This window comes from Miniopterus natalensis, chromosome 8 (assembly GCF_054644295.1).
Source record: "Miniopterus natalensis isolate mMinNat1 chromosome 8, mMinNat1.hap1, whole genome shotgun sequence".
In the NCBI taxonomy this organism is placed as follows: domain Eukaryota; kingdom Metazoa; phylum Chordata; class Mammalia; order Chiroptera; family Miniopteridae; genus Miniopterus; species Miniopterus natalensis.
This window is the reverse complement of record NC_142088.1, coordinates 31,756,455-31,985,886: the sequence shown is the minus strand read 5'-3', so window position 1 is coordinate 31,985,886 and position 229,432 is coordinate 31,756,455. Positions and strand designations below refer to the sequence as shown.

The 229,432-nt window shown below is 38.5% G+C and overlaps 3 protein-coding genes and 1 long non-coding RNA gene across 6 annotated transcripts; 3 read left to right on the top strand and 1 right to left on the bottom strand.

Annotated features, from left to right (window-relative positions):
• The first annotated feature begins 40,384 nt into the window (after positions 1-40,384).
• Positions 40,385-117,208, top strand: ITGAV (integrin subunit alpha V). 2 transcript variants are annotated; one of them, XM_016212598.2, is made up of 30 exons: positions 40,385-40,596; positions 49,138-49,265; positions 68,606-68,697; positions 69,825-69,939; positions 74,504-74,565; positions 76,467-76,512; positions 78,011-78,136; positions 79,250-79,294; positions 80,241-80,284; positions 80,376-80,432; positions 82,357-82,409; positions 82,800-83,002; positions 86,315-86,506; positions 88,817-88,862; positions 90,474-90,581; positions 92,438-92,496; positions 94,248-94,402; positions 98,134-98,271; positions 101,191-101,258; positions 101,925-102,072; positions 102,581-102,673; positions 104,586-104,665; positions 105,036-105,116; positions 105,809-105,914; positions 106,538-106,696; positions 107,364-107,477; positions 112,088-112,201; positions 112,302-112,409; positions 112,985-113,107; positions 113,346-117,208. In XM_016212598.2, the coding sequence occupies exons 1-30, from the start codon at positions 40,412-40,414 to the stop codon at positions 113,439-113,441; spliced, it is 3,144 nt and encodes a 1,047-aa protein (XP_016068084.1). In that variant the 5' UTR covers positions 40,385-40,411; the 3' UTR covers positions 113,442-117,208. The 2 variants fall into 2 exon arrangements, with proteins under 2 accessions (XP_016068084.1, XP_016068010.1); XM_016212524.2 differs by having other exon boundaries at positions 40,387-40,596; positions 49,135-49,265.
• Positions 117,209-124,409: 7,201 nt separating this feature from the next.
• On the top strand, positions 124,410-173,625 carry FAM171B (family with sequence similarity 171 member B). 2 transcript variants are annotated; one of them, XM_087819724.1, is made up of 8 exons: positions 124,410-124,623; positions 152,904-153,137; positions 157,015-157,107; positions 160,304-160,462; positions 162,411-162,581; positions 164,092-164,208; positions 168,696-168,819; positions 169,072-173,625. In XM_087819724.1, exons 1-8 carry the CDS (start codon positions 124,410-124,412, stop codon positions 170,411-170,413), a joined length of 2,454 nt encoding a protein of 817 aa, XP_087675850.1. In that variant the 3' UTR covers positions 170,414-173,625. The 2 variants fall into 2 exon arrangements, with proteins under 2 accessions (XP_087675850.1, XP_016068195.1); XM_016212709.2 differs by lacking the exon at positions 124,410-124,623 and adding an exon at positions 137,587-137,692.
• Positions 173,626-187,256: 13,631 nt separating this feature from the next.
• Positions 187,257-207,012, bottom strand: ZSWIM2 (zinc finger SWIM-type containing 2). Its single transcript, XM_087819405.1, is given in 10 exon segments — positions 187,257-187,895; positions 187,897-188,501; positions 189,806-189,959; positions 192,310-192,422; positions 192,820-192,904; positions 196,017-196,268; positions 197,307-197,517; positions 203,617-203,657; positions 205,653-205,729; positions 206,848-207,012. Coding segments are annotated over 10 exon segments (1,887 nt in total). The 3' UTR covers positions 187,257-187,711.
• A 13,916-nt stretch (positions 207,013-220,928) lies between these two features.
• LOC148092595 (uncharacterized) lies at positions 220,929-227,054 on the top strand. Its single transcript, XR_015714899.1, has 3 exons — positions 220,929-221,456; positions 225,305-225,390; positions 226,859-227,054. It is a non-coding gene; the product is annotated as an uncharacterized LOC148092595 (long non-coding RNA).
• Positions 227,055-229,432: the final 2,378 nt, after the last annotated feature.

Here is a 229,432-nt window from a genome sequence, read left to right as displayed (position 1 = left end):
AGTCTGGATGAGATTACCAAGAAAGTGAGTGTAGCTACAGAAAAGAAGACCAAAGACTGAGCTCAGTGCAGGCCCATGATTAGCATTTAGAAACAGGAGGGGAAACCAGCAGAGAAGCTCAAGAAAGACTGGCCCTTAGGGGAGGGAAGAGCATTAAAAATGGGTGGCCCGGAACCAGGTGAAGCAAGTGTATGAGAAAGATGGAGTGATCACTGCATCAAAAGCTGCTCATGTTTTAAGTAAGATGAGGACTGAGGATTGATGACATTTCATTGGAATAGTGAGGCCTGGTGGGAATGGATCCGCGAGAGATGGGAAGGGGGGAACTAGAGACAGCTAGTGAGCACAGGCAGTTCTTTTGAGGAGTGCCTCTAAAAGGGAGCAGCGAAACGACATGGAGGCTAGAAGGGGATGTGAGGTCCACGGAGGTTCTTTGCTTGGTTTTTGTTTTGTTTTCAGATTGACTTTATTTTTTAGAGCGGTTTTAGTTCACAGCAAAATTAAAAAGAAGGTACAGAGATTTCCCATGTCCCCCCTGCACACACACATATATAGCTTCCCCGTTATCAAAATCCCCATCAGCGTGGTACAGTTGTTACAATCAATAAAACTACATTGATACATCATTATGACCCAGAGTCCATGGTTGATATCGTGACTGACTCTTGGTAGTGTACATTCTATGGGTTTAGACAAATGTATAAGGAATGACATGTATCTGCCATGATGGTGTCACACACAGTAGTTTCACTGCCCTAAGCACCCTGTGCTCTGCCTGTTCATATCCCCACCCCCACTTCACCCCCACAACTGATCTTTCTCTTGTCTCCTTAGCTTTGCCTTTTCTAGAATGTCACATAGTTGGAAACACACAATGTATAGCCTCTTCCGGCTTCTTTCACTGAGTAATGTACATGTAGGTTCCTTCCTTGTCTTTTCATGGCTTGATAACTCATTTCACTTTGGTACTGATTGGTGTTCCATTTTCCGAATGTACCATAATTTATTTCTCCGTTCACCTTCTGAAGGACATTTTGGTTGCTTGCACGTTTTGGCAATTATGAATAAAGCTGCTATAAACACCTTTATGTGCAAGTTTTTGTGTGGACATAATTTTTCAACTCACTTGAGTAAATACCAAGGAGTGTAATTACTGGATCTTAAACCAAGGAATGTTTAGTTTTGTAAGAAATTGCTAAACTGTTTTCCAAAGTGGCTGTACCATTTTGTGTTTTCACCAGAAATGATGGTTCCATTTGCTCTATACTCACCAGCATTTAGTGTTGTTAGCACTTTGGATTTTGGCCATTGCAATAGTGTGTAGTGATATCTTATTATTTTAACTTGCAGTTCTAATAGGTGTGTAGTGATATCTTGTTATTTTCATTTGAATTCCCTAATGACATATTTTCATATGCTTATTTGTCTTCTGTATATTTTGTCTGTAGGGTCGCTGTTCAGGTCTTTGGCTCATTTTTAATGCAGTTGTCAGTTTTCTTGTGTTGAGTTGTAAGAGTTCTTTGTACATTTTGAGCAACAGTTCTTCATCAGACACGTCTTTTGCAAATATTTTCTCCCACTCTGAAGCTTGTCTTCTCATTTGTTTGACATTGTATTTTGCAGAATAGAAGTCCTTAACTGTAGTGAAGTCCAACTTATTCATTCTTTCTTCCATGGTTTTGGTGTTGTATCTGAAAAGTCATCACCATACTCAAGGTCATCTACGTTTTGTCCTATGTTATCTTCTAAGAGTTTTCTGATTTTGCATTTGGGTCTGTAATTCATTTTGAGTTAACTTTTGTAAAGGGTGTCATTATACTTTAAATGTCCGTGGGATCTGTAGTGATGTCCCCTTTCATTTTTCTTTCCTTTCCTTCAGGTATTCTTTTTATGTGTATGTGACAGACACCTTTTATAGTTGTCCCATAATTCTTGGATATTCTGTTCTGGGGTGGGTTTGTTTGTTTGTTCCGTCTTTTTTGTTTGTTTGTTTTCTTTTCAGTTTTAGAGGTTTCTATTGAGCTATCCTGAAGCTCAGAGATTCTTTTCTCAGCTGTGTCCCGTCTACCAATAAGCACATCAAAAGCATTCTTCATTTCTATTAGTGTTTTTTGAACTCCAGTATTTCTTTTTTATTCTTTCTTAGAATTTCCTCCTCTGCTGACATTGCCCAACTATTCTTGCATGCTGTCTACTTTATTTATTAGATCTCTTCGCATAGTAATCATAGTGGTTTTAAATTCCCAGTCTGATAATTTCAACATCCCTGCAATATCCGAGTCCAGTTCTGATGCTTGCTATCTCTTTAAACTTTTTTCTTTTTTGCCTTTTAGTATGCGCTTAAATTCTTTGTTGATAGCTAGACATGATATACAGGGTAGAAGGAACTGCTGGGAATAGTAAAATGTTGGTGAGGCGTGGAGGAAGCGAAAGCATTCTACGGTCCTCTGATTAGATCTCAGTCTTTTAGAAAACCTGTGCTTCTGGCCTGTGAACTTCCCAGTGCCTCTCAGTTTTTGCCTCCCACCCTCACAGGTGGGACAGGATGGCTGGAGGGGGTGGAGTTGACTATTTCCCTTTTCCCAGTGGAAGGCTAGAGGGACTGGAATTGGTTATTTCCCTTCCCCCAGGTTGGTTAGGTTCTGATAAAGTCCCAGTAGTTTCGACCCTGGTAGAACAGTTTCTCTTATGGGCAGGTCTTATGAAGAAGAGACTGTGTTCCTGCATATTCCCCTTCCCCTGCTGGAAGCACAAGTGGGTTTTTCTCTGATATGCACTGTAATAACCCGGTAGGGCTCCAGGAGGTAAAACTCACAAAATTGTAGGGGTTCCCCTGTGACTGGGTCCCCCTGGAGTTTTAAACACTCAGACTTGTCCACACAGAGCCTCCAGCAATTTGGCAATTATAGCTCAAGTTTTCCTAGCCTGGCACTTGTTCTCATGCAGGTTTCTGCTCCAGTAAGGTGTGATTCTCTATAGTCACCTGTCTGTCTTTCCAATATGGGGGAAAGTGGCTTGCCTGGGACCTCACTTCTCTAAGGGATCTAGAGAAGTTGTTGATTTAAAATTTTTTTTAGCTATTTACTTGTGAAGACAGAATGACAACTGCCTTGCTCCTTACATGCCAAACCAAGAAACCAGAAGTCAGTTTTTGTTTTTAGGATAGGAGATATGGCAGTCTATCACAGTGCTGATGGGAGTGATTAATAGGGGTAGGAAAACTGATGATACAGGAGACAGGATAAATTTCAAATAAAGAGATGCTGGAGGAGGTGAGGGTACACGCTCCAGTGCACAGTAAGAAGCTGCTAAATCTAGACAGGAGCAGAGACATTGGTGCCTGGGAAAAGGTCGGACCCAGCACCTGGGGCCTGAGGCAAGCAGGCCAGTAGATGTGGTGGTAGAAGCAGGTGGATGTTCTCTCTGTTTCCATTTTCCCAATGAAATAAAAAGCAAGTCATCTGCAGAGTGAAGGTGAGAAAAGTCATAACAGATTTGAAGAGAGAAAAGTTGCTAACTAATCAACCAATGAGCCGACTTGGAAAGTGAAGTAGGCTTCCAGGGCTGTGCAGAGGCGCGAGTCTGAAGGAACAGCGGCCAGCATAGCCGCCCTTCGGCGATGTTCAGCTTTCCGGGTACAGGCGGGGGGGCACAGAGTTGACTATAACCGCTTTCTCTTTCTCTCCTAGCAGGTAACAAACACTTCAGCGAGGCATTGTTTGAAGCACTTTAAACATACAAACTCAGCTCTAATTGAACAACAACTCAATGCATTTATAATAGAATATATGAACTCATGATCCTACCTGAAAATCAGCTTTGCCGTTTTCTGCCCCCTATATCCTGAGCTATCCTTAAGATAGCAGACAGTTTTTGTAGGGACGGTTTCAGGGTTACCTGAGAAAGGAAAGAAGAAAAAAAGGGTGGGGGTGTTCAGATGTGTTCTGGTCATGTGGAATCCAAGGCACGGGACTTGTGAAGAAAATGGCAATCCATTCGTGTATTATTTCCTGGATTGTGGCACGTAATATTTATTGAGTGCATATTGTGTCAAGAACTTTTCTGAACACTTTACATATTAGCCCGGTCGATCTTCATGCCTAACCCTTTATGATGCCCATTTTGCAAACGAGAAAAACCAAAAGAAATCCCCAACAATGTACAGCTGATAGTGAAGGGAGGTGGGAGCTGACCCCGGGCAGTCTGTCCTCAGAGGCCATACTTCTTTCTTCTTTTTAATCTTCACCCAAGGATATTTTTCCCTTTGCTTTTCAGACAGAGTGGAAGGGGGAGAGAGAGAGGGAGGGAGAGGGGGAGGGAGGGAGAGAGAGAGAGAGAAATCGATGTGAGAGAGACCCATTATTGGTTGCCTACCGCATGTGCCCCGACTGGGCCGGGGATCGAGCCAGAGGTATGTGCTCTGGGCCGGAATTGAACCCGGGACCCTTCAGTCTGTGGGCCAACGCTCTAACCACTGAACAAAATGGGCTAGGGCAAGGCCACACGCTTCAGCACTACTCATCGCGTGCTTATTTGCATGACTGCCAAATGCGTTGTTACCTCCTAAAACCATTCTCTCCTTCCTTCTCTAACGGACTCCTCATGATACATCAGGGAAGAAAGGCCCTCATGACAAACATGATACAGTCACTGAATGAACAGGAAAATACAGAAACTCTGGTGGAACTCTATAAGGACAACTCCTAAAACTGCCTTTTCTTCAACAAATAAGAATATGGAAGTAATTTTGTGGCCAATGAGCAGGGAATAGTTAAGATTTAAGTAGCAAGCTGCCTGCCCTGTCACTCTAATTCCTGAAACTGGTCGTATGAAAACAGCTCCAGGGCTGCTTTTGAGCAGGGATTATCATCAATCCTACACCACTCAAATAATTACAGCGGAGGAAAAGAAAGACCATTTTCAACACAGATGCAGAATTTCTCTGATTTGCAGCAAGCACGGCACTTTCTTGGCATGTGTTTCCCCTTTCATCACTGAGCCGTCCCAGAGATCATGTGTTTCAAGCGTGCCTCCTCCTCATTTGCGTTCAAATCAAATTCCGGTGTTCTTTTTGGATGAAGGGGTTTCCCTGAAGTTCAGTGGAGTTTCCTTCACTTTTTTGAGATCTAAAGAAGCAGGATTTCAGTTCCTCAGCCCCCGCTTTAGTCGCTCTGTTGGATGTTCCCTGTTTTCTTCCTCCGCCTTAGTGTCAGCCGCTGCTCTAAGCGCTACGCATTTATTCACCCAGCAACACGCTGTGAGCACCTGGGCGAGGACATGGGCCTCCCACCCTCTGTTACAGGGACACCGCGAACCACTTACCGTCCTCTGTAACCATGCTTACGATGGTGTGGTTAGCCTGCCTGCCGGTGGTTAGTCTCATCCGTGGTAAGCAATCTGTGAGTATTTATTAAACACTAAGTAACTGCTGCTCCCATTCTCCGACTTTGAAAGTGTTCTCCTTTTCCCGAGTCTTTTGGTGTTTCTTAATAGTGGGACAGTGACTTACAGAATTGGCCAGAGGAGAAAAGGGGCTGGGCCTGTACCATCCAGTGGCTGCATGACTGGGGCAAAAGCAAAAAGGGTGTAAAGCTCATAAAAAAAGGTTAGAATTCAGAAGTTGGCAGTGTTCTTACAAATTAATCTCATCCAATTTTTCCGGTATTGACAGCACCTGAAAATTCACCATTTAGGGTTTTCGTTAAGAACTTCAGTAACCCACCTGGCAGACATTGCTTCATATACAAATAAATAATGTGTTTCAAACTCTGAGATCTTAACCGTGAGCCATCAACATCTGCTTCCTTTAAATATATTTCTCCGAGGCTCAAAACCACCTACAGGGATAGAAGAAATTCTCACAACTGAACACATGGTAAAGGACAAGGCTTTTATGCCACTTTCTCTCGAATTTCCTCATTTTCAATCTCAAGTGATTTCTCTACCCCAGGACTCTCGGGAGGAATGTTTGAAAGGATCTTTTGAATCAGAGCTATAGAACTGCTTATATAAGTTTGCTTTAATAAGGGAGTAATCAAAGCAGCGTCTAATTTCAACGGAAAGATGTCACATTTTGACATTGACCTGGCAAGTAGCCCAAATATGAGAGGATTAAAAGAACTCTAGGCTAAGGGGAGAAAACTCCAGTTTGCTCTGAGAGTATGCCCTTTTTGTCTCCTCCTTTCTTCCTTCCCGACAAAATTTGCCCCGAAGCTGCTTCCTTGCTACCAAAGCCCTCCAGGAAAATTCAAGAACCCCGGCCACGTGCTGTGTTTCAAACATTCTCTACTTTACCAGTACATCTCGTTTCCCCCCCCCCAAAAATGAACTCAGTCAGAGAACACAATCACTGTTGCTGTGTAAATAGGCTATTATCCTCCCTTGTCGAGACAATGTCATCCTTCACCCAGTTAAATACTCATTCTCAGAGAGTGCCTGAGGCCCAGCCTGGCGTGGCTCAGTGGCTGGGCGTGAACCTATGAACCTGGAGGTCATGGTTCCATTCCCGGACAGGACACATACCCAGGTTATGGGCTCGATCCCCAGCCCAGGACATGCAGGAGGCAGCCGATCAATGACTCTCTCTCATCACTGATGTTTCCATCTCTCTCTCTTTCCCTCTCTGAAATCAATAAAAACATATTAAAAATAAATAAATAAATAGACTCAAAGAAAGGAAAATGTGAACCTAGCAAAATAGACTTCAAAAAAAAGAAAGAAAGTCCCTTAGAAATGACTCATGGAAATGTCAGTCATGGCATCTGACTTACAGGCTGAAATACATTTGAGCAGCTGAGCCTTTCTCTCCTAGGCCTTTATGAAGCTGTGTAAAGGGCTTCCTGTAGTTGACTTTGGGCAGAGTTGCCCGTGGAGATCAAACAAATAGTTGCTATCAGTAAAACAGCCTAAGAACCAAAGAGTGCAAAAAGTTCTGTGCAAAAGAAAAACTGTTTCCTTCAATGGGCACCTCCAGCAGTGCTAAAGGACAAAGGACAGACAGAGATGGCAATAAAAGAATTAGTTTCTAAGACTGCATGAAGAATTTCTACAAATTAAGGAAACATGAACAATCCAATAGAAAAGCAAGCAAAATTTATAAATAGGAGATTCATAGAAAATTAAATGCAGATGATCTACAAACATTTGAAAACATGGTCAATTTCTTTCACAACCAGGAAGGTGCATATTGAAAGAGCAATGAGATACAGTTCCATCTTCCAGATTAGCAAATAAATTTAAGTTTGATTTTATCAAAATTTGGATAGGAAGTAGGGAAATCTTTATTTTTTTTATATACTACTAATGCTAACGAGAGTGTAAAATGGTAATGCCATTTGTGACAGCATTTAGCACATGCCCTCTGTGGAAGCAGCTCTGTATCTCCCTGTTCATAGAAAATATTTCACGTATGCATGAGGCATCTACAAGGGTGCTCATTTCAATATCATTTGTGCAGCGAAATATGAAACGGCATTTCTCTATTCCCCAACTGATATCAATAAGTGCTGGCCACCCTCACATTCTAGAGAGATTCACTAAGGATCCCTGAAACTCAGTGCCTAAGAATACCTGGAAGTACAGCCACAATATCGGGGCCATGATGGGGAATAGCCTAAGAGGACAAGCCAACGAGCAAAGAACAAATCTGGGTCTTTCTGGATATCATGAAGGTAATTCTACTAAACTTCGGGAAGCTCTACCTGGAGATTTCTTGTTTTGAGGTCGTCAATGTCTGTTATTGGAGGGAATTTTATTTAGGCTTTCTAACAGTACTTACCCAATCATCCACTCACCTCCAAAACCCCATAACGTCTTCATTGACCTTGGTCTTCCCATCCAAAGTCTCCCTCTGCACCTTAAGCCCTGTCATCCTCCCAAGGTTAAACAGGTAAGATTCATGAAAATACTGAAAGTTAACACTAAATATTAATAAAAACTATACTCTGAGCCAATTTGGGGTCTCAAATGTGAGACATTTTACATAGATTATCACATTGAGTCCTCATAGCAACTCTAAAAGTTGGGAACTAATATGGCCTCGGTTTTACAGATGAGAAGACATGTGGAAAGGTTCTGTAACTTGCATGGGGTCACCTAATTGGAGATAGAGCTGGGGCTTGGAGCCAGGCCTCTCTGGCTCACTGGACCATATTCAGAAGTTGATGACATAGGTTTTTATTTTGACCTATTAGAAAACCAAGGCTGAGAAAGGTTAAATAAAAAAACCCTAGGTTACGGAGCTAATAAACTGAAGAATTGTTGAAGGAGATTAAAAGTGGCAACAAATTCTTTGCAGTTCTTGCCATAAAAAGGTGTAGTCTATTTCCCTACCAACTGGAGGGTAGGGAGCCAGAAGGAACTAGAGTTATTCACTTAAATGTCCCAGGGGCATCTCAAACTCAGTATCCAAGTCTGAGCTCATTGTCTTATCCCCCTAAAATAAATTGTGTTGCATTTTTTTTGTGGGGGGTGGGGTTATATGTTTTAGTCTGATCAATGGAGGCTTAGAATCAAACAAATAGGGAGCTGAATCTCAGGTCTTCCCCAATTACTCCCTTTCCCATCCTCTAGACTGAATCTACCATATGTATCCTTGCTTGATTAATCTTCATTAAGTTCAACTCTAAAGTCAGTGCCCTGTTCAAAAACTTTTCATGAGTTTCCACTATCTGGCCCAAACAGTCCATATCTTCCCCCACTTGACACTAAATTCAGCCAGAATAAATTACTTGTTTCTCCACAGATGTTGCCTTGCCGCCTGCCCTCTCCTGACATATATACTCACCCTTTTCTGCCTTCTTGGCATTGCTGTTGCCTAAAATGCTTTCCCCACTGCAGTTCAGCCTGTCAGAGTAATAACCATCTTAAATACACTCTCTTCCATGAGTTTTCTCTTGATGCCTCCAGGTGGAAGTGATTTCTCCTTCCTTTGAATTTCTCATAAAATTTGCTTTTCTTATTTTAATTGTTTACCTTGTGTTATATTTATGAAAAATTGTCATTTCTTTTACTAGATTTCAAGCTCCCTGAGCAGGAGAAGACACCTTAGTCATCAGTGTAGCGCCTGCAGTAACCCCCACCCCCAGCACCTTACACATAAAAATGTTGAGAATTTGGAGACCCCATAAATAATATTATTGTCCCTCTGAGTTATTGTCCCAACTAAGAAAAAGACATCAAAGTCATATTGTTGGAGAAATATTACTTTATTTCTGTGGTGGAAAATACATCCAAATGACTTAATATTATACCTGGTAAATAGGAAGCCTACCATCTACCCTGTCATGGAAGAACTAGACAAGTTCACATCTTCCCCTCAGGCCAAGCCTGACTGCTTGGTGACAAGCCAGACCAGAATGTACCCGGTTGACACAAGGACAGATCCACTGACCACAAAGCCCAGGTCCTTCCTTCAAACCCTTCGGGGAGAGTAGTGAGTGACAGAGCAGAGACCTGCGGTCATAGTTCACCTGAAGTCCCTTCACATGGAAATATGAGGATTAGCCTCGGTGAGGGTGATAAAATCTAAAAGGACACTTTGTCTTCAAGTATCACCTACCCAGGTTCATGGAACAAGGAAGGGAAGAAAAGAGATTTACTGTAGAGGGATTTAGAGATGTACATAATGTAATAATAATGATAGCACTGGTGACAATATATACTAAATTGTTCCAAGCTTTTTCGTTGAATATGACTTAGTTATCATCTCAATAACTCCATGAAGCACGTACTAATATTATCTCCATCCATAGTCAAAGAAACAAAAATACAGACAGATTTAAAAATCCATCCAAGTTCACACAAGCAGTAGGTGGCAGAGCTGGAATTGAAACAGTCTTCCTCTAGAATCCAACCATTTATATGGTGAAAAATATTGATGACCCCTTTCGTAGGGCTATGCTATCTAAACCTCCCCAGGCCACACTCCGCTTCCCTGCCTCAGCAACTTAATAACTCAGTTTCTCTTGTCACAAATAGGTTTTGGCTTGGTAGTCTACAGATAAAGAGAGTCTGTTACCCTGTGATCAAACCAGTCCATGGCTGCATCACTAACGAAACCCCACACTGCTTTCCAGAGTCTAGGTGGCCTTCTGCTAGTAGCAACCAGTTCTGCTGGTAGTTCCGTTTTTTATGGGCTTGTTTTTCCATTGTTAAATGTATTTTTAGCCAGGCTGGGTGTGGCTCAGCAGTTGAGCGTCGACGTAGGATCCAGGCGATCAGGGTTCGATTCCCGGTCAGGGCACATGCCCAGGTTGTGGGCTCGATCAATGACTCTGTCGTCATTGATGTTTCTATCTCTCTCTCCCTCTCCTTTCCTCTCTCTGAAATCAATAAAGATTTTTTTTTTTTTAAATGTATTTTTTAAACTTTTTTTTAATCTTCACTCAAGGATATTTTTCCATTGCTTTTCAGAGAGAGTGGAAGGGGGAGGAGAGAGAGGGAGACATCGATGTGAGAGAGACACATCAATTGGTTGTCCCCCGCATGGGCCAGGCATCGAGCCTGCAACCAAGGTACATGCCCTTGGCCAGAATTGAACCTGGGACCCTTCAGTCCGTGGGCCAATGCTCTAACCACTTAGCGGTTGAGCATCTACCTAGGATCCAGGAGATGGAGGTTTAATTCCCGATCAGGGCACATGCCCAGGTTCTGGGCTCAATTCCCAGCAGGGGACCTGCAGGAGGCAGCTGATCAGTGACTCTCTCATCATTGATGTTTCTCTCTCTCTCTTCCTCTCCTCTCCTCTCTCTAAAATCAAAGACATATTTTTTTTAATGTATATTTAAGTGACAAAGTTTTTTGCCTAGAGATGCCTTCTCTCTCTCTCATTTCCCAAACCATGAATGTGTTGGTTTTCTCCTTTAAAAATTTCAGTGTGCTACTTAGACAGTTAGCTTAACCAAGAAAACATAACAGAGGCCGTGTAGCATGAAGGCATTAGCCCGGGAATGAAAACATTCCTTGCCGACTAAATGCAGGCCTGGCAGACCAAAATGGTTGTCTGTGGGGCCCTGCTGAGTTAGCACGAATCAAGAGCAACGCGTTACGAAGAGCAGTAGGTACGCACAGCATTCAGTTCCTGAGGACGGTTGCCTCCTGTGCTGCAAAACCCCAGGAAGGTCCTTCGCACATGCTAACACCGGGTAACAAACTCTGCGCAGCATTACTGCAAGCAGAGGTGTGACTGCATCCGCTCTAGAAGTCGCAGAATATCCTGGGATGCTTGAGTAGCGTAGGGTAGGAAGGGAAGGCAGGACACGGTGAAGAGAGCAAGACACAGGGACTGATTCTTACGGTGTCACAGTCGTTCAGCTGTAGTTGGCTGCTTCAGTGAAAAGCAAGATTTAAATTATCTTTGGAACTTGGACAAAGTCTGCGTAGGGTCTGATGTGCCTTAACACACTTGAGCAGCCCCTCCTCAGCCACAGCCGAGGCCTTGGACACACTGTCGGAAGACAGCACTTTCACTTAACTGCTCAGGGAACGTCCCCATATCTGCCCGAGAGCCTCCATGCCTTATCCCACTCGCTTTGTTTTGGCAAATCCGGTGCCATTGGTATTCAACAATGTTTACTGAGTAAAGGCCCCAGGTTGCCAAAATAAACATAGGCCCTACCCTCATAGAACCTGTAGCTGGACTAGAGGAGAACACATGTTCCTGTGTGAAGTGCCCAGGTGGTCCTAACCTCACAGTATAAATGCTACACAGATATTATTATTATTACTATTATTACTTCCTATTGTCTCTTCCCTGAATTCAGCCTCTCTGCTTAGTCCTCTTAGATTCATGTCTTGGTTGGACTTTGATTTTGCTTCTTGGTACCTTCTTGTCTCACCCTAAACTCCATGTTCCCCCGACAATTGGCCCAATTTCCATAATTCCGTGTCTCTCTCTGTCTCTGTCTCTCAAACACACACACACACACTCTCTCTCTCTCTCCCATTCCCAGGATCAGTTCTCAGGTTCAGAGCCTCCGATTTAAATGGAGACTTCTCAGCCTTTAAATTGATGAATTTACACCTTAGTTACAATTGAAAGGGAAAGAAATTCACTGTTCTGCTCTGGGAAAAAATGTCTATGTTCAAAGGAACAATAGTGTGGGCCTATCTACTAAAACAAACTGGTAAGTGATCAAAATTAATTACGTGAAATTTTATTTCCATTTAAAACATTGTGTTGAATGAGCAATTGTTCTGCTGAGGGATGGTATGTATCTTTCCAGTCAGCAGGATATTGTTCAAAATGTGTTTCTAACAAATAATGAGTTAGAATGATTTCATACTTGCCAAAAGAATTATAATTCCTGTTTTGAAGCCAACAGAAGCTCAGATGCTTCTGACTGTGTCAGATGTGACTGGAAACAGAGCCCTTATGTGAATGAATCATTAAACAAAATTATTTATTAATTCTGACTTTATGTAGGGCACCCAGCTAGACCCCTGCCTTCTAGCAGCTTGCAACATAACAAGGAGACAGGACAGATGTACACATATGTGTATTTATGTAGGTCTATATGTATGTATGTATGTATAAAGATGAACACTAAAAAATACCCTGAATTCTATGCCAATGAGTATGATAGCCCAGGACTGTTAAGACTAAATGGGAGTGTAGAACAATTACTGATAACGTTTTATTCTTTTTTTTTTTTTAATTTATCTTTATTGTTGAGAGTATTACAGGTGTCCCATTTTTCCCCCCAATTGACCCCCTCCACTTTGCTCCCACCCCCTCACCAGGCCTTCACCCCATTATTAACTCTGTCCATGGGTTATGCATATATGCATATAATTTCTTTGGTTAATCTCTTCCCACCCTCCACCCCCCTTCCCTCTTTCCTCTGAAATATGATCGTCTGTTGCATGCTTCAAAGTCTCTGGATCTATTTAGTTCATCAGATTCTTTTGTTCATTAGCTTCTTCTTAAAGAAGACCCTTCAACATTTCCTGTAGTGCTGGCCGGGTGGTGATGAACTCCTTTAGCTTTTTCTTATCTGTGAAGCTCTTTATCTGACCTTCAATTCTAAATGATAGCTTTGCTGGGTAGAGCAATCTTGGTTGTAGTTACATGTTTTTTATCACTTTGAATATTTCTTGCCACTCCCTTCTGGCCTGCAAAGTTTCTGTTGAGAAATCAGCTGACAGTTGTATGGGTGCTCCCTTGTATGTAATTAACAGCTTTTCTCTTGCTGCTTTTAAGATTCTCTTTTTGTCTTTAACCTTTGGCATTTTAATTATGATGTGTGTTGCTGTGGGTCTCTCTGGGTTCCTCTTGTTTGGGACCCTCTGTGCTTCCTGGACTTATAAGTCGATTTCTTTCCCCAGGTAGGGGAAGTTTTCTGTAATTATTTTTTCAAATAAGTTTTCAATTTCTTGGTCTCTTTCTTCCCCTTCTGGCACCCCAATAATATGAATGTTGGGCCTCTTGAAGGCTCCTTATACTATTTTCCCAGAGGCTCCTTATACTATTTTCATATTTCTGGATTTTTTTTCTTTTTTGCTCTTCTGGTTGGGTGTTTTTTGTTTCCTCATGTTCCAAATTGCTGATTTGATTTTCAGCGTCCTCTACTCTACTGTTTATTCCCTATAAATTATTCTTCATTTCAGTTCATGTAGCCTTCATTTCTGATAGGTATTTTATTAGGTCATCTATGGTCTCACTTGTTTTCTTAATAGTCTTACTAATATCCTTGAGCATCCTTATAACCATAATTCTGAACTCTGTATCCGTCAGCTTGCGTGGTTCTATTTAATTTAGTTCCTCTTCTGGAGATTTCTTCTGTTCTTTCCTTTGTGAAATATTTCTTTGCCTCCACATTTTGGCTGCTTCCAGGTGTTTGTTTCTATGTATTAGGTAGAGCTACTATGTCTCCTGGAATTGGTAGAGTGGCTTTGTGGAGTAGGTGTCCTGTAGGGTCCAGTGGCTCAGCCTCCCCAGTCACCTGAGCTGGGCCTTCTAGGTGCTCCCCTGTGTGGGCTGTGTGCACTGTCCTGTTGCAATTGAGCCTTGGTTGCTGTTGGCGTCACTGGGAGGAATTGACCCCCAGGCCAATCAGCTGTGAGGACCAGCTGCAACTACAGCCAGAGAGCTGCTGTGCTGGAGACACCCCTATAGAGCAGGATTTACTTCAGTGGAGCTTTGGTGTTCACCAAGTGCGCCCCTTGAGTGTGTCACTCGTGGATGTGGTAAGGTTGTAATCCAGTGTGGTCGAGTCTGACCACCAGGTGCCCTGTCTCTGGGGCCGCCCAGGAGGTGCAAAGTCAGCCTGTGCCAGTGCCTTGCCCAGGGCCACCCAGCATGAGCTACACAGCAAACCGTAGTTGGCTGCTCCTTGTGCTGGGCTTGGAGGTGCCCAGGAGAGGCCAAGCTATGAGCCAATGCAGCTGCCGCTAGTGCCAGGCCTGGGGCCCCTTATCAAGCCGTATGGGCCCGCTGCTGCTTGTTTGAGAGATTTTAGGAAAGTCCTAAGCATGAGGCTCGAAAGGCCACTTGCACATAAAAGCCCCTGGAAATGGCCTGGATGAGCTGCAGGTGGGGAGGGGCGGGGCCTCGGGAATCACGGGGCGGGGCCAAAGGCGGGAGTCAGGTGCTGGCGATTCAAATATGGCGCCTGCCTGCCGGCCGTGTGCGGGGAGGACTCAGCAAAGGAGCCATGGCCTCCGCCAGCCCTTCTGCGCGGGAGGAAGCCGCCCTCCACCTCTCGCCCGGATCTCAGGCAGGTTAGTTCCCCCCGAGTGTCCCGGGTCCTTTCAGGCCGCTGCCCGGCGCTGGGCTCAGAGGGAGCGTCCGAGTGAGTCCGTGCGCGGGCCCTTTAGAGGAGCTGCTGGGGCTCCCGCAGCCTCCGCGACCCTCAGCGACACTCCCCGCTGGTTTCACAGCCCGGAGTTGTGGGGACATCTCTTCCCGGCCCTGGAGCCCTGGGCTGGGGGCCTGCTGTGGGGCTGGGACCCCTCGCTCCTCCGGGAAACCCCCACCGCCGCCAAGATTCCCTCCCGGGTTTAACCCGTGGCACCGGGTGTGGGCCCGAGGCCGCGTCTCCGGGATTCAGCCCCGATCCGCCCGCGTCTCCGCCCCGCCTCCCGGTCTCGGTGCTTCTTCAGCTCCCTGGTTGTAGGGCTTCTGTTCAGCCGGATTTCAGGAGACTCTGAGTGATGGTGGTTCTGTGTTTTAGTTGTAATTTTGATGCAGCTGTTACCTACGCAGCCTTCTTGTTTCCTCTAACGTTTTATTCTTTTTTTTTTTTTAATATATCTTTATTGATTTCAGGGAGAGGAAAGGAGAGGGAGAGAGAGAGAGATCAGTGATGAGACAGTCATTGATCTGCTGCCTTCTGCAAGCCCCTGACCGGGAATTGAGCCTGCAACCCGGGCATGTGCCCTGACTGGGAATCGAACCCTGATCGCCTGGATCCTAGGTTGATGCTCAACCACTGAGCCACTCCGGGCTGGGCTCTAACGTTTTATCCTTAAGGGAACTTCACACCTAATGCTAAAGCAAGGGTATGTTTTCTCAGCATTGCTACTGTGTATGCTATAGTAGCATTTCAACAGTGCCTGCAACACATTGCTAATGTGAAATGCAGTAAGCATTTTTTCTGGCTGCCCAACATCTATACACCCTACTTCTGGTACGAGCCCACAGTTTATGTGTGGGGATTGACCCCTCCTCACTCTCAGCGCATGTAGTTCCTATGCAGCTAGTTTCACTTTCAGCTCTGGAGGGTATTGTGTGACCCAGTCCCGACCAGGGCATCATTTTATGTGATGTCTGTTACTAATTCACAAGCAAGTCAGTCATGCTAACTAGGCTCTCAGACTTTTGCTGGAGCTGTCAAGGTGGCAGACTCCTTCCTTCCCGATGGACTCTAACCAGAAAGGTCGTGAGGCTGGGGCTGCTGCAGCTCTCTTGTCACCACAAGGAGTCTTAGAATGAAGCCTGAGCAGGGATCCTCATGAGGAGATTAGAGTTAAGTCAAAAGATGACAGAAACCAAGAGCTTCCTGCCCCTGGCTTTTTCAGTTATGTGAGCCAGTAAATTCCTCTCTTACGTTAGTTTGTGTTTGAGGGTTTTTTTGTGTTTTGTTTTTGCCTAGCACAACTTGCAAGTGTGGTTTATTTTATCTTAGACAAACAGTGCCTAATTCGGGAGTGAGTCCTTAAGGAAATTCCCTTCCTCTCCGATCCATTGAGTCAGTGCTGTCTTTTCTCCAGAACCCATGACTCATACGGCTGCAGCCAGGCTTGCTGCTCCCGCCCAAGGCAGATTTCCTCTGCCACCCACTGGATCCTGGAAGTACCCGAAGAGCCAGTGTGTGTGGGACTCTCACCTCTCCCGCCCTACCACCTCGTGGCCCTGCCGCTCACTGGCTATGGGGCCTTGGAAGGCCCTCTCCCAGCCTCCACCCTCTTCTCCTCTCCCACCGCCAGGGCTGTGCAGTCCTTCCTCTCAGCAGCGCTCTCATGTCCATTCTTGAGGAAGGGTCTTGTCTACCCAGGCAAAATGTGGGCATCATCTCCTAGCTTCTGTTCTATGGGCAAGTAATAACTGTTAACACATGTCGAATGCACATTAAGGGACAGTCACTGCCAAGAGCTTTGTGTAGATTACTTTACATAGCCTTTCAAAAACCCTGACCTGTGGGCTTACTATTGTTCCCACTTTACAGATCAGGAAACTGAGGCACAGGAGAGTTGAATCAAGGTCACACAACCAATAAGTAGCCGTGTCACAGGGTGGGAAGAAATGTTACATTCTCCTGTGAACGTGGCAATGATTTTTTGGACTGAAAATTTATATATGTTACAGGGCTGGGTAGGAAAACAGAAGAGGAGACCAGGGCCCGGCAGAGACCAGATGATTTGTTACGTAGAGATGAAGTAGCAGAACGTGTGTAAGATCTATCTAGCATGGAAAAACACAGAATGCTGTGTATAATTGCAAGGGAACTAACGTCTATCAGTTTGCAATTGCTCTTAGCAAACACTAGGCTGGAAAGATGTGATGCCTCACAAATTTGTGTCTCTTTGGTCTTGGATAGGCCCCGTTCCAGCCGCCTCATCTCGTCACGTACTCTATCAGCATTCTTTTCCCGTCAGCATGTCCTCTACGTACTCATTTCATTAACTAAGCAAATATGTATTGCTTATGTATTACGTATCAGGGCCTATGCCAGGCACGGGCGTGTAAATGCTGCAGAAAGGGCCGGTGTGCCTTCCTTAACGGAGTTGACACTACCAATCTATGTATTACACAGATAAGTGTTAACTTACAGTTGAGGGGTCTCCACAGAGAGGCAGGTGGTCGCATCTTTGAGAGCTGACAATGGGAGAGGTGGCCCAGGGCGGGAGGCTAGGCGAACGAGAGAGAAACAGAAAAGGTATATATCTGGAAAACATTCGTTCAGGCCCTCAGTCCCCGCATTTGTTTCAGTTGAGACACGCCCCTTCATTATTTTCTTATTCTCAACTTCTCGGTACTCTTGAGTCCGAATGCCCACACTCCACCACCACCCGGCCCACACTGCCCCAGCCAGCCCTTCTTACCCTTTCCCAAGCCCTGAGTCATTTCCAGCCCCTAGCTCCCAATCAAAATGCGTATGTCTTGCTCTGGCCGGTTTGGCTCAGTGGTTGGAGTGTTGGCTGGTGGACTGAAGGGCCCCAGGTTCGATTCCAGCCAAGGGCAGGGAGCTCTGCTGCAGGCTCAGTCCCCAGCCCTGCCGGCTCGTGTGGGAGGCAACCAATCAGTGTGCCTCTCTCATGTCGATGTTTCTCTCTCTCCCATCCAAGCTCTCTCTGAAAAGCCATGGAAAAAAATATCCTTGGGTGAGGATTTTTAAAAAACAAAACAAAATGTACATGTCTTTGTGTCTGTCTCATCCCCCAGGCCTTGTTCTGTTGTAAAATTACATAGTTGTGACCACGCTGTATAGAGGTGGCAAAGGCTGCCAGCTGCCTCGCCAGCATCCACCGGTCCCTTCTTCCTTGATATTAGAATCTCGATTTTATTTGATTTGATTTATTCGTGTGCCCAGCTAAAAATACTATACTTTTCAGCCCCTCTGGAAGCCAGGTGTGGCCATATGACTAAGTTCTAGCAAATGATATACATAAACGTTGTGCGAAAGCTTCCAGAAAACTTCGTGCAAAGGCAACTGGAATGGGCAGTTGGCCGCTTTTCTTCCCTGTCGCTTTCTCTTCTCGGCCGCCTAGACCGTAGATACGGCAGGTAAAGGGAACCCCCATTCCCACCGCTCTTTCCTGTGCCTCTCTCAGGACTCTGCCTACCCTCAGAGCACGCGACGGCCGTCCGACCTCAGCCGCGTGGGTTTCCCACATACCAAGCCGCTCCGCAGCACCAGCTGGGGGCCTAAAATGTCACTCGGTCCTGACGCTGTCTTCCCGGAGCCAGCATCAGGTCACAGGCTGCCCGCCGCTCCACCCGCTTCAGACGCCCGTTAAGCAAGTCCAGGTTTTCACCCGTGCTCCTGACGGTCACTCTAAGTCAGAGGCTCCCACGGCCCCCTCCTCGGGTTCAGTTAACTTGCTAGAGTGGCTCACAGAGCCCAGGGCAACGGTGCGCTTACCAGATCACCCGTTTATCATACAGGGTATAGCTCAGGATCGGCCAGCTGGGAGAGACACCCAGGGCGCGGCGTGGGGGGGCCTCGGAGCTTCTGGGGCCTCTCCAGGGGAGCCTGGCTCCGGCACCTGAGTGTGGTCGGTCTTCCTGGCAACCAGCCCTCATCTTTAGGGGCTTTCCAAAACTTACCTCATTAACATAAGCTCCTCATGACTAAAAGGTGTTTCTATGAACAACAAAAAACACCTCTATCATCCTATCACTTAGGAAATTCCAAGGGTTTCAGGAGCTCTGCGCCAGGAGCCAGGATGAAGACCAGATATGTATTTCTTATTATAAATCACAACCTCGCACGGTGCCTGGAGCTAGAGCAGCACCTATACCTGGCATATCCCTAAGCACTTTAATCCTCCTCTTACTTAATTCCTGCCCAAACCATATGGGGTGCATGCCATCGTTACCCCTATCTCACCTACGCAGATGCCCGAGTTTCAAGAAGGAAGAAAACGGTTCGGATGGCCTGGTGGCCTAAACTAATAGAGGCCCTTCCTACCAATACTTAGAGCTGTTAGGCCAAATAAAATACGTTCTGCTTTAAATACCTGGTGAGCTTGCAAGAAAGAATGGGAAACCCCGGGGCTGAGAGGGAACTAAGAGCTGGCGCTCAAGTGGGCAGGCACTGTGTCTGCACCCGGGGGTCTGAGTTAGAAACAGGCCTTAAAGACCAGAGACCTGGACCTTCACGTTCAATGGGAACAAGAGACGAGGAACAGATTTGAAACCGAGACCTGTCTGTGAGCTCAGACCCACAAAGGTCCCCACGTGCTGTTAAAGGAGAACTGGGTAAAGCCTGCCCCTGAGTCCCCAGAAAAGCCAGCGATTAGACTCTGGACCAGCGATGGTCACTGACGCCTGGTAGCATCAAAGGAAAGAGCTTTCCGAGAAGCACGTCCGTGAATGAAGCCACCGCACGTTTCCACGGCGCAAGCGATCTCTGATGAAGTCCAGGGTACGTGAGAAAACAACTGTTCATGAGCGAGAGTCAGCAGATACTGTAACTGGGGAGATTAGCGCCTCCGTGAATTTGAGAAACTAGAATAACATGAAATACGCTACAAAATAAGTATTTTGAAAATAAGTAAACCCATAAAAGAAGGAAGAGAAACATAGAAGAAAAAATGATAAATAAGTAAGTAAAAGAATAGATAGATGTGAAAAAGGACGAGAGAGAAAAACTAGAAAAGAAAAATATAGTCATTGAGAGGTTAACGTGTTTGAGGTCACTCAGCGAAAATGTGACAGAGCCGGAGCTCAAAACTCAGCTTTATCTGTCCCACATGATGTTCTCAACATGAAGCCACCCTGTCTCCCCACAGATCAAAATCTAAGCCAATGGGTTCCACAGGAAAACCTCACCCTTTTGATCTGGCAAAATTCTCTTCGGAGTGGGCCTATTACTAAAAATCACATGCAGGGAGCTGAGCTAAAACCAAAGCAAACCCTTGATTTTCTGTAGAGAATTAACAAGTTACAACACAAATGGTTTTTGCAATAGGAAAGGAAGATTTTTATAAAGCACCAGGTTAACAGATCCATTAGCAGCTTTAACTCGGATGACACAACTCATCTGTTTTCCTGTAAGTGTCTGAACTGCTTGCCATTTGTCGTGTGTGGTTATTTGGGTGCGTGGGGTTGGGGTCTGGGTGAGGTTACTGGGTGGAGGTCATTGAGCCACAGAGGTGATACTTAAAAAGAGAGTTGAAGGGTATTTACAGTTTTGAAATACTCAGATTCTTCTCCAGGTAGCTCTGGTCTCCGCTCTAACTATTCTAGCAACCCCGACAAGCAGGCTGTTTATAGATCGTTACTTCAAACTGAACAATGATGGCCTCGGAGAGTTTGCTCAGGTTTAGGGCTCTAGAGGACTGGCAGTAACCAAAGCACAGAAACGCTGTTACTCTGCGCCACATCCAGGCCATGGCGTTAGATTTTTTGTATCTAACTTTTCCTTTGAGGTTTGTTGTATTGGACACCTAACAAACACATCATTGTTTTAATGGACGGCTCTGGAAAAGTGTCTCTGCTGTCATTCAACAAGGGAAGTAATACAGTCTCCAGTGCAAGGACCTATAAAGGTTATTGTTAATGAAAAACTCATTTTTCCCTTCTCCTGGGTTGGCATTACTTTGTAGCTATTTATCTCCTCCTAGGATGTCAATACAGTTGAAGTCTCTTACTGTTTTTTCCACACTTTTCATGCTCCCTCAAGCATAAAGTGTTCAAAATGTTAGCAAACACAAAGAAGACTAGAATCAAGCTAATGCATTCCAAAGGAAAACCCCACTCTTCACACTTGGCAAATATTACTAAAATTGTGAATTATGTGGTTGAAGCCAGGTGGTAAATTGTAATGAATGAACATGATATCCCTCTTTCTAACTAATGCCTGATTACAGGGGATCTTGTGTCTCCTCCAAATATGCTAGAACTTTTGAAAAGGTGTTTATTAAAATCTAAATCATACAAGTAGGGTTAGTTTAAATGATCTTATATGGCTAACAAGGGCTGGGCTTGTGTTTCCTGATTTTGTGTTTTCCGGTGTAATTTTATTTTAGTTTTTGTCAGGCAACCAGAACCTGGAACACTTAAGGCCACTAACTGGAGTTGGGCCATCTATTCACTCCAGGACACGCTCAGCAACAGTGCTGAGACGATCGTGCAGACGGACGGCTCTGGAAAATTGTCCCTCTGCAGTCATTCAACAAGGGAAGGGAGTGTGGTCATCCTTTCAGGCCGAAATTACATTCTATTCCAGTGACTAGTGGTAATTAATTGTACTTTGTACCCAGTGTAAAAATAAATAAACATGGGAAAGCGCAGTGTCAGGTAAATGTCACAGGCATTCTTGGAATTTAGGCTGACTTCTGAGCATGGTGTAAAAGTGAGAGCCTCACTTTCTCCCACAACACTATCAGTTCGTAACAAGCAGATGACCTGCAAGCCACCCCCAATGAGCCTTTGAGTTTGGTAACTTTTGATAACAAAAGCAGAAGCTTTACAAAATAAAGCATTAACATTGCATAGTCTCTGAAAAAAAGCTAAGTTAACCGGTGCGGACCTACACAGAGCTACACCTACAAACGCACTTTGAGGAAGACAAATCAATGTGCAGACCAGTGAGTGGAGAATCACAGACTAAAAGGCTAGAAGAAGCGATTTAATTTCATCCTTTATTTCTTGATGGAGAATTGAATTCAAGGGAGGTATTAGGACCTGTGGAAGGTTAACTAGTAGCAGAGTTTGGATCCAACCTGTAGCCTCTGAGAGCTTGTCAAGAGCTCTTTCTACAGAATCAGAACAAGGCACATTAACGAAGTGATTCAAATGTTTAATAGACTCAGGATAAGATGTCTGGAATCCTCCAGCTTACAAATGAGATGTGCCTGAGACTGGGCCCAGACAGGTGGGGACCTCTGTCTACCACTTGGAATTAACCACGCCGGCTTGTGATTGGAAGTCTTTCCTGTTGCCGGCCTGGGAGTCTCCTCTGCTCCTAGATCTTTGTGATGATAGTTTGACTTTCCTTGTAGACCTGCCTATAAAGAGAGAATTCAAAGGCTAGCAGATATGAATCACTAACCCCTATAACTGTTGGAAACCTCATTGTAAATTAAATAAATCGGCCTTTGGGTTTATACATTTAAAATATATACATAGAGAGAGCTCTTTCTATGATGCAAGAAAGCCTCATAGCAGGGAAGGAGGAATAATTAATTTTCCCATAGTCTGGAACCCTCAAATCTAGGGCCCAGGGGAATTCAAAAGCAATTTGCATTTTGTTTTCTTTAGAATTAGACTTTTCATTTCTCCTTTAATTCAAACATTTTCATGTAGCCAGAGGAAATAAGACTGTAGCCTTCCCCCCCACCCCGTTACTTTGTTTAAAGTATTCTAGACTTTTGCCATTAAAGCTCTAAATTGCATGATTTTTGACATATCTGATATCAACTCTACTCTGTACGTCTAAAAATGTATTTAATTTTCTTTTAAGAAGATACATATTCCTGCCATAAACAAAACAATCATTTGCCCTAAGTAGAAGGTAACCTTAGAAATGAATACAAAACAATGTTACTAAATTCTCAGTAGATACTGTTGTCTACTAAAGATCCCCAGTCCCAGGCCTGTCCTTCTTTGTGTAAAAGGAAAATACGCAAATGTGAGCGGGGATGTTAACACAATCTAACACCAATCTGGCTTTTGTTGCATCAGGAAGACTGAGAGAAAATGAAAACAAATAAAATTCTTACTGTGACTCACTCATATAACACTTCAAATAACCTCTTCAACCACTCCTTTGGTTTGGAGGAAACTACCAGTTAATTCATTTACTATCACTAATACATAAAGTTAAGGTCCTCTAGGATCCTGCAAGAACTGTAAGCGTAGTGTAGCATTGTGAGGCCCTGCGTGTATTCAAACACGTGGGCCCCAAGCTATCCTCAGGGTTTCACCTCTACCTTGATTTTGCTTTTCCACCCATTTACCTGTGTGACCACGGGCAAGTCACTCTTCTCTAAGCTTCAGTTTCTTCATTTTTAAAATGCGAGTAGCAGTAGTACTTGTTGGGGTAACTACAAAGATTGAATGCTTAAATGCATATTAAAACACCTAGTGAGTGCTTAATATATATTAGCTTAGCTACTGATTTGTTACCCTATTGTACACTGCACTGTCCTACTGTGGGCTAAGTTTTAAGAAAATGTGTATAAGCTTTTCATGGCAGGAGCAGTAAACTACCATTATTTAGAACATTTTTAGGTGGCTACTTTGTATGCAGGACAGATCCGTTTAACTTCCTCCGCATCATGGGAGGCTTCTGTTGCCTGAGAGCCGCTTTCCACTGTGCCCTCCCCCAGGCAAAAGTTCTCCGACAGGGCACACTCAGAACCGCAGCTCAATGTTTGCACAATCATTTGCCGCCCACCCTCTAATGGTCTTGTTGTAGCTCCTCTGAGCCAACATTTCTCGTTGGCAGCCTTTCAACCTGCTGATGGGGCCACCCAGGGTCAGGGGCATGTGTGAGCTTCTTAAGGTTGTTTCCCAGGACATGGCAGCTACTGCTGGAGCTGGTGAGGGAGGCAGGTCAAGTGAGAGGTCCGGCCACAGGTTCTAGAATGTCTGGGCACAGGTTGAGGACTGAGTGGAGAAATGCTGGCGTGTGCGGGCTGGGCCTGAATGAGAGGAGGCAAGACAGTGCATGATGAATGAAGTGGGGCCCCCCCCAAAAAAAGATAAATGAAAATAAAATTATCTGGGGTAACACTCCACTGTAAAGTACAAGAAACCCCAAAAGCTAAACAATCCTGCAGAAGAGACTGTGATTTAAGGAAGAGTATGTAAAAGTGGGTGACACTAAAGTAACAAAATTAGAAAAGAGGAAGGTGTTTGGTGAAGAAATAAGGCTTCTGCAGAAGTTTTCCACAGCTGATTTTACATCGCAGCCTGTTCGTCCTGTGTAAATATGTGTTATATACATGCTGTATTCTTACCAGTAGCTCTGAAGGCACACTTCTATTTTCGTTGACACGTCTTCATGTGAAAAACAAGAACTTAAAGATTTAATTTTCTTCCTTAAGTTACATTCCTTGACTCTAGCCAAGCCTCACAAAGAGTGGCAGACGATAAATTCCAGTCTTTTCCAAGCCAGGGGTGGTGGCTGTTTGGTTTCCATTAGAAACATTAAGAGAAATAAATTATTTTAGACTCATGGAAAAATGTGTGTTACCGATATAAAATTTCCAAGTTTGGAAAATATTTGGTGATCTAACAGTTAAAATAATAAAATCTGTTGCTTTTCTCAGTTGCTTAGAAAGCATAACTGAAAGCGAGCACATTGAAAAGCCGGGGGTGGCAGGCAGTCCTGCACGGCTCAGCCTCCCGAGATTACAGCCCATGCGTCATAACCACCACGCCAGCTCTGTTTCTTAAGGCTTTGCCTCCCAGCCAGGTGATGATAAACATCAACCAGTGCCAGACTGGGTTCATCAAAGGCACCGCTTCTCACGTCTGCTGCACGCTGGAAGAATCTGAGGAGCTTTTAAAAAAAATACAGCCCTAGCTGGTTTGGCTCAGTGGTTAGAGCGTTGGCCTGTGGAATGGAGGGTCCCAGGTTTGATTCCAGCCAAGGGCACGTACCTCAGTTCAGGCTCAATCCCCGGCCCCAGTCAGGGTGCATGCGGGAGGCAACCAACCGATGTGTCTCTCTCACATCACTGTTTCTCTCTCTCTCTCTCTCTCTCTCTCTCTCTCTCTCTCTCTCCCCCTTCCACTCTCTCTGAAAAGCAATGGGAAAAAATATCCTTGGGTGGGAATAAAAAACACACAAAACTCACAAAGTTTGAGAAACATCAAAAACTTTGTAAGTGAAAAGTGTGGTCCATGGACCAGAGCATCGCGGTCCCCTGAGAGCTTGTTAGAAATGCAGAATGTCAGGCCCCACCCCAGGCTGCTGAATTAGAATCTGAATTTTGCCAGAAATCCCCATGTGGCTTAAATGCACTTTAAAGTCTGGGAAGCCCTGCTCTAAAGAATTCTTGTCATTGATAATTTGTTTCTTTCTCTGATGTTTGACAGTAACTACATGATTAATAAAAGATGAAAGAAATTAGCTCAACTTTTGTTCTCTAAAACGTAGGAAAACAGACTTTCATCTCTGACATTCTGCAGAGTAATAAGAGGTGGGCAATATGAAGTGAGATCCATACATGTAGGGTTGTCAGATAATATAGGATGCCTAGTTAAGGGTAAAATTCAGGGAAGTGAGGATATTTTGTTAGTAAAATTGTGTCACAAATATTGCACGAAACATACATATACTAAAAAAAGTATTCATTGTTTATCTGAAATCCAAATTTAGTCAGGCATCCAGTGTTTTTATTAGCTAATTCTGGTAGCCCTGCATATATTCCCAAGATTGTCTCTTTGCTCTCTAGGCTTTCCCAGTAGAAAAGGGGGAAATGATACCATATATGGCCAAGTCGCTGCCCCTAAGCTGTCTAGACTGATTGACTGTAATGTTGTTTCTCACCCTGCCCAGACAGCCAGGGCTCTGTGATCCCCTAAGCAGGGCTGGTGACTCACCCGACAAGAGAGTAATGGGAAATTTACTTGCTGACTCAGGAAGACATAAACCTTGGCAAACTTTTCCTTCAGTCTAAACCAAAAGAAAAAAAAATCCAAAGCAAATGTTAAATAGAGTACAATATATTTAAAACAGTAACTTGAGACAACAGGCAAATTCAGGGGTTTGTATTCACATGTTTGCGATTAGTTGATTAAAAAGACATTTTCCTGCTTTGTTCCACTATTGCACTCAGAAGCTGGTATTTTTCTTAAGAATTACTGCTATTTAAGCCTCCTCAGAGACCACTTTCCAAGGATGCATTCTAGATCCGTTTTCTAAAAATTGTATGCTGTTTGCAAATAAAGTGGGAAATTCCTGAAGCAGACATGTGACTGTGGGTCGGATGGCCAACTTCCATTTGTCACTGACAAACAGGTTTTTATCTATAGGCAAATCTGATATTTTCAGTCCTTCCTCCTAGAATGATTAATTTTATAATCTGTCCCTAACTCCTCAGATTGGCTGCAGCCCCTCTTTACTCTGTCCCACCATTTTACCATTTTAAAGTAAGAACCTCTTGCTCTTGTCAAAGCGCTAAATGATCAGCTATGTTAGAAGAAGAAGCTAATTTTATATCAGCAATTCTGACTTTTTTTTTAATTTGGAAAAAGTTTGATCAGAAAAATCTGGACAAAGTAGTTGTGAAAATTTTGCAATCCTATTATATCAGTGATTTTTCTTATATAATTTCATAGTTGCTTTTGAGCAGGTTGGAAATGGAAATGTAGATACCCACTCTTTTTTGTGAGTGTCTGAATCTTTTCTGCTGAGGTTGGACCCTTATATTTAACGAGTCATGATATTGACCATCCTGGTTACAGGACCTGAAAGCAAACCGCTTGTTTCTAGCAAATATAGGAAGAAACTTCCATTTAAAAACAAAACCCCCAAATACCATATTCTGGAAGTTTTCTAACCCCTTCAGGCCCGTGGACCCAATGATGAAGGGGAAAAGTAACAAGTACCCAATATATACTTCGCAATGCACTGAAGCGTGGGGGAAACAGAGCCACAACTGCTTTGTAGCTGACTGTCAGGAAATGGAATCTGTCCCATGCTTGGGACCTGGTCCCACCGTGTAACCTGCTGTGACCAGTAGAATGGGACAGAAATGATGATGTACTAAGAAAGCCAGGCCTCGGGAGAGCTCGAGGCTTCTACCTTCGCTTTCTTGGGTCACTGCCCTGAGGATGCCACGTGAGGAAGTCGCCCCTGGTTCCAGGGGCCAAGGACGGCAGCCAGGACAAAGAGAACCGAGGCACTCCCCTGGCAGGCAGCGCAGGTGACACAGTGTGAACGGGGCCTTTTCGGACCTCCGGGTCCACCAGAACGATGCTGCCCGAGAGAGCCAGGAGAAACTGCTGGTCAGCCCTCGTGGGAGCATGAGGAATAATCATGAGGACTGGGTGACCATTGCTTTAAGCCATTACGTTTGGGGTGCCAGGAAAGGAAAGGGTTCTTACGTGGCAACAAGTAACTAAAACTCCCCAAAGGAAATGGTTAAGAAAGCAGATGCCAGGTCTCCACCCCAGAGACTCTGATTGGGACCCTGGCATCACACGTTTCCCAAAGGGACCCCGACGGAGGTGGTCCCCAGACAGCCCTTTGAGAAACACATCCTGCCACGATTTCCTCCACTACTGAGCAGGCCTGAGGCAAGCGGCCACCCAACAGTGCATCTTGTCCCCCCTCACTCCCCACTGGTGTTCCCGGAGTTGTGCAGGAACCATGTGCCGCATCCAGGTGCCACCGGCAGCTTTTTAAAAATGTTTGTGTGTGCCCGGCCGCGCGTGGCTCAGCGTCGACCTAGGATTCGGGCGATTGGGGTTCGACCCCTGGTGGGGGCACATGCCCGGCTGCGGGCCTGATCAATGACTCTCTCATCATTGATGTTTCTCTCTCTCTCTCCCTCTCCTTTCCTCTCTCTGAAGTCAATAAAGATATATTTAAAATAAATAAATAAAAAGAAATAAAAATGTTTGTGTGAAAAGATAGAGCAAGAGAATATATATAATTTTTATTCTTTTTTACTTATAAAATAGACGCTGGAAAGGTATTTTTATCTTACTCCGTTTGCCTAGCACGGACTAATCGGTGAGCAGTAGGTAGCAGCCCAGGCCTCCTGGAGAAGCGAGATGTGTTGGGAGGTGCTGCATGACAGGGTGTGGGCTGAAGCCCTGAAGGAAGGGGTTGCATACAAAGAAATGGGGCAGGTGCAAAAAGAGTGGAGATTTTTTGAGCTTTGGGAAAGGAGGAGGCGGGAGAACAGGGAAGACAGATGCTCAGGGAGTTTGAGGGCTGGCCAGTGCTCTGAAACCACTGCAGAAAGGTGAAGGCGGGTCCGCTTGAGAGAAACGACCACTCTTTTCCTCGCATGCAGGGCCCCGTGAGCCCCGAGGTAGGTGCTCATACGTTAAGCCGGGTCGAAGAGCTTAAAGCCTGGGCTTTCGCTGTGCCAGATGGAACTTCTGGGTCCTGCTTCTTTATCAGTCTTATTTTTAAGTGTGAATCTGCTAACATGTTGTCAGAAGAGAGCGTTCCACTGCCAAGAAATATTTGAAAACCAGTGAGTGAAAGCATGAAGGGAATGTTATTTAATTGAAGAGAAAGCTTAATTATCAGACAAGTATTATTTTCGTCTCAGAGATGGCTGCTTCTCAGTGGTAGATGGAGAGTCAAGCTTGGTCTTCTCTGGTTCTCTTTTGCCCTCAGGAGGTGGTGAGAACCAGAAAACCCTCAACAACTGACACCTCCCCAGGCTCTTTGGTGAGGTCAATCTGCTTTTTTATTTTTTGCCACAGTGAAAGTGAACTCACTTGCGGTAAAAACCCCAATTTCTGATATAGTAACATAACATTCCCAGAAATCTCCCTTTTCAGAAGCTGTTTGTGAAACTTTAGTTGCTGAAATAAAGAGTAAGAAAAAAAAAATCATAGATATCTACAGATAGTTAACATAGAAGATCCTTCCTGGCTTTTAGGGGTTTGAAGACTTTCTGACACCAACTTATGATTCCCACCCCCCCTTTCTCTTGGGAAAAAGGTGGAATTAAACTGTCACTCTCAGGGTAATCACACAAACATATGTGTGTGTTTGCCTAGAATATAAATTATAAATACTGTAATAGGGAAGATATATAATATTTGCATAATTATGGTGAGAATCTTTTTGTTTATAAATTATGCAGTTAAACATATTGTATTTGTCAGCATTGGCTAGGATATGTTACATTATCAAATTAACTCACAAATCTCAGTGGCCTAACCCAACAAAAGCTTGGATTTCACTCTATTGCATGTGAGACACAGTTAATAAAAATGTGATGCAACATAAGGTTTTTAAATTCCTTTCTATATACCAAGACAGCATGTGTAGAACATAACACGAATTATGCTTTCTAAACAGTAAAACTCCTATAAAAATAATAAGTTTTTCTGTCAAAGCTAAAATAAATTGTCCCTAAATATAGTAGCAACCAAAGTGTGGTAAAGCCAAGAAACAATTTTCAAACCATTACAGCCACAAAACTAGGGTGAACTGAGGAAATGACTTGTTAGAGTAACAGTTTTCACAATACCTAAAGATAATTTATAACATCGCACAGAGAAAAAGTTTTAAGCGAACATTGCATTTTGACCACGAAAATCTTATGCCAATGACTGAATAATTTTCACAGTTTAAAACAAACAAAACCAGATTTACATAACAGGAAGAAACAATGAGGGAATATTTTTTCATAGTAGAGATAACTGATTAACCCTGAAGGGCACATGTGGGGGATATTTTCCCCCTTACGTAGGTACTGAGATTTATATGGGAAAAACTCCTTGAAGACAAGGCTTGTTACTTATCAATCCACAGTGGTCATATATTATATGTATATATTATATATTGTGTGCATATATATTTTTTCAATCACTTTTTAAATCCATACAATTTTCTTTTTTAAATGATTTCTTTTCCAAATGTTTGTCATGACATTTTTTTTCTAGTGCTCATGAAATATTTCCCATTGGGGACAATATTATAAGTGGCTGTCAGATTTTCAGACATGTTTACAAAATCATATTTAACCCTTATGGCTGTAATATAATGGAAAGATAAATGCTTTCCAAGAGCCTGGCTTTCTAGTCCCCATGACAGTTTTTATTATTTTTCTGATCATTGCCAAATCTTTCCTGAAACTCATTTCCTTATAGTAATATATAATTATATGGCTTATACAGTTATCTGAAAAAGAGAAAATTATATTTAAAAAGATCATGCAAGAATCCTTTTTAGGGTAAAAATATTTTTTTTAACTTAGATTTTTATATGAAAATTTGGTCCTGGCAATATAAGTCCTAAACATGGTCTGAGAAAACAGGGCAAAAGAAAGAGAATTGCTCAGAATAAAAATATGAGAGAAATGTAGGCATCGCCTTTGCCCAGAGGGAAGAAATGGGGACCTGGTAACAGGAGCAGAGAACCGAAGAGGGTCTTGGGGAGGCGGGTGCAAACACCAAGGTGGGGGCAAGCATCCGAGGAGACCCAGGCGGGAGAAGCTCCCGCAGGAGGAGCGCCGAGGGCTTTAAAGAGCAGGGCCGTCTCCTCCTCCGCTGTGGCCTAGCCCCCGCCTTTGTGCAGAATTCTGCTGCGCGCGGCTGACTTGCTCTCAGGTAGCTTTGTGGAATCAATGTCAGAAGCCCCTGCGCGTGTTTAGGTTGAGACGGGGCATGCCTGGGCTGTGAGCAGGCCAGAGGCAGCTGCGAGGCGCAGCTGATGGAGACCCCTGCCAGCTGCAGCCTGTGGAGAATCCTGGGGGACACTGGGAAGGACGGCGATAGGGGGAGTCACTTACAGCTCACCAGGTCTGCAACTAAAATCACATTATTTAAGATCAACTTGAATGACCCCAATGCCCCCGGCTTTGTTTCTTCTGAGCAGACAGATCTCCGGTGAGTCTGGAAGTCCCAGCATTTAGGTACAGTAGTTCCATGGTGACTAAACCAATGAATGAATCAATTCCAGAAATAAGAAACGAGGAAAATTTGGTGCACAACAGAGCACAAAATGGAGAAGAAATAAAGTTTAACCACTCAGTGTTGCATCTACGGCAATATAAAGTTGGAAGAGACTAGAGACTCCATCGGTTTCAATTCATTCGCTTGTAAATACCATTTATAACTATATTGTTCAATTTGGGAAGCACTAGCCACATGGGGCTATTAAAATTAAATAAAATTTAAAGTGTAATTTCTCAGTCATACTGGCCAAATTTCAAGTGCTCAACCATCACAAGGGTCCAGCGCAAGTACTTGGGGCAGTACAGGCACAGAATATTCCCACCATGGTGCAAAGTTCTGTTAGCACCAATCTATTGCACCCCAAACTTAGCTTGAAGTATTATTTTTTTAAATATATCTTTATAGATTTCAAGGAGAGGAAGGGAGAGGGAGAGAGAGAAAGATAGAAACATCAGTGATGAGAGAGTCATTGATGGGCTGCCTCCTGCACGCCCCCTACTGGGGACGGAGCCACAGTTCCTGACCGGGAACTGAACCGGGGTCTCCTGGATCAAAGGTCAATGCTCAACCGCTGAGCCACGCCAACCAGGCTTGAATTATTTCTAAGGAGTGTCATTCCCTATTGGTTTTGGGTCAGACATAATTGTTAGGGTATCCTTGAAGTTTTCTTCCATATGTTTATCCTAGGTTGTTTAGATATGTGGAAAAATTTATTCTCTATAGGGAACATTTTATTATAGTAACAGTTTAAAAATGATAAAGATATTATAAACTAAAGTAGAACAACTAACCTGAAATAGTTAGAATTAAAAAGTTAACTCAGTTTCTTAAAGAATCTCACATATGCCTAAAGAAGGGCATTAATTAATATAACCATCTCCATAATAGTAATTTTTTCAAAACTCAAACAACAAAAAAAAACTAACTGTAGAAATAACTTTATGCTTCACAAAAATGCTGAATATGCACCAAACCTTTTATTTAATTCTTTTATGTTTCTATGAGCTAAACCTAATGCAATTATGTGATTAAGAGCTCTGTCTCTAACCCCTTAGTGAATGTAATCATTTCCTATTAAATCCAGCTTTTTAACATTTCATGAAAATTCCCTGTCATTTCTCCATAATGACTGAAAGGTGGGAATCTTTAATTAGTCTCCCAAGTTTTTAGAGGAAGTAAGACTAGAGAGTTTAGAAAAACCCCTAAATGAATCATTTAAAAGGGACAAAATTGGTGAAGGCACCAATCCATCTAGAAGAGTACTGCTGACAAAAACTAAATTCATACTTCCTTTATCGATACTAACAACTGAATGAGCTTTCTAGGACATATAAAACTCTATAAGGTATTAAAAAGTGAACAGACTCTGCTTTCTGTAAGTATATGATAACCTTCTGTCAGATAATGCTTCTGTTTTAGCTACTTAAGAAAGGAGGAAGAGTGGCAATATAGCTAGAACAATTTCTATCAGAATAGGGCAAAAATACAAATGTTTGGTACTCAAAATTTAAATCTATTGTTTGAAGAATTAAGGTGGATGTATTAGAATTAGTTGAGTTAAGGTATAACTGAAAACCTTAGTAATATGTGCTTAAACAAAGATAAAGGTATATTTTTCCCTCAGATAATATAGTCTACAAGTTTATAGTCCACGACAGGAATGATGGGTCCATAGTTATCAGAATCCCAGACTTTTATCCCTTGCCTGTGCTATACTTCCGTTGTTGAACTGGTCACATTGTATATACTTATTTACATGGGAAACAGACTTGTGTCGCAGTAAAGAGCATAGGCTGTAATTAGAGTGATCCTATGTCTGTCTGCCCTAGAAAATTCCAGTGCATAGCTTGTTGTACCAATATCATTATTGTCAGTATCCCTATTACTTTTTAAAGTGACCCAGTTGGACAATAAATTGTATGGTCACTCTAGCTAGAGTAGACTGGCTGGAACATCTCTAACAGTTCCTAGCTCTCTGACCTCGGCAAATTACATAACTTCTCTAAGCTTACTGTATTAATTATTTATTGCAAAATAACAAATTATCCCCTAAATGTATTGGCTCAAAGTTATAATCTCATAGTTTCTGTGAGTCAGTAATTGAAGAGCAGCTGAGACGGGTAATTTCTGGCTCAGGGTCTCCCTGAGGTTCGATGAAGACCTGACTGGGCCGAAGGATTGATTCACTTTGAAGCTGACTCACATGCTGTTGGAAGGAGGCCTCAGGTCTTCACCTTGGCCTCTCCATGGGGCAGCTTGTATGATCTTACCACACGGCAGATGGCTTCCCATGGAGAGAGAGCAAAAGGAGGCCACGATGCCTTTTATGACCTATCAACAACGTTGCATGATACTCTTCTATTCATTAAAAGCAATTCAGGAAATCCAGCTCATGCTCAAGGGGTGGGGAATGAGGCACCACCTCTTGAAGGGAGCATATTTTAACATCACCACACTTAAATGGGGTAAAATGACCCACATGCAGTAGTAATTGTACTGTTATGAAGCATTTTTATAGAGTACTTAGCACATAGTAAAATATGTCCCTTAATAAATGTTAGCCAATTTCATTTATTTGTCTAATTAAACTAGTTTTTTGACAGGGATCATGTCTGATTTCTATTGGTAATTCAAGCCCCAGTTAAAGTGTTGAGCATGTAGAGGGGATGTAAGAAATATTTGATAAATAAATGAATGATTAACATATTCTTTAATAAGACCAGTTAAGTGGAGTATTCCTGTAAGTGGAAACATACTGCAAAAGGCATTTGAGTAAATTCATGTTTTATTTGTGTTAAAAATCAGATTTTCATAGCTCCTTATACAATAGGGCATGAAAAAGTGCGTACTAATATAATGTGTCCTAAGTTTTGTAACTTAACTAATAATATTCACTAGTATATATAATGATATTATAGGATCATCTTATGTTTTTGATATTATAATTGCTCTTGAAAATTGTTTTTTATAGACATATGTCAAACTATGTCTTTTTGAGGCATGGAGATTATTTTTATTACTAAAGAAAATATTGCAATAATCATTTAAACGACATATTACTAAGCCATAGGATTAAAGTGTATATCTAAGGAAAAAATTTCAGGAACTATACACACATATGTATTATATTAATAGTGTGTTTTGTCATTAATGACACATTTTCTTGCCATATTTTCCCAAGGAAAAATATAAATATATATGTAACTTTGTAGACTATAGTTTTTAAAGATCTTTCAGTTATGAGTGTTTACATTGATCATAATTCTGAAGAAAAAAAGAGTTAGGAGGTTTAGTTTATAATCTCCAGTTATAGCAAGGCTACATTTATGCACAGTAATTAGTAGGAGGAAAATATTAGCAATCGCCTATCAAGTGCCAGAAACATTTTAAATTATGCCACATGACTTGTCTTATGACTCATGACACAAATAAAACAGTAATTTTTTAAAAATTCTACTTTTTCTTGATGTATTACATGTTTAAATGTGTTTGCTAATTCTGAATATGCCACAAATCTTTTGCTTTCTATATCTAAGCCTCTCATTTGACTTTTCAGTGATAGAATAACAACTTAGACGGCCTTAGCCTCTTCCAAGCATGGATTTTTCTTGTGGCATAAGCTCTGTGCAAGGAAATTTGATTTCTTAACACACATCAGAGCACACATCAACACTGTAAGCTTTTAAAACAAATGAAATCTCTTTAGTAGTTACAATGTAAGAATATGTTATAATCTTTAGTTAACTTAAACGGAACAGTAGACATAATTTCCCTTTTACATTCTCATGTTATCCACTTGACAGAAACTCCTGAAAGCCACCAGGCATGTCCCTGAAGTAAAAAAAGCCTTCTTGAGAGCACAGTGCTTTTTCACAATGAGATGCAGAGAAGTCCAGGGGAATAGGACCTTTCTTGCTTTTGGTGATTAATTTTTATCTCCCTCAAAAACCCCAAACCCTCTTCCCCAACTGCAAAAGGGAATGAAAACCAGCTACACTATCTTTGAAACACTGTTCTAGATGAAGCTAGTAGTTTAATCCTACTTCTTTGCCAATTATGCAGTGAATCTACTAGATATTCCTGAGCTTTTCTACTTCTTGAAGAGTACAGTCATTCATTCGCACAAGAATAGTTATTATTACCTTCATGTGTTCAATGTATTATTCCTTCCATTGATTTTTTTAGAGAGAGAGGAGGGGAGGAAGGAGTTGTGGGGAGAGAGAGAGGGAGGAAAACATCACTGTGAGAGAGACACATAGATTGGTTGTCCCCCACACTCGCTCCGATTAGGGGCAGGGATTGAACCTGCAGCTAAGGTACGAGCCCTTGACGGGGCATTGAACCCGAGACCCTTTGGTCCGTGGGGCTACGCGCTAAGCACTGAGCCAAACCAGCTAGGTTGAAGATTGCTTTTTTTTTTTAATATGTCTTTATTGATTTCAGAGAGGGGAAAGGAAAGGGAGAAAGAGAGATGGAAACATCAATGATGAGAGAGCCATTGATCGGCTGCCTCCTGCATGCCCCTGACTGGGGATTGAGCCCGCAGCCCTGGCATGTGCCCTGACTGGGAATCGAACCCCGATCGCCTGGATCCTAGGTCGATGCTCAACCGCTGAGCCACGCCCGGTATAAAAAATAAAATGTTTTTATTCAGACATTCATTCTGTATCTATGAGTCTATTTCTATTCTACTTGTTTGTTTTTTAGATTCCACATATAAGTGAAATCATATAGCACTTGCCTTTCTCTGTCTGATTTATTTCACGCAGCACAATACCCTCTAGGTCCATCCGTGTCATTGCAGATGGCACGATTTCATTCTTTTTATGGCTGACTCATATTCCATTGTATCTATGCACCGCTTCTTCTTTACCCATTCATCTATTGGTGGACACTTAAGTTGATTCCGTGTCTTGGCTATTGTAAATAATGCCACAGTGAACATATAGATGCATATGTCTTTTTGATTTATTGTTTTGGGTTTCCTCGGATAAATACCCAGAAATGCAATTGCTGGGTCCTTCTTCCTCTCATGTTATAGCCTTTGTTTTAAAGTCTGTTTTGTCTGGTATAAGTATTGCTACCCCAGCTTTTTTCCCTCCATTCTCATAAAATATATTTTAATATTCCTTTACTTTCATTGTGTGTGTGTCCTATCTGAAAGGAGTCTTTTGTAGACAGCATATGTAAGAGTTTTGTTTTCTTACCCATTGAGCCATCCTATGTCTTTTCATTGAAATATTTAATCTATTAGCACTTAAATTAATTGTTGATAGATATGTATTTATCACAATTTTATTATTCATATTTATGATCTTTTTTTCTTCTTCTTCTTGTTAAAGAAGACCCTTTAACATTTTTTGTAATACTGGTTTGGTGGTGGTGAATTTCTTTAGCTTTTTCTTGTCTCAGAAGCTCTTATCTGTTCTTCGATTTTAAATTATGGCTTTGCTGGTAGAGTAATCTTGGTTACAGGTGGTCCTTGCTTTTTATCAATTTGAATATTTCATGCCAACCCCTTCTGGCCTGCAAAGTTTCTGTTGAGAAATCAGCTGATTATCTTATGGTAGCTCCCTTGTATATAACTGCTTTTCTCTTGCTGCTTTTAAGAGTCTCTATTTGTCTTTAACCTTTGGCATTTTAATTATGATGTATCTTGGTGTGGGCATCTTTGGGTTCCTCCTTTTTGGGACTCTCTGTGCTTCCTGGACTTGTATGTCTATTTCCTACAACAGGTTAGGGAAGTTTTGTCATTATTTCTTAAAATAGGTTCTCAATTCCTTTCTCTCACCTTCTTGTGGTACCCCTATGATGTGGATGTTGTTATGCTTGATGTTGTCCCAAGATCCCTTATGCTACCCTCATTTTTTAAAATTCTTTTTTCTTTTTGATGCTCTGATTGGGTGTTTTCTGCTACCTTGTCTTCCAAGTTGCTGATTTGGCTCTGTGCTTCATCTAACTTGCTCTTGAAGCCCAGTAATATGTTGTTCATTTCTGATTGGTTCGTTTTTTATTTCTATGCCTTTTTTTATGCTGTTGAAGCTGTCACTAGTTTCTTAGGCATTCTTATAACCATTGTTTTAAACTCTGTATCAGGTAGTTTGCCTGTCTCCCTTGCATGTAGTTCTTTTTCTGGAGATTTCTCCTGTTTTTTCATTTGGGACATGTTTATTTATCTTCCCATTTTGGCTGCCTGTCTGTATGCATTACTATGTAATAGGGATATCTGCTGTTTCCCAGTCTTGTTAGGGTGATCTTATATAGTAAGGGTGCTGTAGGGCCCAGTGGCACAGACTCCCCAGTAACCTAAGTGGGTGCTTTAGGTGCTTCCCCCATATAGGCTGTGGGTGCCCTCCTGTTGTAGCTGAGCTTTGGTTGCTATTTGCATATCAATGGGATGGACTGACCTACAGGCCGATCAGCTACTAGAACAAGCCTCGACTACAGTGAAGGAGCTGCTGTTCAGAGACTGACCCCATGGAGCAGAACTTGTTTCAGTGGGGCTCTGATACAAGTCGAGTCCACCACTTGAGTGTGTTGCTCATGGAAATGTGATGCTCTGGCATAGTCTGAAGCTGGCCACCTGGTGTGCTGGCTCTGAGGCCTCCTGGGAGGTACAGGCCAAGGTCAGCTGCTGCCTGCGCTCTGCCTAGGGCCACCCAGCAAGAGCTGCAAGGTGATCAGCAGGTGACTGCTACTTGTGCTGTGCTTGGAGGTGCCCAGGAAAGGCAAGGTGTAAACAAAGATCTAGTACCGGGCCTGGGGTCATTTAGCAAAAGGTATACACGGAGGCCAGATGTCGCTTGTTTGGGGTCTGTGAAGTTTTTAGAGAATTTAGGAAAGTCAGTGGCATGAGCCAAGACCTACCATTTGTATGGACAAGCTACCAGAAGCAGCTTGGGTGGGACCTCATATTGGGTGGGACAGTTCTCAGGGAATCATCAGGGCAGGGGGAACAGTGTTAGTGAGGTTGATGGAGACTCAGATGTGGTGCCAGCCTGTGCCTGGAAGAGGAGGGCTCACCAAAGGAACAGTGGCTTCTGCCAGCACTTTTGTCTGTGAGAAGGCTGCCCTCTAGTCTCTTGCCAGAAAATTCAGTTCTTTCCTATATGTTCCTGGCACCTTCTGAGCTCAGAGTGAGCGAGTCCAAGCAAGTCTGTGCAGAGGCCCTTAAGAGGAAGACCTGGGACTCCAGAAGCTCCCTGTCTTACTCAGCCACAATCTTTGCTGGTTTTCACAACCAGAAGTTATGGGGAATTCCCTTCCTGGCACTGGAACCCTGGGTTGGAGCGCCCAGCATGGGGTTGAGACCTTGGCTCTGAGGCCCCTTGCTCCTCCCGATATTTAACTGCCACGCGGGTGGGCATGGGACCAGCTGGGTTCCTCTTCTGTCCCCCTCCTACCAGACTCTGCATGGCTTCTGTATAACATTAGTTATAAGACTTCTGTTCAGCTAGGTTTCAAGTGTTCTGAATGATGGTTCTATAGTTTCTTGGAAATTTTGATTGGTGTGGGATGATGCCAGTACCACGTTTACCTGCTCTGCCATCCTGACCGAAGCCTCTTGTTCACCAAATTCTTTAGTGAGTGATATGGAAAAGTCACTTCTCTGGGCAACTTTACTCATCATTTCATGTTCATTCATTGGATTTGGGACTATAAAGAAAAAGGTCTCAGCAAGAGGAAGACAAATAACTCAATTAAAAAATGGGCAAAGGACCTGAATAGATACTTCTCCAAAGAGGACATACGGATGGCCAAGAGACATATGAAAAAATGCTCAACATCGCTAATCATCAGAGAGATGCAAATTAAAACCACAATGAGGTATCACTTCACACCTGTCAGAAGGGCTCCATCAACAAATGAACAAACATGTGCTGGCGAGGGTGTGGAGAAAGGGGAACCCTGGTGCACTGCTGGTGGGAATGCAGACTGGTGCAGACACTATGGAAAACAGTATGGAGACTCCTCAAAAAGTTAAATATGGAACTGCCATTTGACCCAGTGATCCCACTTCTAGGAATATATCCTAAGAAACCTGAAGCACTAAGCAGAAAGAATATATACACCTCTATGTTCATAGCAGCTCAATTTACAGTAGCTAAGATCTGGAAACAGCCCAAGTGCCCATCAGTAGATGAGTGGATAAAAAAGCTGTGGGGATATTTACACCATGGAATACTATCAGCTGTAAGGAAGAAGGATCTCATACCCTCTGGGACGGTATGGATGGACCTGGAGAATATTATGCTAAGCGAAATAAGCCAGGGAGAGAAAGACAAACATCACATGATCTAGCTTATATGTGGAATCTAAAGAACTTAATAAACTGATGAACAGAATAGATTCAATGACATGGAAGCATGGATCAGACTGACGAATGTCAGAGGGATGGAGGAAGGCGAATGGGTGGAGGGGGAGAGAGTAACCAAGGAATTTGTAGGCAGATATGCACAACCCAAGGACACAGACAATGGTGGGGAGAGGGACTGGGGCAGGGGTGGGACGGGGTGGAACGGGTCATTGGGGAGAAAAAGGGACATCTGTAATATTTTAAACAAAAATAAAAATAAATAAGCAAATAAATAAGCAAATATATAAATAAATAAAAAATATTAAAAAAAGAAAAAGGTCAAGGTTCCTGACCTGGAGGAAGTCTCTCAGTCCCTGGGCATGGTGTGCCCACTATCAGCAAGCAAGCCCAGGGGGGCTTATTTAATAAGAAAGGGGTGCATAATCGTTTCCCTTACTCTAAAATTATGTTTCTACCCAAATGCCCTAAATCAACGAGCATAACCAACCATACGAGTTCAGCTAATGAACTAGGAGCAAGGTTCTGACTGGTCTGATGTGATTTCACAGGATCCCCGCTCTGCCTTGCCAGCCCTTTCGGGGACCCCTGAAGCTGGCTTGCGCCAGCTCGCCCCGAAGGAGGCTGTGCTGGCTTCTGCAAGTTTATCATTACGCTCAGTGTTCGTGTGTGGGGCTGAGTGGGGAGGAAGACGGCCACTAATTATGGAGTTTCACTCGAGAGAGCCTGCTAGGCTTTACGTAGCAGGAACACGAGAAGCGGACAGAGCTCTCCTCGTTTTAAAATAAAAGTCGCACGGAGTTCCCGGCCGTCGGGGACGAGGGGCGGCCCTGGCGCCCCGGGGGACGCGGGCGGGCCTGGGCACCCGGAGCGCGGCGGCCCGCGGGGACTCGGAGGGTCTGGGCCTCCGCGCGGGGCGCCCGCTGCCCGACCGGAGGCGCCGGCGCTCAAGGAAGTGCAGTCGGCTCGCCCGGGAGCGCGACTCTCCTCCTCCACTTCCTCCCGCCCGGCTCGGCCTCCCGCCGGGCTCCACCCCCTCTGCCTCCTCCCCCGCCGCTCCGCTCGGGCTGGGGGTGCGGCGCTCACCCCCGCAGTCCCCGGCCGCAGCGAGGTGAGGGGCCTCCGCGCTGCGCCCCAGCCCCGCGCCCGCTCTCCCCGCAGCTGCCCCGGCGCTCAGCCCTCCCGCGGCCCGCGCGCGCTCCGGGACGCGCCGCGAGGCTAGAGGCCCGCGAGTCTCCGCGCGCGCAGGCGGCGGGCCGCGGGCACCGTGCGCTCCGGGCGGGTGGCGGCGGCTCCGGGCTCGGTGCCCTGCGCGCGCTTCAGCGATGGCTTCTCCACCGCGGCGGCGGCTCTGCCTGCGCCCCCGCCGCCTCCTGCTCTTCCTGCCCCTGGTCCTGCTGCCGCTCTGCGGCGCCTTCAACCTCGACGTGGACAGTCCCGCCGAGTACTCCGGCCCCGAGGGCAGTTACTTCGGCTTCGCTGTGGATTTCTTCGTGCCCAGCGCGTCCTCGTAAGTGTCCGCGCTTGGAACGGGAGAGGCCCCCTCCCCCACCGCGCGCCCACCCTGCGCTTCCCCGGAGGGGGAGATCTTGGCGAGGCGGGCGGGAGTCAGCCGGCCTGTCTGTCCGTCCTCCCTCCCTCCGCCCTCCGCCCCTCGGGCTGCCTAAAGTTCTGGGTGGATGAAACATTTGGGGAGCGACCGGCCGTGGCACCCACCGTCCAGTTCCCTCCGCTCCTCGCTAGGGAGAGATCTTTGAAGCGGACGTGCGCCTAAAGCCGGGGAGGGGGTTCCACAAAAGCCCCGGGATGCGGTCCGCTCATCCCCGAACCTCCTCCCCGGGACCGCGCGGCTTCCCGGCCGCCCCTGCCTCCGGGACACACTCCGTCCTCCGCGTCCTCCCTGAACAAGCCCTCCCCCACTCCGGCTCTCAGACCGACTCCTTTCTCCTCAGTGACTCCTTTCCAGGCATTCTGATGGCTCTGCGACCACACTGTCCCGGTAAACTCACGGCCCCCTGTCTCTGGCATGTCAGACGTTTGCATATTCGAGAGGGAACAGATGAATTGAATGTGTCATCTGTTCTTTTTATAGTGATTCGTTATTCAGGTCATTGTTCGGAAAGAACAAGGGTGTCTGCTGGCTGCTCACTCGCTGCGGGTCATCTGAATATACTGCAGCGCCGGAGAGACCAGTTATGTTTTCAGATTGCCAAGGTTTCGCGTGCAAACACCCTCAGGATTTGTAACAAACTTATTGGCATTATTGGACTAAGAGTTGTCTTTGACTTTGCTGAACGCTGACATCATTCTCACCACCCCAGCCCCGTGTTAGCATTAGAAATAGTGATTTAATAAATGTTCACTGAATGTGTTTTGGTGTTTAAATCTTGTTTTCAGGAGGGAGACCTGTCCTTAGTGTTCTTTCTAAGCTCTTAGAAATTGTAACATATTTTCATTTCTCTCTCTATATTTTTAACGTTTTAAAGTACTGTTTTTGGGGGTAGAGGGATGATCATTTTGATCATCTGTATTTAGATAGGACCATTTTTGCAGTTTATACATGCCTAATTTGGAGATGATCTAAATATTTTTCCATGACTGTTAGGACATTCAGCAGAGTTTGTTTTCATAGTCTTTCTGGATGTTGCTTAATGTCACTCACTTTGGTGGCAGCTATTGCAGCAGTAAATAGGTAGGAAGCAGTTAGTGGAAGCTAGACATTGTTTTATGTAGTGAACTCGGTTTCATTTGTTGTTTCCAGCTTCAGTGCTTTCTATGAGATGAGCATAGATTTTCCAAAATTACCAAAGTAATTATTAACTTTAGGCAACATTTACTACTACCTTCTCTTTGATTTAATTATTTTGTCAGCCTTATTTCTCTGTCATTTAAATTTTTGTTTGTTTTCAGATGTTTTTAATTATATGTCTTTATGGTACAGAGGATTTTAGTTGTGCCCAAGGATGCTCTTTTAGATTTAATTTGTACAGAAATTCAAATAATTCTGAAAGTATATTGTCTTTTGTCCAGAGTTAGTACTTAGCAAGAGTTAGCACTTATATACTTCAGAATTGATGGAGTATTTTGCAAATGTTGCTCATAATTCTCTGGCAACCCTTTGAGTTTAGTAGTGTAAAGATACTGACAAGATGATAAACTTTAAGTGGTTTTTACCCTGGGAAGCGCAGTAATATTGAGCTATTGGCATGAGATATTTACTGTTTTTGGTTGGGAGGCTGGATGACTAATCTCTGATGAGTCATTGTGGTTGCTGACTATACTATGACCTCACAGGTTTACGTGACCTCCCACGTGGGCCTTCAAGGGTAAGGTAAAATTGAAGTTGGTTTGGTTTCATATAATGTTTTGAAATCGTCATCAGTGACTTTGTTTACTGATAGGCTAGTTAGCGCTAGGTATAGCCTAACTTAAAAAATAGAAATCAACTTTGAGATTTTTTTTTAAACAAAGTATATATAAACGAGTTTCTACTTTCTGAGCTTTTCAGATTTAATGAAGAGTAATGCAAAATTATGCTTAATTTTGTAAAAAGACACTTTAAAATGTAGCAAGCATTGGAGTCCAAGGTAGAGGGGATGCCATTTATAATACTACCTGCTGCATTGTAGTTGTTTGGCGTGATCATAAACTTATAAAGGGAAAAAAAATCCACATAATTAAATAAGTGTTTAAGATTCCTTTCTTCGGAAGGAAGAATACCTGGACTAATGAGGAAGCAACAGTAATAAAGTCTCCACATGCTTCCAGTTTCTGTAGGTGTCTAAGTACCTCTGGCAAGCTGTAGAATTGTTTTGTATCTAATTTTTCTTGCCTTAGAAAATTGTTTTTGAATTATTTCCATATTGTTATGAAAACTAATGAATCAATGATTATTAAAGAAAAGGAAGAAAAAAGCACTCGTCAAAAATGTTAAGGTGACTTAAGAAAATCCTCCAGAAATGAGTTTTAGGTATGAAGTGAAAAGTCACAAAAATAGTGATTTAAAAATTATGTAAAGTAAAAAAGAAGCATTTCATATGTTTTCTCTGTATGCATTAATTTATGGTGATCATATTGCCAGGCTTACATAAAATTTAAAGATCATATACAGGCCAAGAAGTAAAGTCATGCTTTTCTTGTGGAGGATAATTGGAGAAATTAAAAATTGCATCCTAGGCTTAGTTATAATAATTATATCTTACATTGGTTAACCTATTTTGTAATTTACAAAGCATTTTTACTCATGGTATCTCATTTCACTCGATGGCACAAACCACCAGGGGAAGTAGGGAAGCAGATAAACTCATTCTTCCAGATGAGGAAACTGAGGCCAGAAGAGCTTGCAGGCTTTAGTTGTTTGAATGGGTTAGTGCGTGGGGTAGGGGGCAAAGTGTGATTAAAAGGACATGGTATGGAATTCAAATTCCATTTAATTTTTATATTCAAATTTTAAAATTTTAAGAAGAAAATAATTGAACAATTTTCTTATTTCTTCTTCAACTATGTTGTATTACATTTTTCAGTATATATATATTTATTTTTGAATAATGCTGTGATGAGGAACACTGGATTAGAACTCTTGTCTTTTTCCCTATTAAACACTAATGGAGCCTTATTTACAGTTACTTCGTGTATCTGTGATCCCAAAGGCAAAGTGTGTGTGCGTTCGCCCTGATCACAGAAGGTCCTGCAGAATATTTAGTAGCTCTCAATCCTAACTTCCTATTTGCAACACCTAGAGAACTTTCACATTAAAACTGCTGCCCTGGCTGCATCTTAGATCCAAAAGTAGAGCTCTGACTTCGTATTTCAACAACCTGTGGATCCCTTCTTGACTAACCTGCCTTACCTCAGTCTGGCTAAAAATGAACCTTTTTCACCAAGAAATGTCAGTTACCCCTTTGTTTCTATTAATGATGCCATCATTTTCTCTGTTGCCTGGGAAATAATTTTATGTTCCTCCCTGTCATTTTCTATTTTTCTTTGTTTCTATAATTGCACTCCCCTAATATTAGTCAGTGATTAGTCACTAGGCAGAAAGTCCTAGAAATTCTTCCTTATTAATGCTTCTTGCTTCCAGCTTTGCTTTCCACTTCTGCTTCCACCTTCTTATTTCAGCCCAGTCATTGGAAGTGTGGTCCATGGCACTCAGGTCCTCATCTCTTTGCCCACCATGTGGCCCTGAAATCTGCAGAACACCTTACATGTTTCTCATAGTTTCATCTTTCTGAAGCATCTTTCTGATCCTGGTATTTGGCTGCTAAAATTTCCTCAACAGTGCTATCAGGGCCAGAGGGTTAGTCCAAACTGCTTCATCTGGGTGAAGGCCCCTTTCAGTCTGCCCCAATCTGCATGTACTTTTAAAAGTTCATAACCCATCCCCTCATCGTTGTAACCACCTTCACAACTCAAAAAATGGTGCCAGCTCATATTCATGAACTTCAGTGTGGCTCTGGCTATATTGGTTCTTCTTTCTTGCCATAAACAGTATACATACATATACTATAGCCTTATTAGAAATTAAATCCTATGTTGGTTACTCCTTATTAACACCCAAGGTTTATGGGACATTATACAATAGAAGGGAAAATGTATAGAATTTATAGTTACTGCATCTTTTTTACATCATAAACATGTTGGTTCTGTAGCATTTTTTAAGTGAAAAGCAAATAACTCTGAAATAATATTCAGTTATAAAATCTTAAACACACTTCTGTCTATAAAGTATATGATAATTTTTCAGAAGTTCCTTTTGGTGAAAGCTCATTGGTCAACCCAGAGTCAGCCAAATATAATAAACATGCTTTACCTTGGAGAGAGAAGTCAGTGCTGAAAACAGCCAAATAACTTAGTTCATTTGGAGGGTTTAAAAAATGTACTTGTCATTGTTTGGCTGGTTGCCTCTCCCTGGTAGTCAAGGTCACATTCCCTGAAGCAGCTGCCCTTAAAGTAACACTTTGAGTAGGAAGTGCGCCCAAGGGCATCCTCCTGGTTGGTGTCTCCATCCTCCTGTCTGTGTGTCCTTCCCTCTCTTCCCGCCAGCATTCTGCCCCTCCCTCTTTCCCTTCTTCCTTCCCTCCCTCCCCCCTTCCTACCCGCCCCCAACCCCAAGCACACACTCTGCCCTTTATTTTTTAGAATTTCAGGGCCTGATATTAACATCCTGCTCCTGTGCGAACACCTTAGTTCTGAAGTCATTTAATGGAAATGTCTCAAGTCATTTAAAAAGAATGGTGCCCGGCCGGACGTGGCTCAGTGGTTGAGCCTCGACCTCCAGGCGATCGGGGTTCGATTCCCGGTCAGGGCACGTGCCCGGGTTGCGGGCTAGCCGATCAATGACTCTCTCATCATTGATGTTTCTGCCTCTCTCTCTCCCTCTCCTTTCCTCTCTCTGAGATCAATAAAGATATATTTAAAAAAAAAATAAATAAATAAATAAAAAGAATGGTGAGCATGGGGATCCTAATACTGTTCTTGGGCAGACTTTTTGGAGGGGATGGAGTCTGTGGGGAGAGAGTTGCCGGCTAAATGGCTGAGCTCCAGATTTTACTGCTAATCCGTAAAATCTCTGTCAGCCACAATTAACCCTGTGTATCTCTCCCCTCTCCATTGTCAGGAAATGTTGCAAGCCCGCTATTTCCTACCCTTCTTCTTTTCTCCTTGAGATTTTGCATTTGAGTTAATGAATGGCCCTTCTAGAAAACCAAGGAAAGTGAAGCCCTTTTAAAACTAGATTTTAACTTTTATATTTCCTATTTTATTAGGGAGTATTTTATTAATCATTACTTCAATTTTGATGCCATCATCTTGTGTTTTTATGATGCTTTCAGATATTCTAATGTGCTTTTAGCTACTATCCACATTCTGAACATTTATTTTGTAGTTAATTACAGCTGGCATTGTAGGAAACTGAGACTCAGAGATTTAAAATGACTTTCTCAATTGATTTATATCATGATTGTAACTTTTAGTCCCAAACTGTGTCCCTTAGACAATGCTCCTTGTATTGCAAACATTTTTTTCTGGTCTGTCGCTTCTGTTACCCTAATTAAACTGTTGTAGACACTCATTAGATATTCTTGGATGAACTTCAAGTGACAATTATTTAATTTCCTATAAAGTGTTTCATTAACAGGCTTTTTTTGTTACTGTGTCAAAAAACACATGACATAAGATTCACCCTCCCAACACATTAATGGGCTTTTGTTCTCTGTAATTTGCGTTGTTTTGATAGTCCTTCATTTTCTCAGCTTCTTTTACCATCCTATGTCCTTTGTTCTATACAAACATTTAATTTTTCTCTACACAGCTCCCTCTTAAGACTTTAACATTTGTCTGAGGTAATTTTACTTTCTCCATCTCTCCATTTTTCTCTTTTAAAAACTTTCTGTAATACTCTTAAAAGTTACTTAAATAACATGTTGACATTTTAGACAAAGAACTTTATTCCTCAGCTTCTTTTGCCCCATTAACCTAGCATTTAGGAACTGACAGTGCTCACGCATTCCTTTTCTGTTATTCTAACATTTCTGTAGTATTTCACCAGTGTGCAAGACTGCTCATGAAGGTATGCTTAGGAAACTTGATGAACACCCATATTAGTACATCTAATTACCATCATTTCATGCCTATAATGTGCAAATGGTCTGATGAAAAGCAGCCTTGTTCTTGGTCTTATCCAAGGAACTCAGGCTGCAATTTTCATTCAGAACTCAGTCCCCTAATAACTTCCCAGCCCTCTCTGACTTACAGTGCCAAGTAAAGAAAGTATCTGAAACCCAAAATAAAAAACTTCACTAATAACTTAAATAATTGATTGTTTATTAGAAGACCATTTCTTCATATTGTGGAGGTGTTGGGGATGGTGGAAATGGCTTATTTATATATGGCTATTTTAAGTTTGACACCTATAGCTATCAAATGTACTTGCTACTCAGCTGTCAGTTTAAAAAACTTTTCTAGAGTGCTTATTATGTGGCAGGTACAAAGATGAATTAGAGTCCTCTTCATTCAAGGAAGTAATTTATTGTAAACTGGGAAGAATAGCTTTGATAAAAAATTGTAAAAGGTTGTGTAACCTGGTATGTGATGACAGTCCAGAAATGAATTTTGCCTGTAGGTTTTTAGGCATATTCTGAGAACCGTCTCTCCTGCCCTGATCTTTGGGAACGTGGCCATTATCCACAACACTGAAGTCATAGGCATACCTGTGCTTGTATCACGTTTATTAGGCCTATTGCAGGAATGTCCCTCCTTTTTACACTTGTCCAAAATGTTCTTTTCCCCCATCATGCACTCAAAAATAACTCACTTCACATGAAGAGGGGAAGTTTTGTGGTACGTTATTTCCCTGTTGAAATAAAATTTTTCTAATATACAAAATTAAGCTCTTACCGAGCTATGCTGTAGGAAAGCAGGAGGGAGGGGTGAGGGCTCTATTCATAGTCTGATTTTTTTAATGGAAGGTTCTGAATGAAAACTAAGTTGATTTTTTACCCAGTCGTTTGTCTGTGATGAGAGAGTGCCAGCATTGGTGTTTTACTAAAGCCAAATATGACTGCATAAAGCTTTATTAAACAGGGTGTGGTTTAGTTGGGAGTTTTGTCTATTTTGAGTGTGGAGTTCCAGATGAATGTCAGAGAGCAGGATTTTCATAATGCAGCCGCAGTTCATGCAGCTAGCTCTTTAGCGCTCTAAACATGACCTGGCAGATACCACCCATAGGAAAAGAAATTGACATTGACAAGCAAAAGTTAAAATGTGCATTTGCTGAGGAGGGTGGAATGGGAGGGGTGAAATTTTATATAAATAGAGGTTCTTTATCTCTTTTTTTACTTATGAAACAACAGTAGCAGCAACAAAAAAGTTAAAATGAATGCATTTCATGTTTAAGATTGCCCAGCTAAGAACATCCAAACCTGTAGAGAATTTTTATAAATATTTACTTGAGCCAAACAGAGCATATACCTGGAAGCAAGATCTCAACAGACTGAGTAAAATACTTCCTAGAATGGCAGTTTGCAGCTCTTTTTATGCATTTTAAATTAGTAGGGAAATAAAGAAGATTACTTGTACGTGGGAGAAAGCAAGGCAGGGATTGGATTACAAGGTAGTTAAAAAGATTATGTGCTCTCTTGAGAGTGGTTTGCATTCCAAAGTGTCTGAAAGGGGACATTTCAAGGGCGTTATCCTAGATGCCCAAAAGCAATGGACAGGGCTTGCTTAAGGGACAGATAAACCTTTTACTAAAGAAGTTATCTGACTGGGGCGTGCCTGTCACCATCACCTGCCCAGTTGAGAATTTATGAATAGATCATCCTGTGAAGTGTGCCTTTGGTCACTGGACTTGTCAAATTATTGTAAAGCCCCTTTTTTCCTCCACAGTAGTAAAGAACTAAAGACAAGATCTCTTTTACTTAAAAGTTTGACTCCTGATTACTTCCGAGAATTTTTAAGAAATTGAATAGTCATCCTGTTCTTTGACCAGGCATTGATCAGATTAATTTTGTGAGAAGAAATTTGTTAGTCACTATTTTTTTGAAAGAATTGAAGTACAGTAGTTATAAAACAAGCAAGCTTTACAAATGGAAAAATGATAATATTTAGAACTACCATAATTCAGAATTATTTATTTGGAATAATTAAAAAAAAAATTCATTCAGGATATAGAAAATGTATAGCAGACTATACACACACACCCCAAAAATCAAAACAAATCCATGACTCTAGCCAGGGCACATTTTTAACAGCTGTAATGAAATATAATCGACATATAATAACTACTTATTTAAATTTGACCAGCATAAATTTTTAAATGATCTGTAATCCTGTGGTTGCCTTATAATACGTTCTTAGGATGAATAAACTGTATTGAGTAATGTGTGTATGTAAGAGAGCTCCAGATGAATAAAGAATGTTATGACCTCAGTGAATAGTTAAAAAATATATATATTTGTGGATAATATAAAAAAAATGATTCCTGTTCCTAAATCATAAGATATTGTTTATGCTTTGAGCCATTTTTAAAATCTTCTCTTTTCTATTTTAGCAGGATGTTTCTTCTGGTGGGAGCACCCAAAGCAAATACTACCCAGCCTGGGATTGTAGAAGGAGGGCAAGTCCTCAAGTGTGATTGGTCTTCTCACCGCAGATGCCAGCCAATTGAATTTGATGCAACAGGTAAATGTTGATGCCGTGGCCCCTTCTTCAAATTTGTGATTTGATTTTCTTAAAGTATTAATTTTTGAAAGTACTTGCTTTAAGTTAAATGTAAAAATTTAATAAAATAATGTCAGCACTTCAGATCTCCACAGAAAATTATATAAAGACAAATGATTTATCATATGATTTTTTCCCCCCCTACAATTTTGTGGCATATAAAAGCATTTAAAAAATACATTGCATTTCCACTGCTTTGGATGTCTTTGACTTTAAACTGATAATGTCAGTCTGCAGATATCTGGGGAAAATCTATTGCAATGTTTTTGCACCTCTTCTGAGAAGAGGGAACTCATAGGTACAGCAAGGTTTTCTGTCCTTTCTCTATTGGCAGAATCGAAGCACGACTCACTAACAATTGTAGAAAATCAACTCTCTGATCATGCATCTATCTAAGCCTGGGGTCGTGCTACCAAAACCAGTTAAGGAATTATTTGCATTTCAGTAGATGTGGTTGACTTTTTAAAAATTCTTATCCAAAATTTATTGGGAAAATTATGTGTTATGGTTCTGATAACATTAGAATTTTATCTACAGGGACAAATTTTAGTGTCAGGGTTGTAATAGTAAGGAGGAAAATAGCATAAGGAAAATGAGAAATAACTTAAGTTTTACATTTGTATTGGTGAAATTATATGTGTGTGTATATATATTTACATATATATATGACCCTGTATGCATTTGTATTGGTATATTTAGGTATATTTTTGAAAGCTTAGAGAAGAAGACTTAAAGAAACAGTGACATTCTTTAGGTGCAATAGTTTTATAGTTGTTGTTTGTTTGTTTTTTTATGATTCTGGTTTGTTGGCTTTGATAGAATATTTTAAGATAAGCCTGAAGAAGATGAATGCTTTTTTTCCATATTGTTACTTCCTGCTAGTTCTAAAATATATTCATTCTGGGAATTATAGTGTCAGTGAAACAGGAATAATGATGTGGACTGTTTGTTCCATTTGAGATCATGATCAGTGCCAAAATGAGTGTCAGTCATTAAACCAACTCATAGGAATCAGGTCACGTGTTTGTTTTTTTCCATTTGAACCCTGTTTTTTCTATGTATGGTTAACATTTGGAAAACCCCAAGAGTGTGTAAATAGGCTCAGGTTTACCTGAAATGGAGAAAGACATGTGATGTAGAATATTATGCGTCAGGGAATTTGTATCTTCTAAAAAAATTGATGACTAATAAGATGAAACTGTAGTTCAGTTTTGATAGTTTGAACTATGTTTCTGATTTCAACGCCATAGGTTTTTCTGCAGTGCAAGATAATTTATTACTGGTCTTTTTTGAAATTTGGCTTTAAATAGTGTTTTGTTTATTGAAAAAAATGCACTTGGTAGAAAAAATTTCAAGCAGTACGTAAGTGTATACAATGAAAAACAGAACTTTCTTACATCAGCCTGCTCAAAGGTGATCGCTTTAAACAATTTTTTTGTTCCTTCTAGAATTTTCTTACTCCTATGAAAAAAGGCAACTCACAAATAGGAATATACTAAATATACTGTTAGGCCTCTGACTCCCCCGACTCCTACCCCATACCTGACAATATAAAATCTCTTGTGTATCTTTCCATACCGATATTTATTAATTAACCTCATTGTAAGTGACTGATAGTATTGTATGTGTAGCGCAGTTTATTTCATGTGTATTTCTTATTGATGGACACTTAGGTTGTTCCCAGTCTATTGTTACTATAAACACTGCTATAGTTAAAATCTTGTAACTGGTATTTGTGTGAATATGAGTGAGTATGTGTGTAGGATAAAGCCCTATCTAGCAGGGGAATTTTAGATCAAAATATATGTATATTAAAGTTTTGATAGATTGCAAATTATTCTTCACAAAGGTTTACACCCTTCCAATTATGTTTTCTGATGCCCATGCCAATACCAATTATCACCATATTTTTAAGTCTTTGTCAATTTTATATTGTTACAGTATTATTGTATCTTATATATGTATCTAATATATATTAAGTTACATTATGCTGTTTCATGTTGTCATTAATTTGCATTCCTTTAATTAACTGTAAGACTAAGCAGTTTGAATTTGTAAGCCATACTACTTCTTTTCCTGATATTTGCACATACTTTTTATTGATTTATGAATTAAAAAAAATGAATCAGTTGACAACACTCCATCCTTTTGGTGGTTTAGGCCAAAATCTGGGCTCATGCTTGACATTAGATTTGTCAACAAGTTAAAAATCTGCTTCTCGCTGTTCCGCTGCTAACATCCTGGTCTGAGCCTCCCTGTTCCTCACCTGGACTGTTGCCCCAGCCTCCTGACTTAGTAAGCGTGCTGCCAGGAAGAGGTGGCACCCTTAAACTGGGGTAGTTTCAGGAGCTTTTTAGTAAAAGGACTATTCACAAAGGATTGTGCAGGGCCTCACGGATCAGCAGTGCCTGCGCGGAAGGGAGCCGCTGCCAGCATCCAGGCAGAGGGCAGAGGGCAGGGGAGAGAGCCGTGTGGCAGGGGCTGTGGCTTCCATCGGAGAGCAGTGGCCAGCCCAGGGGGGCCGGAAGGGAGGCGCGGGAAACAAAACCCTGACCTCACTCCTTCCTCCTTTCCATCCTCTGCACCTGCTCCCCGCTGGCTGAGTCCGGCCGGCAGCCCGTGGGCACGGCGGTGCGTGAGGTCATACATACTGTCAGCGTCCTGGGCGAAGGTCAGGCCGGACGACCGCAGACAGGAGACCCGAGGGGCAGCTGGCGAGTCCACACCCCTCGCTGTTCTTTCCATTTCCGCCCTGGATACCCCCTGACTGTTCCTACAGCAGCCGGAGTGAGGCTTTCAAAATACTCAGATCGTGACACTTCAGCTCAGATCCTACGCATACCTTCCCTGCTGTCCGTCGTCGCTGAGGGAACTCCGAGCATCCCAGTCCACTCGTTCTCCCTTTACCTTCACCTCCTGTTCTCCCCTCCTTCACTCTCTTCTAGATTCCCCCGGTTTCTTTGCAGTGGCTTGTAAACAGTAGGCGCAGTTCCACCTCACCTTTGCCTGGGTGGTTTCCTCTGCCTGGACCATTGTTTCCTCAAATGTATGTTGGGTCCCCCTCCACCAGCACCTTTGAGAATTACTTAAATGTCGTCTTCTCAGTTGCACGCTGACCATCTTATTTAAAATTGCAATTCCCTTCTTGCCACTCTGTGCTCTCATCCCCTTCTCTGCGTTACTTTTCACTGTAGTACTCACACTGCTGTATGTTATTTATTTTTAATTAATGTTTCTTTCTCAAATAGGGTATGAGTTCCATGAGGATAGTTTTTTATCTGTTTTGTTCAGCACTGAAACTTCTGAGCCTAGAATGATGTCCGGTGCCTGGTACAAGTTGGTGCCCAATAAATGGATAAATGAAAAAACTAATTAATCGTAGAAGCTTTTCCTATAGTGAAGAAATAACTAACGTCCATTAGTTATACATGTACAATAATGTATTTTTCATTTTGTTCTCTTAGGTCCTTGCTTATGATAGTTCCTTTATTATTTTGTATAACTTCTGAGACTTCTCATATGAAAAGAATATACAAATTAAGACTTCACTTTCTCACATTAGGATTTTTATCCATATAGTGTCTGAATTTTAAAACAGAGGACAATATAGATTTCAGTAATCTAGTCTTGAAAATGTCTATTTAGAAGCAGCACCATCAGACTGAGTCCTGACTTTATGGAAGAAATGCTTAAAACTTAGAGCATCCTCCTGAACTTCCTTCACACCTCTGCCCCTAGGAGCCATCACCCCATCCTGGGCCAAACACAGAAACATCTCCCCTGCTCCGCTCTCTTTTATCTTTTTGATTATCTCAAGAGACAATGGCTTTCCTCTAGTTCTTTCCCTTATCTCAGCCTTGACGGTAGCTGAGTGGATGGATAAGTGTGGTTTCTGGAGGCCACTGCCTGGGGCTCAGACCTCAGCCCTGCCGTTTACTTGCCCAGGTTACTGCTGCCAGGTTGCTGCCATCTCCGAGTCAGTGGTCCTCAGCAGACCTGCTCCAGAGGCATGCCTTGGACTGAACGAGGGGCTTTATGTATCCGTTAAGACATGTCGCCTGCTTAGTCCAGGGACAGGCCTTTTGCAGTGGATCAGTAAATATAAGCTGTTTTATATTAAGACTTCCACCCAGTAAATATAAGCTGTCTTATACAATTATAACTTCCTTCCTTCTCAAAGACCCTGCCTTTGTCTTGCCCTTTTCCTTTTTAAAAAGAAAACAAACTTCCAAATGTGCTTCAGTTTTTCCTACCTGAAAAACTAATCAAAACCGCTTTCCCTTGAACATGTGTGTTCTTAGTCATCTTCCTCTCTCCCCCCTTCACGTCCAGAATGTTCAGTGTGGTGCCTCCCTTCGTTTCCCTGCTCACCCGCTTCAGTCTGGCAGCTGCCTCGCCCGTCCCGGCGGAGGCCCCAGTTGAACTTGGTCAGCGGACGCTGCTTATCCCCCACCCTCTTGAATCCCTTTCCAGCTCTCCCCACTGACCATCCCTTCCTTATTTGAAGTCTGCCGCTCTTTGGGAGCTGTCCTGTCCCCCTGTTCCGCCTCACCTTCTTCATGCTCGTGGAGTTTGCCCTTGGCCTCTCCTTTCTTCCCTCGCTCCATGTCTGCTCTACATGGTGATGCCATGGTGAGGAAATAGGCCTTGGAGCCAGACAGACTTGGGTTCAAATGTAGGCTCTGTCATTTTTCCAGTGTTATTTTGGGAAAATTACCTATCTTTCCACATTCCTGGGGTGATCAAGAAGAGTTGAAATGAGTTGGTTTGTCTACTTTACTTTGTTGTGTTTCTGAGTTCAGAAGAGACTTAAATGTTTCCATTCTTCTAATTTGGGAAGTAAAATTTATAAAATTATTTTATTTAAATTAGCTCTGATTTATGATATAATAGATATTGCAGCTATTCATCCATATCATATTTCTAAAACCTCTGGGAAAGCCCTTGAATTTAGGTATGCCCATGTGGCTTTTCCTAGCCAATAAAACTTGAGCAGAAGGATGTCGTTTGTGGACAGAAGGGTTTAATAGTTGGGTCATTATTCTGAATAGTGATAGTTTAAGTGATAGAGCCTCTATTGGCCTAGGTCGCAGAGAGTGGAAGACAGGAAGCATAGACTCTTATCCCCACAATGTATGTGTACAAAATAATCTTTTGTTATTTTTGACTAATAGGTTTTGGGGATGCTTGTTACTCCAGCACAGTGCAACCTACCTAATACAGGACTGGGCAAAAGTAGGTTTACAGTTGTGAGTATGTGAAACAGAGTTTATTCTTGTATTATTATTTATTAATATTGTGTTACTTATTAGTGTTACAGCCTTAACCTACTTTTGCGCACCCCTGTGGATATTACAATTGTATATTATCAAGTTGGCTGTTGGGAAATGGTTATTAAAAGCCTTTCCTATTCTACATGCCAATTTGTTCTTCCGTTAAGTTTCTTGTTCTATTTTACTGGGCCATGAGTGGCTAAGCAACTAGATAATATTGCTTATGCCCAAAGTGGCTTTTGGTTGGTAAATTGCATTTAGATTGGGGGAAACTGTAAATAGAGGATAAATACCTGATGAGGATGCTATAGCTTCGGGGTTCCCCGAGTACAGTGACTTATCACTGGCATGTTCTTTGCAGGAGCCCTGAAAGCTATAGCTATAGAATCACTGCAAGAGATGCCATCCCAATGGGGCAGTGAGGCTTTGAACCAGGGTAGCTTCCCTACTCACCAGATCATGTTTATTCATATCTGAGCTGTCATCTGGGGAGGCAAAGAGAAGAGCTCTGGACAGCTGTGTGTCCTGCTGCTTGGGGAAGTTCACATAAGGACTCTTATCAAGGGAGTATGTCTAGTTCTGTCCTACATCCTTTAAATAGGCTGGTGCCACGGGTGGCCTTGGAGGTTTGTGAGTCTGAAAGTTTAGTTGAGCCACGAGAAGCCCTCCGATGGTTGTTGGGCCAACATTTGAAGTTTGTAACTGTGTGAAAGACTTTTGGCTCATTTGTTTCTTGGGCTGTTTCTCTTTAGAAAAACACAGAATAGTGACTATCCCTTCCTGTAAAAAGAACAAACCTCAGCTAGCTCCAGAATCACAATAAAAATTTTTATAGTAAGGTTCTTCTAAATAGTTTTTGTTAAATATTATGAAGAGTCCTTTCCCATTCCCCTCCTCTTTTAAGTCAGCTTCTACTCTGCAGGCAGTCTCATTGCACTGAGTACAGCTCTTTTTCTTCATTAAGCTGCAGTTTATGTTGGTTTTCTTTTTTTTTCTGCTTATCTTATAATATGTTTGTTTTCCTGACTAGATTGTAAGCTCTTCAAAGCAGGGAACAATTTATTTCTGCTCACCATTGTATGACGTATGAGTGATTGCGTATGTGTCTATTCTGTACAGGTGTTGGGTTCTCTATGAAAAGCAATAAAAATAGACCCCGGCTAAATTTTGCTAAACAGGAATTTATTGGAAGTGTATTGGTAACACTAGTTTTCTGAAAAATGGGCAGGAACCAAGAGAAGCAAACAGAGAGAGGAACCATTAGTGCTGGGTTTACTGCTGCTGGAACTGGTATTGCTAACTGAGGGTCAACATCATGAGAATAATTCCCATCCCTCCCTCTCTGCATCACTTGCTAGAGACTCAAAGCTTTTATGGGAGTATTTGACTGGCTGGGTCTAAGTCATGTGCCTTTGAAAATCAAGGCAGGCCTCTTATCTCACAACTAAGAAGTGATGGATTATGAACTTGTATAGGGAATTACAGCCTAGGGTCCTTCAAAAGGGAAAAAAAAGGGACTCATAGGATGCCTTTTTATCTTTTTGATTGGAAAACCAGGTAATAGAAAGCATCCATTCTCAGTACAATATGTATCTATTACTGATTAATAATTCATGGACTAATTTTACTTTGCCCAAGATGTACCTGGATGTTAGACAGTGTGTACTTTATTAGAAGGCCTTTTCACTGAGGCCGGTTACATGCATTAAGACACGTGGCAGGGGCTGAGGAAGAAAGTCTGGATTTTTATTTTAAGGTAGTGTAGCACTTAGTTTCTTAGCTCTTAAAAAAGAAAGGTGAATACTCTTAGTGTGCTTTTCTTTCTACCCAGGGCATGATTTTGGGTAGTAGGGGAAAAGGGAAGGTTTTAAAAATATGTTTGGAAAACCAGTCTACATTTATTTTACTTTAACTCTGAGCAGTAGAGACAAATAGATTTATACCAGAATGAAGGAGGCATAACCGGAGAGTATCCGACTCTGTCTGGGGCCTTTGAGGAAAGCTTCCCAGAGCAGTTGGTGACGTTTGAGTGAGGTAATGAAAAATGAGATGGAATTCACTAGATGTGGAAGAGATGGGTCCAGGTAGAGGAAACAGGTTTTTTTCTGTTTTGTTTTTAAAATCCTCACCCAAAGATATGTTTTACTGGTTTTAGAGAGAGAGGAAGGGGAGTAGAGAGAGAGAAAGAGAAGCATTGATTGGCTGCCTCTCGTGTGCACCCTGACCAGGATTGAACCCACAACCTAGGTATGTGCCCAGACCGGGAATTGAACCTACAACGTTTTGACGTTCAGGACGATGCTCCAACCAACCGAGCCACTAGGCCAGGGCAGAGGAATAGTTTTTGCATGGTTTAGTAAAAATAGTCATGAGTGAAAATCAAGCAATTCCATGTGACCACACCTACATGTCTCTGTGTCAGTACAGCACATCCTTGAATAATGTTACTTCATTCAATGTTGTTTCATTATAACATTGGTGAGATGCTGTAGAAACTTAACTGTTGTTTATATCACTTAGCCTCTGGTAAAATTGGTGTCCTTACTGCGTCGTTTAGCTTAGTCGCAGAACTTATCAGTTTGACAGCGTTAAATGAGGACTTACTGTATAAGGTTTATCTGTGTATGGTGGAGGTGGTGAGGTGTTGAAAGTATGATAAGAAATGAAACTGGAAGTTAGCTAAGGAAGGTTCTAAATGAATTTTAAAAAGATACTCTGAATTAGCAGTCTAACCAAATAAATTCAGCATAAAGCCTAACACACATAGAGCACTGTATTAAAAATAAAAGGGTGGAGAGCCCAGTGGGTAGATCTTGGGTAGACCGTTTCTTTCCATGTTACTAAGTGGGTTTGACATGAACACTGCAGGGCAGATAACACTTTCAGTACATAGTCTATTAATTTTCCCGGTCATTACTTTTGGTATAAGTTATAATATTATCACGTGGATATCTTTAAAATATTGTAGACATGACTTTTAAACAATTAAGGGAAAATGTAGGGGTCTATGATGAAAAGTTTAGTTTACTGGAAAGTTCAAGATGGCAAGCTTACTTGCTGCTTTGATTTTTTTGAATTACATTTATGCATTAGTGAGCCTGCAGGAACCAAAGGAAACCTCAGGCTAAAATTTCTCTCTTGGATTTGTGAGATTTAGTTGCAAACATGCTCTCTATTAATTTTTTTTTTCGAGCTTGTCTTTATTTTTCTTTTTTCGAGAGAGGAAGGGAGGGAGAGAGAGAGAGAAAGAAACATTGATCGTTTGCCTCCTGTACATGCCCGATGAGGCATCAGACCCACAAGTTAGGTATATGCCCTGACCAGGAATTGAACCTGAACACACTTTTAGTGTACTGAAGATATTTCAACCAACAGAGCCACCTGGCCAGGGCCCTGCTGATTTTCTTGGCATAATATATAAACAAAAGATGTAAAAAGGAAAGCTTACTGTCTTACTTTACATCTTTGTATAGTGATTGAAATGTTACAATTTGCATTAATATAGTGGTTGCTCTCTTGGATTTTTAAACCCTTTCATCTAGTGACTACACCCAATTTGTAGTTTTAACTAAGATCTGCATAATGGCTGAAAATCCATGTTTTCCTGAATTGACAGAATCATATGACCTTTGAAGAATTATGGAACTTGTGAAAATGAAGGGGTCATTTTGAGATAAGATTTGTTTGTTTTACACTAAGATGATTGATATGTAGAATACACGGTTTATTTGAATGCGGATGTGGAAAAGTACACCTTAAGTAAAGATTAGCATATGATTTAGTTTTAGGGTTAATGATCTGTGTATATTAGGACGTAAATACATTCCAAACTGTATTATGTCAGCATGCAAAATATTATTGAGAATATTCATGTAATAGACATGGGGTGGTTTGTTATTTCAATTTTGTCTTCCTGCCTGAATTATTTTCTTACTGCTGTTGTAATAAGTGACTATAAACTTGGTTTAAAAACAGCACACATTTATTACCTTTAGTACTGGAGGTCAAATGCCCAAAATGATCTCTGGGCTAAAATCAAGGTGTCTGTAGTGCTGCATTCCTTCTGGGGAAGAATCTGTTTTCATGCCTTTCCAGCTTCTAGAGGCCACTCATTCCTTAGCTTGTGGTGCCTCCCGGTTGTGATTACATTCAGCCAACTGAGATAATCTAGAGTGACCTATTTTGAGGTCCTTAATTTAATCACACCCGCAAAGTTCCTTTTGCCATTTAAGGTCACCTATTCACATGTAGGTTCTAGGGGTTAGGACTTGGACATCTTTGGGCAGCAGTACCCTCCCTTTTCTATATTTTCTTGCTTGATGTTGGTTATACTGCAAGTTACTTTAGGCAAAGAACCGTGCTTATGTCAGCAGGCTTTGTTCCCTCTCTTGTTCTTTTTGCTTTGACTCTGTGATTATGAGGAATGCAAATTAGACTTAGAAGATGTAGGCTCAGATTCAGGCTCTGAGACTCACTAGATGTGACCTTGGGCAAGTGACTTAAGTTTGCCAGCCTTGGTTTTTCTCATTTGTCACATAAGCATGTGGCATGAGATAATGTCTCTGAAGATATGGGAAAATCCTGTCCTTGCAACATGCTTTCCTTTTCTTGGAAGCAAATGTTACTAACAAACTGATTATTGCCCAGTTTTCTCAATACTAAGTCTTTGCAGAAAGACAGACTTATGATCTGCACTGAGGGGGGAGAACATGCAACACCTGGTCCTGCAAAGTCTCTTTGTTTAGAAATACGGGCTTGCCGATATGATTGTTAATATGTCCCTTAAGAAGGGGAGAAGCTTCTGTATTCCAGATTCAGTGAATGGATGTCACCTCTCACCAATAGTACCTGTCCTAGAGAAGGTCAGAAGTCAGATTACTCCCTGCCTACCCAAACAGCTTGCTGGAACACTTCGCCCCTAGTTCCCAGAAGGGCTTGGCTGTAGGCTGTGGGCAAACCTTGGCCAGGCCAGCTCTCTCTGGTCAACAAAAGTGCTATTTTCTGCATATTACAACACTTTGTATTTAATAGAAAATAGAAAATGTTCAGCTGCTCTCTAGCCTCTGTGCCATCTGATTTCCAACTTTCATTGCAATTAAGATAATCATGCAGCCTCTCAGGTGCAATTTGTCCTCTTGGTGAATTGTGTGTCTTTCAGAGTTGTGTTAGATACCTCTACAGTTGCGACAGACCTGCAAATTACAAGGTTGAAAACACAGAAAAATAGTCTCCTTTCCCTTGTTAATACAAAATAAGTTCATACTGAACTAAGGAATTACTTTGTTTTGCTTTGTTTTTCTTCTTTAAAAAAAAAGTCTTTATTGATTTCAGAGAGAGAAAGGGAGAGGGAGAGAGACTGAGAAACGTCAATGATGAGAGAGTCAATGATCGGCTGCCTCCTGCACTCCCCTGACTGGGGACCAAGCCCACAACCAGGGCATGTGCCCTGACTGGGAATCGAACCCCTATCTCCTGGATCCTAGGTCGATGCTCAACCGCTGAGCCATGGGCTGGGTGGGCCGTTCTTCTTTTTAATGAAACTGTTTCTCCAGATATAATCTGTCATACTCTGGTAATTGGAGAGCTGGTAGGCAACCTAGAAATCAATTAATCAAATTCCTTTATTACTAGGTGACTAATACTCCTGCAGTTAGTTGGCATTTTAACACTTTAAATGTTTTGCCCAAACTGAATCTTAGGATCCTTTACGGCCTCTTCCCTGGTCGCTTTGACCTGACACATACCCATTTTTTTGAAGACTTAACATTGACTTGGCTTTTTAAAAAAATCTTCAGCAGAACCCGGCCCGGCCGTGGCTCAGCGGTTGAGCATCGACCTAGGATCCAGGCGATCGAGGTTCGATTCCTGGTCAGGGCACATGCCCTGGTTGCGGCTGCAGCCGATCAATGACTCTCTCATCATTGATGTTTCTATCTCTCTCTCTCCCCCTCCTTTCCTCTTTCTGAATCAATAAAGATGTATTTTAAAAAAAAAAAAAATCTTCAGCAGAGTTTTTTTTTGTTTTCTATTGTTGACTTTTTTATTTTTTTATTCAAAATATTACAGATGTCTCTTTTTCTCCCCATTGACCCCCTCCACCTGCCCCCCTCCCCCCCAGCCCCTCACCACACCATTGTTTGTGTCCTTGGATTATGCATGTAGCATATAAATTCTTTGGTTACTCTCCCACCCCCCTCCTTCCCTCTGATTCGAGGGTTTTTTTTAAATGTTAGATGCTTTCCGGATCATTTCCTTCCAGCACTAGGAGGAAACAAACCAGCATTGATAAGGCAGTGGGTGTTTTCAAAGGGCCTGTATTCTCTGTGCTGGCTCCAGCCGAACTATCAGTCTTGTTCACGGAACGGGAAGGTTTTGATTCTTGGTCCCCTGTGGTAGAGATAACTCCATAAATACATAAATAAATACTGATCCCAGTGAAGTGAGCTGCATCATGTTTTCTTCTGGCTTTACTTTTCTGACGCTTCCTATTTGCTTTTCGAACAAAATGATATCTAATTTTATATAAAAGATGTTTCTGGACAGCTCTATGAAAATTAGTAACACTTTCTCCTGTTCATAGATTATGGTTTTAGAATCTATTTTTATATTCACAAATGATTAGTTTTTCAGTAATCTGTGACTTCCAGCACTTTAGATTTAGGGACCTTTATCTCTTGTCATTTTAAGTCAACAATTATGTTTCTAGGGACATTTAAAGACGCTTTGAAGTTTATAACGCAAATTATCTTTTCATTAATACAAATATCTAAGCACTGACTATCCAAGTTTCCTAATTAAGGAACTTTTTTTTTATTAAGTCAAAGAAATTATTTGCCTCCATTTTTTCAGTAACATCTAGAATTTTGATTTTTTTAATGAATTGTTTTTTTGCAATATACTACCCTAATAGTTTGACTCTATGACATGGACTAGAGAAACAGGAGGATAATGCTTATAAAAATTGCTAGGAGGAGCTTGTTCAGTTTTAATGTTCTTGAATTTTAGGAACTAAAACTCCTTTATGTGTGGGAGATGAAATACAAACATAAAGTTAATTAAGAGGGGATATGGAAGCTTTTAACTAATTTGTATGTGGAAATTAATGGATATGTATCCACACTACTCCCCCCACCTTTTAAAACATTATACAAATAATGCCAAATCATTCATTGAAAAAATGAGAAAACACTGAGGCAAAAAGGAATTAAAAATCTCCCAATCCTGCAACCCAGGAAACCAGTGGCTGTGGGATATCTTTGTATGTGTAACGGGTTTGTGTGTGTGTAGAAATAACATAAAATTATAATTTACTCCATCTGTCTCTTACTGTTGGATATTTTAAAAAAACGACTTAACAGTCTCTGTTTGAATTTTAATTATTTAGAATCAATTTCTAAAAATGAAATTTAGAAGTCAAAGGGATGTGAAAATGATACAACGTATTTCCAAATCAAACTTGATATTATCCTTCTTAGTCTGTATGAAACATTTATCTTGTTTAATTTGCATTTCTGATTTCTAGTGAGGTTAAGTTTTCTCATTAGCTCTTTCTGGTTTATTTTGTTTTACATTATCTATTCTTATTCTTGGTCTATTACCCTACTGATTTTTTATTTTCTGTTAATTTTGAACAAGTCTTTATTACATACACACATTTCTGTTTAGTGTTGCAGCTACCTTTCCACCTGACAGGTTTGTCATTTATTTTGTTTTTTAAAGCTTTATTGAGATATAATCTACCATAAGTCCATTTCCATACACTGAAAAGAAGCCTCATGTTCACTGTCAGCCACTCCACATTCGCATCCTGAACCCTAAGCAATCAAAAATCTTCCCATGTCTTTGCAGTTCGCTTTTTTGGATATTCGTGTAAATAGAATAACACAACATGCAGTCTTTTGTGTCTGGCAGTTCATTCATGTTGTCACAAGTATTGGTGCTCTGTTCCTTTTTTATTGCTCAGTAATGTTCCGTGAGCCTTTTTTTATCCATGTGCCAGTAAGTGCACATTTGAGTTGTTTCCACTTCTTGGTTATTATGAATAATGCTGCTGTGAACATTCGTGTGCAAATCTTTGTATGAATGCATGTTTTCATTTCTCTTGGATAGATAGCCAAGAGTGGAATTGCTGGGTCACGTATTAACTGTATAACTTTTTTTTTCTTTTAATGTGTAAATTCCTTTTAAATTTTTTAAAAATTTGATTTTAGAGAGAAGAAGGAAAGCAGGAAGAGAGAGAGAGACAGACAGACAGGCATTGATTTGTTACTCCACTTACTGATGTACTCATTGGTTGCTTCTTGTATGTGCCCCGACCAGAGATTGAGTCTGCAGCCTTGCAAATGGATTCATTCTTAACTAACTGAGCTACTTGGCCAGGGCTCTGTTTAACTCTTTAAGAAACTGCCAAATTATTTTAAAAAGTGGCTGCACAATTTTATGAGGGTTTCAGTTTCTTTACATCCTTATGAACACTTGTTATTTTTTGTCTTTTTAAAAATTATAGTCATCCTAGTGATTGTGAAGTATTTCATTGTATTTTTGTTTCACATTTACCTGATGGCTAATGTGTTGAGCGTCTTATCATGTTCTTATTAGGCATCTGTGTATCTCTTTTGGAGAAATACCTGTTCAAGTTCTTTGCCTATTTTTAATTCTTTTTTCTTTTTAAAAAATTCTTGAGTTGTAAAAGGGAGATGAATATATACATATTCATCCTGGATACAAGTCTCCTATGGAATATATGCTTTGCAAATACTTTTTTCCATTCCGGGGGTTGTTTTTTCACTTTCTTTGTGTTTTTTTTGAAGTACAGTAGTTTTTAATTTTGGTTGAGTCCAATTCATCAACCTTTCATCTCTTGTACTTTTGGCTTCCTAAATCGTTGTCCAGCTGTTACATTTAAGTCTGTGATCTGAGTTTTTTTTCCTTATTACAGTTTGTGATAGGGTTCCAAATTAATCTTTTTGCATATTGATATCCAGTTGTCTCAGCACTATTTGTTGAAAAACTATTTTCTTGGCACCTTTGTCAAAAACCAGTTAACTGTAAATGTAAGAGTGCCATTTATGTTAAAATGTACTATTTATGAACTACTAAAAGTGCGCGAATTATAAGTCACCCTTGACTGTAATATACATTCGTATTTCTTTTATTATTTATTTATTTTAAATATATCTTTATTGATTTCAGAGAGAGGAAGGGGGGGGAGAGAGAGAGAGAGAGAGAGAGAAACATCAATGATGAGAGAGTCGTTGATCGGCTGCCTCCCGCACGTCCTGACTGGGGATCGAGCCCGCAACCCGGGCGTGTGCCCTGACTGGGAACTGAACCACAGTCTCCTGGATCCTAGGTCGATGCTCAACCGCTGAGCCACGCCCGGCCGGGCCACATTCATATTTCAAAGATGTTAATATCTGAATATTTACAGCTTTGAATCAATGAAATACATTATTTCACATTATCATTATCATTAGGTTATAAATACATGACACCAGCAGCTGTCTGTTCATCATTTTCTCTCTAGTTTACTTCATAGCACTTTTGACTCTGAAAATATCTTACATAATTTTGTTTATTATTTCTCTCCCTTGATAGCAGGGGCCTTATCTGTCTTACCTACTGCTATATTCCTTGCATTTAGACATAGGAGGTACCCATGATTTATTTATTTAAATGAATGATCAAAGATTTCCTCCTCTGACCTTTTAATTTTCACATAAATAAATAAGCAGTATTAGGAGGTTATTGTTTTAGACAAAGAATAGGAAGTGTGACTGAGCAAAAGTAATATTTGAAGTAAAAAAGCTGCTTAAGGAAATCTGCAAGTTGTCTATTTTATGAAAGGATGAATGTGGGGTGACATTGTTTTGTTTTTACTGAGGTATGATTGACATATAGCATTAGTTTCAGGTGTATAACACAATAATTTCATATTTGTGTATATTGCAAACTGATCACTGTAATGTCTGGTTAACATCCATCACCATACATAGTGACAGTTTATTTCTTGTGATATAAAATTTTAAGATTATTCTCTTAGCAACTTTCAAATATGCTATACAGTGTTAACTATAGTCACCATGCTGTACGTTACACTGTTTTAATAGCTGCTTTTGGGGGCAATAAATAAACTCCTAGAGGACCTAAATTATTTCATTATTCATAGAGTCATATCGTAATAAATGGGAATCAAATGACTAAAAACACAAGTAACTTCCAAATATTTTCAAATGCTTTGGCATTCATCTTGACTATGGCCTTTTCAAAAAAGATGACATAATCTTGTTGCTCGGAAGGATATTCCTTAGGCATGGGGGGGGGGAAATGAAACAAAAAATTTAACTTTAGGTTGATAAAGTAACTTTGTCTAAAAAGAAACATTCCTATAATTCTCCAGCAAGTTGCATGTTCCACCTTGTCTTTTGAAACACTCTGAGGAAATGAGAAGAGTTGGCTACTGATCAGGGGGCAGAGTCTAAAGCTATGACCATTTGCTCTGCTCAGTGGCCTTCTGACCAGAAGTCTTCAATCATGGGAGTCTGATAGGGTGCAATTGACAAAATTAAAGCCAACAAAAATAGACATTAAATCTTCAAGTCTCTAGTGATTTAACTTCCTAATTAGCTTCGAGTTTCTCTAGCAACATTCTCTATGTTTGAAAATGATAGTATAGAGTCTTATGTTCATTTATATAATATGGGACATTTCTTCTCATTTTTACCATTGTATGAAATACCCTTTATTTGGAAAATCAGAGCAAATATTCCAAGGTGTTTTACAGAATTATGGACAGAAATCTTTGTTCTTTCTTGACTGTTGTCTGAGGAAGCATTTCCTCCTGCCCTGGAATTCCTGCAGTTGTCTGTATCTGATTTCCCTTTTGAGTTTTGGTGGCATGGTCCAGCAGCCTGTGGAGTTCCGGCATCACTCCGAATGCTGACTTCAGGGCTGTGACTCAAAATATTTACTTCACTCATGTGTCCCTGATTAGCTGCCAGTTTCAGCCAGATCATGAATGAGCTTCTTGTCAGTTTGTGTGGAGATCAGCCTTTCCTTTTCTTTTTCGCCCACCCACCTCTATTCACACTTCCTCTAAGTAAAACTTCTGCCTGATGTTGAAACAAGTATTTTAAGACTTCATCTTTGGGAGTAAAATTCTGAGTGGTAAAGAAAAGAACTTCCTATTGAGCAAACTTCTTGAAAATATGGTGATTTGCGGTTATGACCCTGTTGAAGCTGGAGGCATTCAAAGCAATGGGTGATAACATATTTTTTGAAGACTGTTTTGGATTCCACTGTATGCCAACACATTACATCCAAATATATTTGACTTCCTTTGTTTGGTAATGTAATTGAAAACACATTTAATCGCATGATGCTTTAGTACATGCCTGTTGTTTTGGAGCATATCTAAGTTTTAGTAAAGCTCTAGGTTTTTCAAATGTACTTTTTTTTTTTAATCAGAAAGAGCCATGTTGTCTGATTTTTTTTTTTTTTTTCCACCTTTGGTTGGGGCTCTTTCATTTTCATTAAATACTGTTGGTAAATGGCTTGCCATGTGGAAAGGACTATGGATTTTTGTGCACCACAGTACCTGATGATGCAAGTGTAAAACAAAAAAGATATGTAAAATTTGTACTTCGTTTTCACCACATTTTCTAGCTTAAGTTAAACCTTTGATGTTTGCAAAGACATCCATCGTTATTATGGCAGGAGATATTTTCAGTACTTGTTTAAAAACGGAAGTAGAACTTGGTAGTGATAGAAACATATCCTGCTTGGCAGTGCACAGCGGCGTCCTGCACCGGGCTTATTTCGCTTGGCCTCCTTCCCTCCTTCCCGTTTGGCCGCGTTGTCTCAGCTGGCAGAATTCCCTTTTTTATGGCTGAATAGTATTCCAGCGTATGTAAATACCATGCAGTCTTTCAAAAAAAATTTTTTTATTGAATTTATTAGCGTGACATTGGTTAATAAAATTATGTAGGTTTCAGGTGTACAGTTCTGTAACACGTCATCTGTATATTGTACGGATGGTGTGCTCACCGCCCCAAGTCAAGCCTCCTTCCGTCACCACTGATTCCCCTTTCACCCTTTCTTCCTCCCTTCACCCCCACCCCTTTCCCTCTGGGAACCCCCATGCTTTGTCTGTGTCTGAGTGGCTTCTTCTTCTTCTTAACCCCTTCACCTTCCCCCCGGCCCCCAGCACCCCTCCCCTCTGACAGCTGTCAGTCTGTTCTCTGTCTCTGAGAGTCTGTTTCTGTTTTGTCTGTTCTTTCAGCCACAGGCCTGGAGCCACACAGCTCGGTCTCTCCTTAGGGGACTCCCATGCGCTCTGCCCTCCCCGCCCAGAGCCGGGGAGCGGCTGCCGATGCGATTTCGGCGTTGGCCCTGTCGGAGGGCTCCTGAGTCCCCGGCAGACAGTCCCGGGGATTTTCGCTGCCAGGTGTCCCGGGGGCCCCCCCCTGCTCTGGGTCTCCGGTGCGTGCGGGCTTGGGAGCCCACGCTCTTCAGGGGGAGCCTTTGCAGCCGAGCTATCCCTCCCGCCGGCCCTTTTTGCCTCTCTGCCCTTCCTGCGAGTTTCGATGTGGGTTCTCCTGTAAATCCTTGGTGTTCAGCTGGTGATTCAGGTTGACGGTTCTGTATTTCAGTTGTAATTCCAGTTTGGTCCTGGGGGGAGGGCGTGTATGGTCCACCTCCTCTGCCGCCACCTTGGATCCTCGCGCTTTGTTTATTCATCGTCAGCAGACATTGAGGTTGCTTGCGTGTCTGGGTCATTGTGAATGATGGGAGCACAGCTATCCCTTCGAGATAGTGATTTTATTTCCTTTTTATATACGTCCAGAAGTGCGGTTGCTGGATCGTGTGGTAGTTCTATGTTTAATTTCTTGAGTAACCTGTATATTTTTCACAATGGCTCTACCAGTTATATTTCCACCAACTGTGCAAGGCTTCGCTTTTCTCCACATCCTTCCAAACATTTATCTTTTTTTTTTTTTTTTAAATAGCTATTCTAACCGATGTGAGATGATAATTTTATTGTGGTTTTGCTTTGCTTTTCTTTTTAATGATCATTAGTTAACTCATATCCACTCTTAACTGTTTTGAATTGGAAGTGGACTTGACCTTGAGCTGTTACTTCTTTCTGCTCTTAGCTTATTGGCAAGAACTAGTTATGTGGCTCTAACCTAAGTACGGAAGGATGGGAAATGTAAGGGATTCTGTGCACTGTCTGGTGGTCTGTAGGTCACTGACGTATATTTTTTCCCGTGGGGACAGCATGGCAAACATAGGCTTCAGAGGCAAGCCAGCCATTGTTGGGAAACCTGGGTTTTCACGGTGAAGGGCAGATATTAGCCAGTCCCATTTCCCCTCTCCTTTCCCGCTGTTTGTAACATGCTGCCTCTGTGACCACTGACAAAGAACAGTGGTGTTTGGACAGATAGAGGACTTTGGAGGCTGACACATTAAACAGTTTTTTCAAAACAATGAAAAATTTAAAAGAATATTATGGTGAACAAGGTTGCACCCTTCACTTTGCCTGTAAGACAAGTGGCATTATTGAAATTCTCAATAATTATTTATATCTATTCAGTCCTCGTTAAGTCCTCAAAATGGAATTGAATAACTAGCTTAGATGGGCGAGACTTAGGGAGCAGATTTAACCGAAACTTTTGGTGGTATTTACACATTGGCCTGCATTCTCGAAATTGATACTTGTCTGCTGTATTGGTCCAATATACTTATAAAAAAATGATTATTTTAAAGAGATTTTAAGTGGAACAAACTAAGGTTTAAAAAGAATTAGTCTCTCTTTACCAAAATACTTTATGTTTCTGTATTTTTTTCCTACCCTAAGACATTTCTAAGTCATCTTTTCGCGATTAGTTGAAAAGTACATGAGATAAATAAGCAATGTGGTATTTGATTTATCAAGCCACACTATTCTTAAACCTGGCTGGATTGAAATAAACTCTGTTATACTAAGAATATATATTTTCTTTCTCATCCCTCGTTGTTTTTTTTTAGGCAATAGAGATTTTGCCAAGGATGATCCATTGGAATTTAAGTCCCATCAGTGGTTTGGAGCATCTGTGAGGTCAAAGCAGGATAAAATTTTGGTAAGTTTTTGGATATTTACTCATAGGTCAGCTTAGTCAATTTATGTGAAAACAAAGGAAGTTTTAGATTTAAAAGCTGATGGTAAAACTCAGCGTACTCCCGGGCACAGGGCATAATGAGATGATAGCTGGTCCAGCACCACCTCATCTTTTGTTCTTCACAGACTTGGTTCCGCCACTTTCCACCTTCATTCCCGCCTTTCCATTTCCCCCACCGTGCTTGATAGTTCCCATCGCCTCTTTCTATCCAGCCAGGTTTAGGAATAGTGTGCCTCTGTTTCATCAGCCCCCAGAACCTCCTCTCTCTGCAAACGCACGCTCTTCCCTTTGCCTCATCTCCGCCGGTGCCCTGGCCCCTTCCCTGGCTCGTCTTCAGAAACTTTGGCAAGTGTTTTCTGCCGTAACCGCCTCCACTCTTCACTTCCTTTTTCTTCCCAGCCACTCCAGCCAGGCTTTCAGGTCGGCACAGCCAAGGTCACCCTGCACTTTCAGGTCACTGAAGTCCACTGGTATTTTTTTTTAAATATGTTTTTATTGATTTCAGAGAGAGGAAGGGAGAGGGAGAAAGAGAGAAACATCAGTGATGAGAGAGTCATTGATCGGCTGCCTCCTGCCTTCCCCCGACTGGGGATCGAGCCCACAACCCAGGCATGTGCCCTGACCGGGAATCGAACGTCGATCTCCTGGATCCTAGGTTGACGCTCAACCTCTGAGCCACGCTGGCTGGGCCACTGGTAGTTATTTTTACTGCCCCTCTGCACCATTCAGCAAGGTCAGCTGACCCCCTCTTTTTCTGAAATTGTTTTCTTCCCTTGGCTCCTGGGACACCGCGCTTTTCCTGGCTTTCTCCCATCTTGCTGCTTCCTCCTTTGCGATCTCCTTTAACGGCTCCTCTTCTGCTCAGTTTCTAAAGGTGGGGTGTCCCTGGGCTCTGTTCTGGGCCCCAGATTCTCGAACTAGACCTTCTCCCCACTCGTTCCTATCCTGAACCCGGGGCTGTAAATACGCACAATCTGTGTGTCATAAGCCTCTCTCCTGGGGATTGTTTCTCTGAGGTGGTCCGGGCTGTCCGCAGCACTGACTTCGTTCAGGGCATTTGGGTTCCTTGACTCGCCCTTTGCTTGCAGGCCTGTGCCCCCCTGTACCACTGGAGGACTGAAATGAAGCAGGAGAGGGAGCCCGTGGGAACGTGCTTTCTTCAGTACGGAGCGAGGACTGTCGAGTACGCTCCATGCAGGTCAAGTATGTAGAGGAAGCTGTCCCAGCTTTTAAGGAGGGGTTGGGAAGCCTGGCTGGTTAAAAATGTGAGTGTGTGTGTGGGGGGGGGCAGGGGTATTAAAACTTATAGACCTATTGCGATGTTCGATGACAGCAACATGAAAATCCTGTTAATGTAAAGTAATTCCAAACGTGGAGTCAGCAGGCTTGTCTCCCTAAGAACGAAGTTTCATCTTCCTTGGTTAGTAATATTAATATGTGATTTTAGAAACATTTTCAGTCACCTTTAGTCAAAAGATGCTCCATTGAGCTTTTCTAAGGCAGAGATCTGATTCAGCAGGCCCAGGTGCCTGCATTTTAAACAAATTCTACAAGGTGATTTTGATGGATTCTGAGGTTTGAGAACTTTATACTAATATAGTTTTATATTAATAATGATGTTAAAAATAAAAAATTTTGTCTTAAAGAGCCAGAATGTATATAGGAAGGTGAAACGTTGAGCTCAGGACTCTGAGTCTGCATTTCCTTGCTTTTATCAGAGTTTCGTTATCGATCTGTTATCAAGCTTACTCCTCTTTTGATAATCCAGAAGATCTCACACTGTTCTCTAGTATTGTTTGAAATTTCAAGTGAAATTGATATTGTGATTTAAGATGCTTTTGAGCACTTATAATTTGGACTGTTCTTTCTCAAGCTCTGTACATCCTGTTTCCTTGGGCATTCAGATCCTTTTACCTTCCCACCTTTGTTAAATTGGCCATCGCTCCAGATCCCCTTTAAACCAGATATAGAATAAAAGCTTATTGAAATGCAGCATGGTGTTTATACTTAGAGCACTTAAAAAAATTTTTTTTTAATCATTGATTTTTAGAGAGAGGGGAAAGGAGAGAGAGAGAAAGAGAGAGAAAGAGAAACATCGATCAGTTGGGAGAAGATAATTTTATAGCTATGAAGAATGAGCTAACTCTCGTGTGCCAGGTTTGTAACTTATTTATACAACAGACACACACACACAAAGTCACCCTTATGCGCCTGTGCTAGATGTGGGAACTGGGATTCAGACAGTTGCAGTAATTTTTGTCTACATCTTACATTATCGAATGGTCTGATGGGGATTTAAACCAGATCTGCCCAAAGGAATTTTCCCCTTGTATTACTAACAATAGAAAATGTTTTTCACTTCAGTTACTCCCGTATTAAGCACAGTTTTTCTACAAACAATACATCCTGCTTTCACGAGCACATAGGTTTCGATAATTCCTGATGTGTGAGAGTACAGGGAGCGCTTCTGAAAACAGCGTCCTGATGATGATCCCTGTGGATATACTGCCCTGTTAGGCCAGTAGTTTTTGTCATTTTGTCCCTCTAGTAATAAATAGTTCTCTCGATATGTATTTGAAGGATTAAGACAATGTTTGCATGATGCATCTGTTACAAATCTTTCACTTTTATTGGATTTAGGCACACAAATTATAATATCTTTTTAAACCTTATTTTCTAACGTATGTAACATCCAAATCAAGTCAGCAAACTATATGGCTTGTGCACCTCTTTTTAAAAATCAAATTGTATTGGGACACAGCCATACCCCTTTGTTTACATGCTGTCTCTGAAGCGAGAGTTGAGTAGTTGCCACAGAGACTCTATAGCCTCTAAGCCTAAAATATTTGCTCTCTGGCCCCTTTACAGAAAAAAAATCCCCCATCTAAATAATAAAACCTCAAATCTTAGAAAAAGTACAAATAACCACCTCAAAAAAGCAAAGTGAATACCTTTCTTCTTAATAAATCTGGTTTTCTGTATCCCATGATCATTGTACATGTTTTTCTGCTCAACTTTTGAAATATTAAGCTACCTACAGGCCCTGGTTACAAGGGGCAACGTGCCCCGATGAAAGTGCTCCTAAGCAGGAGTCTGAGAACTTGGGTATATTCTCTCCTTCTGCTGACAACCCGCCTGTAGCTGTGGGTGATTCACTTAACCACTCTGGGCCCGTGTCATTGTTGGTGAAACACTGTGTTGGACAAAAGACTTCAGAAGTACAAATTTAGTATTTTGTGTCTTCTTCATACTTCAATAAATTATGCAACCCAGTGATTGCTTTTACCTGGGGTGCCAGCTTTATAGGGCTACATTGCCAACTTCTTGGTTACTTTGCTTGTTCGGTGGTGGTAATTTGAGGGGATTCTTGTTGTTTGCTTTTGCTTTTGTTTTTAACATGACCTATGTGGACACCCTGGGCATGGAACTTTGCTGTCTGTAAAAAACTTAGCTTATTACTAATCATATTTGCTTTGGGCTTTTTATAACTGTATCTATGACCATCCTGGCCATTACACAACAGGCCACACGTCTTTCTGTTCTAAAAGTGCCGGAGCCACAAATCACATGACCCAAATACTCTTTGAATTCAGTGCTCAGACTGAGCCTTTGTTCCTTCTGTCTACTTTCTGATGATGATGATGTACATAGATTTTTCTTTGTTTTAATTTCTGGTTGGCTTTTCCTTCCCCTTGATTGTTACTCAGGGAATTACAAGTACCTTATTGATTTAAAGTGTTGCAGCCTCCTGGTGTTGACAGGGTTGGGCTCAGATCCATTCTCTCTTATTTACTAGCTACTTGACCATGGTTGAGTTGCTTAACTTCCTTAAGCCTTAGTTTCTTTATCTGTAAATTATGAATAATAATGGTATCTTTCATAGGATTGCTGTAAAGATTTAAAAAGATAATGCCAAGGAAAATGCTTTAGAATAGTACCCGGCTCACAGTAAGGGCTTAATAAATACTAGCTGCTCTTACTATCATAATCAATAATATTATTATGGCTAATATTGTCAGGCTTAGCAAGTGGGAGAAATATTGTCCATAGTAATAAAAACAAAAGCCTTCACTGAAGTAGGTTATAGTCAGCATAAAATTCTTAACATTGGCATAAATACTCAGTTTAATGTGTACCTGCTAAAAGATTTTAAAGGACAGTAATGTTTTCTAGCCGGATGTTCTGGAAAACCATATAAAGTATATAATTGTATAGTCTTATAAATAGCCTGAAATAGTTCCCCAGATGCAACTTGAATAAAGGAAATAAACGGCTGTCTTGAGGTCAGAGCAGAATTCCTTAGTATGAATTCATTAGATACTGGAAAACCCAGCCTTACATTCCCCAGTCTCTCTTGGTTAGAAAATTTTACGTTAGAGTTGCATTATACTCTTCAGGGTATTTTCTAAAAAAAATTCTAAATTTAGATATTAAGTGTATAATCTTGGGGTAGTTCCCAAGTTTTTAAAATGGGTTCAAAATTTTTGATGGGAGTATTTGATAGAAATTCTTGCAAATTGTCCTAATGACTTAAAGGAGATTTTTTTGGCTCCTCTATTTGGGTGGCAAATACAATAATACTATAGTGTAATTATTTATATATTGTAACACTGTCTACAAGAATTCCTTGATATTATCAGGATGATTACTTCATAAGGTATATAAATGTCTAATCACTCTGTTGTATACCTGAAACTAATATAATATTGTATGTCAGCTGTAATTGAAAAATAATTTAAGAAAATTCCTTGATAATTGAGAAGTAATGTTTTTTCATTGTTTCTTGTTATCTTCCAAATAAGGACTAATTTTAAGGTTCATTCTTACCTCTATTCTAGATACAATATTACTCATGATTAAATTTAGTTTCAATTAATTGACCTGCTGTCCAGAAATCATCCCTTTCTGTGAGAACTACAAAAAAAAGAGAATAAAATGATTGAGTCTATTATCATTTGGAAAAACTTAAAAGTGTCACTTTTAAAGATGTTCACTTTCATTAGACACCAGTACTAAATGTGTTGTGAGGATCGGTTTATATTTTGCTTTTCATAGAACATTCATTTAGGTTCTGGCTATCTCCTGAAATTCTGAACTACATCTTTTTTTTTTTATATATAGATTTTTTTATTGTTGTTGGCTATAAAATGTACACAGGAAATGTATGAATTAGAAATGTATGTACCTCTTTACTGGTGCAAAGGCCTACTAACTGTAGGATAATAATAGTAAGAAACAGGAATTTCAAATTGGAGTCTTTAACTCACAGATCACAGCTCATCATTGTTTTATGAAATCAAAATAGTGGGTCATAACCAATCATTTAAAAAAAATGGAATGAAATATAATGAAAGACAAAACATTAGATTATGTTATACATAATAATACTAATATTGTTTGTGAAATTATTTTATTTATATATGTGTATGTTGGGTTGTTCGGGCTGTGATATAAAATATAATCTTGCTGTGGTTTGTGGTTTAAAATAAGAAGTTTTAAATTCACCACCTTCCTTCTTTCTGTTCCCTGGTAAATGACTGGTCCAGGTGGTTTAATGTCTCTCTGTTGTCATATCTGAGAAAACAGTGCTGATAAACAAGCATACTTATTTTTTTAGAATTTGATAACTCAGTAAGTGCCTGAGTGAATGAACACTTTCAGAAACTAGTACATTATCTTATATTACAGTGATTTCAGATTTTTCTCTTGTTTTGTGTTGTTTGTTTGTTTTTTGGGTTTGTGTATATTTCCAATCTTTTTATTTTAGAAAGTATTGATGCTGATGGACAGGGATTTTGTCAAGGAGGATTCAGCATTGATTTTACTAAAGTAAGTTCTTATTTAAGACTAAACAAGATTCCAATCTACCTTCTTATCTGAATCATAGTTAAAAATTAATTGGTCAGTACTTTAGCTTCTCTATAACTGTTAGTTGCTTTATGAAAACAGCTAATAAAGATGACCCATGTATTTTGATATTCTTTGCATTCTTTCCCTAGATGTTGCTTATTTGAAATTGACATCAAAATGGGATGGAGGACAGTAGAAAATTTCCTCAGTAGATGATAGATAACTATTATGACTTAATATTAAAATTTCCAGTTAGATAAATTTCTAGAATATTAAAGTTTTCTGTTGTTGATTGAAGTTGATTTTTTACAAAGTTATCAGTGGGAGCTTTATTACAAAAGTAGAGTTTAGTTACATAAAAGCTGAGAAACATGCGTATTTGCCATCTGTTGCCTATAGGCACCAAGTAAAGCTGAAGCAAATTAATATAATAGTAGGTCATATATTCAGAATTCTGTGTATTTTTAACTAAGCTAATATGCTTTCCATAATTGATAGCTTTTATCTGTTTTTCTAAAATGAATTGCGTTTACATTTTCAAAGAAAAATTTTCTTGAGTACTTTCCTTTGTAATTTTTTGTGTGTGATTATTTTTTGGTGGGATGTGTGAACATTTTGAATATCAAATTGAGAATATTAATTACTTCTTAGCGAAGTCTCAAAAGTATGTTGATGGATTAAAAGCAGAGCTTCCTTGGAAAGCTTAATATGGCTTTCTTAGAAAATGGGAGAAAGAATGCCTTAAACTTATTAACAGCAACTATAATCATATTCAGAAAAACTAATAAAGCATTGTTTAAAATTATATTTTATTAAAAAATTTTTTTAAATGGGGACTGATAATTATAGTTAGCTCTCCTTACTAAGCAATTGGTTTCACTTTAATCAATTTGAAATTCATAATTCAAAATTTACTCAGTTTCAAAATTCAAGGAAACAAAACAAAGAGATAAACTATGTTAATAAATATTAGGTATAAACTTGCATGATATATATGGACAATACCTATGTTAATAGGTACTGTATTTTTTAAAAAGTGATTTGTTTTCTGTACCTATGCCTGTACAACTCTATTCCTAGAAATATTCTCATATGGTGAATAATCATTGCTAAATTACCTGTTCACCTTCTTCAACTAATTTCTGAAAAAAAGTGGTCATTTTAAAGCGGACAACTTAGAAGTATCTATTACATAGCCAGAGCAGGAGATTGTTGAAAGCTAGAGAGGGCTGTATGAACATTTGGAGGGGGAAATGATTTTTTTAACCTCCAACAAAAAATTTCTGAAATATTATGCTTAAACACTAAATACTTTGAATTAGATACTTACAGTTTACTAGAGATACAAGAAATGCTAGTTAGGTGTAACTTGTATATATAATATACCCTGAAAAATGTACATTCACACTTCACTCCTGTTTAGATCCACAGGTCACTAAAAATTTTCCTTTAGCTGAAAAATGTTTTAAGGATTGTTAGAAAGGACATTTAAATGCCTGTGTGGTCACAAATGTCATACACAGTTTTAAGGAGTGACTTTTCTCCTTATTGTAACCCTGTAATGCTTTGCAGTAGGTAATTCGTACCAAGTTTGTGAAGCAGCAAAGATCCACAGAATCTAATGTATATGTTTATTTTTATATATTAAATGGATATATTGTAACTTTTCATTTTAAAATTGTATTTTAGGAAAGATACAATGAAAATAATAACCTGAGTTAGATGAGGTTGAGATTTATGATTTTGTTTGCTTTAATATATATTACATGTTATATTCATATGTATACGTAGATGTAGCTTTTATGTTTATTAGATTGCTTTCAATTTTTAAAAATACCTGCTTTTATATACATATCTTTTTGTTTTTTGATTTAATCTAGGCTGACAGAGTACTTCTTGGTGGTCCTGGTAGCTTTTATTGGCAAGGTAGGTTAATACTATTTAAATTACCCAATATTGACTGTGTTAAGTAAGATTCATCTGTCTTATCAGGTGCCTATGAAATTTTTTCAGGTTATTTTAAAGAAAAATCAGGCAAAGACTGGGATCAGTATGACAGACATACTAAAACTACAAATTTTGAATTTCTGTGAATTATACATATATTGAAAAATGGAATGATTTAGAAAAATTGTACTTGAGTTTACAGTTTTACAGTAAAAACAAAAATAGTTCTAATTGCACATGAGAAAATAAATATTATTGATCCTGTTAATAGATTTACTTTTCTTTACTGCCAGATATGTCATTCATTGGAAGGAAGAGAAGTGTCTCATTAGCATGTGTGGGAACCAAAGATAGATTTTGTGATTCTCAGTCAGGACTGCTTGTGAACTCTGCCTTTTTAAGAGACACAGCTGTGAACATGTTTAAGTGACTTGTTCTTTTAATACATTGAATATTGCACAATGTCTGCACGTTCTTATTATAAATTAGGAGAGATATAGGTACTATTCATATTATGTCCATTGGCGTTTCATTATAAATGGTATGTAAAAGACTCAGTGACTGGGCAGAGAATATTTTGTTTTAACAAGATTAAAAACAGCAGGTTTCACTGAATAAAGATGTTAGAGTAAATTTTTCCATAGATCTCACAATTGTCTCTGTTAAGAACAGAGAAAATGATGATGTTTTATTCCAAAGAGGTGATGAATTTTCCTGTGTTCTTTGCTTCAATAAATATTTATTGAATTCCCTCCTATGTGTCAGGTGCCGTTTAGACACAGTATAAAGTAGTAACCTAGACAAAGTGTTTCTGCCCTATAATGCAACTTACGCGACTGGACAAATTGGAACAGGACTGAAGTCTTTAGCTAGTATGAATTTCTTTCTAAAACAGCAGAAATGAAGAGATTATTTTTCTCATGTTATGGAGATGGCATTTGATATATCAGCGAACCTTTCTTGGGGCAGGGTTCAGTCTGATTTTTGTATAGTTGTCTAGATTTCTTGTCTACCTTGTAACTTGAGATTGTGAAGAAAAGTGCTCACCCATCAAGCTGCTTCATAAAGGTGTCCAAATAATTCATTAAAGAAATCAGTTGAACCAATTATTCTTATTATAAAGGTAAAAATGTTTCATTATTTTAGTTGATTTTTCAAGTTCTTATGGATTTGGTTGGGAAACAGCCCTTGATTTTATTATTCCATTTGTTTAACATTGATTTTTTTAGTGAATTAAGACAAATTCTGTACTCAGAAATTTTTATTATCAGAGACAAATTTTAAGTACTAGGTTGAAAAGAAATAATTGTGACTTAAAAATAATATAAAATTTCAGATTTAATATTATGGAGAGTTATTTAAGGCTAATAATTTGAAATACTAATATCTAATACTATTTTCTTTCATGGAGGTGCCATCCATCATCTGCATCATAAAGTTCCCATTAGAAAGTTATTTTTCTATGTATATTTTTCAGGTCAGCTCATATCGGATCAAGTGGCAGAAATTGTATCTAAATATGACCCCAAAGTTTATAGCATCAAATATAATAACCAGTTAGCAACTCGGACTGCACAAGCTGTTTTTGATGACAGTTATTTGGGTAGGTGAAACCAAAATATGGATTCATTTTCTGTACTTGGGGTGGATTTGTCCTGTATTTTCACATGCTGCTTTAAGTAGGAAAATCTTTTATGTGAAATAGATTAAGGTTTAAAGTATATATATATATGTATATATATATATGTATATGGGACATATAATTTCAAAATGTTATTGAATACTTGGGTTGTGTTATATTTCAGTAGCTGAAATTTAAGAGCATGATTGATTATACCATGATAATAATCGATAACCTTTAAGATAGGCTTACTGTATTCTGGGTAGTGTACTAAGTGCTTTTCAGTATTAACTCATTTAATCCTCAGAAGAATTCTATGAAGGTGTGCTGTTTTTGTTCCCAATTTATATAAAGAAACTTAAGCACAGAGAGGCAAAATAACTTGCGCGTAGTCACGCATGTATAAGTTGATGTTCTGAGATTCGAACTCAGGTGGTCTGACTCTCAAACTTTTATTATTCACTGTATTAAACTATAGTTTTGGTTTTAAGGATTTATTAACTTTTATTCTCTCTCTCGTTGTCTTTTTTTCACTCCTCACCTGAGGATATTTTTTCCATTGCTTTTTCAGAGAGAGTGGATGGGGGGCATTGATGTGAGAGAAACACATTGATTGGCTGCCTCCCACGTGCGCAGGGGTTGGAGCCTGCAATCGAACCCGGGACCCTTCAGTCTGCAGGCTGACACTCTAACCACTGAACCAAACCGACTAGTGCAACTTGTGTTCTCCTTTTACATTTCTCTTATTCATTGAACCAAGTATACATGACAGAAACAGTACTTTGCTGATTGAGAAAATCTGTTATTTGTTGCTACTTTATGATGAATCGCAAATTTACCCTGTTTTTAAATAACTCCTTTGTAAAGTTGATAAAAGTTTTATTTTTCTAATAGAGTTATACTCTTGGAACATTTAGCTCAGTTATTTTCTTTAAGGTACATGTATCGTGCACATATGAATATATTATCCCTAGAGGACAAATTATTACATAAGGAGAGGAATTCCTTGAAGATAGCGTCAGAGAAAGCTGAGGCAGCGAGCATGCTGCAAATAACTGGCCCTGATGGTGTTTTGCCTTTTGGTTCTCTGCTTAGGTTACTCTGTGGCTGTTGGCGATTTCAATGGTGATGGCATAGACGGTATGAACTTTTTTAAAAAATTTGGGCTAAGCATTTGAAACAGTAGCTTTGAAACACTTCAGCAATTAAAGAGTTTTGAAACCATTATTGTAGAATGTAACAGGAGGAATGAGGGGACCTTAGTAAGCTGACATCAGCTGGGTCTATGGTAAGCTTCCGCGAGCAGCGGCTGACATTGAGCCCGTGCTGGGGACCTCAGTCTCCCCCTGACATGGAGCCCGTGCTGGGGACCTCAGTCTCCCCCTGACATGGAGCCCGTGCTGGGGACCTCAGTCTCCCCCTGACATGGAGCCCGTGCTGGGGACCTCAGTCTCCCCCTGACATGGAGCCCGTGCTGGGGACCTCAGTCTCCCCCTGACATGGAGCCCGTGCTGGGGCCCCAGTCTCTTCCCCATCTGCCACTTTCCCAGCACTTGCAGGATTCCTTATTTCTTTCTGCAGATTCAGTCCCCAGGGAGAGGCTTAGTTGCTTTTTCCTGGAAGCATAATTTGTAACCTCTCTGGGCTGACAGTGAGGTTGTTACTCTCTCCTCTTTCTGTTCACTGGTCATCTTCCAGAACTCAGTCTGGAAATCATAGACTTTAACTGACTTTGCTCACATTTCAGTGTAACTGCCACCTTTACCTATTTCATTGGCTTTGTGTTGGTTTTCATTACTGTAAATGTACCTTTTCTTCATTCTTAGGTCACTTTATCTTACCTGTCCTTTTTTAACCGGATTACCGATGCCTTGAGGACACACATGTATTTACTTGAGGGTCCTCATGAATCTTTCTATATTTTGTACCTATTTGATTTTGTGGTTAAAAGTATACTGTGGTCATTTATTACGGAGTACCAACTTTTAAAAATCTCTTATCTACTGAAATAACAAAACTTAGAGTTTTCTGACATATTCCGTTCCCATTGGTCTTAAAAATGAGTAATTAAGTTTTTTCTTTTCAGACTTTGTTTCAGGAGTTCCAAGAGCAGCGAGGACTCTGGGAATGGTAGGGAAATTAAAAGGTGTTTTAAAAAAAAAACTCTGTGGGTTATCTTATATTTTCCTATATTTCATATACTTTTGTTTTTCCTGCACAGGTTTATATTTATGATGGGAAAAACATGTCCTCCTTATACAATTTTACTGGTGAGCAGGTATGCTTTTAATTTTTTTTTTTTTTACTCAACATCTTAATAGCAGCATTTCCTAATGTCTTAAACTTTTTCTTGGCAATAGCCTAATGGTTTAATATTCAATGTATAATAAATATTGGTTTAATATTAACTATTACAGATATAAAATAGGCTTTAAGTGTTTCATATTTATTTTAACCAAAGTAATTTGTTTAAGCAAATACTTTTTGTAATTGCATGTTATGGCTAGTTTTTTTTTAAATAAAGGAAATACAAAATCAAATTGCTTACACACAAAACCAAAACGTACTTTTTCTTTGCTGATGACGTTAGCTTCTCCTTTAAGGAAGGATCTGTGCCTTTTAATTTTACTAGATGCAGTTTTATTAAGTAAGTTAGTAATGGTAAAGGAAAAGTTAATTAGTACCCACTTCTTGCTCATTTGAGATGGCTGGGCTTTGTGTGAGGAGCTAGACCCAAGGTCCCAGCAACCTCTTCCCATTTGTGCGAGCCTTAGGGTGCTGCACAGCGGGGACTGGCCTGCAGCGACCGGCCATTGGGCTTGCTGCAGGGTGGCTGTCCATATGTGCTGTGGTGGCTTCTTCACCTCAAGCAGCTTCTCCTGTGTATAGTCTACGATTCTCAGCTCTCTTGTGGGGAAAACCTGGGCTTTGCACTGGGACCGTTAGGACAGAGCTGGCTCCCCGAGCTCAGGATTACTGCGTTGGACCGGGATTTACCACCGTAAAGCCCATGTCTCAGGCGTACAAGTAGGGACACTGGCAACTTCCTCGTGGGGTTGTGGTGAGAACCAGATGTGAAAACATTTCAGTCCTAGCGCCCAGGACAAAACTTGTCTCAGTTAAGTGCCGCCCTTTCCTTATACTTTCAGGCCTAGCACCCTGAGAGAACAAGGCCCCAGCATAGAATTCCGTCAGATTCCAGTCGTCAGGTCAGCGTGGTGCCCCACGGACAGTACACTTTATTCCACACGCTCTGATTTGTCATCGGATGCAGAGCGTGTCTTTCATTTCCTCGCTGACACTGTGTCAACCCGGAATAGGTGGCGTAGGAATCTCCCTTATCGTTTCCTCCTGGTACCTCTGCTAATCAAATTCTGGAAGTTTTGCCAACTTTCCTGTGTTTGGTTTGTTGGCTTATCGTTCACCTTAGTTCATCTGTAATTTGTCATCTTTCCTAGTTTTGCTTTGCATGTTGGCTTCTCTTTAGAACTTTCCCTTTTCACATGGACTTCTAGCCAGGCTGCTCTGTCTGTGATGACCAGCGGTCTCCTGTGGCCGGGAGAGGACATTCCTCCTCTCTCTGTATAAAGGGCCCATGATAAACCCAAACCCATTTGTGCTGTGTGTTAATCAGAAGCAAAACCACCGGCATGTAACCAGTTGAGCTGTGAGACAAAAATGAACTACCTTTTATATCTTTCCAAATAGTAATTTCTTTAAAGTTGTAATAGTTTCACATACAGAGAGACATTTATGACCCCTTAGTAATTATTATCTATTATCTTTACTGCATAGACATCCATTTATAACTTCTTGGATTCAAGTAAAACCTCTTTCTGTGACTGAATGTCTTTTTGGTAGTGTGTCTGTCTGGTGTGTTTCGGATAGTGGAGAGGAAGGGAGATAGTCGGTTAGGCCTGGGAAGGAGCATTGATTGTACTTGGACTTAAATGGTATGTGTTGAAGTCAATGAAGTGACATACATGGGATATGTTTTACTTATAAATCTAGGAAAATAAACAAGCCTCATTACCTGATTGTCATTGTGTTGGTAGAATAAACAAAAGAGAAGAAATTTAGACTGAAGCACTATATGCAGAGGAAAAAAAATAACCCCTTCTGTTTGATAAATATACTACAAATATCAATTGTTAAACTAGTTGAATGGAATGTAAACATTTCATTTTCTTCTTGTTGTCCAGATGGCTGCATATTTTGGATTTTCTGTCGCTGCCACTGACATTAATGGGGATGAGTAAGTTTTAAAAAATGTTTCCAGAAACAGTTTTCTTCTCATGTTTATGAACTCTTTACTAAAATGAAACATTTCTTCTGTTCCTCTTTCCCTTTCCTGCTAATTTTTCTGTTTAAGGAACCAGAGAAGAAGCAGCTTATCATGATGCTAAGAAACCTCTATTTTTTCATAATTTCTTTCGATAGCTTTGATAATATGAAGGAATAAAGTAATTTTATGAATTACCCAGTTTTAAAAGAGTTGAAGGAACTTTCAAATATGAAATGATCATTTTATGCTTCAGTGTGGCTATGAGAGATGTGGAAAGAGGAAACAGAATTTTAATAAGGAAGTGATTATTAATAGGTGGAATTTAATCTTGCTTTCATGAAAAACAATCTGTTCTTTTAGTTATGCAGATGTGTTTATCGGTGCACCTTTGTTCATGGACCGTGGTTCTGACGGCAAACTCCAAGAGGTGGGACAGGTCTCAGTGTCTCTGCAGAGAGCTTCAGGAGACTTCCAGATGACCAAGCTGAATGGCTTTGAGGTCTTTGCGAGGTTTGGCAGTGCCATTGCACCTTTGGGAGATCTGGACCAGGATGGCTTCAACGGTAAGGTCAAAGTCCAGCAACTGTATGGGTCCCTGATTTTCTGTGTCCAGTTGGAAAAGTTCTGAACCCTCATGAGCAAACCTTCTGAAAAGAATTTGAGTGACAGTAACTAACACTAGGTTGAACATCAAGTTGCTCTTTTTCCTTAAAAATCAGAGCAGAAATTTCAGAAATTGATTCTTATGAGTTATTATTCATGCAGCCCCAAATTGAATGTTGGAATAGTTAATGTCTGAAAGGGACTTGCATTGGCTTGGCATGAGCTGGTGATTTTGTCTCCTGCTTGGCGACAGTGCCCTCTACCGTCCATTTGGGTATAAGTGTAAAATATGTTCCCAGGCACATTGTCAGGGTAATGCTGACTGTAATATGTACTTCAGAGCTGTGATTTGCCATAAATATTTTTAAAGCTGTAACTTTGTTGTGACTCTCCAAAATATTCTGTGGGGGCTTATATCTTTCTTCATGAGGGCAAGTAAAAGGAATAAGTTAAGCTCATTGTTTTATAATAGTCCCATTTAATAATTAATAGCTGTAGATATTTTTAAAAATCTAAATTGGCATTTATTACAGAATGAAATATAGATTACACATTACCAAGATTTTTTTAAAAAAAGAATACTATTAAAAACCTTTCTAAAAGTCACAGAATAGAGAGTTGAACTGTTCGTTTGTATCATCAACAATAAATAAGGATATGCCCCTTAAAATTTAAAGAAAGTTATAAATTAAGAAAACTTAAAAAATATGAATGACGTATCTCCCAAGTAGTACTTTTCTTTGTTCAAACCTGATGACATTAGCCCTCTGTTACGCTCCTATATTCCTCTCTTTCTACCTGTACCCACCAGGAAAACCCAGGTATCATCAAGAGGGATACTGAAAACCAAACAAGGAAGTTAGGTTCCACAATTATGTACAGTTTTTCTTAATAGCCCTCCAGAAAGGCAGAGGGGGGAAGAAACGCACTGAAAAGAGCAACTAAAAGGATCAAAGGAAGCAATTGATTGCATGAAAAAGCAGGACTCTCCTTACTAGACAGATGCCAGGCAAGAGAGAAGGTGATTAGAATGTATTAAGTATTGAGAGTCTTAGAAAAGTTAAAGATCACTTTTATTATAATAGTTTTTTAATACTATAGCCATCGCCCAGCCAGGCGTGGCTCAGCGGTTGAGCATTGACCTAGGATCTAGGCGATCAGGGTTCGATTCCCGGTCAGAGCACATGCCCGGGTTGCAGGCTCGATCAATAACTCTCTCATCATTGATGTTTCTATCTCTTTCTCTCCCTCTCCTTTCCTCTCTCTGAAATCAATAAAGATGTATTATAAAAAAAAATACTACAGCCATCTTCTGTTGGAAAATTATATTTTAATCAATATTTTCTTAATGCTTATGTCAATTTGGAAGTTATGTTTATCTTTTGAAACTTGAACAAGAATAACTTAAATACTAACATAATTTAAACAAATACTACTTTTTAAAAGGATAACAAATTCTTAGTTGGTGCTTATCACAGGCCAAGAACTGTTCTAGGTGCCAAAAATGAGAGGATAAGTTAGAGCCCATCCATGTCCTTAAGGAATTTAGCATCAGTGTGGGTAACTTATGTAAACAGGTAAATACTAGAATGTAATCACCACAGTGTTTGGGATATTTCTGGGCACGATTGTTCTATATAAAAGGTGAATAATCGGGTTGTCTTTGTTGTCTCGGGATGCTGCACTGAGGAGGCTGAAAACGTTTGGGTACATTAAGTAAATTGAGACAGTTTGGAAGGGCTGGTCCATCATAGACAAGAGGGACACACACACCTCTTTGTTCTAATGAAGCTTGTTTTGTGGAAGAGCCAAAGAGTAAACACATAGTGGGGAAATTCGGATAGTGATAAGGCTATGGGTTTGAAACAACAACAACAAAAGGACAAGATAATATAATAGTGTCTAGATAGAAAGTGGGGTTGAGAGACAAGAATGCATTGCTTCGTAGTGTGGCCAGGAAGGACCTCTCGGACAACATGGCATTTGGTCTGTGATTTGGACAAATAGAAGGAGCAAAGCTTGGAAAGCTCTCAAGCAAGAGCTGCTAAGGCAGAAAGGAACAGCAAGTATAAACCCAGAGATGGGTACCAGCTTGGTGTGTTTAAGAGAGAGAAAAAGTCCAGGATTGGTAGGAAGTGTGAGTGAGGGTTAGAATTGGGTGGGGGGTGGGGAGAGGAGGGATCACTGGATAAGCCAGGTAGTATTGAACGCTTTGGGAAATAGTTGAAGAATTTTTAAAGAAGGAAGGTGACATGATACTGACATTTGACTGGTTTGAGGAGAATGGGTTATAGGGGAAAGAATAGAAGTAGGAGGCCACTTAGTCTGCTTTAGAGGTCCAGACAAAGGGTGAGAATGGTTTGTCTAGGGTGGTACCAGCAGGGATAGAGGGAAATGGACATATTTGTAAAATATTGTACTGTTAGGAAAGGTCAGAGTGACCATTTGTTTTTTGTTTGTTTGTTTTTTAAAAGAATTCCAGACTTTTTGTTTATGTTATTTCAGTATAAGTTGAGCAAGATTGGGATGAATTCCTAACTTTCAAGTTTCTGAGCCAGATTGACTTCTGCTTAAAAAAACAACAACAAACCCAAACCATGCCCAACTAAATTAGCTAGAATATTGAGAGCTAGAATGAACCTTAGAGGAATGTTATTTTTGTTTTTTTAAAAATATCTCTTTATTGATTTCAGAGAGAGGAAGGGAGGGGGAGAGAGAGAGATAGAAACATCAGTGATGAGAGAGTCATCATTGATCGGCCGCCTCCTGCACGCCCCCAACTGGGGATTGAGCCCGAAATTGGGCTTGTTCCTTGACGGGGAATCAAACCTCGACCTCCTGGATCCTAGGTCCATGCTCAACCGCTGAGCCACGCCCGGCTGGGCTAGAGGAATGTTTTGACATGTCACCCTCTCCTCCATTAAAGGAAGAGGTAATTGAAGTCCAGAAAAATGAACTGACTTTTCCAAGGTCAGGTCCAGAATATCTGGCTCCAAATTAATGTCATTTCCATACAGTTCTGCTTGAATTTCTTTGAATTAGCTTGCTGCTTTTGAATAAAGAGTACACTGCTGAACTTTGAATCAATATTTATCTTGATAAATGGGTCCTATGAATATTAAGAGCGCCACATAAATAATGATGAAGTACTAAGACTTCCTTCTGTCCCATCCTTCCTCTCTCTCTTTCCTTTCTGCTCCTTCCCCTTCTTCTCTCCCTTTCTTAACTTCTCTCCATCTCCTCCCCCGTCCCCTCTCCCTTTTCCCCCACAGATATTGCAATTGCTGCTCCATATGGAGGTGAAGATAAAAAAGGAATCGTTTATATTTTCAATGGAAGATCAACGGGCCTGAATACGCTGCCATCTCAAATCCTGGAAGGGAAGTGGGCTGCCCAGAGCATGCCACCAAGCTTCGGCTACTCAATGAAAGGAGCCACGGACATAGACAAAAATGGATATCCAGGTGCTGTCCTAGAAGTGCATAGAGCTTCATAGATTTTTCAGTCCTAAGAGCAAATAGTTAATTGTGCTTTTGATTTATGTTATAAATTATTTCATTTAAGTATTTCAAGTACTGTTTAAGCCGCTACTGTTGTTTAAGGTGTTCTCATTACTGAAAGGGATATGAAGTAAAGACAGCTCTATTTCCTGGGAGTTTCCAATAAAAAACACATACTTTGAGTTTCTTTTATTATCTTAAAGTCTGTAATGAAGTAAAAAAAAATGCTGCAGAAGTTATAAACAAAAGCTAAATGCTCGTTTTAGGTTTTTGAATGTTAGCCATGTTTTTTCGGTTTTCAGTGATCTAACATTTTTGTGGACCTGACTAATCATTGTGATTTTTTAAAAAGTATATTATTTCATTGGATTATCTCATTAAGGCTTGTGAAGAATATAAGCTAGCTCAGCTCATTCCTATACCATTTTCTGGATGAGAAAAGAAATTGAAAAAGGCATTTTACCCAACATTGCCCAATGGTTTGAGCCAGTACAGAAAGTGAGATTTTTTTTTTTCTGGCTTGTATATACTTTGGAGTATTATAATGGACCTAAGATCATAATGGGTCTATTCTTTAAGTGAAATATAGTGCAGAAAATTTAGACTACCATTGTTGTTGAAACAGTTAATATGAGCTCAATGTGCAAGTATGTTGAAGTCCTTTTAGAAATAGGACATGACGTTGATTCTTACCTACATCAGTGTTAATTCAAGAATATTTTTTGTTATAAATGCAATATAATTATAGAACTTTTAGAAAATACAGCAAAACATATTTTGCAATCTTTTTTCTAACATTCATACACACTTTTTAACAAAATAGAATTATGCCTTGTGCACTATTAATAGCATATTTTATTCACTTAAAGTATCAGAAATGTTTCCCAATGTTATTATTCTTTAAAAACATGAATTTTATATTTTTCATTTTATCAAATGGCTATATATCTTATTTAACCTTATTTTGGGGCATTTATATTCTTCCATATAATTCTGGTGCATACATCTTATTTTTTTAAGTTTTTATTTTTTGATTATTTCCTTAGGACAAAGTTTTAGAGTTGCTGTGTCAAAAATAAGCACTGTTTTGTTTTGTTTTTAAGTTTGATGATACACATTGTCAAATTACAATCCCACTCCCTCTAAAAGAAGCTTTTGCAGCTTTTTAAAACACTTATCACTAGTGAGTGGTCATTTTCGCACATATGTGCCCATATTGGGTATCAGCTTCTGTTCCTTTTAAAGTAACTTTAAACTATATGACAGGTGGAAAATGTTATTTTGTCTTAATTTCCAGTTTTTGATTATTAGTGAGGGTAAGCATTTTTGTTTATTGCATCTATTTACTTCTGTGAATTTCTTTTTTACGTCTTTTTTTCTCTGCTTCTACTGGGATGTTTATCTTTCATTAATTCATTTTTTTTTTAACCTGTGGCAGGTGCCTTAAAATGACATATTTTAGGATATTAACTGATTTACAGCATGAGGCAAAGTAGGTTTATAGTTGTTTGTATGGAAAATTATAATAATAATTAGTAAATAATAGTACACGAATAAAGTCTGTGCTTTGTACATTCATAACTACAAACCTACTTTTTCCTGTCCCTGTATATTTCTTTGTCACATTTGCTCTTTTGGGCATACAGAAGTTCTTAATGTTTATATAATACAATCTGCCTGTCTTTATGGTTTTTTCATGTACTTTTCTGCCTAGACAGGGCTTCCTCAAATTTAGCTTGGTTATATTGTGAGGTAGAGCTCTGGTATCATTTTTTTTCCCAATTATTAATCATTTTTACCTGTTACATATAAAAACTAATTCTTTTTTTTGTTGATTTGAGTGCTATCTGCTATCAGTTCTGCGTATTCTAAATAGATGTAATGTGCTTTTTTCTTAAAGTAAAATAAAGAAAAAAATATATACAATGAAATTGTGAAATCCACAGGCATCTATACAGCTTTTCCCTTTTCGGTGTGTGTGTTTGGGGATTATACTTCCTTCCCCATTGTTGTTAATTTTTACTAAGTATCCATGAAAAAGGTTTTGTCTACCTGAATGAAAGACTAGTTTTATGATGAGTGTGTGTCACTGATGATAGCTTATTCGAGTTTTCATATTTTAGCCTTTTAAATTAAGATTTTCTTAAACTGCCTAATGAAGATAGATTTGAGAGTATGTCTAAATCTTCAGTGTATGTATTGAAAGTTTTATAGAATGGTATGTGAATTTTAAAAAATGATTATTATTAACATTTTTTTCTACTCTCTTTTAAGACTTAATTGTAGGAGCTTTTGGTGTAGATAAAGCTGTGTTATACAGGTGAGCACGTTTCCATATCCTATACTATTCTGAATTAATTGAAAATTTTATAGTTTAGTACCAGTGTTTGAATTTCAGCTTAATTTTCTTGAAGTAACGGTAAAATTTGTTCATTCTTTCTACTTAAGATTTTCTGCAGGCAGGCAGTATTTATACAAGGAGATACCAAAATAGAGAAAGCTGTAGATTTTTTTTCTTTCAAAAAGCATTTAGAATTTCCCCCTTTGGCCCTAGCTGGGTGGTTAGGGCGTCGGCCCGCAGACTGAAGGGCCTCTGGGTCAGTCCCAGTCAGGGGCACGTACCTCGGCTGCAGGCTCGATACTCGGTCCGGGGTGCATGTGGGAGGCACCTGATCGATGCGTCTCTCTCACATCTATGTTTCTCTCTCTCTTCCCCCCCTTCCACTCTCTCTGAAAAGCAATGGAAGAAATATCCTCGGCTGAGGATTAAAAAGTAACAATTAGAATTTCCCTCTTTGTTCTTGAAATCGTGTCTAGACATATTCTCCTCCATCTTAAATCTCTCTTCGAAAATTATAGGAGTTTCTATTTTCCTCCGAGACGCAAGGAATTAGCCTGGTGTTTGTTCCACAACATTCTGTGACTCTAAAGGCCGAATAGTATGTAATGACTTCCAAAATAGATACTTTTTAGAGCAATGTGTACATCCACATATCTGTATTTCCCAGCTTTATGCATATTTGCTGTTATTCTCTGTAGTTCATCAATTGCTCTTGCCTTAGGCTATCATCTGGCATCCCAGGTAGGTTAAGATGTTTACTCTTCTGTGGGCCATGTTTATACATGGCAGGAAAACTAACATTGAAACTGTGTAGTCAAGTTGGTGATGGATCAACTTGATTGTGGCTTTTCGGGCAGTGTGTATTCACACAGATTCCAGGATTTATCGTGACTGAGAGGCACACTGTCCTGAGCCTGCTGTGTTTTTGTATAGAGTTTAAGTCTATGCTTCTGAACTTTGGAAAACTAATATATTGTTTCAGTTTTTAAATGGCTGTTAATGAAGTAATACATGCATATGGTAAATATTCAAATAATATAAAAAGAGCACACAATAAAAAAATCTCACACTAGTTACTAGTTTATTACTGTAACCTAACAGAAATATACTATACATTAAAATAATTGTGTGTGTGTGTGTGTGTGTGTGTGTATGTATCCTTTGTACCTTGTGGATTTTTCCGCATCATACTAAAATTGTATCTCGCATATATCTTAGAGATCATCCATAGCAGCACAGATGGATTTATGGCATCATTTTCGCCACTGTATTGCATCGCATTAGGTACCTATCCCATGACTTGTTTGACCATTCTACTTTAATGGACAGTTCAGATTGGCTAGTTGTCCCACTTTGCCTGGAACTGAGGAATTTACAAGGTCATGGAACTTTCCATGCTAAAATCAGGACAATCCTAGGCAAACTGGGACAGTTGGTCATTCTGAGTTTTTGTTTCGTTTGTTTTGCTATTGTAAACAGTGCTTCAATAAACACTGCACTGTGGATGTCAACCGTAAGGCTTAGATCAATCTAACATTTTAAACAACTTTAAAATTTTTTTCTTATTTCCTATATCTCTCTTTCTCCTAGAGCCAGGCCGGTTATCACTGTAAATGCTGGCCTTGAGGTGTACCCTAGCATTTTAAATCAAGACAATAAAACCTGCCCACTGCCTGGGACAGATCTGAAAGTTTCCTGGTAAGAGTATAAGTTTAATGATAGATATTACTGTGATTAGTGGTTCAATTATTGTAAAAACAATTGAAAATGAAGGTGGAGAGTGAAGAATTGCTAAAGCAGTTTCTATGGGTGTCTTCTTGTTTTCATGCCATAGATTGCGTTATAGAAATACTGTTCTAAGGAAGATCTGTAGAAAGCTTTAGAAGTGTGCTAAAAACTAGTGTAAAGTTTTTAAAAATGATGCATGCTGAATGAAAATATTGAAAAAGAAGGAAAAGCTAAGGAGACCTCAGAATTCATTTATATTTAATTCTAAAAAAAGACTCATGAACATTATAATTTTTAAAAGATACGATCTTTTCCAGATTTACTATCTGTGAGTAGCTGTATGAAAAAATATTATTTCGTTCTAATATACCAGTCTTCTACTTGTTCCTTTACTAGTTTCTAAAGAAAAAATATTTTTTGTAAGTTTTTTTTTTTTTTTAATATATTTTTATTGATTTCAGAGAGAGGAAAGGAGAGGGAGAGAGAGAGATAGAAACATCAATGATGAGAGAGTCATTGATTGAGCCCACAACCCGGGCATGTGCCCTGACCGGGAATCGAACCCCGATCGCCTGGATCCCAGGTCAACGCTCAACCGCTGAGCCATGCCCGGCCGGGCTATTTTTTGTAAATTTAATGTCTGAATTCTTCTATGACTCGGTGTTTCTCAAGTCTCCATTATTTTTATGATACTCTTTCCTATATTGCATATTTAGCTGTATTTTCATTCTACCTGTATTTATAATTTTCTTAAGATTTTTTTCCCTTAAATTAACTTATGCTTTGCTTTAAAACATTTTAAAATAAAATGGAATAACTAGTATCTTTCTTCTACATGTCAAAATAAATATAACATTAATCATGAAATATCTTGACCCATATGCTATTAAAATTACTATGAGTACCCCACTTTGGGAAACACTGTTCAAGTTCCTGGCACACAAAAATCAGAGAACGTAGAGATGAAGGGTAGAATGATTGGAAGCTGGGAAGTTTTTATTTCAAAAGAGCTAATGAAAAATATTTTTCTTGATTTTGTTCTTGAATTATTATTATTAAAATAATTTTTCAAAAATTTCTTTCATTTGATGGCAGTAAAATGTAATGTAATGTTTGGTTTTCATTTTTATCGATTGGTAGTAAAGTTGCTTTCAAGATTTTTGGCTCTAAGTTTTACTGCCTTTCTTCCCTTCACTCACGTTGCACGTCTCTGGGTAGGTCCTAATAATATGCTTATAATTATGCTAATAATTTGAAGACTTTGAATAGCTAAAGCAGTAGCTTTCATATGTTTTTTATTGTGGCACATAGTACAAAATGTATTTTGTATCATAATCCAGTAAACACATATGTGTAATTTAAGTCAATTTTATTTATTTAATTAATTTATTTTAATAATGCCGGACACAGCCCATTATACTGATTTCAGCACTTGCTAATAAATTGTGAAAAACACCATCTTAGGGGAGTTTGCTAGTTGAAGGAAGCTTTTGTGGGGCTTTCTATTAAATGAGACACTATTTTAAGTCTGGACTGTCACCTCCCTCATTTAGCTTTATCAACAGGGTCTGTAAACTTGAGAGCAAGTTAGGAAATTGTTTTCTTTTTTTCCTCATCAAGGTGCTATGAAAGGAAGTGTGATTAAATTACTGAAGGATGAATTAGATTATTTTAGAGTTTCATGTTTTAAGTATAATATTAAGACATGGAGAAATACATAAAGCTTCACAGTGTAAACTATATGTGAGAAATGTGAGATTTGAGTGATGATAAAAAATATTTCTAAACTGAATTAAAGGATTTGTGTATTTTCTTTTTTCCTACAGTTTTAACGTCAGGTTCTGCTTAAAGGCAGATGGCAAAGGAGCACTTCCCAAGAAACTTAGTAAGTGTCCTGCAGAAAAGTTATATTATTTTAATGATGTTGCATACACAGCACTTGAAAATGTTTTGGAATATTTGAATAATTACTCAAACAGTTATTGTTATTTTTTATGTGAATGTTTAAAGTCCTTTAACATTGCACCATAATTACTTTGTTTGGAAACTCTTAACCCATTTCAGAAATAATACATTTATTTCTTGACATTGTGAACAAAATAACCCACTGACTGGTAAATACGATTTTCACAAAGTTAAGCGATTACCAATGTGAGATAAATGAGCTTGAGGAGAAATGAGTTTCATTGTTTATAAGTAGATGATCTACTGAGAACATTATGTTTTATGTCTTGGAGAATCCCCCAGCAATCTCGAGTAGAGGTGCTTTAGAAATAGAAGGAGAAAAAGTTTTGGCCCCTAAATTTTATCCACACAGCAAGCTCAGAGTTGACTCTTTATTTCCAAAAGATGGTTTATGTGGTCCTGAGAGCAAGGTGGGAGAGTTAAGTAATTGTGGCCAAGATCTCTCAGTATGTTAGCAACAAGTGCTAGGGAGTAATAATAAAGCAGGGGAAGAGGACTGCATATGTTGGGCATGGGTTTCTGCATGAAAGTTCACATAGGGTAGCAAGGAAAGGGAGGAGCTTGGGGATGTCCAGAGGAGTATTTTGCACAGAGGAAATTTCAAGAAGCTGGAGGCAAGAGGATGCTTAGTATGTTTGTGGGTGGACGGAACAGAAGTGGAAGCAAAATAACCCTGGGTTTTCACCCAAACTTGACATGAAGTTCAGCATTTAGAGAAACTGGGAAAAACATTTGTAGTTTTAAAGATCTGCACTCTTCCCTGCTTTGAAGAAACTCCTTAAAAGACCTGAATCTTACAAGCAGTAATCCTAACAACTGTGCTTCAGACCAGTAAGCTGCACATTCTCTTTTTTTTCTTTTTTTAATATTTCTTTATTGATTTCAGAGAAAGGAAGGGAGAGGGAGAGAGAGAGAAACATCAATGATGAAACATCATTGATGGGCTGCCTCCTGCACGCCCCCTACTGGGGATTGAGCGCACAACCCGGGCATGTGCCCTGACTGGGAATCGAACCTTGATCTACTTGGATCCTAGGTCGATGCTCAACCGCTGAGCCACACCTGCTGGGTTGCATGTTCATTTTAAGGTGATTCTTGACCCAGATAACTATATAGAGCCACTTGTTTCGTGAGGGGCATATTTATGTGACAATTTGATACTGGTAGCTTAAGTGGAAGTAGGAGTGGTGAGTGATGCAACCTGTTCGTTCATCGTAGTGTTTAATATAGTGGAATGGGTGCATATTGGTAAATATTTCTTAGTCACCATCAGCCAGAGTCCTGCTACTTGCATTAATGGTGAAAGTGAATTTACATATAATTTACATATATTTCATGCCCTGAACTTCCTCCTCTTAGCTTAATAATTTAATATAGAAGAGAATTTTCTCCTCTATCTGATAGTTGTTTTACTGTCATCATTATCTGTTGTCTGAATTAATATGACATTATTTTGAGGATAGTTGGATTAATTATTTAATTAATTATTAAACATTGGTTCAGAATTAATATGTTGTGGTCTCACTAAAATGTATAGACATCCTTAATGAATTAGGAGCAAATTACTTGTTAAAGGAATAAAAATCTCTGTTTACATGAAAACTCATGATACCTAGGACAGATAGGTGTCCATAAAGATTATGTTGGTTATAAATCCTTTGGTTTGTATAGACTTCCAGGTGGAGCTTCTTTTGGATAAACTGAAGCAAAAAGGAGCAATTCGACGAGCACTATTTCTCCATAACAGGTCCCCGGGTCACTCCAAGAACATGACCATTTCAAGAGGGGGCCAGATGCAGTGTGAGGAGCTGATTGCATATCTACGGGTAAGAGAGATTTCTCTGCTCATTGTCTTCTCTTTTTATTTATTGTTTTTTTTCCTCATCCAAATATTTTCACACTCTATACATTTTCACATATTAAATCAATAGGAAAGCACAGCCCGGCTGGCATGGTTCAGTGGTTGAGCAGGAGGTCGAGGTTTGATTCCTGGGCAGGGCACATGCCCGGGTTGTAGGCTCAATCCCTGGTAGGGGCGCGCAGGAGGCAGCCCATCAATGACTCATCATTGATGTTTCTATCTCTCTTTCCCTCTCCCTTCCTTTCTCTGAAATCTGTAAAGATATATTAAAAAGAAATAGGAAAGCACAGAAAAATTCACTTGAGGAAGTGTGGCTTTTTAAAATGTCAAAGCTAAGTAATGGACTTCTACTCCTGGTAGACTGAATATTCCAAATGGTCTTCCCACGATAATGCTACTGAATAAATTATGACAAATGTATTTCTTAAAAAGTGCTGGACCTTCAAGATAGCACAAGCAGTTTCCAGGGTTCACTGAAAATGAGCAATCAATTTAAAAAGGCCATTGGCTAAATGTGACTTGTGAGTTGTAAGCAAATGTGTGATCCAGGGTGACTGGGGTGGGATGGAGCCAGGGGAGAGGGTGAGCAGTAATTGCAGACACCGCACAGGGATTAGACTTGCCTGGAGCCTTCTGTAAGCCAGAGGTCTGAGCCTCTTGCTTTAGGTCTAGACACTTGCATGAGGCTAAAGTGTTTCCAGAACAAAGGTGCACCCTGACTCCAGCAAAATTAAGTGCAGAGCCTCTCTGTAACGATCTAGCATGAGCCCCATGATTTCCACAAATTTATTTTAAAAATTCCACTAAACACAAGCTATTAGGAAAAAACAACAAACAGATATTAGACCTCAAAGGCTTGAGATACTGGAATTATGTTACAGAATATAAATTTGTGTAAAATATTTAAAAAAATGAATGATGAAAGTTTTAAAAAGAAGACCAAAACATTAGTAAAGATTCAGAAGATTTAGCAGATCTACATAAAACTTGGCACAGATATGTGCAAAAAAAAAATGAAACTGGCCCACCTTCTTATACCACATGCAACATATATCTCCTCAAGCAGGGAAAACAGACAAAAAAGTAAACAAATGGGACTACATCAAACTAAAAAGTTTTTGCTCAGCAAAGGAAACCATCAACAAAATGAAAAGTCAACCCACTTAATGGGAGGACATATTAGCCAATGATTTATCTGAGTAATATCCAAAATTTATAAAGAAGTTATGAAACTCAACACAAAAACAAACAATCCCAATTAAATAATGGCAAATGTCTTGAATAGACACTTCTCCAAAAAGGACATCCAAATGGCCAATAGACATATGAAAAGATGCTCGACATCACTAGTCCTCAGAGCAATGCAAATTAAAACCACAATGAGGTATCACTTCACACCTGTGAGAATGGCTCCATCAACAAACGACAAGTGCTGGCGAGGGTGTTGAGAAAGGGGAACCCTGGTACACTGCTGGTGGGGCTGCAGACTGGGGCAGCCACTGTGGAAAGCAGTACCGAGTTACCTCAAAAGATTAAACATGGAGCCCGGCCGGGCGTGGCTCAGCGGTTGAGCATCAACCTGGGATCCAGGCGATCGGGGTTCCATTCCTGGTCAGGGCACATGCCCGGTTGCAGGCTTGATCAATGACTCTCTCCTCATTGATGTTTCTGTCTCTCTCTCTTCCTCTCCTTTCCTCTCTCTGAAATCAATAAAGATATATTTAAAAAAAAAAAAAAAAATTAAACATGGAGCTGCCCTATGACCCAGCGATTCCACTTCTGGGAATATATCTGAAGAAACCAAAACACTAATTTGAAAGAACATATGCACCTCTGTGTTCATTGCAGCGTTATTTACAGTAGAGCCAAGATTTGGAAGCAGCTCAAGTGTCCATCGGTAGATGAGTGGATAAAAAGCTGTGGGACATTACACAATGGGATACTTACTACTCAGCCATAAAAGAGAAGGAAATCTTACCCTTTGCGACAGCATGGAGGGACCCGGAGAGTATTATGCGAAGTGAAATAAGCCAGTCGGAGAAAGACAAGGACCATATGACCTCACTTACATGTGGAATCTAATGGACAAAATAAACAAACAAAATAGAAACAGACTCATAGATACAGAGAACCGATTGACAGCTGTCGGGGGCCGGGGGCTGGGTAAAAAGGTGAAGGGATTAAACAAAAAACAAGCAAATTTATAGACACAGTCAACAGCATGGTGACTACCAGAGGGAAAGTTCGGTGGCAGTAGGTAAAGGAGGTAAAGGGGAAACAAATGGGATGGAGACTTGACTTGGGGTGGTGAATTCAGGTGTATTACCAAATTGTACACCTGAAACCTATATAATTTTATTAAATGTCACCCCAGTAAATTAAAAAAATACTGAAAAAAACAAAAAGAAAAAAAATGGGATGTCACAGTTTAGCAGAATATAAAGGTAAATGCACAACCTTAAATGCCATTTAACTTAAAGGTTAAAAAAAGGAAGGGAAAATCCTCCACAAAATTAGGCATTGAAAACTACAGATAAAAGAGGAAACAAAATTTCCTGCCAGTCTTACACAAAGACATAGATGCAGAATTACTGAGCTAATTAAAATCTAGGGGTTTATTGAAAAGATAAAATAAATATACCAACTTGGGTTTATCCTAGGGTGGGTTAACATTAAAACTACAGAAGTGTAACTTAACATGTGAGTAAACTGAAGAAAAAACATGATCATCTTAAGTGTAGAAAAAGCTTTTGATTAAATTAATAACTGTTTGTGATTTAAGCAGGACAGATACCTCCAGTTATAATTATGAAGAAATACCATCTTACAGTAAAACAAAACCTGCCAATACCTGTCAGTTGGTGAAGATGTGAATTAATGAGAATTTTTACACGTTACTGATGGCAGTGTAAATTGTTATGAAGACTTTGGAAAATAATATGGTATTATACAACTGATAAACTACTTCTCACTATGTAGAAGAATCATTACAACATTATTTTTGTAATAGCAAAAACAAAAAGCACTAAAAAAAATCCAAGTAACCTTTGATAGGAGAATGGACAAATAAACATTGGATTTCTTATATGATGAAATATTACTCAATGTAAAACTTAACCTTAGCTACACGCAACAGTATGGATGAATCTTAACAAGAGTATTGAACAGAACTAAGTAAAATCACAAAAGAATATATATGATCTAAGTTTTAAATAAACAGGAAAGGCAAACTCAAGCACATTTTGTTTAGAAACATATACACTATGCTAAAACTGCTGAAAGCAGTCAAGGGAATGGTGAACTTAAAATTCAGGTTAGTGGTTACGTCAGAGCAGGAAGGCAGAGGGATGAAAACGAGAGGAGCCCGTGGGTAGCTTAAGCGGTATCAGTAATGTTCCAGTTACAATATTGGGCGTGCATTTGAGTGCTCATTTTATTAACATGCTTCATATATTTTTGTGTGAATCAATATTACATAATATTACAAAACTTGATTAAGTGTTCTCATTGAATAATGATAATCTTTTTGGATACTCTATTCTTTTTTTAAAGTATAGTTTTACAGAGGGTTTTGGTAGAATTGGATCAAGAGACAAATAATACAGCAGGCTTTGTATATTGCACTTACGGATTTCTGCAGATAGTTTGATGTCCTAGGTTGATGTCATCATTAATTCAAAGCTTTTCCATTTCTAGGATGAATCTGAATTTAGAGACAAACTCACTCCAATTACTGTTTTTATGGAGTATCGATTGGATTATAGAACAGCTACTGATGCAACAGGCTTGCAACCCATTCTTAACCAGTTCACTCCTGCCAACGTCAGTCGACAGGTACTGTACTTTCTCAATTTATCATTAACTTTATACTTGAATTTTTGTATGGTCCTGCAATTCATATTTTAAAATATCACAAGGGATTGCTTTCGTAATGTTGGGATTTTAGTCAGAGAAGCCAGAGGGGAAGGAACGTGGACTTTCAGGTTAGAGATATTTAAAGCTACTTAGAACTTAGTGATATGGAGAGAAAGGTGGGGTCACATAAAACAGTTAAATAATTCAAGGAAAACAACAAAACACCAATTTATTTACATAGTATTTTAGTATTTTGCTAAACAAGTTTTATATTTGTTTTATCTTTGATTTATATTTTAACTGGAAAAAGTACACACATATATACATAGATAGTACATTCTTTACGTAAAACCAAATAAAGCAATAAAATTTCATAAAGACTATTATAATATTTTTAGAAAATTTTATGTTAAACCCATGAATTCAGGCAAAATTAATTTTAATAATATATTTGTATTATTTTGCTAGGACTATCATAACAAAGTACTACACACTGGGTGGCTTAAACAATAGAAACTTATTTTCTCACAGTTCTGGAGGCTTAAAGTATAAGATCAGAGTGTCGACAGGGGTGGTTTCATCCATGCCTCTCTGTCTGGCTTGTGGATGGCCATCTTCTCTGTCTTCCTGTGTCTTCACAGAGTCTTCCCCCTATGTGTGTCTGTGTCCCAGTCTCCTTACAAAGCATCAGTCATACTGGGTTAGGGCCCACCCTAATGATGTCATTTTAACTTAATTACCTCTTTAAAGACCATATCTCCAAATACAGGTCACATTCTGGACTTAAACATATGAATTTTGGGTGAACACATGAAAATATCCAGAATTATTATTATTTGAATATGTAATCAATTTAAAAACTATCAGTGAAATACTTTACATTATTTAAGTCCAGAGTGTTACATACTTACAGCACATCTCGATTCAAATGCTTAAGCTTCATCACAAATACTTTTTCTGTATTTAGAATTCATATAATTTGCAGTTGAAAAAGTAGATGCACATACCTAAGTTGATCTAAACATACGAGTTTATTATTAACAGAATTAAGTATCAGTTTTTAAATTTAAATTTGAATTTATTGAAATTAAATACAATCTAAAAATAAATTTCTTAAGCTCTGGCAGGGTGGCTCAGTTGATTGGGGCATCGTCTGTACACCAGAAGGTTGTGGGTTCCATTCCCGGTCTGGGGCATATGGGAGGCAACCAGTCGATGTTTCTCTCACATCGTTGTTGCTCTGTCTTTCTTCCTCTCTCTCTAAAATCAATAAAACAGCCCCAGGTGAGGATAGATAGATAAATAAATAAATAAGTAAATTTATTAGTCACACTAGGTTCATTTCAAGTGCTCAAAAGCCACATGTGGCTCACTAGTGGCTACTGTATTGGACAGGGTAGCCCTAGAGTTTCCCTCTCTGCATCCTAATTTTTCGGAGTTAGAAGTTTAGTGCTTTCTGCAGTAAGATTAGCTTTTTTCTCCTGCCCATCATGTATTTATTCAAATAGATATTAAGTTCTTACTTTGTGCAAGATGTTAAGTACTTAACTGTAGACAATTGGTTCCCTGTAAGTAGAGAGCATTGCTCTCTGCTTTTCCATTTCTGAAACCACCTTTCCTAATAGCATATTTTAATACGTTAGCTGCACCAATGCCAGCTAAGTCCTTTCTCTTCAATGTAGAGTGATAGCCAAATATCCCTGTACCACTGTTTATTAATATTTCATATATATTTCTCATTTTAAACTTTAGATACTCATCATCCTGAAGTTCTTAATACACACCATATCACTAGTTAATTTATTGTCTGCAAACTCCACACTTTATTCCTGAACTAATTTAGCAGTGATTGTATTTGGTATGATCTATAGAATCACCAAAAAATTCTTCTAATGGTCCTGCCCCCCCCCTTTTCGAAGTGAACAGAAACTGCTTATGTTTAGGTTTTTTAGTTAATTTTCATGTATCATTGGGTCTCATCTCCAATTAATCTTACAGTTAAGATGTCTGTCATACAGTTTTATCCCGGGTGGCTACATATTCCCTATAATGACTTGGAATCTGCCATCTCTTTTTAGTTTTTTTCCAAGGAAGCCTTTCATTATTATTCCCCTCTAAATCTTTTTCTCTTTCTGTCTGCCTGCCTTTGGACTGAAGCCCTGTGGATATTAACAATAGACCAACCAAAAATGCCCTCCTTTTCTCTTTCCTTTTTTCTTCCTTCCTTCAAATCCTCCTGAGCCTCTTTGGCCCCTTCCCAGGTTCTCTTTCAGGCTCTCCGTGCTCCCGCGGGCACATCCGTGGCCAGACTGAGAGGAGGGTTCGGGTGCTGGCTCCCCTGCTCCCTGAGAGGCCAACGTCACTGTGTCAGAACCTTGGCCTCCCTCTCCTTCCCCGGGGCCATGCGTGTGCCCCCATCGTCTTGCCCAGTGCCTGTCCCCTTTGCTTTGCTTATCTGAATTGCTGCTCTATTTCCATGGTGTTGCCAGAGGACTGGTCTGTAAGGAGAAACCCTAGAAGGGAGTTTATTTGCCCAAGAGCACATAGCGTAGCCAGCAGCAGCTGAACCCCCGTTTCTTGACCGTTACTTTCTCCTGCCTGACACTTCATTCCAGAATCGTAGCAGCTTAATCTGAGATAGAGCCGAAAGGCTTGACTAATTGTATTATGTCCTATGAACCTTTCCCTTCCTTGTCCTTGACTCTTCACTGACCTATTTGAAAGTAAGTAGCCATGATTCCTTCTCCATTTAGGTATGCACATAAGCTGATAAATCTAAATCTATGCATGTGTGCATGTGTATAGTCATGCGCTTCACATATATTTTGTTACACAGCATGTGTGACCTGTATTGTTATCTTTTTCATGTAGAAAAAATAAATTGCCTTTCTTTTCTAGGCTCATATTCTCCTCGACTGTGGTGAAGACAACGTCTGTAAACCCAAACTGGAAGTTTCTGTAGATAGGTAAGGTTTGCTCCAAATAATAAACAGTGTAATAAGAACTTTAAATAGAAGAGCCCATGTTTCTACTCAAAGTAATAGTATATTTGAATGAGAATCAGTTATATTAGAGGATAATATGTGATTTTTTGTAATGGTAAAACTGTCAATATTGAGCTTTAAAAAAATACGCACTGTGTTTTTACTGGTTGTGTAGGCTGATGTAGACCTATTCCCATTCTTCATTGAGTAGTGTTCCAGAGTAACATCATATCTTCTTAAAGATACATTTTGTTATTGATATACTCCTAACTAAAGGAATCTGATTACCATTATATAATATATAAATTATAAGGAATTTTGTGAGAATCATGACAAATGATTCATTCAGTTTTTGGGGGGAAAAATCAGAGAATTAGTAAGTACATACAAAGAGATATAAAATTACTTCAGTAATAGATACGAATGAGAGTAATATACTAGTGGCATCAACATTTTTTTTTGCTTAGAAAAGCATTGGATTTGCACCCAGTGTGCTATTTCCAGTTTTCTATTGAGCTGTGTAGTAGTCTTAAAATATCTTGAGATGCTGTTGAACATGTCAGTGCTATCCGTGCATTTGTTTCTTTGAACAGCCATGCTATTCCCATGCAGTCTTTTTTCATTGTCTAGATTTGTATTAACTTGCAGAGATCAAAAGAAGATCTATATTGGAGATGACAACCCTCTGACATTGATCGTTAAGGCTCAGAACCAAGGAGAAGGTGCCTATGAAGCTGAACTCATCGTGTCCATCCCACCGCAGGCTGATTTCATCGGGGTTGTCCGCAATAGTGAAGTAAGCAAACGGCCTCTTTATAGATCGATATGCACTCATAGGTCTCATTAACATTAATGATCTACTCCCCTATTTGGTGTAGCCATTCTACTTAAGGCTAAATTGCTAGACAGTAGAGTTCCTATCTTACATAATTCCTTTCAAGCCTAATACTTTGCCTAATGCATTGATATGACATTTTTAAGATTGCTAACTAAGTGCCTGAAACAAGGTCAGGTAGATAAAGTACCTGAGCCTGTCCATCAAATTATTTGTCAGAGGTAATGTGGTTATGTATCTAAGTCCTCAAGGGATCTTTTAGAAATATTTTTACATTTATATGTGGCAGTTGTATACAAGTATGGTTTCTGTCTTATCCATTTGCTCAAATAAGTGTATTTGCTTTGTAAAGAAGAAACTTAAATATCTAACTGCATGATATTGTCTAGGAACTTTTTAGTCTTATGACCTCTGCTTTTTTATTTTGGTTATTAATTTATTTTCCTTATAATTTTTTTTTTGGTCAAAGGCCTTAGCAAGACTTTCCTGTGCATTTAAGACAGAAAACCAAACCCGCCAGGTGGTATGTGACCTCGGAAACCCGATGAAGGCTGGAACTCAAGTAAGACATTTTAATTGAATGGAATTATCTTCTAAAGAAAGTAGCACACTTATTTTTCTGTGGGTTTGTTCTATAGTAATTTTTTTAAAATAAACGCTTCAAAATGATGTCTTTAAATCGGGTTTGATTTAGAGCACAGTAATTAGCAGAGTTTTGTTTAGTTTTGACTAAACAAATAAAATAATGGGTTGTGCTGTTACGCTGTATTCAATAAACTGGCCTTTACACTACCTTCAGTTTGGTACATGGTTTAAGGACTGAAATTGTAACTTTGATATTTTAAACTAATGCTTTAATGAATCCTCTAAGCTACTCTGACAAATAAATAACAAGACTGTCATTCTTAGGTGAGAGATTTTCTCATTAACTTGAAACCTATATGGTTGTCCCAGACAGAATCAAGGAGCACCTTGGTTGCATCAGGTAGGGAGGAGGCAGAGCAGGAGCTTGAGAAGATGCACTCAGTGGGTTGCTTCCCAAATCCTCTAAGGAGTAAGCAAAATACAGGGTGGGGCAAAGGTAGGTTTATAGTTGTTTGTATGGGAAATAATATAATAACAATAGTACAAGAGTAAGCTGTTTCACATAGTCACAACTGTAAACCTACTTTTGCCCCACCCTGTATACTTTGTATAATTCCTGATATCAAGGAAAAATGGCAGTATATTTTGTGTTACTTTTTACAGTAGATATATTGGTAATGTGAAAATCTGTGATAATATGGGGGTAAATATTCCATATTTTCCCTTAAACAACATCTCTCCTGGTAGATGTGGTTAAAGGGCACAAGTTTTTTTACTGTTAGCTCCTGGAGAGCTAGTGCACAGTACTGAGAATATACTGTAGATGATATAATATTGTATTATAATCATCAAACTTGCTGAGAGACTAGATCTTTTTTCCAACCACAAAAAAATGATAATTATGTGACATGATAGAGGTGCTAACTATCACTGTAAGAGCAACCCTATTACAGTTCATAAATGTATCAAATCATGCTCTATACCTTAAGTTTACACAATGTATATATCAAATATATTTTAAATATTTTAAAAAATATTCCATATTTCTTTAAGCACAGTTTTCGTTAAAAGTCTTTACTTATAGATCTGTGAGGTCTTAAGTAACAGGGCTTGAACAGAGTACCTGGAGTTGCATTTTTTTCTCATATATTTAGCACAATGTTTCATGAACAAGTTGAACTTACTTTTTATTTTTTCATATTCACATTCTCTCTAGCTTTTCCACTCACAGCTTATTCAGTATCGACGATTCCAGGTTATTTCAAATGGCCAACTCCAGGCTTTGTAAAGTGGGAGGCAGTTTGAAGTCCCCCCGAAATGCCTTTTATGTGTCATATATGTGATTCCAAAAGCCTGTTTTCTCTTATCTTGTAACTCAGTTTTCAATTTAAAATAACAGTTTTCCACCCGCAGAAGTTAGGATGCTTGGTGTTGATAGAGTTGTGAGCCGTGAGGAGAAATCCTGGTTCTGGTCCTACCTATGCCTTCTTTAGTCAAGTCCTCTTACGCCTGTAAATCATCCATTCCTCCTTCCTGCTCCATTAGCACAGTTTCAGTTGTTAGCTTCCTGTAACCAAATCATTGTCCATAATTACTTACTTTCATTGATTCAACATTTACTTTTGCATTTTTTGGTAAAGATAATTATTATAAGGAGATATACCTATAATTAAGAACTGTTGTTAAATAGAGTCCATTATATATTAGCCCAGGTATCTTAAAAGAGACTTGATAGAAAGATCAGATTTAATTATCTTTGTTACAATGCTTTCAGTTTATTGTAAGTTTAGAAAAACCCTATTGTAGGACATTCTTTTTTATTGGACACTGACATTTTACTAGTTAGATATTGCTTTAACTGACGTTACCATCTTTTCTTCCTCCCTCAGCTCTTAGCTGGTCTCCGTTTTAGTGTGCACCAGCAATCAGAGATGGATACTTCTGTGAAATTTGATTTACAAATCCAAAGGTATAAAAACAGCCTTTTCAGTTTATAATAACTATTGAGGAATATTTGTTATAAATATGTTGTGTAATATAATTTAATATGGAATAGAATAGACTAAAATTTTGTTACTTGATTATACCATTTAAAAATCATTGTTTATATCGTAAGAATAAGTTTGTCAGTTTTTGAGTTTATAAAACAAAACTTAAAGTTAAGTAAAACTTGACCATCCTTTTGGGATTAAATGCTAATGAAAATAATTGATTTATATATTTTTGATTTCTTTGTTGCTTTTAATTTGTTCATTTTTAGTGTCACTGCTTTTGCTTCTGTATGATTTTGATGATGATTATGTTCAATTCAGTCCTAAGTGTATTCTTTTCTTTTTCAGCTCCAATCTTTTTGACAGAGTAAGCCCAGTGGTATCTTACAGAGTTGACCTTGCTGTTTTAGCTGCTGTTGAGATAAGAGGGTCAGTATGATTACCGAGTTGAGTATCTCATTCTCATGGTTAAAACTACTTTAAAAAGTAGTTACTTTTGCCCAGCTGGGCGTGGCTCAGCGGTTGAGCGCCGACCTAGGATCCAGGCGATCAGGGTTCGATTCCCGGTCAGGGCACATGCCTGTGTTGTGGGCTCGATCAATCACTCTCTCAAGTCATTGGTGTTTCTATCTCTCTCTCTCCCTCTCCTTTCCTCTCTCTGAAATCAATAAAGATATATTAAAAGAGAAAAAAAGTTACTTTTTAAAAGTAACGCCAGGGCCCCCTAGCTACTTTTGGGTAGTAGGCGCTTCATGTTTGGTGATGGTGCACCAATGCTAGAGCTTCTGTAGTGAGAAGATTCTAGGTGTGTGTTCCAAATATTTATTTGGTTACCATCTGGCAATAAACCAGACATGGCAGCAGCAGGCACAAAATAAGTGTACTCAACTTTTATTTTATGCAAATTGACATCAAGTCACCTGTTATGTTAGAGTCAATAAATGGTAGTGTGTATGTTTGTGCGCATGCGTATGTGTATACCTGTATAGGTTTTTTTCTTTTAAATATGTAGTGCTCTTTAAAAATTCTGCTTTTATTCATTTGGATACAGGGTACTCTAGAAAATGAACTGACTGTATCATTTTGATATTCATGGTAGGTTTTCTTTGGTCATTGTTTAGAGTCTCAAGTCCTGATCATATCTTTCTTCCCATTCCAAATTGGGAGCACAAGGAGAACCCTGAGACCGAAGAAGATGTTGGGCCAGTTATTCAGCACATCTATGAGGTTTGCAGTTGTTGGATTTAACTGATAGCCGGTAGACAGCCAACAAAGAGAGGAACAGATAGGCTGCTTTTAAAAGACAAGTCTATTTAATTTTATGTAAATTATGCGTAGTTTAAGTATGCACCAGAGAGTTCTTTGAATTTTCTCCCCTATTATTCATAAGTTCATTTTTATTAGACAAGCAGCTTCAAGTGGTTAAAGAAAGCAGTTTATACAAATTGTTGTTTAAAACCAATTAGTTCTACTTGAATAAAACCAGTATGCCATTGAGTATTTTCACATGGACATTTTGCAGTTCTGACTTAAAATTTAAAATGCCTATAGCAGATCATCAAAATCTGATTTCTGTAGGAAGAAAACTTTCTATACAATCTTTCGTCAATAACATTTTCACATTTTCCTCTTCTGTTTATATTTTTATCCTAGCACATTCTGCCCTGCACTTGAGGCAGATACTGAGTTTGATCTCTTTTGTATAATAATAGTCATGTTGTAATACTAGAGTAACTGTGGAAAACCTGCTGTTTCAAATCTTGTTGCTAGTGATTCCTAAAGTTGATGTAGGGAAACGATTCTAGAATAGATTTTTGCCCAGAACATTTACATTTTCTCTTCCTCATTAGCTGAGAAACAACGGCCCCAGTTCGTTCAGCAAGGCAATGCTAAACCTTCAGTGGCCTTACAAGTATAACAACAACACCTTGTTGTACCTCCTCCAATATGACATTGACGGGCCCATGACCTGCGCTTCAGATATGGAGATCAACCCTTTGAGAATTAAGGTACCGGCTGCATGGCAGCTCTTCATATTGCTGTTTTATTGCTTTTTGAAAAAACCAACAAAAGAAATGCATGAAATAAAACAACCATTTTAATCCATAAACCCATTCTGCAAAAGTATTTTAGTTTACAAACGGTACACTGGGATTAAATTGTTTATTTATATAATGAGTGCGGATTCATTCTATGAAGTCCTAGTGAACCATATGGACACCCTGTGGTGTTCAGTGAGCCTCAGGAGATATTTTTCAGTGACCTAATTTGACTTTGGTTCCATCACATTGTGATTTGTCCACATATAACGTTGTGACATTGTGCCAAGGGTGCTTTGTTGCTGAAATTTTTGTCTTTGGGGATAAGATACTACATTTTATTGCTGGTTCTCTTGACTTAGTGACTTAGAAAAATGCCATTTTATGGAATTCTGTATACTTTTGGATATAGTCATCTCCATCCTAGTACTTTTATGGCCCCCTGTGAAATTTCAGGCTCTTTCAGTGTGTTTTATCAGTTTCCCCAATTGGCTATGCAAAGGGAGAGAAATCATGGCCAGGCATAGGTAACTTTTTCAGTCACTATGTTTCAATTACATATAACAGTTTATGTGAAAATGTCAATGTAAAATGTTTTCCATTATTATTTATCCTCAGTTTATTAATGTAATCCTAGGTCTCAAATTCACAAATAGCCGAGAGGAATGACACTGTTGCTGGGCAAGGTGACCGGAACCATCTCATCACCAAGCGAGACCTCACCCAGAGTGAAGGAGATGTTCACACTTTGGTAAGTGCCATTTCGACAACAAGCACTTTAAACATTTAAAAATGTGTGGTTATGGAACTGATGCCAGAGAACTTTCAAAAATAACAACAGCTGTGCTTGAAAGAACTACATATATTTTTATACCATTCAGTCCTCTTACTTTTCTTGTTCCTAGTCAAATTAATGCCAGATTTCCTTTAAACGATCTATTTCTGTAGATTGCTAATAAAAATATTTTGTGTTCTAACTTTTTTGTTCTGACTGTACTCCTTTAACTGACCTCTTTCTTGGTCTCACCCTAATCTTTGAGGCTTTGGTGAAATACTGCGAGACCTCAACAAAAGTATATTGCAAGAATAATTAGCATTTTGATTTACTTTTGTTGAGTCAGCCTATATAATGACAGTTATAAAGTATGCTTACTGGTTAAGTTTTTGAAATTTAACAGTTCTGAAAACCATCAAGTAGCAGAGAATCTGGAATAGTGTTTATGTTCATTAGCGATCACTGGCTATTTTCATATCATCAGATTCCATGGTCCTTAGTTCTCTGCAATTCAACTGCTCAGTGACTTTCTGCACAATAAATCACTTCCTCCTCTGTGAATCACTCCTCATTCACTTCTAGGACACTGCTCTCTTCTGCAGCTCCACCTAGCACAACTGGCTACTTATTAATCTCCATTTCCAGACTTTTAACCAAGATAGTGTTCCAGGGCTCAGGGCCCAGGTTTCTTGTTTGCACTACCTCCATTCATTCATTCATTAGCTCTGTGCTGTTCAATATTATAGACACCAGCCACATTTCAGGGGTTCATTAGCCACATGTGGCTAGTGGCTACTGCTTCGGCAAATACAGATATCTCCATATTGATTGTCTCATCACTGTAGAAGGTTCTGCCTTGCAGTGCAACACTGGATGGTCTCATTCACTCCTGTGGCTGTAAAGACCGCCTCTGTGCGGATGACTTTGGTTTACATTTCCAACCTGATCCTCTGCATCAAACTCCACACTCCATTTTCCAGCCTCCTACTGGAACTCCTCTTAATATTTATTTACTAGGAGTCTTAAACTTATTTCTAAGAACATACCCTTGAGTTCTCCCAACTCTGCTCTTTCTATAGTGTTCCACAGTTTTGTAATATTAATTCCACTCTCTGTCCAAAACCTGGACATCATGCGTGACTCCTGTCTTTTTTTAAACCTCACATCCTATATTTCAGCAAATTCTATCAATACCTACTTTTAGAATACCTGAATCTAGCCCTTTTCACCTATTCTACCACTGCCACACCTACCCCAGGTCACCTTCCTCTCTCACTGGGACTATTGCTAAGCCTCTAGTTGGAGACCATATTTCTGCCCTTTTCCCCACTACCACACAGAAGCCACAGTGATCCGCAGAAGCCATAGGTCGTGTCAGGTCACTCCAGTGCCTTCCCATCTGACTCAGAGAGAAAACTGGAACCTGAAAGGCCTTTAAGTGCAACGTGATGAAGGCTCTTTGGCCTTGGGCCTGTGTTTCCTCTCCTTCCTCCGCTCCTCCCGTTTTTGACTGTCTTGCTTTTCACTGGACAGACAGCCCCAGGCATGTTTCCAGGATTTGAAACTTGCTCTCCTGTCTGCCTGCAGTGCTCTTTGTCCAGATATCCCTGCGGCTTACTTCCCTGTCTCCTTCTGGTCCTATCTGCCAGATTACACAGGACCTTCCCGACCCCGCACGTGAATAGAAATTACTCTCTACCCGCCCCACTTCGACCCCATCCTGTCTGTCTTCCTGCTGAATTACATCTTTAAAAAAATTGAGATAAAACTTACATGATATAAAATTCCCTATTTTAACCATTTTAATGTGTACGATTTAGTGATTTTTAGTGTATTCACATTGCGCAACCACCATCATTATCTCATTCCAGAACATTTCATCACTTCAAAAAGAAGCGCTGTACCTGTTGGGCAGTCGCTACCCATTTCCCCTACCACCAGCCCTGGCAACCACTAGTCTACTTTCTGTCTAAGAATTTGTCTGTTCTGGACATTTCATATAAATAAAGTCAAATAGCATGTGGTCTTTTGTGTTTGGCTTCTTTGATTTAGCATAGTGTTTTTAAGGCTCACCATGTTGTAGCATGTATTAGTATTTCAGTGTTGTTTTTATGGCTAAATATTCCATTCTTTGGATATGTCACATTTTGTTTATCCAGTCATCGGTTGATGAACATTTGAGTTGTTTCCATTTTTTGCCTGTTTTGAACATTCATGCATAAGTCTTTGTGTGAACATGTTTTCACTTCTCTTAGGGATAAACCTAGGAGTGCAGTTGCTGGGTCATATGGGGATTCTGTTTAGCTTTTAAGGAATTGCTGAACTGGTTTCAAAGTGGTTGCATCATTTTACATTCCCAACTGGCAGTGTGTGAGGGTTCTAACATCTCCTCATCCTTGCCTTCCCTTGCTATTGACTTTAAAACATATATATATTTTTTTACCGTCATCCTTGTCAGTGTGAAGTGGTATCTCATTTGTTTTATTTGTATTTCCCTAATGACTAATGATACTGAGCATCTTTTCATCTGTATGTCTTCTTTTGAGAGATTTCTAGTCAAATCCTTTTTTTATTTTTAAATTTCATTTGCCTTATATTGTTAACAGAGTCATAATTCTTTATATATTCTATATACTACCCTTATCAGAACTATGATTGCACATATTTTCTCTCATTCTGTAAGTTGTCTTTTCAGTTCCTTGATGCAAATTTTTTGTATCTTTTGATGCAATTTTTTAAAAGTTTGAAGTCCAAATTTCTTCTCTTTCCTTTTCTTTTTTTAAACTCTCACCAAAATGACTTACTTGTATTTCTGATGGAAACAGTGAGTGGTAATTCATGGTACTTGTTAATTTGTCCAGACACGAAAGAAGGTGTATGAACTCAGTAAATGCTCTTTTGAGGATAGGCCTGTTCAGCAAAATCCAGTACTGTTCCTTCAGTACTTTATAAATGGAATTTTCTTCTGCTTGTATCCATTTCTATTTTCTCAAGTCTCTTTCTTCTCTTGTTGTTTGTACTTTTGCTGTCATATTTAAGAAACCATTGTCTAACTCAAGGTTCTGAAGATTTACACCTAAGTTTTCTACGTCTTATACTTTTAGCTCTTACATTTACATCTCTCTCCCCCTTAAATGGTCTTGGCAGCCTGTTGAAAATGCATTGACCATAAATGTATGGGTTTATTTCTGGCCTGCCAATTCTCTTCCATTGAGCTACACATGTATACTTATGCCAGTTCCAGATTGTTTGAATATTGTATCTCTGCCTCAGGTTTTGAAATTGGGGAGTGTATGTCCTCCAACATTTTCTTTTTTAAGATTGCTTTGATTATTTGAAGTCCCTTGTAAATTTATATTCATATAAAATTCCATGTGAATTTTTGAATCGCCTTGTCAGTTTTTACCAAAAAAAAGGTAGTTAGAATTTTGGTAGAGAATTTATTGGATCTATCAATTTGGGAGTATTGCCATCTTAAGTTTTTCACATCTCGATCATGAGATATCTTTGTGTTTATGTCTCCTTTAATTTCTTTCAAAAACATTCTACGTTTTAAGTGTATAAGTCTTGTACTTCCTTGGTTAAAGTACTTCCACATGTTTTATTAATTTTAATGCTATTTTAAATAGAAGTCTTAATTTTAAGTTATTTAATTTTTAGATTTTTCAGTGCTATAGAAATACAACTCATTTGTATATTAATCTTATATTCTGTACTTGCTCATTAGCTCTCATAGTTTTATTGTGAATTCTTTAGTGTTTTGTATGTATAAGATCCTGTCACCTATGAATAGAGATAGCTTTACATTTTCCTTTCCAATCTGGATACTTTTTAAAAAAATTTTTCTTAATTGCACTGGCTGGAACCTTCTGAACAATGTTGAATAAAAATGTTGTGAGTGGGCACCTTTGTCTTGTTCCTGATCTTAGGGGAAAAACATCCATTCTTATCATTAAGTATAATGTTAGCTGTAGACTTTTCATAGATTCCCTGTATCAGGTCAAGAAAGCTCGCTTCTACTCCGGTTCATCAACTGGAGGTGCCACTTACTAGATGGCATTGTTGTGAGGAGTGTGCGTGTGATGTGTCTAGTGCAGGTTAGCCAGCACAGAGATAGATGACGTGACTATTTGTTACCTTTGGCTGCCTGCCTTTAAGTTACTGATAAAAACACTGAATGTAGCAAAGATTACCAGCATGGCACTTGATTCTTACATTGAATAACTGTTAAAGATTCAGTTTCTTTTTTTTTTTTAAACGGATATTGTGGTCTGATTTTCATGTCTTATAAAATCATCGTGCTCTGGGTTTGCTCAGAATGTTGAGAACCTAGCCATAAAAATAAATATCTTAAATTTATAGATCTTATCCTTCTATAACAAATTACATAAAAACCTACTCCTTTAGAACAAAAAGCATTCATAGACTAATATCAGCCTGTTCATTTTTAACATTATTCCTATAAGGCAAAAGAATATGTGTCATCTCTTTGGCCTTCACATGAAATGAATATAATGTCTGGTTTTCAAAAGTTGAAGAGATGACAGAATAACCTTTTCTTGTAAGTAAATAACTTGTTTTGGCAGGGTTGTGGAATTGCTGAGTGCTTGAAGATCGTCTGCCAGGTTGGACGACTAGACAGAGGAAAGAGCGCAATCCTGTATGTAAAGTCTCTCCTGTGGACTGAGACCTTTATGAATGTAAGTGCACAGATGAAGCATTTTTAAAGTTACTCATTTTTTCAAAGACATAAGAAAAATCTGACACCTAGGAAATCATTTCATTGTTACTTCCATACAGAAGGAAAACCAGAATCATTCATACTCTCTGAAGTCATCTGCTTCATTTAATGTCATCGAGTTTCCTTATAAGAACCTTCCAATTGAGGATATCTCTAACTCCACATTAGTAAGTCATTGATTTGGGGGAATGGACTAAATTAAAATTTTAATTTATTTTAAATAATGACAGTTTAACTATCTTGATAATTTAAAGTAAGAGTTATTTAATAGGATTATAAGTTAATTTAATATTATTATTTTACTCTCTCACCCCAGAATTATTAAAGGTAGACCTTTTACTTTAGCATCTTATCCTGTGTAAGAGATTTTTAGTATTGACTGAATTTCATGGGCGAAATTTTGGCACTTTTCTCCATAAAGTTAGAAAGTTGGAAAATTAACTGTAAGAAGTGAAGGCATTTTAATAAAGATCTTTAATTTGAGGGTCAAAAATGGGACCAACACATAAACTGGATTGGATTATCTAAAAATCATTTCAGAGGTGACCAGAAGTTCACCTGTTTGGGGGAGTTTTATGTGTGTATGTGTCTGCTGTAGATACCATATATATCATCATAAATTGTCATACACAAGAAAAAGAATGTGAATACCATTAAAATAAAATACAGTAGGCATTCAGATAGTTGTCGAATAAGTCAGTGAACTATTTTTAAGGCTCAAAAACTTCTTTTCCCCTGACAGGTTACCACTAATGTCACCTGGGGCATTCAGCCAGCGCCCATGCCTGTGCCTGTGTGGGTGATCATTTTAGCAGTTCTAGCAGGACTGTTGTTACTGGCTGTTTTGGTGTTTGTGATGTACAGGGTAAGGAATGAACTTGGGAGAAGGGGGGGGGAAGCAGAACAAAAGGGGAAGGGAGCAGAGGAAGGAGGAGGGTGGAAGGGAAGGAAGGGGAGGGGAAGGGATCTTTGATGATGCTGCATGGTGAGCATTGCATGTTATTTGAAGGAAGAAATGTTCTTGGTGATGATACAGTCACCTAGAATACTTTTAATATTCTTCACTGATATTGCAGTAATGTTAGTTTTTCTTCAACTGACAGATGGGCTTTTTTAAACGTGTTCGGCCACCTCAAGAGGAACAAGAAAGGGAACAGCTTCAACCTCATGAAAATGGTGAAGGAAACTCGGAAACTTAACTGTGATTTTTTTTTTTAAGTTATGCTACATCCTGACCATGACAATTACCAGTGTCACTATAGATTGCAATTTCCTTCGTGAGGACTAAAATTCTAAGACTTTCCTGCTGACCCATTGGTATTAACCACAGAATGAGAGCAATATCTTGTCAACCTTTTCGTTATAAAAAAGTTCAGACATACATTTAATACAATCCACTGACTTGTGTTTTTAGGTATTTAAATAATAAAATTTCAAGTGATAGTTCTTTAATGTACATAAGACAGGTGGTGCCTGAGTTACCACTTTATGTAAAATAGTACCTTCTATAATGACTGTTTCTGGTTTGTATGTTGTATTTTGTTGTTTGTTGTTGTTGTTGTTCTAAAGCAATTCATATCTGGACCTTAGCATCCACATCGTTTGTACAGGTACTTAATGTTAATACACATTACACTACAGTTGAGTTTTCAAGTTACTAAAGACTTTATAACTCCATGAACTTAGATTTTAATATTACCTACATGGTAAAGTTAAAAAAAGACCCCATCAAAGTTCTTTCCTGTAATAGATAGGTATACTATTTTGTTTTAATATGAAATTGGGTACATGCTATTAAATTTTTATTTATATTTAATCCAAAACCCATTTTATTATTATTTTTTAATCTTCACCCGAGGATATTTTTCCCATTGCTTTTCAGAGAGAGTGGAAGGGAGAGGGAAAGAGAAAGAGAGAGAAACATCGACATGAGAGAGACACATTGATTGGTTGCCTCCTTACGCACGCCCCGACTGGGGCCGGGGATCGAGTCTGCAACCCAGGTACATACCCTTGGCTGGAATCGAACCTGGGACCCTTCAGCCTGCAGGCCAATGCTCTTACCACTGAGCCAGACCGGCTAGGGCCATTGTATTACATTTTAATTATTTAAGTTGTATTTCAAATCTTTTAACTCATACTAAAAATTAGTTCTTAAATAAAAAATGCCTCTTTTGTATAATAGATTAATTTCAGCTAAACATCATGATGCTTAAGGCCATATGGAGTTGGAAATCATTTCCAAAGTACATTTATTCCATCATATTAGTCTGGCCATTTACAAAAACATAAGCATTTTAATTTAAAAAAACTATGTTTGTAGTTCTTTGATAGAGTTGCTTATTAATAGTATGTTTTTAGATTAGATCAAGAGTTTTTAGTTGGAATTAATTTATTTTCCTCCTATATATGTATTTTTTTCTTGTATTTCCAAAATTGTTACTGAGAACAGGTCAAGATCAATGAGGAATCTTTACGACCTACAGGAATCTGCACCCAATCCCTCAACCCCATGAGAAATGCTTGGAATTGAGATCCTTACATTTGCAATAGCATGATGCTACTTACATGATATTACCTCATTTTGAGCAGGGTGTAATGTGTAAAACCAGTCTCAGCTCTCAAAATAACTTTTAAAAGGTACTTTTATAAGCAATTCAAGTTACTGGAAACATTTTAAAATTTTCTTAGGTTTATTACCGTAAATAACTTTCCTAAGACTTTTTTGTAAAAGCTGCAGATAGTTTTATATGTCGGTACGATGATAAATTTTCTAGAGGAATATGTGATTTATTCACAGTTCCTCAAAGCCTGGGGATGACATAACTATTTTTGTGCAATTACATCATGCTATGCATTAGAAATTGAGGGTTTGATAGCTTTTTAACTGCTGTTTTTATTAAGCAGTGATAAATGTTTCCTCTAAATAATTGAATACTTTTCTGTTTGAAAAACAATTGAAATTTATCTTGCCATGTCTTTTGTTATAATTCCCTACACAAGTGGCTGTAGTCATAAAATAGAGGCACATATAGATGAGTTATACAAGTTAGAACATTGACAAGACCCTCTATTTAGCTGGAATGAATTTCAAAATTAATAGATTTTGTAATATAGATTTTATTAGTAACTTAAAAGATCTTAGTCATATACAGTAAGTATTTTTATTACCAATAAATTTAACTTTTTTAAAGAAAAAATATTTTTTATCCTAGGGTCTGCCACCAGACAGTCACTAAATTGTTCTATAACAACTTTCATCTTTACCTGTTTTCCCATGTACTAAAAGTCTTCCTGAAAATACATATTGGATAGAAGTTATACCTCTATTCCAAGGTATAATCATGTATAGGAGATTGAAGGATGTTGTCATTGGAATTTAACATGATGACTTAAATTGTCTTTATGAATTGTAGTCGTAGGCAATAGTATTTTCTTTTAAAAATGAAAGTTTTTACCTCTAAACAATAAGGTAAAAGAATAATTTAAGAGCCTACTCTTTGAGGAGAATATTTGGATTATCTTTACCCTAAAGTAGCATGTGACTATATTTGGTTAAAGTATCAAAAAAATAATCCTATGAAAACTATTTTAATTTTCTAATATTTTAAATACTATCATGTGATTTATTGAGAGTTAAAATCCATTTTGAGTATAAAATTTTTATCTGATTCAGTTTAAAAACATGAGTGAGGTAGATAATATTTAAATCATTTGATATTGGTGAGAAATATTGTTGATTTCTTATATAGGAATTTATTTCAGAATTGATATTTTGAAAAATATTTGCATGAGAGACATTCTTTATTTTTCTTCCCTTTCCCTTTCTCTTGTGATCAGTAGTATAATTCTGATTGAGTTCTTAATTCTGAAGTGTAAAACAATTAATCAAAATGTTAGTGCCACAATTATATCTATATTATGAAACTACTTACTCATAGTAAATTCTCATTAATGCTTATATTTATATAAAGAGAAAATTTAAGTGTTAAGAAGAGACTATACTGGCTTCTTTAAAGGGGCTGTGAAAGATTTTTAATACTGAACTATGACCCTATGAGAGAGATTTATGTGGCAAGAGTATAGTATATAAGAGGTCAGCTGGGTTTATAAGGCAAACAGAATTTGTAAATCGGTAGAAGTTTATCTGTTGCAGAATGTAGTGCCAAGCATGGTGAAGACTAAGTCATTCTTGGGATACCTGGGTATGACCATTGCCTTTCTCGGTGTCACCTTGTTTGTACTCTTGGGTAGCTTGTTTGTGTGGTAGTTTGATAAATAAGAAAAAAATATAAAATTTGAAAATTGAATGTAAGATCAAAAATGGTAAATGAAATGACTTAATACTCAGTGTTTTGGAAAGTTATTCCTTTTCACTTGTTGGGAGGCTAGTTGGGATGAAGAACCTGTGGACATGCAGCATGCATATATGCTTATGTTTCATTGTAATTTCTGACACATAATGAATTCCCTGGGAGAGGTACTGAATCTTTCATTTTTGTTGTCACTCTTCTCAAGTGCAATATAACAATGTAACCAAACCCAGATAATTTTGGAGGCATTATTAATTTAGTAAACCCTAATCTAAATGGAACTGTATTAATATTTTGTTAGCAGGAAGGAGTGATTCTGCTATGGACATACAAATGAAGTTATTTACTCATAGAAGGTCCATTCTACATTTTATTTCAGCCAGACATGAACTATTCCCTACTAGTTTTGAAACACTTTGGAATCTCTTAAAGTATCTTGGAAGCTGTGTATATCAAATTAGTTTGCTACCTAAGTAACATAGGTTTTCTTTCTTTAGCTTTTCTTGTGATCACCCACATTGGGTGAGATATAAAATGTGTTCTAAAATTTGTCATTTGCTAACTTGATTTGCATTTGTGAAAACTGGCACAATGTTCTCCTTAGTGTCCAGTGTGTAACTTGTGACTGTACAATAAACTTGAGCATATGGTGCCGCCTTTGTGTATAGACTATTTTCTTTCTGTGGTGGTGTTTTGTTTTTCGTTCGCATGAGCAGGCAATAATGCCCTAAAAGGAGGACCTCAGAGAGATGACACATCTCTCTAAACATCTGAATTCTTAAGAGTGTTAGTTATTTGAAAAAAGGTAACACAAAAGAATTGTGTTAGAGCAATAGAATTCATCCAAACTGAAACACAGAAGGAAGGAAGGAAGGGATTAAAAAATAAACTGTCTCAGTGACCCATGGGACAATCTAAGTACCAAAGGAGTCTTAGGGGAGAGAACATGGGTCAGATAAAATATTGGAAGCCAAAAAGCTTCCAAATTTGATTAAAAAATAGCAACCTACAATTTTGGAAGCTCAGTGAACCCCAACAAGGCAATTACAGAAAACACTATCTATGTACATCATGGTCAAACTGCTGAAAACCACAAGTTAGAACAGGTTTACCTAATCAGCTTGAATGCCCTAAATATCATCATCCAAATTAGGAATGGGCGAGGCTTGGGTTATGATCTGCCCTAGGGTACAGCTCCTCTCTGTACATGTGGAGCTGTGAAACTGAAGAAACAAGTTACCTGCTCTGAACATTACACAGTGGGACAGGCATATGATAACAATTACAGACGTCCCGGTTCAGAGAAGGAAAAAAGGCACTGATCCCAAGCAACGCTGGCATCCAGCTGGGCAAACTCCATTTGGTTTCAAATAGTTCTCTGAATAATTCTCTGTGGCTCATGGCTCCACACTGAGTCAGCTCCCCCCACCATGAAATATAGCACGTGTTTGCAGCTGAGTACTGGTAACATTTTGTGGGCCCAATATGCTTTTTCATTTTGTACTTTATTTTAGACCAACTGGCAGTGTTTCTGCTGATGTAAAATTCACACGAAACTTGTGGATCTCCAGTGGATACCAAAAAGCAATTGACCGTAAACTTGTGGATGTATTTCTGGACTCCCTGTTCTGTTCCGTTAGTTTATATGTCTGTTTTTATACCATTACCATGCCGTTTTGACTACTTTGTATTATATTTTGAAATTGGGTAGTGTATTATCTCTAGCTTTGTTCTTTTTGCTCAGGATTGCTTTGGCTACTCATGTTCTTTTGTGGTTTCATATAAATTTTAGGATTTTTTTCTATTTCTATGAAAAATACCATTGGAATTTTTATAGGGACTGCAATGAAGCTATAGATGGCTTTGGGGATTATGGACATTTTAACAATATTCATTCTTTCAATCCATGAACAAGGGATGTTTTTCTTTCATCATTGTTTTATAGTTTTTAGTGTACAGGTCTGTCTCCTCTTTGATTAAATTTATTCCTAAGGTTTTTCTTTTAATGCTATTGTAAGTGGAATTTTTTTCTTAATTTCTTTTTCACATAGTTCATTGTTAGTGTGTAAAAACAACTAATTTTGTATGTTCATTTTGTATCCTGCAATTTTACTCAATTTGTTGATTAGTTATATCAGTTTTGGTGGAGTCATTTAAAATTTTCTATATATAACAATGTCCTCCACAAAAAGACAGTTTTACCTCTCTCTCTCTGATTTCGATGCTCTTTCCTCCTTTTTTTTCTTAATTGCTTTGGCTATGATTTCCAGTGCTATATTTAATACAATTGGTGAGAGGGGACATCTTTGTCTTGTTTCTGATCTTAGAAGAAATGTTTTCAGCTTTCACCATTGAGTGTGACGTTAGCTTTGGGATCGTCATAGATGGCCTTTATTGTATTGAGGTACATTCCTTTAATACCTAATTTGTTGAGTTTTTTGGGGTTTTTTTTTTTAATCATTAAAGGGTGTTGAATTTTGTTGGATGCTTTTCAGCATCTATTGAGATGATCATATGATTTTTATACTTTATTTTGTTAATGTGGTGTATCACATTGATTGATTTGCAGATGGTGATGGTGGGGAAAGGCTGGACCCTGAGCCCATGCATGCAGTCTTGCACCCTGGGTCCACTAGAGTCTGGATCTGTGGGTGCTGGTCTGGTGCTGGGGTGGGCCTGGAGCCTAAGGCCACAGGGGCTGGTCTGGTGCAGGGGCAGGCCTGGAGTTTGGGGCCATGGGGGTTGGCCTGGAGCCTGGGTCCAAAGGAGCCAACCTGGTGCTTCGGGCCTTGGGGAAAGCCCGCCTGGAGCTTGGGCAGGCCTGGAGCCTGAAACTGCAAGGGTGGATTCTTTCTTAATCCTTGATGGCATTCATATTTTTTCCTCCAGAATTATTTGGCTTCCCTATAACTTTTTATCTAATCTTTCTTACACCAAAAGATTTTATCCAACCTCTTACCATATATATCACACGCACATATATGCAGTTGATCTTCATTATTCATGAGTCCATAGTTCTGAATTTGCTTATTTGCTAAAATATATTTGTAACCCTCAAGTCAGTACTTTCATAGTTATTCCCAGAAATGTGCAGAGCAGTGAAAAATTTTATTTGCTGATAGGCACATCCCCCGCTGAGTTCAAACAAGGTAGTGTTCTTCCCCCTTCAGCTCTCTGTAGATACAAGAGAGAGCTGAGGTCTATTTAATGCCTTTTTTTTCTTCCAGTTTTGTACTTTTTGTTGGCAATTTTGTTGTTTAAAATGACCCCTAATTTTATAATGCTGAAGTGCTGCCTAGTATTCCTAAGCTCAAGAAGGCCGGGTGTGCCTTACAGAGAAAACGTGTTAGATAAGCTGCTTTCAGGCAGGAATTACAGTGCTGTTGGCTGTAAGCTCAATATTAAGTAAATAAGGTGTTGTTAAACAGAAACATATATAAAGCAAGATTATGTATTGATGGATTGATGAAGATGTGACCAGAGGCTCACAGGAACCTAACTCTGTATTCCTCCTAGGGGCAGTGGGTTCAGTATTTGCTAATCAAGTGTTTACAGTGACTTCACAGAACATCCTTACCAAGAAAAATGAGAATTGACTCCATATGACATGAAATTTTATATGCGTTATAAAATATATGTAAGTAAAACAGAATAACTTTACATAACATTAAGAATTAGCAGCTGACATTTACTGAACAGCTTCTACAGCAAGAAACAAGTATTTTACATTATCTCATTTTGTTACCTCCTTGAGGTGCTATCATTTCTCCCACTATACAGTTGAAAAAACTGAGGTCTGGAGTCTTATGTGAACCCCTCAGCTGTGAATGAATACCAGAGCACTGATTCCAGGGCCCTCGTCCCGAACCAGCAGTCAGCCTCTTAAAGTTGGCTTGCTGACTTCATCACCAAGTAATCAGACCATCAGTGTTAGACGCTGTAGGAGGAGCTGGAGACACGGCTGTGAACGTGATGGCTCTGCCCTTGTGGAACCTACACTAGTGAGGATATAGGCAAGTAAATACCCATTTAATAGAGGACTGTGTGGAAATATGAAACGTCATGCGAGCTCGTAGCACAGGCTCCTAATCAAAGCCAAGGGTGTCGGGAAATGCATACTGGAGGAAGTGGTATCTAAACTAACCCTGCAGTCTCTATGGGGGCCTGCCAGGTAAAGAGGTGATGGAGTGGGGTTCCAGGCAGCAGGAATCAATATGTGAAGGTCCATCTAGGGCAACCCAGATAATTCCAGTTCAAGGAAATAACTCTCTCTCCCTCTCCCCTCTCTGTAGGAAATATTCAAAGATGAGCCCGGGCAGAGAGGAGATTGTAAAGGGCTTTGTAAGTCTGTCAGCAGGGATTTTGGACTTTATGCTAAGAGCAATGAGGAGGTTCTGGTAGATCTTAAGCAGGGAAGAGTTATTATATAATATAGTATATATGGTATTATACTTTGCTTTCTGATGGCTCTGTTAGTGTTTTTATGCAATGAAGTTCTAACAGTTATATTGTATTGAGTGTGAACAGTGTCATGGATTACGAACTTGAAAATTACTTTCTGGATCGACTGGCATCTTCCATTCCTTTGTAAACTACACTGACTGCCATGGAAGCACATGCAATGGACACACCTTCCTGAGTGTCAGCTTGGTTTTGCCCCCATGGTTGGCTTATGTGTGTGCTGAAAATCAGTTACATCTTCTCACCACTTTGTTTTTGCCAATTCTATGTGTTATAAGAAATGGATGAGACGCAAATTTGAATAAAGTCTATTTTTCTGTGGAAATAAAGTTTAATATTAAGTGGGTTAGAAAATTGTAAAAATGTGGGAAAATTGAACATAGAAGGATTTGGCACTCAACTTGCTTGTCAAAGACTTAAGAACTCCTTCCACTTAAACTAAAACTGCAAATCATAAGGGTGCATTATAATTGTGGTTTCATCACTTCAAACCCTAGGATGTGATTAGATAATAAAAAATTATTGGCCCTACATCGAAATATTGGTACATGAATATACATGTACTTATTTAAGGTAAAATAAAGTTTTAAATATACTTAAGACATATTGATTTTTATGTCTTTTATCAACTCTTTTGATCTACCAACTACTAGCCCTGATTCCATCGAATAACATGGCTTTCATCTATTGCACAGAAAATAACCTATATGAGTAACAGAGCATTTAAAAACCATCTAAAGACCATCTTGACTGACAAAATTATCTTTCAACAGCCCATAATAATGAAGGATTGGATGCCCACCCTCAGTGGCTTGCCTTCAGAAGATCAGCTACTAATATATTAACTAAGACCTGGCCACCATACAGCGGGATGACAGAAATCCTGGCAGCATTCCTTTTCCCTCTATCTGCCAGTCAGGTTTCTGGAGCCATTTCCATTTTTCCTTTCTTCTCTCCAGGAGTAGGGCTAAATTGGAAGAAAATGCAACAAAAACAGCTTGATGAGACTAGTGAAGGCTCTTCTCCATCCAGCCTCCCCTCCATCGCTCCTGCTCACAGGGAGGCAAAGCAGTGACGGACCACTGGTACTCAGTGTAGGGGCCTCACTTTGGCATTTATTTTCCAGGTAACTGTACCCACATAGTTTACCGGGTTTAAAAATCTCTTTTAAAAAGCAATACAAGCTCATGATAAAAGTTTCAAATACAGTAGGAAGGTAAAATTACACTAATTAGTGTGTCGTTGGGCGAAATCAGTAGCCTCTGATCTTCATTGTTTCCATTTGCTAAATAAGACAATGAGAGCTAATTTGTAGGATTGCTCAGAGGATACAATGATGTACTAAAATGCTTATTATTATTTTACTTTATGGCTATATAGGCACTATTTCCATACTATTGACCAAAGAATACTTTTCTACTACTGAGAAATTTGTGCTTTTCCAGCAAGTTGGAAACATTGGCAGGAACACACATAAGAATGGAATAGTGAGGGTGGAAGGGGATTGTTCTTCATAGCTGAATCAACTATGATGGTAAATGATGTCACAGATCATATTGACATTATACTATGAGATGTCACATGAGCACAGTTGTAAATGCAGAGAGATTAGAACCGAAGAAGCCACAGCTTATCACTTGTTCTGCAGTCTATTATCATTTAATCTTGATAGTGTTATAAGCAGCCACCCAGGATCTCGATCTGGCAGTTTAAGTGTCATACTAGACATATCTATCTCTTTTCTCCCTTCCCAGCCCAAACAACCAACTCTGTTGATTCTAGCCCTAAATACTGAATCTCTCACTTCTCTCCTCCCCTTTTCAGTCTCACAACCTTCAGCATCTCCTCATGGGCTTTTACAAACACCTCTAAACTGGCCTTTTCTCTTCCAATGTAGTCCTCTGTAATCCATCCTTTGTACTGATAGGAAAGTGATCTTTCTAAAATGCATACTGGTAGCAATTCCTTTCCGTGCTTAATTTCTTTCACTACTTCATAATCACAGTGTACAATTCAATTTCCTTATGTAGCACCCAAGATTATTACAAGAGTTAACATACATAAAGTGCTTGGACAGTGTCCGGCACACAGTAATTGCTGTAGAAATGTTTGCTATTATTTTTTTATGACCTGATCTCCACTTTCCTTTACTTTTTTAATAAAATTCTTTTTAAAAAATGTTTTTATTGATTTTAGAGGGGGAGGAAGAGAGAGGCAAAGAGAGATAGAAACATCAATAAGAGAGAAACATCCATGGGCTGCCTCTTGCACGCCCCACACTGCCAATGGAATCCAACCCTGGGACCTCCTGGTGCACAGGTTGATGCCCAACCAACTGAGCCACACTGGCCAGGGCTCCACTCTCCTTTTCAATCTAAAGCAGTCACTCTGTCACGAACATTGCTCACAGTTTTCCAAGCACCTCTGAGCTTTGCAGTGTGCAGACCCCCCCACCCCCACAGCTCCTCTTACTCTCCTTTAAACCCCACCTCCCCCAGTGTTCAGAGCCCCTTCCATAAACCACATAGTTAATTTCTTCCAATTCATTGCAATCTCTGCACACTGTAGGGCTTCTCCAATGGCAACCACCACATTGGATTGCAATTTGCTGTTTTGTTCCCCTGTCCTAAAAGCAAGCTCCTAGAACACGGGTTGCCTCTTGCTTATTCCAAACACCTGGCTTAATGCTGGCACATAGTATACACCTGGTGCTCAATAGTAAACTATCTTATGAACAAATGAAAAGGGTAGGCTACAATTAGACAAAATGTAATGGGTGTTTTATAATACAGAATAAAAATTCCCACTTGAGCAGGAATAGGAAGTTTGGCAAACGCCGGGAGAGCCACAGCTCCCTCCTAGCCGCTCCGCGCCGGCTGAGGCGTAAAGCCCCCGCGGCTCAGGGACCCCGGCCTTCTGACCCGCCGGCGCCGCGTTAGTGCTGGGGCAGGGTAACCAATGAACCACCTTCTCTACTTTGGGATGGGGGGGGCGACTTTATTACTCCTGCTGCAAAATTTCCTGGGGCCTCAGCGGGGCTGGAGGACAGGAAGGTCTGCCAGCCCCCAGGAGGCTGTCCTTTCTCTGCTAGCCTCGGAGGCCGCCCCGGCCCGGCGCCCCAGCACCGCAGGGCGCGCGCCCCTTCGCCCGGGCTGCGGGGCCGCAGGTGCGCGCGGTGCGGCCGCCCCGACTCCCCGCGCCCCGCCCCGCCCGCGTCACGTGCGCAGGAGGCGAGCTCGCCCCTCCCCGGCGCCCGCCGCCCCCCGCCTCCCGGCCGCCGCCTCCTGCGGGCGAGGGTGTGCGAGGCAGACGGCGCGCGGGGGAGCGAGCGAGCGGGCGCGGCCGGAGCCCGCAGCCCCGCAATATGCCGCCGCGGCCCGCGGGCTCTCGGCCATGGCGAGGCTCGGCCGGCGCGTGCCCTGCACCCTGCTCCTGGGCCTGGCGGCTGTGCTGCTGAAGGCGCGGCTGGTCCCCGCCGCCGCCCGAGCCGAGCTCAGCCGCTCGGATCTCAGCCTCATCCAGCAGCAGCAGCAGCAGCGGCAGCGGGACGACGCGGAGGAGGAGAGGCCCGAGGGGCCCGGGGCATCCTCCGCCGTCGCGGCGCCAGGTGGGTCCCGCGGCCGCCCCGCCTCTCGGCTCGGCGGGCGCGCTCCCGCCGCGGGGCTGCCTCCCGCGGCCCTTCGCCGGCCAGGTCGCCTCCCCGCGCCCCCCGACCCGTCCCCGCCTCGCTGCGGGGCTCGGCGGCCTGCCCCGTGGGCGGGGGGCTCCCTGGGAAGGAGCGAGCACCGCGGCGGGGAGGGTGGGGGGACCTGCCTCGCTTGATCTCCCCCCCCCATCCTTCCCTCAGCCCTGGCTGCACGCGCACACACGCGCACACACGCGCACACACGCGGCTCCAGTCCCTCGAGCATTGTGCTCTTACCCGTTTTCCTCCTGGAAGTGAGAAACCTTGCGGTAGACCTACCCGCATGCATACCGCCTTTCACCACCTCGCCCCGCCTGCCTGCTGTGTTTAAATTTAGACGTGGAGAAGGAAACCTTGTTTTATTTTATTTATTTCCCCCTCTCCTTACCCCGGGAAGGGTTTAAGGCAGTGTGCAAGAATGCCTGAAGTATAAGATGTGGCAAAACCAAACAGGAGTTTGTAATGGAGGGGGAGGGGGAGGGAGGGGGGAGGGAGAGGGAGGCGGGGAAGGTGAAGCCCGCAGTGAGGCCGGGGCGGCGGGCCCGCCCCCGGAGGAGGGACTCTCCTCCCCGGGCGGTGGAACTTGGGGAGGCAGGTTCCCGGCACTGCGCTGAGGGTGAGGGAATAGCTGTAGTGTCTGCGGCTGTCAGCCCCTCGGTTCCTGCCTCACGCTACCCGGTCAGGTCCCCAGCTAAGCAAAGAGCAGGATTATCCATTTTAATAGCCTCTCCCCACCCCTCACCCCATTCCCCTTCCCCTACTGCTATTTGGAAAGGAAAAAAAAGCCATCCATTTTTTGGCAAATGGGCTGAGGTTTTTTTGCAAAACCAGAGTGAATGATAGCATTTGTTTTTGTTTTAAAATCCTGCCTAGTAATATTAAACGAGATGCTGAAAATGAGGTTTTTAAAGAGTGGAATCAGCATCTTATTTTGTACTGCTGGTTCATCATCAAAGAGCAATATTCAGGCGCACCAGCTGCGACTCATGACACAGGCAGGATGATTTAATTTATCAGAGTGCTCTGAGCAAAGAATGAAATCACCGAAGTGTGCAGGAAAGCATGGGTTTCTGACACCCTCGGAAAGCAATTAATAACATTCAGATGTGGTTACAAGTCCTGAAAGGTAGTGTATGGTGCTTTTCCTACCTAGGTTTCTGTGACTGAAAGTGCTAACGGCATGTTTGGACGAGACTGCTTCACCTATTTGCTAAATTTAAAGAAATTAGAGGTAGGAGAGTGATTGAGAGCCCGTCTTCATTATGACAGGGATTTCATAAATGAACTACAAGAGAAGTCAGAGAGTGTTGATCGATGTTATGGTTTGCAATATATTTTTATTTGGATTTATCTTTCAGGAGTATTAGTTAAATGGTTTTGACTACTACCGTATAAATACGTGATGAAGGTTTCGAATAACTGCAATACTATGAAATCTTTTGTATATAGTGTGCACTTTACAATATATGTTTCCTGATATTTGTGAGGGAATATTTTTGAAAAAGGTGACTATTTGGGAAACTAGCAGTTTTTGTCTTATTTACCTATTAGATTGAGATAAAGGAACCACTATCCAATAGGTCAGCCTGGAGCCTGAAAAGTAACATATGATGACTTTTGCTTTCCCTCAAAAACTCTAGCTCCCAAGCCAGTGACAAACGAGAACAATGAACTGATTGTGGTTTTAGTTATTGGAATATCAAGTCGTATAATGAAACATGACCTACAAACAAATGAAGTTAAAATATTCCTCCAGTGCATTGCGAACTCTAGGTTGAACTCGTCTTCTGCTTTAGCCTTTGTTCCTCTACTGTCTCTTCTCCTCACATAGCCAGTGATCTTTTTAAAAACATTAAATAGGATCATTTCTGCTTACAGTCCTCCAGTGGCTTCCCATCTGTCTCACACTAGAAGCCCAGATCCTGGAAATGGCCTACAAAGGCCTAGATCCCCTGCCTGCCCCTCCCCCTCCCATCTCCCTCAGCTCTGACCCTTGTAGCCAAACTGGCTCTCTTTGCTCAGTTTGCAAGTGGGCTCTGGCATGGGGCCTTTGCACTTGCCTTTTTTTTTTTTTTTGCCTGGAATCCTGGAAATTCACATTTGCTCAGGTTTGCTCAGGTGTCAATATAACAGGGGAGCCTTTTTAAAAAAAAAATATTGATTTTCTGGAGAGAGAGGAAGGGAGAGGGAGAGGGAGAGAGAGAAACATCCACAGGAAAGCAAAACATTGATAGGTTGCCTCCTGCATGCCCCCCACCAGATTTCAAGCCTGCAACTCGAGCATGGAACATGTGCCTGGACGGGGAATCAAACCAGCAACTTTTGGGTGCATGGGACACACCCAACCAACTGAGCCACACCAGCCAGGGCAGGGAAGCCTTTCTTCACCAGCTATATGAAATTAGTCACCTGCGTGCCCTTTCTTAATGATTCTCCTCCATGGCACTTAGTGTCCTCAGTCTTTCTTAGAAGCCTGTCTCCCCTTACTTGATTGTAAGCTCTATGATGATATAAACTTTGTTTTGTTCACTATTATAGTAAATTATTATATATGTTCTCTAATACCTAGAAGAGCACCTGGTATACATAGGCAAGCATGGGTTTGTTGAATGAACAAAAATGCTGACATCAAGATCACTTCACTGAGTCTTTGATGTAACATCTTGTGAAATTCCTCATTGGAGTTTAGCAGAGGGTATATACAAAAAAAAGAAATGTTAGGTAGAAATATTTGTAAGCAGAGGTTATAAAATATAAATCTTTGATTTTTAATATTAGCTAATTTCAATGTTTATCTTATGCTGACCACAGAGAACTGATTGATACCAATACCAGAGTCCAATTATTGGGTTCTGTCAAGAAAATTCGTTACCCAAGTGTACTTACAATCCTCTTATGACCTAGGAGGGCATTAACATAGCTTTAAATAGCTGTGATTGACAGAGTTTATTCTTTGCCTCTGTATTGTGCTTCTGATTTTTTGGACATGTTATGTGAAAAACTAAAGGATTTTTCTCAGGCAAAATCTAGAAAACTAATGAAACACATCCAGTGACTGGTATGTGCTGAGCATATCGGTCCATAGAAGAGAAACTAACCATTGACCTTGGTTAATATTCTCTGGATTTTATTATTTTGAAAATTTATGTCTCTCAGCATTGCTGAGAAATAAGAACATGGGGTTAAAAAAAAGGTGACAATGAGATTTTAAAAATCAGGATTTAAAAACAGTAAATTTACATTTTCTCATTAACTTATAAAACAGTACCTGCAGAGCGTGGTGCGAATAAGGACTAAGGTTGAGATCTCTCAAATCAGTTGTTTTCTCCAGAATATGCAGCAGCTCTATTGAGGGGCCAGGGAAGAATTAATTTGGGAGCTGGAGGTAGTTGAGACAAGCATATCACATTCACTCTGATGGCCCATTAGGTGGGAGACATGCTGGGAGTGGGGGTGAGGGGGCTGGAGAAAATAATGAGCTCCATTTCAAATTCTCCAAGTGAAACACAGACACAGGGGATCTCCATGGATTTTCATAAATGTCCTCTGCATACAGAGAAAGCTTTTCAGAGGTATTTTGATGATATATATTTCACTGATACATATTTTTAAACTTTTTATTTTGGAAGATGTCAAATATATAAAAAGTAAATAAAATAGTATTTAAAAAGCCATACCCATCACCTAGCTTTAACAAAGTTCAAATACTGCCATAACTTTTTTTACCCACACATCCACCCATTTCCACTATGTAGGTTTCTTTTTTTGCTTTGCTGTAGAATACATTGAAATGTGCGCACCTTAACTGTACTGTTCTGACAAATGGATATACACATGTATCTATCACCCCTATCAAGATTCAGAACTTGTATATCACCCTAGAAAGTTCCCTCATGTCCCCTTCCCAGGCAATTCCTGCCTCTTACCCAGAGACAACTACTCTCTGATTGTTTTCATAGTAGTATTAACTTTGAATTTTCTACTTCATAAAATGGAATCATATAGCATGTACCCTTTTCGTGTCTGACTTCTTTAGCTCAGCCTGATTTCCATAGGTTTCACTTATGTCGTTTTATGTTCAGTAGTTTATTCCTTTTTACTCCTGAGTGGTATTTTCGTATATGAATTACCACTGCTTGGTTTATCACTTCTTCCGTTGATGGATGCTTGGGTTGCTTCCAGTTTTAGGTATTGTAAATGGAGCTGCTACATTCTTGTACAAATCTTTGTGTGCCCATGTCTTCTGGAATGCAATTAGAGTTGCTTTTGGAGGGGTGGACTTGCTGGGCCAAGTGGTACACTTTTGAAGTTAAAATTTTTTTTTTTCATATTCTAGGTAGCTGAAATGTACCTCATTTAATAAAATTTAGTTTAAAGTAATGAAATTTGATATGTATTATTACTGCATACTTTTTATTGAATTCAAATAACTTGATTTAAACAAACCTGATTGAAATCTCCCATCCATGAAAGCATTTATTTGCTTTCTTGTTGTTGTTCAAGGAATTTGAAAATCAATAGGAAAAGTGGGATTAGAAATTGATTGTTCTATCTAAAGTACTCATGTTTTAAAGGCCATATTCCCAGATGGGGTAATTATGATTTCTTTCCAGGATTTTAATAACCAAAGGGTGCTATTTCTTGGTGTCGATTACAGGTTGAAAAACACATGCCATTGTGTTGAATTTCAGTCCAGTTTGTTTTAGTGGTGGTTTCTTAATGTCCTTAATGCGACTGAACAGGAACTATCAAATATTTTTCTGAAACAAAACTCTACCCCCAAAATGTATAAATATTGAACTTGATTCTCTTTCAACGCTCTGACTAGGTTAGCTGCAGTGTTGTTGTCATTCATTCCCTTGGCTTAGTGTAATGTGTCTTAAAATTTCCTTTTCTCCAAATTGCCTTAGCTAGGAAATGGATATTTTTCATCTGCTATTGGTAAAAAGTGTGCTTTGGAGTATTTACCTGGAAAATTCTATGAAAGCTGTGTGGTGTAATGAAATACATCATAAGCTTAAGAAAACAGCTCTTGTTTGCTTTGAAGATTCTATTTGGAGATGTCTCTTAATTGGCCTTTTGTGTTAGCACAATCTGTCTGTCCAAGACATAACAGATTCTATGCCCACGTTCTTTTTATGACTGTAGGTAGTCAGGAATAGGCAGTATTCTTAAATACATGTTGATGATGTCTGTGAATATAAGGCCAGTTCACTTGGGCCTGAAATGAGTGAGTGATTCTAAGTGTCATTTCATGTAGCGTTGAGGGTGTCAAGGAAATGCTAACCATTACTAACATGTCAAATCTGTCTCAGTGACCTAGTGAACTAAGACTGTAAAATGCCTCAGTAATGGATGACAGGTCTCTGACACCTTGAGTTGCTAATGCCTATTAAGCTCTCCCTATTATGTTTCTATGTCTTGCACAGAAATGAAGACTTATAATTAATTTCATATATATGTGAGTGAGATTTAAGTTTCTACTTAATGTGCTTTCTCCCTCAAGTATGTTTCTATATCATAACAATTTAAGGAATAATTTAAAATTAAACATTTGCCAGTATTATCAGTTCTTGTACTTTTATTTTTGTTCCTGTTCAGTAAAGAAATATTATTTATAAACTATATAGTTTTAATTCACCCATTAGCTTTGCTGAAATTTAGAACCTTTAGATACCTAAGTTGATAGCAATTCATATCTTTACCCCTAAATGCTAGTTGGGCTTGAGGTGACCAGTGGGAAGCTGGGAGAAATGTCCAGCCTCAACCCTGGGCTCATGCTGCGAGCTGCCTGGCTTATGTCTGGGGTAAGTGCTCCAGGGATGTTATAGAATTCCATATCCTTGGCCTATAACCAGGAGTCAAATAGCAGCTTTGAAGGTCCTCAATTTTGTGACTTACTGTATTTTGATACCCATTCCACCCTTGCCTGCTCCCCCGTGTTTTTGGAAAGGATAGAAATTAGGCTCTCAAAATCCATTTACTGCAAAAATTAAATAGAGGAGGGCCATACTTTTTGTATAAGGGGAAAAATGTCACCAAACATAATGGGTATAGTAAGATTTATTTAACTGTTTTACTAAGTAAAATGAACCATGTGTGGGTCAATAAGAGTATGTCATGAAACATGGATTATGGTAATTCAGTTTGTGTAACTGAAGTTAAAAAAAAAAAAAATCTTTTCATTTATATTTAAATGATTGGTGTATTCAAGATATTTGCATTTAAAGACAACTTATCTTCATAAAATAGTACTCCCAGAAGTCTCTTACATAATATAGTTGTGCTGTTAGCTGCACTTTTAGCAGGAAAGCTATTATTTAATGCTTCCCCAAGATTTCAGTGTTTTTTATATTAATTAGAGTTTATCCCTATTTCATAATCATATGCAAGAAAAATATTTTTGTAGTAATACATTAAACAACTAATCTGCTCTTCTATGCTATTTATAATGAAGTAATGTCTAATAGCGATTAAAATATTTAATAATTAAAAAACAGAAGTTTTCACTTGGCAGAGCATAATAAGCCTTTTTGGAATCATAGGCTCTTGGAAGTAGAGTGAGGTAGAAATGACCTTCTCCTAAGTGCTTTGCTCCGACACTGTTTGAAAAGTGTATGACCTAAACTAGAATATAACCACATCATGAAAGAAACGTGGTATCACCTGCTAGGTACAACTCCTGATACAACTCTTCCTTAATGATAACTTGATGATTTCCTTCATAGTAAGTTTAACTATGACGAGTGAGCTTTTTTATAATCAAAGCTTTTTGTACCAACTGATTCAAGTTTGTCAATCAGAAGAGTTAAAAGAAGGTATATTTTAAAATTGCTTCTGCATCATACTATTTCTAATTTGACTCAGTAAAGCTTAATAATAAATGTAGGATGCTCAGACGGAGGTGAAGACTTGGGAGGCTGTTGAGAAAAGAAGAGAGTTATAACTTGCCGTGACAAGTGTCAGAGGGGGTCAGGTAAGTGTATGGGGGAGGAAAGAACCCAGAAGTGGTAAATCTTTTTCTCCTCTTGTGTGTGTAAGGGACTCACCCTCCCTTACACTTTATGCTGCAGAGGTTCTAGGGAGCCAATGGAAGGGTGTAGGGGGCTCATGAGCACCCCGAAATTAATTATAGAACCTGCAATTGTCTAGTGTTAAAGCCTCTGTAAGAGTTTCAGAGAAATCCTTGGTGGCCACCCCCCCAAGAGTTAATAAAATCTGCCTTGGTTAACTAGGCTTTTGTAAGTGGACTCAATAAGAAAAGACCAAAGATATTCAAACTCAAGTTAACATTTTTGCGTTTTCTTAACATGTGAAATGTTGCTGCTATTGTGCACGTGTGGTGGGTGAAATTAGTAAGCGTGACAGTAACATAAACAATCCTGCCAGAGGCAGCCCTTAAAAGAAGTGCTTGCTTAGTATGCACCTCAGTCACTTCTTCCATCCTTTGGTTTTTTTCATTGTGTTTGTAGAAAGGCCATCAGTGCACAACCAGTATCTTTTGATAACTCCAATGACTTTGAATTGTTTTATGTTCAGGTTTCATTATATAATAAACTGGAGGAATACCTTATTCCTGAAAAAACCCTCTGTTCAGAAATCTTTGGCAGTCGACCCAGAAACTCTGAATCTTGGCTCTTTGCTATTCCACCGAAGGATAGGGTTACTGATATTAATAATTTTAATAAGGGCTCTCGTGACTTTGTGAGTCATCTGATCCCCCCAGGTCTGATTACAAACCGCAGTCAATCTTAGCAGATAGGGGCCTACCTTGGTGGCTATTAATTTCCAAAGGAGACATGTATAAAACTTTACCTAAGCCATCCCATACCTGCTGAAACAAGTCCTAATCTTTCGTCTTTAAACAGTTTGGGGTCAAAATAGTAATTTCAGACTACAGCACCTTAAACCTGCATTTTAACTTGTTATTTCATCACTAGTGTTGTTCCAAGCTTTTGGAATTAATAATATCACCTCTAAGCTCAGCCAAACCCATATTTCCCCCACCTTTTTGATTCACACCTCTCCTGGTTTCATTAATAACTGATTATATTGGAAGAGCGAATAGCAGAGTGAAGAATTTCCTTGTGTTGAGAAGTAGCTTTATCTTGCAGATTTTTTTTCATTTGAAAATCCCAGTGGAGAAGTTTGTATTTCGATACTCTCTGATGTTCCAAAGATAAATTATAGCATGTGTTGAAACTTGGAAAGCTGCAGCTTCAGGGAGCCCCATGGGGCACAGACACGGAGGTAGAAAATATGTAGGCACCACCTTTGACACATCCAAGTCTTGCTGTGGCCACTGTGCTTCTGTGTATAAGGGCTGGCTCACAGACCAGAATTCTGTGCAGTGACCATCGTGGCTCCAGCAACTGAGAGATAAGTATTACAAAGCCAGATGAAAATATGGTGACTCAATTTACTGCCCTTTCTTTCCTGTTATTATTCCTTATCAGTAATACAGTACCAATCCTATAACTCTTGAATAATTTGTTTTGCAACAATATTTAAAACAATATTATAACCATGAAAGGTTTGATACTATAATATATATATATGTGTGTGTGTGTGTCATTAAAATATCTTTATATTCTAAAACTTAAAAGTAGAAAAAATGGTTTTCCATTTTATTTAACATTCTCTGACTCTTCTCACTCCCCTCTCACGAGGTGATCTCATCCACTCTGGTCGCTTTCAATACCACCTATGTGCTAACACCCCCCAGAGCTCACTCCTGAGTATGTCCACTAATTATCTTGACATCTTTATGATGGCTGTATCACAGGTATCTCCGTTTAAGCATGTGTGAAACTTGAGTCTTGACTTCCCACCATCCTTTCAGTATAAAAAAATTTTCTTCCTTATTGTTATTAGACACCAGTAAAATGCCTCACTGGCCAAGAAAGGAGAGTTGAAGGTGCTGTCCTTGCCACTCCCTCTACTTTCCTCTCCATCTGTTCAATCACCAAACCACATCAAGTCTATCTCATAAGTATTACTCATCTGCTATGTTTTCTCCACTTTCAGTGCCCCTGCTCCAGCTCACGTTACTCTTATGCTCCAGTTCAGGTTATCATTATTAACTCCAAAATCCATATTCCCCAGAGCAACCATGAGGATTGTCCATCTTCCCCAACAGGGATAATTTTTAACTACAAATCTGATCAGGCTTCCCATGACATCGAGAACAAAGTTGAAGATCTTAAGATGACCTGTTAGACTTTGCTTGATTCATCACTCCAGTCTCAGCTCCAGCTTCTCTCTTCATCACTGTGCACCAGTTCTCTTACCTTGAATGTGACAGGCTTTATACCTCAGGGCCTTTACACAGATTTCTCTGCTTGCAATACTTCCGTGATCCAACACACACACACAGACACACACACACACACACACACACAGACACACACTCTCTCTCTCTCTCTCTCTCTCTCTCTCTCTCTCTCTCTCTCTCTCTCTCTCTCTCTCTCACACAGTCTCACACTCACCTGGTTAACTGCATTCAAGCTTCAGGCCATTTCTTTTATGCAAGTTGTCTTTGACTTTCCAGTCTGTGCTAGGTTTCTCTGTTGTGTGCTCTCATACGCACTTTTTACTTGCTTAAGGTGTGTAATTGATGTAGATAGTCACCTGTTCCATGTTTCCATATTTGTCTTCTCTAGTTAGGAGGCCAGATGAGGCCAGGTGCAATCATTGTTTTGCTTGGGGCTGAATTCCTATATAAATATTTATTGAATGAATAAATGAATGGCTCCATATAGATAAATATTTGTGCAATTGAATATCTTCTTTCATTCCAAACTTGAGCTGGCTTCTCTGGAGAGAGTATATATGAAAAGGATATTATGTTGGGAAAAGGCTGTTGTACTTTTGGAGTAAAGTGGCCAAAGTACACAGGTTTTGGATCAAGAATGATGCCTGTTTTAGGCAGAAAAGAGGAACAGGTACTTATTCGAATTCAACACACAACATATGCTGGTCAACATATGGAGCTGGAAATAAAATACAAGAATACTACAGTGACTGATTTCATTCATTGTTTTTTCTTTTTTTAAACACAACTCATTGGGTACTAATTGCCAGGCACTATCATCACTGCTTGCAGAGAACACCCAGTGTGGACATAGATAAAGAGATCACAGATAATACCAGAGCGTGATAGTGCTATATTAGAGGGGTGCATAGGATACTGTGGAAACATGGCTTTGGAGGAAAGTAATTTGGCCTCTTTCCTGGAAGAAAGCACACTTAACGTGAGTTTGAGAGTGATGTAGACAAGCAGAAGGGTATACTTTTTTCTTATTTTTGATCTGGATCTATTTTTTCCATTTCTGTGGTAACGATATAGTATTCTGTTCTACTTTAGCCCAAAGTATTCTCTAGAATTCTTTATATTTCTTACTTTAATGGCTTGCCATTCTATAGTGTTAGAAAGGAACAAAAATAAGGTGGCTTCTTCCACAGTGCCCACATTTCTTGAAGACCAGGCTGATGATGCCCCCTCCTTTTTTAAAGGAATTGAATTCAGTATTCAAACATAAGCCCCCTTTCTGTCAGTTTAGATCTACTGTAAGCTAACAATTGGTACTTTTGTCTTTACATTGCCGTATAGCAGAAATACTTTTCTGTGCCATTAAAACTGTGCTATACCACCACCTAGACCAGACTGTGCCGTTTGCTTATCGGTGCTCAACATGAAGACCAACAGGCCAGTTGTGTCTTGGTGTCTCCTGTGACCTCTTTCCCTGCCATCTGTGCCAGCCTGCTGGCCATTTCCCCAGTCTCTCAGGAAAACAACTTGGTTTCTCTTCTTTCCCCTTCAGTGACCCCAGATTTCATTTCCACACCCCACCACATGGCAGTGAGTGATTTAAATATATTTTGTTAATGATTGTGGGTGCACCATCTGAATTGAGACTTCTAAAAACTGTAATGGCACATACAGAGCAGTTGCCTGGTTTTCTGCTACATCAGAAAGTTTATGAAAACTAATAGATATGTGTTTATGAAGTTTCTCTCCATTAAGCTTAATCTAGAGATTTACTCATAGCAAGAGGCCATCTAGCTGAAAATTACTAAAGCATGGGAAAGGGTTTCACTTTTACTTTGAGCTTTATACATTGATGTATTTTGGTGGATATAGTCAAAATTTGCTTTTTCTATTCAGAACACCCTGTTGTGTAATTTTTGCACTTTTTAAAAATCTCTGAAATTCTGTAAATGTTCCAGGCTAGAGGAACTGAGACACTGAAACAGGTGGCTTAACAGGGGGAGCATATGGGCTGACTGGCTGTTCTCCCTCGGGCTCTAGCCCCAGTGTGTTCACGTCTCAGGGAACGTGTGTAGTGTGTTGTCTTCAGGCTTTCAAAGACTAAGGAGGATATTAAACCACACACACCACCACTCACAATGTGAACTGTATTTACAGGGGAGAGGCAATATGTAAATCTAATGGAAGGCATTGTCTTAACCCAACAAATGTGCTCCGCCTTTAAACCTTATGTATCTCTCGCCTTTTTCTACCTATCTGACCTGGAGAACCTGCAATCATCATCGATTCTCTCTTCTCCCTTTCCCACGCTCACCTATCACTCACTGGGTTCTTCTAAGCATCTATCACCGTCTTTTTAGTGTTCCTTCCTTCTGTTTTATGTTCATTGTCCCTTTCTCTATCCAGGCCCCCACTCCATCTGTTTGGACTGTTATACTGATCTATTAGGTCTCTCTATCCCGCCCCCCCCCCCCACCTCAAACCATACCCTTATTGCATGTATTTTCCTTTCTTTTCTTAAGCTTTCATACTGTCATTGAAATCTGAAGTTTTCTGTCAGGCTCCTGCTTTCCCTCCTACTTTTTATAATGAGCACTTTGAAATATACTGAAAAATTGAAGTAGTATATGGAATATGCATATATTTTCCACCAGGATGCAAGTGCTAAAATTCTGTTGTATTTTACCTCTATCCCAGTCTTTCTGTACACAGCATTTCAGAACCAATTGCAATGTAGTTGTATGCATCTTGACTCTTCCTCCCTACAAACTTCCACATGCCTGTCTTAAAACCTGGGGAACTTTCAGTGAGCAAGTAATGTTTTTGAAATGGTAAAAACAATTATTTACAACTTTTTAATGAACTATATACAAATGAGGAAAAGGTATAGAACTTCAAGTCATGAATGAATTAATTTTGTAGATTTATGTGGCAAATTCTTTTTTTTTTAATTATACATTTTATTTTACATCAAGTGTTCAGATTCTTTTTTTAATATATCTTTATTGATTTCAGAAAGAGGAAGGGAGAGGGAGAGAGAGAGAAACATCAGTGATGAGAGAGTCATTGATCAGCTGCCTCCTGCACACCCCCGACTGGGGATTGAGCCCGCAACCCCGGCATGTGCCCTGACCGGGAATCGAACCCCGATCGCCTGGATCCTAGGTCGACGCTCAACCACTGAGCCATGCCTGGCCGGGCTATGTGGCAAATTCTTAAGGTTTCACTTTGATTGGCTTGTTATGTTTGTGCAAATAACATTTTATTTATGTTTGTGCAAATTAACATTGTGGTAAAACTGAATTTTGTATAAAGGTAGCCTTTTAGCTATATTACTCTCCGTAATGCCAGGCTTTCCATTGATGTTGTCCTTTTGTCATTTCCTACCAGTCCTGGGTCCTTGCCCATTGGCCAGCTCTTTATGTGTAACTTTCATGGTGGATATATAGGGATTTATCTGGTACCTCTTTTCCCCTTTCGTTTGTTTATGACACTCTCGTCCATCCATATTTGATAGTGAAATGGTAAGATATAAACCATGAGAGTTGTCATCAGCCTCCCTCCCTCCCCACCAGGTGGAAAACGCCAGTAGCCTTGGAGCAGAAATGATGAAGCCAATACACGGAGATGGAGCTCCTGGTTCTGCCCATTCCCAAGATCCAGTCAGACAGTTGTATTTCATGAGTTGATAAATGTCTATTTTTGCCTCAGCAAATTCTGGTAGGATTTCTGTTCAACCCCAAAGCTGTAACTTGCTCGATATGTTATTTCCTAAACTAAGTCCTAATTCCAAGCAAATTTTAAATCTATAGATACTTTTCTCTCCCCATTGGAACTGCCCTACCTCTGTCTATCCCTAATTCCAACAGAAACCAGCTTGGCTCTACTTTCTCCATGAAGCTTTTCCAGGCACAATTATTTTCCTCTTACTAGATCTTATAATCTCTATTTGGTGATTCAGTACTTGATATTATATTGTTTTAAGTTAGTCTGTAATTGTTTCTGGTGTGTTTACTTTGTCTCACGAGTGTCTGAATTCCTTCAGAGCATAGATATACTCATTCACTCATTTTACATCCCAGAATGCCTAACACTCAGTAAGTGCTCAATAAAAGCATATTGGTTCATGACAAGGTATGATTGTATATATTAAGAGAACTATCTAAGGAACTAAGTATCGAGCGTTATTTATGTATTTAATCTCATGCTTATCGCAGTGCTGGACACACAATAGGTACTCTAAAATTCATGTTAATTAAAAAATGTTCTTAGATTTGTGAGTTCAGGGCAAATGCTATGGTATTAAAATGAATTGGAAGATGATGAACTAAATAATGCCATATGATGCTTTAAAATTGAGAACTGTCGCCCGGCCGGGCGTGGCTCAGCTGTTGAGCATCAACCTAGGATCCAGGCAATCGGGGTTCGATTCCCAGTCAGGGCACATGCCCGGGTTGCGGGCTCCATCCCCAGTTGGGGGTGTGCAGGAGGCAGCCGATCAATGACTCTCTCATCATTGATGTTTCTCTCTCTCTCTCTCTCCCTTCCTCTCTCTGAAATCAATAAAGATATATTTTAAAAAATAAATAAAATTGAGAACTGTCAGTCATAATATTAATATACCAAAGTATAATCTTAAATCTGGAACACTTTTTACAGTCATTTTCTTTCCCTTTTCTACTTTTTTGTTTCCACATCTGCCTTTATTTTTTATCTCTCATTAGCACTTACTTTTGTCACTTTTGGTCCATGATGATCATCTCATGCCTCTCACGCCTGCTCCCCTCCTTTTCCCACTTTCATCTTTCCTGTCACTTTACAGAACTAATTTAGATGTATTTAGGATTACAAACAGGAACCTTTTTTGTCCTCAAAAATACTGCCTTAGGGCCTCTGACTTTTAAAAACAAATTTCTAAACCTACATTGCCACCAAGCACCTTTACTTAATCAGTCTTCAACAGTTACCAAATAAAAGTTGTCTTTGCCATAATAAAGGAGGGCAGAGTACTTTGTTGGCGCTTTACAAAACTGGGTGACTAGCCGAATATTAGCTCGTGATTGTGATGTTGGAGAGGGAAGGCCTTGGTGAATCAGAGACAGTAAAAAGGCCAGTGTGGCTGCCTAGAGAGGGTGAGATGAGGGGTCATGGGATGGGCTGTAAAGGGAGGCAGGGCTCAGGTGTGGTTGGTCTGGACAGAGCCCTGGTTTCGGTATCTGTGCACTCACACGTGCTTTTCTGTGGCTGATGTCTTTGCCAGAGAGGAATCATTATAGGCTGCGTGGTTTAAGTGGCTAGAGCATAGGCTTTGGGGTTTGGACAACTGGAACCTGCTGTCTCTTCTCGGGTGTGCTCTTGGGCATTTGCTAATTAAACGTTTTTGGAGATAGAGAAAATGAGGTTTACCTTGCAGAATTAAGTATTAGAGTTGATGTGTGAAATACCTAGAACTTAACAGATACTTATCAATTATTGTTACCATTAGAGACAGTATTTAGTAAATTAAATATTTCAGAAGTATATATATTCTGTCTTGATTTATATTCTCTGATACTAGGTTAGTAAGGGCTGAGTAGGTAGACAAAGTAACACACCAGTTTTACAACCTCCTACTAAAAGAAGCTGGATTTGTTTTCACTGTTTTGTTTTATTTCCTGTAAATTGACTCTAAAAGTACGTAAAAGTTTCTGTAGTAAGGGGCATTAAAGCGTCTTCTAGAATAAAATTGCTGGTTTTGTGTGTGTGTGTTTTTTTTTAAAACAACCTAGAAACAACATTGTCTTTGGAGCATTATCTAAAGCAAGCAAGCAAATGTATTTGAAACCCAAAACTCAGAGTGAGGTATTCATCCACGAGCTCCAGGTTTTCACTATTATATTGATTCCTTTTGTTTTGCTGAGAAGACAAATTGGCTCTTAAGAAGGACTGAATTGAAACAGTTTTTATTCTTCTTTTTCTTTTTTCTGTCCAGAAAGTCTTAACATGAGCTAGAATATTCTCAGCATACAAATAAGCCAATGAATACTGGCTGTAGTCCTTTTGGAAACGTTGTATTGAAAAGATAGTGTTTCTTCTTTATGGAAAAAACATGAATGCTTTGCATCCCTCCTTTCTCTTTGTGGGACTTGGCACTGTGCTGACGAATATTATTTGTCCATTAAAATGGTGTGTCTTGAAACACTCTTTTTAGGAAAGAATTCTGCTGCAAAGCAGATGAAATCTTATTTATTTTTGAAAACAGACCTCAGAGGAGTAGTAATTGTTTCTCTCTAGTACTGCGGTTACTACTCCACAGCAGAGAAGGGCAATCACAGCCTAATGGATGCATCTGATTGATGAACATATTGATTAGATCTAGAAGATTGTGTTCTTTGAAATTCCAGACCGTTTGAAATTTCAAGTTGGTATCGCCGTTGCATCTAACCAGCTTAAAATTTTCTAATGTTAACAGTATTTACAAGTAAAACAACACTTTAAGGAGTTTTTATTAAAAGATGGGATGAAAGAATAGGATTATAAACTACATATTAAGAGAAAAGTGTTCAGAAATCATTTGCCATTTTTTATTTCTCTAAGTAGGAAACAGGAGGAAGTCATGAATTATAAAGGCCAAATAGAATTCATCAGGAGTTTACTAAAAATTTTTAGTCATAATACAGGTTCTGTCCAAATTAAAGTAAAGAAAACAAACAGACGAAGGTTTCAAAAGTTGGTTGGACAAAAATAAATCAGAGTAAGTAGTTTAGAATGATTTTTAGTCTGCTCTGAATGTAACTGAAAACAAAGGGTTTAGCCATGTCAAACAGATGTTTTTTGCTTTGCACTTTTAGAGCCTGGCAAAAATGGCAGGAAGGCAGTCTCCACCTGGACTTGTGCTGGGATCACAGTAATAGCTTCCTGAATGGTGTGTCGATGGATAGATGTTTGCTTCTTGATTGGTGAGGTGGAATTGATTGACGTGCGTGGCAAGGGCCAGTAAGGCAGCCGTGTCTAAATTGATGGCCGGCTGAATGGAGGATTTGACCTCTATCATGAGTTCTTAACCTAAAGCAGCTTATGCTCTCTTCTTTCAGGCTTTGTCATTAGAGAAAGAATTAGAAAAATTTACTTTAGAGATGCTAATTTCTTATCCTATAAAGCCCAATAGTTAAAATTAAATAGGGCATACTGAAATTCTTAGGTGGAAAATTATTCAAATAGAGAGATGGGCATATAGTAATACACTCAAATTCAGCATAGCAAGTGCAGGTGAACGTGTAATATATGGAGTCTCTGACTTTTTTGAAGGGACTTTGAAGGGCAAGTTTTTTGCTCTCAAGATAACTAATGCTTATAGTTGGATGGAGCATAAACATATGAATATAAGGCAAGATATCATAATATGCTCATTAGAGTTTCAAAGTGCTGTGGGAACATGAGGTAAGGAGAGAGAAATTTTCAGTTATTAAGGGACTGATTTCCCAACTGTGTATAGCTTAATTACCTGCCTTTTGATCACCACAGTTTTAGAACCTACATAAAAGGGGTGACTGGAAAGGAATAAGGAGAATTTTTATTTTTATTTTTTGCCGATTGTCTCTAAATGGAAGGCTAGCTGGTAGAACTTAAGGCAGGAAATAGAAAGGAAAATTTTGGTTTGTGTTTTTATACTTGCGTATTCACTGTAGAAATAAATTCTTCCACTTCTATTCTGTTTTTATTTTTAAATTTTTTTATCCTAATTATGAAAGATTCTAAACATATAGAAAAATAGTCTATATGTAATGGAAACCAAGTACTCATCAGTGAAATTAATTATATATTAGCTTTTTGTTCTTTTTGCCTCAGATTTCTCCCTCTTTTTTTTTTTTTTTTTTTAAATATATCTTTATTGATTTCAGAGAGAGGAAGGGAGAGGGGGAGAGAGAGATAGAAACATCAATGATAAGAGTCACTGATCAGCCGTCTCCTGCACACCCCCTGCTGAGGATCGAGCCCGCAACCCGGGCATGTGCCCTGACCAGGAATCTAACTGCCATCTCCTGGATCCTAGGTCGATGCTCAACCGCTGAGCCACGCTGGCCAGGCTCTCCCTTGTTTTTTTTTAAGAAATCAAAATTAAAGATCGAATGAAACTCTACTCTTATTCCTTTCCCTCATTACCCAGAATTAATTACTGAACTGAAATTGGTGTCAATCTTTCTGTTTAAAAAACTGTAACAGATGTACATACATGTCATACATACCCTATTGGAGTTTGATTTTTTTCATTCAGGATCATGTTTGGGGGACTTAATCTTCATATATGTAATTGCTTTTCTATGGAAAAGCAGCAGTGATTGCCCTAATCCTGGTTTTTGAAGTTCTTTCTCAACATCATAAGAATGAATATGTTTGTTAAAGCAACTGAGAAAAGTGGGAAACAATCAAATAATTTGTACTTTGCTTAAAGTACATAATTCACAAATATTCTCTGCACAGAGATGGTTGCTTACACATATTCCCCTTGCCCCACCCTCCACTTCAGGGTTTATCTGCCTCACTTTATATATTGGCATCCTCTGGGCAGTTATTAAGTGGTTCTGAGCCAGTGGTCTGACTTAATGGTATCAGAGTAAGGAATTCATTTATTAATTCAATCATTCATTCAAAAATAAGGATTGATATTTGAGGATACAGCAGTAAGTGAAAAAGTGTGACCTCATATAGCTCACATTCTAGTAAATAGAAAATGAACAGAATGAGCAAATTCTATAGTGTGAAAAGAAGGTAGTATGGAAAAAATAGATTAGGGTGTGAGGGGAATATTAACAGCAGGTTTGGTTGCCCAATCTTTGCCTGTCTCTCTGGGTGCTTGGAACCATGATTGGCTCTTGGCCACCCCCTGGGAATGTGGCCCTAGGAATGTTCTTTATGTTACTGATGAACGGCGATGTTTTATATGCCTGAGCGATGAAGTGTGCTGTTCCAGTCTGTCAAGACTGTTTAGCAAGTTCATGATATATACCTAGTGGATCTGTGCTGGGGTCCTGTGCTTCTGTTACCGGGGCTGGTTACCTAACAGGAATGGGTTTACATGACCAGTGCCCCCATGCTAGCCTTGGACCCTAAGGCTCTATTGGACTTCCCTGCAAAGAGAAACTCGCATGTGTCTCTACAGCTAAGAGAGAAGTTGTGTCCTGTGCAGTTCCAGCAGAGGGAGAACTTGGAACCCCATCCTGATCTCTCTGGGCTTAACTGAGGACTTTATTTTTCCTGTTGTTTTCACTGTTCTGTGCTGTGATAAATCTTAGTTGTGAGTGGTGTGAGTCTTTCTGGTAAATTACCAAACTTAAAAGTGGTCTTGGGACCCCTGGAAATATAGGGTAAGGGGGCCTGGGAGGGTAGGAATTATAAAAAGTGTAACTTTGACAAGGACTTTAAGGAGGTAAGGGAGTAAGCTATATGGATATCCAGGGGAAGAGACTTCTAGGGAGAAGGAACAGCCTGTGCAAAGACCCAGAAGTGGGACATGCCTGGCACGCTAAGGAAGTGCGAGGGGCCAATGTGGATCAGGAGGAGTGAGGATAGAGGGGGAGTGAGCTCAAGGATGCAGTGGGCACATCATCAGACGAGGACATTCTTGAGGGTAGACGGTGATCGCCGTTAGCATATGCTTTCTGGACAAAACGCTAAATTCCCACCTTTCCTCCAAGGAGGAGATCAGCTTCTCATGTTTTCTTAGCTCACTGGTTTCTATTTTTGGCAGTCTGAGTTCCCTCAGAAAATAAAATCTCACTTCTTTCAGTCTTTTTTTCTTCTGTGATGCCAAACATAACCCTGATAACTCAGACTTGAGCTATGATGGATCATGCAAAGGAAGGGGAGAGCCAGCTCCTCTGTCCCTCATGCCCTGGAGCTAGGTGTGGTGACCCGAGAAGCCTCAGTGTGGAGGTGATGTCTGAGCTGAGTCTTAAGGATGAGTGTCCGTGGTTGAATTGTGGGTTTCAGGGACCTATACTGTTCAGCCCTCCCCCAGCTCCTTCTTCAAAACTCAGCTGGGGGTTTTTCCTCCACAGAGGATCCCTCTCTTAGGTGCCCCGTTATTCCATGGCAGCCAGGAGCAATGCTTTTTCAAACACGTAGACTCAAAAGTGGCCCTTGACTTTCCCACATTGAGCTGTAGGTTCTCCTGTTGCTCCATATTTTGTGCCTGTGTATATAGAGTACTTAATATATGTATGTTGAATAAATTTGTGAGTGAATAATTGCATATGATTCCAAGGCAGGATAAAAAACTGGGAAGAAAAGATAAAAATCAGGACAATAAATTCCTGTGGAGTGAGCTTGGACAAGATGTTTTAGGAGCTTGAGTCTGATTTATTTCCATTTAAGAAAAGGGCCCTTTGGGTAGACAAGAAGGAACTGAGTCCAAATACTAATGGCTCGGCTCTCTCATTTGTTCCCTATTGAGTTGACTGAAATGGGCTTGTTCTTAAGTTATAGGGACTGTCTTCATGCTATTATTTAGTTTAGGAGAATCGCACTCATTTACGCTCTAGTCCTAATGGGGGAAATGTGTATTTTATTTGCACCGTAACATTTTTCACCTTTGAAGATCTTGTCCTTATTTTATAACGTCTTCTTAGATTTGACATTTTCTTTGTAATGACTATTAAGTTTCTGCAAATAAATTTGTTTTTGTTTCAAGCAGGCACAGATTATGTTTTTCTTTTAAACTTAAAAGCCAGTAGGAATTTTGGATCCAATCTGGTGCTTGAACAGGGAAAAGGAGGCTTTTTTACTTTACTACTCCTTCCCCATTAGTTCAGCACCCTTTTGTTCCTTTAAAAGAAGGGGGCTGCGTGTCCCGCTTGAATGCTGTGTGGATTAAAGTGTCGCAGCCCTTTCTACTCTGCTGTACAGAAAGTGGAATAATATGGTCCTTTCTTTTTGTAAGGTCCTTTGTTGTCCTCACTTTTTTCTAAACTTTCAGCCCTCCTTCCTAGTAAATAGGGAGACTGTGCTGGCACCCCGGGAGAAAGAATTGTAAAATGACTTTATCGCTATTGTTTTGCAATAGTGTAAGCGTATTTTAAAAATTTAATCTTTTCTCTAATACAGTTGCATTATATTTACCTAGCAAATTTTTCTAGTCATGTATTCTGTAGCCAAAACCAATATTTCTGTAGCCAAGTGAAATATTCTTATGGAAAAGAAGGGACAATTGTATCAATTTCCAAAAGTAAAAGGGATCTTTATATTTATTTGTTGTTGTGATTCATATAATAATTTAAAATATTTCTCACTGGCAACTGTGAGATTAAGCTCAACATTTCACTGACTGCTGGGGTAGAAAGCTGGCTGTACCTGCGAGCGGACATCCCAGTCACCCTGCAGGGCGCTGAGCGCCTCTGGTCGCCATTCACCTTTCTGCGCCGCACTCCTTTCAGTTCTCTCTCCTGTTCATCTCCCTCCTCACCACTGCTCCATTCCTCTGCCATCCGCTTACCAAACCCCTTCCTAGTATCTCTGGCCAAACCCAGGCTACCAAGAAGCTCACTCTTGTGAAGGGAGGAGACGAACACAGAAAAGTAAACACACCAGCCTGTCATGTCCCATCACACCAGTCGGTACAGAAGAGGAGAGCCCATCTGACAGGGGTACGGGGACATTTATTTGAAGAGGGGCCATTTGAGCTAGACTTTGAAGGGTAGATTAGGAATTTGATAGATAAAAATTTAAAAAGACTTTTCAGAGAGAAGAAATAAATATTATAGCAGGAAAGTGAGTTGGTCTTAAATAGTGACCAGCGACTCATTTATAGAGCAGAGGTCAGCAGACTTTTCTGTGAAGTGCCAGGTAGTCAGTAATTTGTCTTTGCAGGTCATGTGGCCTCTAATGCAAGTATCAACTCTGCTCTTACAGCCAAAGCAGCCATAGGCAATACATAAATGAATAATGTGGCAGTGTCCCAATAAAGCTTTATTTACAAAAATAGGCAGTGGGTCAGAGTTGGCCAGCAGGCTGTCCTTTGCCAATCCTTGATCAAAGAGTATGATTGCATAAGTCTGGAAAGGGAGGTGGTGGCAGATCTTAGATTTTGAATGCAAGGCTAAATAGTTAGGAATTAATTGATATTCTCTTAGCAAACCATGATTGCTGTATCTCCTAAAGATTTAAAATACAATAGATGTTTAAGTTTGGAACTCAGTGTTCTGTTTACATCTTAAGATATTTGCATAACTAGCTCTAAACTAAGGTTGCTGTGACTGAATCTCTTGTATGAAAATGGTGGATGACTTGTGAACTAGGCTTCTGACTGCCCCCCTGTGATGCCTGATTTGGGTGATAGCCAGCAATTTGGAATCTTTTTGGGGTTTTCATCCTAAAGTCTCTACTGTAATGGACCAAAAAGTCAGATCATGGAAAACAGAATAAATGGCAGGACCTTCGGAGATTGGAACTAAAAATGTTGGTATTCTCCCTGTTAAAAAAAATGATAGTATGAACTGATTTCAAAGTATAGTAGATCCACATTTTTGATACTTATTTTTTAAAAACCACTTTACTGACATATGGTTGACATGTAAAAAGCTGTACATATTTAATGTATGTAACTATGAGTTTGGGAATAAGTACACCTGTGTGAAACCATCACCACCATCAAGGCCATCGGCATATCCATCACCTCCCAAAGTTTCCCGTCCTTATTATTATTTATTTTGTGGTAAGAACAATTAAGATCTACCCTCTTAAGAAAGTTTTAGTAGATAATACAGTATTGTTAGCAATCCACACTATGCTGTATAGTAAGTAGATCTCCAGTACTTACTCATCTTGCATAACTGAAATTTCATACCCTTTGACCATCTCCCCATTTCCCCCTCCCCCAGCCCCTGGCAATCACCATTCTACTCTCTGCTTCTATGAGTTTGACTATTTTAGATTCTACCTGTAAGTGAGATCATGTATTATTTCTCTTTCCGTGTCTGGCTTATTTCACTTAGCATAATACCCTCCAAGCACATCCTTGTTGTTGCAAATGTCAGGATTTGCTTCTTTTTAATGCTGAGTAATATTCCATTGTATGTATAAACCGCTTTCCATTATCCATTCATCCACTGATGGACATTTAGGTTGTTTCCATATCTTGACTATTGCACATAATGCTGCAATGAACATGGCAGTGCAGGCATCTCTCTTTGAGATTGATACTTTCTATAGGAATTGTTAAACATTTTGATTCTGAATTCTGCATAATTGCATGGAAGACTATATTAGGTACTATAGAAAGTTCTTATGTCTGTGTTTCAGTATTGCTTTTTAAAAACCTCCTTTATGGTAATATCAGATAATTATGCAGTACTATTTTTTCATAGTGTTGCTTCCTCAGCATAAAACTTCCTCAAGTTAAGACTGTCTTATTAATGTTTGTATCCCCTAATATCTAGCTAGTGCAGATATGGCCAAAAGTAGGTAGTTAATAAACATTTGTTGGGTGAATTAATGTAGGTGAACGTTTCTAATTGTTCTCCTCCAACTGTTTCATTCCACTATATTTTGTACTCTTCATTTTTTTCCAGTTCTCATTACAATGCATAAACCTCAGTATAGTATTTTGCATTTATTTATTGTTGAGATAGTTTGGATTTTAACAACTTAATCTGTTATTTGTTTATAAAGCTTTATATAACTAGTGTATTTTCAGCATTATATTTCTAGAGAGGAAAAAATTTTGTTGTATATAAAATGAAATTATCATAGATGCTTGAGACAGTGGAAAAGAAGTCTAGTTTTTGTAGAGAAATCTGAAAACAAGGTGGTTTCTCCATGGGCACAGGTGAAACCTACATAATGGTAGCTACTTAAGATGGTGCTAAACTGTCTTGAAAAGAAATGGGATTGTAATTTATCAGTCCACCCCACTTCAATCTCTAGATATCCAAATAAGTAGTTAGCAATATTTTTTCACCCTTTCTGCACTTTGAGTTACCTATCTGAATCCTATGGCAAGACAGTGATAGAGTGTTGGTTCTGATAAGCTTTTCCAAGAACATTTCTTTATACCTACTTACTACCTTTTGAATTTTTGTGAACCTTACTACTAAAAAGCACTTCTAATTATGCACGAAATACTTAAATCTTCCCCAGCAACTTCAGAACCTCGCTCAGTGGTGTGTGTTTTATTTTTACTTAGTTCTCTCAACATTTAGATTATATGTTTTCTAAGGGTGCAGTTGAAATCATTTGATATTGAACCATTTTTAAACCAATGGTGACATATTGAAAAGAAGATTATGTGGGCAAGCCATAATGATTATAATTAAGTGACAGAGAAAATAATATGTGCATACAAAGCTGAAAATACAATGGAGTAGAGTAGGTAGATTATGGAGACAAAAGCACCTCTGGTTGAAAATTATATATTTAATCACAGAATCTGCCCAGTCTAAATGCCAAAGTATTTTTGTTGGAGTAGAGAACTAGAAAGGGGGATTGTTATGGATATATATTGATTCTGACTGCCAGCCTTGTTTGCCTGGTCAAACTCTTGACATTGCAGAAGGTAATTCTTTATTACTTTTCCTTGTATTGGGAGGAAAAAGAGTTATTTGTGCCCCTTTAATTGTTTTGACCAGGCTTTCAGCTGAGTTTTTTGTATTGGTTTTGTTTTTAATGCTGTTTTTGCTGCTGCTTGTACTGGGGCCACAGAAACCAGGTTGAGGAATGAGGGAGAGGGATCTAGAGGGTCAGCGAATGAGCACTCTTCTCAGCACTGGCTGGGAGGCTGGAAGGAGATAAGTAAGCTAGTAAATGATGATGAAAACCAAATTCCGAGCTTTTCAAGGAGAGATGTGTGAGTAAAATGCTTGCGACTTGGAGTCAGATGAATTCATCTGTTAATCTTGCTGATGTCCTTCTTAACTGTGCAATTTTAGCTTCAGTTTCCTTGCTGTAAATCGGGAAATGTTCTGCAGGTTTGAATTAGGATGAAGCTGGACAATTTCATTGTTGTATTGTTGTGTAAAGTTTCTAGCTCTGGACCTGGGGTGGGTGGGTGGGTGGGGGTGTGTGTGTGTGTGTGTGTGTGTGTGTGTCTAACACAAATATCAAGAGTTTCTTTCCCATGTGAGCTAGAGAGTATGCTCCTCCTGGTCAGGCCTTCAGCGTGTCCTAGGTCTACAAGGTGATCTTGGGTACAGACATAGGGGATCTGCTCAGAGAGGAAGTCTGATTTTGATAGCCAAGATTTGACTTTTGCAAATCGTTTTTTCTGACTTTGATATTCATTTTCTCATCAAGTTTATGATATTAGTATTATTATTTCATGTGAAAAAATAAAATCATCCATTCTGAATTAGAAATGTTTTAGAAAACGTTTTATAAATCAAGCCCAGCCTCAGAATGTCAGGTTTTAGTGTGTCTTACTTTGGCAACTACTTTACGAGGATGAAACAGATGGGATATGAAGAGTTTTTTAAAAAACGAATTTAGCTTGAGATCTTACTACACATTGGAATTCGTCCACAAATCCAAAGGCTTTTGAGAATTTCTGAAATTAATCTTTGCAGCAAATGGATCAATAAAAATTCCCTATTGACTTCTGTTCCTGAATATGCTGTTGAAGGAGCCATTTTAAGTACACTTAGCTTGAATAAGTGTACTTATTATCAAATTTTAATAGGAAACCCTGATTCCCTTATCTTTTCGTTATGTGCAGTCTTCATCTCATATATATCATATTTTTGGTAGATAACATTGTCCTTCCTTCCTTTGCCCTCTCTTATGAAAGAGCAGCCTAGTAAATACCCTATATTTACAGTTGTCTGTATATCATTAAAGTTCTTGCTTTGGGAGCAGGCAACAGAATCTGACTCTGGCTGCAAGAAATAAAGGGACTTTGGGAAGGGATTATGATAAAGCTCACAAATCAGCAGGCGGGGCTGCACAACCCAGCTCGGGGAAGGAGAGGGACCAGGGAAACGCTGGAAAGCCCAGTGGGTAGGAGCTCATGGACTTTCTAAGATGGTTCCGCTTCAGCAACCTTAGTCTCTATATCTTTTTTTTCTTTTCTGTCTTTTTGTGTGTTTGATTTTTTCATTTTCTGTTAGCCTCTGTATCTTCATTCACATTTCAAGGTCCTGACAAAATCTGTCTGGCCCACATTAGTTAGATGCTTTATGCCAGTGGCTCAGTAAGTTTTGTCTAGGAAATTAGGGGGCAGGTGGCTGGGTAACTATTTTGAATCGAGCAGCAGCTACTTGTCCTCTACACATAAATCATTTTCTGTACTAAGTGGACTTATTCAAGTACGTCTGGTTTAGGAGCCCATCATGTCATATATATTGAAACTTTTTATTTTTTTACCCAAGAGTTATATTTCCCATTGGAGTCTGAAGCCGTGGTTTGGCATCAGCATGTGTGTGGGGGAACTCTTTCTCCCCCTTTTTAATTGCCATTATTATATGAGAATTTAAGTTCTCAGTGATGATTACAATCATACATTTCTTGAATTGATCTTGGTAGTGTGACCCCAAGACTCACTGTAGCATGGTGTAAAGATGGCTTTGGAGCTATTCACAGGGACTCCTAAAGGCTGACACAGCCTTTTGATGTCTGTGAGACTTGGAGCAGTTTGCATCACCTGTCTGAATTCTCATTTTTTCATTGGTACAATGGACTTGATATTCCATATTTTACAAAGGTGTGTTAAGATTTTTGTGATAATATACATGATAATATGTCCCTTGGCACCAGTAACATATATTTATTCCCAGCCCTTTTCATATTTTGACTTTAAATGGTTACAGACATGATTTTACTTATATTAGTGAAGTCATAGTAATGAGCTGAATTGCTGATATGATGAGAAATACTTAAATAATGTGAGGAATAGTTGGAATTAAGGCCAAAGTTTAGTTGACCTTTAAGGACCTGATGCTTCTGAATTTATCTATTAAAAGTAGGGATAGTAATGATGACTCGCAAGTAATTTAACCTCCCACAAGGCTGTCTATTGTTAAAATGCTAGAAAGCAGAAGTGCAGGTAAGTTTCAGTTATCTGTATTTTGCCTTGTAATCTATTCTCCATATTTACATTTAAATATATACAAGATCATTGTCGTGGAAATTAACTCCCCCCCCCCCCCCCCAGACAGACTAATAGGACCTTATTTTAAGGTATGTCTGTCCAGGATATAATCCTCCCCTTTCTTTTCTTTTCCCAATTAATTCTTCCCACACTCTAAACTGGGACTAGAGTTGCTTTTAAGAATAATCAGGCAGTTGTAGTGCAGTGGTTTAAGAGAGCACAAGCCTTGCAAAGGGACAGTCCCACGTGTGTGTCCTGTTTCCTCCGACTATTGTGGGTTGGCCATGGCTGATTTACAAACCTCTCTGACCCACACTTACCAATCTATAAGGGGAAGAAAACAATAGTATCTCTCTAATGAGGGTTTTTTGAAGAGTAAATGGAATGATGCCCTTAAAAAATTAACATAACGCCTGGCTTTTTAACCCACAACACATTTTAGTTCTTATTGTGGTTATAATTATGATCATGTATAAGAAGAAATACACTACAAATATGTTTGTGTCTGAATATATAAAGAATCATATTTTGATAGCATTTAACCTCATTTAAGATTCTTGAAAGGAGCAGCACTCTTGTCTAACTTGCGGGATGGTTCCTTACTAGGACTGGGCAGTTGTTACAGTGGTTCTGTTTGTATCTGAAATGTTTTTGTTATGTTCCAAAAGCAACTGAAAGTAGTTTATTTTCACAAAGTTAAAGTAGATAAGGCATAACAACAAGTTGGTAGTGATACTATTGTGACTCAATCAGCATTGACTGGGATTTTTTTTTTTTTACCTGATGTGCTGTTGTTACTAAAAATTATTTTGAGTAAAAATGTTTTTTATGCAAATATATAGCCCTAAAATCAATCCCTATGAGGCATTTCTTATTGATGTACTCTAATGCTTGTGAACTGGCCTCCAATTGTGAAGTAATAATTTTTATTAGTAGTAATGATATTAAATGAGAACCAAACACTATGCATTATTTCATTTATTTTGTAATGGAGTCACTGTGCTCTCAATTTTACAGATGTGCAAACAGACTCAGAGAAGTGAGTAACTTAACAAGGTCACACGTCTAGGGAATGGCAGAGATGGACCTTGACTGGCTCCAAAGCCCATTTTTAGTGGAAGACAAGGCATCTTTGTCAAAGGTGTTGTGAAACAGGCTTTGCAAAGGCATTTCCAGCATGATATAAGTTCTTCATTAAAGTTAGATATTATCACTGATAAATCCATGAACAAAGAGTCAAGATTTGTACTTCAAGAGTGAGGCTGGAGGTTTAAGTAGAAAGAAGCATTGTTTTCTCATTTTCCTTAACCTATTATGTTACTGTGTTTTCTCATACATTTAATGGATAATGGCTTTTTTATTCCTTAGGGAAAGGTTTTTGTTTGATATTTTGTATATTTGGACCTGAAAAACACCCCATACTTTCTAGATAACACAACAAAATGAAGAAGCTAGGCATGGACTAATGGACTTTGTTATGTGCCATTTTATTCTAAGAACTTTAACTGAATTCTGATTTAATGTTAAATCGGTATTACTTGATAGCATTAGAATTAGTGAAACAAAGTAAAAGTATATTTTCCTGAAGAGAGAAATTTCCCTTACTTACTGTGGTCCTTCTTTTAATTGGCAGAAAAAATAGAGTAATATTACCCTGCCTTATTAATAATAAATTCAAATTTATTCAGTTTTAGGAAGAATAATGAATTTGTTGGAATGTTTCTACACCTCTTTCTATTGATCTGTCCATCCATATCTGTGTCCTAAATTTATCAGCAGTGTTGTACTGTTACTAAATGCCTGGAAGGCATTTTAAGGCACACTGACATATGTTCTAGGATCTAACATGCTGCCATTTCTGGCTTTTCCCCCTTCCAGTGTCTGTGTTTATGCTGAAAGTCCAGGTGAATGACATCATCAGTCGCCAGTACCTGAGTCAAGCAGTTGTAGAAGTGTTTGTGAACTACACGAAGACCAATTCCACGGTGACTAGAAGCAATGGAGCCGTGCTGATAAGAGTACCCTATAAACTAGGGCTCAGCTTAACCGTTATTGCTTACAGAGATGGCTATGTGTTGACGCCTCTGCCGTGGAAGACCGGAAGAATGCCAAGTAAGCCCTCAGTGTTTGCCGTCACTAAATGTACTTTCTCTGCTTTGAGAATCAGTTGTTCTGGTAAACTGAAAATGGGAATGTCCACTTGAAGTCAATATAAAGTAGTTAGAAAGGAGTGCCAGTTTGAAGAAAACATGAGGCCCTTTTCCCTCCTGCAGAGGCTTGAAGGAATTCTGAGCAGAGCTCTGGTGAGAGGCGTGTGTGCGGGTGGCCTGCCCCAAGGATCCCCGAGAAGCGGGCGGGCCCGAAAGTGGGGCCAGATGATGAGAGGATGTTCTGGAAAGGCGAGACAGACAGTTTAGATTTATGTGCCGAATAATAAGGCAGTTACTGAGTACACAATGAGTATAAGTTATTGGGAAACTGAATTTACTTGACAGCGTGTATGATTATATACCAAAAGGCCAACAGCAGGGCTGAAATGGGTTGAGGGAGCCTGGCTATGAAGCTGTGGTTGTGCTCCTAGTGGACAGTAATAATGGGATTTCAACAGAGTTACTGATTGCAGAATTAGCATCGGTATAATAAATACATGTTATGTACCAGGAGTAATAACCAGTTAGGAAAAATAATGACAAGAGATCCCTCTTAGAACAAGAAAAAAAAAAAAAGCAAGGAAACCTAAAAAAAAAAGTGAAATAACGGGGGTGGTAGAAAAAAACTACCCAAATTACCAATAGACCCAATTACCAATAGACCTACAAAAAGAAAACCTAAATAAATAATGCCCTGGATAACTGAAAAATCATTATATTTATTCTTAGAAAGCCTGAATATTGTTAAGGTTTCAGTTCTTCACAAATTAATATGTAGATTTAATGCATTTAAAAAAAACTTGGCAAAAATAATTTTTGAATGTGAATAGGTCCAAATTTTCAAAAATAATAAATTTTGAAGAATAAATCTGCAAAAATTCCTGGGAATCTTGTTTTATCTTTTTTCCTGCTTTAATTGCTCTTAATTTTATTTTTTAATTTTATTTTTTTCAATTACAGTTGACGTTCAATATTATTTTAATTAGTTTCAGGTGTAGAGCATAGTGGTTAGTCAATCATATAATTTACGGAGTGATCCCCCTGATAATTCTAGTACCCACCTGGCACCATACATAGTTACTACAATATAATTGACTATATTCCCTATGCTGTACTTTACATCCCCATGACTGTTTTCTAACTACCAATTTGTACTTCTTAGTCCCTTTTTCACCCAGTCCCCCAAACTCCCCTCACCCCAGTCTGGCAACCCAGTTTGTTTTCTCTATCTAAGAGTGTGTTTCCATTCTGTGTGTTCATTTATTTTGTTCTTTAGATTCCACATATAAGTGAAATCACATGGTAGTTTCTTTCTCTATTTGACTTACTTCACTTAGCATAAAACCCTCCAGGTCTATCCATGTTGCCTGTTGCAAATGGTAAGATTTTTTTTTTATGGCCTAGTAATATTCCATTGTATGTATGTACCACATTTTCTTTATCTACTCATCTTGAGAATCTTGTTTAAAAGAAGATTTACTAGAGGCATTCCAGATAAGTAAATATTATACAGCTACAAAATTAAAACTATATGATATTATACTGTGGTAAAAATCAGATACTGGAATGTATAAAAAAAGTAATCTATGATAAGGTACCATTATAAATCATTGAGAAAGTGCTGAATATTCAATAAATAGTGTTGGGATATTTTAGTTAACTATTTGGAGTAAATTAGTTTGGATCCATATTCCAAAATATATTACTCAGAGTTCAGATGTGGAAAACCAGATCATATGAAATATAAGAAAATAACAAATTATCTGATTTTTATTAGGATGATCTGATTAGACTTAAAAACAATGAAAGAAGTCATAAGGAGATTTGGCCATATTTTTAAAGAGCAACTGTACATCAAAAACATGAAGGCAAATGAGAAGGTAGGAAAATATATGAAACAATAAGGGGTGATATCCTTAATATGCAAAGAACTCATACACATCAGTAAAAAACAACAGCCAACAAGGCCCTGCCTAAATAAGGTAAATGGACAAAATTGGGACCTAGCAATTTTCAAAACAGGAAATAGCAATGATTAGTAAATGTGGTAAAATGTTTTGTTTCCTAAGAGCCTGAGACTTATACACCAAAGAAATACACATTTCATAGATTTTTTTTTATCTTAGAAAAGTTTTTTAAAAGTGAGCATACTCAGTATTGATGGAGTGAGGTAGGATTAGAATTCTCAAACACTTTTGGTGGGAGAGCAAATCAGCAAAATTATCTGGATAACTTTGAAATGTGTGTCATTGTCTTCAGGATCTTTGTAATCTTTGACCCCGTGTTCTCCTGTTAGTAACCTATCCTAAAAACAGACATACAAATAAACTTGACAGATACTCATACAAAAGGATATCAATTTCAGTATCAGTTTTGTAATAACAGAATAGAAATAGTCTAAATATTTAATATTAGTGGAGTGGTTAAGTAAATCTTGATACTTTAAGAAATGAAATATGTGATGCTAAATTATTAATAATGGTTGTCTCCGGGCTGGTATTGTGATGACCATCATTTTCTTCTTTCCTTTTCTGTATTTCTCTGCGGATATACACCTGTTTTATAATCAGAAAACATATTTCTTTTTTAGTGAAAAGAAACCTGAATGTAAGTTTTAGTGAGGTTAAGAAAGATTCCCCGCAGGTTTAATAGCCTTAAAAAGCTGTCAGAGCTGCCCTTTTAAGCTGCCTGTGACCGAGAAAGTATCCAAACGTAGGTTGGTGCCCTAATTACAGTCAACTCCAGGTTCAAGCTACTGCCCTGTCATCTCCTTTCCAATTGAATGAATCCAGTAATCAGTCTAAATGTTCATGTATTCTGAACTGAAATCACACTTTTATTTGGTAGTTTCTCCCTTTTTCCTGTCATAGGAGAAAAGTGTATTTTGTTTAATGTCCACGATACATCATTCTATACTTTTTGTATTTTATCTTGTCTTTTCCATTATAGCTCTTAAAAATATCTCAAAATCTTAAAAACATCCCCATGCAATGTGTTTTAGCCTCTCTTAAGTGACCTAGGAATATTATGTTATTCCTATTAACTTTAAATACAGGAGAGAGAATGGGAACTCGTGCTTTGTGTTACTCCTCAAAAGTTATTTTCCTTTGCAGGATTGGTAAGCTTATTTGATTTGTTCTTGCTTATAAAATGATGGTCTTTTGTCCCAGCTTCTTGCTCCTGATTTTGAAATAATAATTATTTTCCTGGTGATCTGCACTCTCTCATCCTGATGGTTATTTCAGGTGCCTACTATCGTAGGCTGGTTTGGCCCCATCCTGAGTTACCGCCACCAGGAATCATTTTGTGTGTGAAACTGTTTCCTCTTTTGTGAACTCAGAGTCTGTTTGGCAAACCATAAGGTGCAAAGAAGAGCATTGTACCTTTACATGGACGTTAAAAAAGAAGTGTGGATGTAGTCTCCATTTTAGAGAACCTTGGATCATGGAGCCAAGAAAAATGTTTTCAGCAATTATAAGAGGGAAGTAAATAACAATTATATAGAGAAAATAACAGAAGGTTGTTCAAGTATTTAATTGGACTATATGTATCTGGTCTTAGAGAACATCATTAGTCCCATTGGCAAACTACTATATGAAATAGCAAAGATTATTAAAATAAAATAGGGATGCCCAATCTTTTCTTCCCATTTTATTGTGATCCTTCTTCCCCCACCCCCATCCTATTTTACATTCACCCTTCCTTTATTTTCCATTGCTTTTACTATCACACAGTTTGTTTTCCCCCACTTTTTAGGGCCTGCTGGGACAGAACTATATTTGTCTGTTCCCCTCCCCCCCATGTTTAATAACATCTTTTAATTGTGCTATATTTCACAGTATATTCATCAGTTACACTTTCACTGTTCCCGCAAAGCCAAGCAAATATATGGCTATTTGAAGACACTGTTTTAATTACTGGAAAATTAGCCGGTAAGTATAATACTTTTTACTCAGTTAATAAGTAAACACTTAAAGTGGTTATGAATGAATCAGTAATAAATCAGCATTGATCATAATGTGGGAAAATCTAAATTGATCAGGGATGATTATAAGCTGATCTCAACCGAGGCTTATTTCACTGTCAAACCAAAGTGTTTTTTTGTGAGTGTGATGGGAATCATTCTCTCTGTTCCTATTTTAGCCCCCCACATGAGAACATTGGACTTCTGGAAATATTGGAAAGAGCTTCTGAACTTCTTTCCAAATCAAATCTCTCACTGGGCTTTAGTGGCTGGTTGAATTAGTAGAAGGGCTCAGCCCTTTGGCACTTTCTAATTTGCAGGTCACCTTCCTTCCTGCCTGTGGCATTAATCTTGCTGCTTGTGTGGGAGAGACCCGAGACAGGGCAGTTAAGTGTCTGCCCTGCATTCATGATTTGCCCGCTTGCACATCCCACGGGAAGGATTCAGAAGCCTGATTTGGGGTCTGACTCAAGCTGTGCCCTCCAGTTCTGCTTTAACAGGCATGAGGATAATTTCATCTTATCCCCTCACCTCCCTTAACTAGTCCTTAGGGGAACACCCAGCATTTTGTGACTCTTACCGCATATTTTATAAAACCTCTATAAATGACAATTATTTGCCTATAAATGACAATTTATTTTGTATTGAGGAATTAATGTTTAGGACTAAAGCATAATAGGAACAATTGGTAAAGGAAGAAAATCCTCAAAATAGTTTATAAGAAAGTCACGGTAAAAAAATTGTTTTGAAAGTCGTCTTCATTTTCAGAAGCATTAGAAAAGAAAACCCAATACTGCTACTTAGAAAAAAATGTAAACTAGGGCTTGATTAATATTGGAGTAATTTACTGAGTGAGGCAGTAGAGTCTCTTACGCTTGAAATGCTAAGGCACTCGGCAGAATCTTGATCTCAGGTTTGCTGGTGCGTGGCAGAAGGGGTGGACGTGGAGTCATAGAATTATTCTACTTCACTCTATTACAATGTGTGTAATAGAATGAAAAGAAAATGGGGCTGCATACCTGCAAAGAGAAGCTACGTTTTATGTTGCGGGGCCTTTGTGGAATCAGGTTCTCCACAGCCCCTCTTCAGTGTTTTATTTGCTTGGGTTTTGTCTTGACACATCCCCTACTCCTCACTGGCCTCTTCAGGCCCCATTACAATTGTAATTCCTGCTGGAATACATGAGATGGATGGGTGTGAGCTACCTGTGTGCCTCTACTCTGCCGCTGTGCCAGGCGTGGGGAGCTCTCGTCTGCCTGGGTAATACTGCCCTGCCTTGGCATGTCTCCGTGAGAACACCGTGAGCCTTCCTGAATTCTCAGATCCCTTCCTTTTACTGCCTTGCTTCCCCGAGAGTTAACATATTAGTAAGGCCAAGCAGAAAGGATGGATGTTTCCGACGATGTTACCTTATTCCTTAGAAGTTACACATTCTCATTCCATAAAATGTTTATATATTTTCCCTTCAAGGTTTTATCAGGAAGGTGTTCCGTTTGTATAGTGAAAGTGTGTGAATGTATTTGCAATAAAAGGAGCAGGAGAAGTTGGAAACTTCAGAAAAGTACAAAACCTTAGAGAAGGCCAACTAGACATTGGCCACAGTGTACACGTTTTCAGTTGTATGAAGTTTGGATGTTCAACATAATTAAGTCACACAGTGTAAAGAGTAAGTTGTAGATAGTACCAGTAAGTGATTCAGAAGGTATCAGATTGTTTCCTCAAACAACTTAAGAATAGTATCTCATAAATGCATTGTTTTTCTTTATAGCCCTTAACTATTTATTTTCCAAGTATTATTTTACTAGCTTCATATATAAAAAGTAAACTATACATTGATTTTGAGAATTATCTTACATTATTTTATTATTTGTCATACAACACTTTAAAAACCAATACTTTTTTTATCCTAATAATTTTTTTAAAAAATATATCTTTATTGATTTTAGAGAGAGGAAAGGAGAGGGAGAGAGAGATAGAAACATCAATGATGAGAGAGTCACTGATCGAGCGACCTGGGCATGTGTCCTACCGGGAATCAAACCCCGATCGCCTGGATCCTAGGTCGACTCTCAACTGCTGAGCCTCGCCTGGCTGGGCTATCTTAATAATTTTAACAATTCCTTTTGTCTTTATCAAAGTCCAAGGCAGACGCTGATGTCTGATAATTTTTTGTTTTAATGATTTAAAAGTTAACCTTTGAATTTGTAAAATAAGACATGTTGATTACAGAAATATCAATATTGCCAGAATTTTGACTCCATAAATTATGTTGGAAGGTCGTTAATTCAAAGTTATTAATGTGAGATTATATTTATCAATTGAGTGCCTGGCATTGGGAAGCCTTTTAATGCATGTTTAGTTATCTGTTAGAGAACTTACCCAGTTCAGTATATGACTGAATATCAGCAAAGCCACTTTCTATTGTAAGTTGCTGAAAACCCAGTCCTAAACCAGCTTAAGCACAAAGGAGGCACTTAATTATTTGTTGCTCAAATAATTGATGGGTATAGGAGTCAGACCAACTTGAGACATGTGTGATCAGGGCTTCTGTTGAAATAATTGAGCACTAGTTTTTCTCACTTTATTTCTTAACTGTTCATTCCTTAAATATTATCTCCATTTTCAAACCAACTTTCATTTTTGGTCAAAAGATGGCTTTTGCAACTCATGGACATATTATCTGATCATATAGCATCCAGTGAGGAAAAAGCAAGTCTTTTTCTCTAGAAATCCAAGCAAAACTCAGATTGCATCTCATTAACTGTAGCTATCACAAGGTCCCTCATTGAACAAATCAATGTAACCAAGAGAATAATGAATGAGAGGCTTTTGACTGGTTTCCTCCCATTCTGGTATGCACCATTAACTCTACTCCTATTATAGAAGGAAATCCCAAGTGAACCATATGGGCTAAAAATGGTCAGTATGTGGTTCCCTGGTGTGAAACCCAAAAAAGGGTGAAGGATTTCTGGGCAGCAGAATCAAGCAGCCTGTAGGATAAAGGTGCCTTGTGTGATCTGAAGAAATATAATTACATGAGATGTTGCGTAATGTTTAGAAATAATTATAACTGCTTCCTTTAAGGTAAAATGTCCTGGCCAGTGATACTGTACTTAATGGGAATTTGTTTTGTCTATTTGTAATGAGGTTATTTTTTCTTCCAGATGCCAAATCTCAACCAAGTGTTCAGTTTTCAAAAGCCTTAATTAAACTACCAGACAACCATCACATTAGCAATGTTACAGGCTACCTTACAGTTCTACAACAATTTTTGAAAGTGGATAATTTTCTGTATACATCTGGAATTACTCTTGATAAATCAGGTATTGTCTCATTTTTACATAATATAATCATACGTATCAGAAAGAGTACATAACTCATCAAATACTGCTGAAGTTATTTAGATTGGATATTCATTTAAGTTTTGGAGGATACATGCCACTTTTGAAACATAAATCTAGTTGTTAAAATGTTTATAAGCAATTAATTCCCTTTCATGCAATGAAAGAAAGATTATACAATAGTCTTCTGCATACACAATTTCAAATTAAGGAAATTTAATCTACAGGATACTTTTATCTAAAAGAGGTAAAAAAAGGTATAGAAAAATAATAATGATTATTGTGTAACTTTGCAAATTAAAAAATACATTTAAAAATGGAAATGTGATTTAAAGAAATTTATACACATCTTTTTATAATTTGACCTATTCATTCTTATCAAATTGATCAGAAGTGTCAGTAATTGTTAAATATAAAGAAGTTTATAGATTGGAGTAAGCAATCGTAAATTTTTCTTTTCATATATATTTGCTATTCTCTGTGAGTAAAATATATCTATCTATTCCAGACTCAATAGCTAGTATATTTCTATAAGGCTATCATGACCTACCAGGGAAGGGAATGCCGGAATTTTACATCTTATTTAACAATACGCCTATGACTAACCCCCATAAGAACTCTACATTCCCTCTGTACATCAACAGTTGTTCCACCATTTCTACCACTCGTTGCAACATAACTTAAACTCCACTGTTTAGTATTATCTCAGACAATCTAATTTGGATGGTTTGAGTTGTGTCAAAATTTTGGTTCATTTCAGTTGGGGAACAGCTGGAAATTGGAGTAATAAAGGCATAGGGGTGTTTCGGTTCGATGGGTGTGCGGGTTTTTTTGACCTGCCGTAGCTGATGCTGATGCGGTCAGAGCCCTGGCCAGGTGACCCTGACTCCCGTTTGCAGCCTGTTTCCTAATGCACACGCCTGGGACTGCCTGAGGGCTTTCCCTCATCCAGGGAGTAGGCTTGGCCCTTACCTGGGCAGGGTCTCAACATGTGACAGATGAGTCCATAAATACTCCCGTTTCTTTGCCTTGGCTAGGGCAAGTCTGAGCCAGATTCTGTCCAGTGAGACTGCAGGGAGTTGCCACGGAGATAACCTGCTCATTAACGCGTCCTGTGCTGGCTTCCTTCCTTCTACATTACTCCCCTGCTCCCTCAGTGGTGCTCATCTGAGGGTCTTGAAGAGGCCAGTCTAGGACGCCTGCTGAGATTTTCCAGATGTCAGTTACAGGCTGCTCAAAATAAAAACATTGACAAGAGCAGTACAAGTGAAGCCCATGTTGCACTGGACAGTTTTATGGACAAGACTCATTAGATTCAGTAGGAAGGGATCATAATGTACTCTGCCCTCCAACTTTTCTACCACCTGCTTTTGAGATTGTTCATTCAATGTTTCAGTTATTCTGAGAATGCTAACATTTTAAAGTTCTAGAGCAGTGCTGTCAAACCAGAATGTTCTGCGTTGTCCAGTATGGTAGCTACCAGGCACATGTTGCTATTGAGTTCTTGATATATGATGAGTGCTGAGAAACTACACTGCCAGTGTCACTTAAATTTAAATTGTGACATGCTGCGGGTGGCTACTGTATTGGATTGCACAGTTCTAGAGTTTTGTGAATATGAAAGTTTTTTTGTAAATAAAAGTTTATTCCTTCTCATTGTCTTTTAGTCTCCTGTCTTCCTGTACCATTGTTCCTCTTTTCTTTGAGTTGGCCTTATCCCAGGTAGTGGGGCATCGATCTCAGCAGTTTCAGCCGCATTTGGTATCTGAAGCCATGACTACGTAGAGCTGGGGGGTGGCAGTCACTTCAGAAAGCCAGTAGTCACCTGGTCTGATGATTGGGTGAATTAGAGGCCCATATTAATTTGTTATTAATATGTAACTACAACCTGTGTTTTACGTAAAATTTTAATAAATTATCTTTTTTATAGGTTTTGAAAGCATTGAATTGACTCCTCTTGCTGCAATATGTGTGAAGATATATTCTGGAGGAAAAGAATTAAAGGTGGATGGCTCTATTCAGGTTTCTCTCCCCCTTCTCCATACAAATGATGTAAGTGCAGGGGATCACATACCTGCCTGGACATTTGATATGAACACAGGTATGTGAGCTACATAGAAATATTTTGAATATTTCTTTTGAAATGTTTGATCTCAGAAATATGTTTCTGTATTTTTTTTATTTTTTTCAGCTTTACTGAGGTATAATTGACTAATGAAATGTCTATATTTTAATATAGAATGAAATAATTTAATAATAACTTATTACTGAAAAAAATTATACCATTTATATTTGAAAGACTATATGCACCCCTATGGCTATAGCAGTGCTATTTACAATAGCTAAGATCTGGAAACCACCCAAGTGCCCATCAGTAGATGAGTGGATAAAAAAGCTGTGGGACATTTACATACCATGGAATACTATCAGCTCTAAAAAAGAAGGATCTCGTACCCTTTGAGATAGCATGAAGGGACCTGGACAGTGTTATGCTAAGTGAAATAAGTCAGTCAGAGAAAGACAAGTACCACATGATCTTACTTATATGTGGAATCTAAGGAACAAAATAGATCCATAGACATGGAAGCATGGAACAGACTGACAGATCTCAGAGGGAAGGGGGGAGGTGGAGGCAGGAAGAGATTAACCAAAGAATTTATATGCATATATGCACAACCCATGGACACAGTCAGTAGTGCAGCAAAGGCCTGGGGGAGGGGGAGCGGGGGAGGGGGTCAGTGGGGGAAAAAAGAGGGACATCTGTAATATTTTCAACAATAAAGATTTTTATTTTTAAAAAGAAAGCTGCTTGTTATGAATAACAAGAAATTCTTTCACTTAGGAAATTCTCAGGGTTTTAAGAGCTCGGTGCCAGGACTAGAGACTAAGACCAAATATATATTTCTTATTATAATATCACAGTAGTATACTATTGTAAATCACTGGATTAAGAGCTCTAAGACCTGGATTCTAGTCCACTTACTAGCAGTGTTATTTTTGAACAAATCCCTTGGTTGGACTTCAGTTTTCTAACGTTGAATGAGAGTTGTTTTAATACTTTAAAGAAGAATATCTGCTGTTTGAGTCCTGATTTCTGATTATTCCTCCTGACAAAGGACTTTGTCTCTAATGTACCTTTCAGTGACAAAATTTTTGAATTGGTTTATCACATATGCAACATTTTGTACACTGTATACACTATAACTGTTTAATTAGAATCCCAGAACTGGTGAAAAATAACCACCTATTGATAAGGTTGGATTTCACTGCTCACAGCCTTAAGATATATCTCAATAGGTACAATTTAAACATTATTTGGAGAGTCACGATCTCCATAAATATGCGTGCATCCGTTATTTATTTTTAATGATTTTATTTCCTGTAGTCATAACAAATCATTCAAATTATTTTATTTAATATCATATGTACTATATACCATGTAATATATGATGTATATATTATCCCATGGTAATACATTGCTATAGTTTTCATAATTTTTTAAAAAGTCCTGCAAGGTACTTACTTTATACATAACTATCAGCAAACTCCAATCAGCTCTAAAGAGATATGAACTATAGCCGCTTGGTATTTTTACTTACCTTTCTTTTTAGGTACTTGGATAAATCATGGCCAGGGAATGGTCAAGGACTATAATAATCATTTAATTTGGACATACGATGCACCACATTTGGGCTACTGGATAGCAGCTCCACTTCCAGGAACTAGAGGTTTGTAAAAATGAAACAAAATGTAATTTAAAAACACACAAGTAGTCATACTGGAATGGATAGCAGGAGATCTCGATTATAAAAGCATTGCCACTTGCTGTAAGATACTGGAAAATACTTCTAGTCTCTTGATCTCAGCTTTATTATTTTCATGTGTATAAGATTAGGATTCATGAACTCTAAGGTTTCTTACAGTAACAATGTCTGGTAAAGTACAAAGTTTGTTCAAATCAAGTATTTTCTTGGTTTACTTTTTGTGAATAAATTCTACCTAGATCAGTTAGAGCATTTGGTTGCATGGAGCAGGAACAGATTTTAAATAATTAAAATAAGGTTAGGATATAGGGAGTTCACAAGATGCTAGGGAAGGCTGAAGGTCCAGATTCTAAAAGGCAGAAATCCCCAAGGGCCCAGTTCACAGGCCTACTTGACAGTCATCACTCGATTACTGCTGCGTGAGACTGACTCCAACCCTTTGCAGTCCTTTCCTCTCACTGTTCCTGACCATTCTAGGGATGAAGAACTGGGCTGGCCTAGACTTGGGTCATGAGCACACCCCTTCCCTTGGTGGAGGGAAGGCTGCTGAATAATAGTGTCCCCAGACTGTTCCCAAGATAAGACAAGTGATAGCCCAAATGAAGATTGGCCTGACATGAACAGAGGTGGACAGAAACCAAGAACTGTCCACCAGGGATGACCTATTCATATTCTAGGAGAAATGAGTATTTTGCTTTTCTAGATTTAACATGGCATCAAATTATATCATTTGTACCTAAGGAAATCCTACATTTATCTTTCAGTTGTGTAACTCTCTCAAAATATCCAAACCCTGCATATTTTTATCCATTAAATCGTCTCAAAAAAGAGAAAAACCTTCTAGCCTGCTCTAGTAGAGACTGGTCGCCGCCCTCTGGTCTCTGGCGTGCCGGCTGGGATGGGTGGAGGTGCTTCTCGGCTGTGCCTGCTGCCAGCACTGCTAAGTCCGCTTTCGGCCGTCAGCATCTTGCTGGTCTTGTCTCTTAGCTGACCCTCCTTTACCATGTGGGCTTATAATCTACAAAGACAGAACAAAGCAAAGCTTTCAGTGCCGTTTCAGTGAAGTTTTGGGAGAGTATGAAAGCTGAGTGCGTGTCATTCCTTCGTCTCTAATCATGTGCTGGAGAGCTGGTCCTTTTGGCCGAGTGCCGGGGCTCCCAGCGGAGGCAGCTGCGACCGGCTATTCACGCTGGCCAGGGACAGTCCCGGCGCACATGCTGGCCCAGGGTGCGGATGGCGTCCAGCACACCTTTCTCTGCAGCGTTCCGTCATCACTTCCTCATGGCTGTCTATTCATTTGAAGACCCACAGTTTTCCTGAATTTTTTTTTAAATGTAGGTTTTAATTTTCATATTTTGTTGGCAACCTTTTAAACTCTGCAAGTAACAAGACTTTTTTTAAAGTTGAATTTATTGGGTGACATTCGTTGGTTAATAAACCACACAAAACTTTTTTTTTAATGAAGTCAAAATTTAGTATTCCAATAGAAGAAATATAAGCCATTAAGCATATATGATCAAAAGGGACATTCTTTCTGTTTCTATTTTGACCTTAGTACCTATGAAATTATTATTCAGAAACCAGAGGGTGGTTACTTTTGTTCTTCATGATGCAAAATATCACGCAGTCTTGCCAGCTGTCTGGCCTTATCCCATTCTACATTTGCAACTATAATGAAATATTGATGAAAAAGAACAATATTTAATTTAATACTTCAAGTCAACTAAACCCAAGTTACTTCAGTTCTAATAAAAGTAGCCTGAGGAGCACTTGGGTTTTATAGAGACGTGTACCTTCCACTAGACATCTGAAACTACCAATTTATATAGATGACTTTATGAATTATAAATAGGTTGAAGTGCTTTTGTAAATAGGTTAAAGTTTTGTTTCAGCTTATACATTGGAAAAGATTTTGTGTGAGTCAGTACTGAAATGGAAGGGTGGGATTCACATTTGGATTCAACTAGATACCTTCTGGTGGTGGTTTTATTCTGCAAGCATATCACAGTCTAAGAAACACTATACTAGAAATATGGATAACTCGATTGTAACTCTGACTTTGCCAGTAACTACCTGGGTGAGTTTGAAATAGGTACTTATCCATCTGAGTATTAGTTTTCTGGTTTCTAAATGGTGGGAGTTGGATATGATGATCTCTAATATCCCAAAACATTTTAGGATGTGTTACTTAAAATCAAAATTGGTCCTGTGATGGGCTTGTTACTGTGCTGGAGCTACTTTGGTAGTTATTTGGTTAATATATAAATCTGTTTTTAAAATAAATCTTAAATAGAATTCTAGAATTCCTTGAAGAAATATTAAGTGCAAGAAAATTTTTCATAGATTGTTCTAGGTAAGTATATAGGTGAGTATAAAGTTTAATAAACAAATGCTTATTAATGTATTTAAATATTCATTTTCAAATGTATTTCAATCTTGAAAGTATATTGTAATTTTCTAACTTTTTAACCCCTTCTAGGCGTGCACACACACACACCACAGACACACACGCGGATGCATAATTTTTTGCTCTTGTCGTACATATAAGATTTGCGGCAAACCCAATAGTATCATCTTCCTATTTCCCAAAGTGAGTTTTCTTGGAATCCTGTGGAGTGAAACTCGCTAACATTACTCTATTGTGGAAACATATGCTCCTATAGTCTTAGGAGCAGAAGCTGAATTTCACCCAGTTATAAACAAACTTGACTCATTTGCAGCTCTGGATCCTGAATAAGAATCCACAGATGGAATTGTTACTCTTCTTATTTTTGTTTGAAGAAATTTCATCGTATGTCATATTGTACTTGGTTGCCTATTAGATATGATCAACACTTTAATATTAGTAACCATATATGAGAGTGTGCCCAATTCCAGAGTGCCTGTTCTTACATAACCTAGAGTTACACAACAGTGTAGTATACCCAACACTTATGGACTGCTTATCATGTGCTAAGCACTATTCTGTTTTATAAATATTACCTCGTTTAATCCTCAACAACCCACATGGGTTAGGTATGACAGATACGAACTGAAGCACAAAGAAAGGAAACTTGCCCAAGACACTTAGAAATAAATGGTGAGGCCAGGATTCCATGTCAGGCCCTCTGGCTCCAGAGTCTGTATACATATCCACAGTGCTGCTTCTCCAAGTCCTTTGCTATCACTGTTACTTTACTTCTGTTAAATTAGATGATGCAAAATTTAAAGGATAGATTTAAAGACCTTGTGGCCCTCAGTCCCTTCCAGTGCCCTTGGTGAAGGTAAGAGTCTCATTCTGGAGGTTTTCTCTTGGTAGAGATGACCAGCCCCTTATCACCCTGAACACGTATTACAGTCTAGTAGGTGGTACTGATTAGTAGAGTTATGTACTTTTTTGAACAAAATGAACTCTTAGTGATACTGAAAAGCTTACCTCAAGATTAGTTGCCCAGTAGTACTGATTTTCATGCAGAGTCTTAATAGCCTGCACTTGTCATTTCAGTGTGTTCATCAGCTTTTACTGCAATTAAAGTTATCATAACAGCACTGTATCTATGTGCTCCCTCATAATGGAGGATAGTGGGTCAACTGTGCCTCTCCTGGGCACAGCTTGCTGGGATCATGGCATCTTCTTAGTCTGCAGCCAAGGCTGAAGGAACTGCAACTTTTAATCCTTCAAGTCCCAGAAATTTTGGATTCTCTCTAGTCCTGTCATCACTGCTTACTTTGGCAAATTCTGTTTTGAATTTATCTTTAAAATTTCTTTTTTTAGTTGAATGCAGCTAGTAACAGTCCATACTTACTACCTATATTCTATCTCAAAACCTCTTTGCACAAAGCTCAAATTAATTGGAAATATTTTCTCCCAGTTTATTCCACCAAATATTTTGCTACTCCATAACTTGGGTTATCATTTATACTGCCTACCGAAGCCATTTCCTCACTGCTCACTGCCTGGCCTGAGCCAGTGTCACATATTTTAGGGTTTTGTTATAGCAGCATTTTAGCGTCTTGGTCTATAACAGCCATTGCTGCAGTAACAAGAAATCTGCTATCTCAGTGGCCGACAATGGCAAGCAGTTATTTGTTGCTTACACTGGGCTTAGTTTTGACCGTTGGGCTTAGTTTTGTTCAGTTCAACATGTTTTCTCATTCTAGAACGGAGGTTGAAGTAACACCACTTCTCTGGGACATACTGTTCACATATTAGAGGACCTTATATGGGCAGGGCCATAACATGCAACCTCACTCACGGTGCTCACGTTTCACTGAGCAGAGCAAGTCAGTTGATTAAGCCCAAAGAGAGGGTTTTCTCCACCCACAGGAAGCCTGCCTTTTGAAGGGAGCAGACAAATACGTTTGTACACATTTTCAATCTGCTTCACTCAGGATAGGACACAGTTGAAAATTTGATCTAAACTGTAGATTTTCTTTTTGTTTTATTTGTTTGTTTATATCGAACCATTTAGGTTCAGGTATAAATGGAGACTCCAAGGACATAACTGCCTACCACACGGTGTTTCTGACAGCCATACTGGGAGGAACAGTAGTCATTGTCATTGGATTTTTTACTGTGCTTCTTTGTTACTGCAGGTAAGAAAATAGTAAGGTGTGTAAACGCCCAAAACTATCAAATTATGGTGGTGTGTCAATATGTTCTGTGTATTACAAAGTTTATTTGTAGAAATCAATGGATTATTCTTTAAAATATGTAGATTAAAATAAAAATGGATATAGTCTAATATATATAAGCATTGCCTATATAATATACATATTGGGGGATGAATATTTAAAGGAACCTTCTAGACTGTAAGTTGTAAACATTGTTTGCCTTCTTTTCTCTAGGGATAAGTGTGGCACTCCCCAGAAAAGAGAAAGAAATATCACTAAGCTCGAGGTCCTCAAGAGAGACCAGACAACTTCAACAACACACATAAATCACATCAGTTCAGTCAAAGTTCCATTAAAAGCTGAGGACAAGTCACAGTTATTCAATGCCAAAAATTCGTCATACAGCCCGCAAAAAAAGGAACTGTCAAAGATGGAAGCAGAGGAGAGAATTTCCATGGTAAAAACTCGGGACAGTTTTAAAATCTACAATGAAGATGTTTCATTTCTGTCAGCCAATCAAAATAATTTCTCAAGAAACCCAACCCAGTCCTTGGAGTCCAGCGTAGGGGCCAAACAACTTACACACATTACCAACAACCTGTCTTCTCTAGGCGATGCTCAAGAGGAAAAGAGGTATCTGGCGGGTAGCGAGGAGGTGTATGGGCGCTCCCACCTCCCCGAGCAGCTGATGCACATCTACAGCCAGCCCATTGCCATCCTTCAGACAGCTGACCTTTTCTCCTCTCCAGAGCAGCTACATACAGCTAAGTCAGCTACTTTGCCAAGGAAGGGACAGCTAGTCTATGGCCAACTGATGGAACCAGTCAACAGAGAGAACTTTACCCAGACATTGCCCAAAATGCCAGTGCATTCTCATGCACAGCCTCCGGATGCCCGGGAAGAGAGCATCCCACTTGAAGGCCAGCAGAGCTTGCCGTCCCAGACCTCAGAGTGGGGCCGCTATTCCAGCAGCTTACTGGAGTCCGTGTCTGTGCCTGGGACACTCAATGAAGCTGTTGTAATGACCCCCTTTTCATCAGAGCTCCAAGGAATTTCAGAGCAGACCCTCCTGGAGCTGTCCAAAGGGAAGCCCTCCCCTCACCCCAGAGCCTGGTTTGTGTCTCTTGATGGGAAGCCAGTCGCCCAAGTGAGGCATTCCTTCATAGACCTGAAAAAGGGCAAGCGAACCCAGAGCAATGATACGAGCCTGGACTCGGGGGTGGACATGAACGAGCACCACTCAAGTAGGAAACTGGAGAGGGAGAAGACTTTCATCAAAAGCATGCACCAGCCTAAGATTCTGTACTTGGAAGATTTAGACCTGAGCAGTAGTGAGAGTGGAACCACTGTCTGCTCCCCTGAGGACCCAGCTCTCAGGCACATTCTAGATGGAGGGAGTGGTGCTATCATGGAGCACCCCGGGGAAGAGTCCCCAGGAAGAAAAAGCACTGGCGAAGATTTTGAAGCCAGTACGTCCCCCACTAGGAAAAGGGGCAGACCACCACTAGCCAAGAGAGACAGCAAAACTAATATCTGGAAGAAGCGAGAGGAACGCCCACTGATCCCCATAAATTAACACCAAGGACGATTGTGTCTCTGCTCTTTCGTGTTTATTCTTGCTTCTTATTGTAAATTGCGGTGTGAACTTCTTAAGAAGGTGACTGAGCAATTCAGTGGTCCCTGGATATGTCTCAAGCAGAGTAAATAGTAAAATGGTAATTCAGTAATGAGAGAGAAAGATACTAGGGAATGCTTCTCCTGACCTGTTCTTTTCATTTATTTTTGGGTGCTGAATTTGAAGTATCCAAGTGTTCAAAATGTAAAATAGCCTCAAGGTGTTAGTTATCTGAAAATGTTGCTCAGCCAGCCATCTCAGCCCTGACTCTCTTAAGGATGACATTGTGAAATGTGTCCTAAAGTTGTTTCCATTTAAAAGTGTTGCCTCTGCTTTGATGACTACCCCTGTGAAACACTTAGAAATGAAACTGTATTCTTCAGGCATCATATTCTTGTGAAATATTACTGTTTTGTTCCCCAATGCCTCTACTTGAAAATAACTTGATAAATGTTCTGGATTGATGTAATTCTAGAGTTTAAAGGCCAAACAACATTTTCTTTTTTTTTTGCTGTAAACAGCATGTATATTGTATCGACCCCAAAGAAAATCCCATATTCATATAAGATGGGAAACTCCAGAATAAATGCTAAGGTGATAATTTTTTATTTATAAATCTGAGAAGTGAATGCTCTGATACCAGATTTTTATTTAAAATTTTTCTTTCCCCCTCCCTTGAAAGTGAAGTGAGCTTATTAGCTGTCAAGGAAAACTTTACACCAGTTTGGGAAAAACCACACAAAAAACCCCTTATCTTTAGTTTAAGACTCACTGATAATGTAAGCTAAAATCCGTTTTAAGATATGTCTTCTATTTAAAAAAAAATCTGGCACTAAAATGCTATTAGACTTGATTTTTAAAAATCAATAAATTTAAAGTTTCTTATGAACAATAAAAAAATCAAAATGTGTCGACCTAAAGGAAATGTTTATTTCAATTTTCTCTTAAATGTGGATGAGCTAAAAAAGAAATTCCATTTCCCTGAGACTCAAAAATACCTTTAGGATATTAGGTATATGTATAGATTTCTTTTTCCTGTTATATTCATAAGAGATGTTTGAGAAAAACAGTTTCAATTTCATGGGAAAAGTAAAAGTTTTTTCTTAAGTCACTTAGAGCCTTTCACTACCCCCATCCCCCGGTTTTGGAAGTAATATGTCCATGTCCTTTTCATCATAGCAAAGAAGTCAGTGTGAACACATTCAGCTGTTTTTAATTATAAATGTCTTCAACTCTGAATTATTCATATGTCTTAAAAATAAATCTGTTAATTAAAATCAACTCATTCCATTTTTCTTAAAATTGCCACAAAGGCAAATGTCTGAAGCAGAACCTCCTTTTCCAAAGGGGGGAAACATGCAACAAAATTGTGTTCTTTCTCATTCCTACTAATCAACATGAGAGCAACATAGAGACCCAAGGCACATAAGTTGAAAGAACCAAAACTAGCCACATTAGCTTTAGTCAAATTATAAATGGATGTGTAATGACAGACTACAGCTTTCCCCCAGATAGACTTCAGCCAGTTTTTTTCCGTAACCACTTCTGAAGCACCTAACCTGTCAGATGACACTGCCACCTTTCTGTATTAACCCAGAGAACTTAAAGACCAAGGCAGAAGTTTGCTAGAATGTTACCCCAATCCATGGAAGAGATAGATGTTTTGGTAATACCTAGGTTAACTTTTATTTTTGTGGGGTGGGGTGTAGTGATAAGGCCCCAAATTAGAAGAGGCTCCTTATTGGTCTTATACAGAAAGATAAAAGCATAAATGAAATGACTTGGGAACGGTTAAGGAGTTAGTGCTCTGCTGAAGTGCCTTTGATATAGACTTGCTTTATCAGATGGATATAACATCTTTCTTAAATGTGCATTTTCTGTTAGCCAACTTAAGCAGATGTGCAGTTTTTATTAAAAAATACAGACCTAGTGATTCACGTTGGAACAATGGAATTTGCATGCAAAGAGCATTTCTCTTTGTTTTGTGTGTTTCTTTTTTGAATCCAGTTTATATTGATAGATTATGTTGGAATGAAGTTAGAAACTATATAGGGAAATGTCGTACTTCAATATTTTAAATGCATATTTCTCCCACCTTTAAGTAAAAACGTTTCATCTCAGCTTAGTAAAGGACTGTACATGCTGATATAAGGGCGTACTGTTCAGGTATTCCACTTAGGCGTTCTTGTGTAAAGGAAATGAGAAGATGCATCCCCAAGGGCTTTTCTAGAAATACATTATTTGTTTCAGAATAAAACCTTATTTTTTTAATATACTGCACATTCTGTTCTCAATTGGAAAGTATAGGCAATTTATCTTTTCTAATGATTAAAAATGTGCAACTTCTCATTTGTGAGTAGTTCACAGATTTCCTGTTAAAAAGCTGAAGCCATCTACTTTTTCTTAACCCAAGTGATAATAAACCTACAATATTTACAACTTTCTTAAATTTTTAAATTGAAAACCAACCCGGTTTTTTGCAAATGTAAACCTAGAGAATTTTGGTCACAAATTGTTAACATTTGTGGATCCTTTGTACATACTTTGCATATATATCTTAAAAGCAAAATTATCCCTCAATTAACTGATGGATTCGTTTACTAAAGCACAGCTATATGTATTTTTGAATACATATTAAGATCTTGAGACTTTATAAAATCCATTTTTATGACATGTAGGCAGTTGTATAGGGATCACACCCTTTTATAATACACAGGACACCGAGAAGGTCACAAATGTTGAGGAATCAAAGCACTTCTTGGCTTTGGCAATCGTTTTCAGATCACTGCCTCTGTGTTTGAATCCTCTGGCATCAACGCATATGGTAGAGTTTTAGGGATCTGTGGGTCAAATAATATTCCTCAGAACTTCCCAGATAGGCCAAGCTCAAAGTTACATATTTATTTATAGGGAATGAGTTACTCACTTGCCCACTACTGGCTTTGTAAAGAATTTGACTGTGTTAATTTCCATCTCAGACCTAGAGTTGACATTTTGCCCTCTGTTTCCAAGTGTTTCTATCTTTTGTATTCTGTTATCAGAGGAATCTCACATTTCAGTGTACATTTATGGTCATTACTACTATATTTACTGCTGGAAACTGTAACAATCTGAAGATTTGTAAAATGTTAAACATAGTTCATTAAAGATAATAAAACAAATCTAAAAATGTACTTGATGCATTGTTTACTTTGGGTGAACTACAGACTATTCCTTTCTAAATTGTCATTTAATCTAGTAAATATTCAGTTATTTTTTATTTATTATACTCCCTATAGTAAAATAAACATTATATATTTGAATACCCCTTGTTTATATAATGAACTTGATTTCTCTTTGCATGTAATGTTCTCCAAAGTTCACATTTTTACTGTTAAAGCTGAGTATAGACATATTTCCTCCAATGAGAAGACGTCTTAAAATAGTGTGATAGAGTGTAAAATAAATTGCAATTCCCAAAATACTTAAGTGAGAAAATGATACACTATCTCCTTCCCACCTTTAAAACAGTTCTTCGTACTTTAAACCTAAGAATAAATTATAAAGGCTGTTTACACTTAGAATGTTAGATCTCCTTCAAGAGCCCTCCTGCTTAATTAATTGAACAGTACTTAAGTTCAAGCAATTTGTATTTTGGGCTTTAGAATATCCTTAGAATCATTACCCTGGGTGCCCCTTTTTAGACATTTTGTATAACGTAAGTGAATATTGTACTAGAAACACCATATTATTTGGTCAGTTCTAATGGGAATTGGGCTCTGAGTCCACTCTCAGTACAATGGAGATGTGACCTTCCCAATACTGGCATTGAGGTAGACACTTCCACTTGGATCCCTGCCAAGTACAAGCCAGTTATGGCCTTTGTCCCAGGGCCTGGCCTCCATCTAGAGTCTGGAGTATTAAGAGAAATGATGCAACCCCTGGAAGAGTCATGCAGGACCCAAGCTCACAGGGAACTGGTTGAAATAAACATTTCATATCTCACAATCAGAAACTTGGCTGCCAAGCAAAGGATTTTCACGAGCTGGTCATCACATTCTCATCTCAGAAAGAATATCTGAGAAGACTGATATGTAAGATCTATAGGAAAGGTAGTTGGATGGAGTTAGATATTTTAATGAGTTGATCAAAAGGGGTTCACCTATCTGCGTGGCTGAGCATTCACCTAGGATCCAGGAGATCTCGGTTCAATTCCCGGTCAGGGCACATGCCCGGGTTGCAGGCTTGATCCCCAGTGGGGGGCGTGTAGGAGGCAGCCGGTCAATGACTCATCATTGCTGTTTCCCTCCCTATCCCTTCCTCTCTCTAAAATCAATAAAGACATATTAAAAAAAGTGGTTCACCTATCAGTACTTGATCATTGTGATAGCTAATCAGGGACCCTTCTTTTGAACTACATGCTGGAAAAATGTTAAACTATAATGTTAAACAGTTGATTTATCTACGCTTAACAAAATAACCTTTAGGCTTAAAAAAAAAAAATACGTTATAAAATTCATTGAGTTAAGTACTTTTTAAACTCACTGTTCATTGAATTATTTTTTTCCTTTGTAAAAACATTTTCAGAGTTTCACTAGAGAAAAATTGTCTAGAAATCACAATTTGTAATGTTAAATACCAAAAACTTAATAAACTTAATTGCAAATGATGGGAAAACATTTTCATTAAATATCTATGTAGCACATTTCTTAAGGGGAAAAATTGTGATAATTATTTTCTTTCTAAAATAGCTGAGCTTAAAGATCACAACTACGGTGTTTGTCGAAACATTGCAGTAACACTTTTCTCCACTTGGCTTCTTATAGTAGAAGGACATCTTCCTACTTCTGTTGGGAAAGCTCACGTTCAAAAGTATATGTTGTTTTTCCCCCCCCTCTGTTTACAAAACCCTTCCTGCTTGAACCCTGCATTTCCTGGTTTTCAAACCTCGACTTGCTATGGTTGTAAATAATGTTTCACACTCCTGTAGAGATGCTCCAATTCCCAAATGATTCAGTCTTTTTTTCCTTCAGGTTTACTAGAAGTTTCATAATTCTTGTGTTGACTGGTTCTACCCCTTGTAGACCTTATTAAGACACTAGACTAACTGCAGACAGTCTGATTCAAAACCACCAGATAATTACGTTCCCAGGAGTCTCTGGGTTTATTGCACTTGAACAGCTTAAAAACCTTTCTGAACACTATCTAATGAAAAGCATAATTGTGACTATTAAGCAACATGTAAGTACCTCAAAATAATTTTTGTTTTAGGTATTCCCGTATTTCAGCCTAGGAAATATTTTTTTTTGTTAACATAGAACGTATTTTTAAATTCAGCTAAATAAATTTATGTCTAATTTCCAGCATTCTGTAATAAATACAATTTTGAGACCTTGATTTCTAATTTAGATCACTTCAGAAAGATTTGTGTCTATTACATAAGTAAATGTCTATTAACATGTACTTTTACAGATTTTATTTTCATAATTTTTTTCATTTAGTGTTTATCATTCTATGACACTACATTTGATGAACTTAAAGTACTAGGGTCACTTTTGTGACTTAATTATCAGGATTATCTCGTTAAGAGCTGATGATCACTGCAAATGAGCGCCGGTATTACTGATAGTTATCAAAGTGTAGCTCCCGGACGCGGGTTCTCCTTACAGTTACTATTGTGCTTTTTCAAAGACAAATTGCTTTTGTAGTTAGTTACTCATTTACTTCTTGAAACTGACACTTTCTTGAAAGCCCAAAGTAAAGGTTTCAAAAACACACACATCTGGGAGTGATGTGAGCATCAGGGCACAGCGAGGCCGCCCCTCCGTCTCCCAGGAAATGCACAGCCCGCTGGACATCTGTACCCGCCGAGGTGCCCCTGCTCGGCGCTAGGGTGCCGGCGGGCGCCTCCCGGCTGCCAGGCGGGGCTCCTGCCCTGGAAATGCCGCCGTGACGGCGGAGTCCGGGCAGGCGCCTCCCCACGGCCCGCGTCACAGACCTCCCACCAGGACCAAGGGGCCGGCAGGCAGGCAGGAGGAAGCAAACTGGGCTACAACACCGTCTGCTGGAAGCAGGGGAAATGCCTCAGAATATTTTGCTAAGTCAGTCAGAAAAAGCTAAGAACCATATGACTTCACTCATATGTGGGACATAAAACTGAAACTCACGGACACAAGCAGCAGGGTGGTGGTCGCCAGAGGGAAGGCGGTAGAAGGGTGGGGGTGAGGGGGTCTTAATATACGGTGGCGGGAGAAGATAGGACTTTGGGTGGTGGGCACGCAGAGCAAGATACAGATCTTGTAACAGAGACCCACACCTGAGACCTGTATGTTCATATTAACCACTGTCACCTCAATACATTTAATAAAGTGTTAAAAAAAGTAACTGTTACCCTTTGGGACTGCATGGATTCACCTGGAGAGTATTAGTCCAAGTGAAATAAGCCAGGCAGAGAAAGACAAGGACCACATGACCTCACTTATACGTGGAATCTAATGGACAAAGCGAACTAACAAAATAGAAACAGACTCATGGATACAGAGAACCCACCGACAGCTGTCAGAGGGGAGGCGGGGGAGGGCTGGGTGAAGAAGTGAAGGGGTTAAACAAAACCCCTCAGACACAGACAACCGTTGGCAGTTACCAGTGGGAAGGGGAGTGGGGGGCAGGAGAAGAGGGTGAAGGGGGATAAATGGTGATGGAAGGAGACTTGACTTGGGGCGGTGAACACACAGTACAGCGTACAGATGATGTTTTATAGAATTGTACCTATATAATTGAAGCCTACATAATTGTATTACTCAATGTCATCCCAATAAATTCAGTGAAAAGAAAAAAATTAGACATAATTATGAAGCATCAAAATATATATAATAACGAATAGTTCTAGATGTGGAAAGAGATAACACAATGAAAGTAGGAGCCTTTACAACCCCACTTATACCAATGCATAGATCATTCTAACAGAAGGTCAACTAGACAACACTGGCCTTAAGTCAGACATTAAACCAGGTAATCTTAATAGATATTTCCAGAACTTTTCACCCTAGAGTAACAGAATAAACATTTTTCTCAAGGGCACATGAAACATTCTCAAGGATAGATAGATCATATGTTGAGACTCAAAACAAGTCTCAATAAGTTTAAGAAGATATGGATGGACCTGGAAAATATGCTAAGTGAAATAAGCCAGGCAGCGAAAGACAAACATCACATGATCTCGCTTATATGTGGAATCTAAAGAACTTAATAAACTGATGAACAGAATAGATTCAATGACATGGAAGCACAGATGAGACTGACGAATGTCAGAGGGATGGAGGAGGGCGGGTGGGTGGAGGGGGAGAGAGTAACCAAGGAATTTATATGCAGATATGCACAACCCAAGGACATGGACAATGGTGGGGAGAGGGACTGGGGAGGGGGTGGGACAGGGTGGAACGGGTCATTGGGGAGAAAAAGGGACATCTGTAATATTTTAAACAATAATAAAATTAAAAAAAAAAAAGATTTTGAAGAGAAAAAAAAAAAGACTTAACCAACTGCAATGAATGGATGGGCCTAAGTTAGGTTCTGCATCAAAGAACAGATGATTTAAAAAATAAATTTTCAGGAGACAATCTGGGTTTAAAAAAAAAAAAAAAGATAGACATCATAAATAGAAGAATACAAATCAGTTTATAACACCGTATTTTATTTTCAAAATCTGTGCCTCATTTATAATGGCTTCATTATTTTATTTTGAAGTAACTATATAATTAGTACTACAAAAATTTTTGTAATAATCGGGATCAAGATATTTTAATAATTTTCATTTTTCTAGAAAATAACTAATTTTATGAAAATTTGCACCAAAACCCTGACCATTACGGTCTTATTCTATTTTTCTTCTGTAATAAACATTTACAATTTTAGCAGTTTCAAGTCATTATCCATAATAATGAGAAAAGCCAATAAGAAGTAAACTTATTTTTATTTTAAATAACCAATAACATGGGTATGCGAAACTTTGAAAAAAATAATTGTTTTAGTGGGTTTGTAAATTGTTAAAACAACCCTATTGTATTATTTCTAGCTTGCACATGTTTCTCCTAAAGTTGTAACTCATGAGGTGACATATTTCAGAAAAGAGGAATGTTTGTCAGTATATCTTGTGTTATTCAGATACTAGTGAAATATCACTGAAACATACCTCTATTAAACTGCTGACATTTTTCAAATAAAAGCAACTACTTAAAATATTTAATATTCTTTGCTACCTTGCTCCTTTGCTCTATAAAGATGATATACTAGCATATAACTACTATATTAAAGTTGTGTCTAAACACAATTTGATTTTTATTATTCAATACTCTGAGGATTTCAAGTTTTTGGACAGGCATACATCTTGGAAATGGGTTTTGATTATGAAGCAGATGGTCACAAAACAGTACAATTTATTTACAAACTGAAATTCAACTTTCAAACACTAGAGTCTCTCTAGTGATTTAAACAGTTGCCATACGCCAAATTGTCTTTTATATGAATCAATGTATCCTAGTCAAGCTTGAAAAATGCTCACTCCACCCCAGAGAGATCAGTCACTTTCCCCAATAATAATGACATTTTAACTTAAAAGAATGGTTATCCTTTTCAAAGAACACATTAAACTGCAGAAGAACTTGTTTCTCAGCAGTCATCACTTAGAAAAAAGCAGTTCCATCAGTTTTTCATCTTCTAATTGCTTTTGGAAATGTTCTTGCAAACATGTACCTCTGAATATTTCATTATAATGGCTTCTTTGAATAAAATATTTATGACCATATGTACAAGTAACACACGGTATATAAGAGGAAATTAATCATGATACTACACATAAAGGTATAGTGTATAGTGCTCAGTATAACCCTTACTCTATAAATATGTCAATATATATAACACCATTGTTAAGAACAATATTCTGCCTTTGTAAGCTCCAGAAAATATTCTTTAGCTATAATAAAAAATATTAGTTTTAAATGGGATAATAATATATTTCCTTGAGAGAGTGAGCAGAATTAATTGATTGAGAGAGAGGGGAAGAGAAAGAAAACATCAGACTAGGAGCAAGAAAATGTGTATTTTTTCCTTCCAATTTTGGCCCCTTATTTCGAACGAGACATTAAAGCCCTTTAAACTTCATTCTTCTCATAAAGAAAACAGGATGTCCAAAAATTCTTTCTGCTCTTAAACTCTGTTACTCTGATGAAGGGCTACGGGAAATTAAGAGAAATCACAACTTTATGCAACACAACTGGGCCTCATAAATTTGCCACTAAGTTGAGGGTAAGGAGCATGAATTGCTGAAGCTCACACCCACCTGCGGGTCTCTGCCCCTGGCCACGACCGAGCAGGGCCTAATGCACCTAATGCTCCTCACACTCCCTTCCTTGGTCACTTCTAAATTAAGTCCATCTGTTTCTTTTCATTCTTTTCTCTGTAACACTTTGTATTTTCTCCCCTAACAGCCTGCTTTTCTGCCCAACCCACACCCCTACGCTTCTCTGCAGCCCAGATTCCACTACCACGAGCTCCCTACACCTGTGACCTTTTCATAAACTATTTCATTGCCTGCCTCCCCTCTTGCCTTAACCTATGTTCCTCCTGTTAAGGATGCCACTTCCCTACACCCTGTGGGAAAAACATTTATTTTCTCACACTGTCCTTGCGGCAGGGTGGAGGGTTGGGATCACTTTTCTTCCTACTGCATGTTGCCATTTTCTGGTCACAGCTGCTGACATCCCTATGGAAACGCCAGTTTGCTCGAGGGGTTTACCCTTTCTAAGTGCCTCTCCCTTGATGACACCTCCTCTGTAGACCTTGTGGGCCCTCCCCACCTCAGGATTCTTGGCAACAGGTTGACCAACTTTCTTTCTTCCCTAACTCCTGTTGAAAAACGTTCATGTCTATGAGGCTCACCCACCTCTGAAATCTCTTCAGCCATTACTTCCTCCGACCCAAAGTTCTTGCTCCGCAGCTTGCCTGCCTAAGTACCCTTGTTTCACAATCTTTGCCCCCTGATTTGTTCACTCATTTACTTCGCCTTGGGTCAGCCTTGTTTTCTTCTACTCTGGCTTAGATTGAGTCTGCTTCTGATGTCTCCCCGCCGAGGCCCCAGGCTTTCTCGCTCGCTTTCCTTCCATCGACACTGCCTGCCACAACTCCAGCCGCCAGTGAATTCAACTCCCCAGCTCTCTAGGGCTGCACAGCAATTACTTGGTGCAGCTAAAAATCATCCTAATAAGTCAGGCTGGTGACATTATGCAAACTCAGAGTTGACAAACTTACATGAACCTTAAAACTTCCTGTACTTTCATGTTTCACTGAAGTTTGCTTTCCATTTCTCTGAAGAAAGTAAGTTTCTTGAATCCTTTCCCAAAGACCTCAAGCCTCCTCACTGTCTCCTCGCTGTGCGACCTGGACTGCACCCTCGCCTCCTGCCAGCGAGGCCCGACACTCCCCTTTCTTCCCTGTTACAGGGGATGCGTCCCGGGATCCTGTCCTGCCGCGTGTGCTCTAGAGCCTTCTGTTACCAAGTATCCCACACACCGGCTTTCAGTGACATTTAATCATGTTCAAGTCTCAGTATTAAAAAAACCACCCGAAACAAGCATCCCCTGCCAACCAGTCTCTCTCCTCTCATCCGTACTCTCTCCTACACATGTGCTCCCTGCTTCCATGTCCTCAGCTGCACTCCCCCTCAGCCCAGTCCAACCTGGACTTCGCTCCCACCACTCCATTCATTCTTCAGTCCTGATCTTACTTGACCAGTGTCCTACAAGCTGACATTTGCTTTCTTTAGTTTTCTAACACCGCATTAAAAAAAAAATCCCCCTCCTATATGGCCACTTGTCTCCATACAATGAACAACAAAGTCTTGCCCCCATGTACCTTATGGAGAGGGTAGAATAGTTAAATATTGTTAAATCCCGACTTAAAACATTTCTCTTTCTTGACCGCCTTTGCCAGCATCTTCTCCTGAGTTTTAAATGTTAAAGCTCTTCAGATCTCTCCATTGCCCTCTACTTGCCCTGTATTCACTCCTGGGTTGATATTATCCATTTGCATACATAGGTTCTGTGAACATGCTTATGACCCCTAAATTTATATTTTTACCCCAAACCTTTCTGAGCTCAAACCTTACATTTATGTGCTTACCTCACGGATGCAGGCCGCGGGAGGCTCCACTCTTGTTGCCGTACCGTCCGGCTTCCCAGGTCCTCTGGCTGAGGAAGAGACTGGGTGGCGCAGGAGTTTTCCACTGTGGCTGGCTGCAAGTGACCACCTTTATTTTTTCTCACATTTCGCTCATCTGAGCTGGTCACAGAGCTCTGCCTGACTACAATGGGGCTGGGAAGTGTAGTTTTCCAAATGCCCAGAAAAACACACACCAAATATCGGTTCCTTCATCCAAGTTATATGTACCATAAAATGAGTTGTTTTAAACTTCATCTTTTCTCTTAGCAACTACCTCCTCAATGTTTCATTAATTCAATATTATTCTCCACCTATACTGAAACAGGAGATTGTTGTTCACATTGGCTGAGGAAGGACTTGTGGCTGCGGCTGCTGGTGGGCGCGTGATAACAGGCAGTGTGCAGCTGTTAGCTTCTTCAGTCAGCCTCGGCTGCCAAACACTGCCTGGGCCAGAAGCACAGCCTCCCTGGGATGGCCCCATCCCGCGACTGAATGTGCCGGGGGTATGCCCGAGGCTTTACAGTTCTACCTTTTCTTCAGCTAATTTTGGTTTTCTTTCCCAGAGAAGGGAGTTGGGTGAGGAAAGATGATGAATAAAATATCAAAATTTAAATAAAGACAGGATCAGGCTCCTCCTATGTACAGGTGTTAATGCTTAATAAATAGCTTGCACACCAGATTCCATTTAAGCATCTGCTTTTGGAACAAATAACCTATACCTATTGGTAATGGGAGGGGTCTGAGAAAGTAGGTGATAAATTGGGGTTTGGAAGATGGATCCCTTTCACCCCAAGTGGCAGTGAGGACCCTGTCATTGGTAAGTGAAACACAGACATCCCCAGGCATAACGTACAAGTCCAATTATTAAAATTCTCTTTGTTGGTGAGTTATGATGGTAAACCACGGGGGGAGGGGATTATGCATTAGCTGGTGTCAAGTATCAGAACTTTGAGAAGTACTGGGGAAGCTACAAGGACAAGAGGAATGGATGGTATTGTTAAAACCATTGCTACCCTAGAAAAAGATCACGAAAAGGTATGGGAAACTGGACACCAAGCAAGAAAGCCAACAGACTTTTGTGATAGCTTACAAAAACCCTCTCCTATAGTAGGAAGGCAGAGGAAACTGAGGACCGGGAGTTGAGTGGTAAAGCTCCAGTTAAGGTTAGATGCCAAATCAAGGCAGGTTAGTTATAACAAGATCAGGGCCTTCTGGGGAAAAATAAATGGGATCCTAATATTTGGGAAAAGAACATCTGGGTGTATTACCCTGGACATTTTGAACCCCCGACTCTTCTGAACATTCTGAAAATGAGGAAGTAAGCCATCCCTACTCCTTAAGGGCTAGTTTGCCCACCCCTTTTGCTTGAAGGTACTGCAGAGTCCTCTCCCCACAAGTCATGTGCACCCCTTCAAGACCTGCCTTTACTTTCTGTTATGGCAAGTAGGCCTATCATTAGCTTAAGTCACAGCATAACTCAGCCAGGGGTATGCTGTTGCTAGTAAGGCCTAATATCCTAAAGAAGTTGCAAGACCTGGTTATTGTGTATTGGCAGGTACTGGAGGAGAACCTGTGGGTCTGAATTCTGAGGGTGCTTAATCAAGGTGACCAGAAAATCTGGGCAGGGGAGTGTTTACTGACTTGGGAGCATTCTAATGACATTGGATTTAACATGGATGGTGAGAACCATCCAGATGATGGTGCATGCTCACTATTGAGATGCTCTTAGAGACATGGAAAAGCAATGGCCAATGCTAAGTGACATTGAAATACCACAATTCCATAGCAAACAGTAGACCATGAGATTTAAAAACCCATGGAAACCAGCATGCTGGAGTAAATATACTTTGGAAGGCCAGGAACCCCACCAGATGATTATGTCCCATGAGAAGGCCTGTAAAATACACCATTTACCAAAGCCATAAACTATGTTGTGCTGTGAGGCAACACAACAGGTTCAGTGGTGGCTCTCTTCTATAATCCAGGGCTGACAGTAGGAGAGGACGTTATTACTAGACTCGGTGATAGCCATGAGGATGGCGGGACCCAAATAAAGGGCAGGTGGTAGCACTGAATTGCCAAAATCCAGGTGGATGAAATTATAGTAATAAGTGGCAGGGTCAGAGAAGCAGCCAGGAGGCCTGAATAAAGAGATGGAGATGGCTAATCAAACAGAGTGTCTCTTGGGGCGTAATAGATGGGAACCCAACAAGGGTATTCCATTCGGCTTGCACTGTTATAAGACTCAAGAATGGATGACCAGGAGGCCAAGGGAAATTGTCCTAATTAAAAGTCACAATCCAGAGCCAAGTTTCTGGGCCCAAGGTAGTTTTCAGAGCCACAGTTCACTGACTGAAGAGGGGGCCAAGTCCATAGTAGGAAGTAAATTGCAATAGCACAGCAAATATACTCAGTAATTTCCCCACCTCTTCCCCAAAAGTGATTTATTTCAGTAACTATTAGAGTGGCCAATATCCCAGTTTTCCCAGAACTAAGGAGCTTCTTGGAACATGGGAATTTTTCTTTTTTTAAATTGGGAAAGTCTCAAGTAAACTGGGATAAACTGGTCACCCTAATACTATGTACTGGGGGAAGGGCACTAGCCAAACATTTCAAGGATTGTGGAACACAGTCTGAATTGACAGTGATACGCAGAAAGTTGAAGCACTATTATGGCCCCTTATTAGAACTGGGGCCCATGGGGCCCAGGTAGTAAATGGAATCCTGAGAAATATCTGGCTTGTGATGGGTCCACTATTTTTTCAGATCCACCCAGCAATTATTTCCCTAGTCCCTGAAAATATAATTAGTACAAGTCCCACACTGAGCTCTTGGCCTGTGGGATAAGGGTAATCATACCCACATGGAAGCTTCTAAAACTGTTCCCTAAACTCAAGCCAAGAAATAAATCTAATATAATATTACATCTCAAGGGGCATGGTACAAATTAGTGCCATCCATAAAAATCGAGAGGATGCAGCAGTGTTGGTTCCTATCTGATTTTCATTTAATTCACCATTACGGCCCTTACAAAAACTGGAAGGATTTTGGAAAGATGACAGCAAACTGTTGCAACCACAAACTCAATGAAGTAGAGTTGCAGTGGCTGTGTCAGATGTGTTGTTTTTGCTAGAAGAGATCAACATGTCCTCAGGTACATGCTATAAAGCCATTGATACTGTGAATGCATCCTTTCTATTTCAGTGAGAAAAGAGGATCAGAGGATCAGAAAGAGTTCTCATTCACAGGGATAAGGCAATAATACACATTTATATTTTTGCTGTAGGCTATGTTCTCTCTCCTGCCCTCTGGACCATTTGAACATCCTACAGAAAGTTACATGGATTCACTACATTAACGCTGTTATGTTAATTGGGTCATATAAGCAAAAATTGCTACCATGCCCCTTGTGTTCCACAGGATGGGAGACAAACCCACAAAGATTCAGGGATTTCTCGTTAATAAAATTTCTAGGTTTCCTATGGACAGAGACATGCCAGGAAATCCATGTCATAAACTTGGTTGGGCCCAGCAGCAATTCATCATAATACGGAAATGGTATATCCAGATGGCATGAGCAGTATTGGAAAGCACAATGCATGAGTAGAGCGCCCAGATCTCTGTTATCTACCAAAGTTAAATAATGTTGGACCATGTCCCTCTTTTGGCTAATACCTATGACCAGCTGACAGAAAAAACCTGAGCTTGGTTTCTGGATGGGTCAGCTGAGTCTGTGGGGTGCAGATTGAAAATGGATGGCCAACTACCCTGTAGCCTCACTAGGAGTAGCCTTAAAAGACAGTGGTGACAGAAAATTCTCCCAATGGGTGGAGCTTTTGGCAGTGCATTCAGTCATATACCCATCTACACCTAGCCTGCTTGTCTGCAATTTTCAATTTATCTTTTTCAAGGCCCCGACCAGCCTGCCAGGTCATTCACCGCTGCCCTTGAATCTGTATTGTGTTCATCTCCGGCCATTTCTTCTTCGTCATCAATAGGATGATCTCTATTCTTAGAAAGTGGGCATCTTTTGTGAAATTTATTTTGTCTAATAAATAACAAACCAAATAACTATTTAACTTCCCCCACATTGAGTCACCCAATTCATATCCTCAACTCTTTCTGGGCAAAGCTTGTTCAGAAATTGTTACTCTTTTCCTGGCTGGGCGTGGCTCAGCGGTTGAGCATCAACCTAGGATCCAGGAGATTGGGGTTCAATTCCCAGTCAGGGCACATGCCCGGGTTACAGGCTCGATCCCCAGTTGGGGGCATGCAGGAGGTAGCCGATCAATGATGACTCTCTCATCAGTGATGTTTCAACTCTTTCTCTCTCCTCTCTCTGAAATCAACAGACACACACACACACACACATATATATATATAAAAGAAAAAAAAGAAATAGTTACTCTACTACTTGATGTGTACACTCTCCTTTGTAATCATGGGTGGAATATTTTGTGTATAGTACACTACTATAATAATAAAACTCAAATAATAATCCCAGAATCATCATTAATAAGTTTGGCTGGTATAGGAATAGTGTCTATATTATATCTTTTCTTTAACTGAACAATACATTTTACAGCATTATGGTTTTTCTCTACCAGCATCCTAATTATTATTGTTTTTTATAGCTCTTTCATGTTTGACTTTCCAGAGCATTTTCTATCCCTTTTTGAAGAATTCTTTTAAAAAGAAGAGCACAATATCTATTAGAAGATAAATAATATTTGAATAATTGGGAAATTATTTTGCAGTTTTCTTTACTCCACCTAACAACAAAAATAGGCCGATAAAATCCTGGATTGCTGACAAATATATCTGGCTCTCCATTTATATATCAGAAACAAGCCCACCTTTCCATTCATTTTTAAATGCAGCTCATGTTCTAATTAACTTTGTTAGTGTTTCTGAACTATATTTTAGTAATTATTTTCTTTTGTGATTACCCTTAATATAATTAATCTTTTCATTAAATTCAAACGCTATTTTCAAAGAACTTTCTCTGCTTGCTATCCTCATGATTTGTTTCATAGAACTATGTATATTCCGTGTGTGTTTTTCCTTGTTATAGATAATAAAAATCAATAAAATCATTAATGTTTTTAAAAAATTTGAAAAGCTACTGAGCAATAGAATTTAAAAGTAAGAATCTAAGGGTTATATTTTTCAAGTGAACATTTTAAAGCAGTAGTTAATTATTCTGGAAATAGAGCTGGTTTTATTTATTAATTTTTTAAAATCCTCACCCCAGGATATTTTTTCCATTGCTTTTCAGAGAGAGTGGAAGGGAGAGAAAGAGAGAGAGAGAAACATCGATGTGAGAGACACACATTGATTGGTTGCTTCCCACACCATGCCCTTGGTCACAATTGAACCCCGGGCCCTTCAGTCCATGGGCTGATGCTATAACCACTGAGTAAAACCAGCTAGGGCCAAATAGAGCTGGTTTAAAAAAATATAGATCCTTCAATATTGATTATATCAAGAAATTTGTTAGTATTGAAAAGTCATTATAAATGTGCATAGCTTATAGTATTATAGGCATATTTTATTTCATGTATAAGAAAACTACTTTAAGAAAAAACCACTACCATCTGGATTTTCTTACAGGTTTGTGGTGATTACTACTGTAAGGACATGCAAAAAATACACAAGTACGTAGAAAGAATCTCATTGTACGTTATCAAGTGGAATGTTTAAAAACAGTGATTCAATACAAGGTAAATCTATTTCCTTAATTTAAGTAATAATAATTATTTTAATCAGTGCAAAATCATATATAAAAGTTCAAAAAATTATTCATAATTCATAACATTCTGAACACTCTGAACATACTCATCAAAACATCTAATGTTTTAAGTCTTATAAAGAGTGGGATAATTTCCTTTAAGTGTAGTTATTCATACACAAGTAGGCTAACTGACAACAGAAAATTTTATACCCATTTGTCAAGAGTATATAGTGTTTTTTTGGTGTGTGTGTGTGTTTTTATGCTCTACAAATAAAACATTTTATGTTCAATATCCAAATATTAAAAAATTCTGATGTTAGTCCAAAGTATATTCATAATTGAACTTCTTCCAATATTAAAGATAGCTCAGGACTTTTTTTATTTAAAGGGTGAGACACAGGCCTTCTTAGATGATGATATTTTTGTCTAATTTTCCCCATACAATTTTCATACCTTTCAGACAAACTAAATTTAGTTGTACCCCAACTGACAAGATTTAAATCTTCTGGAAGAATTTGATCTCCTGCTTTCCACTCTTATTTTATTACCAAGAATCTTCTTTAGACTGTGGTTAATATGGAAACATTTGGTCATCTTCTGGCTTTGATCAGTGCCATTTATATGTGGGCTCTCAGTTCCAGTGGGACATATAATATTCTCGTGAGCAATAGAAGGAAGAAATGTTTGAGGTGATATTTTCCCAAAGGATCCATTGGGTAAATCATGAAAATACCTGGGGAAATGTTGCCTAATTTTATATTCATAGAGTAATTTTCTTGAATTTGAGTCATCTAAATTGATAGAGTATAGATCATCTATTGTTATTTTCTGGTAAGTATCTGTGGAACTTTGAGGTGTCTTTAACTTTTCACAATTATGTTGATGGATGCCAGGCAAAATTCCAAGTCTATTTTGTTTTAAGACTAATCCAGTACCAGGAATAAAAAGTCCTGGTTCTTCCTGCTTTGCTAGAGGAATGATCTCTGTGTTTGAAACAGAGTGATGCTGGCGTTCACTCACTGCTGTGTCTTTCCAGATTAAAGGATTATATATAACTTGTCCATCAACAGGGCATGAATTGCTCTTGTGTAATAACCAACTGTCAATGCATTTCCTATGAAACTTAAGAAAAAAGGTTTTGTTAATTAGGGGTATAATTATCTTGTTTATAATGTATATTATCTATGTAAATTTTCCTGTTTCATTATTGTGTTACTATTAAAACTAGCAAAAATAAAAGGTAATTATAATTTATCAAGTTTTAGAAAAATATTTTGAAGAGGTTCTCTTAAAAATGTAATTGGTTATGGGTTATACACTTCTAGAAAATAAAACAGAAAACTATTATAAATGTGGCATAACTTATAGTATGATAGTATTATATCCTTTTTCAACATTAAAATGGAAAGCCTACTATGGATATTATTTTTGTAATTTTGTTTAAAACTACTTATTCAAACCATTAATTTTACTGTTTCTAATGAATGACAATTATTAAATAATACAGTCATAACCAACAATAGTTGAAAATTGATCTGATGATGGTAAGATATAAAATAAATCACATTCTTGGGAGGAAAACTATCAGACATTTCAAGTAAGGGTGACTCTATAACTATAAATGTTTATTTATTGAAACATTTTCATTTCACTAATTTGTACTTCTTACTCCCTTCACCTTTTTCTCCTAGTGCACCAACCTTCCTCCTCTCTGGCAACTATCAGTCTGTTCTCTATATCTATGAGTGTGTTTCTATAGTGGTAGTTACAAAATTGTCATGGGGATATAAAGTACAGCATAGGGAATATAGTCAATAATATTGTAATAACTCTATGGTGCCAGGTGGGTACTGGAAATAGCAAGGGGGGAGACACTTTGTAAAGTATATGATTGTCTAATCGCTATGCTACATACCTAAAACTAATACAAAACAATACTGAATGTAAACTGTAACTGAAAAATAAAATTAAAAAAATGAAAAGTTTATTTCAGAAAAAACCTGGTTACCAACTACACAGTGATCAAGCAACATTAGACTTTGATTTCAGTGAGTTCTAAAATAATAATTAACTATGTCAAATGAAGCATCTGTTTCACCCAAATAATCACAAAAATACATTGAAAAGTTAGTATTCTATAAGCTTTCCCTTTTTACAGATAACTAAAGTAGATAAAAGAATCTAACTTAAAGGGCCATTTTATCTTTCCTAGGAAGTATAAACAGAAAGAGTCCTAATCAACAGGAAGCCATTCTTAGGAGGCAAAACTGCCTTTTCAATAGTCCGCTGCAGCTCCTCCTCATATACTATTCATTTTGAACACTTTTACATAATACAACTACAAAGTGAAAGGAGAGACTTTACTTGTCAATTTATTTCTGAAAACCGGACCCAAGGGAAAGCCAAAGTGAAATGATGTAACCTACCTTGTGAGAACACGGGAGCAATCTTGCATATTGACCATGACAAAACGCCTTCAAACAAAGTCGACACTGGTAGCCTGGAGCAAGCAGCTTACTATTCTTTGTCATCATTAAGAGAGGCAGTGACTTTACCACGTGTTTTGGTGTGTAAACCTGGCTGAATGAGAATAAGCAGAGATGAATGTTCATATATGACTTCAGATCAAGAAGTTATCAGAAGCACAGGTAATAACCTCCACATAAAAATGCTTATAAATGCAATGTTTTCTTGAACTGAAGATAATAAATCTCATACATTATAAAGTTAAAAAAATCTATTGTATTGATCCTGAACAAGATGGATTGAACTTTAACATCAACTTCATAAAGAACAAAATTTAGTCATTTCAAATAAAAATACTAACCTGAATTTTTTTGATTTGTGCTTTTTAATGTCAATGAAACCAAAAGAGAATTTTGATGAGAACCATATACTCAATTATTTTGGTCTGAGCCAACATTTAGGCATTTTTTTTTCTTTTAGAAAAATACAACCCAATTTACTCTACCATCTGGTAGGAAGTAAGGTGCACAGTAAGCCACATTAAATATTCCAGGCCACTGTGATAAATTGGTACATCAGAATCTATGAGGAAACTTATTTCCCTTGGGGTATATGCTTACTACATCAGTATTGTTAGACCATGTTTATGTGGCTCTAAAAGCACCAAGCCCATTTTTGTACCCAAAGTCACAACTAACATAACTAAGATCCTACAATGTAAAGTAACTGCTATTTGATGCCATTAGCAACTGATAAAACAGATAAAATAAATCTGTAAAAAGAAAGGCATGGATGCATGGAATAGACGGACAGGTCTCAGAGGAGGGGTGAGGGGATGGGAAGAAATTAACCAAATAATTTATATGCATATAGGCATAGCTCATGGACAAAGGCAATAGTGTGGTGAAGGCCTGGGGGGGGGGGCTGAATGGAGGGGAGCAAAGAGGGGGGGATAGAGGACATCTATAATACTGTTAAAAATAAATAATAAAATAAAAACAAAATCTTGGTTAAAAGGTTAGATGCACTCCTATTATTCAAAAGTCATTCAGAACAAACTTCAAATATATCCTTCAGGAAAGCTTACACTGCTCATTACTCTGTAGGTATACTTTTATCATGCTACAGAAACTGCTTTTACCAAAGACATCTAATTGTCAACTAAAAAATAAACCTGTATACTTTTATTATTTTAGGCTGTTAACCACTCTTTTTAATCTTGAAACTCTCTCCTTTTATTATACTTTCTCTGCCTAAAATGTCCTTCTACCTCTAATGTTCTCTGGCCTCCCCCAACAAATCTCTTAAACTCTTAGTTATACAATACATCATTCTAATGGGTTGAAGTGTGATATCTAGCCAGGGCCAAGGGAAAAGGAGACAGAGTCTCTGTTGAGGCTCATTTTATACCTACAGGCATAAAATGCTTCACAAGAGCTGTGGTCTCTAAAGTGTGTGAAGTATTCACAGAGCATAGGCTAAATGTATTCAATGGGTTGGATATACACGGTGTCCCCCAAAATATATACACACTTTAACAGCTGATAGCTCAATTTTGAAAATGATATGTATTTTAATAAACACTGCCTTTATAATTATTTAAAGTGTGTCTTTACATTTTTTGGAGATACCCTATATGCATATATATCTGAACAAGCACAATTTTTGTTTGGTTAATTCACTGAAATTATGATTTAAACGTTATTTCAATTTTATCCTATCCTTCAAAAATTATCTTTTGTATATATTTTACAATGCACCAAATATGTTAATAAAAACCAGCAACTTTAATTTTTTTTAATTGACAAGGAGTATGGCAAAAGGTCTGGAGGCCTGTCTATTAGTAAACAGTCCAATCTATGTTCTGAAATACAATCAATCTGCTCAGCACTCTTCCTCCAAGAGGGGGGAGTAGAGGGGGAATGATGCAGAAAAGACTTCCTTCCCCATACAGGCCAATTACTTCAAAGCAAATCTCAAATCATCCTGTATTTTTTCTTTATATAATTTGTCAGTTTTAATTTTACATTTATTAAGATGATTATTTAATTATTGAGGAAACTGCTATTTCTCTAATACCTAGTGCAGCCTCTGGTAGAATTACTAATGATGGACATTATTTGAATATTTATTGTGTGTATTAACTCATTTCATATTCACAAAATTCCTGTGAGGTTGGCTTTATAATTATTCCCATTTTAAAAATGAAGAAAATGTGGCATTGAGAAATGATGTAACTTAGCCCCAAAGTCATATAGCCAGCTAATGGTTGTGCTAGGACTGGATTTAGGCAATCTGACTCCAGAGCCTTGCTTGTCACTGGCATACCATAATGTCATCTATGATATAATAAGTGCTCAATACATATTTATTGAATAAAGGAATGAATGAAACTTATCAAACTGAAAAATTATATAAATATCTCAAGTCCTACAAGAAATGTAAATTTCACAGAGAATCTCACCCTTGCTTTTCTTGAAAATGTGGTATCTTTTCTTCTATGTCATTTTTATTATCTGTATATTTTACAATTTCATCTGCCTTTTTTTCTAGTGATTTCCACCTTTGATTTCTCTTCTGTAACAGGTAAAAAATGTTACTTTGCAAATCATAATAATTTTTATTTTGTGAATTAAAATTAATAGGCTTCATATTAGTAACATAATGTAATTAAGTCAATTTGTAATGTTGAGATCTTTTTAAAAATGAATTTTCAAATTTGATGGTTGCCCTTATGATTTATGTATAATGTTATCATGTTGTTACTGTGCTGGATTTTACAAATCACAAATATAAAAACTGATTATCTTGTACATCCCTATAGAAAAGAGTTTTCCAAAAATTATCGTCTTTGATTTCTATTAAAACTCATTTAACTTTATTCCAGAGTGTTATCTATTATTATTTTCAGATTTATTTTACTTAAATTTACAATAGGACAAACACTACATGAAATTCAGGATAAATACTGTACCTCACGAAATATAAATGAGTGAGAACAATGGCAGCAGCTATCAAAACATTCCTGGCATAAGTGATATTCTATACATTGGGTACACCTAAAAATGCAAAACATACAAACAAAAATCCAATTATTTTGATGATTTTGGATGAAAAATTCTGGCCGAAGTTTCCTGGGAAATATGCAGATATGACAAGGCCCATCTTAAATGTCTCGCCTTGTATTAATTTCCTATTGCTACTATAACAATTTGCACAAATTTAGCAGCTTAAACAATACTACTTTTTATTGTTTTAAAGATAGAAGTCTGACATGGTTCTCAGTGGACTAAAATCAAGGGGTTTGTAAGGTTGCATTTCTTTTTGGATGCTCTAGAGAGATGCCTTTCCTTGTCCTTTCCATCTTCTAGAGGCTGCCCACCTTCCTTAGCTTAGCATTATTTCCTTCAACTTCAAAGCAAGCAATGCAGCATCTCTATGCCTTTCTTCCACAGTCACATTTCCCTCTGATTCTCTTCTTTGTTTCCCTTTCCACTGTTAAGAATCCCTGGGATTATAGTGGGCCCAGGCAATCCAGGATAATCTCTTTCAAGGTCAGATGATTAGCAACCATAATTCCATTTGCAATCTTAATTGCCCTATAACAGGGAAGCTAATATACAGGTTTTAGGCATAAGTATGTAGACATATTTGGGAGGGAATTATTTTGTCTACCACACATCCCTTCTATGATGCCTTCCTGAAGGACCTTAGTTTTCATTTATCACTTTATCTAAATTGTCATAGACTCTACAGCCTCTTAGATGGTCTATCATTTGATTATCCAGTGTTTTCAATTGCTTCATGAATGCTAGAGTTATACTTAGCAGAATATTTCTTGAAAACAGGAATTGTATTATATTCTCTCTCTTCACAAAATGGAAAGGAGCATATATAAAAAAAGTTTTTAATAAAAACTACTGACAAATTTAAAACAAACTTCACTTTCCACAAAAGCTCAATCTCAAATTTATACCATTTACAAAAATATTGCTATGGCAGAGAATTTTAATTTACTTGTAGCAATATTCACCAACAAAATAATATTCTGAGCAAATAAACTTATCTTTTTACTCAAGTCACCTAAGATTTAGAAGACTATTTCCATGAGAAATTTGGGAAAATATGTCTTTCAGACATCTTCGAAGCAGCAAGTGCTAATTTATTCATTATTACTATTTATACACACAGGGAGGATTCTTAATAATTAACATTAATCAGAGGAATGGCGCAGTTAATGCATCAAATTATGCTGGGCTAGCAAAAGTTAAGCATTTCTACATTTTCACATATCTATGATATTTTTGGAATTAACTTCTTAAAAGATAAGTAGCTATGTTGTAAAACTCTAAGAAGGAACTGCAAAGCTTTCCAGTTTATCTTGTCTCCTACTCAATCTGTTCCAAAAACTACTGGAAACATTTTTTTAGGGCAATGGCTAAAATGTTAATATTTGAGGGAATGGAAGGTGGTCAGTTAAAAATGTTAGAAATACATTCTTTAATTTGTAAAGGAGGATTAATACAGAGATGAATAATTGTGAGCCAAACCCACAGAGAAGTTACTCTCAAAGGGGAGTGCAGAGCAGCAGACAGGGAGCAGAGCAGTGGAGGTGCCTGTATTGAGGGACAGTAGGAAGAATCATCTGTAAGAGCAGAAAGAGCAGTCAGAAAGCTCAGAGTGACAGAGGAGTGCTCAGTTACTGACCAAATACGCAAAAGGGAGATTTAAAATCACCTACTGGAACCACCCATTAGCCATTTGAGGAACACATGGCTAGAAGGACTGAGAATTTTACACTGTGGCTTTCATTTGTCCTTGTGCCCTACAGCTGTTCCACCCAACTCCTTTTTTCACCTGCAATTTTAGCTCATTGTTCTTATCCACTCTTCTGGAAAATATTTAAATCGTCCAAATAATGGCTGCTAATACCAAATATCAAGTCTCCTTTTTCTAGAACCCTTTAAACCAGCATTTCTAAAACTAGCTGAACACCTGCTGCTAAACCTTTATAAACATTCTGCCTTCTTAAGTGAAAATGCTCCTGTGGAGCCTTCTCAGGCCAGCTGCTTCCCAATAAGGACTTTTAAAAAAAGATGTTTTATTGATTTCAGAGAGAGAGAGAGAGAGAAACATCAATGAGAGTGCGGAACATCGATCAGCTGCCTCCTGCATAACCCCCACTGGGGACTGAACCTGCAGTCCAGGCCTGTGCCCTGGCTGAGAATCCAAAGAGCAACCTTTCAGGGCACTGGACGATGCCCAACCAACTGAGCCACACCAGCCAGGGCAAGGACTTTCACTAATGGTACTCCAGCTAATTTTCTTCTATGTGACACACAGAGAAAACAAAGGACTAAAAGTTCAAAGAAGAAAAGCTGGGTGGATAAAAAGTTTTATGATTTTATAAGAGGGTTTAAAAAATATATTAATTGGAATCATAATGTAATTCCAGGAAGACTGAAAAGTAAACTGATGCATTTCAGTAAAAATTTAAGCTTGAAATAAAATATTTCTTTTTAACATACAGTTAACCTAAAATTTTACTTAAGAAAGCACAATTTTGAAAGCAGACCAATTAACTGACGTTTTATGTGGCAACTGGGGGAAAGTTTGGGGATTACTTACGAAAGTAATGTAAGTTGTTTTCTCTAATAAGTATCTTGTGGAGGTATAAGACACAAAGGAAAACAAAATAATGTACTCACAGCAATTTGGAATAGGGGAACTCATTAAATATTCACTCAATACCCCTCTGACTCAATCCTATGAGTTTTTGGCAATGATCTCTTTGGTGGTTCAAAGGTAGTTACAGCGGGTGAGAAGTCTGTTTAGCAGGGCTCTGAGCTTGGAAGTTCACATAGAACAAATCAACAAAGCCTGTGCCCAGAAGTTCCAAGACAGGACACTACAGACTCTCAATCTAGACTGGAGTACAAAGTCAATACCTTGGTGTAAGTGAAGAAAATAAAACAACTGAAGTTCTGAAGTACTGGGCTGACATAAATCACCAGTCTGGAAGTCCCAAATAAATGGCTATCAATTAAGGAAAACACACTATATAAAGGAGGAGAGGAAGAAGACAGGCTAGATGACTGGTACTCTAATGCTCAAAGTTCCCTAAAGTTAAAAAAGGAAATACTTGCTCATAATTTTACTGCTGACACTTACTTATAACACTTCCCTTCAATTGGAAACTGTTTACAGTTATTACAGGGAATTCCAAGTTGTCTGTCCAGTGGCTCTCTCTCAGCTACGGTCCCAAGTCTGCTGGAGTTTTTGAATTCCTCCAGAATAAGTTTCAATGGTGCAAAGTCTTCCCTACACAGAGGACATTTCAGCATAGAAGTGTTTGATACTGTATCCTGATACTTAGCTAAGATCTTCATGCATTTTATATGAACATTATTGCCACAGCCAAACCTGTTAGACATAAAATTAGATTACCATTGTATATGCAAAGTTATATATATGCATATAAATAACATTTTTGGTGCTACCATCTTTATTTCCCAGAAAAATAGATTCTGATTTTCCAGCTATAACTTGATTACACACATTAACACATACCCTATCTTCTTGTATCTTTCTATAATCTTTAATTTACTACATCAGAATTCCAAGCAAATTTCCCCCATTCCAATGAAATGATGCTAAAAAATGTTTGCAGTAGTAAACTATTTTTCATTTGTAAAGTGGGAATGCATACAGTCTTAACTAAAAAGAAGAACATTATAACAATAATTATTACTTTTTAAATAAAAGCATCACTGAGAGCAGGGGCGTTACCTTATTTTTCTAGAAATCACACAATATGTGGTAGCACCCAATAAATACTACTGAGAGAAATAATATTTTGGGAAATAATAAAAGTATACAATAGCAGTCATGTGAAAAACTACAATGTGGATTAAAATTTCGGCAAATGATCAGGAGGAAAAAAAAGGAATGAAAAAGTTCAATAGCGAGCAGTTGCCCAAATTTTCCAAGTCCAACTGCCTTGAAGAATGGTTGACTATGACTCTCAATAAACATTTGTGTGAAATTCTGAATTATTTAAAAATAGAGCTCTGAAAAACTGAAAAGAACTTAAAGTTTAAAGTAAAATAAAAGAACTTAAAGTTTAAAGTAAAATCTTTACTTTCAGAAAACTCTTCATAACTATTCTAAACCATGGCATTTATTCATGTGTTAAAACAAAAATGTAAAAATTATTCTACTGTAATAAACTTAAAGTGAAAAGGAGATAAAGTAGAATTAGGTTTTAATTTTCACCCTTTAAAATGAAGCACAGATATATTTAGAGGAGAGTAGGACCTCCCACAACATATATGTTAGGAAACAAAAGAAGACCAATGAAACATAATTGTTTAAATTTACATTGTCCATCAACATGTCTCAGAATCAATTAGAAGCATATTAAATTAGAATTTTTTCATAAGTTTTATATGAAAAAATCACCTGCAAAAGGTGATAGGAAGCTTTTTCTCTAAAAGTACTTCTTGACAAATAGAGCAGATGTCATCTGAACCAATTTCCTTCTGTTTAATGTATCCATCTTCTTCAATACGTAAATTTTGGTCATTTGCTGTTTTTTGGGGAGTTTGAATTTGATTTCTTCCCCCAAGCAAGTCATTGATTTGTCCTTCCACGAGACCTAACTGCAAAGCATCTAGTAAAAAATTCCACAGTATTAAAATTCAGTAGTAAAATTCGATACACAAAAATGTAACAATTTGTGCTAAAGTTAGTATTTTCTTTCAAGCATCAGAAAGACAGTTTTGGTTGAATTATTACACTCACCTTTACCACTTCTTTGTACTCCTTTCAGAGACAAATGGTCAGACAAGAGTAGTTTATAAAAAGAATGGAAATTACCTCATTTTTCTTACTAGAGTCAGTGCAACTAGTGCATTATAAGGGTTTTGGGTTAGTTTTTTTGATAGTGTCCATTCTTGGATTGTTGTTATAGTTATGTCTTACATTTTCATCTGTTCACTTTTCCATAAACAAGTATTTTATTTATTTTAAAATATATATCTTTATTGATTTCAGAGAGAGGAAAGGAGAGGAAGAGAGACAGAAATATCAATGATGAGAGAGTCACTGATCAAGCCCACAACCTGGGAATGTGCCCTGACCGGAAATCGAACCACCATTGCCTGGATCCTAGGCCGACGCTCAACCGCTGAGCCACACCCGGCCGGGCAACAAGTATTTTATCAACATTCAGGAATATTTAAAGAAATGGAACATGGATCCATAAAGGGAAAGTAGGGATATTTGAGTAATACCAATGTAATTAGTATGTGCTAAGTGAATAAATAATAGGACAGCAAGACTCAGTTGTGTCAGTTTTCTTGTCTCAGTTTTATGCCCCTAAAAGAGTGTTTTGGTAATCACATCCTTTGCAGTTTTGGTAAATATTCCTCAGGACAATCTAATAGAAACTATACTGACTGTACCCACAGGATATGCATTCTTTGAATTCTGAATTTTCTCCATCCTGCTGTGCTGATAAGAGATTGTATTCTAAGTGCATGTGGTTTTGATCAGGGCATCCTAGATTCCTTTATTCCCTGGACAATCCCTACGCTTCTTTCCCTTTCCCTTTCCCTCTCCTAAACATGCCGTAATTTAAATGCCAGCTATTATTGGCTCCATTGAGATCTGATATTCATTTTATACATTCTTTAATACATATAGATTAAAATCATTTGCAAGATAATGAAAAAGCTCCATTTCCTGGAAACTCTCAATTAAACACTGAAAACACCCGTTACATTTCAATACAGGAATCTCTGTTCCTTGTCTGAGGTGGGGCGCCAGGTGGAATGCAGGAGGCATCATACTTTAATTAACCATTACTTTGGAGGATTAGGGCTATTTGTCACAGAGACACAGCGACATCTGCTCCCTAAATACATGGGGAGGAAAATGAAGAACAGAAGATTGCGCTTTTGGGAACAAAGTTTCTGCAAGTCAGAAGAAATGCTGAAGCATAATATTCACAAGAGAAGCTGACCATACATTGTTCTACATGGTATAACATGAATTGGAGGAAAAAAGGGAGAAACAAACTCATCTGACATTAATTAGGAAAAATTAATGTATGCGACTATGAAAAAAATTCTTATATAGAGAAGAGCAAGGCAGCTAGCCTTATCAGATGTCACATTGTATTACAAAAACAATGACTAACAGAACTAACTAAATAATAGCCTTTATGAGGCAAGGATGAAAAGAAGCAGTATTCATTAACTGTTCCTGAGATAACTGGGTAGCAAGAGGGGGAAAATTTAATTAGTTCAAACCAAATAGTAACCTCCAACTGATACCAACACAAGCGCACATGGATGTCATAGTAAAGAATAAAAATGAAATAAAAAAACTATTCATCGACACAATGGAAGGACACCTTTCAAAGTATTGAAGCTACATGCATGGAGGGTAAAAATGGTCAGATTTAACAACTCAAAAAAATCCATATGTATAATAAAATTTAATTAAGCCACATAAAAATTATGACATTAGGAAAATCGTTGTAAAGAGGGATAATCCCTAGACTTAGAAAGTGTTTGTAGTTTTATCCCAATAAATAAGTAGCCAAAGTTCACACAATTCACACATGAAGTACAAATAGAAAAAGAGGCAATGGAGGACATTCAATTTCATTAACATCAAAGAAAGATGAGTTAAAATAAGAGTGAGGTGCAGACAGAATAAAACGTAATGGATGAGCAATAATAAATGATAGAATGTTATGTTTTAATTGCTTATGCTGTTTCTTTTTGTATTTATAAAAGTTATATCAAGGCACCCTAAATTGTCTCTGTTAGATGTATGGGGACAATGGAAATAATTTTCTTCTTTAATTTACTAGGTCTGAATATATTACTATGAACCTTGTATCTGATATTTTTCCCCCACTTTGTGTAAGTCTTTTTTCCAATATTATAGAAATATCATTACCATTTCAAAATATTTCTGTGTATTTTTAATTATTTTCTTTGGAGACTTAAGTATGTTGTTTATGTCTTTCATTACATGCTTAAGTAACATGGTTAAATGTGCCCCCAAAACAAACAGAACTAGCAGAAAGTCGATATATTGCCAAAATCATAAATCAGCAAAAGTATTTTAAATATAATTTGCAATACATATAAGTAACATAATTAAAAGTATTAATACTTAAAAAACAAAAACAAAACAGAACCCAAACTTATAGATACAAGTGAGAAAAATGGATGAAGGTGATCAAAAGGTACAAACTTCCAGTTATAAAATAGATAAGTTATGGTGATTATAGCTAATAATACTGTATTTACACTTGAAAGTTGCTAAGAGAGTAGATCTTAAAATTTTTCATCACAAGAAAAAGAAATTGTAATTATGTGTGGTAACATGTTAACTAGACTTACTGTGGTAATCATTTCTCAATATTATAAATATCGAATCATTATGTTGTACACCCAAAATTAATGTAATGTTAAATGTCAATTATATCTCAATAAAAATGAATACTTTTACTCCAATATCCTATTAATTAGACTTTAGGCTGAAGAAATAATTGAAAGAAGAAAAAGCTTCATTTACAAAGAAAATAACAAGTAGAAACAAAAAGCAGTACCCAGAATTCCCATAGGCTACTGGGTATGCATAAATACAAAGTCGAAAAGATAGAAAATAAGTTTATTATGTATTTGTGGTGAGAATTTCAAAAACTTTCCTTTAGCCCAGCTGGGCGTGGCTCAGCGGTTGAGCGTCAGTCAACCTAGGATCCAGGCAATGGGGGTTCAATTACCGGTCAGGGCACATGTCCGGGTTGCGGGCTTGATCCCCAGTCGGGGGTGTGCAGGAGGCAGCTGATCAATGACTCTCTCATCATTGATGTTTCTATCTCTCTCTCTCTCTCCCCCTCTCCTTTCCTCTCTCTGAAATCAATAAAGATATATTAAAAAAACCCCAAAACTTTCCTTTAATAGTTTTTATTTTATCCATAAATATTTAATTTAAAAAGGAACAGATGGCATTTATAGACATTTAGAAGAAACTATTAGGTGATAAAACTAGGTTTTGCTGGGAAATAATTTGTTGGGTGATGGGAAAGAATATTTACTATTCAAAAACTGATATAAGATTCCTCCTTATTCATCTTTGTAGGTCTTCAAAAATAAAAATGAGTACCAAGTTTCTGACATGCAACCAACCCTACGGTGCAAATAATTGTTCCAGATTTGTTTAGGAAAAAATCTATGAATGATTTTCAAAACACTCCTCCTTCTTTACCAGTAACAGCCTCCTCCATACTTTTGTATATACTTTACATAATCTTAATGAGTAACTTTACAGCTTTCTTTGGGTTCTCTTAATTTTCATGCATGTTTGTTTTAGCTTTCATTTAAATGATAAATTTCAAGGTCATTAAGACTTCTACTTTCTTCAAATACTTCTGCACAAAGAATTTGCTCATTGTTGCCTAATTAAACCTTCTTTTAAGTACAGGAGATATGAAACATCTAGTTTAGTAGGAAATATAAATTCTCAAAATAAATATATAGGATTAATTTTAAACATTCAAAAAAATTCCCTACTGTGCACTGATATTTATAACAAGAAAAAGACATGGTTTCTGCTTTAAAGAATTATGAAGAATCACACAATATAAATATATTGATTTATATGAAATTGCTATTTTTATAGATTAAAAAAATCTAAATATTCACAATTAATGATTCAATTTATAAAAGCCACGTAGCAGAGCTTCTGAATAATATGCAGTACAATAAGTATTTGTTGAAAAATGGATAGAGCTGCACTGTCCAAAATGGTAGCCATTAGTCATATGTGGCTATAGAGCACTTGAAATGTGGCTAGTGTGACTGAAAAACTGAATTTTTAATTTTGTTTTGTTAAATGTAAGTGGGTAACTGATCATTTATAGTTATTGGAAAATTTATAAGTATATTTGTAATAAACTGGGTATTATGTGAATCTATTTTTCAACTGAATATCTTATGAAGTCTAAATGAGATCTCAAGCATTCCAATGAAAATGTAGTTTCTGAATTGACATGTTGTAAGTGTCAAGTACACACTAGATTTTGAAGACAGTATGAAAAAACATTAAGGTATCTCATAATGTTTATATCGATTACATGTTGACATGATAATATTTTGATGTACTAGGTCAAAATAAATTATTAAAATTAACATCCTCTGTTTCTTTTTTTAAATACTAAATAGGGTTACTAGAAAGTTACGTATGTGTTCTGGCCGGTGTGGCTCAGTGGTTGAGCATCAACCCATGAACCAAGAGGTCACTGGTTCGATTCCCGGTCAGGGCACATGCTCAGGTTGTGGGCTCAATATCCAGTAGGGGGTGGCAGGAGGCAGCTGATTGATGTTTCTCTCTCATCAATGTTTCTATCTCTCTATCCTACTCCCTTCTTCTTTCTCTAAAAAATCAATAAAAACACATTAAAAAAAAAAAGAAAATTACATATGTGGCTCACGTTATATTACTCTTGGACAGGCCTACCATAGAAGGCTTGTGAAAATAATTCAGAAAATAGCGTAGAGAACAACTAACACGTTAGAGAGGATGTGAACATTTAACTTCAGTTGTATAAAATGGAGAAACAGAGGAGAAAACAAATACGTATCAAATCATATGACCGAATCATTGTATATGAAGGGATTGGGACAGAGGATGAAGTAGAGAGCAAGTGACATTTCAGAAAGAACTTTTTGTCTCTAGTATGAAGGAGGAAGCAACAAAGTGAAGGTGCTGGAAAGAAGGAGACAATAAAGAAGAGCAGCAACAGCTAATGGAGGTTGAACAAGGGTGAGACTGAGGATGGAGTGGTAAGAACACTGAGAAGTAGGCAGGACGTCAACATAAACAGCATTTGTTTATTACAGTCGTACTGAGTATATGCGAGAAGATGGGAGAGGATAAGTAAAGCAGAATCCCAAGGTTTCTAGCTTTGGACAATAAAGGAACAACATGTGAAGTAGGGCATACAAGAAGGAAATCTAGTATTTAAAATGCCTTTGGGACCTCCAAAATCCCACTTCTGGGATTATATCTCAAGAACCCCAAAACACTAATTTGAAAGAATATATGCACCCCTATGTTCATTGCAGTGTTATTTACAATAGCTAAAATTTGGAAGCAGCCCAAGTGCCCATCAGTAGATGAGTGGATCAAAAGCTGTGGTACATTTACACCATGGAATAGTACTTGTCCATAAAAAAGAAGGAAATCTTACCTTTTGTGACAGCATGGATGAACCTGGAGAGTACTATGCTAAGTGAAATAAGCCAGTCAGATTTTTTTTATCCACTCATCTGCTCATGAGCACTTGGGCTGTTTCCAGATCTTAGCTATTGTAAATAACGCTGCAATGAACATAGGGGTGCATATATTCTTTCTGATTGGTGTTTTGGGATTCTTAGGATATATTCCCAGAATTGGGATCGCTGGGTCAAAAGGCTGTTCTATTTTTAATTTTTCTCATAATTAAAATCCTTTAGATACAGAAACTACTGTGAATCTTTGATTAGAACAGCTGAATATGGCATATAAAGTTAGACTTTTTTTATTAAATAGAAAGAAAAATGTTCCAACTGTCTTAAGTGTAACAAACTGGGCTACAGATAGTCAGATTGTCTAGAAAAATAATTGTCTAAATTGAGGATATGTCTAAATACAAATTATTAAGTTTTTTAACTTCAAAATAGTTTTTTAGAAAGCACATACAACTTACATTCATGATTCCTTGGAAGCTTGAATTTTTTCAACAAGACCCTAGTATTCACAAGCAGAAAAACAAAATAACAAATAACAAAATAAACATTTCTGATATAACCTCAAAAGATACTTCATTTTAATTTTAGAATAGGAATGGCATTATAGAATTTATACTGCTGAATATATAGGGATAAACTTAAAATTCTCACCAGTTTTCTGTTATAATAGCAGTTAAATTTATATTTTAAAATAGGCATATGTGAGAAAAAGTATGATAAATGGTAATAAAAGACATTTACAGTAAAGAAACTTGCCATACAGAGTCCATGTATTTCTTCATGACATAAAGTTCTTCACGGAGAGAGATTAGTGAGGGAATTTAGGTATTCATAGTACTTCCTTTAACTTTCCCAGACTCCTACTCCTGGAAATGCAGTGATTTTCTAGAGTTCCAAATGACCGTTTTCCTACATAAACCATTACAATGTATGACAGAAAAACTATTTTCAAAATCACCAGTTAAAATGGAATACAGCTACTTTTAAAAAATGGGAAATACAGTCCGGCCAGGCTTGGCTCAGCGGTTGAGCGTCGACCTAGGATCCAGGTGATCGGGGTTCGATTCCTGGTCAGGGCACATGCCCGGGTTGTGGGCTCTATCAATGACTCTCTCATCATTGATGTTTCTCTTTCTCTCTCCCCCTCTCCTTTCCTCTCTCTGAAATCAATAAAGACATATTTAAAAAAAAAAAAAAGGGAAATACATATTAAATCCTTACTGAATATATTAAGTGTATTTTAGTATATTAAATACTTGGATTACATTCCCACCTAATTTACAGTTAATATAGAGCAAAAAATGAGTTATGTTACATAAATAACAGAATTCCCTTGCCCTGAGGAAGTTGGCATAACATAAAAATGGAAAAAAACCTATTTTAAGTATAATAAATAATAAAACCAGATAGCAAGTTTTTTTTGTTTTGTTTTTTTTTTAAATATATCTTTATTGATTTCAGAGAGAGGAAAGGAGAGGGAGAGAGAGATAGAAACATCAATGATGAGAGAGTTATTGATCAGCTGCCTAGCCCACAACCCAGGCATGTGCCCTGACCGGGAATCGAACCCTGATCGCCTGGATCCTAGGTCGATGCTCAACTGCTGAGCCACGCTCCGCCGGGCAGATAGCAAGTTTTGAAAGGACCATATTTTTATCTTTATGCTAACTACAGCAAATAACTTGTTAGGAGATGCTCAGTAAAAACTGATCAAAACAAAAATTTGGTAAATAAAAGCATTAGAAATAACAGATATTACACTGTTGTTTTTAACCTGTAAACAAAAGCATTAGAAATATGAAATACATGCTGTTTTCTTAATTTCCTGTTGCTATTTTTCCTCTCAAGGATCAATCACAAATTTTCTATAAGAATATAATTAATGCTTTGTTGATATAAGTATTGTAGTTAAACAAAATGCAGTTGAGTTAAACTAAATGGAAAAAATTTTTAATTTTATTTCTAGGATTCCTTTACAAATTGATTCTGACACTAGAGGAAAAATTTCAGATTTGATAGAATGACTCTTCAGTTAAGTCCTACTTCTATCTCAAAAGACTCATAGTCAACTGCTTCTTGAAAAGAGAGACAATGTACTAAAAAAACCCCCCCACATATATATAGTTATCAATGACGTTAACTATATATATAGTTATCAACAAACCACATAGTTATCAATGATGTGAATCAGGGAGTTTTTTCCTGTCCTATAAATTAGAGTTCATATTTGAACATAATGAGAATTGATTTTTTTTCTTATTAAAAACATAAACATTCAAAACATGTAGAGTTGATAGTATTTTTTCAACTTAAATCTTACTTTTCAGAATGAAATAAAATACCCTAAAGTATTTTGATAAGCTATGACCATTTTACCTTTATATTTTCCCAACACCAAATTTCTTTAATTTTGCACTACTCAAACCATGAAAAAGGCAAAACATGTAATACACTAAGATGTTCCTTTGTGGGAGATCATTTCAAAGTCACTTACCAGCATATATGCTTACAAAGTTCCCCTCCTTTCTGAAATGTGGAACAGTTACAAACATGAGGATTTCCTAGCAAAACCTTTAAAATAAAAATGCATACTTTTAAAAAAAACTCGTTAGTTGTTAGAGTGAAACTTAACAGATAATTAGATTAAAAGAGATTTCAAGAGGTAATTTAGGTGACTCTGAAAGGTTGAATATTATCTAGAGGGACATCTTAATTCTTGACACCAGTCTAATTTTTCACTTCCATATTCTTTGCCTTGGTCAACAACTTGCATTATCAATTAAGACTGTTTTTTAAATGACCTACACTCAAGCAAGTGACAAGAAATCTAATTTTAAAAGCTTAAAATGTATCTATAATTTTATTTTATTTTTTTGCTAAAAGGAAATTCAACCTTGCAGTGAAGCTAAAGACCCTAAAAAAAGATTTTGGGTTTATGTTTGTTTTGTGCAGTAGAATCGGTGTTTATTTAATTCTATTCAAAGAGACTAATTCACTATATTGGCTAAACATATTAAATGCGGTGTTGTAAGCAACAAAGTGATAAAAGGATGTAGTAAATAAGCGCAGGTTAGTAATCTGTAGTCAGCACTTAAAATGCGTAACACTGAATTAAAATTTTCCAGGTCAACTACTGGGAGGCAGCGCGGTGGCTGATTTTTGAGCGGGGAGAGTAGGCTATGCGACTTTCTGAAATCTCTGTGGTCTTTTAGCAAACTTAAGAAGAATTTTTATTCATAAAAGTCCTTCCAAGGCACCACCATGTAAATACTTTTTAAAAAAGGGTCTTATTAGCTTTAGAGTGACTCAAGAGCAAAGAAAACCCGATTTTCAGTATTTAGCAAATATAGACGGCACGCAGATGGACTGTAGAATTTTCACTGCGTTTCGGTTGCGGGCCCAGCGGCTGTAACGGGTCCCCGGGCGCGGGAACCGCAAACGCCGCGGAGCCAAGCGAGTGGCGGCGCTTTCCCACGCCCCGAGGTCAAAGGGCATCCCCCGGCGGGCGCCGGACGCCACCTGGGGCCCTAAGCCCGGGTAATGAAACGTTTCTCATCGCCGCCACCACGCCCTCCGCAGTGCGCTCATCCCCAGGGTCTGCAGCACCGCCGCGGGGCGCGGCCGCGCGTGGCCCGGGACCGGCGGGGTCAGGGCGCCGGGAGCGGGGGACCGGGCGGGGCGGTCGTTACTCGGAAATCGCGGTACTCCGGCTCCTCCTCCCTCAGCAGGAAGCCCGTGGGGCCGGTCTCTCGCAGGAGGTAGATACTGCCTCTCAGCGCCTGTTGTTGTCGCCCTCGCAGGCGGTGGCTCAAGTGTCTTCGCCTCTTAGCGGCCCGGGAGCCTCGGCCGAGCATCCCCTGGCTGCGGGCGGGCGTTGGCGCCCCGGCCAGGCCGTCGCAGCCGCCCGCCGTCCCCGACGACCGCGCGCCCGCCGTTGCCTAGGTGACGGCGGTAGCGACCCGCTGCGTCCCGGCGTGCCTTGCGCCGAGCCCGGGCGGGAGGCCGAGGTGCGCGTGGGTGTGGATTCCGCCGCTCGCGCCCGCCTCCGCTGCCTCCAGGAGCGCGGCCCGGGCTGAGGAGAGTGTCTGCCTGCCCACTGGCCGATTTGAACGCTGGCGGCGAGGGCACGGCCGTCGGGCCGCTCGCGCTCCTTCCTCCGCTTCCTCGCGGGCAGGGCTCGAACTGCGTGAGGACGGGCGCACCACCCGGGTGCGGTTCGAGCTCTGGATGGTAAAGTCAGGCTGTTTATTCCGTGTCGGGAAGCCCGCGCCGATCGCTACGGGCAGCAGTGGCCCTCAGACATTTCCCAGCTGCTCGCGAGGTGCACAGTCGGAGCGCGTCCCTGGGGAAGATGAGAGATGAGGAGTTAGGGATCTCGCCTGGGAAGCGGGGCCCTGAAATCCGGGGGCGTGGGGGCGGGTGGGGGAGGGGAGGTGGGGACGGGAGTGGGGGAGGGGTGGCGTGGGGGGGGTGGGGGTCTCTAATTGCATGTTTGGGGAGGGGTCTATTATAGACTATGCCATTTAAGTGTACAAATCCCCATTTAAGGAATAACGTTTTCCAGGTGTGCAGCGTTGTCCCAGCGCTTGAAGTTGTCTGTGAGCTTTGTCACTCGTGCCGGGCGAGGGCTGTAACGAAGCCTGGGTCAAGGAAAGCAGCCACATGACTGGAACCCCTGTAGGAAACTGAAAGCAGGAGATAGCCACCCGGTCACACAAAGATGGAGGGTGTTTGCCCCGTTTTATCGTGGGAAGAGGCCACAGCTAGATTCTGTCAGCAGTAGAAGAGAAAATGGCCAAAGGCCATGAACTGAAAGAAGGTGATGGAAGTGGCAGCTTGCACGTCAGGTCTCCAAATAAACACCATCCGATAGTCCTAGGTCTAAGGTTTTAACTTACTGAGTTTTATTTCTAGTCTCCTATTCCGACCAATAACAACTAACATACGCACTGCCATACCCCCAACTTTGCCATCAATTTAATGGTGCTAGATGTTAAAGTAAAACATTATACATTAGGAAAAACACTCTTGCAAATCAAAAGAAATTATAAATTGAATTCATTTAATTTATCTATTAATACTTATTTAAAAAATTCAAAATAAGTTAGTGACAATCTACACTTTCAGTATAACAAGATGAACCAAGTTTCAGAGTGTAGGCCCTTTATTCAACCACTATTTCCCCCTCCCCCCTTTCTTTCTCCGTGTGTGTATACACACAAAATATAAATCTCATATATACCTCCATACATGTTTTTATCTCCATATATATTATGTGTAATATATAGTTACTTAAGAATGACCTTGAAGACAACTTTGAAAAACAAGCAATAGTAAATAATTGGTAAAACTGTTGTGTTACTTATTATAATTAGATAATGATACTCCATGTGTAAGTGATAAACACCATTTTCAGAAAGGTTAGATGTTTAAAACACATTAGTCATTATGTAAACTGAATATAGGCTCATAAACTCCATTTTGGGAGATGACAAAAGTAGCAATATTCATGTTTTCACAAAAATTAAAAAGACAAAGCACAGATTGCTAGACAGAACTTCAGTCTAGCTGTAAGACATTTGTTTTTGTATCTGTCAGTTAAGACTTTAAAAACATTTTAAAAGCCAGGTGATTATCCCATGTTTGCTTCACTTCTTAAGAATGTGTGACAGGCGTAATATTTTGCAAATATTAAATTAGGGAATTAAATTCTCCTTTAAATTCACAGCGTTCTGCTCCAAGTTATATTTTGAAGCATATTGCCCCAGGGAAGAGGAAAATGGTTAGTGCTAGAAGCAAGCAAGTCATTGATAAACTTTGAAGTTCATAAATTATGTTTTAGCCCCTTTAGCAATACAGTTTGGTCATGAAAGACAGAAATTAATAAATTACTGTTGCTCCAGATTAAGATATAAAAAAAACTGAGTGTTAGACCTTGGAATTGTGTGGAAGAGAATGCCCTGAGGAGGTGGAAAGAAGAGTGACAGAAGTCAGTGGAAGAAGTCGGCTGCCAATCTCAACGTGTGTGTGTGTGTGTGTGTGTGTGTGTGTGTGTGTGTGTGTGTGTGTGTGTGTGTAAGATAGGTAAATGAACTGGGTGCAATGCTCTTCTCAAGGATTAAAGACATCCAAGAAGTCGGCTGCCAATCTCAACGTGTGTGTGTGTGTGTGTGTGTGTGTGTGTGTGTGTGTGTGTGTGTGTAAGGAAGATAGGTAAATGAACTGGGTGCAATGCTCTTCTCAAGGATTAAAGACATCCAAATGAATATAGGAGTTTGTGTTGACTCATGTGGGCCCACCCTGACGGCACCTCAGTCTTGGCCTTCCATTCCTCACACTGACCTGCTGCTGTTAGGCATGAGATGTCCTTCAGATGTTCTTCTGGTGACCAACTGTCCTGGTTTTCCTGGATCTGAGGGGGGTGCCCAGGAAGCAGGACTTTTGATACTAAAGCCTGTAAAACCATGGGCAAACCAGTATGGCTGGGGCTCAGAAATGCTGAGATTTTAACACCAGATTTTAACCTGGAGAGGTTAATGAGAGATGGGAACTTGTGGATAAGTTTCCCTGCCCCCTCTTCTGACTGTCCTGAAACATTCTGAAGATGGTCCTGCAAGATGGAACAATCACCTGTGCTTGATCCAAGTGGAGGTCAGCTCAATAATTTACTCCCTCATACCTGCTGGCATTATTTTTCTGCCCCTCTCTGCTTTCCTTTATTCCTGCATCCCTTGGTTTTCACTCCCAAGTGAGATACTGGCATACAAGTTTTACCTTAGGCTCGTTTTCTAGGGAACCCAGGCTTAGAGGCAAACACTTATTAGTTCTAGGATTAGAAATATTGCACAGAAATGCAAAACATAATCATACTTTACTACATGGCTTTCCTCTGATTAACGTTTACATATTTGTGATATTTTAACATACTGAATAATGACCTATCTAAAAGTTTGATGGAACTCTTTTGTGAGCATGAGCTGATGGGAAGGGTGAATGTGTATGGTGGGGTAGGGGTGAGAAAAAGGTAAACCCTTAACTTCTAGAGTGGGAAGTAAGTAGAAAAATAAGGCATTGTTTGAAAATACAGACATAAAAATGAAAGAATCAACTAGAATAAGGGATTAGCCTTTGGGGAAGGAGAAATGGATGTAGAAGGAGAGAGACCGTTTTTTAAAATCTTAACAAACATTGATTCTTTAAATTTATTTAAAAGTTCATTAAAAACTTTGATTAAATAAAAATAAACTCCATAGCTACTTTTACATAATCTAATTTTTATAGAACTTGGTTATTTGAGATTCAATAGCATCTGCGTTCAAATAATTTTTTACTAAATTGGCCCCAATGCAATATTGTCTTTGGCATATATTTATCATATGCACATTGTGTGTGTGTGTGTGTGTGTGTGTGTGTGTGTATTTAGTCTAAGGGTTAATTTAAGTGTGAAAAACTTAAAAATATAAATTCTTTGGCAGCACGGGAAACTTTTATTCCACTAGGTGTCAGCATAGCACTTTGAATAATTGGGTGAACAATGAAGAATCATTGCTTGTTCATAAACATGTTTTTGTTTATCTTTCCAAGGATGATGACAGGAAATTTAGATTAAATAATATAATCAGCTCATGTATTATAGTAATCATTGTCTACTGAAATGTTCATTTTTATTTTACCTATTCAAATTAATGTCAGCTGCTAAAATTAGTTAAGCTAATCTACATCAAGGGAATAGAAAAAAACCAACAGTCACATGCAGGAATGACAGTAATGAGGATGTTTCCTGCATCTGTATTTTGGGTTTCAGTCAGTGGCTTTTTTCTTCACTAGGTTATGAAAGAAATTTGGACATTAGAGAAGATCAAAAGCATTGCATTTCCCCTTTCTGTTATCTACTTTATAAATATGCTTTAAAGGATATGAGTAATAATTGACTAGCTTGGTGTCATGCTAAGTGTAAGTGACAAATCTTTCTTGTTAAGGGAACATGTTGGGTAATTCATGAGTTAGACACTTTTAGGTTATATTTTTGCCCTCAGACTACCCAATGCAGCATCATTGGCTTTGCCTTTGTGTTGCCCCTGATTCATCTGAATGTTAGCTTCACCTTACATTAAATAGTACCATGTGATTTCACTCATGTGGACCTAATGAATACAATGAGCTAACGAGCAAAATAGAGACAGACTCGTAGGTACAGAGCAGGCTGACAGCTGTAGGGGGGGTGGGGCTGGGTGGGTGTGATGGTGGAGGGATTGAGCAAAAAAGGAAAAAAAGAAAAAAACTCGTGGACACGACAACAGTGGGTGATTGCCAGGGTGAGGCGAGGGGCGGAGGAGAGTATAGGGGGGATAAATGGTGATGGAAAGAAACCTGACTTGGGGGGGTGAACACACAATACAGTGTACAGATGATGTGTTGTGGAACTGTACACCTGAAACCTCTACAACTTTGTTAACCAATATCACCCCAATAAATTCAACAATAAGGAAAACAAACAAACAACAAAAACAAAAAAATATGTTTCTTGTAGGCAGCACGTAAAAAAAAGAAATCAGTTGTTAATATGTGGCAGTTTGCCTACCTCACACCTCCTTCTTTGTAATGAAGCTAATATAATTACATCCACAGAACTAAAAGTAGGCCCCAGGAGAGTAAGATATTCTAGAACAGCAATTTTCAACTGGTGTGCTACAAGAATGTTTAAAACATGCAATTCCTGACTATTGAGTCAGGGGCTCTGACCTCTTTTCTCCTAGATTGTCAAATAGAAAAATGACAACAGCCAACACAACGATAGCTGCCTGCTGTGAATGAATACAAATTATACCTAGTTTTTTGGTCAGATTAGCAAAAAATATAATGTAATTTCCTGGCGAGTGGTAGGATTTTAGTAATTAGTTTATGTGTGCCGTGAAAATCGCTGTTCCAGAAAGAGAGATAATGTCGTCATCACTGCTTGTTACAGCTAAATAGTAACCTTTACTCAGTGACACGTGGAACTTCTCTAGGGATTTTGTGAACTCATTTACTCCAAGTTTACTTTGTTACCTCCAGGTACATCCCCCACTCCCCATCAGGCTTTTGAGGCACAATTTACATAGAATAAAATGCATGGATTTCACATGTAAAGCTGAATAAGTTTTGACAAATGGATCCAACTATGTAAGCCCTCCAATCAAAATATTAAACACTTCCACTTCTTCAGGCTATTTTTCATAGTAAAAGAATTATTTTAGTGTTGATTTACTCACAACATCAATCAAATACATAATAAAAAGCCAATATCAAACAGTCTAAACTATAGACATTTTGGGATATTAAAATATTCCATGCTGTAGAGAAAGAATTTAGAGAATGTTAGGTAAATTGTTTTTGCAAAACAATCTTTTAAAAATTTAGATTGAAGAAATACTATATGGTACAATTCTAAGATGAAGATATACAAACATATGCACATACATACGTATATACATACACATGTGTACATAGTAAATACAGACACATCTAAAAATACAAGAAACATGTCTAGTTTCTCTTCTATTATTTTTAGAATAGTATCTAGAACATAATAAGTGCACAATAAATATTTGTTAAAAGGATATATAGAGAAGATATATATGTTAGAGCATTGGTCAATAAGACTTGGTCACTATGGAAGCAGAAGGTTGAGGAACTGAGAAAGACTCTTGGCATTTTCTAATTTAGATTGCTTGGTGTTAGCATTCATTAACATTTGATATTCCAGGAAGAGTCACAAGTTTGGCAGGAAACATGAGTTCAGATTTTGCCATTAAAGGCAGTGTAAGCAGACAACAAAGGGAAGCTATCTGCCAGGATTTGGTTATAAAGCACATACATCAAGTGGACATGTTTGAGCCGTAGATACAGAAGTTACCATGATTTGGGGGGTGTCAAAGAAGTGGATTACATCATCCAGCAGAGCAGTTCAATGCGGACAGAAAAAGGCCAATGGCAGAAACCTTGCAGAAGAATAACATTTTAGGATTGACAGTAAAAGTAAGTCTTGGAAAACAGGCTCGAAAGAAGGGAATAAAGTGGTAGGCAGAGAGAGTAATAAATATCAAGAAAAATGCTGCAAAGAAGTTCAGCCATTTGAGCAATAAAAAAAGTTCATGGATTTGTAAATTAGGAAATTGCCAGTGACTCTTACTTGAGCTGGCTCAGCAGAGTTTTGAGAATGAATTACTATTTATAGTATATTGAGGAGTACCTAGGAGGTGAGCACAAGAGTGAATATAGACCGTAGACTATATTTTGATGGGATATGGATATTCAAAGAAAGGGAGCAAGAGAACATGGCACTCGAGGTTTGTTAAGTCCAGCTGACGTAATGGTGGGATTTTATGAGGCAGTGGATCAGCAGTCTTCAAACTGATATAAATGAACCTCTTGAAGTCCACGAAAACTTTACAAAGTACATGGGCTTGGAACAATTTTAGAAGAGTCAATGTCCAGATTCTTAACTCCAGTATTCACTCTAATATTAATCGGCCCAAGAACTTTGGTTAAACCATCATGCTTGTCTTCTTTTTCCACTTTCCTTTTGCAATCATACTTCTTTCATTTTAGAAAACAAAATCATTGTTTTCTGGATGTTTATCACCACAGAATGTGAAAATCACTGAGACACCAAACAAAAGAAAATTTTCTATTGATAAGAAAGTGAATGTCTCTAATAGCTCAGAAACACGTTCTTTTAAAGGCGTTTGAGAAACAAAGACATTTGAGAAATAGAAATTCCTTGATGTTTCTAATTCTTTGCTTTCTAAGTGACTGAAGGAGCTGATAGGTCATTAAAATATACTTTTTGATAATAGAGAAATATGTGATTTTTGGCATATAACTTGAAAGAAGTTCAAATAGTTGAGTTACATTGCAAATACCAAAACTTCCATTCCCATCTGTTCCATCCCACATTATGTGAACAATTTTCTCAGTATTTATAAAAACAACAACAAAGGAGGAATTAAATCCATGCTTAATACTGTCTCCTACCATAAGTAGTATTTATTGATTGCTACATAAACTAGTTTAAAAACAAAACAAAACAATGAAAAAGAATTCCAGCTGGTACAAAGCAAAGTGTTGGGAAAGAGAAGAGCATTGCCAGTTAGAGGTGAAGTGTTAAGTGGTGAGGGAATGACAGCTTTTGGAAGGAATGGTCACTGAGGGCTTGAACTTCTTGCTGAACTGGGTAAATAACAGCAGGACAGGATTACTGCCTCCAGGTTTGAAGGTTCTAAGTGGATGCAGACAGAGGCCTCAGGTGATGCTGGCTATTCAATGAGGTCAACTTCTGGGACTCTAGTTTTTCCTCAGCATTCACGACTTTGAGGAAGACATTTGAGACAATATCTGTGATTAGATGAATCCCGAAGAGTGCTCAAATATTTTCCCTTGAGTGAATTGATAGCAATCAGAGGTAGCCAAGACTCCCAAGTCCTCAATTAGTAGAATTAATTTGAGTTTTAATAAAGTTTTAATAAAGCATATTTAAGTTTATATTGTTTGTTCACTCTATACAGAGTGGAACAATAATAGGTTCCAATTATATATTTATATAATTTAAAGTTCTCTTCTAAATAAATCTCACATCTCTTGTATTAGCTAAAACAAGGGCTAGAGGTGCTACATATTACCAAAAAAACTATAACTCAAATGATAATGTTATTAAGTTACATTCTATATACAATAATTAAATTATTTGTTTATGGCAATATGTATGAGAGTAAAGGGTATTTGTGTGTTTGGATGACAGGAGAGAAGTAATAGGCTAAAGCTGTTAATCAGACTTGGTGGAATGGAATTGAAAATGTCACAGATTTAGCTTATCATAAACCAGAATGATCATGTAAAATAAGACTAGCAATAATCTCCAACCAACTGCCATTCTTGGGAACATAGGGATGACTTTGAAGTTAAGAACTATTTTTAGATGAAAAGTCTTGATGATATATCTGTCAATTAAAATAACTATTATTAACAGTTGTTTGAGTCAAGAATTATTTCATTGCAAACTATAAAAATTCAACTTTAATTAGTTTTAACCAAAAGTGGGAATTTATTGGTCCACAAAAGTGGAAAGCCTCAGCTACATGTAGCTTTAACACAGCTTTAAGGATGCAGGACCTTAAATGATATCAAGATCCCCTTCTTTCCTTTTCTCTTGGGATTTTCTTTTGTGTTACATTTACTTCCAGGCAGATTTTCCTAGCTTGGTAGCCAAGGGAGCTTCAAGAATTCAAGCTTGGTTGGTACTTAGTGCCTTTAAGCTATGAAGGAGAAGATGGGCATTTTGCTGGTAGTTTTAACAAAATGATTGGGGGTGCTTTAATGGGTCATATATCCAACCATGAAAAAGTCATGATGGTCATCACAGTACAATACCCTGGGTGACCGGATCTGGTTTTTCTGTATCCCTTTAGAAAAGCTGTTCCTACTTGAACCAAATGGATTGGAAACTCCACTAAATAGATAGCAGAAATAATATGACCTCTAAAACATTTTCACATGTTATATTTATATTGATTAACCACAGTATAAAAATTAATGAACCAAATAGGCTAAACAAAAGAAAAATAAATATACAGTGGCTCAGACAATAAATATACAGTGGCTCCAAAAACATTCCAGAGGCAGGTAAGCAGTTCAGGGAAAGCAAGCATCTCTTCTTTTTAAAGTCAATCAGAAATCGAGGTTCCTTAGTTTTGTTGTTGCTTGTCTCCTGGTGCTGCAGCTAACTCCTTGGAAGCAGCCCACATACCAGTGGAAAGAGGCCAAAGAGGAAGAAGGGAAACAAGAGGACACAATTTGTGTTTAAGGAGACGACCCAGAACCGGCACACCTTGCTCAGGTTCACATCCCATCGGCCAGAACAGTGATGTAACCATTATGGTGGCAAGGGAGGTGGGGAAGGATGTATAATGGGACAACTGTGGTCACCGCAACGCTTCTTTTAACTTTTAGATGTACTAACTTAGAGTAAATTTTAAAAAATTGCTTTAACTGTGGAAAGCATTGTTAAAATGTGTTTTTATTTATATGAGAAAAAGGGGAAAGAGGATTTCTGCTGCTATATTAAAAGAAAAAGTTGCAGCATATGTGTTTAGTCCATTTTAAAGTCCTTCACAAATGGTGGTATTGTTGAGGGCAGCTTTAGTTTTTGACATTACTATGCACATTTTGGGAATATTAACACTTTTTTTTTTTAATTTTTAAAAGAATGGATATTGATGCTCTCAAAAGGATTACACATATTTTGATTTTGAACTTTTTATGTCATTGACCAGTATATGTATATTTTTAGAAAACATGGAATTTACTGTATTTTTTTTTTGGTAGAGAATTAAATTGTAATATCCACTGTAAAAGAGCAGATTAAAAATTCAATTGAAATGGAATTACAAGATTGCATCCATTTCTAATGCTAAAAACCTACTGAACTGGAAAAAGTATAATTTAGCACATCACCCACATGCCAAAAAAAAGAAAAAAAAAGAAGAAAAAAGATGCCTTGTTTGGGTTTCATCCAGGAAGACATCTGTTTGCCTTGAACTAATAATAGTACAACCCTAATGATGTGCCAAACAAGTTATTTTAATAGAAATGCTTTGTTTGAGAGGTTAAGTTTGGTTACTCAGCAGAACTGCTGTGTTTATAATGGTATTATGTTTGAATCTTCAACTAGGAAACACATATCCCACTGAAGTCAATCTTGGGAAACTTGGTGGGAGCTGCTACACATTTAAAGTTAAACGAATGGAGTACTCTTGATTGCTAAATGTTCGCTCAAGATTAACCACAGAAATGGGTGGATGCAAGTAGCAAATGTTCAAATAGATATTGGAGATCGTCCAACTGTCAACTGTTTCTCAAAATTTACTCAAAATAAAAATTCTACTTGGTTCATTTTGGTCCCACTATTTCTCATTCCTAATTTATTTCTAAAATGTCAAAACATTTAGATAAAATAAAGAACTAATATTCAAATATTTGAATATTTGGTCTACATGATATTAAACATCTGGATTTTAAAAATCATAGATATGAAATTTATCAGATTTTATTCAAACTATCTATTGTGTATACTTAACAGGTTAATAAAAACAGCACCATGTGAACTAAACCAAAAGGAATAATGTAGGGAAAGTCATTTATAAGTCTTTTAGGCCTGTTGCCTGCTTTTAGTGATTGCTCTGCTCAGTTCTCATTGTGCCAACACTGTGTTGTTGTTGTTGTTTTTAATTCTCACCGAGGACATGCTTAGAGAAGAAAGGGGAGAGAAAGAAACATCGATGTGAGAGAGATACATCTTATGTGCTTCAACTGGGGATTGAACTCACAACCCAGTGAGTAATCTTTCGGTGCACAGGAGAATGCTCAACCAACTGAGCCACTCTGGCTGGGCCCAACACTGTTCTGATGAAAGCATTGGAGCAATGGATAATACTCATTAAGAAATGTGTCTAGAATTTTATCCAGCATGACTTTGGTGGTTAATTCAGGAGCATTATCTATACCAAAAATTACACACTAAAGTGTCTCTTTTTTAAAAAAAATATATCTTTATTGACTTCAGAGAGAGGAAGGAAGAGGGAGAGAGAGATAGAAACATCCATGATGAGAGAGTCACTGATCGGCCGCCTCCTGCATACCCCTGACTGGGGATCGAGCCCGCAACCCGGGCATGTGCCCTGACCGGGAATCGAACCCTGATTGCCTCGATCCTAGGTCGATGCTCAACTGCTGAGCCGTGCCCTGCTGGGCTAAACTGTCTTGTTTAATAAGATTAAGTTCTGGGGCTTAACTAGTGCAAGAAAATATTAAGTATTTTGAATTTTACTTTCTTGAATTAGCGTATTAATGATATAATTTGAGAAGTATAAAGAGGCTAACACTTTAAAATTAAAATAAAGTTTTCTATGGAAGAAATTTCTATATAAAAATTTTTGTAAGATTAATATTTTATAAAAGTTTTTATACTGAAATGTGACCGCTATTATGATCATCACATCTTTATTTTAATTAGCCATCTTTAATTCTGAATACTGGGCACAGATTGTGCAACCAAATGAGTATTTTCTGGCCAAGTCTAACTCCGCATTTCGCTTACCATGGCAAATAATTTTGGCTAAAACAATGCTAAGATTATCCCAGGTACTTTCTGGTACACCTGGATTTCTGCCCCTCCTTAATTAACCAGTCTCTACTGAAGTGATCTTCCAGGCCTAGGCTACTTTTGGGGTAGGATCTTAAAATTTTTGATTTAATTCTAGATGTCCATGTAGAGTTTTAGAATATGCTAAAAATCTCAGGATAAATAATAATGGAGTTATAATATACACTGTTAAGTGCCTCTACAAGAGAAGTCTTTTTTGTTTGTTTATTCAAGTATAATTTAAATATAACAATAGTAACCCTTTTTAGATATGCAGGTCTATGAATTTTGACAAATTTAGGTAATAGTTTACCACCACAATTAACACAATTTTTTCATTATCTGAAAAATTGCTTTCATGCCCCTTTGTAGTCAATCCCCTTCCCTAACTATAGCCCCTGAAAACCACTGATCTGATTTCTGTCCCTATACTTTTGCCTTCTTAAGGATTTCATGAATTGAGTAATACAGTGTGTAGCCTTCTGAGTCTGGCTTCTATCACATAACATAATGCTCTTGAGATTCATTCATGTTATTGTATCTATCAGTAGTTTATTCCTTTGTTGTTGTTGTTGTTGAGACTTAACCCCTTTTAATACTAATGGAATCCCAAATTTATTTGTGCAGAGTCATAAAGGGTCTGAGCCATTCATGGCAATCACATTTTCCTTAGCCAAGGAGTCCCTTTCCCACAATCCTTTGCACCCAGGTATGGCCACATATCTCTGTGGAGACAAATAAGACCTAAGGAAAACCTGTTGGAGAACACATAGGAAAGATTTTTCCCTTTCTTATAAAAAGAAAGGAGGAACACAAATTTATCATCCTCTAGTGCCACTGGCTGCTCCCTCCCCCTTCCAGATTCCTCTAAGATGAACAGTATCTGGAGCCATGGCAGGCATTTTGCAAGCATGAAGGAAAGGCCTCCAAGAGAACTGTAGAGAGAAAGTCCCAGAACCTTTGCATTAGCTTGTCAGCAAACCTTGAAATTGCCCACCTGCAGATTACTTATTATGTAAGATAACCGGATGTGTTTGTTATTTAAGACATTTCATTATGTTATTTGAAGTTGATGGCAATTCTTGCTGAGAAAATATCATCCAGGGTAAAAGCCAGTTCAAGTTGCAACTGGAGCTCACAGTTTTAGAATTCTGATGACTTTCTACAATATCATCATGTTGTACATGAAATGGATTGGCGCCTAAATATTTTCCTGAGGAATTCCAACCTATCAGTTCATTTAAATGATTACAATTTTAGGCTTCTATGATTTGTCCTGGGATCCACTTACTAGGCTTGCTTCAATGCTTTCTGAACTAGTATCAGAGCTGTAAAAACTGCAGTTTTTGTTTACTGCTTAGAATATTGCCATTCTCTTCCAGAGTCAAACATAAACTAGGTTTTCAGATTATTCTCTAAAAGGGAAAGAACTAACCAGAATATTTAATGAGTCTCAATAGGAATGTATTGCCCATGGTGCCCATTATTGAGGTCTCATAGTGGTTAGTATAGAGTTGATCGACTGATATATTTTATTATTTAGACATACATAATCTTAATATAAAAAATAGAATATATCATTCACTTTGGAGAATTGAAGAAAGAACATAACGTCTTTAGAACAAAATAGAAAATTATTTTTCTACCTAGACTCACATTATTATTTAGGATCTATCAAATATGTGCTGTTATTACTATTAATTACTTAACTCAAAGTTATTGCAAACAAAAATCCTTGTAATTTTTCAGCTACTGAACAGGAAATTCTGTGTTTAAAGAATTGTACTCTCTGCCATTAATGTAGGAATGTGCCCACTGGGAATAGCCTGAGAGGGCAATGGGCCCTGCAGAAATATTGGAATAAAGTAATACAAAAGAATGGAATGTTTTTGTTAATAAAACATTTTTATTCTAATAATTTATAAGGAAGATAATTTTAGATTTAAGTCTATTGTATATCAAACTTTTTGCAAAGGCCAAAGTTTTAGACTTAAGGAAGTGCCCATACACAACTGCAACTCAAAAATAAACTCAAAAGATGTTAGAAATGAATTATTCATTTATATATAAGATATTCCATGAATTTTTAAAAAAAATGTATTTTTATTGATTTCAGAGAGGAGAAGGGAGAGAGAGTAAAAGAGATAGAAACATCAATGATGAGAGAGCAGTCATTGATTGGCTGCCTCCTGCACTCCCCCTCCTAGGGATTGAGCCTGCAACCCAGGCATGTGCCCTGACCTGGAATGGAACCAGGATCTACGGGATCCTAGGTCGATGCTCAACCACTGAGCCATGCCTGGCCAGGCTCCATGAATTTTTAAAATTAAGTTAGTGCTAATAAGAAAGTAGGCTGGATTTGGGATTGAATAATAAACTCCATATGTCTTTGTCAATATTTAATAAAATAATTCTGCAAATGTTAATAGATACGGAATAATTTTAGGATTTTATTAGCCCTTAAACAATGAGGGACAACCACTTTGCTTTTTTTCAGTACATATGAAACATTCATTCTTGATAGTGTTCAGTTAATGTAATAAGATTACTGGAGAAATGAAGCAAATTTATGTTATTTAGATTATCTAAAGGATCTTTTTGAATTTGCCTTAAGCTTTCATAGAGTTGTAATTCTTGGAACAAAAGAGGTTCTAGAGATCATTTATTTGTTGTTTCAAGTGCCCTGATTTACCTCCTGATACATAATTTTTTTAGTCGAGGAAAAGGGATGAAGTTACAGAGAAAGTACCAGGAAATGCTCATAATCTATTGTCCATCTCAACTGTAGTATGCTCTTTTGATTTCTTTAGCTTTGTAATATATTTTGAAATCAGTAAGTATGAGGTCTCTGGCTTTGTCCTTCTTTCTCAAGATTATTTTGGTTATTTGTGGTTCCATATGACTTTTAGGAGTACTTTTTCTATTTCTGTAAAAATGCCATTAGAATTTTGACAGGAATTGCATTGATTCTGTAGATTGCTTTAAGTAGTATGGGCATTTTAACAATATTATGTCTTCCAATCCATGAACATTGGATGTCTTTCTATTTATTTGTGTTTCCTTTCATCTCTTTCTAGAATGATTTGTAGCTTCAAGTATACAAATCTTTTGCCTTTCTGGGTAAGTTTATTCCTAAGTATTTATCTTTTTGATACTATGGTAAATAGGATTGTTTTCTTAATTTCTTTTCAGATTGCTTGCTGTTAGTGTATAGAAACAAATAATTTTTATAAGTAAATTTTGTATCCTGCAGCTTTACTAAATTTGTTTGTTAGGTTTAGCTATTTCCTTGTGTACACGAAAGCAGAGGTTGGTTGGGTTCAAGGAAATTTGAATGTATGACCATCAATATTCTACCTAATGTAACCTCCCAAAAGACTGAATAAATTTAGGAATAAACCTTTTGCAACTTAAATGTAAGTAAAATATGTTTGTATTATATAAACAAGTTTCTAAAAATGTGCATTAGTTCCTTACCCTTTAAGTACTTACTGGACTTTAGACTCAATTTCCAATAATCATAGTGAGTACATTTTTTTTGGCAAAGAGCATTTGCCATAGTGATTTCAAGAGGATAATTTATTGGCTGTTATGCTTTTCTTGTTACTTTCTTCAGTTTATCTTGGTTTGGTTTCATTGTCTGAAAGGACCGAAATTTCCAGAGGTGATTTTCTAGAGCCATGACAAAAAAGATTAGCAATGACAGTTTTCTAAAATATATGTTTCCTACCAAAGGCAGCCTTCTCAGCCCATTTCCTTTAATGATATCTGGGGAGGATCTGATAAGCCTCATTCTTCTTTACACAGGTTAAAGGGCATTGCCTTCCCTTTCACTCCAGCAGCCAACAACAAAGCCAGGCATATGTTATCACCATCACACAGGAAGCTGCGGGTTTGCTTGTGTTAAACAGAGCACAAATACAGGAAAAGTGTCAGGCAGGTTAAAAGCTGGTGGAGCTGTGCTAAGAGAATATTATGCTAATAATATTACAGACAGATCTAGAGATATGTGATTAGATTTCAGCGTAATGTACTTAGAATCCTTAAACATCTTAAAAAACTACAAAAGGCAGCCATTTTATCTTTCTCTCTTTGGAATGATTACCCCATTTTTTAAAAACAGGAAAATAACAGTTAAATTAAAACAGTTATGTTAGGAAATAACACAATTTCTCAAAACATACAAAAATTTTCTTAATAGTTTTAAAACTGTTCCCCTTTGTTTTCTATGATAAAAAATTCCAATTGCATTCTCTTATTTCAAGAGAAAAGAGGATTTCCATTTTGCGGCTAAAGTTTTGTCATAAATAAAAGATTTGTGCCTTTTGGAAACTAAAGAAATTTCATTTGGGGGTTTTATTTGTGCATTTTAATTGGGGTAAGCATCTGTTTTAAAGAGTTATCTGAGTGATGGTGGATATATTCTAGATATATATATCAATGTAGTTTTATTTGTCATGGTAGATTTGTTTAAAAATTTTATCTGAAGACATAAAGATGGCCAATAGACATATGAAAAAATGCTTAATGTCACAAATCTTCAGAGAGATGCAAATTAAAACCACAATGAGGTATCACTTCACACCTACCAGAATGACTACCATCAATAAATCAACAAACAAGTGCTGGCGAGGATGTGGGGAAAGGGGAGCCCTAGTGCACTGCTGGTGGGAATGCAGACTGGTGCAGCCACTGTGGAAAACAGTGTGGAGTTTCCTCAGAAAATTAAAAATGAAGCTGCCTTTTGACCCAGTGATCCCACTTCTAGGAATATATCCTAAGAAACCTGAAGCACCAATCAGAAAGAATATATGCACCCCTATGTTCATAGCAGCATTATTTACATTAGCTAAGATCTGGAAACAGCCCAAGTGCCCATCAGTAGATGAGTGGATAAAAAAGCTGTGGGACATTTACACCAGGGAATACTATGCAGCTATAAAGAAGAAGGATCTGTTACCCTTAGAGACAGCATGGAGGGACCTGGAGATGATTATGCTAAGTGAAATAAGCCAGTCAGAGGAAGACACATATTCAGAGAAAGACAAATATCACATGATGTCACTTACATGTGGCATCTAATGAACACAATAAACTGCTGAATAAAATAAAACCAGAGACAAGGAATCATGGAACAGACTGACAAATCTCAAAGGGAAGAGGAGAGGGGGGCCAGGAAGAGATTAACCGAAGAATTTATATGCATATACGCATAGCCCATGAACACAGACAACAGTGTGGTGAAGGCCTGGGGTGGGGCAGGGGCTGGGTGGAGGGGGGCAAAGAGGAGAAAGGGAATATCTGTAATACTGTCAAGAAAATAAAATAAATTAAAAATAGATAACTAAAAAATGATCTGAAGAGTTTTGCACAATAATTTATAAATCCTTTCTTTTAAAAAAGATTATAAACAAACTGAATTATGTAAACATCTGAAGAATAGAAGAGAAACAAAAATCATAGTACGTAGTCTTCCATTTTCACATAGTCACTGTGAGCATTCTGACTCATTTGCTCTTCATGTATATTTTTCAGTAGGTTTACAAGATTGTAGTGAAGTGAGTATATGTATACACACACAAATGCATGTATATTTACAATGTTAAATATCACTGTTTAAAAATAGATATTATTATATCATATACATTTTCATGTTTTTGTAGCCTTCATAATCTTTATTTTTAATGAATGTACTTGGTTTCATTGATTGAACAAGTCATAATTTATTCAGTGAACAATTTTACAGGATGTATAAAATATCTTTCTTTATTGGATTCTTTCAAATCTTCTGGTTACCTTAGGGCCAGTGCCTCCATATACACTGTATCTTTTAATGGCCATGATCAGGAAGACATATGTCATGTGGCTGGACTATTGGATTTAGTGGACCTATTGTACTGTGCAGATGCCTTCAGTATAAAGTAACTAAATATCAAAATATTAAGGTAACTATTTCCAGGGGATAGTTCATGGTGTTGAATAGGAAGTGTCAAGGTTTTGTACAAATAAAGGAGTCATTTCCAATTTGGATTCAGAAGGAAGAGGTTGTAGACTGCTGAAGGGGCTTAAAATATCAATCATCCAGGCATCAGAGCAGAATTATGCCGGTCCCTAGCCAAAGTACAGACAGAGAAAATTCATGTTTGAGATAGTAAGCAAATAAGCAATAAGTAAATAATAGTACTGAATAAGTGAATAAGTAAATAACTTAATAAATAAAAATAGTAGGGGAAAAACAGAATCCTAAAGTGCATTTTTGTGTCTTGATGTGTTACAAACCACAGCAGGACCATATGTGATATCTATGTACTTACTTGTGTTGGAAAAACTTTGCCAGTTGTGCATTTTCCCTCTTAGGACTCCAGAACAATTCTAATAGTCATACATTGATTAAGAGTCTTCTCTGACAATTGCTTATGAAGAACCAAACACAAAAGTCCTAGTGCATACCACACTTTATCAGAGAGCACTTGTCATCACTTCCAAGAACATTACTGTAGCCTTCTGACACTAAAGAACATTTTATTATTGCTTTACATTTTCTCTTTTTTTCTTCCAATTTTTGTTTGTTTCTCTCTTCGCTCCCCCAGCTCCTTCTGTTTAAAGGAAAGAACTTTATAACCAGGGATTTTTTTTGTGTGTGTGTGTTTTAAGTTAAATGTATTCAAGCTATTGAATATCTTTTTCCATACAAGTATAACATGGAATAAAGGGTCATTTCTTATCTTTGTAAGAATAATGATGTTTAAAAAAAAATCTTATTCATATCTCTTTCTGTTGGCCTTATCAGGTTTTTACTATTGAAAAATTCCATTTTTCTTATTTATGACCAGGTTTTCAAATAGTGCACTATTTTTCTGAAACTGATTTTAGAAACAGAGAGGAAGAGAAAGTGAGAGAGAAACATCAATTTGTTGTTCCACTTATTTATGCATTCATTGGTTGTTTCTTGCATGTGCCCTGACCAGAGATGGAACGCTCAACCGTGGCATATCAGGACAACACTCTAACCAACTGAGCTACCTGGCCAGGGCCACAAATAGTGTACTACTGAGTAAGTATATTTAAATTTTTTTTTACGAGAATTTTTTCTTGAAAAACCACAATATAAAGAAAAGAGAAGCCTACTACCACATCTTGATTAAAAAACAAACTCTGTCCTATTTTTATTTAGCAAAATCACATGAAAATATCAAAAGAAAGACAGAATATTATTTAGCTAGTTTACTTTTGTGTTGGGCTGATGCTAGAAACAACAACAAAGAGAAGAAAAGTCTCTGCTGCAGTCCAGATGTGACAAGACTGTTGAACTTGGGTCATCTGACCCAGGAGAATCAATTGGCTGCTAGAAGAGTCCGGCTTCTGGCTTTATGGAGTTCAAGGAAAGCCCTTTCAGCATGTCAAAGAGCCAGATCCAGGGTGCCTCAGACAAGCTGGGGAGCACTTTGGCAAAAATCTCCTGAATTGTGCAATCTCTGACTCTGTTTTTTTCCAACTTTTTCCTCTCAAAATCACATGCTTAAATTGGGCCATGCAGCTGTGCGTGGGTGGAGTGCTTATACTCAGAGCTCTGAGGTCTGATGGGTGTGGGTCAATGGTACACTACTTTCCCCCACCCCCCACCCTGAGAAACTTTAGAAATAGTCCCTTGAAGTTAGTTGATAACCTGATCTATTCACCCTAAGTATTAAAATAGGGCTTACCTTTTTTTCTTGTTGGTATTTTCTTGGTAAATGACATTTAAATAACAATTGTCAGATAATTTGAAATATGTTTCACTTGCTTTTAAAATGTAATGACGTTATATCAACAGTTTTAAATCAAAGAAGAATCTTAAACTTAGTTGTTAGTTTAAAGAAGTCTGCATTTCTGCAATATTAATTTTTAAATTTAAAGTTTTACAGATTCTTTATTAGAGGACTGATTATTATAATTGTAAAAACCCCACTCATATTGTATTCTTTGGTTAAGAATACATTTTGAAACCCTCCTAATTATACTTGCCATTGCCTTTCTTTGAATTATGGAGGGCATGTTTCATCATACTTCAAGAAGGACTTGAATCTTAGGACAAAGTTGATCTTGCAAGTTCAAAGAACAATTTGCTAGAGAGTAATTATCATGGTCCCCAGGAACATTATTCTATGCCCTCTTGGATCCAAAGACATTATATTTTATTATGGCTGAGTCTACGAGCCTCCTTGTCATTCGCCTCTTCCCCATGCTCTTCCTCTTCTCTCCCCCACCATCCTCCACTCAGTTAAGGCAGAGACTTGTCACTCAGATTAGAAATTTCAAATAGGTAATGATGTTATTGAGTTTTTATAGTAATAATAAGAAAAAACTCAACAGGAACATCAATGACATTATGAAAGTACAGTAATGAATATCATTTAACCTAATAGAATTCTAATTTTATACCTGTAAACTAAGCATTATCTATTCTAGCAATTAATGTTCTATTAATATGTTTTTGTCACTGATAAATGGGAAAAGTCATTGCCTCAATTGTGTTTTCACAGTGGTACTTAAAAGTTTACTTCATCAGCCCCGTTGGCCGTGGCTCAGCGATTGAGCATTGACCTAGGATCCGGGAGATGGAGGTTCGATTCCCAGTCAGGGCACATGCCCTGGTTTCCTGCTCAATCACCAGTAGGGGGCCTGCAGGAGGCAGCTGATCAACGACTTCCTCTCATCATTGATGTTTCTATCCCTCTCTCTTCCTCTCTCTGAAATCAATAAAGATATATTTAAAAAATAAAATGATCTACATTTAAAAAAAAATTTACTTCATCAGTGTTAATATCTTCTCATTTGAAACTATGCATGTAATTTAAAGTAACTTTTCAGTCTTTAATGAATTTATTCAAGTCAAACCAGAAGGGAAACAAATGAAGGGAAAAGATTCATCCAAACTGATTTACTTCTTAGCTTTTAAGAAATACAATGAATATCTGTGCATATTTGTGTAATACAGTTTACCAAGCACACTATCATTTTTCAGTAAGTTTTTAGTGAACATTCATTAAACAAGTGAAATATTTACTGCCCACTTAGTAAAATGCCAGGCACAGAGATGCTTCAAAGAACTAATAGTATGTTGGAGGCACTCTCCTCACTTTTATAGCCCCTTGAGATATAAATCCTTTCTGTAATAAAGACTGATAGTGTGGAGAAGGTCTGGGGGGGGGTGGTGGTGGTGGTGGTGGTACAGTGGATGCAGGGTGGAGGGGATCAATGGGGGAAAAAGGGGAACATCTGTAATACTTTAAACAATAAAGATAAAAAAACAACTGCTAGTAGTACTAACCAGTTTGGCTCAGTGGTTTGAACACCAGCCTGTGGACTAAAGTGTCACAGGTTCAATTCTGGTCAAGGGCATCAAGTGCACGTGCCCTAGTTGAAAAATTCTCAACAAAATACAGTGAAACTTCAGTTCTCAAACTTAATTCACTCCAGAAGGCTGTTCAAGAAGCAATTTAAAAACCCATTCATTTTCCCCCCTTAGAAATAATGTAAATTGAATTAATCCATTCCAGAATCCTATGTTCTCACAACTCTCCTTTTCACTTTGCTGCTACAACTAACCTTCTTAGGACCCATGGTGACTTATTGTACATATTTAATAATAATAAGCAGCAACAGACCTTCTCCAGGGGCCATATTATAGAGCAATTCCATTTCTGGGTATATATCCAAAGGAAGTGAAAATAGGATATTGAAGCCATATACGTACTCTCACTTTATTGCAGCATTTTCTCAATTGCCAAGGTATGAAAACAATCTGTATCTGTCAACATGTGAATGAATATAGAAGATGTGATATATAATGGAATACTATTCAGGCACGAGAAAAAAGAAAATCCTACCATTTGTGACAACATGGATGGACCTAGAGGGCTTTATGTTAAGTAAAATAAGTCAGATGAGAAAGACAAATACAGTATGATATTATTTATATGTGGAGTCTAAAAATACCAAACTCATAAGAACAGAGAGTAGAATGGTGGTTACCAGGGGTTGGGGGTAGGGACATTGGGGAGATGTTTAAGGGTAAACACGTGCAACTGGCAGATAAATAAGTCCTGGAGATCTATTGCACAACATAGTGATTATAGACGACAACACTGTATTATAACCTCAAAGTTGCTGAAAGATTAGATCTTAACTATTTCCACCACACACAAAAAAATGATATAATAGCATTGTTAGCTAATGTTATGGTGGTCATCATAATGCAATATATAAATGTACAATATGTCGTACACCTTAAACTTATACAATGCTTTTTTGGTGTGATTTATATCTCAGTAAAAAGAAATTTAAATAAAGAAGACTGTGAGTTAAGGTTTACCTAAGTTTAATCACATAGTCTTACCACAGTCTTAAAAACAAGCCACTAAAGACATACATTAGTAAGAGCTTATTGACTTTCACCACTTACTGTCTATCAAGAACTTTGGCAGAACAAATTTTAATTTCACAATTCCAAGATGAAATAATCAGATGCTATGCAACCTTTGGCATGACTAAATCCCAGGGGATGGTGATGTTGAATAAAATTAATTTTTAGCAAATGAAAAAGGCTCGTATATATTTCCCTTACAAAGGAATAAATGACCAAGACTAAAAATATTTATCCAAATGAGTGTAGTACATTTAACATGCATTTACTATGTCTAGATTGAACCCAAAGAAATGTTCTGAGAAACTCTTAAGTACTGATAGAAATGAATGTATGTGAGTCTGAGAACAATTCAGTTCTTAGATAATTAGAAATGAAGTCTTTATTAGTTTGGATGATTTTGGTAGTAAGTCATAGAAATAAAATTATTCTTAATTGAAATATTTTAAAGATCTTTTTAGTATAGATGAAAATGTCAAATAAATGATTACCAAGCACAACAAATTAAAGGGACCTGGCTCTTTATCTTTTGCATAAACCCTCCTTAAACAAAGTATGTATGGTCTACAAATTTCCTATAATATTTAATAATAATAGCCATTATTTATAGAGTACCTACTCTGTGTCAGTCACTATTTTTAGTCATTTGTTTACTCTTCATAATATCCCTAATAGAAATTACTATTCACAT

Excerpts from the sequence above, each read along its gene's own strand:
- ITGAV (XM_016212524.2), top strand. The coding sequence starts at position 40,412 with ATGGCTTCTCCACCGCGGCGGCGGCTCTGCCTGCGCCCCCGCCGCCTC. Across the intron at positions 68,698-69,824 it reads CAAAGCAGGATAAAATTTTG|GCCTGTGCCCCCCTGTACCA; the intron begins GTAAGTTTTTGG and ends CTTTGCTTGCAG. Across the intron at positions 80,433-82,356 it reads ACAATTTTACTGGTGAGCAG|ATGGCTGCATATTTTGGATT; the intron begins GTATGCTTTTAA and ends CTTGTTGTCCAG.
- FAM171B (XM_087819724.1), top strand. The coding sequence starts at position 124,410 with ATGGCGAGGCTCGGCCGGCGCGTGCCCTGCACCCTGCTCCTGGGCCTG. Across the intron at positions 124,624-152,903 it reads CTCCGCCGTCGCGGCGCCAG|TGTCTGTGTTTATGCTGAAA; the intron begins GTGGGTCCCGCG and ends TCCCCCTTCCAG. Across the intron at positions 168,820-169,071 it reads GTGCTTCTTTGTTACTGCAG|GGATAAGTGTGGCACTCCCC; the intron begins GTAAGAAAATAG and ends TCTTTTCTCTAG.